This window comes from Parambassis ranga, chromosome 7 (genome assembly GCF_900634625.1).
Source record: "Parambassis ranga chromosome 7, fParRan2.1, whole genome shotgun sequence".
Classification (NCBI taxonomy): Eukaryota; Metazoa; Chordata; class Actinopteri; family Ambassidae; genus Parambassis; species Parambassis ranga.
The window spans coordinates 9550432-9829542 of NC_041028.1; the positions used below are offsets into that span (position 1 = coordinate 9550432).

The window sequence follows — 279111 nt, forward strand, 5'->3', positions numbered from 1 at the left end:
TGAAGCTATGGACACTTGTAAATATGTGTTACTGCAGCTGTTCAGATAATGTGAGGTTTTATCTTTCCATGCCTCTGTGCCATGTGTTTGTGCATGAATTCTGTATATTTTTAAAAAAGTTTAAGGGGATTTTTTTTAGTATTAGCAAGATGGACTATTAGAAACTCATACATTTTCATAAATTCCTTCAAAGTCTTCACCACCTGTATGAGTCTGGGGAGTCAGGAACATGAACTGTCAGTGGAGAGAAACAACCGTGAAATGGTCTGCTTTTATTTACTTTTACCTTTAAGTTGCTGCATTCTATTCAATTCTATGAATCATTAAGTTTTACAATGTCTTTGACCAGCATGGCAATAAAGACAGTATTGCATAGCAACCATATGTTCATGCTGTCCACAGGTCCCTTCTTTCTGCCATATGGTTATGTTGTTACTTTAAACAGCTGAAAGAGAGATTCAAATAAACTGTGGGAGTTTTGCATACTCTGCAGATCAATACGAAATTCTGATCATCAGTCATCGTCTGTTATATCCACAGTACTGCAGTGTTACACAAGATTGATGTGTAAATAAAGACCTAAGAGCTCGTACTATGCAGGAAAAAACCAGCCCTGTTCAAACACACTGCCTGGTCTAAGTGAACGTGCTTCCCTGTCGACAAAGTAGAGCCATCTAGTGGCTGAAATTGTGTACTGGCTGATGGTGGCTGCAGGGAACTGCTGCCAAGCTGTTGCTCTGTTTGCTTAAAATAAATCTTGGGGGAACAACATGAGGGCTGTCTATTATGGGAAATGTGCAAAGCCATTCAGGCAGTACAATGTGGCTTTTCATCACACAGTACAATGTGGTACCAGTTTAGATACTCCTCTTCCTTAGCTGCATCCGCTGCTTAGTAGGATACTAAGATGAATAACTTACTACAAACTGCCATGTTTATGAGTTCTGCTGTTAAATATATATGACTCACTCACTTTAAATTTGAACTCAGAGTTTTTATACGATACTTTTGCGACACATTTAGGAACAATTTCAATTATATATGTATATTTTTAAAAGAGGGAAAAGCACCACACCCAAGTGGCTCATTTTTCTTGAATGGTCTCAGAGGCTGGAAAGAAAGCCCTTAAGGTAAATGTAAAGGAAATATTAGGTTAAATTGTAAGATGGTATCAGATCTGAACACTTTGGACAGAGGCACATGCAGACTATGACAGAGATTGTGTGTTTCCTGTGTAGCTATAGAAGGCACTTGACCAAACGACTTCATAAAAACACTGCAGACATGATCATTTAATGATTTATTGACATTTACTTTTTCCACCATGGTTTCTCTCGATACCAATAGTATTTAAAGTTTCTTTTTTTATTTAAATTACATTTATATTGTTTTACTCACATACACATTTATTGTTTAATTTTCTTATTGCAATAAACAAGAGTAGCCAGAATGAGTCAGGTATTGCTACAGTTCGCCATACAAACTCTTTGTCCCTCTGATAATGAAATTCAAAAATAACTTTATTGGCAAGACAAAAATTACACCATAGCGCCTCCATCTCTCTCGCTCTGCTCTGAGAGAGACTGAGGGCTGAATAAGGCTAAGGCTAGTAGCCTAAACACAGCTAACATGAAATACCTGCCTGGAAATTAGGAATCTATAACATTTATTTTCCCAAATATGAATAATGAGGATGACTCTCTGGGAGTGTCCACTTTATGAACATATCAAGTACAATATGAACATATCTGTGGTGGTGCTACTTGACTGACTTACCGGGAACAACATTGGGTTGGATTACTCATCAGGTCTGATAGAATCCAGGATTATTGATCAATTCTCCCAACACAAACGTGCAGGTTTAGACTCCATTACTGTGTTAGGCCACATAATAACTCCAGGATGCCTGTGTCTGTGATTTGTGAAGTAGGGAAAGAGCAGATCCCAACACACACTAGAATACATATGGTACACACACCAACAGGAAGGAGAGCACGGATCCTGAAATAGTATCTCACTCACAAAATGAACTTGAAGATTATGTTTAGAAAAAAAAGCACAATGGTGGAAGCTGACACCAAACCAGCTTCTTCTTTAAGTTAATGGCATAGATAATGTTCCTCAGGATTTTCACTTAGACACATTTCTCACACAGAAAAAAACTCAGTAAGTCCAAATAAAAAAAAAGCCTGTTGAATAGATCTAGATTTTAATCCCTTAATACCTGGTGTTGTACCCTGTTCCCCATACAGAGATTACCATAGTAAAAAGGCCCTTTAATATGAAGGGTCGGTCCCTAAACCTAGCTACACCTCTGTCTCTTTCTCTCTGTCCCTCTCTCAATCCCCCACATGGAAGAACAGAAAAGTCTGTCGGCTGGCGTGCTCCCAGTTTACACATGACTCCAGACAACATGTTACAACATGTCACAATGATAACAAGTCACTCTGATAAAAATTGCTCATTGCATTGCAATATTCAGACAAAGGTAAGACATTAGAGCTCATTGCTTCTCAATGAAAGGGCACAGTGTACATCTTGTTCAGAAAAAAGGGTGTTTCAAGCTGTCAGGCAAGATAGGTCTGCTGCTGCTTAGCTTAGCTTTTGTGGCTCCACCACTGACTCAGCTGGTCTGCCCGTTTATCAGTCCCTCACTTATATAATCCAGTACCTTTAACCCTTTCTTTGTTTCTTGTTATGGATGAAGTTATTAACATTTCCTAGCTACAAAAATACTTTTTATTGTGTTTTCTATTTTGCTCTTTTTTACGTGTGATATGAACACAAACCAACAGTCCAATGCAAAACAAAGTGCTCACCAGTTTTTGTAAAAGAAAAAGAATCACGGTGCGTTTCATGGCTTTCAGTTGTAAGACAGGAAGTATCAATAGTTGCCTTGGGCTGGACGTCTCGGCTCCCGCTCCTGGCGGCTTCCCCCTCAGGTTTCTGGCTCAGTTGTCTTGCCAGCTCAAGATCATTTCTCCAAGAATGTATTTGGCTTTCATCTTCCTCTATTTATTTTGCTCCCTTTCAGCATTATGTTTGCCAGTATTGACGTGCCTTCTGCAATAGACTTATGTGAACCTTTGGTTGTTGGGGAGGTGGAGGAGGAGGAGGAGGAGGAGGAGGACAGGGTGGAAATGGAAAAGGTCAACCCAATGATGTATACACAAATGGCATAAAGACATCAGTACACAGGGTCACACCTAAGTCATACCTGCCCACCTACAGATTGAATCAGAGACCAAAGAGATGTGAGGATGTCAATTACCTGTTCTATAAGTGACTATGAACAGACTTCTCACCAAAGATCACATTAGTGCAGGATTTTTCATTACTCTATGTGAAAGCACATGATTCTCTACGTAAAGCTAAAGATTGTGATCATGGTTTAAATGCAGCAGTACAGTATGTACCAAAGTGTGACTTCTGCTGCCTCTCCCATCCCCTCTCCTGTTTGGTTAGGCCTTATTAGACAGTTATGAAGGTTGGCAGATGTGCCCTGTAGCAACATTTGTTGGTCCAGTCTATTTTAAAACACAGATTTGTTTAGGCTTGTGTGTGTCCGCATGCTGCCTGAGGTCAATCCATCCACTGACCCGTGCCAGCCCTCCTCTCACCTCTCCCTCTCAGGAAATGACAGGAGAGTACAATCCCCCACAGTCACTGTTCTGCTTTCCTAACCCCCCCAACCATCAGACATGTTCAGATACGGCTACCACCTGCCTGTCAGCCAAAGTCATGTTGTATCTAGCGAGGACCTAAGTGTCACAAATTGAAGAGCTGCTGGCCTCCGGCGCAGAGCAGGACATGTACAGTACCGTGGAGGCTGCCACAGCTACATGTGGCGCACACAGCAAAGACCGATGGAAGCAGCTACCCTACTGACATAAGATTATTGTCTTTGTTTTTGAGGTGCATAGGATGAGAAGAACACGTTGAGCCAAGATGACAGGAGAAAAACCAACCTGGCCCGGAATACTTATGCAACACTACGTGTGGTTTAACGTTTCTAGAAAGGTCTGCATGTGTTTCTTCTGTAGCTATTGAGGCGGCCATGAGAGGGCCACAGTGCAAGGGAGAGGCCAGGGCAGGTGAGAAATGTACAAGGGACTTCAATGCATAATGAATATCTCTCCTCTGCTAATTCCACTGCAGATCACTCAGACGTCCTTTAAAATGGAGGAGTGAATGGAGAGTTTCAGGTAAAGGGACACACACCTGTATTCCTTCCCACTCTTCCTTTCCCTTGCTGTTGTCTCAGTCACATATTTAAATGATTAGATTTTTTTCCCCTTATCAATTGCTATTTGTTGATCATGTTTGTAGCTTCACAGTGTGCTTTTGGAGAGGATGTTCCTGACTGGTTGAAGTCAGAGGGTGATGTGTCAGTAAGGAGAGAAGAGGATTGGCCCGTGGGTGGTGCGGATGGGCCCTGGGGCAGGTCTCAGGATGGTGTGGCTGAGAGGTGGGCCTTGCAAGAGGTGATGTGGGTGAGGCGCAGGAGCAGCTGCACGGAGAGCCAGTGGGTTCGAGGATGCTGCCGCAGCCATTGCTGCAGCAACAGCCAAGGGGTTGGGCAAGAGCCCTGCACCCAAAGCTTTGGTGAGATCCTTGGAGAAGGTCAAAGAAGACTAAAAACAGAAGAGAGAGCAGCACACGATGAGAGGGAGGGAGAGAGAGGAAGAGAGAGGGGGAGAGAGGATTAAAATGATTAGTTTCAGAAGGTCAACACATGCAAAGGGCACAGATATAGACTTTCCTCATCAGACTCTTTTGATCTGTTATAAGCAGATGTTTCACTTCAATTAACATCTTCAAGATGCAATCAAACACCAGCTGGCTTTTGTTTGGATCAAATATACATGTAACAACTCAAACGCCCTGCAGACTTCATGTTCTGAAATATCCCAGTCTATCTGATCTATGAACCTCAGGTTCAACTGTGTCACAGGAGCCAGAGTTTGGCAGTGAAACTAGAAAGGTTACCGTCAGATCAGCTCCCCTGTGCTTCTTGTGTCGGCTGAGGAGGGGGTTTGGCTTGCCCGCCATGCCGTCCCGGTGCCTTCGACTTGATATGTGCTGAAAGGAAAGGACACAGGAGCACAAATGATCTTCTCTTCCCTCTCTTTCTCTTGTTGCTATAAAGGCTTTCATAACATCCTTCGTCCTACCTGTTTGAGTTGCAGTTCAGAGTTGACCCGCACATTGCAGATCTCACAGTGGAAGGTTCGTTCCTGAGTGTTGGGGTCCACTGGCCCCCCTCCCTGCTCTCCACTGGGCTTGGGGCCCAGGCGAGGATATGCCTTGATAGGGCCCAGCCCGCTCCGCGCCTCCAAGATAGTTTTGTGTTTAGTACCTTAAGGAAAAAAAAACAGGTCAGCGATGCCATCAGCCAAGATGAAATGACATGTTTAGAAGCTAATAGAATAGAATGAAATAATACAATGGAGATGAATCACTATTTATAGGGTATGAGTCACTCCGCTTCCACCTGTCTGGAATAAAATGAGATCGGACAGCATTTTCTTTCTAGCACAGATCACTGCAGGAGAAACAATGGCAGTGACAAATGTCGGAGCCCGACAGAAAAGATGATACACCGCTGGCTTGATTCTCCATTAAATAACCACCTTCAGCAGTGCATGCTCGACATGCAGCGTGATGCGGTTTCTAAAGTCCCAGAGCGCCACTAGAGGGCAGCAGTCAGACAGTTTTAAAGTTTGTGATGAGAAAGATGAGCTCAAAGCCATTTCTGATGTAAAATGTTGATTTCAGTGGCATGTGTACTGCCGTGTATTATACCAGAACAGTGTTAATATCAGTAGATCACTGAACCCTCACTTTCACAATCCTTTGACTTGAATGTATATTAATGTTTAGAATTTATTAGGTTTTATTTTATATTTTTTATTTTTATGCTCACTACTTTACCTTATTTGTATTTCTGTCTTTTTTGAGTACACACGGAGCACCTGGAACGAAAGCAATTTCCCCCTGGGATCAATAAAGTATTTCTGATTCTGATTCTGATTATTCTTGCTGTAAATGTCAGTTTGGATATTTAGGAGCATGTTATTATTGGATGCAGCTTTTGTAACCAGACTTTGGTTGTGCGCAGGACTGTGACACCATATTATTTACTGTTTCACCAAATATTTATACTACAAAATCACTCTAAATGGAATTCTGGCTGTAAAAGACTTGACCTACTGCTTAGTAATCAAATAGGGCATGTTTCATAACACTGGATTATGCAAACGATTTGTCTCTTAAACATACAGCAACACAAAGTAAATGAACATTTTCATCTGATCTCACTTAGAGCAAAGCACTCCTTTGTCATTAGCTCTGACTTAAAATGTGAGTCACTTTCTGAAATCCCTTTGAACAGAGTTAAGGTTACAGAAGAGGGAGAAATCATCAGGGTGAAGCTGATGGTGGGGAACATGGAGGCTGAAGTCTTCACTACAGAGACAGCGGCTGGAATGACAGGTCTTCCTTGTGGCCAAAAATGTCCTCATGGGTGTCTGTTTTTTTGCCTTTGTTCTATTTCAGTCTGAGGATGGATGTCCCAGAGGATTTTATTTGTCTTTGTGAGGTTGACTCACAGTGTAAACCAACACACTCGCAGACATACATTTAAAAAGAGGCAACAGGAAACTGTTGCGTAAATGTAGAAAGAACATTACATTTCTGCAGTTCAGCCTGTGCCACGCACACTGTTCATATCTGCGTGACATGTGCTTTTATTTTTGCACTCTGCTAATACGCGCAGTTTTTGATTTTGAGAATGAGTGAGAGTGAGTGTTTCCAGATTGTTTCCCTCATTGACTTTCAGCTGTTTTAACATGTAGTCATCCCAAGCTTGAACTTTTGTAAATAGCAAGCTGACAGGAGGCTGTGACCTGGGATCATGTTTAGAGGCTGTAATATACAGTGTGTGGTCTGTGTTTATACTTACACATGCACATAGTGTACTGACAAGCAGATGCACCACAAATTTATTGGTTGCAATTGCTATTTAATTAATGAGAGCATTGAAAGACTTCCAGAGGTTAATCGAGCCATTATGGTTATCATGAAGGCTCTATTATTGATTAATACTTTACATTGAGAGGCAATTATTGGCTGCTTTCAGGCCTATAACAGAGCTAGCTGGGGCTAACATTACACAAGTTGGATGCAGTTACACTGTCAGGGAGTCAGTCGTTCATTGTGTCTGCCTTTATGTATAGTTCATGTAGTCCTGTAGAACGCAGCCGATACAAACTGTCCTCAGAGAGATCAAGGTCACACAAAGGCCTGAGTCAGTAAGGCAGAAAGGATTAAAGCAGGCAGTGAGCACCTAAGGCGTATTTATAACCCTTACAAAGTGTTGTCATGTGTAAAAACTATCTAACAGAATGCTTCTATTGTGGTAGGTTCACCCATATAACAGCCAAGTTTTCTTTTATTTCCATGTCTAAATCCGTCATGTAGCGGTTAACCATCGCTCACTTCAAATGTTGCAAATGCTTCGAGGCACGGATAACATTTTTCACGCTGCACACTGCAAGACAAGACAAACCATGAATCTTTGAGCAGGGGACAGTTTTCTTTTAAATGATTACGTCTCGTGATAGAGAAGAAAGTGGGCTCGGGTTGTGGGTGTGTGAGAGTGGATGCACACAGGTTAGGCAGCTTGACGTAGCCCTTGAAACAGGAGAGCAGTGCTGGGTTACGCGGGGGGTATGATCTGCTGATCAGTGCTCCTCTGTGGTATTCTTCTCCAAAGACTCTTACTTTGAGCATTTTTACATTACATTTAGGAGACAGGTGTACAGTAAATATACCTATCACACAGCCTCCAATAAAACATTTGGGTAGGTTTTAAATACTTAAAACAATAGCTATGACCTGTGAAAACTCATTAAACCTTCATCTCTCACCCCAGTAATGTTTTGTTTGTAACAAGAGAGGTTATTTTATTGATGTTCTCTCCTATATGCCTAAAAATGGGGAAAAAACTATTCCTCTACAGTCCCCAATTTGTTGGGGTTGTGTTACACTGTATTTTATTTGTATGGAAAAACTTAAAGTATCCCACATGACTTCAAAGCTGTATTGTTAAACTTTAAAAAGCTGTAAACTGGGGTTTTAACTGGGGCTTAAACTGACCACTTTTTCTCTGAAATAACAATTTTCTTCTTGTCTTTGCATTAATTACACAGAAACTAGTGCAAATATTGGTCATTTTAAGCTCCCATTCTGGAGAGTTGTAGTGTAGTGTTTAGAAGTGCATCTGCATGTGTCTTTCTGGGCAAAATTCCTCAATCACACAGCATGTAAAACGTTCTGTTTCCAACAACATCAGTGTGGTATGGGTTAACAGAGAGGAATCCAGTGATAGAAGTTCATCAACACAAGACCCAAGGAGGCATCACAGTTAATCCCAAATGGTTTGATGGTCAGTTAATTTCTGAGAAGTGCAGCAATGTCTCTGTATCAGAGCTCACGGATTACCCACCTTTGTTGTGAGCCTCCAGCTGTGACAAGGAATTGACAGCCACCTTGCACAGTGAGCAGTACAGTAGCTTCTTGGCCTTGTCCTCCTCTGTCTCTGGGGTGGATGGGCTGCTGGAGGCTGAGGTGCCAGCAGCTCCTGAAACCGGGGGTGCGGATCCAAGCTGCTCTGAGGTGGTGCTACCACTGCTGCAGCCTGGAGAGGAGGAAGTTGGCGGGACCAGAGGAGGAGTAGGGGTGGGAAGGAGAGGGCAGACTGATGGCACAGGGGAGTCCATGGGTGGGGTAGACGGGGTCGGAAGAGGGGGAAGGGGCCCTGGGGCCAGTAGGGGTCCATTTAAGTGTGACATAGGCCGTGTTTCATCTACAAAAATAAACAGAAAGACAAAACAAATGTCAAAAATCAATTGTTCTCACTGAAACAGCTATGTGCTTCAGCAAACCGTGTATATAAAACTCGCTAAGCACTCCCAGCTGAATGTGAAAGGCATGGGCTGCATATATCAGACAAACCAACATAAAGCACTTGGTTCAGCAGTGCTATGTATTTTTTACACTGTAGACCATAATTGTATAAAAAGAGTTCCTTTTAATTACACATAAAAACAACTGAGAGGAGGAAAACATATGACCCATGTGCATAAAGGCATGGCCACATGTTTAATGGGTTTTGAAGTTTTCAAGCCAATCTTTCACTGTGATGTGGTCTCATCTTATTGAAATGTTTCCGAAGGGAGAAATAGGAAACACATTCCTCAGCCTGTGTATGTTTTGACTGTTTCCCACACACCTGTTGTTTTTGGCTTAGGTTAAAGCAATAATGGCACTTGCTTTGTCACCAGGCAACACATGAAGTCCAAATAAAATAGTGAGTGAACTCTCCTCCTCTTTTCCTGCAGCATACTCTCCATCTTCTCCATTCTATGTTGTTGTTGTTGTTGCTGCGTGTGTTTGAGTAAATAATGGTTACTTGTTACGTTTGTGTCATCCAGCATTTTTATAACATACATTTCCAGACACATGTTTCTGGTCAGCCACTCCCATACGCAAGGCCTTCGGTATTCACTGAGCGGTGGGTGTTAGCTGAAAAAAGACCCCCTAAATTTGGGTGGGGTATTCATAACTACCCCCATCATCAGGGACTAAGAGGCCTTCCTTCAAACTCCACAGGATGTAGTGCCAAAGGCAGGCAGCAGAACATCCTAGTTGGATTAAGGTATTAAAGGGATAACACAGTATTTCTGGGAAGGAAACAAATATTGTATAAGTAGCTATTTTTTTCATTTTGTCACATGACTGAGGTCATGATCTAGTCATGTTTTTGTTCCACCCTGAGTCCTGTGTGACGATACTGTATGATCATTTATGTATTTTGGTCCTTCTACTCCATTGCATCATCTCTACAGAAGATGCCATAGTGAATGCTTTCCATTCCACTGCTTTCCAAGATCAAAATTCCCTCTTTCCATACTGGAAGTTTCCAGCTGTTGAGCTGCTGCTGGCTGCATACAGCATTTGTCAGACAGATGTTTTGTTTAAAAAAAAAGAATAATTCTAACTCTGTGACACTGAGGAGTCCATAAAGCAGAGGTGGATCAAAGTGCTGTTTGAGAGTACGTGCTCTTTGGAGGTTTATGACTCATTATTCCTACTCTGTCACAGCATTGACTGAGCTGGTTATGGTGAGTGCAGTGCTGGTACTTGCAAGTGCAGGAGGGCAGAATGAAAAGGCAAAGCAGTTGTCATCTGTGTTGTTGATCTCACTCTCACACACACACATACTTCTTTACAATGCAGGGAAACAAACACCGACTCCACAGAGTTCACAACATGTGGTTTGAGTTTGAATCAAGTGGGAAGGACTAGAGGTTGTTGGCCAAATAGTAATGAGACATTTCATGATCCATGATGGCCTGGAAGTCTGCCATAGCAAACCAACATCCAGTTTGTGTTTCACCTCAAATTCTCACCCTATGAACATGTTCAGCTTGAGGCTGGACACTCAGGGCCTCAATAGAAACTTCATACAGTGTTCATTTCTGTCATATGCACAGGCTAAAACAAAAAGTGCAAAGGATTCATTTTCTGAATGGCAAATTACACTTATCAGGCCTTGTGAATAAATCACTGTCAGAGTTAGTCGGTTCTCCAAAAACTCTAATTAAACATTGATAACGAAGTTAACCGACCTTCCTCTCTGCTAGCTGACCCCCATAGCCAACACAAAAAAGACATTATTCATGGGGAGAAGTCACCAGAGAGAGATAATTCAATCCAGATGCTTTACACTATATCCTGGTGTGTCTCCATTGCCTTAATCCTCTTCAGGAAATTAAAGCTATGTATAGAATGCAGCCCAAGGGGACCGGTTTTGTTGATTAAGCCATGGGATTTAATTCAGGATAAGTTTATTTATATTCCTGTGTGAGGTTTCTTGGAAGAGTAAAACAAATGTGATAATGGATTGTTTAAGGAGTGCCTATGTAAGACCAAATGTAGGTGATCTCAAAGGAAACAAAGCTTTATGCTATCATGAAGTATTAAATTGGAAAGGTGTATTTCTTCATGATTCTGGTGTGGATGGGACATAATGCACTGATGCATATGCATTGTTTCTTTTAAAAACCAAAGAATTTGAACCATATGACCACATGGTTGCCTACAGGACTGAGGTATTGACCAGGTGTTTCTACATGTGCGTGTGTGAGTGTGTGTAAGGCTTAGGCAGAATGACTCTGTCTGCCACCACTGCCCCCACCATGCCCATTTTAATGATTTACAAGCTACGGAACCCAATGCTGGCCTTACAAGGGCTCTGCCGCATTTATAATGCATTTGGATGCTGTTTCCCAGTCTGGCCTCCATCTGAACCCTGAATCATACACAATCATTCACAGTCGTGCAAGTTTTGTTTATCAGGTAATGCAATTTCAGAGAGATTTTATCAAATAACCTAACTACAGACAAAAATCTGGCAAGTTCCCCGAGAATTTAAACCCAGAGACCAACAATAGAAAGAGCATGAAAAGCACATCAGCTCTGTGTAACTTGATACTGCAGTCACCTCATAGCCATGCAACCCAAGCCCTCGCATGAAAGTCATCTGTTTAATTGACCTTGGGTGTGTGTGCGCCTGCGAGTGTTTGTGTGGACTAAAGAGTGCTATAATATCAGGGTGGTTTTAACAGGGCCCTTCATTAGAGTGGGAGTGTCAGACAGCAAAGGGATAAAGAGTAAGGGAAGGAGGGAGGGGAGAGCAGAGTTTCACTCCAATATAACAGCTGCCTCACCATTGCCCACAGGCTTAGCCAAACCCTCGGCTCACCAGGCCAAATCCCCCAAAGCCAAGAGCCTCTTTGGGGGCAACATTAACCACAAACCCTTTGAGGGCTGTAACACCCATGACCTGTTCTGAGAGCTGTAAAGTTGAAGAAACAACAGTGTTCAAACAGTGTGCCATAACCTTTCAGTGTCTTAGCCTGCAGCAAGGCCTTAACATGTCCTGTTTATGGTCATCACGGATGACTGCATTTTATATGTTAATGAACAAGGGTGCAGCATTGAAGTGAAGGTCATAATACCAATAATAGGACAGGGTACTACTGTAAAATCCAACATCAACAAACAAAACATTTGAAGAAAAAACATCTACACAGACACTGCTTTGTGTTGTAAGGGATTTGCACTGTGGGAAATCATCTCCTCATTCTTTCATCTGCCTGCTTCGTCTTGACCGCATTGTTTGTGTGTATGTGTGCGTGTGTGCAGGAATTATGTGTATAGCCCTTTGTCATTTTCATACTAAACGCCCCAGAATGAGATGCTTTAGGCTCCAGAGCTCAAACCACAGTGTCTGTGTCCCAGTCACTGCTTTCCCAGTTGAGGCACAGCTGCTCTGCCTCCCACCGATCTGTCCCTCTTTTCATGGAGCAGAGGATCATGCTGAGGACATGCGCTCACACACACACACACACACCACACTAGAAAGCATGCAGAAATCCGGAAGAGATGAGGTTGCAGGGTCACGAGAAAGAGGCTTGGATGGAAAAAGGCATTCTTTCACATGTTGCTACTTTCAGATCTCAATCATGGCAGACTTGTTCTTCATGCACTTGGAGTTCACCTCAGGAAGTCTTAGTAATTGGGACTGGTCTGAAGATGATCTCAGATACCTGCTGGGTGGAACCCAGCAGGTAACTCATGAGTGTGTAAAAACACACAGACACAAACACACCGCAGTGGGGTTCCCATGTTGGTGTGCCATGTAACTCACAGTCTAAATGGATGTGCACCTAACATCACATTTCTCAGCAAAACAAAGCATTGCTGTGGGCAGTGTGGATTTGTAATGAATATTGTCTGTGACACAGATGCTTTCACTTTGATAAACCTGTCATCCACTCCCTCATTGCTTTCTCTTTAGTTGAAGTAATGCTCGGAATGTACTTTTAAATACAAATTTTAATTATTCTTCTGAGCACTGTTTAAAATAAGATCATTGTCAGTTTCCAACTATTTGCTTGTTGTAATCAGCCTGACCCACTGCTTTGAAGTCACTTTAATTTAGTTGTGAGTCCAGGGCAGTAAATTGAGAGAGGGACCTAATGCCTGAAATGTGCCCCACTTTTAGTGATAGAGAAACCTTCAAGTTTCAAATTGTAACTTTAATTAAAATCGGTTTTTCTTATTAAATTTTAGACCTACATTTGGTGTATTGATGGTATTTAAAAGTTGTGTTTAACCATAAAGCTTCTAAATGAAATGTTGCCCCGTATAATAAACAGTACTGTGATTACCAGCCTCTGCAGTTTGTGGGATTGTGTTGACAGTAATGAAATATGCTGCAGCCAAATCAGACCACACAGAAAGCTGAGATTCAAAAGAACAGCAATACACTGCAAAGCCAGTGTGATTAGATGCCTTTGTTATTCTTGCATATTTTCCATTTCATTTTCCAGCAAAGCCATAAGCCTCTGAACATCCTGCCTGGATCAAAATTGTTATTTCTACAACAAGATTCACAAAAACACAGTTTTCTCTCTTTCTACTGCTGGTTGTTCATACTTTCTGTTCTCTCACCTGCTTTGCTGGGTTCATTCTCTGGGGTAGTGCCAGGGGCTCCAGGCGAAGATGGGGAGGAGGTGGGGGGCATAGGCTTGTCCCCCTCTTGAGGACGACTCTTAGATGTCTCAATGCCTTTGACTCTCCTGGCATGGCGGTTCCCTTTGTAATGAGCTTCTGCCTGGCTCTAAAGAAGAACGTGAAAAAAAAATTATGACGTAAGTAAAGACCAATGTCAAAAGGTAGATAGGATGCTGGCTTAGAAACATCTTCAGCTTCACATGCATGCATGTGTGTCATGGTAGCGTGTTATTCAATACACTCTGGGCACTGGACTCATGACAGGCAGCAGACAGGTTTACAAAAGACAGAGCTGGATTACAAGCAATGTACAAAAACAGTGCAATGATGCAATGATAAAGATATCTGAGACAAAGAACTGTCTGCCCCCCGCCTGTCCTTCAGACATTTTCTTGATTTTGAAATAGCATACTGTATAACACATCTTATTCAGACAGAATAATAGTACGTCTGTTTTTGGATGACAAATTTGTCATTGGACACAAGTGACTGACTCAAAGTTATGACATGCATCCCCTGCAGTCCAAGCCCTATTCTGCACATACACCCTGATGACACTTGGCTCCAGCTTTCATTACTGCAGTCATTCTGACAGACATGCCAAAGGGAGTTGAACTTGGGGTCAGTGGGATGCCACATCTGTCTGGTAGGCCCCTTGGTCCAACCCTGACAGAAAACTCTTTCTGAAACATGCACACACGTTGATTACAGCACACACATTAGACTGGTGTATGGAAAATAAAGGTTCCTACGACATAAATACTCTGCTTTCAGCTGCTGGCTGCACAGGCGTTTGCAAAATCTCTGACTTAATTCTTTGTCTGTGGGCAGGTCAAAATCTAAATATACATGCTTGCAGGCAGCAAAATCCCTGACTGTAATATCTCACATAAAGATAAAATGGGGATCTGCACTTTAAGTCTAGAGGTTTTCATGGACTGAAGATCATCCTGCATTCCAGCAAAGAAAGAATGGTGCAGAGGTCTATTACAGGAGCTAGTGTAGCTAATCTCCTGATGGAAGGCTAGCTACAAGCTAATGTGTTTGTTCAGAGAGTAAACAACAGAGGTTGAGTCATTTGTCAGGAGACTACTGGAACATCAGGGGAGTCTCTCTAGTCTCTGTGTGTCTGCACAAAGGTATGTCAGTCAGAGATGACATGACCAGTGAGATTCCAGGGTTACTATACTGAGCTGTCGCCAAACTTCTGGCTGTGCACCAGTCACTATATAACACAAAACATGCATTAATTTACTGGTACTAACACGCTCATGTGTACATGGGTGGGCAGAGGCAATTTTATGTTGATGAAAACATCAACTCATGTCACTACTTTGCATTCTAGTATGTACTCACAAGTATGTTGAGTAAGCTGATGTGCCGTGACATGTGCAGTGTTAGCCCAATAATTGTATCAAGGGGCCAGTTGAGAAGATATTTATTAAGTGGTAGAATTACAGGCAGTTGCCAGGGAGAGATTTGGTCATGATGAGCGGATGACAGCTGCCATAGGTGCTGAAAGGCTTGGAGAATTTGACTGACACTTAGAACATCACAGTGACCACACAGGCTCAAGTGTGGAGATAGACTGGCTTGGCACAACAGGCAGGGGGTGATGAGTAATGTAACTGAGCACAGACGTATATGCTGCTTGTTTTATGTGTTTGTCTGATGGCATCTGGGAAGTGAGCTGGAATGGTAAACCTCGAGCAATGCCGCAGTAAGTTGGAAGATCACATGTTTCTTATAAATCATGATGACACACCTGGCTGTAACTGTACCCTGTCAAAGGGGTCTTAAGGAACTGTTCAGGCAAAGCCTGCAGATCAAAGTGGAGAGAACAAAATACAGGGGGGAGGTGAGGACTGACAGAGAAGTGATCTCTCACATGCAGGAGGGAATGTGGGGAGATAGAAAGGTATATGGTGGTGCATGGCAAAGGGGCCACAAATGCTTTTTTGACTTCTCCCACCAAGCCAAGGGGATCAGATAAGATAAGATAAGATAAGATAAAACTTTATTAATCCCGAAGGAAATTCTTGTGCCAGAGGTATTAAGTTACATTAAATGCAGTTAAGTACAGAGTATAAGTGTCACTATAATCCAAAAAGAGTACAGTACGCGGTATGAGCACAATATATGATACATGGATACAATATGGAGATGTAAGGTGCTAAGTAAACATAATATAGGAATGACAGTGATGCCTGACATGATTATCTAGCGCTTCTCCCTACAGAAAGGGGAGGAGTTATACAGTCTGATGGCCACTGGCAGGAAGGACCTCCTGTGGCGTTCTGTGCTGCTCCTCGGTAGTCTCAGTCTACCACTGAATGTGCTCCTGTAGGACAGCAGTGTGTCGTGCAGGGGGTGAGACGTGTTGTTACGAATACTGAGGAGTTTCCTCAGTATCCTCCTCTCCGTCAACTAGAAAGCTGTAGGGTGTCAGTGGGGGGGCCTGGATGGAGAGGAGGGGAAAAACACTGACGAGAAGAGGGAAGAGGAAGCACACAGGGAGCTACAAGATGAAGAAGGTGATGCAAAAAAGCTGCACTAAAAAAGAGACAAAAATCTATAAAAGAAGAAAAAACTGCACCACATCCGACTGTGATGCTCGTATTTCATTATGCAGAGGGTTCAAACTGAACAAGAGCTTTTTCGGCATGATTAGGATTCTAAGAGGAGGAAAGCTGTGATGTTAACACATACAGTTACTATACAGCTGGAGCTTTACATGAGGGGAAGAAAAAAGAATAGTGGACTAAAAACACGCAGGAAGCAGAGTGAAAAGGACTAAAAAAGGAGGAGGAGGAGAGCAGGGAGGGAGCAAGGAAAGAAAATAAGAGATGCATATCACCATACTTCTGCTGCAGCAGCTGTGACGTTGGTCAATGCAGTGCCATCGAGCCTGTGATGTCACTAATGCAGCATGCCACCAAGGTTACTCTGCATAGACCACCATTTAGCACCTCACACCAACACACAATGCAGGCAGGCACAATGGTGCACAAACCCTCCCCCCATCCTTTCCTCCTGTCCTTCCCCTCCAAGTCTCTTTTTTCCCAAGATGCACTGGGGCTGTCAGAGCAGACATTAATCCATGCCCTTGACGAATGCATCTTATAATAAGTAGTGGCAGGCAATTTTAGGCATTTTCACACTGTAAATAATGCAGCAGGGAGGGAGTGAGACACATAGAAAGAGAAGAGACAACATACACGAGAGAGAGAGAGACAGGCAGAGAAAGATCAAAGAAATGAATGATGGTAAAATGATGTGTGAAATGAGGCGAGTGCAAGGTGGGAGCAAGAAGGCAGAGCTGAATCTTTTGAAGACAAATGCGATGGTCATGACATTACATGGTAACCCTCTCTTGCTTTCTTTGACCTGGCAACCCAATCAACTCACAGATGGCAGATATAGAGACAGAGAATGTCAACATCAAGGGCAGACAGACTGAACTGGAGGATGAACAGGTGAATGCAGCACAGATTTCTTCAAGTGTTTCTTGGTTTATGATTTTCAGCCATGAAATATTCTTCCTGACCTGACATTATGTAAAAGTGGGGAATTTTTGCCATGGCAATTAAGTTTTTTTTCACAGAAGAGCACAAATAACATTCAGCTGCATGTTTGACATTGCTGCTATACTGCAGTGTGTCCTTTGTCTTATGTATACAGAAACAAGTGACATTGACAGCTAAGAAGAATGGTGTAGTCCTAGTCATGATGCTAATGACTTACAGGTTTAAATGGATACTTGTAATGATCAACAACGTAGAAAGAAAAGTTGATTACAGTTAATTGTTACAATTAATTATTTAAAATGATAGAAAACCATAATATTTTTTTTTTGCTTTTGAGAGAAAGTGTAGGAATAAGTCATTAATCTGAGAACTTGCTATCATTAAAAGACAACTGACATTAGAACTCTCTTCAGCCCCCAAAGACAGAGCTGCCTGTCATTTTTAACCTTATCCTCTCAGAAGATTGCAACACAATGTTTTTATGCTGCCCTCTGGGTCAGGTCCTAAAAAACAGATTAAATTACCTGCATTTTACCTGGTTAAATAAGATCACCCAGACGTAGCTTGAATTACTTTCCAATTGGTTTAAAATGGGGTGCATCTTAGGTGCATGTCATGTCAGTGAATGCTGCATAAATGGTTGTATGACAGGTATTTTAGTCTATAGGACAGCAAAAAAGCAGATTCTGTTCTTGACATCAGTTTCCCCTTTAGCTGACATCATATAATAAAATCAACTATTTAAAGTGTTTAAATTCTTCTGTCATAACTGTGTCCAAGAGGACACGTCTTAACTAAAGAAGCCAGTATTTGATCCCTATCCTTGGCTCAAAGTCTTTCATTATATAAACATCTCTGTCTAACCGTTTCCTGTTGCCTGTGAAGATATAGAGCAGAGAACTCTGTGAGGAGGAGGCTTAAGATTACAGCCCTGCAGCTCCCTGACCACATGGAAACCATGATTGTAGATGTGAGGAGTATATATAGCACCGGTCCACTCCTTAATGTTGTGTGTACTGTGCCCTGGCCCACCACTGAATAGGGAGAATCACAGCCAAATTATACACTACACACATGAGACTTGGTGCAGATGTTGTCATGTGTCTATCCTGTTCATCTACACAACAGAGAAAAGGGAGAATAGTTTGGCATTGCTGCTCCTAAAATACTTCTATATGAATTTTGCTTTCATTAATTTGTCATCAGTCATGTATGGAGGGTGCCCATGGGTATGAAGTGCAATTAAACTCCAGTTATGAGTTTAGATAAACTATGCCATATGGACCAACAGATGAAACTGCTGTTATAATTAACTGATATCTCTATACATAATCAGAAAAAGCAGAACGCACTGCATTCATTCTTTCAGAGATTCTTACTTTGTGGCAGTTTCACAGCCGAGATCTTAATTTAATCAAATTGGATTTTGTTGGTGAGCTTCTCTTTCTCTCTCCTTCTTCTCTCAGCCTAAGCAGCAGCTCTCAAAGTTTTACTTCACAGTGATCATTACTTCTACTGTCTCAAAACAAATTGAAATTTCTGTCGTGTCACAACTGCTAAAACATAAACCAAACAAATATACCTAACAAATATACACCCTGAGTGTACACTGTTCTTAAGAAGAACATACATAAAAAAAGGTGCTGAAAGGAGGTGCTGAGATGCTTTGTTGTGTTTCTCTACCTCTGAGTTGAAGCGGATCTGGCAGACGTTACAGGAGATGACTGGCCGCTTGGTCTTGACCAGAGGAACTCCAAAGGTGTGATTGATCACAGCCTTCTGCACTGGGTCCATCTGAGAGAGAGAGAGAGAGAGAGAGAAATCTTTGAGTTATAAGTCATACAGATCTGTGCTCCTGAAGACCTGGTGCAATAAGTTGATAAGCCGATCTATCATAATGATGTCAGGGGTAAATGTGCTATGACCTCTGCCTCTGATGGTAGAAGGCAGAATACATAAGAGCACATCTTTCTAGTGAACCTAAGACTAAATGGTCACAGGCAGGTTGGATATTGAGTGTTTACCGTGTCCTTCAAATGTTTACAGTATGGCTCAGCAAACAGTGTTTATGACATGTTGCTACAAATAGGACACCTATTGCATCCCAAGCTCGGGCACCAGGCTGTTGTGACACTCACCAGGTTGTAGAGTCTCTCTGCTAATTGTTTCAGCTGGGATGTCCATCATGCATGTGGTGCTAAGCCCCTTGTATAAATTTAACTAAACTCACTTAGCAGGCCTCCAAAGTGACAATAGCTAAGCCCATGTCCCAGACACAAAAGACCCAGGCGGTACTGATCTAAAAGAGCTCCATTCCAATTACTTATCAGTGTTTGAAGCTGAATTTATCTGGCAATCACTGTAGTTGACCTTAGCATTAGTCTGGGCTGAGTGGCTGGTGCTGATTTTCACTACAGACAACTGTCCGGCACATGTTTGGAGATAAAGCAGACAACATCTATAAAAAAATGCTGTGACTGTGAAGGCAAAACATAAGGAATTAAACGTTGTGGCCTGAAGAACAAAAGGACGATGTTTTGAATTCATAAGGCAGTGAGGGAATTTTCCAGAGAGTCCTCCAAGCCTAATGCAAGCCTGTTGGTTTGGAGAGCCTGACAGACTCTAATGACTCAGTTTGGTTGATCATTGCGTTTAATTTGGCTAATCACCAAGTTCTCCCTCAAGCTATCTAACACCCAGAGCCATGGTCTCATTTCCAACTGGCATGATGACCTGAGGAGTGAAAGGGAGAAAAGAGGCTGAAATGAATATTCTCATAACTCAAGCACAAACAATGAGATTTTTGCACAGTGCTCGTTACTTGGCAACTCCAAAAATAAAGAAAGAAAGATGGGGAGGAGCCCCGAGACATTTAGCTCGGTGGCAGGATGATACAGAAACACACCATCTGGAAGAGTGAATGAAGGAGAAAGTGGGAGAGGGAATGAATTAGGACAGACAGAGAAAGAAAGTGAGGGTGAGATAGAAAAGAGCCAAGAGCCAAGGCAGAGACAAATACAGAGAGAGAGAGAGAGAGAGAGGCCCAGGCCGGACATCCTCACATTGCACATTCTTATCTCATTTGGCTGTCTTTCCCATACTCCACGTTCCATGATTCCCTCTATTTCTCTCCTTAGAAACAGCCTGAAGCAAGCTGCGTCAGTTGTGAATTTAAATGGATATGAGGAACTAGGGGGTGTGGGCGGAGAAGATACTGAGCTATGAACTGTCTGAACATCAACACAGCAAGAATAGCTCATATGTATTAGCCAACAAAAAGGCGAGGACATCAATTAACCATGCTTCGACACAGTTTCAGCAGTCACTGCAAACATCCACCCCATGTATGTCAAGTGTTACTTGACTTCAACTCTGTGCTCTTAGTGTCCAGAATCTGACCTGTTATTCCTTCAGTCTGAAGAAAGTTTAACAAGAGGTTGAACAGGCCTGGTGGAGCAACTCTACCCATGAATCATGGGCTTCTCCTCCACCAGTGATTGCACTGCTCTGGGTGTGGGTCAGCTATGATCCATCCAGTTGATTCAGCTGTTAAAAACACAGTCCAGCTGCCAACGAGCCTTTTTGGAAGGAGGCTCACATGGCCTCTCACCCAAACACTCCCCGAACATGTTTTCATTAAAGAGGAGCAGAACATTATGATGTAACTGCAGAGGGATTTTCCAACTCTTAGTCACACAATTTTAACAAATTAAAATGTAATTCATCAACTCCATCAATATCTCTAAAGTGAATGATCCGATATAGTAAATAAATCATCACGTGGCAAATTATGGAGTCAGTGGAATGTAGTGAAAGCTCAAAACCACTCTGACTTTTGTCTCCTTCAGCGTCCATGTCAACTGCTCTGCAGGACATTAGGACCCAAACAACTCAACTTAAAAAGCACCTGAGTATAATCCATCAATGCACTGAGGCATACGCCTACACACCCACAACATCCTTTCACTGTGTATTTTCCTGTGTTGTTTCTTTCTCTAGCATGTTTGATCGGTTTCCTGAAACACAATCTTAGGAGCAGTTTGAATTTATCAGTGAAGAATGTACCACTCAGTAGAAGCACAGTTAAAACAGCCCTCCAAATCTGAGTCCACTGCTTTTTTTAAAGATTAACTACAATGCTCCAGTGATGCACTCACCTTCCTCTCCTCTGTGTCTGTAGAAGCTTGGAGCTGCATTGGTCCTCCTGTGTGTGTGCTGCCAGCTGAGGTGTGTGTTTGGGTCTCAGCATGTGTGAGACTAAGAGTGTGTGGTGCACCGTCCTCACTCATTCAGCCTGCTGGTGGGATGTCAATACTGAATAAAGACTAACTGACAAAAAATAAAACTGTAAGCCTAGTGATGCATTGCCAGCTAAGATTTCTTCCTTTTGGCACACTCTAGAAATCTCTCCTTTACTCTTTGATTCAACACATGACCTAACAAGTGGCTGTCTTTTTTGTTCTGCCTGCTGCTTTCCTCTCAACTACTTTTGTGTTTTTCTGCCTCACGCTTCCCTGTAGAGAGTGAGTTTCTCCTCCCCTTCTCTCTCTCTCTCTCTCTCTCTCTCTCTCTCTGTCTCTCTCTCCCTTTCTTCATGCATACCCAATCTACCCAGATGCAGGCAGGATTCTGTGTCGTACTGTCCTCCTGCTTGACTCCAACTCCACCCCTGAGCTTATACCATCTATCAAATGTCATCATCAGCCATGGGAGCATTTTCCCTGCCCCCGCAGTCAATCATGAATAAAACTCTCTGGTTACTTGCTGCAGTGGATTGTAGACTGTAATTGCACCAAAGAGGCAACATACTCATTTTAAAACATGTAGGGGAGAGTAGAAGTGTAGTTAAGGAGGACCTGTGCTGTTTGAAATTGAGCTCTTAGTGGGAAGCAGAGTGGAGAAGTGAGATCAAATCCAACAAGTGCACCAAAAGACTTTGTCCATGAAAATGTTGTGTCCTTAAAGCCTACTCAGTGCTCAGAGTGTGTGTCTATATCAGGACCAACTACTGCAGTTAAATAATTCAGCCTCGTCACTGTCTATGGGCACATTGGGTGAGACAGGCAGGTAGAGGACGAATCGCATTAGAGAAGCATTAAAGCTTTGGGAGAGGCTGTTCCTGTGCTATGTGGCTCAATGTGAAGTAGAGTCTCATTAAGACTGTACAAACTCAGCCCAGATCACTTATTAAGACAGAATGATAGAATAACTAGCTGCAGGCTCAGTGCAGGGACATTTCTCTGTGTTGTTGCTGCTCCAGTGTCGTGTCTTCATTGACAAATTACTTACATTTGTCAGAGAGTGGTGCAGTAAAGCAGCAGGAGGCTAATCTACAACGGTGGAAATGGTACATGAAAAAATCCCTGTTCAGCCTAGCAAGCCATAAAAACAGGCAGCAATGTAAACAGCTGCAAACACATGCTAAATGAAACATAAACACTTTTGAGAAAGCTATGATCTATGATTTTCTCCACAGAAAAACACAGAATGAGCTTTCACTCAGCAGTTTCCCCTTTTCTCTACATTTTCATAGCATTGTATACATGCCACAGGCCCAATACAACAAAGACCAGTGGTACACCTCAGGCACCACACACTCTTCTCTTAGACCTTTCAATTAAATACCATCTGTAACATTAGAGTTTCAGCCAGTCATCCCTCCATTGTTTTCAATACAATGCGGTAAAATGTGTATGTGCTAAAGCTAATGGGTCAAAATGTCCTCCAAACCTCTCCTCTGGCCCCATCTCCTGGCCGCACAGCTGTAGAACACCAGTCACTCCGGGCTGCCTTGCAGTCATCAGCAACAGCAGCTAATACTATTCACATTGTCCCTGGGGACCTTCAGACATAGTCAACGTTTGACGGGGAGTGGAAGGATGTTTCAGAATGAAGGCGAGAGGAAGAGAGAGAGAGAGAGAGAGAGATCCGGAGGGACTGTTGCAACAACAGCAAGACAGAATACAGACAGAACAACCAAGAATGATTTCTGAGCTGTGCTAACAGAGGCAGGAGTGCCTGCATAATATCTGTATCTCTATTAATCCATGTCTGCTGGGTGTAGTGCAGTTTGGTGGTGGAAATGATTTCTCTTATGTCATGGCCTACTGAGGGCTATTAAAATAACTTTATTGTTAAAATGTGTTTCACAGTGTCTGGACTCCTATTACTATTCCTGTAGTGTCATGCATGGATAAAGCAAGATATTTCCAATTAGTGAGAGGAGGTTGCTGTGTGTCTGACACATGGTGGAGGATAGAACTGTGCTGCAGACACAGTCCAGGAATAGCATCCTGCTCACACACAGTACATACAAAGTTCACAGATTTTACAATGATCAGAAGAGTGTTTTTTTTTTTTGCTGGAGTCTGAAGCAGCAGCCGTTACATTATGCTGAGCTGGTTGAAATGGAAAATGTCTCTGAGGCCTAATCTAAGTGATAAGATGTTAGTTAGAGCCTGGGGAAGAAGGAACAGGAAGATGCCTCTCCTCTCCATTTAAATAAATACCACATCAAACAAACTGCGGTGTTTGAAGTACACAGCTATAAGGATGGCCTTAGAACTGCTCTTTAATTCTTCAGGCTTTTAAATTTACATTTAAGGAATGCAGCAGAGAGTGTGTATGATATAAAGTCGTCTTGGGAGTGCCCTGCTGCTCTAATATGTTTGGCTGAATATTCATTTTTAATGTAAACGTAGCAGGAAAACTGAGTAAAGCTTAAATCTGAAGGTTAGTACATCACCTGTGCACAGTGCACACCAGGATAACACCTTTCAGTCTGTGTGTTTGTTTGTGTTTGTTTGTGTGTCTGTGTCAGCTCTCACCGTGTTGAAGTTGTGAAAGAGGCTCATGCTGTGTGGAGGAGGGGGGGTCTCCATTGGGAACTGCAGGAAAGGCTTCATGTCTAGGTGGGGCTGGATCACCGTGGGGGTCCGCAGGAATGTTGGCACTGCAGCCCCAGCCCGGTTAATGCCTCCTATATGCAGAAAAAACACAGAAAAGGTAATGTTATTAACTGTACTCATATTTATTCTAAATACAAAAAGTGACAGGCAGACAGTGTGGTTTTTGATAGATTCAGTCTTTGTTTCCTGGAATGCGCAGCTGAATACCAAAAAAACCCAATGAGCTATAATTGCACTGCAAAAGCAATTATTTCCCTGGAACAGAGCAAAGCTATATGGCAGCCTGGATAAAGATACAATTTCTAATCTGTGAGAAAAAGCTGCATTTGGAATTTTTGAATGCTCCAATGATTGCTGTGGACAGATTTTTTTTTGTCACAACTTGACAAGATTGAGTCTGGCATTGATGCACACAGAAATGGTGTGATATTGAGGCTATTGAGAAGAAGAAGAAGAAGAAGAAGAAGAAAAAAAAGAAGAAGAAGAAGAAGAAGAACTCGTCACTGAGACATTTCATTATACAGTCACATCAAATGAAGCAGGAATGCCACGGAGAAGAAAAGAATGCCACGGAGGCTGTGGGGATTCCTCTGATCCACCTGCCTGCCAGTCTGCTCTCCTCCCCTCTCCTCTTCTCTCCTGGGAGGCATCTGCAGCTTGATGATAATGAGTTTCATCTCAGCATGGGTTGCTTTATGTCGTCCTGACTTGTGCACTGCAGCCCGATCACTTAGTTATGTCTCATTACCACGTGAATAAATCATAGACTCTGATTCCTCTACTCATGCCTTACACATGTTCTCTGGCTTTAACTGGTTCCAAAACACTGTTTGACTGGATTTTATAGTTAATTTACAAACAGCACTGCAAGGGCACACACACAAAGACACACAGACACACACACGCATTATGCCAGGGTTAATTCTCCTTTAAAAACATGAGAGCCTTAATGATACATAGTTCCCCTCGTCATTGCTCCCATCTGGCTTCTCTTCCTCTTCTCCTTATCCTCCTTCGTCTTCTCTTTAACCTCTGTCAAGGATGATAGTGATGGGGCCCACACAGCAAAACTCAGCCTCAGCAAGCTCTTAGATTAAGCCTCTTAATATCCACAACTGGATTTCTATGGCTTTCAAATTCCTCTGAGACTTAAAGCTCTGCCGCTCTCCTTTTTGGGATTGCTATAAGCTACTCTCTGGCTCTGTTACTTGCTGTCCCTCGCTCTGCTTCTCACTGCAATGCATTTCTACCTGCCTCCACACTTTCACATGGTAATGTGGGCATTATTTGACACCTCTGCATTTTCACTGAGCTTTATGTCAAGTGAATGTGATCAGAGAAAATAATGTGACTGCTGTACCAAAGAATGCGCTGGTACCAGATAGAGTCTCCAAAGTTTGGATTATAGAGAGTGAGAGAAAAAGACTGACTTTGTCGAACTGTAGTGAAAATGCTGTCTCAGCTGAAGCTCAGCTGCCTTCTGCTGCGCATCTGTAGGCCTCGAGGTGAAAAAGCCTGCATCATTAACTCTCATTAGGCATGTAAGTTTCCTCCACTGAACAAACCACAAATATACACACGCAAACACATGTATGAATGCTTAAAAGCATGCTCGCACACAATATTCTTTAACATTAGAAGCAAGGTTAAGACCTCATGCCTGTTGGTTTTTCAGCTGGTTGTACTTGTTTGTTGTACTTGTCTCAGCTACAAATGTCTGTTTATATGTTGATATAAAATGTGTTTGTTCCAAAGTAAAATGTATGCCCTGGTACAAATTTCTATGTATGTTTCTTTGCTCTTCCTAAATGTTTATGGTGATGAGAGAGGATGGGTCATGTAGCTGTTTCTCCTCCACCACTACCTCCATGACTGATGGAGGCTGCTTGTCCTCTCTTGCTGCACCACTACAAACATGACTAATGTGGTGCTTCCTGCCTGCATTCATCATAACACTGTCCCACATCTTGATGCATGGTTTGCATCTGTGTGTAAGCATATGTGTGTTTTTTGCTGAAAAGGAGAGACACTGTTTGCTGAAATTGCAGAGCAGTGTTTGCAGCTCTTTACTGAGGCTGCTCTTGAGCATGGAGACTGTTACTGGCAGTGGGTCAGGCAGTGTCTGGCAGACAGACATACAGATTAGTTGACCGGAGACCAGAACGTGTCTCCACTGCAGCAGGAGGAGCTGAAATCTGAGAAGGTAAAAAAAGAGCCGAGGCCCAGACAGGAACAGAGAGGAGCTGCTGTCCTTTGAGCAAAAGACAGAGTCTGTCCCATCAGGGATATATATGTATGTGTGTGTGTCTGTGTGTGTAAGAGAGGAGGCATGTGTGTGTTTGACAGTGTGCATAAATCAGAGTGTGGCTGCAGTGTGTAATTACCCCATTAATTTAATCTCTCTTTGGGGATCTTCTTACAGTGTAAATCAAACAAAGTGTTCTTTTGCGCAGCAGTGTGGCTGCATGTGACCTGTGCAAGGTCTGGTGCATTGTTTTTCAGTGTGTAAATAAGTACATGTTTGTATATGGTCTCATTTGGCTCAATTCTGCATAACAAGCAAACATTTTCTTAGAAACAAAACACACAAACCACAGAGCATTACTACCTCTGTGCAGTAAAGTGGAGCTTCAACACTAGCACCAACAATTCCTTACTAATTATAACACTTGTAATGGGAAGAGATAAAACAAGAGAATTGTGGAGGACATTTCATTGATTAACTGATGAATCCAAACTGGAAACTGGAAAAGAGTTGAATAAATGGAAGAAATAACTCTAACCTGTTGTTCTTGACTAAGTGAAGACAAAACACTGTCTTTTCTTTGTGCATGCTTGTATTCCTTTCATCTGTTCTCCCCACTGGCTGTTGGAGCCTGATCTGAGCAAATGTCTGTGTGAGACAAATTGACAGACAGGGCTGTCTGGAGGAACTGAGATGACTTGGACAGTGATTTGGATGTTGTTAAACCCTCTGACATGCCAGGAATCCTACCAGGCTCACATGGGCCATAATCAGAATGCTTAAGCAGCCTGTGGGGCACTGCCAGAAGGCTTGGAGTGGCTTGTTTGTGTGTCTGCATGCATGGTTCAGATTCTGGAGAAGCAGGTTTGGATCTTAATAAGTTCTAAGGTAATTTTTTTAATTTTTTTTAGACTGTGGACAGCATTGAGTATCAGTGCATATTAGTAAGTATAGTAACAGAATACAGAAATAAGAACATGTTATTTGTCACAGTTACAATTAAATTGGATGGTAATCAAAATACAGTTGTATTATTATAATAAATAGATTGCATAAGGGGAGTTATGTTTATGCATTTCTCACTGTGAATTTAAAACAGAGTATGCTGTGTATGCAGCATACCTGTCCACACACATCGTAACAGTGATGTTGACACACACCCAGGGCAGGAATGCCTTTCTGTCCTAGAACACAACAAAGCACACTGCTATATAGCACTAACTTTGCTTGCTTGGAAAAAAAGCTGCCTTCCAAAAATCTCCAGTTGAAGTAACACCTTGAGGAAAGTTTTATTTTGACCTGTTAAAGTGCTCGGTCATTGAACACAGATAAGTCTGTTAGCATTGTTAGCATGGCAGCAGGTCTAGCTAACAATTCATACATCACTGGGTATAGACCAATATGCATGATATGTAAGATGTTTCAGGTTAAGTTTATAACAGACAACAGTGTAAAGATAACTCAATTCTGCACACAGGGTTACACAATATAGGCAACATATTCCTGTACTGTCCTCGCACATTAAAAAATGCAGTAAGAAAGCGAAAAAGACGAGGAGGCAGAGAGGAAACAGTTAAAATGTAAACTGCTGCAGCAGAGACATGGTGTAGATGGGGGGGAAGGAGGGTTAAAATTAGAGAGGGGGCTGAAGAGAGATCAAAGGAGAAAGTGACTTATTCTCCTATTTGGAATAATTCGCCAGCCTGCGTGGCCCTGATAAATCTGCTATTGGCTACTTTCCTGCCTCCACTTTGGAAATACATATATATGGGAAATACACACACACACACACACAAATACTAAATGCTCTGCAATCCTATTTCTCCGTGTGACACATTTAATTCCCTGACTGTGTGTGGCTATCTGTGCCTGGGTGTGAACAAGTGTAGGCAACACTGACAATACAAGTAAAGAGGGAAATAACATTCACATATGGTCACTGTTTATTTTTTGTCTTTCCTTGGCCTGTGTTTTAAAAATTAGGACCCAAGGGATCATACAAATATTAAAGTTAAAAGCTATTTCAAACTCCTGACATAAATCAAAATGAAAAAAAGGATGGAATTCTAAAGAAGGCTGGTTTCATGTGATCGTCTTTATATGAGGCTCTATTAATTGTTTTATATATTACCATATGTCATTTCAACAATAAATATGTAGAAGGTTATTATGCTTCTGCAGGGTTGTGTTCACTCCAGTAAACCGTCTTGAAAAAGCTGATGTGGGAAGAATCGCATGAGAAAACACCCGATGGTGTTTTCCTCGTCTGCATCCAAGACAAAAGACTGTTTCTAAAATCTAGGCTAAGAGAATCCTTTCATGTCTTAAGATTATCTAACCGGCTGTGTAGGTTGTGCCACACTGCGTTCAGCCTTCTTTCCCATGGGCGTTGGGTGCATTCAGGAGAGAACAATGGCAGCAGGGTAGTTGGCACCAACCAGGCTGGACACGCACAGATGTGCCAGAGCTGTTGGCAGTGGAGGCAGGGAGAAGGAGGTACCAACAGTGAGGTTGCCAAGTGCCGGGTTGTGAAGCAGGCACCTGTCCTGTTCATGGCCCAGAGGGGAGAGACCCTCAGTCAGTGCTGTTAGATTGGAATATTACTAACTTTACTGACCTAGTGTGAGGGATGCATTGAGATTTCAGCCTCTAAATCCTGAGAAAACCCGCCTTTGGCTTACATTATTGAGAAAACTCTGAGTCAGTGAGATGATTTAAAGAGACCGGGGAGCACTGGGAGCTTCCTGAACATGACCCCAACATAGCTTCTTGTCAAACTTCCTTTTTCAAACACTCACACAGACATTGGCAGACGTAAGAGTTCACAAGGCTCAAACCATTAGCAGCTCTTAAATCCATTTGCTGACAGTTCAGAGGATGCGGCTTGCACATTGACTAACTAATGGCAGAAATATATATATATACACACTATTTCATTGCTTTTTATGAATGCAGTTTTTGTGGTCAGATTGTAGTGTGAAGCTGAGAGCTGGCCATATATCTGTCTGTATTTGTCTTACAGTCTTTCTTATCCCTCAGCCTGATTCCTTCTCGTCTCCCTTATGATTGGCACAGTGTGAATTCAGTGCTGTACACAGCTGTGCCCAGGTGTAGAGCAATAACAAATTCATTTCAGCCATGGAGGCAGTATGATAGAGTGTGGACATAATGTAAAAAGTGGGGGAGGGCAAATAAAAATGCAGCCTTTTCCATATTCCCTTCCAGTCTCAGACCCAGCAGGACACTGTAGCTCCCTTTCCTCTGACCACAAGCACAATCAACAGGACTACAAGCGGTGCCAGAGGCCCAAAGGAAAAAGAAGTTTTACACAAAGGTTAACTGATTCAGGGCGCCCAGGTGTGTGGTTGAGCAAAGCCCCTTGATCTGTGGCTGCGGTCAGTGGTGCAAGCTCGATTCCAGCTTGTGCTCTTTGCTGCATGTCATCCTCTCTCATTCACCCGTCACTTTCTGTGTCTTTCTATCCACCATAAGAATGCCTACACAACAATACACACACACACAGGGGGCGATTGCATGTACCGTGTGTGTGTACACACTGAGAGTTTTCCAAACGATTGAATTTACCTCTCCTACTATCACCTCAGTGCTCCTGTTTTTACACTTATGGAGAGATGTTCAACACAGCCCCAAAAGCCCAATTTCTCTAACTCACACATCTGCCTGTAGTTGTGTTTATCATAACACATAACACTATGTTTTACTTTACCTCTACATATGTAGCTCTCATTTTCTGATTTGGAGCATATAATCAACATATAAATACATTCACCATCACATTATGTATTTAGCCAAAAAAGGGAAAAAAGGAAGAAAAAAAAAAGGAAAGACACGAGCTATGGTGCTAGAGAAGCAATTGTTGCTGCATATCAGTCTGGACAGGGTTATAAAAGCATTTCCAAACAATTTGGAAAGAGTGAATTTTCCATCCATTCCAAGGTCAAACCATGCAATGTTTAAAAAATATAAAAAACCCAAAAGCTACATCTCAGAGCCTACAGGAGAAGCGTCTTCTGTTTAAAAAGCAAAAAGCACAACTGAAGTTTGCATCTCAACAACCACCACCTGGGCACCTTGTATAAACAACTGCCTAAAACCTCAATGATATGAAGCAATTCTGTGAAGAAAATGTCTCCACAGCGATGTGAGAGACTGATAAAGTCATACAGAAAACCATTATTTCAAGTTATTGCTGCTAAAGCTAGATTATAAAATATCAAATCACTGGGGGTACTTAGTATGTTTTCGGCCACATTTTTGCTAAATAAATAATGTCATGCTGACAAAAGTTGTTTGAGGCTGTATTTGCATAATACTAGGACCCACTACAATCAGATGATTTATGATGTTTTGTAGATAGAATTGAACATGACTGTACTTGTCACCTCAAGATCTCACTGTGCAAAGAAAGCACTGAGCACGTCATTAGCCATAGTTTGACTGCTGGCTGTATCCTGAGCTGTTTACTTGCCTGGATGCTCTCTTCACAGACAGCTGTGGCAGCAGCATCCTTCCTCCAGATAACTGCCTCTGCCTCTGCTACGAATGAATTATGGACTCACTGTGTCTGACTCACAGGTAGTGATGTGGCTCATCAGAGGAAGCACTGGGTGCACCAAGGCCTGCAGATTGCTGCAAGTCACACGATAAAGTTTCGTATGCCAGGAATGTAAAACAATGCAAAACAAGAGCATGCTTGACTGCCAGTCACCACAAGAGTGTGCTGCTGGCCCCTCTGTAATTCTCAAAGCAGTAACTTGTTTTATTTAGTTCCTAAAAAAATATTATGAAAAAAAAAATACAACCTCCTCCCAAACGTTATCTTTCCAATCTTTTCTAATCATGGTATGCTAATTTCCAGTTTCCTATGAAGGTTAATGCATGCATACAAGGTATGTAGAGATAAAGATCTGTTTGATTTGCTGCCTGGAACTGCTGGTGTTATGCTACGGTTTAATAGTTTGGATTATGCAGGTGAAACGGGAGAAGCTAAAACTTGTTTCAGTGCCACAAATGAGAGCTAGATAGCCTAGCTGTTTGCATTTGTGTAGCATGTAAGGTATGTGTTTATCTTTTTGACAGGATGAGTGTTTAGCTGGTGTAAAACGGTGTATAAAGGGAGGTGAGAAATGTTGAAATGCAGTAGCTGTTCAAGTATGAGAGCACTCACACACACAATCACAACACAAAGTGCAAGGTCAGCAATGTAATCTAAATGGTGTTAAAAATGCTCTGAATATTTTTGCTAACATCAGTGCAGCCTAACTGCACAGTGTTTGTGCACATTCCTGAGTCTGTAGGTAGGGGGTTAAACTTTCTCTTCTAATTGTAGATCTTTCAGATTTTACACAACCTACCAATTTAGAGAACAGCTATTTTGCTATTTTATTGTACTGTAAAATACAGATAAAGTACAGGCTGCAGCATGTATGGTAGGTATTATGCTAAGTGGCTGGAATAAATAAATGGCAACAACATGAAGGTCACACAAAGTTAAAACAGCTTAGCATAGTTTAAATTGTTCTGTGACAATAGAAAAACACACACACACACACACACACACACACACACAGCTAAAAGGGGTTGTTTCAAAAGATTTCTAACATATGCATTAAATATGCTTCATATAAGACAAAGTAAATGCTCCACCTCCCAAAGGGCAACATTGTGTTTAATGACAGACTGGATAGGGAGCTAATGACACCCTAGTGAGATAATATGACACTGGCAGGCCTTAAAAAGCCCCCCAAAAGATCCTACCTTGATCTCTCTTAAGTAGCTGAATCAAGGTTGGGAGGATTTAATTGCCAGTCTGTCTCTTTGGTAGACACAGAGGAGCTGACTGGGGATTCCAAGAAAGATGGAGAGCAGAAAGATTGGCTCTAAGGGATGAGGTGTAATGCAAAGATAATGGGATGGAATGAGGTGAGAACAACCTGTCTTTGATGCCCCTGCTTACCTATTATTGGCTGACGGACCATAACTCCAAAACTGTCTGGAATACGCGCACGCACACACATGCATATACACAAGGACCAGAGCACGTGCTTTAGCCACAGAAGCAGATGCACACCCCTTTAATCCTTCAGATAAATCTCCTGCTGGCTCCTTGTCGGCCAGCAAATGAACTTTTGGAGGCTGTTGGCTTTTGTTACTTGCGGGGTGAGGGATTGTGTGCTGGCGGAATGAACAAACACAAAAGGCCACTCGCGCACTAACATGCACACACAGATTTAATGGGCTGATCTCTCTGGTGGAGGCTCTTCCTGATTCCTTAGATACTTTAGATATGTTTTGATCAGCTGTACAAAACTAAATCTGCTCCCTTTAAGGCTGGATATGTTGTATCTTTCCATTTGAAAGCATTTAAGGTGTGCTGGTAAAATTATATTTCTCTATTACTCCCAATGTGATCGATGTATGGTTTGTGCCCGTGTTCCACCTTAAATCAATGACAACAGTGATAATGATGATGTGTTGGTGGAGTAGCCGTACGCTGGGCTTCATGTTACAACTAGCACAAGCCCATTCAGCACAGGATTAATAGACTTAATGGAAATATGTCTGAATTGGCCTCTGACTCATTACTGAGCATTCCAACCTGATGTTTATCTCCATAGCACCAACTATAGCCCAGGCACAAAATGATTTTGCAGTGCAAGGCTCAGCAATGTGTGTGTATGTGTGTTCGTGTGGTGGTTGACAGTGAGTGTTTGTGCTGTTTTGAGGTCAATCATGACAGACAAATAGCTGTCAGGGTTAATGGGAGGGGACAGGCAGAGATGATGAGAACACAGAGAGAACAGCACTGTGCAGCTCAACACAGGCACAATCCAGAGACAAGTCAGACAGCGAAGCTACAGTGTTCACACAGAGAGACGGTCAGTGTGAAACAAACACACACATTTGAGCGCGCGCACACACACACACACACACACCTGTGTGGTCAGCCTTGTCAGGCCATCAGCTTACAATAGCTTCCTAATTTGTTAGCACAAACGCTGACCCACAAAGGCAACAATATTTTATATAACCTTAGTTTGCTAATGGATTCTTAAAGGAGTACAGAACTAAAGTCACCATTAAATAATTTGCAGTTAATGTGAATTTAAGCCGTCTATATAATCTAGCATTCCATGTGAAGAAGTAAGTGACCTTTTCAAAGCCAAGAAGCAACAAGTGTTCGGCAATATAAAGGCTTGTCTGTAAACTCTGCTAGAGAGCACTGGGGTGAAACAAACACATAAAAACATAGAGCCCAGCCATTTCAGAGGCTTTGGGGACAGCAAGTTAATAATGATTACACTGAAAGCAAAACAGACCAGCACCTTCACAGCAGCTTCTACATTCCTCCCCTGTCCTCTGTTAAATTCCCTTCTGTCTGCTCATGTCTTTCTCAGGTTTCTATCTTTTTATGTATTTTCCTTTTGTAATGTAACATTCCTCCTCCCCCGGCCAAAAGCCAGTCAGGTTGGTAAGACGATCGCAGTCTCTGTCCATAAGAGATGTGCCTGAATATCACTCGCTGTAGGCACTGTCTGAGTCAGTGATGGATGGACTGCTGGAATGCTATGAAGGAGGAAGCAAGGCATTACTTTGTTTTGTCTGTTGAGAGACAGTAATCCACTGCACCAGCAGCTTATGCAGAAAGGAGAGAGAATACATAGTGTCTACAGTGGTGCACTGCAATGTGAGCAGGAGTATGAGGAGATACACAACCAGAAAAAAGAGAGAGGCAGAAGGAAGGAGGACAAGGTGACATTCTTCGTCTGAGAGAGCAGAACACCAGGACATGTAACCTTCTCTCCCCACCTGGCCGCTGCTGTCTGTTGTTTTTCCTCCAGGCAGCCTGCTCAAATCTGTTCCCATATCTTTTCCTGCCACCCAGCCCCCACGTATACTCCTTCTTTTCTCCCCCATCTCCTCCCCCACCTCCTTTATTCAAGGCTGTGGTCACACACCCAGGTGGAACAATAGCCAGTGACTTTATTCCCATGCACCTCCCACAGACCAGCGCCCTCAGGTATGAAATTCTATCACTCAACCACAAACAGGTGGATAAACCCATATACACTTCGGAGAAGAGCAACAAAGACACCAGATTGTTTCTCAGATTAGACCCCCAGCCTGAGGAGAAGAGGAGGAGGAGGAGGAAGAGGAGGAGGCAAGATGGGTCAGAAAATGCAAATGTTAGGAACTGAAAAATATACAGCCTTATTGTTTGAAGAACACTGACTATAACGTGCCCCTGCCAGTGTTTGCCAGTCCATTTCATTGACTCCTATTCCCGAAGGAGGGTGGAGGGCAAAATGCTATCAGCCTAATAAAGAGGGGGAGGAGACTTTATGTGGTTGACAAACCACTGCTTTCATTTAAGCCCTGCAGTGTATCGTCTATGAATATGGAGTACCCTAACAACAAGCATGTCCTCTAACACGCTGCTCTCTGTCCATCCCAGGGCATTTCTACCACAGCCCAATCTTTTTAAGTGCTGGAAGGTCTCCTCTGTAATGTCACTTGTCATTGGTGTGACCACAGATGACACTTTTGTTTAAATCAGCATCCATCACCTGAGGTGTGCACGCTCAGAGAGCAAGTTATCAAGCACTTTTAAAGATTAAAACAAGATGTGAGATTTGAAAACGCTGAGCTGAATGTGTTTGCTGACATATTTTTATTTCTGTTTTTGAACACACACACAAAAAGTCCCTCTGTGGTCTCTAATTCCCCTGGCATAGCTCATTATATGAAGGAAGGAAGCATCCTTGAACTAGACCTGAGCTCATTTGTCAAACGTAGAGTGCAGTGTTTCCTTTCTGTTGTCTCACACATAGAAGCAAAGTTGAGAGCAAGCTTCAGGCTTTTTCATCCCACCTCTCACACCTTTACATTCAGCTGAGGCATATTCAGCATATTTTTCCATGATAGCAGGTGATACATTATTCAGCAAGCTCTGGTGGATCTTGGCTGTAATAAATCTTGGATCTATTGACACAAGAACCACATGCTTGCACACACAAACTTACCTTCTCAAGTATTGATGCTTGATGAATAAAGAGGAACTGAGCATCCATGAATCACACCTCCATGAAGAGATCTTAAACAAAGTGCACCACGGATGAAAGGAGTGCTTGCCTTTTGAAAAGCTATCCAAAGGAGCATAGTAATGAGAGTAGTAATGCTATCAGACGCTGAACGTGGTGCAATATGCTTGTTAAAAGTGACAGCTGAATTACATCAGAGCTGTGTGAAGAGGAACACAGCTGAAGCAAATGTTCTGACCTCCGTTTCCTCTGTTCTCTGTGACATTTAAGGGCACCTTACTGTAGGTGTGCTCATTCAAAGCATAGCCTACAACAAGGCAGCAGGAACACCTGGTGATGTAACACTGGTTTGCAAATGGAGATTCGTATTATCACTAAAAAGCAACTCCACAGAATGTGTGCATCAAAATTAGGAAGAGGGAGTACTCAGCTTGTGAAAACATATGTGTAGCTCTGAAGGGAGTCTAAGAAGTTAGGGTTATCTTGTTTAGTGTTTGGAAAAGGATAACGCCTAAATATTTCTAAAGCTGGGAGTTTGAGAGACGCTGAGAGTGTTCAAAGCTGGAGGGTCTGGTAGTTAAGTTCCATTATGGGAAAATAAATTCTCCTGTCATGATCTCCTAACTCTTATTAGGTGTTTACAGACTTATTGGTGTAACCATGCAGTGCATACAAAAGTGGATTATTGTGTGTTTAGAGCCTTCATTGGACAGTAAGTAGAGACAGAAAGACTGACGAACTTTGATTAGGCAGAGTGCTGACTTGACATAGTCTTTTGTTTATCTGATGATTCAGGGAGTCTGTGCACCCTCACGCTCTATGCCTGTCCTCTACCTCCTCCTCTCTCACACCCGTCTCCATGCCATCCACTACTGCCATTCAGTGACGTAGTCAGTCTAAATAAGGGGAGGGGGGGTTGAAAAAAGAGGGGCAGCTGAGTTTTTTGAGAGAGCCGAGAAGAAAAAAGAGAGAGAGAGTTCAACGCTAAGGCTTAGGTGCTGCTTGCCTTTGCAGGCTAGGCCTCATTGTTATTATGATTTATTTTTTAATGAGCAGTGCTGCCCTCCCCTCTGCCATACAAAGCCCTGATTGAATCTGGCGTTCCATTAGCATGTTAAAGAGGCCCGGCTTCATCTGTGAGCTGCTGACTGACAGTGGATATCATCTCTGTAATTGCTCCATATACTGGACGTAGAGCCAGCCAGAGAGACACGGAGAGAGAGAGAGGGAGAGACTGTGGTGGAAGTGGGGGTTGAAGACAGATAAGGGGGGAGGAATTAGGATTTAAAATGGGGAAGCAGAGGCAAAGGGAGGATTGGGATTCAGCTTCATTTCTGTGCATCTCAGTTTGGTTTGGTTGTGACCCCATGCAGAGAGCTGGGAATAGTCTGATTGAATAAGTGTGTTTTAAAGCTACAGTCATAGCCCATGACACGTATCAAGGCAGTAACAGTGTTTCATAAGAGAAGCTCTGCCTGTATGACACATTTACATAATAAAATCATGTTGCATTGATTTTATGGTGATTTTTGTTGTTGTGCACTGTAGGGGCATGACGTGTGTGTCTTAGCCCATGTCCTCTCTTCTCTGCATACAGAATATTTTTGCTTTATTCTTTCTCTCCATTTATTCTTGTACTTGCATTTTCAACTCCTTCACATCTACTCCCTCATCCCCCGCATCACCGAGCACCTCCTCCACCCCTTCCTCCACCCCTTCCTCCATTGCTCTTGCTATTCTCTTCCACAGTTCCTCTCCTTCTCTGCAGTAAATGGCAAGTGAACAAACCATGTGATGGAGAGGAGCTGCAGAAAAGATGGTTATCCTAACTCCACATGCCATGCATCTGAAATTAACACCCCCTCCCCTTCTTCCTCTCTTTGCTCTGCTGTGGCAGTGTGACATGCATGCAGTCCCACAGCATCATCAGCTTTGTGTATTAATATTGGAAGACAGCCCAATGGTACCATGGTGAGTGAGTGTGTATGTGTGAGACTAGCATGTGCAATGCCAGCACATTTCTGTCCCAAGGAGGCCAGGTGACAATGAAAGACGTCAAGCACACATGGGTATGCAGAATCTGCACAGCACTGCAACTCGATTGTCAACATGCCATGTAAAAAACCTGACTCATTAAATGCTATAAATTGCTTCAGCGTGCCCTAAAATTAGAAAATGAAAAGTGTTGCAGCAACTGCCCACATACAGCTGTTGTATGATAAAGCCTGACAATGTGTCAGAATTCATTGGATTTAAACTGGAACAATGTATGTGTAAATAATGGAAACAGAGTTCCTCCCATTTAATATTTCCGTTTTATTTTACTGTTTTTTGTTGTTTTTGTATCTTTATGAATATTTAAGCATGTCCAGTAATATTTAATTTATGAGAGCCACGTAAACCTTTTAACCTCACATTCCACTGATAGTTTAGTTGTACTTTGGCTACAAAACTGGATCAATATCGAGTCAATATCTTATACAAGAAGAATTCATGAGCGCTGCCCCATCCTCCTTCGAGTAATGGCCATGCTCTTGACAAGACATGTTTTTACTGGTCTGATAGACATGTTGCTATAATTTTTAATTGTCATTTGATAATAAATAGACTTGATTTGGGGCTATAAATAAAAATCTCGATGCACCCAGCGAACATGCAAACACACCAGTTCACTCACATACGCTACAGTCCTCTGCTACCCCCCAGGTACTCCCTGCTCCACACCGTATAATCTCTAACACTCTCAACACATTTACATGACATTACTGCTGAAGTGCTATAAAATGGGTGCGTGAATAGCAACTGCTGAGATGTATTATTTGTTTCTGCGTATGTGTGCCTCTAATTGTCTTAAACCGTTTCACCCATGGCCTGTAAAATAACGTGTGTATGAAAATGAAATTTGACTTGTCTGATTGTAATGATCTCCTTTGGTCTCCAGTGTGTTGCTCTGGGATTAGCATGGTAATCATGAAGCATGTTGACACACACTGTTACTCAGATTGATGTGTTTGTTTGAGTGTTGGAGGGCTGCACAGCTTTACACACTGACTGACTCCATTAGCCACTTGCTACTAATCTGAGAGTTAATGGCTTTCCCCAATGATGTCGTTCCTATGCACAATGTTTTATTCAAATGCTTGCAGAGTCTGTTTGTAAAGTGTTGAGATCTATCACTGTTACATTCCCTTACACAAACACTATGTCTAAATCAATGTAGCCACGCCTGAAGAGGTAGTTTATCACCGGCAATTATCCTCCAAGTAATACCCTTTCTGGTCTGTCTTGAACCAAGCAAACAGGACAAGCCAGAGTTTCAGATTCAATGAATATTGATGCAGACCCTGAGGCCAATGCTGACATATGTACAGTGTATGTGTGTGTGTGTTGATGGATTTGTCTAAAGAAGATGACAAAGAGCATCAGCTGCAATAACACAGCAGCCACAGGAAACAACTGTCTTCATTTGAACCCAAGTTGATGCCTAGTGGCTTCTATTGAAAATGTGTCCTGTGATGAAATGTCATGTGAGTATCAAAGGCTGCAAATGTACTATTTGGAGGGATTCTTAATTTTAACTACCTTCAGAGGAACGATTTGGTCATCCTAGCTAAAATGTATTACTTCTTATTCCTTATTCTTTTTCTAAAAGTGGTGTGGCACCCATTATCATTTCCATGTGTAAGAATGCATTCTGCATTCTTACACATGTCATTATGAACGTGTGTGTGAGTCTGCTGAGACCAGGGAGGCAGATGGAGCTGCGTGTGCTAGCTACAGCCAAAGGGACAGACAGATGTGACGCTACAGTGACGACGACAACAAACCATTATGTAGCCTTTCCTGTTTGTGTCCTGCGTGCTGCACACCTCCCACCCCCCATTTACTCTCATCTCTCTCCATTCTGCTATCAGAGTCTCAGACTGCGGCAGTGCAGGGCAGTGAGATGGAAAATACAGTGATTGTTACTGACGAAAATACAGGGGCTCAGTGAGAGGGAGACTCTAAAGGAGAGGAGGAGCAATGCAGGGGGGGCTCGGAAGGATGATGGAGCAAGGGGAGAAGAGAATGGAGGAAAGGCACAGAAAAAGAGGGAGACAGAAAGAGAGAGACAGAGCACTGGAGCAACACTATGGTTAAGGTCAATGTGGCTATTGAGGGGAGAGTGTAAAGAATAACTGTTCCACTGAGAACTCATGATTTTGTGAATATTTGTAAAATAATAGAATGTTAGAAGGCAAAGAGGGGGGGCATGGGCGGGCTGAACCATAAAGAGTCTCACCTTGTTCTGCACCATGCACACACAGCACCCCAGCTGTCATCCAGCCTCACTCTCTTTCTCCATCAGGGCCAGTGGGGACATGCATCATTCATGAGCACAGACTTATTTGGCTGCGTCATCTCCTCACATAACTGTCAATAACTTTTTCTGGCTCTGGCTTCACCTTTGCTCCAACAGCACAGTGCACAGACGGCATATAGCTAATCTGAAGTGATAAATAGCATTTTGCCTGTGATGCAGAGGTGACTGCAGTAAGTGGCTTGAACAGTGAATGGATGAGGACACATTTCTTTCAATTCTGTCTTTTCATTAAATTACACATTAACATTCATCTTATCAGCTGCACTGTGAGCAAGCACATGTGCAGCAGGGGTAATTATCTAAGAACTGCGATGTCCTGCCCCCAGCACCCTTTTTGTCCAGCTTGTCCTCTTCACTGAGTGCATGCGTTGCAGCCTGCTGTTAGGCTGCCTGCTGTGAAGGTCACCCTCCCTGCAGCTATGGATTACACAGGCGCGCACAGTCAGGCAGAATACGATACTGCCCTTGAGGGGAGGTCTAAAGCTTGGACTGACAGAGACGAGCCTTCTGGAACTCTTGGACCCACCAGGATCTGTGTGCTCCTGACCCGAGTTGTAGGGACAGCCACAAGAACCCTACCGAGGATGCTTATATGCCTGCAGCAAACCAGTAGTATACAGGGACACCAGGCCATGAAATGCTTTCAAAGTAATCAGTAAAATCAACACTAAAACTGACTAACTGGTAAAAAGAGGATGGGACATGGGTTATGTGATATGGGTTCTAGAAAATGGTGGAGGCTGTGCAACGGCACTTCGAACGTGGCATGGCATTGATTTTTTTGACCTACTTCTGAATGAGTTGCAGTGATCAACATGTGATGAAATACTGTAAAAGCTTCTTCGACCTTCACAAGGTCAGCAGGAGAAACACACAAACAAACTGAGTTTAGAGATGCTCCATTACAGGAGACATTACCACAGCAAAGAGTGAGAAAAATACCAGATAAATTTAGCTTATTTTATCTTTAATAAAATGCTAATATTTTTTACTAATGAAAAAATATGGTATACTAATAATAAACATATAGAGAACATCAAAACACCAACAACGGAGGCATGTGTTATCTTGATGAGGGATATTTTTACTGCTATGAGAGATATGAACACTTAACTGGATGTACAAGCGTACAAGAACAAGAACATTTTTTTTTAGAAAATGTTAATTTGGAGTTGTTTGGATTTTCTGGTGATGCTTATATTCTTTAAGGCATGTTACACTTCATCTTGGTCTACGGTGTTCTGGGTTGGTAATTTCTACCTGCACAATCAAGGCAATATAGAAGATTAATTTTTCAAATTTTAGCAGATGCTAAAACAACATCTGCTTTTAAGTGTTTTGCTTTTTTTAAATTCAAATATTCTCTTTGCAGACACCAGGAAAACTAACAGGCATGAATGAGACAGTTCAAGACACAGGGGGGAATTTAATCTGGTCCTGATCAGGTAATATCAAAGTGCCTTCACAGAAACATTCTGTTTTCTAGCCCAAATTCTAAGGTGGGGGGGATGGCACCTTTTATCCTGCAAAATGGTGCAATGAGGGTCAGCGTCCTTTGAATGGAACAGCAGCCATTTGACAACGGCTCTCTCTGGAGTCATGCCACTGTTTAGAGGTCGGAGGAGACAAAAAAAATATACTCACACACACACAGACACACACATGCATGCACAGACACGCTGGCAGATCGTGTTGTCCTTTGCTGGCTTGGCTCTCCCTGCTGTGACCTTAATTTGTTCTGTCTTGAGTATGAGTGCCCACCGGGCAGCTGATGCACCTCAAGGGAACAAGCTGACAGCATGTGTGAATATTACATATACATATGGGTTAGAGCATACGTGGGATGAAGACAGGGACAGACAGGGGAGACTGAGACAAATGAAATGCTACAAAGAGTGTGTGTAGGTCATCTGTGTTTGTGAGTGTGTGTGATTCTCAGGTGAGCTGAAGCCTTCGTCACAAGTTAAAGCAGAGGAGACAGGGATGTGGAGAAAGCCATGCTGAGTGCAGTGGATGCAGGGCCACCAATAAAAGCAAAAGAACACAAGCTGTCTCCTTGCAGGCTAATCCTCTAATGAAGATTTGTGGCAGTGGCTGGCTGGTGATTATTGGCCCAGCAGAGACAAAAACTCATCTTCGGTGTTACTGTAAATACAATCTCTCACATTTACACAAGCTATCACAGGCACAAATGAGAAGATTTAGGATGGGGGCAGAAACACTGCTGTTACTGTAGGTTTGGGCTGTTGTTCTCTGACACGCTGTCAAACCCCTGACACTTAATTAATAAAGCAAGCTCAACCATTAACCAACATTATTCAGATGTGAAGAATGCAAAGTGAAGTGTCTTATGTTTACGCTGTTAGTCCTGTCTCATCGGGCCAATCCTGACTATGCTAATTTTATGGAAATGCTTGTTTCCTTCCTCCTCTCTGCCTCCCATTTGTTTCATTTCATCGGTGCTCTTTTGAACCACATTAACCGCCACTGTCTGAGTGTTATTTAGGAGCTGTGTAGAACATATGATCATCCATGCATCCCATATTAGAGACTTCCAGTGCATTACTGACAGTGAGACATTGAAAATTCAGTCTAGAATTCCACCCACTACTGCTGTGTGCCTTTCAGAAGCATGTGGCTAAAACCACCAACAAAATAAACCTAGAAACATAAGTGATTGACCTCAGTTACCTATTTACCCTGGTGTCCCTTATAGCCTTCTAATCCACATCTCTGGCACCTCACCCTCCCAATCCTCCCTCTCTCCTCCCCCAGGCAATGGCAGGGAGCTGTGGTGCAGGTCCTGGCAGAGCCCCTTCTCCTTTCTCTCTCTCTCTCTCTCTCTCTCTCTCTCCCTCCCTCCTCCCCCCTCTTTTTCTCTTTCTATCTGGTGGGTAGGGCTTTCTGTGCTTGTTCAGTGGAGAACTTGTTTAGAGACAGGTGTGCATACCAGACGCGTCCATTAAGTCCTGCACCACGCGAATCCCATAACTACCTGCTAGAGAGGCTTCCCCGGCTCTCATCCAAGACTGAGCTAAAACTATTCCAAAGAATCCTTCTGCTAGCTGTAGCCACAGTAGCTGTCAATTGGCAAGATGCCACAGAGGGCAGGTCTGAGCTCAGTCTACTGCCACTGTTTTTATCACCAGACCTAATCAACCAGTATACACCATCAGGACACATTGGAAGAGATTTATTTGGAAGGTGTTAGGTGTGGAGGTTTAGGCTATTTTAATTGGTTCATGTAACATTAAGGATTAAAAGGTAACTTTAGGCTTACAGCAAAAGCTAGTGGCATTTATTCATTTGTTTATTCATTCATTGCGGCTGCAGTTAGTCATAGTAAAGTGTTTGACTGGGTGAGGACACATACTGAGATGTCCTTGTGGTTATAAGTTCAGGCAGAGCTGTATGACATTACCAATAATGTGTCAGATTTACTGCTCACATTTCCTCATTGCATGAGTCAGATTAAACAGAGATACTGCAGCTGCATGCCATTGGAAGACATCATAGATTTCTCCCCGGAGCCATCGCTGTGACCAAAAAAAAAGAAAATCTCTCATCTCACTGTTTGCTCCTTTATTTCTTCTCTCACCCCTTAAGTCTCTGTCCTCCTACACCATTCCTTCAGTCATGCTCTTCCATTCTGTGCTTGCTTCATAGACTTCCCTCTCCTCCCCTTTAGCTTCCTCCTCACTAGCCATGTCCCTATGAATTGACCTTGCTGCAATTCAAGGAGAATTGATTTCTCTTTTGGTCTTTGTGTGAAACCCTATCTCAACAGCACTCGGAGGAATTTCCTCTTTCTCCCCAGAGCTGGATGAAGCTAATTCTCTTTCATGAGTCCACTTTTCACTCCATTTTATCTTCGTGCCTTCCTCTTTCTCTTTATCTCCCCCCTCCTCTTCTTCTCCTCTTGTGAGCACACAGAAATAGAGCAGGCATGATTAATGCAACATCTATCGCCGCCAAACGTTAGCTTTGCTCAACCTTTTTACGCTTGGCTGCTGTCTGGGAAATTGTTATTCTTGCATCTTCTAACCCTGATGTGGAATTATCACATTAGTTTATCAATAAAACAGCTTCATTTTTTACTTTTTATAAGTGTGATTGGCAAAGAAAAGACAATAGCTTTAAATGTGTTGATTGAGTCTCATTTTAAACCATTAAAATGCAATTTTAAAACAATGGGAAACTTTTGAAAGTGACTTCTTTTAAAAGTTTTTGGTATTAAGGTAATTCAATACCAGTATTGGCAAAAGGGCACACCTGTGTTGTGTCATGCCAAAATTCATAAACAGGGGCATTTGACAAGACATCACTAAGATAAAAAGAAAAAGAAGATAAAGACATCAAGAAAGTAGATGACAAAAACATGAAGGAAGCAGTATGCAAACACTAGAAGGTTGCAGCATGAAGAATCATCTGTGCCTCTTTCCACTTTGTGATCAGACTGCCTGTTGAAGCATACAGAACATCTTCTAGGCTTCAAATCCCAGGTGTCTTGTAGCCCCAGGATCCCCCAGTAAGTAGTCAGCCCGCCTGCCTTGGTGAATGCACTAATGTGACACCATAATCACGCACAGGTGCATTTTTGTGCTTCACAGAGCAGCAGCAGCAGCAGTAGCAGGCTTTTGGTGGGGGCAGGTGTTAGCCCTGGTGTGTGTAGGATAAACAGCACATTTTATACAAGATGTGCTAAAATAAAACTGCATGGCATATCTATTCAGTGTTTGAGTAAAACAAAGTATCTAAAATAATCTATTTGGAAATAAATAAATAAACTACACATGCCCTTGCATCATTCTAATGCTAATGAATGGTCTTTGACAGAGGGCACTGCAGAGAGGCCAGTGGAGCAGTGGGAGTCAGTAGAGCAGCCACCTCCACCTCCCTTTGCTCTGCAGTGCTACACACACTGATGGGCCACAAACACACTGATGTACTCACACAGACACAAAGGCTTGCTTTCCCACCAGTCCAATAACAGGCCTATTCATTAGAGTCTCTTACAGACAGTATTGACAGCCTGCTGACACATAGTCACTCCAGCATAAACAAATGGAGCAGTAGAGAAGAGCAAAGGGGAGAGATGAAGAAAAGGAAAAGACCTGTTATAGTGGCTTTTTGACTGAGGAGGGATCTCCACAAATGAGCCAGAGAAAGAAGAGAAAGAGAGCTGCCACTTGTGCCACTTATTCATAAAGTACTGTAGCCCCACACTGTCCTTAACACACTCATAATGCAGTCTCCCTTCAGATAGGTGCCGCATTACTCTGGTATCCCAGGTCACTTCTGAGATATGTGACCTGCTGTAAGTACAATCAGGGGAATATCCATCTCTTGCTACACAGAAGACTTATTAAAAGGCAAAGCGGGTCAAATGCAGTGAGCTACTCATCAAGCAGTACTGTTACAGCTATACACATGGTAAGAAAATACATTATATATATTTTGCAAACCAGTATTGTTAACTGCACCTTGGCCAGAAAAAATGCACAAGACTTGAAAATGTATCTGCAGAAATTTTAGCATAACTAAAGCATTCCAGTTATATCTCAAATATGCAAAGAAGCCTAAAGCCAAACTGTGCCATGCATACCAAAATGCCCTCAATAAGCAGTTATAATTAATATAATTAATATGTCACTTTGACATAAACAAAGGGACCAATGCAGTCATACCGAAAATGGGGGGGGGGGGGCTACTGATTGGGAAGACATATTCTCTAGTGTCTCTTTAAGCTCTTTAACCAGGTGAGTGTGTGCAAGCAGGTGAGAGACCTGAGTGAAACAAATGAGCTATAGGTATGCAGACAGGTCAACAGAGAGACAGGCTTTATGAAGACAGATGAGACAAGAGTGGGCACACAAACACAAAGACAAAGAGACAGATAGACTGCATGGCCCTGAGCTCAGGAGGTCAGTTCTGACTCTAGCGGACAAGACAGATAAGACATAAAGCAACATCCAAACATGAACTGACTGTGACATGACTGAAGCTTTACCACCTAAAAAAACATAAAGACGCAGCTCAAAAAGAGGATTTTGGATTTGCTTGTCAGCTAGTCATCATCCAACATCTTGGGTGACAGAATGTTACCAACGGTTTTATCAGAAATCCATACCAGGAGCTCCCTGCAGGCATCCAAGAGCAGAAAGCGTAGGAGGGTTTTTTTAGACAACATGGCGACTGATCACAGTGACACAACAGACAATTGAGAGGCTCTACACCAACAGGAGACCGGTGATCATGTTCTCTTTTAGGTCGCCATTGTTCTCTTGCTGCTTTACTGTGTTTTCTGTCCAAATGCACGTATACAAGAGCACATAACAGCAGCAGCCCCATACTCCATAACTTGGTGCAGAGCCCGTCAGGCAGACAGCTATTCTGGCTGCCTGCAGGTTTGTATAGAGTACACTGCACAGCGCCACCAAACATCCATTACTGTTATCAATATGAGGACTGTCATCGCCATCACATTGGCCAAAGACCTCTGCCAAGACTCCAGAATGCTTTCAAAGCTAGTGAGCATAGCGTAAACACAACACCAAGGACAGAGCAGCACTGGTAAAGGTTATTTGCTCAAGGTCATACTAAACAAAGGATGGATGAAGGCTAATATCCATGCACAAAACAGTTAGTGACGCTTGCAGTTTACACAGACATACTCACAGAGACACTTTAGCCTCATTTTAAAACGCTGTATATATATTGAAATTTATCAGAGATATGTTATCACTACACAGCAGATTTGTATCGGCGAGCTGAATCAGGAAATTTGCTGATTGGGGGTCGTGATCAACCAGCGCCAGAATTGTTAAGGTCATTACAATGACATTACCCTTTTCTGAGGAGGCAAGCAAGAAATGTCAAATCGCTCAGTTGCCACATCATCATGCAAACAGAGGAGAATGTTAGGTGAAGGAAAAGCTTAATGTTCAGACAGAAATAATAGAAGATACCAATCTGAGTGACAGCACAATAAGAAGAAGTCTAGGTCAGCATTTAGGAGGAGTGAAAGAAAAGAAAACAATTAGGTACGATGACAGAAACACAGATTTGGTATTTATGGGTTTGTTATTATTGTCTAAACATCAAATCAGCCTGCTGCTAAAAAAATCTGCCATAAACACAGACAGCATTCTCTGATGCTGCAAAGTTCTAATTTATGGTACTGCACAACAGACGTTACATTCCTCATTTTATTACATACAGTTAAAGAGTTAAAATAAATACACACTGTAATAACTGTTCTCAACTCAAACCACTGGGTGAGTTTGCCTGTTTGTTACAGTGAGGCTGTGGTTGCAGGGTAATGCTGGTGTTAACACGTCCTTGACAAATATCATTTACGTGAGCTGCTACCACCTGCAAGCTGATCAAGATAGTACTTGTTCCAGGAGGCTCAAGTCAGGTGATTCTTTAGTTTTGACCAGCTGCAGAAACTGGAAATATAGAACAGGTAACAAAAGACAAACAAACAAAAACCCACAGTGTGTGATGCAACAAAGGGAAAACAAGTTTTACAGAGTGTTTAGTGAAAGTGTGAACTTCTCATTAGATGTGAACTTTACTGACAAGCTTCATGCCTTTAGCTTACAGGTGTCTTCAATGCACATTTCAAACTAACACACCTCAGACTACATGACTCCCTATAATCATTAAAGATGTCTGCTTGAAAAACATGCCTGCCGGGAGAGCAGAGGAGCAGAGCTGCGCCTGAATCAGTCCAGGCATGCGTTAAAACAAAGTGGCCTCTCCGGCGGAGCACATAGCAACACACACATTTAGAACACACACACGCATACACACAATAACCACACACACTAGCCTCAAACACACAAATTAGAATACCCTAGAACACTTTCTGAAGCTGATGCACACTGCAATGCTTATTAAATTACACTCAAGTTCTTCCTATCTTGCCCACAGAGCCACACAGCCAGTATTTGGTCATATAACTTGACTTGTGTGGCGAGCCCCCGTTCTCTGTATGAATGTACAAGCTGACTATGTAGACCACTCAGATCCCCCCCTCTCTCAGACATGGCCACTATGAGACCAGCATACTAAAGAAGAAAGCACTGGCTGACTAAGAACAGAGCAGTAATGTATATAATAAGGACTGAATCCTCTTTTGGAATGCCATTTGTAGGAAGATTTGGGAGAAACAAGGTACTAGTGTAAGAAAGAAGAAGAAATCAGATAAATTCAGACTATTTATGTAAAATTATCTTTTCTCACTTCATCAGTAAGTTGAGATGTAACCCTCTTCACCTCTTCTAGCAGAACATGAGAATGGTAAGGTCTGGTCATGTGACCAAACAGCCCATAATGATACAGTCCAGCTCCTAACACTTTGACCTTCCCTGTCATCACTCACACCTGCCATATTAATGGCACACTATTATCGTAATTACAAGCACTAACCATGATTTAAAGGTTATGCCAGCTTTCAGTGCTGACAGATGTCTTGTGTGGAATGGAAACCCAGCAGAGCACACTATTAATAAAGAGCTGCTGGTGTCCAAGTTTAAGTAGGGATTAGTGATACAACATGACCGACCTCTCTCCAAAATCCCATGCACCAAAAAGCGACAACTCACCTAAAATCATATTGTGTTGTTGCCTTTGGTGTCCCTGGGTTGACAAGTGTTCCCCTCACTGCCCCCGTCTCTCCTGTTTTCGCCAAGGGGACAATGGCTCCAAAATCTCTTTTCAGAGTTCCTCTCCACTCTCCAGAAAGAGGCAACTCAGAGAGGCAGCACTGGATGTGAGGAGAGACTGCTGCTGCTGCTGCACATGCCGTCTCTTGCGCCTGCTCTTTCCAGGTGAAAAACTGAGTATGTGTGAGGGAGAGAGAGAGACTGAGAGAGAGAGAGAGTGAGCGTGTATGTATGTATATGTGTTTGGAGGAGGGGGTCCGGTGTTTCTGCAGTGGTGGCTCAGGTAAGCCTGAGGACAGACAGAGAGAGAGAGAGAGAGAGAGAGAGACAGGGGGAGAGGGAGAGCCTAAAGTGTGACAGCCAATCACAGGGGCAGGCTATAGAGCCAAGATCTTCTTCTCCACAGCAGCCAGGAGGAAATGCAGTGGTCTCCAACAAACAGCTGACAAGCAGTTTTCCCCTAACTGTATCATTTCAATGGAAGGTCCTCATGCACTGTAAAAGTCAGCGTCTGCTTTGGTCTCTCTCTGTAAAACACACACTCTCTTTCCCACTCTCTCTCTGCTTCTTGTTTTTGGGGTTGGGTATAACCTAAAGGCACCTTACATGCCTCTGCTCTGATTGGTGGCAGGCTCGACCAATGGAAACAGCAGCAGACACTTGTCATCATGCAGAGTGGAAGTCATGAAGGAAAGACGGAGCTTGACTGGAAATGCCGTCTCCCCAACTACTGGTTCTCTGTTTGCAACAATCTCCTCACACGTCTCCCCCTTAAAGTGAGCCTGATTGTCACATCTGTTCATTGCATTTTCTGTTTATTACCCTTCCCCCTCTCTGTCCTTTGACTCCATGTGTACGTGGACTTGTTAGAGGATTAACCTTTTATCTGTGTGGCTTTGTCCTTCTCTCCTTTTCTCCTCATCTCCTAACCTGCCCAAGCAAGGTTACACATTTTTATCAACCTCTCTATGTTGTCGTCAACTGGATGGAATTTAGACTGGGAATGTTGGGGGGGGGGGGGGGGGGGGGTTTGGCAAGCAAAAAAGGAGAGATGAAATAGAAAGCGACAGAGCGGAGGAAGCAGAAGAAGGAGGGGCAGAGATTAAGCTAAATACAAACTGACAGAGGGATGAAGAGACGTGGAGTGACAAGCAGAGACGACCAGAAGGATGGAATACAGAGACGCAGGCAGACAGATTTGGGCACAGGACTGCAGAGAATTAAAACTGTGGACCATAGCAATGCAGTCACTAATTGAAGAACAGCTTCACAGCCAGCTTCTTATGGTCCACTTCCTACACACCAAGGAGCCACTCAAACAGTGTCTGCAGTCATGTTCGAGCACAAGTCTCTGCCTCTCTCTCCCTCTTTCTCTCTCTCTCTCTGCCTCGTGAAGCGAAATCAGAGGATGACTAGAGAGAAACGCTTTCAAAATCACACAGCCACGATGTTATTGAGAAGATCAGCGCTTAAGAGAAGGCTTAACAAAGCTGTCAAAAAATTAATCCCCTTGGGCGGGCATGCTTGCAAACACACAGATACAAACACGTGAGCCCGGGGCTACAGAAAATGCTGCCTGATGTTCATGGTTCCTCCTCTTGTCTTTCTCTCTCTTCCCCTTTTTCCTTTTTCTATCTCTACCCTCCCACCTCCACCACCACCACCACCCTTCTCACGCTCTCAGTCTGAGGCTGTGAGTCACAGGGTGCTGGAGTGAATACTAAGGAGGCTGACACCTCCAAAACCTCGCTGCACAGAAGCACCACTGCACACATTTAAGCCACTGTATGTAAACACTAGGAGGCTTAAATGCAACAAACACCCACCCAAATTTTTTCAGATTATACATCTGGGTAAAATCCACTGAATAAAAGCTGCTGGTGTTATGGAACATATGGCAGCTCTTAACAAAGGCTGCTAAAGATGCAACAGCAAAAAAAATGACGAGACTAATTAACTTAAATGTACGGAACAAACATCTTATAGTGCAATGAAAACAGATTAGAAAAGAGGTCTGAGTCTGTGGATACTTGGATCAAACACACATTATGCCAGAAATGGACTGAGCACTGAGAATGTTTTTGAAAATGGGACACTATCAACTGGAACAATAGTTATCAATATTGTTGTTTGTGCAAGTCGTTCCCTTAGCATTTGTGTGTGTGTGTCAGCAAAAGAGCAGAGATAGGGTTTCCTCATTAGTTGTGTTGGTATCAATAATTCAGAGCCAGTCCTTGTTGGCGTTCAATGGTCCGAGTGCTAATGTGCTGTCGGGCCAACAGGGGCCCAGGGCCCAGCGCCACTTTAATGGATGTCATGATGAGAGGGTGAAATCGGAGCATGGAGATCCTGTATCATCCATAGGCAGGAAGACAGAGGAAGGACAAGGCAGGAGGAATGAGGGGACAGGGGACAGGGGTGAAGGCCACTAGGGAGAAGACAGATGGCTTTATTGGACAGGTATGTGAGCAGAGGGGAGATCAGAGAAACAGGTAGAGGAGGCAGAGAGACCAGATCACTGGATCAGATCACTTTAAAGGTCATTATTCTGGAGAAGGTGTACTGATCTCTGTCACTTCTGGATGGGAGCGCATCATTGGATATAGTTTTTTTTTCATTTGTCATTCACGTACAAACATCTCTTCAGATCATTTGAAGTATTTTACCTATAAGTTGGAAAAACAATGCTGCATTTGTAGGTAGATCATCATGACAGAGACTAGATGATTTCTGCAAATATGTGTCAAAAATATGTGCAAAAATCATCATCAGGATCAGCAAAAAGCCATTAGGAGACAAATAATATTATATTATCCAACATAATTTTTTAATTGTTTGTTTTTTAATTGTTTCATTTAATTAATTGTCTTTAAAGTGTTACCTATTCATTATGCTGCATTTATAATTAGTTATTTTTAAGGAGGTTATTATGATGTTATCCCAAGCCAGAAAAGAAAGTGCTCAATGTTTTGAATTTTTTGTTAACCAGGGCCAACAGGTTTTTTTGGGCTTATATCTAGCTTGAAACAAATCATGATGATAAAGACATAGTGGTCTAATTATGAAATATTAGACACAACACAATAACAAAAATAGACTGACACTTCAACCATGGTAGTTTTAAATTAAATGTTTTGAATAGTTGATTTTTAAAGTGAGGTTGCACAACTTGCTTGAGAGAGTAAATCGTGAGTAGTAAACCTTTGCTGCCCTCTGCTGGTCATCACTTTATTACACGGTGTAATTCCTTCTGTCAAAGATTGATAGGGGTACTAGACAGCAGTCTGGATAAGTTTCATAACTGAAAATGATCCCATGCTAACTGAGAATGTGGTATGTTTCCAGACTCATGTCAACTGACAAAACCGAATGGACAGAAGACGCACAGCTTACAGTGTGGATGGCCTGAATTCATAAATACCCTGATATACCTCACTCAAGCTATTTTGATCTATTCCACAGACTTGTGTAGACAAAGCTGCTGGGACCACTATCCTCACTGAAAATGTTTTTTTATATCAGCAGAATGTAGCACACGGTATAATCGCAGCAGGTGAAATGCTAAAGGAATGACTGCTGCCTATGAAAGACTTACAAGGATTTATTCATCTGATGTGCAGCGACAGCCTGTGAGAGATATATCGGCCCTGTGGAAGAGACTACATCAAACTCAGCCATTCAAATAATGCTCAGATCCATCTTCCGCATTCTTTCCTGCAGGAGAAACACACGGTAAATCTACACTCGCTGAAATTTGCCAGACAGGCATTAACTCACTTCCTTACATCAGCTCAAACACAGTGTCAAAAAGCTACTTCTGGTGATCATAAATTCTGGTCATATTTCATGAGCCTGGGCCTGCAGGCACTTTGTGACTTTCCAGAAATGCTAGTTTGCCCTTTTTCTTTTTTTTGTTGTAGATTTTGCTTGTGTGTTAAAATGGAGGAGATTTCTGTTCTGGCTGCATTTGGTCATACATTGTATGCTTTGGGTGTCTCCTTGCACTGTGGTGGTGAATTTAGAGGCTGCCGATGAAGGTCAGAGGTGAGCTGGCCAGGCATGCACCAGGCGTCAGCATACTTGAACTGTATCTCATAATGCAGCATTGCCCTTTCAACAAAGATAATAAATCACTGCTTATTAACTGAAAACGGTCCAAATATTGAGGTTTTTGAGGCACACAGTTTTACTGTTAATACAAAAACAAGTACAGCTCTGTATGTACACAAGGACTTCTGCATTCCCCTTGAACTGGCCTGAGCCTGCAAGTCTGACAGGCATATCACTTTGCAACTGTGAGGGATAATCATCTCACTAAATTTAGACTATTGATCAGGTGTGGATGTGTGCAGGATATGTGGCCAGCAGTGTTTCTTGCATTCATTTTTTTTCTTTCTCCAGGAAACATGTAAATAATTCAGGATGCTTTCTTTTGATTGTTACAAATAAAGTGGAGTTTTGTTGAGAACAGTTGTTGCAGGCGGTGTGAAACAAAAAGTATTTCCATCAATTATCCAGGATAAACAGAAAATCTATTGTCTCCATTGCCAAAAAAAATCCATGTTTGCATTCTTCTCCAGAGTAAGAGCTACCAAAATAATACACTCATAGCTGTTTGTCAATAAAAAAACATCTGTATTCCTGTAGTGCTTTGTTCTTTAACTATATAATATATAAATAAATAGCAAAATAAAGAATGTTCCCAAACTTTACAGACTGATTATGAAACATTTCTCTCTTCTTTTCGTGTTTGGCTATGCTTATGGTTATTTGGCTGTGTTGGCAACATGTTTTTGATCAGTCATACCTTCCTGGAAAAAAAAGAGAGGAGGGGGTTGGGTTTTGTGAGGATGTGTGGAAATGTGTACACAGGTGGATGTGCCTCTCTTGTGAATCCACACTTGCCTACAGAGATAGAGAATGTTGATGTTGACTGTCACACTCTCACATGCCCCTGACATTTTTACACCATGCATCGGAGGACAGGGTGCCTTTTCTTTCCAGCCACATTCACACATTATAGGTTCTTGTTGAAACATTTTACTATTCATTCATATCGTTCTCCTCTGGGCTGACACATTTAATGTTGTTATGCAGTGTGTTCTACAACACAGCAATTTGTTACACATCTTCTATTCAGAACAGAGTCTATTTCTAAAGCTCAGACATTCCTTAGCTGAGAGTGAAAAAAGGGGTCAACCCCATCCATGCACCAACATGTAGTCTCACTCCTGCCTTCATCAGCAGCAACAGCACGTCGGGTTTACACAGATTTAGATGGTGCATGCATTAAAACTCATTCCTGCAGAAACAGCTGTGCGGGGTTCAGTCAGGACATGGGAGCAGCAGAAGACAGGTGGAGCTGTCAGGACAGTTCTAAGCTCTATGAATACATGTATAGTTCACACAAGAATAAGGATCAGTAACTTTAATATACACGTGTGTACACATACAGACACACACAACAGCAGCATGATAATAATAATAATAATAGGTAGATTTCTTACCTGTGCTCCACATTGGCTACACCTTTACCCCTGGTGCTCTTACTTTTCTTACTGACTCCAATCTCCAACCCTGGCTCTTTATAACAGGATTTCCTCTTTTAAATCCCCTCCAGCATGAAACCTGCCGGGGCTCTTCAGGTGAAAGGAAACAAATGACTAAATTTTCTTTAATTAAAAAAAAATTCCAAGAGCAGCATATTCAAACAGCAGCATGCGATGGCACTGTAAGGGACATGTGGAGTGAAGAGACGCAAACACATTGACTCTGTCACACCTCCCGACATCACATCTCCTCCCTCCCTCTGGGCTCTCAGTCCTGTGTGAAAACAAAGCCAGAACAGGAGATTCCAGCAGCTAATCTTGGCAGACCTTAACAAGTGAGGGCAGTTTTGTCAGAAGAAGAGGGCAGACTGCTGAATACTGTTGTAGAGAAATGAGTCAAATGTCAATAGAGTAAAATGAGAGAAGATGAACACTAAGAGATGATTTGTGGTACAGAACAGGGAATGGATTCTCAAATCTATCTGAAAGGCAACCAATGAACTCTGAAATGTCAGTCGCCCTCACACTTGCAGTTATCCTGGGAGGAAATAGAGAAAAACAGGGAAAATGTTCGATGTATGGAAAAATGCTGAGTGACAACAGTAACACAGACATGCAAAAATTCAGAAGTAAATGCTATTCTGCACTGTCTGCAGTGAGCAGCCACCCACCACACAGGCCACTTGGAGCTGCCATACTGTAATGTGACATGACTAGATGTCCAACTCACTCTTACCGTTCAGTAAGACCTTACGCGACATCACCTCTCAGAGTGCGATACGCTCACAGTATAAAAACCACACACTCTCAGCCCTATAAACAGCCACAGTGTGTCTCAGCACCCCCCGGCAGTCTGCAGAAAGATCAGGTTAGAAGGTTAGAAGAGGAAAAGGACAGCAGTTTACAGCTGTAAGCACATTTCAGTACTCAAGAGCCTGAGGGGTAGCGTTACAGACACACTGCAGACCAGAACTGTTCCTGTCATAAACATGCTAAGGTTACACCACAAACCATTATATTTTACAATCATCTTTCTAATGATATGGCTCTATTTACTTTTGCTCAAATACTCTTACCTGGAAAGAGAACTCTGAAGTCTGTAATATCCTTTTTTAATAAGAAAACTGAACATTTTGTGGCTTTAGTCATGTTTAATTATACACAGATTTTATTTGCTTTCATTAAACTTCTTAATTGGTCTGAGGAGCAATCTTGACAATTAACATATAACACAATTAACTGATTTAAAAAAAATGTGCAAAAAATACTGACATTTTCTGAAGTGGATATTGGTCCTGCAGGCTTTATTGAGAAGATGCAGTAGAACACATTCACCACTAATACAACTTTGAACCACAAGGTGGGCTAATGAGTAAATGTGGCACCTAGTCTGTCCTCAGTTCCACAGTTTAGAAGTTACAGGTGTTCAGTCTTGAAAAGAAATGAACAAACATGTAAGATAATGTGCTGGGTAGTGATGTCCGCCCTCTGTGGGGACTATACTTCCATCTCTCTGCAGTGCAGTGCCTGATGCCAGTGTCCGGGAGAGGCGGTGTGTGTTGAAGTATGGAAGTATGGAATGACAGTATACTATTGATAGTTGCATAATAATAATAACTGCTACTACAGCACTTATTTTATTGCCCTTTGAGTCAGTAACACAAAGTGTACACAATATCACAGCACATCATGACAAGTCACAGGATCTGTAGACTTGCTGCACTTGTTCAATGGACTCTGGTGACCTCATTTCCCTATTATGGCCCCGCCCACTTGTGACCTGAGCAGAGTTGAAATCAACCACACCTGCAAACACCTGTGGAAGTGTGTGTGGAGGTGTGTGGCAGTGTGGGCCTTGAGCACATGTCTGCACTGAGACTGTAAATCAAATACACGCTGGGCTAAGGACATGGTGAACGTTAATTTACTGAGCACCAGATTTTACTCATATGACAAAATGTATAGTCATGACTTACGTGAACGCAGCTTTGAAGACTGGCCTTTCAGAGAGGATTGTAACTGCACACCTGAAAAGGTAACTAACTACTATGACAAACTCTTCTAAAGCTTTGAATTATAAAATATTTTATTTAACAGAATGCCTATGTTACTGGTAATTAAGTCCTTGTACATGTGCCTTTCCATGATGGCACACAAAGTTTATCAAAGTAATGTCCTTTGTTATATAACATTCCCAACTTAGTTTACACATAAATGATACCCCAGCCTTTTTATCCAAGGCTGTGACATCTTGTGATTTACACCTAAGCAGGTGTCAGATTCTGTTTCTTCAAGTGTCCAGTGCGTAGACCCTTCCTATTGCCCACCCTAGTCTCTTCTTGATAGATGAGCTGCTGACATGTTGCTTGGTGAGCAACACTGTGTACAATATTACCAGCTCATAACCCCCCCCAAGAGTCAAACAGCAGACAATCCTCTGCTCCTGAATCTTTCAGTTTTGTGTTGTAGAAGTCTGTATAAAAATACTGCAGACATGATGGCTGCTGTTGTTTTGGTTTTGCAGATGGCTAAGGCCGGGTTTGTCCATTGCCCCAGTGTGAATGAGCCTGATGTGGCCTGCTGTTTCTTCTGTCTGATTGAACTGGAGGGCTGGGAGCCAGATGACGATCCCTGGTGAGAAAAGCATGGCAACTTCCTTTATTTGTGTGTGTGTGTGTGTTTAGCATTTAGCTATTATGTCTTTAAAATATCCTCCTGACCAGGTTGGAACATATAAAACGCTCCCCTAACTGTGGATTCCTAACCATGAAGAAGGACTTCACAGAGCTAACTGTGGCTGAATTTTACAACATGGAAAAAGAGAGGCTGAAGATCTACGTTGTAAGTGTCCAAAGGAAATAGCAGCTCAAGAAAATGAAAACTTTGTTTAATGCACTTGTTTAGTGGTTGTTCAGCTTTTTTGTCTTTTTTTCAGAGAAAAGTTTGTCACAAAAGGTTGGCAGAGATTCGAGATGACATTGACCATTTTCTCCTGAGGCTTAAATCTCAGATGGACTCTGTATGATTTTAAAAATAGTTTTTTTTATTTATACAAAAATCTTAAGAGTGCACTGTGCCACTTATATTATTGGCTAAGAAGTCTGAAGTAATGGCTGTTTAAAAATAATAAAGTTCTGTCAAATAATACACTTTCCTTGTTGTAATATCTTTAGCCACAAGATGGCGCTTTAGCACTAAAACTGCTCTCCCGTGACACAAACAGACTTTCTAGAATTCCAAATCTCTCACTCAAAACCTCCACAAGTTCTATCTGAAATAAAAGCAGACATTCAGCAGGAATACAATGTGGTCTCTATTCACTCTTTTCAACCAAATACTTGCCATTTTCCCAAACGTGCCACCATCCCTACCACCCCTTTTCAAACCTTGACCCTGGACAGATGGCCTGAAGCCCCTCCCTTTCAATACCAACTGTTGCCCCTGTAACATCTGTTACATATAGGGGGACAGTGTGCACTGAGAGGGCTCACCAGGACACTTGTCCAACCCTGTGAGGAGGACTGAGATTTAAGAAATCCTGCTGGATGCTGACAATGGGAACTGTGGGACTGGTGCCCATATTTCAGAGAAAATAAATAAATAAACTCTGTCACATAGTAATGGTTAAACTGAATCCTAAATTAAAAGATTCCACAATGTTATAATTTGTCAAAGTTTGTACAAAGTCTTGAGTTTTTATGTAGCAAAAATGAGACGCTGAGTTCAAGGTGTGTGTGCCTCTCCGAGTGTCTGATGGGAGGGTTGGCTGGATGGAGTGCAGGATTAAAACATGCTATCCCTTCTGCAACCTTCCACTGTTCTGGATTAATGTCTAATGTAACACTCTGGCCACTGAGCCCACATCAGCTGCTTAATTCTCTTTTATCCGCTCACTCCAGAGCAAATTGGAGAGAGAATATTTTTAGAGGAAAAAAAGAATAAATACCCATAGGTGATGTAACATTTCTAATGAAAATGTCATGCTTCTAGTTTCATGGGTGTTTTAGCTGCTATGAAGTATTCCGCTACTCATTTACATTTTGCTGTCAAAGTATTAGGTTTGGACATCGTTTACATTAAATGTGCCTGATTTCTTTAAATATATATATATATATATATATACACAAACTGTTTACTAATGAGATGGTTGGTGTGTTTTTTCATATGTGCATTGATGATTAAGAGTATGTTTACAGTAATTGCTAATGTAACTCTAATCAGGGTTTATACGCATATCCTGGGTCAATCCACTTATTTATGTGTGCTCCAGAAAATGAACAAAGAGAGTAGCCTGATGTAGGCTTATCTGTGGAGGAAAAAATGATTAGATGTTATTGGATCATAACTGAGGTGGGAGCATGTCCTTATGTCCCACATAGTAATTATTAGGATGAACTCAAATTGTAATGAAAAAAGAGATTTAGTGAGATAACTAAAGTCTGTTCTGCTAAACAAACTGTAATACAAATGTAGCAGATGGACAAACGGACAGATGTTACTAACAGAAACTTTACAACCTGAGCTCTCCATTCGACCCCATCTGTTGCTCTTGCAACCAGTACCTCCCTCAACCCTCCTCCAACGCTGCTCCTCTCTCCTTCCCATCAGCATCTATCACCAAGGCCTCACCCCTAATGCTCCACACACTGCTCTGCCCTCAGTGAATGACATAAGCATTTACCCTCTTCAGTGACCTGGTTTAACCTCTCACAAACAAAGGCCAAATGAAACTACATATTATCACATAAAGATGCCCTTACAGCTTCCTCGCTGCTGTGGTCTTTGCTGTACTCACCTTTTCCCATATGAAAGTGTGAGAATATATTAAAGAAGATGTATAAGTGTTTAGATTGGCATTCATGGAGGCTGTTTGGAGAGGTGTCACATTGAATGTACCAGTGAATGTGATCATTATACTGAAACATTTCCAGAAAAAACAGGAGTTAGGCGGGTCTTCACATCATAAATAGTTTTTAAAAATAAAATTCTGTTTCTCCTTTCCCACCCCTGTATCTAGTAAGTCTGACATGCAGGCTGCTCTCAGACACCATAGCCCTCCTACCTTGGCTGTTTTTTGTGCCCTCTTCCAAAGGGACCTCCATCTGTCCCTACACTCAGCCCATTGTGGTGTCCCTAAGCCCAGCAACTTCCACAATGCAGTGGGCGTGCAAGGGAGGGGGCAGGGTAAACACGACAGCATCCAGATCCCATTAGAAGCTCTTTAACTCCTACACCCTACTACTCTCAGAGAACTCTGGGAGGGGAAGGTCCACCCCTTGTCCTCACTTGCACAATGTCATCTTTTTTCACCCACTTCCATAGGTAATGAACCTGTGAGCTGCTCTATTCCAACATAAATAATGTTTGTCTTTGCTGCTAACTTCGAATTATTATTACTTTCCACTGCAAGTACAATTAATCAATTAATCAGCTTAGGCCAAATATATTTTTTGTTTGTTTCTTTTTGTTTTTAACCACTTTTTCCTCAATGTTGACCAAGTCCCCAATTTTGATCATTTGGAATTAACCCTCCACTATGTTCCCAGCGTGCCAACTCTCATTGTGCTTCTCTGTCTTTGCCCACATCTCTTTCTCCATCCATCCTCTTGGCCTTTCTTCTACCAGCTGCTCCGCTAAGTCTTGGGCGTCTCCAATTTGGGGTGCTCCACCTCTCAACCTGGGCACCCATGTCCCTATGCACCCCACAGAGACAAATGTGTGTGTGTGTCCATGTGTGCTGAGGCCCAAGAGGAAGGGGGATCACTGTGTTCGCCCCAGCTTAAAGGCATAGGGATTATCGACACACAGACACTGATTAAAGCCTTCCAGCCTCCTATGGCCCCATTAATACAATCTTAATCACAATGCTTTATCCCTCCATCTAGCTCCTATGGATCAGGACCTTTTCATTTTAATATGAGCTACTCTTGTTTGGCCAGTGGATTAAGTTTTGCTGTACACGGAAACTAAAATATAAGCACAAGTGGAAAGTGTAGAGCCAGCTTTAAACTGAACTTTAAAAGCCTCAGATTTTTTATTTAGATTTGTTTTAATTTAATTTGTCATCCTTCCCCTGCCAAAATAAATTACATTCATGGTTATCATTTTATTTTTTTTAATCACATAGGGCTTAGGTTGTGTTTAAAAAGGTAATGTTTAAAAAAATCAAATCAAAACAACAAAACTTCCGACATCTCACTCTCTCAGGGGATTCAGCTACAGGTTGTGATCTGCTTTCTGCTGTCTCCACCAAGATGGCATCACAGAACATGTGTTTGTTTCCCCATAGGAAACACTCATCATAGATAAGGGCCACTTTGAAGAGTATAAGCTACATGCTTTACAGCAGACATTTAACCATAGAACGTATTTCCCCTCATCATTTTTACACAATTCATTATTTACAATGAGCATTAACCCCTAAATGCTCCCAACAGGGATATCATTTCTACATCTACTTCTGAATTGTCCTGTGTAAATATCCAACTCTCCACCATGTCCCAATCTCTGAGACTGCCTTGCATCGCTGTGTTCTGTAATCTTGTATCCAAAGTCAATTTGCAGGGATTATTTCCGTATCCACCCACTCATGTATTTGGACTCTAGAGGATAATTCACATGCCCACCTCCCACCCCCACCCTGCCATCGTCTTCTTGCCACAACAAAACAGCAAAGACAAAGCGGGTGTACGCCAGCTAACTCTGCCAGTACTTTCTCACAGGCCAAGTGTCTGCCTGTGTGTAAAGCTATGTGTCATTCTGTGCCAAGGTTGACATGCAAGACCAGAGAGGACAAACTTGTGAATGAGGAGCGAGGACCTCAGTCACCTCTGCTGCCCTCTCCTTCTCTTTCCTCTTCTTCTTTTCTGCAGCACACACACTAATTCCCCTGTCCCTCTCTCATCCCTCTCATGCTCTTACTCTCTTCTCTCTCTCTTTCTCCCCAAATTGGCCCAGCTGTCCATCAGCAACACCCCCCCCCCACCCCCCCCTGCAGTTCCCCCAGCTGTCTGCCCTCCCCAAATGAGAAGCCCAACAACAATACAGGTCACAGGTCAAGAGAAAGAACAGGCTGCGTTCACAATAGACCAGTGGCGCCCGCTAAAACAATCGTTCCCTTTTCTTCTCCTGCCTTTCCCCACTGTTGCCAAGACTGGAAAAGACAAACCTTTGGAGAGGTAGCTAAAGAGGGGTGGGGGGCATCCTCTTGGACCACAGGCTCCAGAGCACCTTCCCCTCATACAATTGGCTGAAGGACAACAAGTATAAACACTCTTATACACACCAGCTCTTGTTCTCACCACTCCATCGTCGCGCTCTGCCACCCTGTTCTTTGTTTCTTTCAAGAGCCATGTCCTTTACTACTATCATTAAAGTCAAAACTGATTCTTTGGTCATTACTTGAGTGATATAATTATGTTGGGAAAACATTTATATATCTCTGGCTTGAACTGATTTGAAAACGGGATGTTTGATTACTGCTTTGATGAAATTTGAATCTACCTTTTTGAAATTCCTATGTTATTATAAGATTTATTGTCTAAGTATTATACTATAAGTATTGTCTAAGTAACCGTCTCCACAATCATATGCTGTGTCTCTAAATAAAAATGTCAGGCTTCTCAGTGACTGTGGATGAATTATGTGAAAATGAGTTCTTGCCCTACAGTGTTTTGGCATGAGCTGGATGGGAAAATGTGACATGTGGGAGAGAAAGCTAACGATAGAGACTCAGAAAAGCCTCTGTGACATGTTCACCTGTTCCCCAGAGCTGTTTTCCCATGGCCCACAACAGCCTCCTGTCTGACCTAATAGAAACCCCAGCGCAGGCCTTTGAATGACATCATACACAGAATCTCTCTCTCTCTCTCTCTCTCTCTCTCTCTCTCTCTCTTTCTCACACACACACAAACACAGATGCTCACATTCTGCACCCAATCTCTACCCAGCCATGCAGTCCTCCTTTATCCAGAAACTTAACCTCATACATGTTGCACTTGCTGTTGTTTGTGTATAATTTTATAATTTTTGAAATATAAACATTTAGGTCCAAGGATTACTGCTAGAAACATGTTATTTTGCTATATTTTAGTTGGGCCAAATCTGTAAAATTACAAAATAGAGAAAAAGAGCTTGATTTACATAATTTAGCTTTAGAAATTAACATTTTCTCTAATTTAGTGTAGTTTGTGGAAAAACCTAATATATGTACTTAACAATATGACAACCACATATGAAAAAGTCCACTATATTTAAAGTTTCACTGGTGTTCACATGGATTGATGTACTGAAACTGCAAAAACATTAAGTCTAAAGACCAAACCGTCAGAAAACACATGGCACACATTGTTACTATAGAAATAGTATATAATATAAGAATATTTATTCAATTAAGTGCGAAACAGCAAAATATTAACAGTACAGTATGACAAGAAGAACCATGACACTAAATGAACAAGAACCTGAAAAACCTCAAATAAATAAATTAAATACAGTAGAGCTACCAGTGACTGGCAACAAACCAAGAAGACAGTGAAACAAAAACTGTGCTGAGAAAAATATAAAAAAGGACGAGACATTGTCAAAATAAATATTAAATACAGATATAAATAAATCCATTGCTTTTGTTTCAATGTGTAGGACAATTGCTGTTGGCCTCAGTGCACAATTTGAGTTGGATCAATTGATCAATTGAGCAGATCTTCTTATAAAGTTTTCATTTTTTTTGTTCAAACTTTGAAGCATCTGAGCAATGCATGGATGTGTAATTTGGTAAACTAATCTTTAGTTCCGCTCTTTAACAACTGAGAGGGCAATGTGTTGAGAAATCATAATAATCTAAATATTAACACATAATCAGAACAAAAAAAGAATAAATAAAATAATAATGTTATGGGTGCATGTTTGAATCAGGTAGATTGAGTTGAGGTGATGAGTCTCTCTCTGTCTCTCTGAGCATTCATTGCTCTCCCAGAGTACTAACAACAGAAATGTTGTTGTAACCATTTTCTCTATACAGTCAGTACCATGGTCGTCATTTTAACAGCAGTTTATACCGGAGTTTTACTTCTCCTCTGGACAGTTTCATAGCAGTCACTCACTCTTCCTTTCACACTTCAGATGGTGCCCATCTGAGAGGTGACCAGGTGAGAGGGTGTGAAGGAATCAAAGGCGATATCCAGGGGAAGCTCATAACGAGAAGCCTGAAAAAGTGGGTGGGCCTGAGGCCCCCCTGCTAGGCTGCCAGTTGTGGAAGTCGGGTAATGGTGTGATGACAGATAGTGGGCATGGTGGCTTGGATGGGGTGTGTAGTTCCTCTCTGACTCATGTGGAGAAGGCTCCTGCTTCAGGGCAAAGTTGCCACTGATACTGAGGGGGGGAGTAAGGGGCCCGTCGTATGGTGGAGTGCCACTGCTGCACTCATTAGGGGAGGGGTTGTCATACACAGGCCCCTTGAATCCCTTCATGTGGAGGAGGTGAGATGCCTCCAGAGAGCCGTAGGGTGGACTGGGAAGGCCTGGGGACGGATAACTGAGGGGATGGCCAGCCACCACTCCAGGACCTCCACACTTGTCCTGAGTCATTGAAGAAGGTCCCAGCTGCAGGCTGCCAGCCACAAGGTTACTGGTGGGCTGAGACAGACCTTTACACAGCATCTCCACAAACCCATGGCTCTCTGGGGACTGGCCACTCTCAAGCACCTCTGAAAGAGCCCAGATGTAATTGCGGGCCAGCCGTAGAGTCTCAATCTTTGAAAGCTTCTGTGTCTTGGAGTAGCAGGGCATCACTCTACGCAGATTATCCAGGGCATCATTCAGCCCGTGCATACGAGAACGTTCTCTGGCATTAGCCTTGACCCGCCGAGCACGAAACCTCTCCTGTCTAGCTTTGGTCATCTTCTTCTTCTTGGGCCCTCTTCTTTTGGGAGCTTTTTCTCCATTTGGTCCAACTTCCTCATCATCATCTTCTTCCTCTTCTTCCTCCATATCCTCACTGCCCAGTTCATTGCAGGAGTGGATACGGCCCCCTACAATAAGGCCATGGCGCCCCCTCATCTCTGGACTTTCATCTCCGTCCTGTGAGCTGACATCCTCCTCTAGCCAGCCAAGGGAACTCACCAGCTCGCTCATGTCTCCACTCTTTCCAAAAGGTTTGGTCATCATTTTGATCTGAAGGCACACAGAACATTGGTCAGCAACTAATGAGCCTACTTCATCCAGTGTTTAATGTGTGTAAATGTGTAAATGATTGAATGAATAAAAAGATCAGTGACAAAAGAAGCAGATCATGACACACAGTGACTGACAGCACTGCACTCATTTCAGCACTACGGTGTGGACAGCTCAGTCATTTCACTCTAAAATTGTTTATTCTATCAAATATTTGAAAGATATCCTGTAATTATTTGGACTGTTATTGTTGAAATGTTACACTGTATTAAGAAATTCACGTCGTGGGTTTTATGATTGATGTGGAGGGATGGTGCCTGCTGTTGTGTTCTAGTCGTTTTAGAGACGCTATCAATCTGGGACACGACGGGATTTACTCTGCATATAAAGCTCAAAGATTAAATAGGCAACGTACAAATCAACAAACATGCGGACAAGCCGCACATAAACTCTTCATAACGTCATAAAGCACGGATAATTGTTATATATCAGTATAATTTAGAATATAATGCATGTTGCCTTAATTTAAATCTACTAAATAAATATACTGTATACTAGGCTATATCATTGTTGTAATTTAAAACAAAGATCTGACAGAAAAATGCTATTGTTTTGCAAAACAAGTTGCCCCAGTTAATTATTGTGCACAATGCGTAAAAGTGGAACAAATGACTGTACTTTATTAATTCAGAACTTTTGACACGCTATCTTTTAAAATGCTATTTAACATAATCAGGAGAGCAAAGTAAATTAAAAACATTTTCATTTTGTTGAAAAATCTATTATGTCTAAAAATTTGGTAGCTCAGCTTGTTTTTTTTCTCCAGTTGGACGAGGTGGAATTGTATGTGCTGAATATAAATGTCTGTGGGATGTGGGACAATGTGTCCAAAATATGTTTACCCCTTTAGTATATATTATTATATACTACTTAAAAACTGAACCGTGAACTCACCTGTTTGGATTCAGCCTTCGCTCTGTGCGTAAAATAATAGAAAACTTGGATTATTAAAAAAAAGACTAGTGTAGGATAAGTCCAGAATCGCTGCGTTTCTTTATTTGCGCATCTGTTAGTGTCCCAAAGTCTTCTGCTCCTTCAGATGCCCATGAGTGCGCTCAGAACTTTCATCTACAAATGACACAACCGGGCTGAATGTTTTGCCTTTAGCTGGGTGAGCGCCTCCCTCTGCCGCCCCACCCACTTGTCCAAACGCGCGTGGCGGGCTCGTGACCAAAAGTTTCACCCTGCAAATGTCTAACAAACAGAAGGAGGGAGCGCGCCCGGGTGCACGTGTAACCAAGTCTTTTTTTGTTAATCACAATCACTAGGGGATGAGAAGGTGCGTGCACCCTAAAAAAAAAAACACATATAGCCATAAATTATGCGGAAAACACTGGGTGGGTGGGTTGGCGGTGCGCGAGGAGTGCATCAGTGTTAGACTGGAGCTGTATTTTGTATGGAAGTTGCCAATTTAATGCGTCACAAACCGCGTAAAACCGCTTTGCTGCAGTTTTACGCACGAAAAAAACAACAATAAACACCTGAAGTCGTTCTAATGTTCTCCACCTGAGCTCTCCTTATCCTGCAGAGCAGCCTGTGTTTTGTCATGCACCGTTTTTGGAGTGACAAGTGTGATTTTTTTCGTAAATTTGTAAGAATCTGTTATATTATTATTTTATTTTTAATACTCGATTTACAGAGTTGTAATAATGTAACTTTTGCGCCAGTCAACTAGGGTGTTATTAGAAAGGATATCAAGGTTACGTTATAAATTGAACTGGTAATGATTAGTTTGTCACTGCAGGACCCTAATAATAAAAATCCACTATTCTGCTGTATGTTGTGCGTGTTAATCGATTGTCTATCTCTTCATTAGTCGGTTGGATTAGGAATTTTCCACTTAATTAAACACAGTGTAGGCCTGCTCTGTGCCGAGTTAAGAGACGCTCTTCCTTGCGTGCGTATTTAAGTGATTTTGACAGCTTGGTGTGCAGAGAGCAGGTGTGTGCGTTGTTCAACCAGTCATTCAATTGTCTTTTTACATTTTTAGCGTCATATTCTGCCTCCAAGGACTATCTGATTATTGGACTGATTGGTGCCATGGCGGAAAAAATGGTATTTTATGGCAGGAATTTTTATTATTGCTGGCTTTTTATTTTACTAATGTAATACCCAAGATGGTTCAACTCCTAAAAATAACAATATGGTCAGTAAATGCGTTAATCGCGTGTCAATATTGATCATTTTACACCACTTTGACTACAAATGCCGCGGCATAATAAACGCCCGCCAGTTCCCGTTCGTGGCGAGCCGCAGCTCAGTGGGGGTCTATTGTCACGACTGGCCATTGACAGCCGGGGTCTCGCGAGTCGCACGTGCCCCCGCATTGATCCCATTGTGCGCGCGATTGCGCACAGCTGTGCTCGTGACTGAACTCTGGCGACTGCATGGAGGGCTCTCCTTGTTTTTAAGTGAGCGATATATTTCCATGTCCGGAAAATAAGATACAGCCACGTGGTTGTTCGCCAACAACGCGTAAAAACAGGCACTTATCCAACGATTTATTAGACACAGCCTAACAGATGGCTGAATATAGGAAGCGTTTGGGGTGGGGGCATCTGTTGCTTGGATGCTCACGCGTCACTCGCTTCACCCCATGATGATGTCTCGTGCTGAAACTGTTTATCCACCACGCTAACGGCCCTAATCTGTCCTGGTCAGTGCACTCTCCATAAAGGCATGTGGACAGAGAGAAAAATGAGCCTGGGCCTGTGTGTGTGTGTGTGACTAATATGATGTGTCCAAAGGTCCCCAGGTACATGCACTTCTACCCCCCATACACTCCCCTCCTGTCCCAGGAGTGTGAGGATGGCCTCACCACACCTGCAGCCTGCAGAGGGAATTGGAGCCAGCAGTTTCCCACAATCCCCATCGGTTTCCCAAATGACTGAGTGACTAACGGAAAGGGAATTGCCCTGCTCCCATTTAGGCAGTAACATAGATAGCCAACCTTCCGGAAGAGGTCATGAGCCCATCTGATCTGAACCAACTTTTGATGAGTTTGCATGACATTAGCCTGGAAAGTCCAGTTTTACACACTACATTACTGACTACTGATCTATCAACTAAAAAAATAGAAGGAATACTTGTAAGTTCTTTTTATCAAGAATTTCGACAAGGTAAACTCAGGCATGTTCTGCACAAGATTCTGCAGATTTGACCAAAAGAGTACCAGTCCTGAATTATCTATTTAAGTGCCGTTGTTGCTTTTAATGGGGGTAACCCCTTTTCTTCCAAAAACCACTGCCACAAGTGAGTTGTCTCGCGCTCTTGTCTCTTGGGACTCGGAGTGGAATGGGAGGGATTCGTGCGCTGTGCTGACAGATGGGTCCTTGTTCCTGTCTTTTTCTTCATCTCTATCTCCCACTCCCTCCTTTGCTGAAACACAGACACACACACACACACCAAGACTGCACGAATACAATAGGAATTAAAGCTCTACACACATGCTCCCTGGTTCGCTTCTGAAAGCTGAGCCCCTTGTAGTGATCATAAAAGATGGAGGGAGCTTGGATTTGTGAGAGGGGTTGGCGTGTTCAGGGGTGGGGGGTGATGTGTGGCACAGGGTGGTAAGGCTAAAGAGATGAAACTGTATTGTTGCCAAACTAAAAATAAATCTGGCGGTGGAAACCATTTGCATGAACTCCTATATTTACATTTGATTGCTTTAAGTTTCAACAACAGTTTCTTTAAAGTATGCATTTTATCTGACTTTTCAACTTATTGGATATGCTTTACACTAGTTTCTTTGACTATGTGTATGAATCCCAGGGCTCACTTTTGTCCCTTTGCTGTTCTTTGAGGTTTAGTATGATCACACAGCAGACTTTCCAGAGGGAGGTAGGGACATATGGACTTTTATCCTTATACTGTGTTTTTGATATAAAACTGTTTATTAACTTTCTCACACTCTTCCTGCTCTAATAACCCACAAGTTATAAAGATTTTCACACCTTTCTGCCCATACATCTTACCTCTGACACATAATAGCTGTAGACTGATGAAGGGTGTCTTGGTGTTACAGACAAATGGATAGTTATTTGGATCTGCTGGGGTCAGAATATATTCCCATGTTTGGCTTCCTGTGTTTACCTGGTTGGTCATATCCATAAAACTATAATATCAACAACTTAAGAGTCTCCTAGATCACAGAGTGAATTTTGATAAGATCTAGCAGCACTTCGGCCGTGCGGTATGAACAGATTGTTTTCACTTTATTCCTCTTCCTTTGGGCTAATGGATTTGGAAAACATTCCAATTGAGCAGAAATGCAGCCTCAGAATGGGAATCAGGCCTGAGGGCAATTCTCACTAAGTGGAGAGAGAGCCATTAAACAAAGGTGCCTGTGGTTTCATATTCAGGATACTTTACAACCTCCGTCCCAGGACATCAACAGTGTTTTTGGGTGTGCTGTTAGAGGGGGGGCAGGAGAGGGGGAGGAAGATCCATCTGCCATGCTGTCGGTCCTCAGGGAGATGGGCATATCCCAGGGGTGTTTTGGAGAGAGAGGGTCTGAAAGGATTACACCCAACCACTAATCAAGAGCGGTAATCTGTGGGCCCCAATACAAAATCCCCTCCAATCCCACAAACATTTTGGATAGAACATAAAATCTCTGTTGTAAAGGGACATCCAATGGATGCTGAACACCCTGACAAATTCAAACACAAATACAGGTGATTTTTAATTGGAAACATCAACTGTAAAGGTGTGATTGGCATAGAGCCATAGTGCCGCTGTGATCAGGTGCAAGTGTCCCACAAGTGGCCTAGTCTAAATCCCAGTGTGACCATTATGCAAATACAGCAACTAGACAAGCCTGCAACATAAATTTGTGTACTGAATAAAAGCACTTTTCTAATCAGGTCCAAAAGCAAAAGATTTTTGTTCTGTTACATTTAATGATTAACCAAAAATTCAACAAAAAACTAAAGTTGTTCAGTTTGTCAATTTTTAAAGGCTTAAAGAATGTATAGTGTTACATTTTTTAATAAACATTTTTTTATATTTATTTAACTTTTTAACTATTTGACAGAACTTGCATACTCTTGAATATGTGTTTCTAACAGCTGATATTGTCATAACGGTGAGCTTTGCAGAGAAGTGTCCCTGAGCTTGATCTAAATACTGCATCACAGCAGGAACACACAAGGTGCAGCTGCTGAGCTGTTGTCCTGCCAGTTCTCTCCATCCGGAAAAGAATAGCAGGGACTCAACTACTTTTATGATCCCCTGTCAGTATGGTTTTGATATTTTGGGCCTGGGTGGGGTCTGGATCGGGTAGTGGTGGGTTTTAAAGCTCCACAGGACTACAGAAGAAGCAGCCTAATGATGGTGCCAGTCCTCCAGGGCATAGGGAACCGGGGCATCCTGGCCTGCACCTCCTCTATACCTCCTGCAGAATGCCCACTGGCTAGGCAGCTTTTAAGCTCCCTGTCCCCAAAGCCTCATTGTTCAGTGGGCCCCGGCACTGTCAATATTAAGCCTGGCTAATGTGATCTAGAGGCAGCTGGAGCAGCCCCGATTATTACCATGACACAGCCGACTGAGGGCTGTAATATCATTAAAAATAAATCAGGTGGTTCGGAGATTTGCTGTAGCAGAGGGGGACTTTGAATGGCACTAGGTGGGAGAACTGCCATAATTTCATTAGTCAGTTGGGGCACCACAGAGGATCTGTTGAAACATTTCCTTTAAGATGAAGTAATTGAATTTGCTTTCACAACACTCTACACAAAGAGGAAGAGAGGGGAATTGATGATGGTACTTTTTCAAATTAAGTGTCTAACTATTTAGAGAATTAATTTCAAACACAGCCTGTAGACACCTGCATATTATAATAGGATAATATTTAAATTCACTTATCACAGCATAGATGATCTGTATCTCAAAGCAGGTATTATTAGCCTCTGTGGATTATTGTTGGAAATGATGAGGAAAACGTGAGGCCGTGGTAATCTTCTTAAAGTGTTTGACACTGAGCTGTCTGCTCGGCAGACTCATCAGCAATCAGCTGGTTAGTGAATAGGCTGCAGCTGACAGGAGGATCAAACAGGATGAAAACAGTATGAAGCTATTATAAATGACTTTGTTACGTTCTTACATATTATTATTTTCTAAACATTTTAATAACGGGCTTGATCTGATTATTTTCTTGTTGTGTGTTGTTCCCTTTATTTTGCATGTTCGATCCGCCATAAAACGCACCAGAAGTGCCGTTGGTCTCCCAGCGAGGGTCTTACGTCGCTATTGTTTCGACGCACAAGACGCATAAACGGTAATTTCAAGGCCCATTGAGCGCGCGATGGATGGTGCCCAAAATCTGCTGACGAGTGGAGCGGAGCAATAATTAGACTGACGCCAGAGGTTTATCTGTTTCCCGATCTACTTAATCAATAAATCAATGACATATAAATTAAATAACGAGATAAAAAAAAGTCACTCATTAGATAGATAGATAGATAGATAGATAGATAGATAGATAGATAGATAGATAGATAGATAGATAGATAGATAGATAGATAGATAGAGTGTTTTTATATGATTAGATCTATGTATAAATGTTATTTATTTATTTGCTTTCAGTCGAGGGTAAAAGCGTTACAGGGTCGTGTGTTCATGCTGTTTGATAGTGTCCTCTAGTGTTACCTATTTAGCACTGCAGCTGTCTTCTTTTGATTTTAGTGCTGCTTGTTGTGAGAGCATTATGTAGGAACAGATTACATAAATGGCCTTAAATGTAGGCTATTTTGTTTGATTACTCTAAGTAGTAATGTGGCATTGATGAAAAACCCTAACCCCATGGCTTTCAAGATCCAAAAAGGTTTGTAAATTATGTGAAACTTAGAACCTCAGTGTGTTCAGTTCAAAGTACCTGGTAACGTGCATCTTGTGTTTGAGATGAGGCCATGATGTCTGGATCTCTTGAAGTCGTTCCTTCATTCAGAGAGGGATAAAGAACTGGTGAGTAAGCTACTCTTAGCTGAATTACTACATGTAAAAGCTCGCCAGATAAACCTGATGTTTGTATGTTCTTGTATGTTTTCTTTGTTTTTCAGTCACATTCACCTCCAACATTGCATACAGCTCAGACTGCTGCAGTGACTTGGAGTAAGTTTGACGCCGTTTTGAACAGTTGGTTCAAATAAGCAGAGAATTTCTTCCCGGTGTGCTGCCACCAGGCCACCAGAGGGCAGCACAAACCTTAGAATGGCCTGCCTTTGCACATTAAACAGGCCTGTACCTGTTTCTAAATCCCTTCTTAAAATGAACTTTAGCCTTTTTTGACTGTATTAGTGTTAAATTTGTGCCTGCCGTGGCAAAGGGGTGGTAGAGATAAAGTGTCCCTGCAAATACCGTGACAGTCTTCAAGTATGCACAGAAGATGAGCAGTTTTGTCTGGACAAGTCATTCTCACTGAAACATTCACACACATACTACTATCAAACTCAACTTCACATGATTGTGTGTGATGTTAAGTATTGTGCCTTTGTGTTGTGGACTAAGAAGGAGTTCATTGTTCAACATAAGAGTTTCTGCAGGAGTTTTAAAAGCACAAGACTTCTTTATCTCGAGTGTGTTGCTTGAACTATTGACAAGAAGACAGATGACCCTGTCTTGGTGTCACATTGAGCCTGCAAATACTGTGAAAGGCCAGATTTGAGAAAAATGATAACCTGTGTCAAATGCACCAACCACTTTGTGAGGAGTGAAGGTCCAGTAGTAGAAATCTGTAAAGCACTGAAGCATCGGGATGTTGTTCACAAAGAAAATGTCTTACTAGGTCATTTTAATTCCACTCAGGTGAGGCTGAACGTGTAGCTTTGGGGCACCCTGGTGGCTTATGGGGGCCTATGCATTTGCACAGTCCACATATAGCAAGAAACTATGTAAGGACTTATGTTGTCCCCTGTCTGCCAGGATAAAGTTTTGAATAAATTATATTAAATTAAATTCAGATTGCAGATTCTCCAGCAATTCAGAGCAATCGTTCAAAACAATGCTTCAGCTGCAGCAATCGCAAATGCTTTTCTAGTTTTTATTGTGTTGCTATGACCAAAAGTCCAGCAGAGGAGGGATCCAAGCATGCACTATAAAAAAATCAAATTATGGTTGACCAATAACTAATTGTTAGTCATACATATGATAATAATATATATAAAATATCACAAGTTTTTCCTCACACAGACAGATGCAGATAAAAGAATTTATCACAAATCACTGCCATAAAATGCTTCGTAGTGTTACCATTTGTGAATGACAGCCTGTCAAACAGTAATTTGACTAAAAGCACACATGCAGCATTTATTCACAAAGATGTTTATAGTTACATCTGAGCTGTTCAGACAATGTGTTCACAACAAATAATGTTCTACAGGCTAATCTTGGCTCAGGTCATGATGAACAATGGTTTCTGGGCATGCAGCATCAGAGTAAGCAACTCTGCTAGAGGATGACAACAAGGAGCAGAGACAAATAATTTAGAATTGTTTATTGTCTGTGACATGTTTATTATGAGGCACTTCCTTTGTTGTTATTATTATGCTATCTTTTATAACATCTGTGTTTTGACAAAGTCAGTGCACTGTTATACTCCCCTACACACACACATCTCTGACCCACATAAGCATGTGCTCAGAGTCAGCAGAGCCTGGTTATTTCTATATCTGTCCCCATTTTATTCTACACTCTAGCTTTCATCTTCATCTCCTCCTACGCTTTGCTTCACCAATTTACTCACACCCTATTTCATACATCCACCTCTTCCTCATCCACCTGCCAGTCCCTGAGCATCATCAGCATCACAGACCTGCTCCCCCCTCCCCTCTTCTCCACAGGATACCCACAGCTGGCACACTTAACTTCATAGCTTGGTATTTTCTCTTAGCAGCCATACTGGGAGGTACTGTAGAGGTCTGATACTAAGCTGCAGTTGTCAAGGACATTTGGAATGTCTCATAAAAGAGAATCCTCCATCAAGAAGTCTCCTTCACCAGTGACCCAACCAAGACTGGGTCCTCCCTATCCCTGCCTGCCTGCAGCACCTGCAGCTCCAAAACCAGTTCCAGAGCAGAAACCCAGGATGCTGCGTCCTTCAGATTCACCATTTGACCCAAGTACTTTGGAGGTGAGTGGACTAACTGCAATATGCTTTTGCACCAAAAATTTTGTGGGGCATGCATAAATTAGGTCATTTGTATTATCTGTCCAGTATCACGCCTAACATTTCACTTTTTGCTTTAGGCCTACATGCTAAATGTAGCTTAAGGTACATAATAGAGATGTGAGTTATAACGCATGATTCCAGGTGAATATCTCAGTTATTAGCTATAATTTTCTGTAGTTCTGTCAGAGTCAACCTGAAATGAATCTGAGCTGAGCAAAAGAACTGGGACACCGAAAGTATGGCTGGTTGTCATTCATGCAGTCAGTGGAGAGAAGTGGATGTTTCCTGACACATTATATGCCTTTTCTTTCACTAGTTAAAATTACTGACATGCTCATTAAAACTAACTCACCAGTTACTATTATTTCTACCAGAAATAAAACATAGTAATTCTACTAAGTAAAATAATATACAAAACCTTATTTGGCATTACGTGATTGTGCATTTGTGATTGTAACAACATAAATTTTACTATTGCATATCTGCTATATTTTTACAATGTTGTCAATATTTTGACACACATGTACTATTTATACATGAAACCTGTAATAACAAAGTGTCTAATTGTTTGCTGCTAAGAAGCTAATGCTTCTCTTTTTCATTAAATATATAACTGTTGAAGGCCCTGTACCAGAAAGTTGGTCATCTATTCCTCACAAATTAGACAGTGCAGGGGCTGAAAGTGGCAACTAGAAACCTCAGCTGCTGAGAAAATGAAACTACTTGAACATTATCAGTCCTCATACATATTAATAGGTCAAAACCTGACATAGATTAATCAGTTAAGCATTTGAATATCCTGAAGAAACTATGTATTTAAAATGATGATGTCCCACATTAGAGTTTGCTGTAATATGTCTGAGCTTTTCTGGTGTCTTAGCTCTACTGTCCACCTCTATGTGCTTCAAGTGTTTTATTGCATGTATTGCATGGAGTGAGACTGCCCCATTTAGTCTGTGAGAGGATATGTAGGCCATGTGAAGACACCCATTATTGCTCACAGTGGGATCACATACATGACAGGAGGTTTAACCCCATTCTGGGCAAAGACAGCTCTTTGAACACACTCTCAGATGTGGCATCAGTGCATGATTTTACTGGCCTCAGGTAATCTATCATTCCTGCATGGCCAGACACCCACATCCTTAATGCAAAGAACCAGTAAGGTCAACCATGCATTCATTTGTGGTAACAAGGCAAACAAACAACTTTACATTTATGAAAACATATTAAAATATTTCCTCAAACACACCCCTATGGTTCAAATGTGACTAAAGTTCCCCAACAAAATGTTTTCATTCATGCAAAATGCTTTAAGCTATAACTTTCCTTCGTCCTTACTGACAACTGTCAAATGTGTAACCTATAACTTCACTGGCTGTCCATAAGCAATATGCATTTGTGATTAGGGCACAGTCCCCTGCAGGCATTTCTCTGCTTGCAATCAATCCAGCTCTTGAATATAAGTCTGACCTATTGCTTGGCTAATCTTTTTACATGTCACCTTAAACATAACGGGAATATTTAAAACGTTTTGAGGTGTATAATTCATGAATTCTAAATCACAAACAATACTATAAGCTTTGCTTCTATATATGGAGTGCTGCGGCTCTATCCCATGGTCCGCCTGCTCATGCGTCTTGCGTCATGACGCAGGCCTGCTAGGGTTTTCACACTGTGCCCCTCCTTAGTGCCGTCACATTCTTTGGGTTGCAGTCGCATCGGACACACCTCAGTCTACAACACAGCCATGGTGGGTTTTTTCGTTTCCCTCGACATAACTAGCCTAACCACTGTTTTTGCGATTTGCAATGTAATTGCCACAATTTTAAGTAAATTGTTTAGCTCTGCAAAGGTAGAAAAATAGCTTGAATATCTGTATTGGCCGTTCTGTCGCTAGCGGAAGTGCAACTTTTGATAAGCTAGCTTTAGCTTACAGGGAGCGTCAGGCTACCAATCACATTATAAGGTAATTAACGCGGCTAAAGTAGCTGCGTATACATTAAACGTTGCCAAACGTGTTACAGTTGGTGAATGTCAGCTTTGATTAAATCTAACTAAATGAAAAGCAACAAATAACCATTAAATTAAACCGAGCTAGCATAGCGACGCTTAAGGAACCATTTTCATGTAGCCTGATTTCTTTTTGAACAGTCTGACTTCACGGAAGATCAAATCCTCGGTGAGTTTGTGTTGTGATGTTTCTATCATATCCCGTTTGTTTGGCATGTTTTCATTCCTGCTTTTTAGATGGCTCTTTGCTCTGTATCTCCACTCTCTCCCTGCTCTCTGCTCGTCTGTCTCAGTAGTCGAAGTAGATTTATGCAACGATTTCTTTCCTCATGATCCTACTGTTCACTACTTTTCCACTTGCAACTGCTTTTCCTTTCCAGATTGAATTTAACTTGGATCAGATTCATGGTAAGTCAGTTATAAGGGATCGCCTTGAACAAAAGTAGCATATCTCGGAGTGTTTAGGGTGTGATCTGCATGTAGGACTTTCTGACTTTCAGTAAATGAGAATGAGAGACGCTTTCCACTGTTTTTACGTGTAAAGCAGTTCTGTTTATGTACATAATGTTATTGTACTTAACATCTTCAGCGTGTGTTGCAGTGTGTATGCAGTATGTGGTCAATTATACATTTCAAAAGCCAAGGCGTGTGTCTGTTCTCACAAGTCCTGCTCTGTTGGATTATATGCACTTCTGGTTTTGTGAGTTTACCATAAACTTTGCCTGTTATCTTCCAAGTGGCTCATCGTCAGTGTGCCCATGTTTGGCGGTGGATAGTTTTTGTCCTAGGGCTGGTTTGTTTAATCACCGCTGACATATTAGGCTGTAGCTGTTCTCGCTCTCCTCCTACTTTCCTCCACTCCTCTAATACCAAATATGGTGTTGGGAAAAGTGCTCACAGGCCAGAAGGGAAGAGGCACATTCCTCAGAACAGGAAAAAACTCCACAACAGTGCCTGAGCTTTTTTGGTCAAACGTTGATCCCAAAACATTGGGTACAGCCTGCTGCCCGGATATTGTGTAACCCAACCCCTTGTCTCCCTAATTGCTAGATCTTAACAGCTTCTATTTAGTTTAACTAGAGGGGCTGATGTCAAATAAAGACAGTCTTGCTCATTGACAGTTGGTAAGGCTTTTGTAACTCTTGCTGAAACGGCAAAAAAAGGTCAATACTTGTTTATCACTAAAGAAGGATCGGGGGCCCCATGGGCTAATTGTTTATTCAGCAGTAGTGTAAAATATTGATGTATGAGGAGGCAAACGGTGTACTGTTACTTAATTATTGCAGGTGACAAAATACAAGAGTTTAAAGTATTACCTGTGTTATTGTGACTTTAGTTGTCAAAGGACTGCCAGTTAGCTCGTAGGATGCTCCTGGCAATGTCCTCATAGTTTCATAAACATGTTACATTGAGAGTTCATATGTTAGTTCCGGGTCTTTACTTAAGCAAGGACATACTTTTTAATGCATTACATTTTTGACACCAATACACAGTCCAGTGTGTTTATAAACCTAATCTATAAATGTTAGCATGTTCAGTCTGAAGTAAAGATGACAAAGCATGTAGTGTGAAAAGTTAAAATCACTAATACATCTAAATTGAGGAAGTTAGAAGTGTTTTCTCACTGTTTGCGCCAAACTTGTAGGACTAAACTTTAAACATTGCATGTTGAACAAAGGAAAAATGGTTACAGTGGCACACAATTTAGACTGTTGTCATTGTGGTGTTTTGTGCCATTTTTGTAAATGCAGCCTCTCTTTTAGAAGCTTTAATAATAATATAGAGCATATTTACTTGCCACCTGAGCTTTCTCTAGTCTGCTTGTTTTCTGTTACTTCACAATCTGTCTGGCTTTTCTGTTTTCATTTATTCCACTTCCTGCCACATTATTATCCCTACATACAGATTTCTGTATTTTTTCTCGATAAATTACATTCTTTCTCTAATTAGTTTCATCTCTGTGTATCCTGCAGAGTTTAAGGAGGCATTCCTGCTGTTCGACAGGACAGGAGATGGGAAAATCAGCTTCAGTCAGTGCGGGGACGTCATGCGGGCCCTGGGACAGAACCCTGTCAACGCTGAGGTGCTCAAGGTCCTGGGCAATCCCAAGGCTGAGGGTGAGGGGAAATCTTTATTTTACAAGATGGTAGACGGTGTATCTTTAATCTAAACTATTTAATTGTGATGACAAAAATATCCTGACTGACACACACTCTGACTTGTCTCCTTTATCGTCCGTTTGCAGAGATGAACACCAAGATGCTAGACTTTGAGCAGTTCCTGCCTATGTTCCAGGCCATCGCTAAGAATAAAGATCAGGGCTCCATGGAGGATTTTGTTGAGGGACTACGTGTCTTTGACAAGGAGGGAAATGGCACAGTAATGGGAGCAGAGCTACGTCACGTCCTCACCACACTAGGCAAGTTCTATTTCTATCATCCTTTAGTAGATATCCATCTTTTTTTAATTTCCAGGAAAATAAATACTGTACCCTCCATAGATTGTAGCATTGTGGCATTAATTTATTGACAGCTGGAACATGCAGTTGGCTTCCATTAATTTCAAAACTACATTTTGGGAAATTAATTTTCCACCCACATATGAGCAAAATTATTTCTATTATTATTGTCATTAATTTTCTGTAATGTCATCCCTGTGATAACGTTAAGTGTTATGTTGCATTTTCCAGGTGAGAAAATGACAGAGGAGGAAGTGGAGACGCTCTTGGCGGGACACGAAGATGCAAATGGGTGCATCAATTATGAAGGTGAGAGCGAAAGGAGTAACGAGGACAAGTAGCTGACTATAATTAGGCTGATGTTTGGCTATTCAGTGCTATTCTTGGAAATGTGATGATAATGATCTAACTGTGCATGATATGATTGCATACATTGTTGTTGTGAAATGTGCAACTGAAAAGCTAGTTTTTCTAAAAGCAAATACAAAACAGGTTGTCACTATGTTGGTTTTATGAAGAGCTGGGTGTCTGTTCTCTGGATATGGCAAAGGGTGATACTTGGGAATTATTTTCTGGATTATTTTTTTCACTACCTGACAGTAATGTTTGCATTTCCCTGTGACCCATAGAGTAAAGCTATGCTGTTTTATGTATGTAAATTTGCAACTACTGCACAAGCTGGATCTGTAGTTCTAAGGCAATTGCAGAGACTGATCATGACTTGCTTTGGATGAGCTGTAGCCACAGGTGTTACCATAATGGCAGTGATATGTCCTTCCATGAGTACTGTTTTTCTGTGGCCCTAAGTGACTGTCTTCTAACAGGGAACACAAATGTTTCTGATAGGTAATGCAAAAGTAATCTGGAACCAAAGATTGTGGTTTCACCACTGTGACCTTTTAGGTGCTTCATTGTGCTCATGTTGATGTCTTCTGTCTAATACCTGTGTAATAGACTTCTTTAAGAGGTCTTGTATATAAATGTCATGCTGCTGATGGTGTGTTAACTGTTCTTCTTCCACAGCATTTGTTCGCCACATCATGTCAGGCTGAGGGCCGGTACGGGCAGTGTGTACATGGGATGACACCTCCAGGCTTTCCTGCTTTTTAGTTGCTTAAATACCCTACTTATTAGCCCATCCTAACACTAATCAGCTGCATTGTTACTATTGTCAAATAGAAACAATGTGCTGTTGCGAAACAGATTTGAGCTGTAGGTGTTTGTGGGAAAGCCTGGTGGTATTCCTTATCTTTAGACCTGAGACCTTGACCCATATGTAGCCTCCTGCTCTTCTGTCAACCTCTCCTGCAGCCCTCTGCCTTGGCCCCTGGCTGCATGATGCCCCTCTGCATGTGTCTGTGCCTCCCCACAGTTTCAACGGGGATATGGTGGACACACAGGGAAGAGACTGGTCTTATTCAGGGAAAGTCTGGTGGCCACGTTTGAACTGACTGGTACTGTGGTTATAACAGGCAGATTTTCTAATCTCGTGTGCATGCCATTGGTGCTTTAAAAAAAAAATCTTTGTTGGTTTCAGATCTGCAGGGCTTGTCAAAGACACTTTACACATTAGATGTACATGTTTACCTTAAGAGTGTTTTACATTTATTCATAACCTTGCCACCAGCTTTGGGCGATTGGACCAGTCCCTTTTTTCTACTAACCAGAGAACTGCAATGACTTGCTCCTGTGCTGATTATTTTCTCCTCTGTACTGATGGAAACTGAATTTGTAGCTGGGCCGCTCTCTGACTGGACTGTAGCTCCCCTGATCTTCCCTTTTCTTTGCTTCTCAGCTAGAAGAAAGCATACAGCGAGGATGGCTTCTCTAACCAGCTCTTTTTGGATCATGGAGAGCCAAATGCTTTGGCTGAATAGGATATAGAGATGATTACCTCGCCTATATTTCTCATCACCCTGTCCAACCTGTGTTGGCTCTGGGTCAAGAGAATACAGGGACCTGCCATCAAATGCAGCATCACACACCCACTCCCCAAACATGGGTGTGGGGGGGCTTAGCTCAGCATGCTGCAATTGGAGTAGGTCTCTGGCAGGTTTAAGAGCACGATTTTCACATTTGTCTCTTGTGTTTCTTTTTCAGAACTGGTCAGAATGGTTATGAGCGGGTGAAGATGACGACTTTCCCACTTTTTTTTTTTTTTTTTTTTTTTTTTAACCTTGTCACATGTATCCTCTTTTTGCATCTTAGCATCTACAGTCCCCTTCATCCTCCTCCATGAATTAGTTCTCCAGATTTAATTTAAGAAGTGCCTTTACATTCCCTACAGAGGACCACAGATGAGTCTGTCTATTGTGATCAGGTGTACACATGTATGCTCAACTCGTATTCATCCGGTCTTTGTGCTTGCATTTTTTGCAATAACATTTCAAGATGCAACATTAAGGACAACATAAATTGATAAAGATTAGCTGTAACCATTGATGTGACATGTGTCAATGTTGGAGAAAATAATAAATATTATATACAGTATGTACACATCATAGTTGGCAAGCTGCTGTATCATTGGCGAGATTTTGTTAGGAATGAATGTTCCTAATTGTGCGGTAAACTAGTATATTCAAAGCCATAATATCATGAGATGAAAAGAAACATTTGAGATGTGTTCCTGTGTTTTTAAATTATCCCCATTTTGTTGCCGCATTTAAATAAATGTTTTTCCTGAAACGTACCTTCTGATCGTTTTGAGTGGTTTTGTAGGTAGGTTGATGTGCCGTTTCCTCACTGACACAAGAGGGCAGTATTGCACAGCTTTCTGTCTTATAAAGGCAGCACTTTCTTGCAAAACTATGTGTATATATATATATTACAAGAATGTTTTGATCATCTCTTTGTGCTTGCTTGTAGTTTGGTGTTTAATTCTTTATCAGCTATTGTTGTTTCTTTATGAAGTGTTGCTTATATTTGCAGCAAATTATTAGTATTAACCTTTGAAACATATATATATATAAAATCATTATATATATATATATAAAATCATTTATTTCCAGACACTCCAGGCCATGCTGTAAATGTTCAGAGAAATAAGAAGGTGACAAATCACTGAGGTATGAGCAGTAGACGTCTGTCGGTGGCTTCCTGACCTTTTCTTCGTTTTCCTCATAAGCAGCCGCAACTATTTCCTCTCATTAGGCACCACCGCTATTGAGTGAGAAGCTTATGTGTGTGGTAAGGTTCAGGAGGGTGTCATAGTCCACTGCTGAATAGGTTGTCCACTAATTACTTTGTGTGTGAGTGTGTGTGTGTGTGGTCGATGGAAGTCAGGGCTATTGATTATTTTAATCCTCCTATTTGTGAGTCTGTGATCCTCGTGGCTCAGCATTCGACAGGGGAATCACTAATGGGCCTCAGCACAGCCCGTCTCAGACCTCTCCCCGTCCAATTAACTTTCAACCGGAATCTGCCAGGAGAAAGAACCGGGGGCTGAGCCCAGGCATGGCACGCTACATCCCCCTTTTTCTGCTCAGGAGCAACAGATTCACCAAATCCTTAACGTCTAGAATGTCATCACCTCTCTACTCTAATTAGGCACATTCCTTTTTGCCAATAATCTGGGTATTCAAGACTCGTCCTTTTTAACATGGAGATGATGTCTCTCTCTCTTTCTTTGTATTAGAAACTGTTGAAAGGGTTTTATAAAGAGATTATTGCTTCTCGAATAAAGTGGTGAAAATAAGAAAACAACAATTAGCAGGCTAGAAACACATACACACACATAGTCAAGGAATTGTGCATGACAGTGTGACTGGTTTGCACAAATAATTATATATCATGGAATAATGACTGCTCGTCTTGGTCATTTCAGGTCAGACTGTCTGTATACCATGTAAACCTTTAGACAAAGAGCTGATGTAGAGCAGCAGAATAGAATATTGGGGGGAAACATTTTTAGGCAGAAAGTCCATTTAAGCTTTTCACACGTGAGCGCGCTGCTTTTTATTTACATACTTACACATAAAGTGAATAATGTTTTGGCTGCAGCTGCACACAATAAGACATCTGGAGAATTAAACAGGCATTCGGTAGATGTTGTGTGTCATGAAGTGGGTAGATATGTGTGTGCCAACTGGATGCCAATAAAATCAATATAGGATTATCAATAATCTGAGAATTCTACCTATATAATTTAAGCAACAACATCGCCCATTCCCTGGATGTTTCTTGTTATTGGCGAGCTGCTCTCTGTTTAAATGGCTGATAAATAATATCCAGTCATATTGAACACTGTACCAAATTGGTTTGTTTCTACAATTGATCAGGATATTGTTACATTTTAATGTATAATGTATATTTTGCCTAGATTTTGTAGATCCTGGGTGTATTATTATAAGCTGGATGAATATAGCTGTTCTAGACAGTGTCTTAAGACAGTGTCTTAAGATATATTGGAAATCCATGCTGTAGCCAGGCGCTGGCTGTGGTCCTTCGATCTTAGCTTTAAGCCCATGTAACTGTGTCATATATCCAATTCTCCAAAGTCAGTCCAAATGGTCACTTCAAACAAACTAAACAAGGCTCTGTGTGTGTTTATGACTGTGTCAAATCAACATGCGAGAACACACATGAAGTAAGGGATAGATATTTTAATAGCAATCTTTTACTCAACCTTTTTCAATATACCAGCCCATCCCGAAATTCACTGTGTTGACATATGATAATACTTTGACAGGGTCTCTCAAAAATAAAGTCATAACCAGATATGGCAGTGTAATTCTAGTAACATGTTTGCAATGCATTGTACAACATTAAATGTAAGTAAAACATCGAAAATGTCACCTTTCCATCACCCCATTATCTTACAGTATCTTCTCATACAAATGCACACACACACACACACACACACATGCACCACTGTCAATACTGCAATTAAAATGTCATAACACACAAGTTCCAATCATGAAATGCTGTGTGATATGTTGCATTGGAATGTTTAGCTTTGTCTGTGTCCAGTGTCATAGTGGAAACAGGAGAGCAGAGTCAAGTGTATTCAAAGCAGCCTTTTTCTGATCAATACACTGTCCTGGAACACACTGGATCACAACAGGGTTAAGGGTTTTCTTTATCATTTGTAATATTTCACAATGCAAATTACAAGCAGGCCATGTGATCAGAAGTCATTGGAATAGAGTATAGAGATGTGTGAATAAATGCTGCTTAGAGTGGAATGTATTTGTCTCCTCTCAAATAATGGCTTGCTTTGCACCAGTATTGCATTAAAACAATCGGTTATGGTGTTTATTAATTTAAAACTCTTACAATGTCAGTTATTATAGAACACATTATAATACTTTAGAGCTTTAATGTTGAATTGTTATTTGTTCCTATACACACACCTGGTGCCAAAATATGCAGTGGCTCACAACGATTGGCTCAGTATCACACAACTGGACTTAATTCCACTTATCTCTGATTTTCACTTAATCCTTTTGTAATCAATATATTCAGATGTGTGCATGAGAGTGTATGTGCTGGCTTGCATGCATGTTTGCACAGATTCTGTGTGTGTGTATGTGCGTGTGCATTAATTTGCATACATACATGTCTGTATAGGTGTCAATATATCGTGTGTTTATCTTGGTGTTTTTCTAACCACTCCTCTCTCACCGTGAAAAAAAAATTAGATTCAGTCTGGGTAGATGAGGAAGCCGGAGAAGGTGCTGTACTTGTTTGTGTTTCCTCCGTGGACCTTCCCTCCATCCAGCTGCACACACACCTCATCTCCTACGTCCAAATGCAGGATGACACTGTTGGAGGCATAGTCGTAATTCTGATCAGCGTCCTGAGCAATGGCACTTGCTCTAACCTGCCAGAAACAGAGGACATACATGTAAGAACATAGAAAAAAACTGCACAAACATGCTTCTAGTCTGAAGGTATCAAATGTCACTTTGTTCGTTTATGACATTTTTTGCAGGGTGGGTCATGACCGATTATTACAGGTTTCAAATGAGACATATATATGTGTGACATCACCTTCTTATTGATACTGGTTAAACAGATGGATGGAACTGTGACCTGTGACCCCAGGGGTGAACACAGCCACTCTGCCTCTTATTGATTAGATGTGGTTGGGACTCGGAGCAAAAGATCAGAGGATGGAGATCTGATTGGGTTGTGGAGACTCACGGGGGACAACAGGTTGTCTATGGGGAAACTGGCTCAGCTTAGAAAGAGCATCACTATCCACATCAGTTATTGACCTGTTGCTTATGATGCTGGGCCAGTTCAATATGCATGATATTGAGTTGCTATGCCTAAGCTAGACAGTTTTGCATTTGCATGCTGTGTGTGAGTTTGGTCTTATTGACCCAGCAGCAGTGGATCTTTACTTGTTTGTTAACACATTTAATTGGGTTTAGTCTGTGTGGACATAAATACACATGACTGGACTGTGTGACTGTTGTACAGGAAAAAGGATTTGTGCCTTTATGCTTTACTTTTATTTTTTTCAAAACAACACATCAAGCATCTAGTGCTGCATTATGTAATGTTATGTAATGTAAAGTCACACACACGTTAGCCAGTTTATGGATTAACCCCTTCTGCCATGCAATTCTTTCAGATTCTAGTTCAAATATTAATAAGTGCCTCAAATGTTTAGAGCGCAGAAAATAGCAGCATTTCATAAAAAAAAAACCTCAGCTAAACAGAATGTATCTATAATTCCAGTGTAGCAGCTCCAATCATCAGACATATGTCAGCCATCAGTGGCCTTGTGTCTGGCTCAGTGTCCATCTACAGTGGGAGCACTCAATCTATGTCAGCAGCCAGACAAGCTACGCACATCTCTATGACAGCCACAGAATATGATCTGCAACTCAACTACCATCATGTCATTCCCATCACTGGGGCCTCCTTTTCCCCAATGAGAATGCATCAATTTGAAAACAGTCAATTGCTGAGTAAAAGAGCCTGAATTACTGTAACTAAATAAAATATATAGAAACAGCAACAATCCATTTTGCTCTTGTCTGAACACGGTGCTCGCCATCTATCAACCCTGGAGTTGTTCCCTGGAAAATATCTGTTGTGTCCTCAGACGCTGCATCCAACATACAGTACAACATGCTGTTACAAAGTGGTTAGCCAGTCCAGTCTAAACCAGATTAACGGAGCAAAGAAGTCTCTTGGTGGTTCTGAGCTCAACAGTGACACAGTAAGATTAACCACGTTATGACCACATGTCTTATATATATTTTGTAATAATGGGACCAGATGTTCTGTGTCTAAAGTAGCAACACTCCTTAACATGATAATTTTTTTTTAATGTCCGATTGGCTGTGCTGCAGTGATTAACTAAAGCATTTGACTGTAATATGTAAATATCCGCTTTAAGTATCCTCTTAGGGGAAGAAATTTAACAACTCATCATGTTCTAAATATAACAAGGTTTCAAAATGATAAGCGGACTAACAAATATTACACCTGTGTATTTTACAAGGTATATTTGCAGAGAATGATCAACAAAAAAACCTGCTTTCTATTTTGACATTTTGTTTGGCTATCAACTATCAATTTTATTTAATTTCTTTTGTTTTAAATCTGAACAACGTGCTTATTTTCGAAGTTTATGGACCCTCAAGTCTGCAAAATTAATATAAATAAACATTGATCAAAATCTTCCTTTTCTTGGGTCCCCATAAGACCACCTCTCAAAACAACCACTCCAATAAATTGTCATCTGTAAAGGTTATATTGTTCTGCTTGACATGTGTAGTGACAGTCAATATCACATTTGCATCTTTGGCTGCTTTTGACAGGGATGCTGTTGTAACTTCCTATCGACACCAGGCATATGTCATCCTGCTCATTATTTTGGCCAAACAGTATAATGGAAGGAGACCTTCTAGGATTTTAATGGCTTTAACAGAAGTAGTGTGTGATTCTGTGCAACAGGGTAATGTTCATCACTTAGCATGAATAATTTTCCCAATGTGTATACAATCTGAATTGGTCCTTCAGCTGATGTTTTCGAGCTTGAAGGAATAATGCAAGCCATCTATTAATGCAGATAGCAGACAGAGAGGCATGAGGGAGCCATGGTGGGATTAGGACAGGAAGCCAAGAGGAGGAGATGGATACGGCTGGAGGACACAGACTGATCCGTGTGAACCAGGCAGCATACAGTGCTGATCCTGGAGTTGGAAGGGTTGTGAGCCGTGAGGCAGGGGCCCCCAGGGCTTGCCTGTGGCTGTCTCTGTTTCTGCCTAGCCCTTTCATTATAGGGCCTCCAGTAAACACGCCTGGGAGCAAAGGGCCACAAGCAAAGAGGAAGGAGGAGGCAGGGGGTGGTGTGAGGAGCAGCTGCAGTGTCATTTTCTATACAAGTGGAAACGCAGTGCAAAAGACAGACAAGGATAGACAAAATGAGGGGGGGGGGGGGGGGGGGGGGAGAGAGAGAGAGAGAGAGAGAGAGAGAGAGGGAGAAACAAGAGTTGAAAAAGGGGGGCCTAGAGTAACAGACTGATCAAGCGAGGCTATTTTGTGAGACCGGGGAGATGTGGGGTATATGAAGTCTTGTTTTTATCTGTGGCGCTTTGCTCCACTGGTAATAAAACTGACAGGATTCATTCACTGTGATATACTGACCTCTTAGAGCAGAGACAATAGAAAAGTAGCTGTTAAACTTACCTAAGGGACTCCAGCACATGGCAGCAGGGCTGTGGAGGGATGGGGGGGTGATGTTGTGGAAATAGAATATTTATTGAATAGGTTTTCCCCTTTCCTCTGGGAGCCCAGGGATTACATGGCAACAAGCGACTTAGGCATTGAACCGTGCCCAGGACTGCTATTACCTGCCATTCAGTATTATAGTCTGTGGCCTACAGCTCCTTGACTTATATTAATTATTGCGTCTTATTTTAGGGGTCCACAATCATATTTTATTTAGATCTCCCTTGAACTGAAGAGACAACATTTGTTCTCACAAAACAAAGTCTGTTGCCTCTAAGAGCTAAGCTAATTATATTTCACCTGTAGCATAGCTATGTCTCCTTACTGGGGAAGTTAATACAGGTACCGGTCATTACAGCAAGTGATGACATTTTAACACTACTGTATGAAATAACTTGACCTTTAACTGAGCTATTAAAAGAGTCTATGACAGGTGAAAAAACAAGGCAGAGATTAAATGGGAGCTGAGACAGTCTGTATTTGTCTACAGTGCAGATTGTATCAAGAATATTTAATATAGTTTTACAGCTGTGCATTATAGAAATGTAAATGAGTAGGTAAGCTGCTCACACACCAGTTAATGAAGGGAAATGGAGACATTCTGTTGAGAAGGTACGCATGACGCATTGCCACCCCTCACAGTATAAAGCACGCAAACATTAGCATGAGCTGTCTTAATAACATTTGCTACCAAGCTGGAATATTAAGTAGTATAAAACTCATATATCCCTAACAGTTATTGCAGTTGCAGTTATTAATTACATTTATAACAGCAATGGTAGCAATGAGAAGGGCATTTATAACTATTTATTTTGAGCAAGGCAAAGTCAACATCGAATCAGTAACTATCCTAATGATGCAATATGGATCCATCATCTTCCCAATCAGGTAGTTAATCAGCCGAAGAAGAATAGGGTGCAACATTGTTGATCAAATGTTCACATCATGCATTGGAATTAAACTCTGAGTCAATTACAAACATGGAAGCAGCTCAAGTGTGACAACCCACCCCACCCCTCCCCCCACCCTTCAGTCACAAATCCCCTGGCTTGGAGGAGATGTCATGCTGCAATGATTTGTGAAAGTTAGATTTAGGTGTGAGCAGGTAGGCTTTGCAGGGTGGGGATTTAGTGGCAGTAATAGGTATTGGATCTATAGGAATCCCATAGAAAGCCTTGCCACAGTCAGCACAACATCCTGAGATCTTACACACGCCTCGGTCCAACTACAGCGTGCCAGTTTCAACAACATGCAATTATGTATTCAGTGTTCCCCTAAAAATCTGTTTGCATCCAGTCTGTAACAAGTTTCTGCACTCCACATTGTGCAGAAAACACACATTTTTTTTCACTCTATCTGGTTGACCTTGATCACTTGTCAAGCTGAGACATGTTGAGTGGATGTCCATTGGTCATCGTGCCTGATCTCATCCTGGCCTTCACCACCAGGCTCCCAGAAGCCTCGTCTACCAGCCCACTGTCTCCACACCTCCATTAAGTCATCTATCTTCCCCTGCTCCACCCCTGATTCTCCCATCAACTCACTTGTCTTGTTTTGCGCTCACTTTCACCGTCTTCAACTGGACGTCTCAGCATGTCCCTGTCATGTCGAGTCTCCTGTGTTTCATTCATTCTGAACCTGTCTGAGATAAATCTGTTGGAGCAGCTGCTTAACAAACACAAGGTCAAACATTACCTTTTCTGTAAAGGTATAAAAGTTACAAAACAAGCACAAAGTAAAGAGGCAAAACTGTGCCCATGGCAATTCTTTTTAGGAAAAAGGAAACAGGCAGACACAATTTCCAACAGAGCTTCGGCACCTACGGCAATAGTAAAACAGCCTGTTTGATTCTACAGTCTGAGATGCAACCTGTCAAACACTGTGCCCACTTAGTAAACCCAAACCACTGACTGGCCTCAGGCACAGTGCCCGCCTGCCTCGGGGCTTCAATAACTCCAAACATGATCAGGCATTCTGCAGAATTTCATTCACACTCCATTTTCATTATGAGCAGCCCTGTTAGTGCTCTATTTAACAGAACTGTTTAAAGAGGCCACCTGATGGGTGTCAGATGGACCTGGGTGAGGTTAAATAATTGAGTTGAGTGAAAAGATAATTAATGGAGAATCAATGAACAAGCTGGGAAGGGGTTAGGAGAGGAAAGTATAGTGGGTGTTCAGGGGATCTAATCTAAGATGTATAAATTATTTAGCAGGCTAAAATGACTTGAATGACAATATAGGACATTAGGCAGCCAGACTTAAACACATTTTCACCTTTGTGGACTCATGTATATACAATCAAACAATGATAAATGATGAATCATTTTAAACATTTAATTTTACATAAAAATTCTCATATAAATCTGACAATTTAAGTACAACTGTGATGATAAACTCCATTGGGTGCATGGGCCTGCATTGGGCTAACAGTCCTTGGTGTGTTGTAGCAGAGAGTATTTGCATTTAGAGGCCTTGATGAATGAATGAATGTAAAGAGCAACATGAAGAATGTTTTCTGAATTTGGAGCCCTCTGATGAAATCCCTGTGATTTATCCCACCTCTCCTTCCCCCCTCCTCTCCCCCCTCCATCAGCCCCTCTGTCTTTAATTAGTGTCTGGGGAATGAGGGAGTGGATGAGTGGACTGTCAATTTTACATTCATTATTTATTTAGCTAAGGTGTAAACTGACTAGTCCACATGACAGACATTTCTCCTGTGCTCTTTTGCACTTTTGTTTAGGCGATAATCAAGCTCTGCGTATGATACTTACTAATTAGACTGTTTCTCTTTGGCAGCAGCGGCTGCATTCTGCCACTTGTCATTTAGCCACAGTGCATGTGGGAATGCAAATATTTGTAGCTGCAGTTTTAGACTGTATAGCATGAATTCCCCTTAATGAGGAGAAAGATTGCTGTTTCATTCTTTGGCTGTCATGTTGCCACCTGCTAAGTGGAATGTGCTCTGAATCTGAAAAGCTCAATGTTACAGAGGTGAAAATGAGTCAATGGTACGAGTGAAAAAATCTTTTGCACGGTCATGTGTGTGCTGAACATAAATACACAGACACATTCAGCTGGACAGAACTGACAAACACACACACACCATTTTTACTTACCAGTCCGTTCTTCTTCAGGTCCGCCCACATACTGGTCCCGTCACCACCTCTCATTAGAACATGGTAGGTGAAGAAATAGATGCCAGGCAGAGGGCATGTGAACTTGCCGGTGCTGGGCTCATAGTAGTTACCCACATTGGTCACCACATCATCAAACTTCAGTATTTCATTTCCCTCATGCTGCTTGCGTAGCCCTGCATAAAATGCAATTTTGGGAGTGTAGACCGAGGGAGAATAGCCTCCAGGGCCTGGACCCGGGGGCCCCTGTGGCCCTGGTTTGCCTGGCTCTCCTGGGGGTCCAGGTGGGCCAGGTATCCCTGGAGGCCCTCTAAGCCCAGACTTTAGCTTCTTCCCAGAGTAATCCTGGGGCGGTGGAGACACGGCTGTCAGCTCCTGGCCTGGCTGAGATGTAGCATAGGGATCACATACCATCCTGCAGCTTCCAAGCATTTCATAATGGCTCCCAGCATTTCCACTGTTCCCCCCTTTGGTAGTATGGACCAGGAGGGGAATGGCCACCAACAGTATTAGAACCATGGCCACACCTATAGCAGCTCCAATGACACGTTTCCTGCGGCTGAGCCGCGAGGCGGCCAGCGTCAGGAAGTCCTCTTCTCCCTTGGCTGGAATAGTGCCGGCCAGGATGAAGCCTCTCAGAAAAGCAGTGTCGTATGAAAAGGTGAAGAAGGATGTGGAGAGGAGTGGAGGTAACCCACGTATCACTGGTGTGGGAGAGATGCAAAATGGCAGAGGGCCAGGAAGGAGACAACCGAAAGGAAGATCCAAAAATGTATGGAATTGTTAAGAGACCCAGCACAAGATATTTAGAAGTCTATATGTTAAGAAAGATAAAAGCTACACAGGGAAATAAACACAAACATCTGGATGTCTTTGTGGCACTGTACAAAAAACATAATTTAACAGATTAAGTCTACTTTGCCTTTTTTTGCCTTTTTTTCTGCAGTTCTGTTCAGCTTTCAGCATCAAACAAAAACCATGACTGACTCCAGAACGGCTGGTGAAAGCAAAGCTTATTAAGAGTATTAAGAGTATGCAGAGCACTGGTGCCAAGTTCTGCTCAGTGAAGAGGGAGTGGAGGTACTCTTTGTTTTGTTAAATAAAGAATTATTTGGATTTTTTCAACTCCCTGCAAACCACAGGACGTCATAGGAATGTCTCAATTAATGCCATGGAAGTAAGTCAAAAAAAACTTCAGCAGATTTTTTTTCTTGCCACGACCATCCTATGACCTCTGAGGTGTTTTTCAGCCACAACACTTTTGATGTATTCCTCCTCTGGCTATAAGGGGATCTGAAAAAGACAATAAAAGAGCAAACACACTCAATAATTGATTTTCCTGACACACACACGTGAGTATAATGAACGAATGTTGAATCAAAATAAACAATGTTAAAAATGAAATGATACAAATGTTAATGGTAAAATGAAGAGTAAGAAATCCAGTATTTTTTTATAGATGATACAACACATAAATGTCTATCTAAATAAAACTGAAAACAACAGGGGAAAAAAACTTACCCGCTACACTTTATTATCCAAAATATGTATAGATATTTTTGAAGGATGAAACCTCCGTGAATCAGTCTGCTCCGCGTCTCAACAATAAAAACTGAAGGACTTTGTGCCAAAAGGAGTGCTGAAGAGCCGACGGACGCGCAGCAGATGCCAGGAAAGTGATGCGAGTTTCTTTATCACACCGTAATCCACTCTTTTCTTTCCAAGTAGAAAAAATTAAGTCTACAAGCTACTAACTTCTCAAGAAATGAAGCCCAGAATGCTTGATTGAACACTTTTTTTGACGCAAGTCCAAATGAGGAGCGCACGGCTGCTATCCTGAGTGTGTGTCCACCGTAACGCCTTTCGCTGCGTTTGGTCCACGGACTACTACACCTGTTAGATTTCTCTCTCTCTCTCCCTCCCTCCCTCCCTTTCTCTCTCTCTCTCTCTCTCTCTCTCTCTCTCTCTCTCTCCTTCCCTCCCTCCCTCCCTCCCCCTCTCTCTTCCTTCTAGAAACGTATACATTACTAAATGTATTATTATTATTATTATTATTATTATTATTATTATTATTATTATTATTATTATTACACACTTACTGGCCTTTTGCCTTCCTCTGTGTCTTGTTAGTCTGGCATTGACCTGTTGTTAGAGGCAAACTCTTTGCCCTAACACTGTTTGATACAGTGTTGCAAAATGAAGGCAGATGTTTTCATCTTCTGTGTGCCAGGCAAGGGAGGACAGTGGAGAGTGACTAAGTAAAAGCCGCCTCGGCATGATGTGTGAGGAATGGAGAGGAGACACTAAATGTTCCCCAGACCATTGTCTGTGTGTGTGACTCGCATCCCACAGCTATAAAGCCTCATTAGTGAGACACCCTGCCCCAGACATTGTGCTGCTCTTTTTTCCTTTACCTAGAATCTTACACACAGGGACAATGTCTGTACTCTGTGTATGCACACAGATGTAATGCAGGACTACACAGACGGAGAGTTTTTGTCTTACACCATTAGGGAAGCATGTTTTCTACTCTATTCTTATCTTGTATCATGTCAGAAACGTCTTGGCAGATTTTTAGTTCATATCATCATTTCCTCAGAGTCTGCCGTCACCTGTCTGACAGGCACAATCGCAGATCTGCGAGTTTAAAGTTTTAATGGTGGAAGGAGTAGCAGCAAGGGGAATAGGTATACATACAGTATTGATGACTGCCTTTTCATCAACCAGCACCTCCTCGACCTCCCTCTCCTCAGATATGATGACCACAGTCTGGTAATTTAGGGATAACACAATCTGATCCCACCAGACATGGAGAGGCAGACAATCACCAACTTGTAACGTGGCTTTCCAAAGATGTGGTGGATTTAGTAGGAAATTGAGGTGGAGGGGTTGGTTGGGAAGGTTTGGAGGAGGTGACAAGCCTGTGATATTTCCAGTGGGAAATGTTGCTATAGCTAAGCAGCAAGGAGTTAAATCCCCAGTTTGCAGGTCAGTCAGTCTGGCCCAGCAGAACAGTGCTCAGAGGTCCTGAGCAGCATGGGGCGGATAATCATTGCCAACAGTCAGAGCCAATATGCTCAGGATTGGATTTTTAAAGCCTGTTAAAATATTACTGAGGTGATTAATATTGAAATATGTGCATGTCGTTCAGCTGTCTATCTCCCTCTCTCCCTATTCTCTTCTTGAGTCACTCCCCTCAGTACTCACACTCACCTCAAATTTCAATATTATGCATTGTGTTGATTATATGACTTCTTTTTATTCAGTGCAATTGCTTTATCATGTTCTGACTTTACATATATTTACTCAGCTGCCACCCCATAGGAGAACCAGTTCTGGACTGTCTGAGTTATTAGTTTGTTTAATAATTAATTACATATATTATGACACACCAGGAGTAAATCTCTGTCTTTTGTGCACACACCTGCATAATATCTCCTCTCTTAAACAAGTAAGAGAGGAGAAGAAACTTATTTATGGCCACATTACTCACGTTGTATTTCTCTTCTGCTGAGGTTCTTTTTTCTGCACCGTTTCTTAAAGACATAAAAAATATTCACTTCCGCCATCCACAGCAACTCTGCTTTTAAACAAACGAAATCCCTCTTGTAAGCAGAGTCATCAGTGGAATTATCTCTGTATGTATTGTTTGTGACATATCGCGTTTTGTTTGAAAACGGTGGACACGCAGTCCAGACCCTCACATACATGGAGTGCCGCTCTGACATGGATGATGACACATTATTCCCATGAGGCACGTAGCTGCAGCAGGGCCATGCCTCCCATGGGGACCACTGTTCACATTTTCCACAGTTAACACTGACAGGAATCCAGCTATCCAGCTCCTATTCTCTGCCATGAGGATTACGCCATTGTAAATCAATTTAGAGGTCATCTGGGATATTAAAGGTGATTATAAAACAAGACTAAAGCATGACTAAGGATGAGGATGTTTATGAGATGTTGCTTCATTTCAAAGTCTTTACATGAGTGTTCATCACTAATAAATAAGCCACAGCATGGGGCTTTATTCACTGCTTCATATGTCTCATTGTTTCTGCATTCTCTTGCTTATCTGAGCATGTGTGTTCACTGTGCCTTAAGTGCAGACTTATAAAGAGAGTACCTGGGTGTGAATGTGTCTACATCCTGGTCCGGTGCTGTTTCATTAGGCTCTGATTATGGGGCCTGATGCAGAGTGACAGCGTACAGATTGAGTTGCACAGCCACTCTAATTCTCTCTATTAATAACAACCCTCCACACTGCTGTCCAGAACCACATTTATTAATCACAATTTGTCATCTGTCCGATGCTCCACCCTCTCCTTCTCCCATTCTCTTTCCCTCCCCTCTCTCGCTCGCTCTCTCTCTTTAGTTATGTTCTCCTCCTCCCTCCCAGCAGGGCCAGTTATCCCCTGCACCTCTCCACCTCCACCTCCTCCCACCCTCAGCAGCAGCTCCGCACGCCTTCAGCTCAGAGACATGGTCCAGCATACAGAGGGATGTTCTCACTCTCCTCTCACACATACACACTCACTTTAACTGCTCTCTGGAAGGAGTCTGTTTAATCAAATGCTCTCCAGCTTTAATTGGAAAAAAATAACAGTTAACACTGTGTGTGGACTATTTTGGAAAACACTCTATGGCCAATTATAATAAATTATAATAAAAACAAATCTCAATTTTCAATTACAGAATAGTAATGATCCACATTGCTGGCTTTGCAACACATCCAAACCTTGTGCAGTGTAATGCATTATTACAGGGATGTTCACTGGGATCGCATGCAATGGCTTTTTGAAGCACATTGATTCTCTTTAGCATTAATCCCAGCTATGTGGAATTTATATGTACCCAAATAGTGGCATTTAATCAATAAAAATGCTGGGACATCCACAATGTATTATTGCATTATTGGTGTGAAAATATCCCCATGACTAAAATCACATTTCTGCTCATGTCTCATTCAGATGGCCCTTGACCCCACTAAGAAAGATGATTTATGAGTCAGCTAGTCCCTAGGCCTTGCTCTGCCATTCCAATTTTCAGGGTACGTTTGTGCTCATAATATTGACACTTTTAGGATATTCATTTACCCTGAACTCCAGTTTTCATCATGCAGCACAACTTTTCTTCTAGTTTGTTTCTCCAGGAGGCATCAGATTTAAAAGCAATGTGCAACAGTGTTCTTCTAATTACACCACCTTCAACAACCCATCCACACCTCAGTGCAACCCTCTGCCACCCCTCAGCCCTATTACACAAAACCCTATTGTCTCCCTCTACTGAGTCCCTCTACTGTTTTCTTTGAGCAGAACTGGTGTTTGGAGGAAACAGAGGCGATTTTCATGTGCAAATGTCAGTCAGTCCGCTCCCAGCAATCACAGGCTTGTCTTCTCCAGAGATCGGGGCTTGAGACACAGCCTGAATAATTTAGCAGCTCTGTGCCACCGTGCTTTAGGGTCGCAACCTTCTAAAGTGATGACAGAAAGACGTTGGCTGACTTCCCCTCCCATTCACTCCCATTACCACTTATTTACCGTTCATGATTCCAGGCAGACAAAGCAGAAGGCCACGCTGGGGAAGAGAAATCATTGGCGCTGTATAAACTGTGTCATAAAGCAGAGCACAACCAAACAATGACATTTTCCAAGCATCCCCAAGTCGGAGGCGATCCCCTCCTGTGCCGCACCGTGAAATAAACACAAGCCGCACACACGATCACCCAAGCCAGCAGTCACAGACAAAGGGGATGATGGACACACACAGAGAGAAAAGGTTGAGAAGTGACACACAGCAGGGACAGATGTCAGAGCAAAAATCTTACCAACATATAGGTGTGGATTAAGATTCAGATACTGACAGAAAAAAACATCCAAATCTTCCATTTCAGAAGAGGAGAGATTACAGTAATTTTCAAGGTATGACAGGGAAAAAACAGAGATGTAGAGGACAGAGTGAAAGAAATTGATCCGTCCTTCCGTACAGACGCATTCTACATTTCTATCATTCAGAGGGAGACAGACAGCGCTTGGTCTGACAGGGTGGTCATCACTCGTCTGCAGCGGGACTCTGACAGCGACATGACGAGGATGAATGGACTGTCCAGCCAAAACACATGCTGTTGGAGAAATTAGACATTTATCTGCCTCATAGTTCAAATTCTTCAAGTCCTATAATAATAATTTTCAGTTCCCTCATGCATGTATTTTTTGGGCACAGAAGCATGAACAATACACGTAAAAGTACATGTACATCTGTGACATCTTTTCATCCTGTGAAATTTTTCTTTTGGATTCTGTACAAAGACTGTACAAGCGAAAACATGTGCAGCCCTGTGCTTCATGTCATCACAGTACAAAAAGATATTATTGGAATGTAAGGAAGCAGCAGCGAATTGTGTATTAGTGATGCAGTGGGACGTTCCCATGGAGATGACAATTGTGTCCAGCCAGTGAGATACTGGATTGCTATGAAACACCAGGAGGAAGGACCAGCAGGTCCTGCTTTTTTCCCCTCCCTAACTTTCCATCATGCGCTGTAGTGATACAGTCAAGTTAAACATTGTCTGGTCAAAGTGCATTCAGCTGGTTTGACCTCATGTCACGAGAATGTGCTACAAGGGTAGGCAGAGGGGAAGGGAGGACACGAGAGATCCCACTGAATTATTGAGAGAGATTATTTGGTGACTTATGGTTGGTGGCTGTCAGGTGTGGTTTGATGAATCGTGCCAAGCAAGAATTACACTTTCACATTTCTCTGCTGTCTATCTTTCTGCCTGACCACCTCTTCTCTGTTGAACACTTATCCCAGTGCCTCCTCTGTCCTTGCGCCACTAAGTTTTCAGACTGACTTTTTAGGGCTTGTCCTCAAAAGTCTTGTGGTGTTCGCTTTAGGTGTGGTCATGCTTTTTTAGCCATGCTAGCAGCAGGCCTAAGTCTACAGATGGCCATCTGTCTGGTCTGTTAGGGCCAGAAGGATGTCTCATCAACTACTGGATAGAATTTATTGTACCCAAAAAGATTAATCCTAATGATTTCTAAAAAAAAATGTGTAGTCGTTATAATTTGTAGACAAGCCCACAAAAACTGGTCCAGTATTATCTTCTAACAGGAAATTATTCTGTATGCTAGGCAGTAATGTTTAAGCTTAGTAAATCATATAACAGATTCTACAACTTTATTGTTAATTGTACCATACTTTGGTTTTGGTCATGCTTTAGTGTCAAATGACTCACATGCTGTCCTGTCCCTTTCTGGAAGAGGACTGCAAAAATAAGGATACTCAAGCAGAAATGAGGCAGGATGATCCTCAGGCATGTTTCCCAGTGCTGGAACTTCTTATCAGGTCACAGCTAAGTGTTCCAACTGGACCCAGGTGATGCCAGACGGTGCATACTTCCACCCTGGACGGTGCCACGGTTACGCCAACAAAACTGAGGTGGAACAAATATATGCTTACTGATGAAAACACACGTGATTATCTTTGGGCAGTATGTATTTCCTAATTATGTCATAGGGGGCGTGTCAAAATTCTGACATGCGTCTTTATCATTGTAAAAATATAAGGATCAAAGACTGATGTGCAGCCATAGTTGGGACCAGAATGACAATGTGTTGTGACAGAACAATGAAAGAAGGCTATTGCTCTTTCTAGAGCCCTACAAAAAGTTGAGTGTTGACCAATCACAGGAGAGCTGGGAGCGACTGGATGCTTTGAGTCACAGAACTGTGGACTTTCACCACATTTTTAACTGCAAATGACCTGCACATGCCAGTGAATGAACACTTCAGTGTGAACAATCATCAGGGCTGAAAGAAGTCTATTTGACTGAGTAGGAGGAGGCAGATTCACAGGAAATGATTAAAGCTCTAAAATGAAGATGGTTAAATCCCTGGTCTGTTGCAGTGTGCACTGTGGGTGGAGTTCAGTTAGTGAATGGATAAACTGATGGATGATGAGCAGACACATGCATAGGGACAACCTTGACTTTGTCTAAGCCCATTAAAGCCGAGAACTCGTCTCAGTACATAATATTTCCCCAAGAATATTAAGTTTGGGCTTCTTCGAGACTTTTCATGTTATCGTCTTGCTTCTCCTTGAGTGGCTTTGTTTTCCTTTTTATTGTGCACATATCAAGAGACCCATTTCCCCAATTCTAATTGACATTCCCTGTTGCATAATGTTTCTAACTGACTGATCAGGTATCAGAGATGGAGTTCTTTGTGTAAATGCAGTTTGAATAATTCATACAGGGCTGTCAGTGAGAGAGAGAGAGAAGGGGCATTTTAGAAATCAGCTCGCTAGGCCCCTGACCATGAATAATTGATCTGAACTGATTAAAGTTTGCGGTGATTACCCCTCACCTCCCCAACAGATAAGACGCCACACCTGTGTTTGCTGTCTCTTTACTAATTCTCTTCTTTCCTCTCACTCAAACATGTTTCATTTAACCACATGTGGTCACTGTGTGTGGTGGAATGCACAGCGCTTCAGTGCACTGTCGCATATTGTCAAAAGGATCTGCAGCAACAAGCTTTCAGCGGCGTTCAAGGGTGCTTCATCTGAATCGAGTTCATTACATGAAAAGAGCATTATATATATTATCATGTTACTGTTGTTAATGCCCCTGATGAAATATGAGATGAATCTATTTTCTACAACTACAGTTCCAAATATTATACCTTCATTTGCACATTTTCTTCACTTACCTTCATAGAAGAAGCATCAACTTAAAAATACTGTGCTCAAGGCACATTTATCTGCTTAACTCAGCCCTAAAACACACATGCACAAAGCATTCTGTATCGGGATCACTTCTCACTTCTCTTAACCTTCAAAGCCCAACTAAGGATGGCACTTTGATCTGTGTTCCAGAGCTAAAGAAGGAAATGCATGACAGAGAGCGACTTGAAGGAGGAGAGATGCAGGGAACAGGAGGGAGAGTGACAGCTAATGACAGAAGCTACAAGCTGTGACCTTTTGAGCAATCACACAAGCATGACGAACCGGGCTCAAGGTGACAGAGAAACTGGTGACTTTGGAAGAGGATATTAAGGACAACAAAGCTTTGTGTGTTTGTGGTTTCGCAGTCATGGCACAGCAGGGGTAATGGAGATTATAGCCACACAGGTGATCAATAACATTGTAATATTTGTCAGAGAACAACGGTTAACTGTGGGAAAATGCACTTAAAAATAAAATAAACAGACAAGACAGGGCACAGTGAGGTCAGTGGTGCATGTGCAAATTTACTGCTTCACATTCACACTTTCTTTTGCCACTGAATTGTTCGGGAATTGTGTGCCCAATTGCTGAACATTCACGGAGAAGAGGTTTTACTTTTAATTTCCGCCACCTATATATTTCTATTGCAGCAAAATAAATCTTGCATCCTTTAACAAATGTAGACTGCATGTATTTTTGCACTTTAAGTCTGTTACTTACACAATAAATCTACCCTTGTTGGTTTACAATATGGCCATTTTCTTTGCAGGCAGCCATTGTTTTCCATTAGAAAATGGCAGGTTTGATTTTGACAGACATATTACTGATATTTGCATAAGGCTTAAGTTAACAGGGCCAGCCCAACATATGGCTGTCATACATGTAATAGTACTACAGCCACAATCATGAAGACATTTTAATTGTGCTGGTAGTCCCATCACAGCGCCCTCCCTGGTGAGCTGTACACACAGGTACAGTCTGCACAGTACATCCACTGGTCTACAGGAGGGAAGGGAGAGGAAAAGCAGGTGTATAGGGAGGATGTGTCCAGGTTAAGTCCCTGGTGGAGGTTTTCAAGTGGCTGGGCTCTATGTCCATCCTGTCAGCCCAGAGCACACACCCCCATTCTAAAAGGGAGGGAAAGCAAAAAAAAAAAAAAATCTCCCAGATAGCATCACACACGGCTGGCCAGGGCCTCACTAGCAGTCCACTTGTCTGCTCTCCCCTCCGCAGAGCCTTCACAAGAGACGGGAAGAATACTAAGAGAGCAGGCATAGATTTTCTGCGTGGGGGTGGAGGAAGAGTGGGAGGCATGTTGGAGGGTGGTGGGCTTGACTGCCCACATCAAACTCTCCTCCTTTTCCCTCACCCCTCTCCCTTTCTCCTCCTCTCCTTCTCATCTGCCTGGCTCTGGAGGGACCCTCTGTTTGTCAGCCAGGCAGTGGAGCGTCTCCCTCTATAACCCCACCTCCTCCTGGTTCTCTGTCTTCTCCTTTTTCTTTGGTTTCTCTCTCTCTCTCTCTAAACCTCCACCTCTCTCTTGCTCCATTTCCCTTGTCTTCTCACAATTCACAATCCCTGTTTTTTTTTGTTTTCCTCAGGTCTGTTAAACAGCCTCTCTACTCATCCTTTAACAAAGAGCCTATTGATAAAGTCAATAAAGACCAAAGACACAGCAAGATGTGACAGGTTATTAAACAGTGTGACGCAGCTCTGAAATACACAGAGCTGCAAATTTGGAGTAAAGTAAATTGATGCAAATAAAACCATCTCTATCAGGTAGAAAGGAAAAGAAATAACAAGTCTTAAAATAAGAAGCCGGTGGGCCATTTCGGAGTGTATGTGGCCTCACTGCACTAATATGGTGGACAGCCTGTTACTGCAGGTGTGTCCGTAGAGCCCTGCAGAACACAGGCTGCGAAGTAGGTTTTACTTCAACTTCAGAAAAAAACTACTGTGGCTTCAGCACATGCTATGTGCTAAAGAATGTGTGGATCACTAAAAGGTGGTTTTTAGTTCTTTGGTTATATTTGGTCTAAATATAACTAAAACTGAAAATGACCTCATTTCTCTGTTTCTTCTGATTATCCACCAGCCACGCTGTCAACAGGATTTATACACAAGCTGCTTCTTTTGTGCAAATTCAGTGACAACTAGTGATAGCGATGCTTGTGGAGCAATAAGAACAGAAGCCCTGTAAATAATTCATCATTCGTAAGCAGTTATAACAGTGTAGTGCTTTTAAATGAAGAGGCTATGAGCCACCAAAGCTGTGATTAACAGACAACTGTTTAGCACCTGAATTACTCCACCATATGTTCTTCCTGCCTTCTCTCTCTCTCTTTTCTCTCTGTTCCCTGCTTCCTTGCTACCTTGCTCTGTATGAGTGCTGAGATCAGAGGCAGAATATGGGGTTCAACTGATTTCTGAAGCAATAAGATGACTGAAGATCCCCTGTTTGAATCTGATTAGTTGGAAATTGCAAAGAAATTCAGTCATGTTACACGTTCAAACACTTCTCTCAAGAAGAGCTTTGTCTAGGTTGGTGTTTGTGAAATGCCAGGGGCAGTCCATCGTGGCACACCACTGAGCTGCCAGGTCAGATTGCAGTAAACGCTGAAACAGAGGATGCTGAGTCACAGTGGCATTTGTTGAAGGAGGCCCCTGTGGACGAGATCCATCACGCCTGCAGATGTGGCCTGCAGCTGGGGCAGGTGGATCACAGACTGCCACAACAAGGGAATCACTGGAGACGGAGTAAGGTGGTGGCATTGACTAGACTGTGACTCAACACCACCACCCATATCACTTAGAAACTCCAGTCTTCACCACCGGGCAATGAAGGCAGGGAGAACTAAAAGTGGGATCCCTCTGCTTTCAGAAGAATTAGAGCTGACAAGATTTTCCAGATCTGTCACTGCTTTGTCAGGCACACCCCTGACTCTGTGTGACTTTTGACTGCTTATTGCTCCGTCTTATACTCTCATGTTTTTCTGAGACATGTTTGTTATATGTGTTTTTTTTTGTCTCGTTGACTTGAACAGCCAGGCTTCCTTTATTCTTAAGGATTCACGACTGGGAGCTGGTGTCATTTAAATGTGGACATTAATGGCTGACAGTCTATTGACTGGCCTGCCAAGCCTTGTTAAACCAGCTGGCAGCTTTTCTGAGAACAAAGCCTACATTCTACATCCTTTTATACCAACAACAAACTTCCTTCCTCCCCTGCAGCTATTTATCTACCTTTCATTCTATGTCACCTTTCATTTCTTGCTACTGTTTTCAGCTGTCTTCTTGCTTGACCTCTGCTCTCCCTTGAAAGATGCATGTGGATTTCTGGCAGCTTGCTGTTTTTTTCCGTCCATTTCTATGATTGGCCTGTGAAGCTCTCTTTGAAGTTGCGCTGTGTTTCTCTTAACATCTCAGGCTACATGAAAGACTGCATATTACAGAGGGGCCAGAGTTCAACTGAGGGCCGTGCCAATTCGAGCATCATTTTCCCTTTAACCCCCCTCTTCTTCAGGGGTTCTTGTTCAGTGGTAGTTGAAGGAGAAGAATATAGTGTGAGGTAGGTTAGGTGTGTGTGTGTGTGTGTGTGTGCATCTTTTCTTCCTGCGTTTATGTCCATCATGTGTCATGGCTGCTCTTGGCTTTCATGTTCTGTCTGGCTGAGTCTCCTGCTCCAGCAGTCTCTGTTTCCTTGCTGAAAATCTGTGTCCCTCAGAGGCAGGAGACACTCTCTCCTCTGCATCCATTTCAACTCAGCTCAGCATAGCTGGGCTCTGCTCTCACCTTGCTGACACCAGCTCCTCAGCAGACACCCTCTCTCTTGCACGGGCTCAGGTGGCTGACAGGCAGCTGTCTGTATGAATAAACCTGAACAGGACACACACTGTACTCACAGTCACCCTCAATGCTTATACTGTTCTAACAACTTTGTTATTGCCTCTCACTCCTCACGGAAACATTTCACACTATACCTCCAAAAGGAAACATTAACATTAACACAGGGTGCATTTTTATTCTTCAGGTTTGACCTCTATTTGTTTACATAAAGTAAACTTACTTGCAACATCTCAAGTTTAATTCTTAACCTGATACAGGACTTTGACTGATACACTTGAGAAGTAGTCCTTGTTTGATTACCATGGGAAAGGAAAATTCAGTCGCAGGAGCCCAAAACAAGCCAGTGGCTGATGAAGACAAATGTGCAAACACATGTTGGCAGAATTGCTTTTTGGTTGAGCGTGATCGGCTATGCTCAGGCGGGCGGACCAGGAGTTGTGATTTATAGTTTTGTGCTGTCCCTGGACCACCACTGTCTGCTACCTCCCACTACTGTAATTACCATGTGTGTCTATTAGAATAGTCCTGCATCCCACAATGCATCAGCTCAACGGAGAGGAGAGGAGAGGAGAGGAGAGGAGAGGAGAGGAGAGGAGAGGAGAGGAGAGGAGAGGAGAGGAGAGGAGAGGAGGAGAGATCACTTTCAACAGATAGTCTTGTTATTCAAACAGTGTTCTCTTCAATAGCATGATACAGAGGATGAGTGGAGAGCAAAAAGTCACTGCAGATGATGTGATAAAGGTCAAAAAGAAACATGCTGAAAGGTTGAGGGCTGTATTGAAAATGTGAGATTAAGGGTACAAACCAGTATCATCCTACATAGGTCATTTATTTTAAAGCTCTCAGAAATTTGGCAATAGCATAGTCTGCAATATATGAAGCCGATCAGCCTCTTTGTAATCTGCAATGCCACAAACATGCCATTGATACATCACAGGTAATAGCTAAAACTGCATCAAGGCCATGGTTACGTCTAACTTTTGAGCAGCCTAATATATTCAGTCTTCTTTTAAATTACATGTCCTACGTCCACTTCCACCGATATGTGCTGGTCAGGATTTATTTTACTTTGCCTTGGGCCTTATAGCATCTCCTAGTGGGCAAACTGCCTGCTGTTTTTAGCTCCCTGGAAAAGGAATGCTTTGAATAATGTGATGCAATCAATACCTTCAGGTAACTTGACAAATAAGAGAGTTCGACACCTTTTGATGAGGTGAATTTCTCTGCAGTGTTTCCATTATGGATCATTTTCCTTTGCTGGTTTATAGTGTGGGTGAGTGCACAGATCACCACACACAGACTTTATTTCTGCCTGTATTCATTTAATTTGCTTTTTGCAATTTGGTGCTAATAAACAATTTTACATGAAATAACAAGACTTGATTTTTTCTAAAATGGATAATTTTTAATGCCTGAGCTTGGATCACCTTTGTCTTTTTTCTTGAGAAGCAATAATGAGACCTGGCACTGAGCTCTGGTCAGTGTCATTTATGCTGTAATTGGCCTAAGGGTGTAAAGGGCAGCCATGCATCAGAGAGGACAGAGAAATAAGTGGCTTACAGTGACAGAAGTGAAAGAATGAAATGTACTGTAGGTAGAGAACTTGCACAAATCACCACCTGATGAATGGTCATGAGAGGGATTATCACATGAATGCACAAATTAATTATGGTAAAAAATATTATTCCATAAGGGAGGTATTGTAACATCACTAAGCGTTGTGTAAATTCATCCTATAGCATTTCTTCTCTTTTTAATAGAAATAGTATTAATCATTAAATGCAAAAACAAATCCAACTCATAAAGAACAGAAATTAATTGGTAAATTCAGCCCATTCGTTTTTAAACATTTTATATGTACTACAGAACAGTAAATACAACAAACAACTCAAACCCCTTCAAAGCAGGTGAATGAGTGGGTAGGAATGTATAGCTGAATATCAGTTATTATGAGAAGGAATCACAATAAGGATATAAATACAAATAGAAAAAAAGGGACCAAATAGGAGTGTATGGAGAGTCGACCTGTAAGCTTCATACAAGATTTCCTTCTTCATTTTATAGCAGTGTTCATGTACAATAGCTGCTCTGCTTTATTGGAGTGTCACCCACACGGGTGGTGGATTATTCATAATTATTGGTCAATTGTAATATGTTTTTTTAACACTATTTGTATGTTTTAAAACACTGTTTATCATTGCAAACAAATGCAATTTTCATTCATTTGGTAACCCCTTGAAAAACAGCTTCTATAAAAAATATAGAACTAAATAAAAACAGTAAAAATACTGACTTTTCTTAACATCTTAATTTGTGATTGTGAATCTAATCTGGCCTACAAGTGTCCGTGTTTGTGCCCCACATGAACAGCCCACTCATGTTCATTTATTTATTTTACTGTTGACTCGTTCAAATAGTTAAACACACTTTCATGGAGCAAATACAGTACAGCCAAAAAAATATTTTATGAGCTTTCACTGAATTTGTTCTGTTTCTTTTCTAATCCAATATCTCCAAATAGGAAACAAAACAAGCTTTTCACAGCACTGTACACATTTTAAATAGTTGAATCAAAGGTCACATGTATGATTGAGGTTATACAGAGGATGGCATTGTGTTGTTTACACTGATATCATAGCTCATTAGAGGAATAACCATAGTCTCCATTGATCTATGTGACCACAAGCTCAAGTGGTTCAGCTAGAATTTGTGAGTCATTGATTTCTATGGTTTATTAAAGGTACGAGTATCTTACTATACAGAGAGATGTGAAAGCAGGATTACTGGGAAATAGGGGTATTGATTGGGTCAAGACACTGAGGCCTGCATTTCAAATTCCAAAAGGGAGACGGGACTTGACATCAGAACAGAAAGAAACTGACAGAGGAGGGGAAATATTCTGATGAGTGACAAATTCCTTCACTATAAAAAAATGTAACGTTTATATAACAATAATTGTCAGTGAAATGTAAAGTATATATACATGTATATACATTTGTAGGTGATTCAAGAGTATTAATCATTTTATTACTTTATATAAATTGTGATTTGCCATGTTGGTTTTATTCCGTCTGTACGCCTGATCATCCTTATAGTTTGTTTAGCGGTCTTTTTCTGATCTGTCCTGCTGTTTTTGTCCAGCAGGGGGCACTGTTGCTACACGTTCCATTTTCGCCGCGTGTGACGACAACCCGGAACAAGGAAGGAAGAACACATTAATTTGAGCAATTTCTCTTCTAAACACAACTGCTAAATCCTGAATGCATAGCAGAAACACACAGTTCCCTCACTGTAACAACGTAAGCTAACAGTATTGCTATATTTGGTTTATAGTCGCGTTGTTTTAGCTTTAAAGTCTTTCCGCAGTGATGTGACATTTTGTGTCGTTGATTTCTTTGCCTGCTAGCTACCAGCTACATCTGTTGACCTGTTGTGTTTTGACAGAGATTAGCTGGTAATCCTGCACCCGTCGTGCCGATCGTTTTGCCAGTGGGGACATGTCGTCTGGCAGGGGAGGATCCTGGGTCTTTGTTGTAGCCGCACTTGTGGCCGTATTTCTGCTGGATGGTGTTGTTTTTGTACAGGCTAAGGTAAAACAGACAAAACAGGTGTATTGCGTTTTGACCTGGCCCGTTATGTTTCTTTCCTGTGTGGGCAGTCATTTTAAAATGAGATCATATTCGTTTTATTTTATCTGTAATGTATGTACTGTAATCCCTAGTAGTCTATCGCACAGCTTTTTATGATATTTTAGCATTGAAGTATGTGTGAACACACACATGCACACGCACAGCCAAGCAATAATCTTAAGTAAACACGTGGCTAAGTTTGGGGCCGTTTTTAATCAGTGTTGTTGACTTTTACAGAGCTTTGAGGATGTCCGCTGTAAGTGCATCTGCCCACCATACAGGAACATCACTGGCCACATCTACAACAGAAATGTTTCCCAGAAAGACTGGTGAGAAAGCTGGTGTTTACACTCCTAGTCACAGTACACACATGAAGGTTTTCTTTTCTTTTAATTTGACAGAACAATGTTTATGTGGCATACGTAATGTCTATGCAGCTGTGTAGAAACACAAACATTTACATCTGTTTTACAGCAATTGCCTCCATGTAGTGGAGCCCATGCCAGTGCCTGGCCATGATGTGGAAGCTTACTGCCTGCTGTGTGAGTGCAAGTATGAGGAACGAAGCAGCAACACCATCAAGGTACCCCTGGAATTTTAATCCCAAAACATGATTGATTAAAACATAGGGAAACCTCTTTATCAGTTTGCCTTCTTGATTCAAATAAAGTCTGCAATAGTCTTGTGTTTACAGCAAACCAGAAAGGAATGTGTAATGTTTAACTTTAAAGTCTGCAATTTTAAGGCTAAAATAAGAACATAGTTGTAAAATAATTGATGACAGTATCATTAATTAAAGCCATGTTGCTTCTTTTCAGTCATAATAACCTTGATTTATTCACCAAATGTCACAGATAACCATCATCATATATCTGTCTGTCGTGGGTGCCCTGCTGCTCTACATGCTGTTTTTGCTACTGGTTGATCCTCTTATCCGCAAACATGACCCGTATACTCAGCCACTGCACAACGAGGAGGACTCTGAGGTAACCGTTCACACAGATACATTTATTTACATCAGCGTAACGTAAATATCCTGATTTTAAATGCTCCTGCTTTGTGTGTGTTCAGGAGATGCGTCCACCGGCCGACAGTGCTCAGGCCAGAGGAAACACTGTGCTGGAGCGGGTGGAGGGAGCACAGCAGCGCTGGAAGAAGCAGGTTCAGGAACAGCGCAAGACTGTGTTTGACCGTCATAAGATGCTAAGCTAAACCCTACAGCTCACCTCAACACTTTAGATTTAGAGTAGGAAACCTCCTTAAGCTCAGCGCTCTCACACTCACCAGCTGTGCACCACACCTGCTGAATTAGTATTTACTGAGTATTTCTTACTGAGAAACACTCTGATCTAACACACTGATAAATTTATTGCTTATTTACTATATATAACAAAATATGCTGATTTGCAGTTGTGATAAAAAAAAACTGCATGTTTTGCTCGTAGTGGCTAAAAAAATCATTAATTTCTGGCAATTTGCAATGCAAAAAGTTTGAAATGTGTCTAATTATTAGGTTGTCATTTATTTCACATTGGACATGGATGCATTTTAAGCTTTAATAGTTTTTGCTTTTTAGGTATTTGTTAATACAAAGTTGTTTTTCTTGTACCACAGTTTATAACATCATCTCAAAAGAATGCACCACTGTAATTCAGAGGGATTTTGCCAATGCCATTGCTCTGCATATGCATATTTGCATGTTTCCAGTTGACTGTTAAATACAAGTGTGGGCATATTAGGAGCCATTTGCACTAATAGTTTGATTCAATTTCAGCCTTCAAATATTTGCCGTTGCTACCTTTTAAGATCTGTGCCTTTTTCTGTCTCTCTCTTTGTGTGGAAGAATGTATTTCATCAAACCAAAGTGTAAGTCTGTCATGTGAGCAGCTCACAGCTACAAAAAGTAACAGACTGTTAGGTCTACCAGTATGTGGTGTAACATACTTTCCATGCAAAGAGAGAAATGGAGAATGTGGCATTTAACAGAGCTTTAAAGGCATTCTCAGATGAATCAAATCTCTGCCACAGGAGAATGTCCTAAATCTGTAAAGCTGCTGGTAATGCGGGTCGATGTGGCAGAATCTGGCTGCCTTGTAGCTTTGAAGGGCCCTGTGTGCATCACTATGTGTCAGTGAATTTCCCCTCTCATCCTACTATTGAAGCTCCCAGTTGGGAACGTTTTAATGTGACCAAGCAAAGACACGCTGACTCACATTACCTCATGCACAGTGTGAACTGCTGAAATTGATTTTGTCTGTAAAGGTTTATTTATCGCTGAAGTGTTTTGATGAGTTGATTTAAGTATTGTTTCATATCAGTGTTTTCTATGTGTTTGTCATCCTAATTGGAGTATTGCACTGCCTGTGTCTTACGTTTAGCTTGATGTAAAGTAATAAAACACCTGAGAGTAAGATTTTTGTTGATTCCTGCGGATATCAGCAAATGTCTTTCTTCTTGGGTTGCAGCAGATTTTTCTGTGCTGTGTATCATTGACACTAGGGGACGATGAGCTACACACCCTGAGGTGCTGTGCTGTGAGAAGCACTTGTTAACCACCGATTAATGTTTCACAGCTTTTCCTTAAACTTTCAAGTCATCTCTGGTATGTGTTTGATCCAACATTTGTAATTCCCCAAATCACATGCTGCACTAACCCCACTCCTGTAGAGCTCAGCGAGGATGACTTTGCTGTTAATTGTTCAGTACATTTTACAAAAACGAGAGTGCCACAGATATCTGATCAACAGTTTGATTAGATTATGAGATTTTTTTCTTTATTGTTATCAGTAACATTTAGATTTTAATTTAAGAGATTTTAACAGTTAATAATGGTATTTTAAACCATTTATTAAACGGCTAATTTCAGGTGTTACTGACATTATTATCTATAGGAAGTATCTGTGTAAGGTGAACTAAACACTGTTTGGTTTCACATTCTTTTGTGATCTCAGAATCATGTTCTGCTCCTGAAATCTATCCACCCAATTTTTTCAGCTCACTTTTTGTTTGTTTTGTTTACAGTTTAGGATTCAGCTTCAGACTGTTGTGAAAAGGGGGGCAGGTTCAAGGTAGTGCTGCAGGAACCCCCAAACAATATCTCATCCCTTCTCTGTGCTTAGCCCCACCCAACTTGGTCCCATCTACTACCCATCTTGTCTACATACCCGCACCCCCCACCCCCCAGCTCTCTTAACCATCCCCAAGCATGGCCTGCTGGTGGTTCACAATCTAAATTTAAACCACAGCAAGACCAACTGCTCCTCCAGCCTGGGCTCCTGTTATTTCTCCCTGTCGAGGTGGGCTCTTTTTGTCAGAGGCCCTCAGCCGGCAGGAGAGGCCTGTGGGTTCTGTGTGAGGGAGTCAGAGGAAGAGGAGCAGGGGAGAACTGGGTGGTGGGGGGAGACCACACAGGTTTGGCTGGTCTGGAACCCAAAGGCCTTGGCAAAGTGGGATTTACACTGTACCTGACTTTGGGATTTTACTGTGAGAATTCTCAAGGATTTGGGAGCTTTTTTCAACCGGAGGCATCAAGATGGCATCCAATGCTGAAGCGGCCAAGCCGGTCATCATGAATGAAGAAGAGCTGAAGAGGAAGCAGAGAGAGAAGCTGAAGAAACTACAGGCCACAGGGGGCAACCCAAGACCGGCAAGGTCCCTCTTCCTCTTCAACCTCAAAAATCCCTTCCGCAAGGCCTGCATCAGCATTGTGGAGTGGAAGTATCCTTTAAAGCTTTTATCTACACACACAAAATACACCTGGCATATATGTTTTGAACACAGTGAAGTTTTACACTTACTCAGTATGGAAGATACTAACTTTATTAAGAATACTGACAGAAGACATACAGGAGTCATGTGTCTGCAGCCAGTGAGTTGTCAGCATTGTTGTGTTCCTGGGCTCAGCGTGTGCAAGCCAAGTCTCTTTTAAATCTGATAAGGCGATCCCTGAAGTGTTAAGACATTTGTTATGGGTCTGGCCCGTGTCAAAATCAGATCTGTGGTCCTCAAATTTTCACCTAAAGCTGTTATAAGCTTATCTATTTCCACATGGAAAAACAATGAGGTTTTCTCTTTAGTATCCTATTTAATAGTCTGATTGTTAAATGTGGAAATAGTGTCTCTGAACTACAGGCAGCCTTTGAGTAGCTGTGACCACAATACTGGCTGTTGAGTAAAGTTATGGATCCCTGTAGGGGATTTCCTGCTTTTAGCCTGATGTCCATTATAGGGGCACACATATTTTCCATCGAGAACAGAATGAGTTCATCAGATCTATCCGGTGACAACAGGGTTCTCACTGCAGCATTGAAATCAGATGTTGTATATAGACTGTGAGTGCCTTTAAAAGTATTGTGGTATTTTTAAATATCCATATGTTAGGTTTAATCTCATTGGTATGTGATTCTGTATCACTTGATTAACATATACATACAGCAGTGATGCCTTTTAGAAAGAGACTAAAATGTTATATGTTTAAATGAAATATATGAATATATATAATTGAAAGGGTTTTTTCCTGATGAGCAGTCTGTGTTTAGATGGTTTGGTAATATTCTTGGGTTGTGCAGCTGTCCCACGGCATCACAGAGAGATGCTGACCTGGCAGGGGAATTCTCATGTGGAGCCCCCTATGGGCGAGAATGAAGCAGCACAGCAGACAAGGTTACATTAACAGTGATCACTCAGCTGGCTGGACTAGAGATGATGTTTCAGGCAGCATTTAAAGCCAAGATCAGTGGCTAACATAGCTGCAAAGCATAAAAAGCAGGCGGACTCTCTTTTTATTTATTTTTCACCCCTCATTTGTACTCTTATTATCATTATGAATGGCCCCAGATATAATATACTATTATGTAGATGATTATTTGGGGGCTCAGTGTGATTTTCCCAGGCTTCTTTACGTATTGTTGTTTTGATCCTGAACTCACCCCACCCAGAACCTTTGAGATCATAATCTTGTTAACCATCTTTGCAAACTGCATTGCTTTGGCTGTGTTCCTGCCGATGCCTGAAGAAGACAGTAACAACACCAACTCAAGTTTAGTAAGTGAACACAACTCGTTCTCTGACATATGACAAGTGACTATGAGGAACTTTCTACCTGTCATAATCATTTCACACCCATTAGTCTGCTACGCTTTAGAAGCAACATCAATTTGCTGAACACAGCTTAAGCTTTGAGCCAGTAAAGTCTGATACTTCATGACTAAAGGTTTCAGCTGCTCATCAGCCTGAATGCCAAACCCCATTTACATACCTCCAGACACAACTCTGTTCTTTATTTGGAATCCCATCTGTGCTCTAAAGGGAAAATGAGCAAACATGCAAACAATTGTGCATTTTGTTTATCTTTCCTCTTCTTTAATCAGAATCTCGTCATGATGACAGAGAATTAATTAACTGTGCTATGTATGGAAGATGAAAAGCTATGGGGCCATTATGATCTATTTTTCAAGTAGTATTGAAAGCTTTAGAGACTCCTCACTCAACACTCCAGCTGGCTGGTGATTCACAGTATCTCATTTTAAAAGGAGCGTAACCATGCCTGGCGGCAGGTGTTAGCCTCCTGGATGCTCCTGATATGTGTCCAAAAATATTATATTTCAGCATCATAGGTGTGTGTTTTCATTGCTGTGAGTAGCGTATTACAGGTCAGAGCTAGTCAGAGCTTTACCAGTGACTATATATATATTGGATTTTCTATTGACACCAGTGTTAATATTTTCAGTAGAAACATTATGACAGACTTGATATATGGATTATTTTTCCTGAGAGGCTTGACCTTTCTGTATAAATTTCAGTGTATAGCACCAATCACCAGCCATCACCTACACACTCTCAGAAAGGATGTGTTAAAAAATAACACAAAAAATGTGTTGTCACATGTTTAACACTTTTTGTGTTGATTTCAACACAAAAAGTGTTAAGAAGCCTAAAATTATTAACACACTTACTATAATGGGCAGTTTAACACAGTCTGTGTTATTTTACATGACGGATTTTAAATTGATTTGACCTTTAGTTACAGTTAATCTAGAAGACCCCTGTGCTTCAGCCCAGGTAAACCCGTGCAGTAGCAGGTTTAGGCGGGAAGGGGGCGTCCTTTTTTAATCATTTGGCCTATGCGCCACAGAGAAGATGGAGGATGCCTCGCTTGGTCTGCACCACTACCAATCGGTAAGTATTCATTAATATATTAACTTAATATATCATCCAACTGTAATGTGTCAGGGTAAATTTGGAATGTAAATAATCCACCAACTAAATCGCATTTTAAGGGAATTCATGATACAGTTTACGTTTTGTTCAGCAGGACTGCTTTCAAGCTAGCTAGCACAAGACAGACTTCTGTTGTGGTGTTATACCATATTAACGAAATTACACAACATAAATTCGACTTGAACTTTATATAGTCGCTCGTTTGAACACGGCATGAAACCCGGTGGATATTAACGATTAATCCCGACACCGCGGTGGGGATAGCTAACATTAAATTGGGACTGGTGGTGGTGTGTGTTTTTAACGGCGCTTCGTTTTTGAATTGGGTCTGGTTATCTCCCTTCTGTTAGCGCGAGCTCTCTCCGCCGCGGTGTTGGGGAGAGCGGTGGTGTGTGGGGGAGGGGGGAGTCGACCATGTCGTATAAGACATGAGAGCGTATGTCTTACAAAGTCGCTCATATCTCAGGAATGGTAATGGCTAGAGACGTTCTGTTTTTTTCCTCGAAAAGAGGACACTTCAGGCTTGTGCGTTGTAAATGGGCTGTTCTATGGGCAGGTCAGTGTCCAATCAAAACTATCGAGCGATATCACAAGGGGCTCAAATATCCAATTGTAGAGCCTTTGTGCTCTGACATAGTGTATCAAAGATGTCTTCTGAAGACGAGGAGTAGCTCCCCTGACTAGCTGGATCGTCGACACGTCTGAAAAGCGGCTCTGAATGCAATAATGGGGCATAGCGGACCGTTATCTTAGTCGGAATGTGCGTTGTTTTGTATACCCCTATTATACACTCTTATTTCTTACTGGAAACGTTTATTTGGCTTATTAGCGTTACTGTGTTTTGTTACGCTAACCCGGAAGTTACGTCGAAGACGTTCCGGGTGAACAGGAGAGTTATTACTCTCAGACGCTCACAGTAAACAGCGCTCTTTTGCCACACAAATATTTCAGTGACAAAACATTTAGACATTTTAGACACTTCTGAAAATTGATTTATATAGTGACAATAAGAAATCAAGTAATAATATTGTGTAAATAAGTAATTTGATATACTTATTTGTGTTTCTGACATTTATTTTATAGAAAAAAGTGTCTCAGTTGCATCATCATTCTTTTTATGTCTGTATGCTGTGTTGATAGTTCAGATTATCTTATTGTAACTATGTCTTCCTCTTCCAGAACACACAGGATAACCTGCAACCCAGCAAAGTCCTTGTAACCACTTTTAAAGATAAGACAGAAGTTGCTAAAAACATTTTCCATGTTAACAGTGCCAAGGATCTCATTGATCAAAGCCTAGCCCAGCAAACTGGCTGTGTGCTTGACAGGTTGTTAAAGTATAATACTGATTTCATGAAATACATTGATGTTGACATGAATGAGGAGGAACTGAAGGATTTGGATAGATATCACATCTTTCTATCAACACAAGGGACCCAAGTTGAATGTGTGGAGGCAAATCAAAATCAGGTACACTTTGTTACTCTATTTCCAAAAATGGCACAAAACCAACCTGAACCTGTGCACATTCTTTATAAACTCGGCCCCTCTAGGTCAGTTAATAACATCATCTTCTCTTTAAGGCTCAACCACACACTGAAGGTGCAGGCGGTCAATGGGAGGTACGTGTCATTATGATAATGAGTGTTTACAGTCACACAATCTTCACAATTAGCATTGACATTTATTTCTTTTAAAGACTGAACCTAGTGCTAGTGAAGCTTGTCAGAGTGGTCCACTGGAGGTATTTACAATATCTATTGGTTACAGATGTTGTTTTATTATATATGGAAGAGGGTGTGTATAATGCAATATGTGTGTTGTAATCTGCTTTCACAGAAATGCCAAGGAGAAAATGATGGCGTGCACAGATTTGATGCAGCCAATCTGGTGGTGCTAATTAATAACAAAGCCCCAAGTGTACTTGCCGAATATGAAAAATCTGGAACGCTCTCTCTGGCATCCAGAAAACTCCTTGTGAGAACAGGTGTCAGCGATCTGGTTGAGCGACGGGGATTGTGAGTTGATTGATCATTCATCTAGACCATCATTTTTTATAGTACATGTGCTCCAAAATGAAACATAATAAAGGATTATCTTATCTTATCTCATAACATAATACTAAAATTTGATGTAATCTTTATTACACTATTGCATTTTAAATTTTTTTCTGGGCTCAAAATCTTCTATTTTGCTTTCAGTTACCCCTCCAATGCTGACAAACTGATGTTGGCTAAAAGCATAACAACAATCTTCCCATCATTAAAGATCAAGATACAAGAGGCGAATGAAGGATTTGTAAGTGTGAACAAATGTCATTCAGTTGATTACAATTTTGCATAGCAATATTTAGTTAAGCTTACTGTACGACTTGTTATAAATCTATTGTTAAAGATAAGTTAAGGTTAGGTATCTCAGTTTTTGAGGTAATAGAGATTATTATTATAGAGCTATTAGTATTAATTTTATTGTGTTTTCCTCATCTTATTTTTTCTTCCTTGATATTTGATATTTCAGTTGCACTGAAAATCAAGTGAGTTAAAATGAAATGCACTTTGAGATATTAATGTTTGTAAATGTATGTTTTTGCACATTTTTAAGATTAAGATTAACTTTATTAATTGCCGTGGAGAAATTAAGTTGAACAAACAAATTTAGTAGTGTTCAACATCAATAAATTAGTCAATTGATATAATAGGTACAGAAAACATTGTCTGAAATGAGCTCATAATAAAAGCAATAGCATGATACTCACATAAAAATGGTGAAAATGCCGTTTATAAAAACTATTTCCTTTGCTTAAATGTGTTCCAGGAGCACTTTTATGATCCAGTGTCCCACTGTGGATTCATTGAGTTGAAACTGAGGAACTGCGGAGAAACCTTCATGAAGATCAGAGACGCTATCGCAAACGCGGAAAGTCCAGTGAGGCTTCTGGAGTAGCTATAACATTACAAGCAATTTCAGAAGGGGAAGAAGAGTCCGCCAAGGATTGGATAACAGCTACCAAAAGGATCAGACCATCTCCTGAGAACCTCACATCTATCAAAATGGGCATGCAGACAGACCACTCACTCCAAAACATCATTTTATGACTCACTATTGGCGCATGATGATAAAGTTTGGCCCACTTTTAAAGTTATGGTGTATGAGATTTGAGAGTAAGCATGGTCCCCTGAAAAGGCATGCTCATGTTGTGTGTAATTTCATAAATATTTCTAAGACTTTGGCTTACAAGAATCAAGTTCAAAGTATGTATAATTGGAAATTTAGTGATCCACTGATGAAAAAAATGACTGTACCAAGCGGCTTTCCAGTGATGGTTGGATCTTTGGAAAAAAGTAATCTGTTAATTGAAAATCTGAAACAACATGGGTATGATATTGGCACTTGCAACAAAATTCATGTGGCTCACTCTATCTGTTGGCATGGTCAGACATATAAAATGGGTTGTGTTCTTGCTTTAAACTGTGATGCAAGAGAGGAGCGTCTGTTTGGAGAGATTTTACATATGGTTCCCAATTGTGAAAAGGAAGAGGTGCTAATTTTTCTCAAAATTTTAACTGTTAAATATTTTGATGTCCATCTATTTTCATATGTGGTGGAGCGGACTGATGAGTATGAAATGATAAATGTAAACGATATAGCAGACATCAGACCCCTAGACTTGCTGTCATCTTTCAGTGGAAATGCACTATATATTAATCCCAGATACAAATTGATTGTCTAAATTTGCATTACTGTTAACTGCTTTACCTGTGACACACCTGAGCCAGTTACTTACTTGCAAAATTTGGGAGAGGATAGTTAATGGTACTGCCTGTTATGTGGTCATGCAGTTTATGATGGTGTAACCTGGTGTCCCTGCAGTGATCATTTACAGGTCATCCCATTGTTTAATGTTGATGTATGTTAATGTTTGCCATGAAATTATATTTCATGTTTTTTTGCAGTGACAGAATTATTTTGAATAAAGGTCACTTGAATTCAATGCAAATTTGAGTGTTCTAGTGGGTTTTGAGCATATAAATTCTGTATTAGAAAGTAAAACGAATTTTGTATAAATAGCACATCTTTGTGTTATTTTTAACACATCTTTGTGTTGACATATTTAACTCACAATGTGTGTTAGATGTGCTTACACACTGATTATGTTAAAAGCAACACAAAATGTGTTGTCCTTAACTAGACACGCTGATGTGTTAATTTTTAACACATGATATGTTATTTTTAACACATCTGTTTTGAGAGTGCACATTACATTCAGTCAATGAAAATCTCTGAGTTAAAGCGACTATCAAGTTTAAGGGTACACGCTCAATTGATCTGCGCCAGCCAAATTCCTCAGGTACCATCAGGTATCATTTTATCTTTTTAATATCTTTGCTTTGGCTCACTCATAAGCGTCCTCCCAAATCCTTCTTAAGTCTTACGATGCCATACTTCAGAGGTGAAAAATGTAAGAAGAGATGGCTCCACCCCCCCCCCCCTCCCACCCCCATTGCTGTTAGAACTAGGTCGACTTCGATGGTGTCATTGCACTGATACAGGTAGCCTCACTCATTCACTCACGAAAAACTACAGACTACTACAGAGGGTAAATAAAAGTTTTAACAGTAATGAATTCTCCATTTGTGCCTGATTGTGCCTGAATTATGTGCTGTAGTAAGGGGTCATGTCTGTGGAAACCTATGTGTGTCACAACCAGAGCACAAATAGAGGGACAAACTGCAAACACAGGCTTTTATTATCAACCACACTGATGATTATGTGTTACACAAATCATTAGTCACTGAGTTATCAGCCACTGCTCAGGTTGTGTTTAAATCTAATGAATTATCTAATACCAGCAGCTTACCAGCAGTTTTGATTTATGCTTTTTCCAGTAGATGCTCCAAAAGTATCTAAGCACCACTTTAAAACCACATCTCTGCTGACCTCCGGTGGTTTAGCTTGTTGAGAATATAGTATGTAGGAATGTGTTGGGAGTGGATGCTGTTGAACTATGCTTTTTAAGTTACCCATTAAGGTCAAAATGTACTCAGAATTGTTAATTTACTGAAAAAATATACATGAGAGATATTTCATTTTATTTTCAGGAGAGTCTGGAGTACATCTTCCTGGTTATCTTCACGTTAGAGTGTTTTTTGAAGATAATAGCATATGGGTTCGTGTTCCATGAAGGGGCCTATTTACGGAACTGTTGGAACATATTGGACTTTGTCATCGTCTTCATGGGGTAAGATGAGCTGTGGGGTGCAGGTGGATATCTAGCTGCCCTGTGATACTTTTTGTAGGTGAAAAAGCAATAATGTAATGCCTGTTTTGTATCATGGTAGCTGTTTATTGCTGATTTATTTTCCCTACAGTCTCATCACCTTTGCTTTGGATACCATAAATAAGATAGCAGGAGTGCCAATGGAGAAGGGCGGGGGTTTTGACATGAAGGCGCTGAGAGCCTTCAGAGTGCTGCGGCCCCTTCGGCTCGTTTCTGGAGTCCCCAGTAAGCTTCAATCCACACACACTGCAGATGCCTTTTCTGTGTGAACTGTTGACCTATCAGTGCATAATATAAAGAGTTTGCTCTGTGTTTGTAACCTTGTGTCTGTAAATGTGTTTCTGTTCTTCCCTCTCAGGCCTTCAGGTGGTGATGAACTCCATCCTTAAAGCCATGCTGCCCCTGCTGCACATCGCCCTGCTGGTCTTCTTACTGGTCACAATCTATGCCATCATGGGCCTAGAGCTGTTTAAGTGCAAAATGCACAAAACCTGCTATTACACTGACACAAGTGTGTACAGATTGACACAATCTGACATATTTGCACATGGGGTTTTATAGTGAGTTGCATTTTATTTCCATCTTTTCCTTGGCCCACAGATATCTATGCCACAGCAGAGGGTGAGCTGCCTGCTCCCTGCGCTCAGGCTGGTAATGGACGCCGCTGCTCCATCAATGGTTCAGATTGTCGGCCGGGCTGGGAAGGTCCTAACAATGGTATCACCCATTTTGATAACATCGGGTTTGCCATGCTTACTGTGTTCCAGTGTATCACCATGGAGGGATGGACCAAAGTGCTCTACTGGGTCAGTGTCCATGTGACCTTAGATCTATATTTTATGTCTTAATTGTACAAAACACACAACCCTTTGCTAACAGAATTTGTTCTTTCTTTGTCTTTCAGGTGAATGACGCCATGGGAAATGAGTGGCCTTGGCTCTATTTTGTTCCTCTCATTCTGTTGGGATCTTTCTTCGTGCTAAATCTGGTTCTGGGAGTGCTCAGTGGGTAAGATATTGTCCTCTCTGCTCTCTGTACAGATATTCTCTTCACATAAGCAAACAAATAATTACACTAGCTTTTTTGTGGTTTCATACAGAGAATTTACCAAAGAGCGGGAGAAGGCCAGGTCACGTGGAGAGTTCCAGAAGCTGCGAGAGCGGCAACAGCTTGACGAGGATCTTCATGGCTACATGGAGTGGATCACCCATGCTGAAGTGTTGGATGCTGATAGAGAGGGCAAAGGTCAGCTCTATACTGCACCTCAGCTCTTACCCCATGTAGAGACCATCAAATTACAACTGTTCTCTGTTCAGGTCTCCTGCCTTTGACCAGCGGAGATTCTGACACAGACAGTCTCTATGACCTGGAAGGCAAGGGTAAAATCATCTACTACTAGTGAGTCTGCTCTTTTGTTATGTATAAAAGCACCATGCAAAATCCATGTCAGATTGGCACAGCAAGATGAGGTTACTTTTGTTTCCAGCCGCCTGGCTCGTCGCTGGAACCGTTTCTTCAGGATGAAGTGCCTTGTGTATGTGAAGACCAACAGTTTTTACTGGTTGATTATGTTCCTTGTCCTCCTCAACACTCTGACCATAGCCACAGAGCACCACCACCAGTCTGACAGGCTGACGTCTCTACAAGGTTGGAAATTAATTTCTATAATATTTTGCATATTTCCCCCCCAGTTTTTTAAGATATTTTGTCTTCCATCTCAACAGACCTGGCGAGTCGCATCCTGCTGGTGCTGTTTGTACTTGAGATGTTTGTAAAGATGTATGCTCTAGGACCCAGAGCATATTTTATGTCTCTTTTTAATCGTTTCGACTTCTTCGTGGTGCTTTGTGGTATCCTGGAGATGATCATGTTGTCTGCCGGTGCTGTTACTCCCCTGGGTTTCTCAGTGCTCAGGTGTATCCGGCTGCTGAGGATCCTCAAAGTTACAAAGTAAGTGCAGACAGGTCACAAGTTCTTCTCTGCCCCAATCCTAGTGCAAACCAAGAGCAGCTAATTACTGTGTCAGCCTCTCATCCAGGACATGAAGTTTTTACCTCTGCTTTTCTTACCTTAACTTTTCCTTTTACTTATTTTACTTTGTTGTGTTGCATCAGTTTGAACAGTTGCAGTTTAACTTGTTTTTCAGGTATTGGACCTCTCTAAGTAATTTAGTGGCCTCTCTCCTCAACTCCGTTCGCTCCATTGCCTCGCTGCTCCTCCTCCTCTTCCTCTTCATCGTCATCTTCTCACTCCTGGGCATGCAAGTGTTTGGGGGTAAATTCAACTTCCCTGACCACAGACCCAGGCGCAGTAACTTTGACAACTTTCCTCAGGCCCTGATCAGTGTGTTTCAGGTGTGATTTGATACCTAAACCTCCAACACCATACATTCATACAGGACAATGATAAATAGTTTTTCTGTCCATCTTTTAGGTCCTAACTGGAGAGGACTGGACCACTATCATGTACAATGGCATTATGGCCTATGGAGGGCCTGTCATCCCTGGCATCCTGGTCGCCATCTACTTTGTCATCCTCTACGTCTGTGGCAATTGTATCCTTCAAACTCGTAATGTCATCTTGCATAAAAAATTAAGTTAGCACAGATGCTCTTGTTTTCCTGAGCTCAATCCAATCAGATATTCTGCTCAATGTCTTCTTGGCCATTGCTGTTGACAACTTGGCAGAGGCTGAGAGTCTGACCTCAGCTCAGAAAGAAAAGGCAGAGGAGAAGTTAAGAAAGAAATTACTGCGGTAAGAAAAACAACTAAAAACTTTCAGCCAAGTGAGAGGATCGTCCTAACTTACTTCTGCTTCTTTCCATTTTTACCCTCCAGGTCTAAAATGCCAGAGAAGACTGACGAGGAGAGGGAACGGATTGCTAAGAAACTTGCAGAGCAGAGGGCCAAGCTGGAGGGCATGCCCACCACAGCCAAGGTTTGTGTTGTTTATGGTATTGAATCACATGTTTTCAATCATGTATAATTAATACACAAATATGATTTTTTTTCTAGCTGAAAATTGATGAATTTGAATCCAATGTCAATGAAGTTAAAGATCCGTTCCCACCCGCTGACTTCCCAGGTAAAACCTAAACCTCAGACTTGTAAACCTGCATTTGTCGTTGAAGTAGTTTTTGCAGAAGGAGGTCAGTAAACAGGGCACAGTATTCATTACACCAGCTGTTTATCGGTGCTGCTGTCTTGGTTATGTTACAGTGTAAGTATAGTAAACTCTCACCAATATTAGACTAAGCTAAATCTGGAGTCTAACGTTATTTTCACACCACTGTCATGTCTACCATATAAGGCCTACCACATCATTCCGTATTAAAACATTTCTCCTGGATCTTTTCCCCAGGTTCACCTCAAGTCCCACAGCTAGTGAAAATGTCATATTTGTAAAATTTCATACATTTTTTAATCATGACAGGTGATGATGAGGAGGAGGAGCCTGAAATCCCCATCAGCCCTCGGCCACGTCCAATGGCCGACCTGCAGCTGAAGGAAGAAGCAGTTCCATTACCTGAAGCCAGTTCCTTTTTCATTTTTGGCCCTCAGAACAAGTAGGACTCTGACAGTCATCCTACATGACACCTACCTGAAAATACAAAGAATGTTGTCTATATAATGTTGTCTCTTTATTGGAATCCAGGTTCCGTAAGCTGTGCTACAAGATCATCAATCATTCATCCTTCACCAACCTGATCCTCCTCTTCATCCTGCTCTCCTCTATCTCACTGGCTGCTGAGGACCCCATTGATCCCAAATCCTACAGAAACCAGGTAATAAACAGGTTTACCTGAACACTGAACAACTGTTACACAAACACAACATTTAATAAATGCTCTCTCTGTCCCTTAGATCTTGGCCTATGCTGATATTGTCTTCACAACTGTGTTCACCATTGAGATTGTACTGAAGGTAAACATGTGCTGTGTATTTCATGTAATACTTTATCTGGATTTGGCTGAAAAGAGTCCAGGTTCCTCACTCCAGCGATGTCCAACCAACATAATAAATTACAGGAATATAATTTAAAATTATGTAAAAAAAAAAAAAGCTACTGTAACTGTTTTTGCTTGAATTATTGACCAGAGAGTCAAATTTCTGTCAATTCACCAGTCAATAAATGTACTAATCCTCACGTATATGTAACAATTTAAATCTTAAGCACTAATCTCTCCGATTCAGTTCTTGTGTATAACTGTACTGTCTTTCACTGACAGATGACAGTTTATGGAGCATTCATGCACGAAGGCTCTTTCTGCCGTAACTCTTTCAACATTCTGGATCTGATTGTGGTCGGAGTGTCTCTTCTATCTATGGGAATGGAGTGAGTTCACATTTCAGAAGCACTCAGTTACACAAATATTGTCACCACTGTTTATTTTTCCGTACAGTATTTAAACATCAAAGACTTGGATGTCAAGACTGATATTTGTCATGTGATGTATGCAGATCTAGTGCTATCTCTGTGGTGAAGATTCTCAGGGTGCTGAGGGTGCTAAGGCCTCTCAGAGCCATTAACAGAGCCAAAGGGTTAAAGGTACAACACGTGCATTATTCATGATTGTGTACTTGCTGTCATGTGTTTTCACAAACCTTCATTAGTTGAGATTCTGTATTTAATGTTTATGGGTTATCTTGATTGACAGCATGTCGTCCAGTGTGTGTTTGTGGCAATCAAAACTATTGGCAACATCGTCCTGGTCACCATGCTGCTGAACTTTATGTTTGCCTGCATAGGAGTCCAACTCTTTAAGGTAGGTTCTGGTGTATAATACTGTAACGTTCTAATTTCCAGACTAATCTTTTAAGTGCAGAAGCTTTGCTGCTATAATGGTGTCATTAATCCTTTCCCTCTCAGGGTAAATTCTACAGCTGCACAGACCCCTCCAAAATGAATGAAGAGGAATGCCAGTAAGGCAGACTACCTTTACATAACATAGATTTTATTTATAAAAGTGTAATGCTGTTTCAGAGTAACTGTTCACTGTGTTTGCTCTCAGGGGGTTCTTCTTGAAGCACATAGAGAATTCCCTGGAAGACACAGTGCTGGCTAAAAGAGAATGGCTCAACAGTGACTTCAACTTTGACAACGTGCTCTATGGCATGCTGGCTCTTTTCACTGTCTCCACATTCGAGGGCTGGCCAAAGTAAGCACAGAACAAATCTGACATTTATGAATTTGATTTGATTTTTATCTGTTTAAACCGGTTAGAAGTCAGTATATTGTGTTTGGTAGATATGGATTTTCCATTGCTTGGAGCCTGAATGAATAAACCGTCTGTGATTTTTGCTCTTTCCTTTCATCTCTCAACATCACCGCATTTGTTCCCAGACTTTTATACAGAGCCATAGATTCAGGCGAAGAAGACAAAGGTCCGGTCTTCAACAATCGTGTCGACGTGTCCATCTTCTTCATCATCTACATCATCCTTATAGCCTTCTTTATGATGAACATCTTTGTGGGATTCGTCATTGTCACCTTCCAGGAGCAAGGCGAGCAGGAGTATAAGAACTGCGAGCTGGACAAGAACCAGGTACACTGAGACCAAGCTTAGTGACAGCATTTCTTAATAAAATAATATATAATATATTTTCTTTGTACACACTCCTCCTGTCTGTTCTGCATCCCATCAGCGTCAGTGTGTGCAGTACGCCCTGAAGGCTCGTCCACTGAGGTGCTACATCCCCAAAAACCCTTACCAGTACAGGGTCTGGTACATCGTTACCTCCTGCTACTTTGAATACCTCATGTTCTTCCTGATTATGCTGAACACCATGAGTCTGGGGATGCAGGTATGTAAATTCAATTTTTCTTCCATCCTTGGGTGCTGAAAGACTAAATCATTTAGTGTCATTATTGATGCTAGTTATAAAGTTATGTAACAACTTAACAGCAGATTTGATAGTAATTAATTTTGGAGGATGATGGGTGCATAAATACTGGGTGCCTCGCTTCTTTTTCTGTCAGTGCACATTAATTTTCAGAAAGCATCAAAGTTTGGGGGTGTGTCTTAATCCCACAAATGGCTGAGCATTAAACTGAGTCACTGAAATCTAATTTATCATTTCTTTTTGCCCAGTGAGTAGTTCTAACATGTTTTCCTGTGTGAACAGCACTGTAACCAGTCGGACCATGTTACCAAGCTGTCCGACACTCTGAACTTGATCTTCACCGTGCTCTTCACTGTGGAGATGATTCTCAAGCTCATGGCCTTTAAAGCAAAGGTAAATCCTCCTGTGTTTGTTGTTCTGACGGTTATCCATCTGGCCTCATTTTCTAACATTACAGTATGTTTTACTTTTTTTGTGCAGGGCTATTTTGGAGACCCGTGGAACGTGTTTGACTTCATTATTGTCATTGGTAGTGTTGTTGATGTCATCCTGAGTGAAGTCGATGTGAGTACATGTGATAGGACATATATCAATACATATAATTTAACATAAACCCTAAAGAATCCCACAGATTTCAGGTTCTCATTGCAGGCGCAGACTGCTCCTATGTCACCCACATAATTTCCACCCACCTCAGTGGCTTTTGCTACCACCTCAGAGGCATTTCCATCACTAAACCACAATTATTTGTGTCACTGTTTTCAGTTACATTAGTTACACTGTTGTGTGAGCACTTCAAAGGTGTTTCTATCGGTTAGGGATTGCAGTTATACATGGTAATGCTACACAGTTTTCTCTGGCAATCACAGACACCGTTGCACTGCTCTATCCTCACTTCTGTCATCCACACGTTACTCTCCATCCTTGGTCCCCTTGTTTTCCTTTATCCATCCCTCACTCCTCCTCATCTGTCTGTCCTCCACAGACTGCCCTGGCCTCCAGTGGAGGACTGTACTGTCTCCATGGCTGTGTAAATATCTGATCTGCACTGCACTGCTGCATGAGCCTTGCTGTGTGAGCACCCTGTTGTCTACTAAACTTTAGCACCTCTGTAATGACTCTGTGTTTGTACTGCCTGTCTCATCTTACAGAGGCAGTGTAAGATAAGACCTTGAGGGGTTTGCTGTATCGTGTTACAGTATGGTTCAGTTTGTATGAACAGGGCTACACTGCTCATCATGTATGTGTTTAACAGCAAGTATAACATGATGGATGGTTAATACTTTGACAGAAGTGTGTGCCTTTATTCTGCATGGGTTACAACTTGTAACTGCTCAGCAGACCTTTTGTAACTCCTTGAAAATTAAGATGACTCTTAATATTAATCATTTTAATATCACATTTTGGATCGTATATAATATACAAAACACAACTCATGCAACTACAACCTCATCATCTCTTTATCTACTTTGTGCAGGAGACAAATCCTATGCAAGCAATTGCGGTAAGCCTAACCTCTCCCAGCAGTAAAACTCTGTGTGTTTTTGTTTTTTCTTGTCTTAAATTCCTGTTTTTATTTGTATGCAGGACTCTGAAAACGCCTCTGTTTCTATCACATTCTTCCGACTCTTTCGTGTTATGCGTCTGGTCAAACTGCTCAACCGATCGGAGGGCATCCGCAACCTGCTGTGGACGTTCATCAAGTCTTTCCAGGTCATCATCTTCGTCATTTCTTCCAGTCTCCACTGTGCTTTCCTGTGGGCGAGTTCTGAATGATCAAAATGTTTGCTGTTCACAGGCTCTTCCTCATGTGGCGCTGCTCATTGTGATGCTCTTCTTTATCTACGCTGTCATCGGGATGCAGGTACTGTCCTCAGTATACATTTTCATAAGGGAAATATTATACATCTCTGTATATTTTATTGTATATCTGAATTCATTTGGAACCTCATTCAGATCTTTGGAAAAGTAGCCTTAGTGGACGGCACCCAAATCAACCGCAACAACAACTTCCAGACATTCCCTCAGGCTGTTCTGATGTTATTCCGGTGAGTCTCTGCACCAGGATCAAAGGCCTTTTTTTCTCCGGGTTGAAAAATCTGAGTCAGAATCTCACAAGTTTACTGTGTGTTTATGTATCAAGGTGCGCTACTGGAGAAGCTTGGCAGGAGGTCATGATGGCTTCGATGTATGGGAAGAAATGTGACCCCAAGTCTGACTTCCTTCCAGGCGAGGAGTACACCTGCGGGTCCAACTTTGCTGTCTTCTACTTCCTCAGCTTCTACTGTCTCTGTGCCTTCCTGGTGAGAAAGTCACATGGTCAACAGTTATCTACACGAACATTTAAGCTGTTATCGCATGATAAAATTCTGCTTCTGTCCTACCTACACCAGATCCTCAACCTGTTTGTAGCTGTCATCATGGACAACTTTGACTACTTGACGCGTGATTGGTCTCTTCTTGGTCCACACCATCTGGATGAATTTAAGAAGATCTGGGCTGAATATGACCCTGAAGCTACGTGAGTGTGAACGTCATAGTGAGATAAAATGAAGGTCAGATTTTAGTGTTACTCAAGAAATGTATGAAATCTTACAGAGGGAGAATCAAACATCTGGATGTGGTGACTCTGCTGCGAAGCATCCAGCCTCCACTGGGCTTTGGAAAGTTCTGTCCTCACCATGCTGCGTGCAAGGTAAATACAGTCAGGAAGAGGGATCCAAGTGATGCTTACATTAATAGTATGTAATTCTCAATAAGAGAGTGTCCTGTTTCATTGAGTTGTTTTTTTTTTCTGTCTGTAGCGGTTGGTTAGTATGAATATGCCACTCAACAGTGATGGCACTGTCACCTTCAATGCCACCCTGTTTGCACTGGTCAGGACTGCACTCAAGATCAAAACAGAAGGTCAGGAAACATGTTTTTCTTCCATGGCATGTATAATATATATATATATATATTCATAGTGTTTTTGTACTTGTAATTCTGTAAAATCTTTCTGTATTCTTTCCTAACAGGAAACTTTGAACAGGCCAATGAGGAGCTGAGAGCCATTATAAAGAAAATCTGGAAACGCACCAGCATGAAGCTGTTGGACCAGGTCATCCCCCCTATAGGAGGTGAGTCTGTAGACATCATATTTCACCTTTACAAAATAATCCAATATTTCTAATGCAGATGCCTTTGTGCCTTACAGATGATGAGGTGACTGTGGGGAAATTCTACGCCACCTTCCTGCTCCAAGACCATTTCCGGAAGTTTTTGAAGCGTCAAGAAGAATACTACGGCTACCGGCCAACAAAGAAGAGTGCCTCAGGCCCAGAGATCCAGGTCAGGTTTCTGATTTCTAGTATAAATCAATAGAATATTGCATTAACAACATACAGTGACACCTCAATTATACTCAGCTTACTATCTGCTTGTGGTCATCATGGTTTGTAGGCAGGTCTAAGGAGCATAGAAGAAGAAGCTGCTCCAGAGATGCACAGGGCCATTTCAGGAGATCTGCAGAATGAGGAGGAAATGAACAGAGCTATGGAGGAGGCTGGAGAAGAGACCATTTACCAGGTGCTGAAACACAACCTCTAACAAAACACAGTACACTGTTGTGTGTGCCTACACAGCAGCCTAGTTGTGGTAATGGCTAGCTGTTACTAGCATACTTATTGTTGAACTAATCTTCAATAGGCCTTGACTTTCTTAAATCTTCTAAAAATCCTGCTGAATGCTGAGATTTAGTTTTTTTATTGTTCCTGAAAAGCCATGAATGCAGACAAACCCAACTTTAGATGAGGCTTAGATGAGAACTTTTCCTCTGTGTCATTATTAAAATGGCAGTGTACTTACATGCTTGTGTTCCTTGGTATTTCCAGCGCTCACACGGTCTGTTTGGTAACCGGGTAGACTCATTCTCTGCTGAGCCCACCAACGCTCAGTCCCCACAGATGACCAACCAGCGGCCACTCCAGTTTTCTGAAAGCCAGCCTGAGTCTCCACCAAATTCCACTGCCCTGATGTCCAGCACTGATTTTTTCCCCACAACTGCACCAAAGAGCAACACCAACAACAACGCCTTTGCAGAGTGAGTGACACACACTCTTAAATACTCCTAAAATAACACTCCTAAATACTTTTGACATCATATACTCGGGTGGCATGATGTCTGGTCTTGTTTTCTTTCAGATTTTCATTTGAAAGAGAAGGTAGTCCAGAAGAGTTTTACAATCCCATTGAGGACAGAGTACCAGGTATGACAAACGGACAAGGTCATGGCCACATGGGCCACACAAATGCTAGCTGTAAAAATCTGGCAAATGAGGTTGTAGACTTCAAAGAAAGATTTCTCTGTATCTTATATTTGAGTTTTATTTATTCCCTTTTTAGACATCAGACACTCCTGGAGCTTCACAGTGAGAACAGACAAAACACAGGTAATGTTTAATTGAAGGGCCACTCTTACAGTGTATATGATCATATCATGTGTGCATGAACACATATTTTTTTTCTATTCAGTTCCCTTATCACCCCAACTATGATGACAGTCAGAGTCACATCTCCCAGACTGCAGCTGATCAGCTTGTCCAAGAGGTAAGTGTGGAAATATCTAGGAAAATATAATTACCTCTTATGTGTTAAAGCGGTTTGATCCACTGTCTAATAAAATGCTAATGAGCTAACTTCCTATCAGTCACAGCCAACGCTAGTTCTGGGGAATAGTGGTTTTAAGATGAATGCATTGCTACAAATAATGTACAAAAAGACCCTACGTGTTGTTTTTAGGCTCTAGAAAAAGACGGTCTAGTCTCCCTGGCCAGAGACCCGTCGTTTGTCTGTGTAACAACGAGAGAGATGGCTGATGCCATGCACATCCCCATCACTGAAATGGAGGGCGTGGCTCAGGGCATCCTTAACGAACGCTCCAGCAGCTCTGTGAAAAAGAGACGCCCCATCCCAACCCCTCATTCTGCCCCTGCAGCAGCACAGGAAACAGCCCGTCCTGATCCGGCTGTAAGGAGAAAGAGACGTCCAATTCCAATGGTTCCCTCCGTACAGGAGGATGACTCCGAAGTTTAAACTCTGTAACTTGATTTTACGCAGCCATTCTGTGGTTTATTTTTTTTTACACTTGTTGGTGGTTCCACCTCACATCACTTCAGGAAGCTTGTTCCACCGTTGACAATCTGTATCTGAAGTCCTAAAGATGGGTCCAGTCAGATTTAATATATTGTCAAGTATGGATGAAACTTAACCAAGACATGTCTGATAATAAAACATCTTCAGATTTATGGAACTAATAAAAACACTGATTAATCTCAGAGTAAACACATTGACGCACTTCTTTCTTTGTAGCGTTTGTTGAGGTAATCCATTCCACAGACAGGGACAACTATGCTAGTGAGCCGAGTGTCTAACTGAAGTACCTCACTAAGAAGGATAGTGACAGAGTACACCAAGTACTTGATGGATACAGAAAGTTCTTTAAGGACAGTGAGAAAAGACTCCACTTTGGGGAACCAGTGACTGAGTGTCTTTGCATCTAGGCCCAGAAAGGTGTTATAAAGGGCTTTAGTGCAGACATAATAGTTGAAGGATTTTTCTTTATTTGTAAGGCCTTTGATTCAGAAGGACCTACTGCCTTTGACTATAGAGGTTTTACCAGATTTTATCCTGCTCACAGATGTTTGCAGTTGGAAAACTGATTTTTTTAAACCGAAACCTTTGTTTTGGAACATGGAAGTACTTTTTGACCACAACATGGCCTTAATTTAAGGCCATGTTGTGGTCAAACAGTGTGACTTTTGTCACATGACTGCTACAGGCTTTGTGTTTTTCACTTACATGAATTTGTAGTCCCTTTGCATTGGGGGCAGTTTAGTTCAGCATACCTGGCGTATGGTTGATTTAGCTTTAACGTTTACTGAGGCTTTTAAGTTTAATGCGTTTTTGCACTGTTAATGTTTTGCACCTGAATGCAAACACTGACAGGCCCACCAGAGGACTGTTACTTGTTTTTTTACAATATCCTCTGATCTGTCTGTTTTGCTGTCACGTTATGTTACTAGGATTTGGAGATACTACTAGTTGAATGAACATCACTTTTGAATCTGTGCCATTAAGAAATAAATCTATCAAAACATTGATTTCTGTGTTAGTTTTCTGTCTGCAAACAAATGAATGGCCACTGCCTGAGGTTTGGATAAGGAAAATAAGACAATTAAACTGCTGGATGTGCTGAAACAAAACCTGACGACAGTAATATAACTGTGAAATGAGACAGAAGTGCATGCTGTGCCTGCAATACCCTGCAGAAGTTACTGTGAAAACTGAGACACTCCATAAATAGTCTTGCCTAGCAAAGCACAAGCACCCCTTATGGAATGGAAACTGACACATGATGCACGTCATGGGGTGAGTTCAAATGAAGGCAAAAAATGTCTATAAAACAGACAGCAAAGCTGCCAGGCACAGCACCGAAAATACGAACATATCACACTGTGATATAAAAGTAAACAAAGGAGCTTAAAACATTCAAATTTATTGAAGCAAAGCAATCAATAAAACAGACCTGACCAAATAGTCTCACTCGTGTTTAAATTTCCTGATCCAGAATATTGTTTGGGGAATAGACTGTACTGAAACAGCTGTAATAAGCTCAGCATGTTGCCTTTGAAATAATTTTTCTGGTGACAGTTTTGACAAAGCTCTGTGACCTCCTTATAGCACTGCAGCTAACCAGGGGTATTATTTCACTATCATAATAGGAATGTATCCGCTATAAGGTAACAGTTTTCTGATTAAGCTGTTAAAAAAGTAGCTCATATGGAAAAGAAAACATAACAGAGGACAGGCAAAGGCTTTACAGCACACAACTGAAGAGGGCCATAAACAGTATAAAAGTCTGACAACAAAAACGTGTTTTATACCTCATCATACAAATTCTACAATTGGTTAAAAAGTGTTGATTCCCCCACATTTCCACTTGATTCTGTTTAATATTTATAATGGATTAATGGCCAAATTGATAGGGCTAGCTTGTATAAATGTACATACATCCTGGTTGTCACTGTCTATAAAGAACAACACCCCTCCAAACACAACTAAAAAAAAATCACTTATTTACTACTCTAGCCAAAAATACATAACATAAAAAACAAGTAATAGCATTGGAACCTAATGTATACATGATCTGTGATCTAGAGAATACATGAACAATCGAGAAAAAGTAGCAACTGAAACATCCAACTTGCCAAAATGTCAATGTTGGGAGTGCTCATCTTACTCATTGGGGTTTGGGTTGGCATCAGGATACTGTGAGAGGTCAAAGGTGAGCACTTTGCTGATGACGCAATCTCCTTGCTGTGGATGGAAGAGAGAAAAGGTCAGTTTAATGTGCGATCTAACTTGGCATTTAACTGAACAGTTCACAACACTTTGGTATCCGTGGACAGTTCCTGCTTGAAACCTGAAGGAATGTTTTTAGCTTTCCATGTTGTCAACAGCCATGGCGTTATGTTTTTGGGTTCTCTGACAAAGGTTGACTTCATGCCTGTATTCCAACATATAGTAATACCAATTGCTTCTTCACTACAATAATATAGTCCACAAGCTCACATTTTATGTACTGATGTTGGACAGTTTTCAATATTAGCAAAAGCATCAGCAAAAAGGTTAACACACCTCTGGATAAACACCGATGAGTGAGTCTGCCTTGGTATAAAACTCCTCCTTCAAAGAGATGACAATGGCCTGAAAGTTCTGCACTGACTGGTCCTTAATATAATTGGCCACCTAGAGAGTAAAGGGGAGAGAAATGTAGCATGAATAAAAAAAACACACACACTGAGCAATGATAAAAGTCCACTGATTTAAAAGTTGAATTTAAAGCCAGACCTTGCCGATATTAGTATTGTCCAGAGCAGCATCAATCTCATCCAGGACAAAGAAGGGTGCTGGTTTGTAGCTAAAAAGAAGCAGGAAGCAAGAATCTTACAAACATGCAAGTTAAACGTGTTACACATCCCACTGTATTCCTCTCTGGTTTACCTGTGAATAGCAAAGAGCAGAGCCAAGGCAGCTACAGTCTTCTCTCCACCAGACAAGTTGTCCATTGGTCTGAACCTCTTCCCTGGAGCCACACAGTTATAATTGATACCATCCAGATATGGCTCCTCAGGGTTTTCTGGGCCCAAGAAAGCCTACAGAAAAAACACACAAGACCTTTAACTTATTGTTTACTTACTGTTGTGTCCCCTGCCTACATCTACACCTACTTAAAATATTTCACCTCATTGCTACAACATACCTGGGCACTGCTGTTGCGTGAGAGGGCCTTGTAGATCTCATCAATGTTGGTGGCCACAGACTCAAAGCAGGTATTGAAACGATCAAACCTCTCCTTCTTGATCTGCTCAAAGGCTTGCTTAGCTTTCTTTGCTCTCTTACGAGCAGCCTCAAACTCTAAAACGGGGACAAATCAAAGCATGTGATCATGCAATAGATAGTAAAAGGTAAACATTTAAATGTATCATTAGCCTGCCATCTCACCATCACTAGTCTCTTGGAACTTGTCCCTGACACTCTCAAGCTTCTCCATGGCCTTCATGTTGGGTGCACTGATCCTCTGCAGGATACTCTGCTGCTCATTCAGACGCTGCTGCAGTGTGTTCGTCTCTCCCTTGATCTCTTCCTCTGACAGTGCATCCTGTAAAGTTTAAATAGCTTTAAATATTTCAAGGCAATGCAGTGAACTGACATCACATTCAACACAGTGAGATACTGAGAACTGTGAAACTGCAGGGCCGTTTGGTTTGGATCCGCTACCTTAAGGTCTTCAGACAGGTGACTGTAGTCAATCTCTATTAGAGCCTCTTTGGCCAGAACACTGCTAGATGTCCTCTGGCTGCTGGACTCGTCGTTCTGGGAACTTCCCTGAACCAGGAGAACAAAAAAGTGTGTAAGCTTAGTTTTAGTCTAGGTATCAAAGTTAGAGCCTGTATTACTGTGTTTATGTACCTCTCCCTGGCTGATGTCATCCATTGTTCCAGAACGAAGAGGCAGCCGGATGTCCTGCATTTTGCAGGCTTGCAAAAGGTTGTGACGGTCACTGCGCTTCTGCTCCAGTTTGGTCTCAATGGCAGTCACCTCCTTCTGTAGCTGTGTCAACTCCCTGCAATAACAAAAACAACATTCAGAGTACAATAACAAAATGACGTAAATAAGAAATATGCAGTGTTAATTTTGTTGACGAATCATTTTCGTCATAGTTTTCGTTAACTACCTTTTTTTGCTGATAAAAACGAGACGATAACTAAATAAAAACTAACGCACGGTGCCAAAAACGAAGACGAAATGGATTGACACTTTCGTCAACGAATAAAAACGAGACGAAATTATTGATGGAGATGAGATCCAATCAGAGCAAATTTTGTTTGTGGAAAGGGAGGGACGAATCAGGAGACGGCGGCAGAGAGCCAATCAGAAGTGCTCTCTCTGTGTAAGGACGTTGCGCCGCAATGCTGGAAGAAGGCGTACTCATGCATGGTCACACAAAACAGGAGAACAGACACACAGACACGTTTAATTTCAAGACAATCAAGACGGTTTACAAACCGTGCGGAGCGACTATCAGCGGTAAAAACAATAAACCTGAAGCGACATTTGCAGACGAGTCATCTTAACTTCCGTTCAAAGATACACGTGACAAAATCTATAAATGAAGACCCCGCTGCTGATGGTTTTACAGCATGCGACCTGTTTCTAAGCTGTCACTGAAGTGTTTTGCTGTAGTTATGGAGGATTCATGAAGAAGGTCATGACTGAACAGTGTATTCAGGGAGAGCAGCTCACTGTTCACTGCTGCTTTTGTGAAAAGGTAATAGCAATTAAATAAAGAGATGTTTGTTTCAAATAACACAAGTTAAAGCTGTGCCTGTTTTTATTGCACAATCAAACCTTAAATATTTCATGAAAAATATATATCATAGAATTTTAGTCGACTAAAACTAGACTAAAACTTTAAAAATGTTGATGACTAAAAGGTGACTAAAATCAAATGACATTTTAGTCACAAGACTAAAATAAAAACTAAATCCGAAATTGCTGCCAAAATTAACACTGGAAATATGTAAATAAATGACAGTGTTTGCATCCACTGACTTGTTGGCTCCTCCCAGTTTTTTGCGGATCTCTTCCATCTCGTGATTTTTATCATTGACTTCAGATTTCTTGGTGAGGTGCTGGTTCTTCAGATCCTGCAGCTGGGCCATGGTCTCATCAATGATCTTCATGTGTCTGTGTTCCTCCTACAAAGCACACAGCAAGATTTAGCTTGATGTACAAATGGAGGAAAGACTAAATTTAGTTTTGGTTTTGTACTTTACCTTCTTGAGTCGCTCTATTTCAGCCTCATCTTTCTTGACAGTCTGCTCCCACATCATGACCTTTTCCTGGTCCTCTTTTAGCTGGTTCTTCTCATAGTCCAACTGGATACCCAGGCGGGTCTTTTGAGTCTCAAACTCAAGACTGAAGCAAAAAAGAAAAAAGAAAAAGGAATCAGGTTAGACTCCAAGACCTGCTAAAGATCCATTTAACAAGAAACCTTTTTGATTTTAAAACTTACCGCTTCTTTGCAATCTCATTCTGCCTTTTTACTTTCTCCTCCTCAAACTCCCTAATGTTCCTCACTCCAATCTCCTTACAGAATTCCACAAACACCTCATCTTCTACCTGAAATACAAAAATATGGGTGTTACTGCCAGACATTCATAAACTTCTAAGCTGAACTCACTATGTGTCAGTCTCACCAGGTTCATGCGGTCCCGCAGATCAGTGATTTCACGCTCTCTGGATTGGATAATTCTCTTGATGTCATTGATGCGAGGGCCGAAGTTTGCCAGTTCACTCTCTAGCTTAGACTTTTCCTGCACAACAACACAGAGAGGCCTGTTTTAAAGCAACAGTCTCCATTTACAAATGGCAGTAGGAGTATAATGAGCTATAACCAGGCTGTACCTGCATGTTGAGGGAGAGGTGGCGGGTTTTTGTCTGTTCCAGATCACTCTGGGAGTACTTAAGCCTCATCTGCAGACCATGGGCCTGAGACTGGACCTGACGTAGCTCTGCCTCCTTCCTCTTGGCCTTCATTTGCTCCTAAAAAAGAAAAAGATAATTGTTCAAGTACACTTCCGGCAGATCTTTTGTAATGGCTAGCAATTAAATAAATAATAACAATACCTTGAGCTCTTCTGTGAGTTTCTCCTTCTTCTCCTTGAGTTTATCCACTGCCTTTTCATCCCAGCGCCTAGCCTTGGCCTTCAAGTCACTGGCACCTCCAGAGATGACTCCCGATTTTTGGAACAGAGTACCGTCCAGGGCTACTGTCTGGACACAGTTGGACAAGAATATATTAGGCAGGATGAATGGACATTTTTCACATCTACCAGAACATCACATAAACATACTAGCTCTTCCAAAACTTAGAGAAATACCTTGTGTCTGTATGGCCCACCAAAAGCAATCCTTCGTGCATCCTCTACATTCTCACAGACCAGAGCATTGCCACAAGCATACTGGAGGGCTTTCTTGATGTGGGGTGGCTCATAACGAATGACATCAATCACCAGTTTGGCTCCCCGCAGTTCTCTCAGTTTCTCATCTGTTGGTTTCACCTTTGACAAGACAAAAATCAACAGGTTGAATTGTATGGAAAAATCAGCACTAAAATAATAAAACATTTTTCTAAGAAACATTCTCATGACAGAGATCAAGACGTTCATAAGTTACAGACTTATTACAGGCACATGATTGTTTTAAGTCATAAAGACTTCATTCTTGCAATGTTTTGTTGACCTAGTGATCCCACTGTAACTGAGCTGTTTAGTATTCACCTCGAGGTAGTCCAGAGGAAGGAAGGTCTCAGGTTCTCCTCTCTGCTCCTTGATGTATTGAATACAGTCTCTGCCTGTCTTCTCTGAGTCGACAATGATGGCGTCCATATTCTTACCCAACACTTTGGTCACAGCAATCTGATACTTCTTCTGAGTGGGCTGACACAGGTCGATAAGCCGACCATACTGAAAACAGAGAGTAGACCTTTACTTAACAGAGTGAATTCAATGTTTTTACAACATCTAATCACCAAAGAAAGCAGATGTATACAGCATACATAACACATCCTAATAAGGTACTGAATGCATCACAGTCGCCTTACCACAGAGCCTGGGTAGAGCCTCTTGATGCTCTCCATGATTTCAGCCTTGCGCTGCTGGCGACTGTTCTCCTGCCTGTCAATTCTGGCATCTCCCAGCTGCTCCATGACCTGAAGAAAAAATATGATGGGATTTGATCACATCTTCACATGACAAAGGATCAAGTAGTATATACATTGCAGTGGTATGCAGCAGGCTAGCACTGATCAGCCAGGACTTGAACTATTTGAAGTCCACTGCTATTGAGTACCTGATTTAGCTCCATGTTGATCTCATCAATCCTCCTTTTGGCCATCTCCACCTCCTCAGTCAGCTCCTCCTCCATGCGCTTCTGCTCATCTAGTGACTGTCTGAGGGGTAACATGGCAAAAGTGTGTGAATACAGCAGTACAGAGGAGACATCCATTAATTCAGTAAGCTGGAACTGTTCAAAACAGTAGAAAAGTAAGAGGAGTATACCTGCTGGTGGCAATATAATCTTCTAATTTCTCAATACGTTTCTGGTTTTCCTCAATTTCACGGATCTTCTGTTTGATTTTGGCCTAGAGGAAAACAACAAAATATATGGTTGCATCAAATTAAGAGCAAATCAATTTGTTCTGGCACACACATTTTCTCCTTACCTCTGTCTCCACTTTCTTCCTTTCCTCCAGGTCAAGGCGGTCCTGGTCGGCCTTCTGGTCACGGTTGAACTTTTCTAGCTCCTGTGCCAGCGTGGCTGCACGTTTGCTGGCCTCCTCCTTCAGACGATGGTACTGCTTAACCTAGGTAAAGACAATCGAGATAAAAGAGTCATTCAAAAATATTAGTCACAGAGATTTTACATAAAATTGAAACAATTTAGACTCTTACAGATTATTACCCAGATCAACAGTATATCATTTATATGATGTCAGACCTGATTTTCTTCCAGGGTGAGATCCTGGCCCTGGCTCTGTGCCTCCTCCTCCATTCTCTCCTCAAAATCTTGCTTGGATAGTTCCACTGCTCTCATCTCTTTATCCAGCTCATCCATGTCTCCCTTGCGCTTTTTGTACATCTTCTGGGCATTTTGCAGTGATTTTCGAGCAGCCTCGAGCTTTTTAATTTTGTGTGAGGTGTTCTCTTTGGCCTTAATGTACTGAGGCCTTTTCTGGTTCAGCTCAGAGTCCTTCTCTCTGTGAAAAAAGTCAAATAATTAACAATGTAATAAATGGCACATAATCTGTATATGCAAATTAACAAAACTGTAAGAAGGGTGCTATGACCACAGTCATTTACTTGATTTCTTTCTCAATGGTCTGCTGTTCTCTCATCAGCCTGCCCAGCTCCTTCTTCTTGTCCTTCAGCTCCTCCTCCACATGGTCCATCTTTCTACGGTCCTTGTCAATCTCCTTGTTACGCTGGCCCAGTTCTTTGTTCAGCTTCTCAATCTCAGTCTCATTGTGGTACAGCTTGAAGAGCTGCAGCTGTACACTGGCCCTGGCTACTTCATCCTTAAGTCGCTGGTAGCGCTCAGCCTGGTAGAATGATGACAGAAAAGAGATTAATTTATTAGTTAACTGGGTTCAATAATTACATATAAATTGAAATTTATGTGTAGGCCAGTTGATGGTTAACAGTAGGGTGCATTTCTGCTGGTTTATAGTTTTTGTTGTGCAACATTAGATAGTTAATCAAAATTTGTGCTTTAAAGAAAATCAACTTTGAAAATCAAGCAGCAAAAACATAACAAGTTGGCTAAAATGAAATTCCAGAGATACTATTTAACAACATTTAGATCAAAAAACATACCTCCTCTTTCTCTTGTTTGGCTTCTTTGCGCTCTGCAGCAATGTTTTTCTTGCGGTGATAATTGAATTGTGTGTCCTCCTCTGCTTTCACCATCTCCTTCTTTCGACGGTCATATTCTTGGGCCAGCTCACCAGAACGTGATATCTCCTCAAAAAGCGCTGTACGCTCTTTGGGGTTTTTCATGGCAATAGACTCCACAGCTCCCTTAAAGATATATAAGAAACAAAATTCTAACAAAAGCAACCCCTACAAACATGCTACTGCTAAAATTAAGAATAGTGACATTTTCAGCATTTGTTGCAATTGCAAAGAGTATTCAAAGCTGGGGTACAACTGAAGCCATACTTAAGACCCCTTCACTTGATTAAATACCAAGAACTTAAGGAAATCGATGAATATACAATCCTGTTGAAAATATATTTCAGTCTCACCTGAAACACAAGGAAGTTCCTAGCTTTGATCAGAATGCCAAGTTTCTCCAGCTCTTCGCTGTATTCAGGCAGGCCCACCACCTTGTTGTTGATACGATACTCAGAGGAGGAACCTAATGCGCAACACACCCACATCAAAAATATGAATTTATCGAAAACAGACATATTTCTCTAACAGTCAATAGAGCTTCTTACCAATAATGACTCTTGTGAAACTTCGTTCCTCTCCATTATCTTCCTGATACACCATACTGACAAAGGCTCTGTTGGCAGCTGGCTTCCCTACCGGAGCTCCATGGATTAAGTCCTTCAAAGTCTTTACACGCAGGTTACTGGTCTTCTCTGCCAACACAAAGCTGATGGCATCCATAAGGTTGGACTTTCCTACAATGACAGCAATGGGATTTTTAATGAGTTATACAAATATGTTACATTTTCTGATACATTATACAATATGATTATTTATTATATTATATGATACAAGTATGAATGTATATTGCTGCTGCAATAGCGAAATGTCCCAGCTTGGGATAAATAGTATTTCTGTTTTATGCATTAGTGCAATCTGATACAATCCAAAACAACAGTCCCCAGTTTATACATCATGCTTTCTCTTAATCGAACAGAAGCCGTTTAAAGAAATTTTAACCACCACAGTTCGCTGTGATGTTACATATACAGTGTGTTAAAATATTTTGCCTTCACACTGTTTGCAGCTGAATGCAACATGTACGTTTAGAAAGTAGGTTACTTTATCGAGACACACGAGTGCAACATTGCACAAGTTAGTAAGCACACAACACGATCGGAATAGCACTTGAATAAATAGCGCAGTGCAAACAGACTACAATGCATGATATGATGGTGTAAGTGCATGAACAACAAATCCAGCTACCTTCAGCAGCACGATAATGTTTACCGTTGCAATGCTAGCACGGAGTTTTCATTAGCCGCGAGTTAAGATGCGCTAATATAACATACCTGATCCATTGGGTCCGATGATAGCGGTGAATCTATGAAATGGTCCAATAATCTGCCTTCCTTTGTATGACTTGAAGTTTTCGATCTCTATCAGTTTTAGATACCCCATTTTGTAATGTTTATGCGATTGCTTTACAAACGGCACAGTGGATGTTAGCCTAGTAAAATGTTAGCTTGTTAGCTAATGCTAGCACCCTATGTTTAGCGAGCAAGCTACTTGAAAATGCAAGCTGTTGCACGTAAATGGATGAACCTCTCTGTTCAATCTATTGTTCGTCTGTACGTATGTTACATTATGAAGTGTACGCTCAGTCTAATAAACTAAACGGCTTCATAATGTCTAACAAATTGGCTTTCTACGGCTGTAACAACAATGCGCCATTTTACAATCCAACAGGAAGACGCTCGAGCGCGCGAGACATGAAATCTCACGGTTTCTCGCGAGAATACACTTCCTGCGAGCTCTGGTGTTCAGTTTATGACCCCAATATATTTTACGTTTATGAAAAACATATGACAAATTATGGAATACATGTCTTATTTGTTTATTAAATCAGTTACGTTTTACGCAATTGCACCGTCACTCTTTTGACGAATGTCCCGATTTTAAGATAAGGAAATGTGAGCGGTTACCATGGTGAAGGCCATCCAAACACAACAGGACACACCGGAACGCGAAGCAGTTATAAGAACTGAGATAATTTGCACACACCTGTAACACCTGAGGTAAGTGTTGCGCTAAACAACTGCATGCATTTGTGAAAAATACAACTTATAAGTAGAACTTTCAGTTTATTAGCAATCAATTAGTTCTCCTCTTGTCACTAGAATTTATAAACATGTACAATGTGAAGTCCCCTGAAGAAGAGGCTGTGGAGAGGAGGAGGCGTGCAGAAACTGCACGTAAGGCTCGTATCTTCAACGCCCGGCAACGTGTGATTGGCATCAACATAGAAGGTTTGAACCAACAAGTCCACGAAAAAAAACTTCAACAACATATGGAGAAGTGCCAGGACGAAGCTTATGGTAAACTATGGCATGATGAAAGAATGATAATGAAATCAGATTATCTGAGTTTTGCACAGTCTCCAATATATGTTTGTTTCAAATTGTTTAAAGACCTTTAGTTAATAATGAGCATTTGTTTTTTACAGATACACTAAGAAAATATCAGGATAAAGCTCTGCTGCAGCAAGACCTCATGAATAAAAAGATGCAAAGAGAGTTGCAGATTGAACTGACCCAATACTGGGCCATCCAGCAGCAGGTAGAGGACTCTCGTGATGCTGATCTCAAGCATGGCCATAAGGGGGCATTCAACATCACCATTCCAGAGAGTAAGCTAGGGCCTGCCAGTATGCAGATCTTTCAGGTAAACCCACTGTGTGTGTGCTTCACAGACCAGCGGAACAAAATCCAGTGAGGGGTAAATAAATAATCATGTTTATCCTTTATCACTGTGTCCTTGTTGGACGTGCAGGGAGAGGGTGTCGGAGAGGAGAAACTAAGGAGGGAACAAACAGAGCAGACAGAAAAAGATCTACAAGCACAGATGGAGGATAATAAAAGAAGGCACATGGAAGACAAACACAAAGGTGAAAAGACACAAACACAGTAGCACACTTACGCAGGAACACACATACACACTGTGATTACTGAGCTTCTGTAAATCACATACATGCTTCATGCTTTCCTGCACAAACAATCACACACTCCCACACACAGCCCTTAGTGCCAGGTGACATTGATGGATGCTCATCCTAGAGAGCCATAATGTAAGACTGTGAGTGTGTGTGTGTGTGTGTGTTGCTAAGAAGCAGCGCAGAGTGTGTAGTGTCTAACGTGGGCGTGAAAAAACACACATATAATTTCCAAATTTGTGTGTGTTACAGAGATGCTTGTGGACAGAGAGCTGGTGCATACAGACCTTTGGGCTATCGAGCAAGCTGCGTTAGAGAAGGAGCGTCAGAAAACTACTTGCATTGTGAATGACAGCTACAATCAAGTTCTGGTACAGTACACACATGTGCACACACATATGGACACACACAACACCTGAAGTGAAGCTAAATCCAGTGGGGTTATGAGCTGTGACATGATCTTCTCGGGTGGGACTTTTAAATTAAAATTGCTAAGTGAAAATGTTAAGTGATGCATAGACATGGCTGAGAAAGGCAGCAATTATATTATTTCATACTGAGCAACATGGATGGTTAAACTGATTTGATGCATGCATGGAATCTGGCTGCTTTTTTAAAGCTCTCCCCTCATTTACCTGAATGCACTCGTCTGAGCCCTCTGTTGGGAGGCGTCATGCAAATCCTTCAGGTTGTGGTATTTGTCATGACAATTACGTGGTTTCTCTAATTACCACTCATATGTGTGATGCACAAGCAAATGCAACTGACAGAGAGGATCTCTGAGGAGAACATGCAGCAGTAGAGTAACCTCATCTCAGAGGTTGGGTTTTGTAAGGCTCCTGCTGTCTTAATGATGGGGGGTTATCATTCAGCTTCTCCCTGGATCGGTTGCTAAGGCCTCCCTCCATCCCATTCCCACAGGCTGCAGAGAGAGCAGAGAAACTGCGGGAGCAACGCGAGGCAGAAGAAAGGGAGAGTCTGGCACACATGTTCCACACGATGACATCTGATCTGATGACCGAGTGTGTAGAGGCAGCAGATATTCAGGTGGGAGGAGGGAGGCCACCACAAGTTCTGGTAAACCAGTGGAAAGGGATGAACACTGAGCAGCTGAGCACCATCCACAAGCAGAGAGACCAACAGCTCCTCGAGAAACAGGTACCACAGTCAGTCAGAGAGACAGGTTACTTAGGATATACATGTTTGAGTAATTAGAGTCTCACTGGATCCTATAAATGTATGTTTCTTTAAATGTTTAAGATTGTTAATTCACAGACCATTTTTTTTACCAGTACTCCCAAAGAAAGTTTAGAAGTCAGGACAAATGATTTTTATACATACTGTATATTTCTTATCCTCTCCTGTGATCTCCAGTGATGTCCCTGGTGTCTTTTCAGTGCAGTGCCAAGCCCTACATTCTGAACTGCTGCTTTAAATGAACATCTATTTCTTGTTTAGACATATCTCCTTTATATCCTCCATCTTTAGAAACAACGTGATGCTGAAAAGATTCAGGATGCAGCCTGGAACCTTCAGCTCCTCAAGTGGTCCAAAGATGCAGAGAAGCAGGAGAGGAGAGTGGCTGAGCTGAAGAGAGAGCAGGAGATTCAGATGGACCGGCTTAACATGCAGCTGGCCAGAGAGCAGCAGGCGCAGTAAGCAGTGGACACACACACACACACAAATCAGGCACTAGTCACCATACATTGATCCTGGTCGTACATGTTGAAATACTCCAATATTAATTACAGTGTCTTACATGTGTTTTCAGTCAGGAGTACCTAAATAAGAAGCTCTACACCAACAAACCCACCAAGGACTACTTCTGGCAATTCAACACCAGCTCCCGCTGACCACCACTCACCTTACAGCAGCTGACCTATGGTGTCAATGTGCTAATAAAATTGACTGAATGTCATATTCACAATCAATGTGAATTAAATTATGGTTAATCAATACTTGTTGCCTTTTTTAAGGGACATATATTACCTGTTGTTGATTTCCTGACACTGACAAAAAAGGAGCATCCTTTTAGTACAGATTGTTCCACGTACTTTATTTTTCAGTCCAGTTACAGTGGTAGATTCATAATGCAGTTACAGTTATATTGGCCCCACATGTGGTCCACTCAACTCTTGACCTGTGATACATGTACGCATCATCATTGTGCTAACAGTGCACCACACACACCACAAAGAAGAAGTGGCACACACTCCCTACTCCTACACTTGCCTCCCCCATTTTCCTTCCCTCCCACTCAGGCATTTGTTTATCGACTCTGTTGGCTTTTGAGTTTTGGAGAAGCTTCTATTAAACAAATGATTTTGACAGATTTTTTTTGTCTTTTAACAATACAAAAGGAAAGTAAAACATCAACAGTGGAAAAGCAAAGGCCAGCATACCTAGGTTTCCCCTCGATACATGAAAAGCAAAGAGTGAGTGGCAGTTGAGTGAGTATCTGTGTGTGTACACTCATTCCTCATTCAAAGCTAACATTTGCCCCCAACACTGACAAACACAGATGTTTAGCAGCAGATAGTCGAGATAGAATATTGGCATATTTAGCGTCATTCATCGCTCCTGTATGAAAATAAAGTTTTTTTTATTTGTCCTGAGTGTGTCTGTTTAACCAACAACAGGGAGCTTACACACACATTCTGCAGTGCCACCAAGCCTTTTTAAAGACATCCCATATTCTACCTCAAGGACTGTCTGGTGACATGTGGCCAGTAGCAAGCTGTTATTTATTTTGAGTAGAGAGAGAACATTGTGTTTAAGCCCTCCCTGTGGTGTGAACTAATGTGCTCACTGCTGCGCAAAACTGCATCAGACGGAAAACTCCACAGATATTCACTGCACTGCATTGCTGGATGATTATGGGCATAAACGCAATCTTAGCTTCATTGTAATGTAACTACTTTCACTAGATGACACTAATGTACAATTTTTTGATTTTCAAATTTTGATATGTTTGCAAATATCTACAGAACAGTGTATTTTTTCTTTTTCTTTCCTTTTTTTCTGTATTTTTTTTGTTTTTGTTTTATTTTTTTGTTTTGTTTTTTGTTTCTCAGCTATGAACTACTTTTGTTACACCCAAATCTCACTGCAATCATTTGTCAAAAACGGAAAGTATGAATTCATAGCAATAGTACAGAAGAAGAAAAAGTACAACTTGCAACATTTTAAAATTAGGTCGTTTTAAACCTGCACATTTTCACATTTTTATATCAAACATGTTTTTTTAAGGGTTGTATTTACATTCAGTGAAATGAAACAAAAAAATGTCCTTCTAGGTATTTTTACAACTTTCCAGTACCTTGTAGCTCGAATTATTTTTAATCAGTAGCATGTAAATACAACATCAGCCTAGCCCTGAAAAGAATACATTCTCTATGTTTAATAAAAATACCAATTGTTTCCCTTAATCACACATCAATTGGCAATCATTACTCCTGTCTACAACTTGCATTGATGAAGGTCTGAAAATAAATCTCTGGAGAGAGTTTGCCCACAAGCCTTTACTCTCACGTCTGTAAATATACATAAATACTGCTCCTTGATCAGTTTGTGTGGCATGAATTGGACGGGTATGAAAAGATTGTTAATTTAGAGACAACAATGTTTTAATACAATGTAGAAAGAGACAAAGACAGATAGAGAAAGCTACACGTAGGTCTTGACACAAATAATTACAATATCATCTCCCATAATGACGTTACACTTCTGGTGGAAAGGCGACAGAGTAATGACATCAATCTGGTGCTTAATGCAGACCCAGCAGGCACAGGAACTTATAAGGAGCATGTACATATCTATAATACTGTATTATGGCTAAATAGATAGATGTAGATGCAGCTATATACACCAGATGCTACTGACATGTTCACAGCAAGTTCCCCTTTATGCATCCAATGTGATTTATAGTAAGAAACTTGGCTTTAGTTGTTTTTACTGAAAACATCAATATCCATGAAATCAGTCGATAAAGAGAGGTTTACTATAAATAGTGTAGAAAACAATATGAAAATTATGATTTTAAACAAGAATGGCAGGTAACAAAAAATGATAAATACAGATTATATTCAGTTATAAAAAAAATGACATGTTAAAGTACAATCTGTGACATCGAATGGCTTCAGACAAATAAAACTGTGTGTGGAATAAAATTAAGACATGACAAATATCTAAGATTCAAGACTCATTACAGCAGTCTGCTTCTATCCGTTTCCTTAATTACTCACCTCTTTTAATGCACTACTCTGTATCTCTATAAGATCATACCAACAACCCCTTATATTTCTAAATGTCACATTCTGTCTATACGTTTCTGCTGAGAAGAAGGAAAGTGAAGAAAGGGTGAAAAATGATGATGTTAGTCGTTTAGATTTGTTGTAAACTACACAGATAAAGGAAGGTGAGGGGCGTTAGAGGACATGTTCATGTCAGTCAGACTCGTATCATATTGTCCACTACTTTGGACACTCCTTTGGTCAATACAGTCCAGTCGATCAGATGACTGCCAGGAGGCATCTGAATAGTCATTATGATTGTGTATTAGTCGTCAAAATACATATCAGCAAGTCAGCCGGGAACAGGAGCGCATGGGCACATATGTGTTGACATAATTTGGTCTGATGGTCCACTGCTGGATGTGTGGGGGTTAATCGAGGATGGTGACGGAGTTGGGCATGCCATTGGTGGCTGGGGAGACAGAAGTCGGATTGAACGAGGAGTTATCTGGCAAGGCGTGGAACCCCTCATGAACCTCACTGGGGCGACTGATCTGGCTGGCAAGAGATTCATCCATGTTGAGCTCAGTGGTTATGGCACTGCTGCCATTGAAGTCCAGGTTGTCCTGGCTGCACAGTTTGCTCTCCTCACAGAGCGATGGCTGGCTGGCTGTCCGCTTCTCCTCAAGATCACTGCAGTGCGGGAGAGCACAGAGGGAGGTTCAGAAAGAAATATTAAAATGCATATAAAACATTGCGATTAGATCACATGTTTCCCTAAAATTACAACCACATTAAATAATGAGTTTAAAACAGGTGTTAGAGGGAAGTCAGTAGGGAAATGAGACATCAGTAGGGATAATACAGTAATACAGGGTTTGGGATGGTGAATTGGATCACAGCATACCTTTCTAGAGATCTGCAAAGCAGGGGCAGGCATCAGGGAGAAGAGGGACAGTAAAAGGAGCAGAAAGGGTTAGGAGAACCAAACAGTGCTGAGGGACCAAGGGCTGTGTTAGGAATAAAACTATTCATAGAAGCATAATGCAAAAAAAAGAAAGAAAGAAAGAAAATAGATATTCAGATGGCAAACCTGTACTCTCCGAAAGTCTCATCCTTCATAGGACGTGCTTCTGAGTCCATCGGACCCTCTTCTTTATCTTTCACTGAGGAGCAGACAGATTATTGGATTTTATTATCAGCGAAATCACAAACATGTTCCCCTCAAAGCAACTGCCTTAGACATTGATAATGATGTTATGTAAGACAGCAAGATGACATTAAGATTGTGTATGTGGAGCAAACGGATCTGGATTATCTGTCGACATTTATCTGGATCATGTGAGAGGTGACTGATAAGTTTGTGGCCTAGCACAGAATGATGAGTTTCACAGCTCATATTACATGCACACACAGACTATCATATTGAGTGATAACCAATACTATCGATGTTGCTGCTTTAGTAATACCACTGGGTATGGTTAGATCTATTATTCAATTACTTCCTTTTAGTGCAGGGAAAACTGCTCTCCTCTCTCATGTGGGAATGAAAGGCTGCTGCTTTTCTCTGACCAGTCAGACAAAAGCCTGCAGGTTACTCTTGCAAATGTTCAGAGTAAAGAAACTGAGGGGCAATTTAAAAATAGTGCAGTCATACCGTCTTTTTCTGGTTTAGAATAAACTCCATAAGTACTTGACTTTTTTTATTCCACAGGGCCCGGCAACCTCTAAGTCATTTTTATTCATCCTTACCAAGCACATTCACCCACTTTAACACCTCTGCTCATACTGTAAGCACTGTGAGTGTGGACTTGCCTGAGTACTTGCCCCCTTTACTCCTCTTGATGAAGCAGAGGATGAGCAGGATCAGCAACAACAACACGATGGCACTTACAAGACCGATGAACCAGCCTTGTGTTGCAAAGCTTGGCTGCACTGCCGTCACTTCTTCAGAGGGAAAAATGTGGAAGAAAAAAACAAGAGTTTGTTTGGATTAATAAGGAAACAGGATGAAAGTAGGAGGAGGAATGGAAGCATGTAGCAGAAAAAAAGATAAAAGAGGGAGTAGAATCTGGAGCAAAAGAGACAGCACATTATGCATTCTGATAGGGTGGCATTTCACCAGGGAACCAAAGAACACAGCAAAACACCCAAACAAACATGAGTAATGGATCATTTCATATGGCTAACCAAGCCCTCTCTTTCATAACAGTCTTTGAGAGCACTTCACAGGCAGAGGAAGAACTGCAAGACGCTCTCTGTCGGTTCAGGCTTTTTGCTTAGATTGGAAGCTCAGTGCAGATGAAAGAAAGGAGAATGAATGAAGGCGGAGTGCTCGTACAGTACCTGTTCCTTCTGTCTGGATGCTCTTCTCCCAGTGGGTGCTGTTGTTGTAGATGATTTGTAGATGATACTCAGAGCCAGGGGTCAAGCCCTGGAGCTGATAGAAGGACTGAGAGGAGTTAACCTTCTCTGTCTTCTTCCATTTACTCCCATCTGTAGAACACAACACCTCAGTTTGTGGATTTTGAAAAACAAAAAGGATGAAATACAAAGATATTAGCATGTGCTAACAGTGTACCATTCTTGTTGAGATAGTGGATCTGGAAGGGAACATTCCTGTGCCTCTTCCTGGCCACCCAGCTGAAGTTAACTGAGTTTTCCCCCATAGATAAGCTGATGTTGCTGGGAGGTGCTGCCATACATTCAGACAAAAAAGGGTTAATCTAATGTAACCTGGCCCTACATGAGTCCTTTATTAACCTTTTATGAACCTTTATACCTCCATCCAGTGTGGTGGCTCCTTTCCTCATGATGAGCTCTCCATCCCCAGCAGCAGTGCGCCCCCTCAGGTAGAAGCGGTAGTGGCTGTGACGGTCCAGGCCCTTCAGGGTGAGGTGGGTGACTGTGGGGTCATCAATTGTCTCCACCTGCATGGGGCTGTCATCACTCTCTGTAACTGACCACAGCAAAGCCAAAAAAACATTCAATCACTGCCTGTGTCAACACATGGTTATGGGTGAACTGACTGATGAGCATCATTAAGATGCTCAGAGTCTGACATTTTTTCTGAAGTTATTGTTGATATTATTATTATCAGGTGATGTATTGTATAGTATCATTTACACTACCGGTACTTATTTTGTTTTGCTGATGTCTTTGGTATAAGTTAGAAAATATCAGAATCAGAATCAGAATCAGAATCATGTTTATTGCCATGTAAGTGAAGGGGGTTCACATTACTAGGAATTTGCCTTAGTGATTGGTGCATACAAAGAACATATAATAATTAACATGCAATAAGATAAAAAACTAAAATAAAATTAAGTAAATAAACTAAAGTAAGGCTAAATTTACATGACAGACATGGCGTAACAGACATACAATGAACAGAACATAAAATACTGTGCAGATGAAATGGTAAACATAGACCCTTATATGATCGAATGGAACAGTGTAATGTAATAATGTAACAGGTACCACATGGATCGGTGAGGTGGTACTCGTGTGCAAGTAGTGCAAGATGGAGTAAACAGTGCAAATAGTCGTCATTGTGCAGTGACTATACTAAAGTATGTATATGCACTGGATGCAGAGGAGTAAAACATATGCTTACCCTGTTGGTACTGCAGCAGATATCCAATAAGAATCCCATTGGGCTGGCTGGGAGGCATCCAGTGGAGTGTCATCTCTGTCTCTGATGGGCTGTCTAATGTCAGGGACATAGGAGGGCCAGGAACTAGCAAAAACACAAAAGGCCGTATTAAGTGCGCTTAAAAATCATTATTATAATGTTTTAATCTACAAATTCATTTTCCCCAGTCCATCCCCACACCAGTAACACTGCTCTTCACCATATGAGTGTCATTTCCTTTCTTGTAATCCCATATTGTTCCATCTCTGTCTCTCCTTGTCTGTAATTAAACCTCCTCACCCACTTTATCAATCACCTCCCATTTCAGCCTTGTCAGCCATCCCTCCTCCATCAATAGTATTCTTACCTCCCTCCTCAGTCTTGAAGGACAGCATCTCTGAGGGGGGGCCCTCTCCCTTTTTGTTGTACACAGAGACGACCAGGGTGTAGTGGGAGTATGGTCTGAGATCACTGATGACCTTCTTCTCCTCATTAGGACCAGTTTCCGTTATCAGAATGCTCTCTAGCTCCTGGGCCCTGCGGCCTCGGTGGTGGCCCCTGGGGCCTAACCTTGTCAAGTAGATCTGGAATGTACACAGTAGTTTTTTTAATACACTTGAATATTGAAACATTCTGTATAGTTTTACATGCTCAGTACTCTATGTTAACTGGATAAAACTGGTTCTCTTCTCCTGTGTTAAAAGATCCAGAGAAAACAAATGTCTGTGGTACATTTGAAATAAACCACATTATTCGGCACAACATTGAAACTGTTAAACTAAGACTGGCTGCTGTTATTCCTGAAAAGGCCAAGCAAAAGAGCTGCCCGAGCAGCTGTACCTTGTATCCCAGCAGGTGTCCTCTGACCGTCTCTCTGTCTACTGCCCCCCAGGTCACTTTGATTGTGGTGCTGTTCATCAGTACAACGCCCACGTTCATCGGAGCCTCTAATGGGACTGAGAGACGATGGCAAACAAGAAGGTGAAACCTAAGTAAAGTAACAGTTTAAAAAACATAAATAAATACATTTTTTTACCATCTTCTCCTGAGTAGCCAATAACAGGATCTGCCTCTGGTCCTTCCCCTTTCTCGTTTACAGCCTGGACTTTGATTTCAAACGCCGAGAAGTTGCTGATGCTATTGACAATGAATGGTGGTGTTGTTGTGTAATTCATGTGCCAGTCTGGCCCACTGCCTACCACTCGCCTCCACATCACCCTGTACTTGAATTTAGGTCCATTGAAGTCACGTTTGTCCATTTGCTGTAATGAGAATGGAGGAACAACTGCCATAAAGCACACAGAGCCTATTTCAGAGATTAATTTTACTTTAGAATGATTTGTGTAATAGAGGTACCTCCCAGGTGATGACCAGAGTGTCAGGGTCCATGGACTCACTTCTTACATCTTCTGGGTTTTTGTCTGGAGCTGTGAAAAGCAAAACAAAACAAAACCTTAGTTTAATGTTGCTTGAGTGGATAGTAAAGACATTTTACCGGCCTTTACCTTCAGCAAGTGTGTTATGGATTTCAGATGACTTGCTCGGGTCACTCTTGCCCACATCATTGATGGCAATGACCCGAAAACGGTAGGATATGTAGGGCCACAGGGGGAGGCTGGCACGCACCTCATCACCTCTCACTCGCTTTAGCTCTTCCCACCCCCTCTCCTTTGAACCCTGGTCCTCATACTCAACCACATACTCTGTAGAGGCAGATGAAGAAGTGATGAGGAAAGTTGGGAATGAAAGTGAAACTGAAACATTAGATTGTATAAATGGGAGTCTATGGTGCATAAAACTGTATTTGTACAGTGACATTGTGGCTCATATCCCCAGTCCTAAGTCTACATAAAGCAGTTTATGAAATGTTAAGTTGAAAAATTAGAATAAAGGGAGGCTATGGTTAAATGTTGGTCAATAAATACAAAAGGTTTGGACAAATATTAGTGAAGGGGAGGGTCATTGTGACATTAGAGTAAGTCAGACTGCTATTTTCTGATGAAAATGTGGGTCACAGGTGCAGAAAAACAGCTGACCCGATTACTATCTTTAAAACAAAAAAGGGAACACAAGAAACACAAGAATGACACAGGTGCAAATGTGGCTATTTTAGCAATGCAAGTGTCTGTACTGAACCTTGCACGGGGGCGTTGTGGTCATCTCCAGGAGTCCAGCTGAGAGTAACTGCACGACGTTTAGAATCACTGATCTGGAGGAGGACAGGAGGGTCTGGACGGTCTGAGGGGACAACAACAACATTAATATTCATAATGCATGTCTAATATTTAGAAGTTGTATTTATTTATATATGTCTGTTATGCGTTCACTGCAAGACTCTTGAAATCTTACCACATAAGGTGAGGGTGCCGCTGGCTTCAGCCATGTCCAGCTTTGTGATGACCTGACAGGTGTACACCCCCTCATCATCTGCCTCCACATTTGCTATTATGAGGTCCTGTCCTTCAAATGTGTATCTGTGGATATATAGTTATCACTGACATTATCATCTTGCACCTGAAGTTAATTTGCAACCTTCATTCCTAGTTATGTAATAAACAATGTGAGATCTTCCCAAATATGTCTAAAATTATCCTTCTGATTGTCAGTCTTACTTCTCATCACTGTGGGACTCAAACAGCTTCTTATCATTCTTTCTCCATTGAATTAGTGGAGGGCTGAGATTGGAGTCTACAAAGGCCAGACAGGTAAAGATTGCTGTGGTTTCAGGCTGCACCTTCAGATTCTGTGGCGGAGACAGGATCACTGTCCTGTCTGGAGGAGAAAGCAGACATACGGCGCTGTGACAAGCTGCAGGAGGTGCAAATAACATCAGTTGCTAAGGGACTCAGAGTGTGTCTCACTCACTGAACACTTCCAGCTCAGCAGTAACTGACAAGTTGGTGTTAAGAATGGCGCAAGTGTAGAAGCCCTCATCGTTCTTGGTGACATTAGTGATCTCAAGCCCCCCATCGGTGAGGGGGTTAACTCTGGGATCTGCCAGAAGGGAGGACATGCTGCCTTTCTCCCTATAAAACAAGCACACATACGCACTCAAATCAGAAGGCAAGCAGAGTACAAAATAGTTGCAGTTGCAAATAAATTCTCCATTTTATATTCTGCTTTTTTAAAAATAATAATAAGAAGAAGAACAAAGCCTGTTTGGACACCTGCCACACTATGAGAATTCACAATCACAGCCCAGATGTAACAGCATTTGGTTGATAATTTATGCAGATGATGAGCTACCTACGCAATAACATCACATTTGCAAAATTTATTAATGTGGAAATTTGCCAGACAACATGTGAATATGCAATACAGAGTGATAGTCATGTGCCTCACCATATGACTTTAGGCTTAGGAGAGCCAAAGGTCTCACATTCCAGTAAAGCCTTCTGGCCTTCTGTAAATGTGTATGTGTTCCCATCTTCGGTAAGAATCTGGGGAGGCAGCTCTGAAACAGCACACACATTTATATTAGACAGAGACACTCACACACACACACACAAAGTTCAGTTAAATAAGTGAACAAAACAAATGCTGACCAATGACATAGACGTTGGTGTTTGTCAGAATGGTTCCATATTTGTTGGAGGCTCGGCACTGGTAGATGGCTGTGTCTCCGAAGTCGACATCGTTGAGGATCAGAGATCCACTCGCTGTCAGAGTACGTCTGGGGTCCTTATCCGTTTCTGTTAAAGAGGACACACTGTCAGCACATTGAAAAGATCCAGGGGTGTGTTGATGAAGAAGTCATACATAAAGTCTGAAATTATTCTTGTTTTTTGTATTGACAATCAGCACTGTCTGATTATATGTTCACCAGTTAGCATACTCAGTGTGTAATTGTGGGAGTTACTAATGTTTTACTGTCCTAGGTTTCTGAAATAGATTCTTTCTACCTTAACACACAAATTTTTTATTTTTTATTTATTTTTTTATTTTAGATACTTTAATAAAGTATATTATTATTATTGGACAACCCTGCTATACCACTGAGCCACTGCTGCCCCCCAATTTCATTCCTCAAATTTATTCAGGTGTGTGTGTAATGACCTGAGATGGGGATCCCGTTGATGGTCCAGCTGATAGTAGGATTGGGGATGCCATCTGCCTGACAGTCTAGTCTGACTGTCTCCCCTGGTGCATATAACTGACTGAGTGGTTCCTTGGTCCAGTAAGGAGCAGCTATAGGGGGAAAAACATTGTATCTGTAAGTTGCACAGTACAAAATGTGACAACATGATGACAGTAAAGATAGAGATATACCTTCCACAGTCAATGTGTAAGTATGCACAGTCTTTCCTTGGGAGTTCTCTGATATGCACTGGTATTCACCAGAGTCACTTTCTGAGATGTTACTGAAGCGCAGGCGGCGGTCAAACATCGTTTTAACAGTTCGAGATTCTGACAGCTCCCCATCCTTCCTCACCCAGGACACCTCTGGAGTTGGGCTGAAGAAGAGGTGGGGAGAGTTAGAATAACGAAGAAAGAATGGAGGACAGATGAAACATAAAAGAGAGAAATAGAAATGTGTAAGGATGGTTGAGAGTGAGAGGAAGTGGACAGTAGGTGAGTCAGACAGGCGCAGAGAGTGGAGAAAAGATGAGGTATTTGAAGCAAGAAGCAGATTTGGCAGCAGAAAGTGAAAGATATACGATGGAATGAAATGTATGGAGGAAGGAGAGTGAATGAGATGTAGGTGAGATTGATTAAAAGGAGTGGTTCAAGTGTATTTTGATTGATGGGGAAGAAGTACACACATGTGCACAAACACTTACAGGCCTTGGACGATGCACTCCAGCTCAATGGTCTGGCCCCTGAGGGCGTGGTACTCGCTGCGGAGGCCAGTCGGTCTCATCATGTGAGGTCTCCTGTTCCGCAGTAGCGCATTGGCTGGACAAAGAGAAATGGAAACAAAAAGATGAAGAGGAAGTCTCATACATATGTATGGGTCATTTACAGATGGCTGACACAGCAGCCACTTTGGAGACTCTGACACACACACATATACACACACACACAGTTGCAGGTTGTGGAATGATGTGGAGATGACTTTATAACAACACATCCTTGTACAGATTTTCTACACACACAGAGGTCTGGTGTTAACATGTGTTCATCTCTATGACCTCTGGTTGGGCCACAGATGTAGTCAGACACATCTCAGTGTGAGCTGCATCTCATTACAACTGGGCTGAGTGGGTAATGGACCCCCACTGGCTCTGGAACAACTACAGGAAACGATCACTGCTTTGGTCAGCACAACATGCCACCACATGGTGGATCACATGGAAGTTGACTTTGGTTTAGGTATAGGGTTTCCCACAAGTATCACACTGCAAGTGCCAATTTGATTCTAGCATTTTAACTGGCTTAAAGATAACAAATAACAATAAAAATAGAGCCTGTACAGTATATTGGAAGATACAGAACTGCAATGCATTCAATAAGGACAATACAATAAATGTGTTTTTAAAGTTAAAATAGGGTCAAATTACAAAAAGCTGCCACATAGGTTTTAAATTCCATCATTGATCTGACACTTTGTTTGGCTTTTGTTCAAGCTAAAATATCTCAGCAGATATGTCTGTGTAACCCAGACCAGTTTGGCCTCCAAATGTGTTTTCCAGGAACTTAGGAAATTGGGAAACATTGTAAGAACTTTTCAGTAAGATAAGTGGCTGTGTTTGCGTTCTCCCATAATAACGATACTTGATCTCTTGATCATCACTTGTGTAAGTGTAATTCAGCTGTAGTTTACTCACAGGGGTTGACGGTCAGAGTGATTGGTTCTTTTGCCAGAATGGTGCGTGTCGCTAGGTATTGGACGTTGCAGGTGTAGTCATCCCTGCTGTCTTTACTTGTCAAATGTGCAAAGTAAAGGTTGCCATCCTTTCCCACCATCACTCGCTTACTAAGCTGTATATGGTGAAGCCCTGAGAAGAGAGGGAGAGAGAAAACAGAACAGTGAAAAGACAGCAATTCTATGTAATGTAATATTGGTTGAGAAATAACAGATCAGCTAGCTCTCTCTTAAGTGGACAACTAAAAGATATATACTCTATAAGTAGTAGATTTATTGAGGAGACAGGAAGCAGGTAATGGAAGGAGAGATGTAAAGGTAATGTACTCACTCCAGTCCATCCAGTGAATAATAGGCTCCATAGAGCTCTGCGGAGGGTTGCACTTCAGAACAATACTGCTTCCCTCTTCAGATTTCACATTAACCTTTCTTTCTTTCTGCTGGCTGGGGGGAGCTAGAGGGAGGCAAAAGAAATAAACAAATGTAAATGCCTGTGGACACACATAGGTATAAACCACACACATGCAAAGATGTCCTCAGGTAATTCACAGCATTAACATAGTACAGTATGGAAGGACTATCATTTCAAATCTTGGAAATGGACGAGACTGGACGAACTGCAGGGATTTGAGGGGAACATTTCTTAGGAGGCGCCAGGTGTTTTGTTATGCAGAGGTAGAGTGACATGATCTGTGAGTCATATGTGCTCTCTCTCTCTCTCTCTCTACTTCCCTCTGCCCATTGTTGATAACCCCACAGGAGCCACTGTAGAGTGCTTCATATGACATCAACTCAACAGTGTTTCTGGGGAAACGGTTGTCAGGGAAACTGTGAAGGAAGGAGGTCGCCCATGAGAGAGCCAGTCGCACAGGTGGATGGATATGCAGAGGTGCTCTTTACTTTTGCCCAGGGCCCGCTGTGTGTGTGTGTGTGTGTGTGCGCAATATGATTATAATGTTATTGCGTGTAATTATGCTCTGGGTGGCAGTAGCCTGAGCTCTCAGTGTGAGCCCCCATCTGCTAACAGATGAAGAGATGAAAATAAAGCGGGACAAGGGAAATGTTTTTATACTGGCTTCACATAAAGCTTTGTAAATAAGCTATTTAAACCCACAACAACACAACTCACTTCTAATCTGGACCTTGGAGGCATTTGCAGGAGAACTAACAATGAAATTGACATTTATAGAAGACATGTAATTTCTCTGGTGTGAAGCAGTTTGTTTGAAAACATATTAGAGGACGTTTGATACTCTTTCAAAGAGTCTGATTTTTCTCTCAAGGCTAAAGATTACAACTCAAGCACTGAATATTTAAAGCATCAAGCGTGCTCGAAATTTAATGACCCTGCCTTCAACAACTGGTCAGCGGATGCTTTATAAGTCTTACCGTCGATGTTAAGTATTGCCTCATTAGACACAGCCGTCCCCAGGTCATTGGATGCGTAGCAGACATATTTGCCTTGGTACTGCTTCAGGGGTTCCATAGTACTACTATGCATGTAAAATGCAAATGAGCCAGGGTCTTCAGTCACCCTCAGGTCTGGGTCACTGCTTGGGTCGAACTTCTTTCCATCCTTTGTCCAGTGGAAACTTAAACAAAAAAAAAATCTGTAAAGCTGCCATTCAAATATCGAAGTGACACTCTCATTTCCATGCATTTGAGAAAAGACTTTCCTCACACTCAAGGTGTCCTTATATGTCAGAGAATTTAAGGGCTTAAATGAATTGCTGCAAAAATTTACACGAGATGCCCCAGTGGGACTCAGAAACTGGTGCTGTGTAATTGCGATATTCATCTTTTTCATGGCAATCGGAGCACTTTTCCACTTCAGAGCAGCTAAGACACTCTGAAAAGATTGCTCGAGGGCTTAATGACATTTATCCCTTGCTGAAACAAGAACTGTGACTGGGAGAAGCTGTGCTCTCATGTAATACTAATATGTGGATGTCAGCTGAACAAGGAGAAGGAAGGTCACTGTTCTCAGTTGTCTGAAGAGATAACCGATGGCTAGCCTCCCCATGACTAATGTGGCATCTTTAGACTTAGATAAACCTTGTACATCCTGTGTGTGTGTGTGTTTGTGTGTGTGCTGACTAACATGGGTTGGGGGTTGCCAGAGGCTTCACAGCTCATGACGAGGTCTTCAACGCTAAAGACGGTGACAGACTCCGGCTGCGTGATGATCATTGGAGGCCTTTTGACTGCATGGATTAAAGTCACAGTTAGGACAGTCACAACACTGTAATAAAGTATATGTATATATATATATATATATATATATATATATATATATATATATGTATATGTATATGTATATGTATATATATATATATATATATATATATATATATATATATATATATATATATATATGCACATCTAGGGATTACATGGGTGCAGAGACGTGCTTACACAGAATAGTCGTGCAGAATTCACACGACCTGCTTTCATAAAGCATGCTGCTATAACTCCAGCTATGACATACATGCAATAAATCACCACACTGTATCACATCTCTATGCTACATTTAACGTTGTAACAAACAGCATGGAATAACAAGAGATAGTACTTGTTTTCATATTTTAACATCTCATAAGTATATTCAGTCAATATCACTTAAAAAACTCCCTGGAGAAATAGATGAAATGTAGGCCAAGAAAAATAGTGAGAGTAAGAGACTGGGCAGAGAAAATGGGATGAGATGAGAGGAAATTGATACAGCATAATGTAAGAGGAAGATTTCATGTAAAAGAGATATATAGTGCTCTCAGAAACTGGGAGACTGAGAGGAAGGGGAAGAGTCCACGGGGAAATGAAGGGGGGGCTAAAAAAAAAAGGAATGCCGACCAGAGGAGGTTGTTTCAGCCATGCAACATATGACCATGGTGCATTTTTTATGTTCTTCTTCAATTCACTACGTTCAGATGTAAATGCTCTCTTCAAGGTATAGCTTCAGTGCAGATAAGCCACAGAGACTCATAGACTCCACTTGTAGCCAGAATTTTGGACTTTAAGGAAAAGAGACACAGCCCAAGATCTCAGAGATAAATTTACTGTATGTGGGTAAACGGTTAAAGAGGGGCACAGGCCAAGTTTGCGGTAGAACAAGGCAATGAAGATGGAGAGCTAAACAGACAGGGGAGATGGATGAAAGTGCGGCAAAGAGAGGCCGTGTGCAGAGCAACAGAAAAAAGAGCAAAGGGAGGCAGAGTGAAAAGAAAACAAACAAGGGTTAAATTCGCAGAGATTCAGAAAGAGACGGATTGGGAGAGTGAGGAAATTTAATGAAAGAATTCCCACTGATAGAGAAAATAAGCCCATTTCCTCAGCTGATCAAATTGAAGTTTGAGCTGTAGGCGCTGCTCCATTATTGGCAGAGGAGGAGGAGAGGAGCTGGTGTTTAGTGCTCTAAGTCCTCTTTATTTCCCGGTGTCTTTGATCTGACAGCCCTGCTGCCTCCTGACAGAGCAGAGCAGCTCCTCACACTTCTTCCTACAGGGAACTCACCTATTGGGAACCAACGAGGCTAAACAGCATAACCACAGCTACAGAAACAGGGGCGCATCGTCACATATAAAAACACAAGTGCACTTACTAGCACAGCTCTACAAATGCACACTGTTTGCTGGATGGAAAATAACCTCTCTGGCATAATGAAAGTGTTTACAATAGCTGTGCCAGCACCTGCATCGAGACAAGACAGACGTCAATAAAGTTAAAAGCACTTACGATCACTTATGTGGTCTGTTAGTCCACGATGGTGGGCAGAGAAAAGGGAAGATATGTTAGAACAGTAAACCAGTGAAAGAGGATAGATAGATAGATAGATAGATAGATAGATAGATAGATAGATAGATAGATAGATAGATAGATAGATAGATAGATAGATAGATAGATAGATAGATAGATAGATAGATAGATAGATAGATAGATAGATAGATAGATAGATAGATAGATAATTGTATCATATTTTTATACATGGATGATTAAGTATTGTGTAATGTCTCCGTTAATAGAGCGTAGCTGTTAACCTCGGCTTCCTTGACACAGATTCTAAGGCATCTCCTTTATTGATCCTGATTACTGCCTCACTGATTCTCATTGACATGGCTGAGGCTCCCTAATTGAAAGGCAGGGGACACCTTGACCTTTTACATCTTTGACCTGCTCTTCCCTCCTCATCCTCATCATCCTCCCTTCATCCTGCTCAACCTTCTCACCTCTGCGTCACCTCGCTCCTTCGGGGATTAGATGGGGTGATTTACTGCATTTCATCAACATTTACAGGGTATGTGCATGTTGCTTGTTTGTATACACACTTCTGAAATGTGTGTAGGTGGTAAAGGCCTGTGACTCATTGCAGGTTTCGTTAAAAGCAAACAACAAAAGCAGCAGTGGAAACAATATTGTCTCTCACTCTCCACTGGAGCTTGGTGTGCAGGCTGGCTACATAGGACTAGATGAAGATCAATTTCCCTGCAGGCCCACAAGCTCAGCTGTATTTCTAATGCCCACATATTGCATGGAGGAGATGGAAGAAATTCGAGCAAGCGAGAAAAACCCTCCCTGGATTTTTGTTGTATAACTCAATTGCTGATTGGATTACTCCCCCAATCAGATTCTGTTCGCACCAAGGAAACCGGATCAATAGTGGGACTAATCAATGCACTATGAGGGGATCAATTACAAAGTAATTAGACACACCACAGGCATAAATGAGGGTTGACCAAAGAAACCTCAGACAGTTTTGAGCATAACAGAGGTTTACTGAAAGAGAAACACGTGTTCATTCAGCTCATTTGCACTAATTAATCATGATAAAAGACCATTATTGGAGTGCTTTGATGAATCAACAATATAATTAGCACAACAAATAGATCTTTGAACCTCATGGAAACATTCAGCAGCCATTGTTATGAATATCAAGATATGAATCAGTACTCACAGTTGGAGGGTATGTGTATGGCTGTTTGGCAGGGCTGGGCAGTAAAGGAGAGAAGGACGAGGATGAGGAGGCGGGGGCAGGAGGAGGAGCACTGCCCCCTGCTGCCAACCTGCTGTCGCTGTGTGTGAGGCATTGCTCACTGTCCCATCAAAGTCCCACCTGCTCACACACGTACAGTGATATGCAAACAGAGGGCAACCTCACTCCCAAACACTCTCACATACACTCGTGCTGTGTGAGGCTATGTTTCTTGTGCAAGGCGACTTGGCTTTGCCTCATATGTCTTTGGTTTTCTCCCCTTTTTTTCTCTCTTTGCTCTTTCTTTGGTTTTCTTCTTTAAGTCAGGTCCACGCCCTCCTGCTGATTTGTCTCTGAAAGATAAAAAAGAGTGGGGGGGGGGGAGGTTTAGAGAGGGAGGAGTTGAGGGAGGGAGAGGCAGAGAGGGGCCATGTGTCAGAATGGGAGAAAAATTACCCTGTACCATGTGGTCAGACTGAAAGAGAGGCCGAGACATGGAGTTAACACACCAATCATCAACATGAAAACCACCAACAATGCCAATCACTGTAAAAAACTCCATTTGGGTTTAATTGCATGACCAGTGGTGGCCCATATGGAGAGGCTGGTCAGCAGGACAGATGGTCAGAATACCACAACAAGAAGGTGAACAGAGCCTCCCAACACCCAGATGGACCACTGAGACCAGTGCAGACCAGTGAAGTGTCATATGTAATAATAAGACAAACGAATCAGCTTGATTGTATGCAAAAACTAAGCAGTTGATAGTGTACTTGGGTGGTAGTGCTGTGATAAGTACGCGATAAAGATGCTATCAGTCGTGGTGAGTGAGGCAAGCCACCCCTCCCAGGAGTCTATCTATTCTCCATCTGTACCCTTGGAGTCAGTTCCTCGCCACAACATGCAGGCTGTCCTCCCCCGCGGCACCACGTGGCGCAGCATGCTGACTGTTTACACTACTCAGTATCACACACAAAGAACTGTTATAGCACACCGTGATCAAGATATACATGCAAGACAAAAGAAAATGGCGAAAACGAAAAGAGAGAGGGGCGTATTTGGCAGCTCTGCAGTCTGATTGAAGCAGCTTTGGCTCGGCTCACTGCTGCCTGTTGGCAATGCCACCACAGAGTGATGAGTGACCTTGTGGAGCAGGAGAAGGTCAGAGAGGAGAGGAGATGAAGAAGATGAAGAAGCATGGTGGGTGGAAAGAGCATGATTAGTGGTGATTATCATTCACTTTCTTTAATCTAGTGGGTAATGACAGGACAGTTAATTATGGTTGATATTTCACGTGTCACTCAGGGGAGTATATGCATCGAACAATATCTTAGAAAGAGAAGCAGGGATGTGGGATTTGTCTTCATCAAATAGCCAAATTAGACTAAATTAAAGACCAAACAACAACTAAGTCCTTAATAAGGCAGTTTAAACTAACAGCATTAGGATTAAACGAGCCATTAAACTCGCTTGCGTTGTCAGAAGAATAGTACAAGCAAACAGAGGAGGAGAGGAGAAGGAGGGGTGAAGTGGGTGGAGGACTTCAAGAGAGATAAAAAGTGGAGAAGTGGGATTGCGAGAGAGAGAGAGAGAGGAAAGGTGAAGCAAAGAAGGGGCGGGGGGGGGGTGTAGTGGGTGATGGGTGATGGGAGGAGAGATGAGAGGGAGGGGAGTAGAGTTGACAAAGGGTGACAGCTGTGACGCTAATCCTATCCATCCAATTGCACACATACACACACATGTGCAAGCTTTTCCAATCAGCATGCATCATTCACTCCTCATGTCTTTGACTTCTTTTTGAGACTAAACCCATTTCAGTTGTTGTTGTGCTTTGGAGACAGAGAGCCAATTACAGTGATCTGGTTTCAAACCAGGCAGGATGAAGCAGGGCCAGTCATGGTATTATTGCTCCTGTTTAATGTGATGTAAGGTGGGAGCATGCCTATCAGAGAGCACTGCGTGTGGAGAAAACCAAGACTCTGATTAATGATGAGGCCTACCATACCTTGTCATGCCACCAATCACAACTCACAAAGGGAGCGTGTGCAGCACATGCACAAGCTCAATACACACACACAGAGGCTTGTGATGCATGAACAGACAGACAGAAAGGAACGAGGACAGACAGACGCACACCTCCAGTGGCCTGACAACAGAGATCACACAGATAAAAGGGTACGGTCCGGTGGGCCCCAGTCTGAAGGCAGACCTTGCCAGAGAATATTCCAGTCATGTTGAGCAGGAGCAGTAAAGGGGAACACTATAATGGGCTGGGAAGGAGGATGAGGGTGAGAGGTTGCCATGTAACAAGGCCAACACAGTCACCCAAATATGCTGATACACACACACACACACAAGGCAACTTTCAAGCTGTGTGTGCACAGCATGCAGTCTGGTGGCGGCTCCATTATCTCAGGGGTGAGAGATACTGAAGCAGTTGCCTGATTTCACTTCTTCTAGTGGTCTGCTGTGCAGCTGTCAGGGATCATTCCAGCCCTGTTACCTGCTTCATTGGGCGGGGTCAAAGGTCACTCCTGGGGATGGCTGCTTGCAGGGCTGAGGTGACCCATCCCCAGTCTTTCTGAGTGCTTTTAAAAACTATTATCACCACCGTAGTGTCAAAGGGTGCCATCAGAAGTCAGTCACAGGGGGGATTGTAGGGCGAGCGGCATTCTTTTCAGACTGAAGGGCGTGGTCTTTCTTTTTTTCTCCTCCACAAGAAAGCCTGACTGTAGAAAATTAGCCACCAACAGACCATGTATCAAACAAGCCTAATCGACCGAGTCAATTTTACAGGCCCTTCAATTATTCATGAATTACTTTTGTGGCATTTTGCTTAGAACAACACTAATAACACAAACATTTTGCATTATGCTGTTAGTGTCATTGAAATGTTGCAGCACTTTGGTGGTGTGTGCCCTCCTTGTCATCCATTACATACAAAATTGCACCCTTCCTTCCCCTGCAAAATGCTGTAATTAGCATTAAGTAGACATGTTGGATGTTGCCACGCATTTCCAGTGCTTAATAGGCTCTCATGTCTGTGAAGAAGGTGGAGCAAACACACAAGATCAAACCTCAAGAGTCTAATCATGCCCTGAGTTCGACAAATATTTAAATCCTTACAGTGCCAACCACACACGTATGAGGGATGCTTACTGTTTGGAGCTACCATATTGATAAATGAATTGATGGCTTGGTGCATCACCGCTCCACTGGCTTCATGGATGAGCATATGTGTGTGTTCAAATATGTGTGCAGGTCTTGTGTCCTGTCATGCCTTGCTTTTAAATATTAACTACCTCCAGCTGTGAAGACGTGTAGGAGGAGAAGATGCAGGACAGAAGGAGGGGGGAGTAAAATAAATGAATACATGCCCCCCTTTACCCCCTCATCTTCCCCTAGGGTTCGTCTGTCTGAAGAAACGGCAGAGGAGAACGAAGCGGATGGAGGGTCAGGGGAAAGATGGCGTGATTTAGACGTAAACAGAGAAAGAGAGAGAGAGAGAGGGCGCTCAATAAAAAGTGGATGGATAGAGGCTTTAAAGTGGAAGGGTGGAGAGAAATTGTGAGGGTCAATATGTGGTAATATTGAAGGACTGAGAAACAAGGTGATGCTGGTGGGGGGTGGATGATCAGGTCCCCTACAGAGTGAATTATTCATAGAAATCTCCTTCCTGTCAGCACAATTTGCCCTAAATTCACCCAAATTCATAATTCATACCTCCCTTTGCCATATATCTGGTCTGGCCTCAGACTGATGCTGACCAAATGTACCTGTTCGCCTGTACTGCGGCTGTCTGATTCCTCTCTTCCTCTCTCTGGTACTCATACTTTATGCATGAGCCTGTTGCAGTGAGACAAGTCTCACACCCACTTTGTCGCTACAGCAGAACAATACCACAAATCATGTGAAATCATACCATCTACCTGTTTTCCGCTCCGTTCCACATTTCACTTTGTAACACAGTCATTTGTCACTCACTCGTTCACTGCAGTCAGGATTGCCTTCCTCACAAGACTTTCTTGCATTTTCATAAAAGTGTTTCTACTTAGGATCCCAGTCTTATAATAAGAACTGTCCAGGACAGATGAGTACCCATTTTCCTGTCACTTTTTTATCACCCTTCCACTCACTCAGCCCCCTTGGTAGCTGACACTAAAAGCTTTCTTCAATTCCCTGCCGATCACTTTTCACAATACATTTCATAGTCTCTCCTCTTCTTTCTACAGCCAGCCACTTTCCTCTCCATCACATTAATAAACTGCTGCAGTAGCACTCCGGCTTGGACAAAAGGCAACGTGGCTGGTTAATTCAATATTTGCAACTTTAATGGAAAAGGGCCTTCGTAGCACAGTAGGAAGCCAATATCTCCTTCATGCCAACACTCTTTGTTTAAAAGGCCAAGTAACATGTATTTCAAGACTGATGATCCATGGTCAGCCCTAAATGGAAATTTACCAGCGAGGAAAAAAAAAAGCTGCAGTGCCACAGCTTATCAGGAATCAGGCCGCACAGACAACGCATTTATCAATATCACTATTAGCATATTAGCTCAGCCCTTAGATGTGTTGCTATTCCCAAGCTATTGCTTGTGGTGAAAGCAAGCCATAAAGTGTTTGCCTCTCTTTCAAAGACCCCACCTCACTGAAACCCCTGTTGTTTTGACAAGGGTTAGGGGTTAATATCGGAGTGCCGCAAAGCTGGAGAAAATAAAGGTTGTCAAAGGAGCCGTGAGGGCAACCGCCCACTCCTTCTCCATCCTGGTTGCCATGACAACTTAGTCTCCACACAGCATCCCCCCCTTGTACATACAAATTCAGTTATTCACACACATGGACAGGGCCTGCAGTGTCACTTATGTATGCGCACACACGTACACACTCGTTCACTCACCTCAAATTCATGCACACATTCACAAGACATTAAAGTACCGGTACTCATGGGTGCCCTCATATCGATGGTATTTACACATTCTTGAGTGACATGTGGCAAAATCACAATCAAGGATTCATAAGGATAAATAATGGATCTGACTGAAAGTTAAAATAAAAGATTCCCAAAGTTCTCCCCAGTCCTCTGCTCTCCTTCTCTCTTCTTTGTACTCCAATAAACACATTTATCCAGCCCATTGCCAAGACTGCAAAGAAGCTACCTCTGGCGTGATTTATTTATTGATGTTTTTCCCCGTAAGACACAATGGGAATGGTGGAAAAAAAAGACTTGGTGAATAATTCAAGGAGAGGGGAGTGGACTCATTAAGATATCAGAGAGGTCTGGAGAAAGACAGGAGAGGTGGATGGAGGGAAGGAGAGACTGGCGAAGAGAAAGAAGGGCAACACCTGCGGGAGATCAGAGGGGGGAGTTAACAACAAAGTCGACAACAAAAAGTCTGAAAAATTCATAGAAAGAAAACAAAGAAGAAGGCGGTTACAAAGAACTAAAACAGTGAAGCGTAAATGACACATGAAAAGAGAGAGATCAGGAGATGAGATCACTGAGCAGTAAAAGCTCTGTAATGATCACAACAGGGATGCTACCCTAACATAACAGTGTATCAGATTCCCTGTTTGTGTGTGTATGTTTGTGTACACGTGGGTTTGTGTGTATTTCAGCATGTATCAGTAAAGATCAGCCCACGTGTCAGCAGGTCAGCTAATCTCTCTTGTCAGCTAATGGAGCCAGTCTTGCAGATGGAGTGCTGCCTTTAGCTATCGCTGCTCCTAGCATGTTAGCTGCTGCTCACTTAAGGCCACATCTGATAAGTTAATTTGCTCAGGGCTTATTGTCTGTCAGTCAGCCAGTTACAGGAAATGAAGTTGTATTGATAAACCAAAAGAAAAAATAACCAGGATGGCACAGATCTGCTGTTTTAGTAGAAGATAAAATCACAAGTGTAGACTTTCACATGAGAAGGTTACAACATGAAGCAAACGCTGAATATCTTTTTTTTTCATTTCCTTTTACTTCATCTGTAATCTAAATAGAAAGAAAACAGACTACAGCAGTCTGAAAAAAACAGGCATACCAGTGAAACAAATTAAATCTTTCTGTACACTAAATGAGATGCACAGCCTACTATGTACACTCACACACACACTGCTTCATTCTTGCTTATGGGCGTCATTTGCTTCATTAGCAACAGCATCAGTCTGATTCTGCGCCTGCAGCACAATGCACGCTAATTACAGACACACCCTCAATGAAGATATAAGATGCAAAAAAGCATCTATATGAAGATACAAAACACACCCTCGTAGGTTATACAGATAAGACACACTGGTGAATTATTGAACAGGAATACACATCATACATGTTAAAGCTACACTGTAATGCACCCTGTGTACAGAGAGATACACAGCTAATGAGGAAACTCTTTGTGACAGCATGTTTTAATGTCCATACAGCAGATAGCTAATAGTGTTAGCTTAAATAAAGAGGGGCAATCATGACGTTATGAAATTACGTGGTGAAGCTATTAGGAGTGACCTTCTCCCTTTCTCCTCCCCTGCTTCTTTTTATGTCTCCTGCTCTGTCCTGCAGCTCCAGCTTTCTCTCTCTCTCTCTCTCTTTATCTCCCACAGTCAGCCGCTCCCCCTTTCTCCTCTTTCTTTTAGAATAGCTTTGCTTGTATTTCCTCTTATTGTAACTTGCATTTTGACCTTCACTGCCACTTTTTTTCTTTACCTTGGTGACTTCATACAGTGTACTGTTTGTGGAAGTGGGGATCAGCAGAGATTCTTCAGTAAATGTGTTTGTATGCAGGCATTCATCCCCTCAGAGAGATAAATTAGAGGGAGATCAGACGGGTGAAAAGGAGATTTTATGTGTGTGAGCGCCGGCAAAGCTTTTGGGGATCAAAGTGGAGCCGGGCAGGACATTAAAAAAGGAGCTGACATCAGTATAGTTTTTGTTAGTGTTAGCCCCCAAACCAGATGCAGCAGCTTAGCACAGTTGGAGATGACAAACCAGCTCCAGCAACACAAACAGCACCAAAGGGGAGCCAGCTACGGAAACAGATGCTCACACAGGATGGTTTTATAAGAGCACAAAATATTTTTGTGCCTCATACAGTATATAGACCTTATGATGATTTTTCCATACAGGTCACATTGTTATTCAGCCAGCCATGTCTGAGTATAATATAAAGCAGCAGAAGAGGAGGTTATCTGATGAGCCTCGGGCATGAACGGGATCATATGTGTGCACTTGTGTCTGGGGTGCATCAAGTGAAGTGTGCAGGTGGGGGAGGCCTGTGTCGGTTGCTGCAGGTAGTGATGTCTGAGGAGGGGCTGTGCAGTCAGTCATCCAGCAGACAAAGAGGAGGGAGTGGTCCCATGGGTCAGGTGATAAGTGGCCCACATAGAGCTGCAGGACACAGCTGCCAGCCACTTGTGTGACACGCAAGGACACGTGGCAACATCCATAGGGAAAAATAGGCACGGCACAACCTTGAAGAGAGGGGAGTGTGTGACCTATGACCTGCAGGTCCTGTCACAGCAGGGTAGACAACTGAGAAGCCTCAAACAAGACCTGCTACAAGGACATCATAACAAAAGCACCTAATTTGCAAAACTGTGTTGTCTTTTAAGAGAAGTTTCCGTGTCTCAGTGTTCAGGTTCTTACACACAGGTGCTTTGATGTATTCCTAAAAGATTATTTTTGCCTTTAAGCTTCTTTACAGACAGCTAGACTTTACCAGAAACATCAGTCAAGGTCTCCTCACACTGGATGTAATCCTGTCTTTTTCACCACTTCAGGGAAATGAGCTGCATGCAGGGCAAGGTCACCGATAGTGCTTTGCTAACACATTTGCATGAAAAGGCTCCAGTGGCTCAACGACTGTGGGAAAGCAGCTAGATTCTTTTTTTTACTGGCCTCATACAGGGCATGTGTGGACATGTGGGAGTCCCACAACATACAGGCATGTTTGCTTCCATGTATAAACAGCACAAACAGAAGAAGCAGGTACACACCTGATGGTATAAATTTAAAGCACAGATTAAGCAGCTTTTTATGAGACCTGGCGATTTGTAGATCTAAAATAATTTATCAGACCTGACAACTTCATGGCAAACCCATTAACTTTGTTGAAAGTTGCAAAAGCAGCACTTCCTCTTAAGTGCTCCTCATCTAATTAAATACAAGGTCTTCTGGGGAGGAGGAAGGAGACATAACGTCTCTTAACAGCTAGCAAATGTCTGTGGAGGACAAACAGAGTGAGTGTACAGGGAGCGGATAGTTGCAGAATGGATTTGTTTGTATGTTTATATATTGTTGTTGTCCTCTTGAAACACTCTAGCATCTTTAATCTAAATTTTTAAAATGCTCTCTGACCTGTCAGCTGCAGAATAATGTGTCTGAAAGAACTCCTTCCAGAACTAACACACAACTAAAACTACAATTTGTGTCAGTAAGTGCAAACATTTAGAATGAGTAATGGTATTGATTAGTCTGTTGTCCAGTATGGACTTCTCTTTCATTCCTGCAGTGTTTGCACTTTGCTGTTTTCTTTATGCATCACACTCTGCAACTCTCTGGTTTATTTGTGTGAGGGTGTGCGAGATTATTTTGATCAAATGTGCTTTATTTAAAATGAGTGGATATATACTGTAGTTTTCTTCATCTCCACAACATCAGTTCTTGAGAAAAAACACTAAAAGTTATTATTCTGTTGTTTGACTAATGTAAAACACAGATTATTAATAAATTAGAGTGACTCAGATAACCACGCCTCACTGGAGATGCTGCTTGTTGCACACATGAAAGCTCAGATTTGAGAACACACACATACGTGCAGGGAGCGACTGAGGGCTGGTTTTGAGTAATAAGACAAGTCAGTTTGAGGGGATTTGCCTGCCATTTAAATGAGACTGATTGAGGATAAAAGACAGCACAGAGTAATGGGAAACCCAGTTTGCATAGTGATAGGGCTTCCTCATAGGTGGCCTCAGCGTGCACACCACCTGTTTGTGCATTTGTGCGAACAAGTGTTTGCTTAGGATGTGATAGGTCAGTGTTGTCATGCATGACTCATTTTGTTTGTTGAAGGATGTGTGCGCACGAGTGTATGAGCGTGTGTGTGTGTGCGTGAGTAGGTGTCAACACCATTGCCTCCCTTGCCTCTCTTTTCTTTTCTCACTTCACTATCACCATGACAACCTCCTGACTCCAGCTCAGCTGCACACAGCAAATATTTCTCCTCCCTCCCCCTCTCACATGTTCATCCTCCTCACCCCATCCCCCCACCTCCCCTTCTGTCATATATCTGCACTTTATACTCTCCACCTTCATCTCGTGTCTCTCATGTCTCCATCTCTTGCTCTTTCCCCGTCTCCGTCTTCCTCCAGTTCCCCTGTTATATCTACACGCTATCCATAGTTGAAAGAGTTTCTCCTTCCTGACAGTTGTCTTTGCCAAAAGTCTGTCTTTTATTTGCACTTTCGGCACTGTTCTCTACTCTCTGCTCCCTACTGATTGCCTCTTACTCTTTATATTGGTATGAAACCTAAGACTTTTTCTGTGTCATAACTCTACCATCACCATCGTCTGTATTCTGCTTCTTGTGGACCACATCTGTCCTGTATCGCAATTTCATTACAACCCCCACTGCCAAGATTATACACAATGCAATTACAGGTAACATTCTACCATCCTCTGTTATTACCTTCTATTGAGCTTGAGACAGGCCAGTCTAAAGGGAAATTTGCAGGCTGGCACAGCGTCGATGCGGTCCCCCTCCGACCCTAAGTGGCTGCCTAACTCCCATCGCATCTGTTATCATTATCATCAGCAGACCATTTCTGCTCTGTAACTAAATACAATCATTACAATGGAATCTACAGTGAAGATGTATTCTGAGGCGGAGCAGCTTGCGCCCCCCAACAGTGGATGGCCAAGCTCAGTCAAAGGCAGCAGTGTTATCTGAGGCACGCAGCCCTGTTTCTGCTGCAGACCCCCGTCTCTATAAATCCCCCCCTCTTCCCCACATCTCTACACAGCTTCAGCCCCTCCATGCACCAGAGCGGTGCATAGAGATCAAGGACATGACATTTTCCAGAACGCACACCAATTTTCAGCAAGGCGCAATATGAAAGAGAGTAAACAGACAACCTGTTCTACCCTGCCAGTGTTCACATCAGTCTGTGCGCGTGCGTCACTCCTGTCAGATATTTAAAGGGGAGTGACAAGCATATCTAGATTTATACTATCTATTCCTGGAGGCAGACAGGGTGAATAAGCAAGAAAAAAAAAGTGAGGATGCTATTTCATGTCTTTTCTATTTATATTGTTCTGCGGAGCTTCACTGCTCATCTCCTTCCTCCTCTTCCTCTTCCTCCTGGGGTATTGCCTCACACACAGAAGCCCCAGCTGTGGTCACAACTTCACCGTATCATCTCGTCTTTTTTTTCTCTCTCATTTTGCTTCAATTATGAGAGCTGACAGAAAGAGTTCGTCTCCAATTCCTGCGAGAGAGGGAGACGAAAACAGATACAGAGAGAGAGCGAGAGAGACGGAGAAAGCTACAGAGATGCAGAGGGAACTGTGGTGACCTTTGCCTGCAGCTGAAGAACCAGAAGAGATTTTCATAGTTACGCCAACAAGGTCTGACAATCCACATCTATACTGTGCACACATACACACAAAACAAAGATGCTCACGCCCAACTGTTGATAGCCCTGTGTGCTCATATAGTCATCATCATGCACCTTCCCATGTAGAAAATAGACCAGCAGTAATATTCTGGAACACTAAATCCCAGGCTACAGCGGCTGATATCTAAATCATCTGCAAGCCATGATAGCACAGCTTAAAACATGCTGATGTTGCTGCTTCCTATATAGGACAGACACAGAGCATGTCAGCAACTCCTGCCAGCAAAGAACTAGGCGGACAAACACCACGTCTGCGTGGCGTTTCAGAAACACCTCAGAGACGTTTTTCTTTTATACAAACTGAAAGCTGAAACCAGCTTTCCTGACACTCATGAAGGCAGATGGGTCCCGCCGGCAGGCCGAGGGGCCTGAACAGAAGGGAACAATGTGTATGACAGCCGCACAGCTAGTAACAACCCTGTCACTAACATTTACTCTAGGCCTATTTATTTTGCCTCAGAGCCACAGACTGGACAAAACATTGTTCTCTACATGCATAAATAAAACACTAAACGTCCGAGCAGAAGTAGTAGTAAGTTACTGTGCATTTAGTCATAGTAGAAGTGAACACACACTGATCCATCCTGTCCGTTCAGGCTGCAGGTCTGCCTCTGCACAGACTGACATTTAATCACTCCAGGATCTCTGTTCTTCACCCTTCCATTCCCTGCTCCCTGGATCTCCCTCTAATTTTAACCTCAACACTCTCACACTTCCTGCTCACTGTCCTGAGCAGCATCAAACTTTAATGGTTTAATGGTAACATTAATAAAAGGATACCGATAATAAACATCCTTTCTTTCTCTCCCAGCACTCCCTCCACTTTCACTCATGCCCCACCCAGCTGTGTAAGGCCTGGAGGTTGAGGTCTGCTTATGTGTATAATTACCTCGTTAACAATATCCGGGCCTCTGTCTATTCTCTTTGTTTCTTTATCTGCTTGGTTACTGCTCTTCATTTTTTTTTCTCTTTTCCTTTCTTCATGACATCTACCCCCCTGAATTAATCTGTTTTCCCTCTTGTTGCTCCTGTGTTTTCTCCTGGGGATTGCTGCCCTTTTATCTTTTCTTCATATTAACACGAGGCCTCACCCTGTGCCTCCTGCTACATCACTGACTCCTCTCCTCAGCACAGATTTCAACAAATGATTTACAATAATTGATACAAGTGGCCACAAAAACCTACCCGATTCATCCCACTGTGCACCAGAGCATGGTGGCTGATGTAAACAGACAGTTTTATAGCATAATATTGAATCTCATTATTGCAGCTTGGGCGTGTGTGTGAGGCTCTCTCTGTAGCGCCATGCCCAATTATCCCTAATCAATTCAGAGTGCAAACTCAAACAACACCACCGAGATGGCTTTAAAAAACACATACCCAGAAGAGGCTAACAAGTTTCACAGACAACATCCTCTTCAGGTAGGAAGGTAGCGTGGCCTCATTTGTCCTGGCTATGAGCAGATAAGGATGGATGATCAGAGGGATGTAGGTCATAAATGGTAAGGAAAACAGCAGGAGTTTAGTTACATAAACTCTTGTATAAAGTCAGTGTCACATGGAAATTATTTGCAACTTTGCAACACACTGGGCAGAAGGCATACTGGAAAAGATGCCAAATTAAATATGCTTATTTTTTCAGCACTATTCAACATTTCTAAGCAATTTACTACATATTCAAGTGTATATTTAGAGGTAAAAAAAAATAGGTAAAAGGGACGTTCTGTAAAAAAAAGCAAAGAAAAGCAGGTAAATATTGTTCACCAGGAAACAAACAAGAGATCACATTTCTCTAAATCCCATCTCATTTCTTCCCTCCTTGACATTTTCTGCTCTTGAATGAGTCTCCTGCTGCTCCTGTTCAATTTTCCTTCTCTTCTCTTACGCTCTTCCCTCTTTGTCTCCAAGCCTCTTGTCTGACATTACCCTGCTTTAACCTTCCTCTTCCACCCCTCCAATGTCTGCTCTCCACCAGCTAGCGCCTGCATGCAGTGTGGTGGGTGTAAGTGTGTAATAGGATGGCACAGTAGGTGAGATTAAATTAGGCCAGTGTATGGGGATTACAACCCACTCAAAACCTGATCCCCTCCCACTCTCTGTAATCCAACCCTAATGAATATATCATGGCTGACACAGCAGATAAACCGCCTTCAGGAAACTACAGTCACAACATCACTGACACACGGAAAGGAGACAAACACAGACAGTGTGTTTACTTACATCACCTGCAGTACTTGAGGCTGTATCAGTGTAAATGTGTGCTTCATGCCTCATCTATTCCAGTTATAGTTAATTCAAATCAAGTGGAGGTGTAGAGTGGGAAAAAGCAAAGTGAAACAAAATCAATACACTTAAATATAATCACTTTGAATAAATAAGTCTTTGGATGGATTCAGAACACTCATACGCGGGAAAATGCCAATCAGTCGATGTGAAGCAGTCACATTCACTTCAGCGCACTCCTCCTGATGCCTCAAACACACAGCTTGTCTCCTTTCTGTCTCCTCCAACAATGCTCATAGCAATTTGGTTATGGAGCTCATCATTCTGATTCACAATGCTTCAGCCAAAGAACATGTCAGCTAGTGATGATGACTTCCAGGAAAACTTTCTCAGCTTTGAGGAACAGTAACTTACAGCCTCTGCCATGACTATCAAATACCTGCGCAGCATTTGTATGGATGACGTGTTTCCTCTGCTCTTCTATTGACTACTGACTGCCAGAATAAAGCTGATTTAAGGGGGAAAACTGTGCTTGGATGAAAGTCATGTTGAGGACATTGAGAAATATTGTTCAAGGAGAAAACAAGGAAAACACAGCATGGATGAAGAATGAACTCCGAAAGTTGTCAAAGGGCCTGTTAAACCCTCAGCAGCACAGCATGATGTAATTCAAAGCAAAGGGTGCTGTAGACCACAGTACAGACATATCAAGGCCCAGAGTTTCATTAAAAATGCAGCCACAAATCAATAAATTAGTAAACCAATGCCACTGTGTCCCCTTAATAAACGGACTGTGAAATGTAATGAAAGCTAGCATGGAACTATGGCATATAAAGTATCACAGTATGGTCAGTGGTTTCACAGATATTGGCAATGTTGTCACACAAATATAGTATTAGCTGGTAACACATTGGGCTTAATTCATTATTATGAAACTGTAGGCAGCAAAGCAAAGAGTGAGTTTTGAATGTATAGTAAAAATAAAAGTACGATTTTCTGTGAAGCAGCAGCTGTTGACTTCATTCTGAACCTGTCCCGGAGCTATAAAACATATTGCGTCTAATTCTACCAGCAGAAAACTGCTTTTCACAGACAAACGGCAATGAGCCAATCTGATGCTGAACTAATTCATTCATCTCATACTGGCCACTGTAAATGGTGACTCATGCACACACAGAAAGATGTATTTGTGACAACATCAACAGCATCAGACAGATACATGCATTGGGGAAATACATAGCACAAAGGGTCTGTTTAGTCTAATTATAGACGCTCATATGAACAATAAAGCTTCTTTCATGGAGCTGACTGACGTCCAGCAGGAGTGACACTGAGGGGAATTCTCCATTCTGCTGAGACAAAGACATAATTTTGCCAGACGAGGACAGCTTCAAGGAGGCAAAGAGAAGGGCAGACAAGGAGTTTCATATCTCCCCTCATTCATATTCAATGCACAGATTTATTGCTGTCCAGCGTCATGATTCTTTTTTTAAACAATGTACACTGACTACTATAAACAGCACAGTAGTGCTGAAAAGAAGTGATATAATTTTCTATTTAATTTTTTAATTCCAAAAGTGTTATTTTCCCAATATTTCCTATGGTTTGGTTATTGGTTAAGTAGTCATTTTTCTCTCTCCTGCCTTCAAATAATCCACTATGGGTTCCCAGTTTTGTAATTTTAACTGCCAATATCATATTTGTTACCCAGGGGATTCGCACAATTTCTCCTCCTCCCATAGCCTCACTTCTGAAAGCTGTAATAAGGTAATTCACTCTGCCAAATTAAATTCGTTTCCATACATGACGCCTCTATTTGTGCCCCAGCTTCCATCACAGGTTCAATTGTATAATAGGGTTGGATTTATGAGTCTTTGTCTTAAAGCCTCTTTCTGGGGAGGCTAATCAGAGCTTCAGTCATTATTTTGATTAAGACCCAAATGTGGCTTTCTCTCTTTTTCTACTGCATGCATGCTGATATGACAAGTGAACCCAAACAACTGCTCAGCAAGAAGAGTGTGGGAGCAGACAGAGCTGCTGAGGCAGTCAAATAAAATGGATTGTTGAAAGATTTGGTCTGTCTGAGAAGAGAGAGTGGGACACATGACTGGAACAAGTCATCACATCAGCAGACAGTTCCCCTTCCACTTTGTCCCATCTACCATAACAGCCGTTATATGTGTGTCATCTCCATACCGTCCCGCTGCCTTTTAAATCAATCCCCTCCATCTTATCCTTGCTGCCTGCCTCGTTTCACCTCTGCAAATTTCAATCCACCCTTTTGCTGTCTTCCTTTCCTCCTCTGCACTTCTCTATAATCATTTACGTGTGGCTGTCCTGTCAATCCAGCTGACCCTTAGCTCCCTAAATCACCACAATGTATTCCCCACCAAACCCTGACAGCATGTCTACACAATCTCCTACTTGACACCCAGTGGGCTGACTCCCATCTGCACAGTCTAAATCAAACAGCCTCCAAGCTGCAGCCGAAGAAGGGGAGGGAGGGATGGGAGGGGAAGTAAGAGCTGACTCTCCATCTTGACAGCATCCTGAAGGTGCACAGGATCCTGACGCTGAACCATGCACACACACACAAGCACGGCATCTGAGAGACATAAACATACACACACACACAGGCATGATAACTCAGGGGAGTCGCACTGAACAAGTCTTTGAATCTGCACTTGTGAGTTTGTAACTATTATTCTCAACGGAAAATAAAAAGGAAAGTAGACATAAAAGTGTAATTGTTGACACTTCAGTCTGAGAGACAGTTCTCCCTCTTAACCCGTGTTTTACCCCTATGCTGCTTTAATGACTGAATCCCCAGAAAGTGATGAGTACAGCCTTTGATCAGCAGCAGACGCTTAAGTAATCAGGCCAGGGAGGCAACGATAGAGAATCTTTAATTTGGTGCACTGCAACAGGATCTCTGCAACGCGTGTTGGTTTGTTTGTGTTGCAGAGGGTGTTGTGTGCAGACATGTCTGTGTTTGCACATGTTTGTACATCATGTTGTTTGGTAAGCACAGCGACTGGTAAAGGTGCCCTGAGGCAATAACAGGTGGCTGAAGAGCAGAGGACCAGCGCAGCACTGTTCTACCCCGGAGTTGCTCCTTACTGGCAGATTGAGAGCACATCACTCCTCTCCTCCTACACATCACCAGCTCTCCTCTTCAACTGGAGGCATTTGGAAGCAGGCCAGACTGACATTATCATCCCGTAAAAAATGAATGCAGAAAATGCATAAACAGCTTTTCCAATTAGATGTTTAGAAATCACCCTTCATCTGCATTGTTCCTGCTCACACCCTCCACTGTGACCGTGCCCTGTTCTGTACTCTAGTTAATTCTCTCTTCCTTTAACACCTATCGCAGTGAACATGTTTTAAATGAAGCACGTTGCCTTTCAAAAGGAAGTCCACATTCTCTCTTCTCTTTTTTATCTTGCTTACACCTATTCTCTCTGTCTGCCTGTCTTTCCTCACATAAATTCCTGCTTCCATCCATCTTCTTTGATGGAACAGCTCAATTAACCAGCCAGAGTCAGAGAGGAGATTACATTCTGCACCACGTTGTAGCAAGGATAATCATACTCGCAGGTCCAGCTATACTCTGACAAACATCACTGCTACACCAGCGGCAGTCTACAGATCCAACTGCCCCTGTCATACAAAAGCAGCTGCATTAAGCAGTATGATAATGTGACCAGCAGTGGGTCTCCTGAGCATAGTGAGGATCCACACACACACAGTACAGCATGCCCTCTTCAGCAGCTGTAGCTTGTATCTATTGTGTGAATGTGTGCAGTGCAGTGTGTTTATGGATGTTGTACAGATGGTAACAAGTCATTGTCAGGCACAGTGCTTCCCTCCCCTTCAGGCCCTTGACCGGGTTCATCTGGGACAAGTTGCAGGCTACTAAGGCATGGACGGGGGGTGGGGGGCACACATGTAGCCTATTGATATTTTTAATTATAGATATTATCATTATACAATCAGTCATATTCTGTGCATGGTGTTAGTCAGAAAACAGCAGACATGCATTAACAATCTACCAGTGGAAGCTGCTCTCAGCTTTCAGCAGCTGCCTCTGGCAATACAGTTTTCTACATCATTAACACAACTGGTGGAACATTCGATTTCCTTGGTGTAGGAACAGGCCGCAGCAGTTGTCAGCCAGCATCTGTGTGGCACACTGCCAGGTGAGCGTCTCCTTTTTTCATCGGCACACCTCCACAGTCTGCTGTGTGCGTGCTGCCCCACCCTTATTTTCCCTCTGATATGTCCTACAGTATAGATATCTCTCTCACTGTCTGCCTCCTGTTGAATGCATCTCTTCCTCCCTCACAGTTTTTTTTTCCTTTCTCCCCTGTAAAGTCTGTATGTAAAGATCGCCTTGCCCCATATCACTGCCCCGCCACAAACAGAGCCACTGCAGCTGTAGGAGATAACACTGCTAGACTAGAAAATTGTTGTAGTCTGCCGTGCTGTGTCGTTCACCATGCAGCCAATTTCATCCTCCACACATCAGTGAAAATCATAGCAGTACATTGCAATCATTGGCTGTACTTAACATTAAGCCACACAGCTAATAGCTGGGGGAGGGGAACACAGGGAGAAAATAAACATTCATATTAAAATAGCAATGCAGAAAAGCAAGAGATTAATCCAAGATTGCAGAATAAGCACAGTAGAGCAGTAAAGTATATTTCCAACATGTGTGACATTTTTCACATATACCTATTGTAAATGTAAATGTGTGTTGCTCAAAAGCAGTTCTTTAACTATTGCTATCTTTCTGTTAATTAAGTAAGCATAAGTCAGTATTATATTGAAATAAAGGCACAAGAAGGTGTAGAATGGCACTGCTATATATTCAATATTAATGTCAGAGGAGACCCTGTTGCATGCAGTGCTCTGAATGTTCAATCGGGAGGAGAAAAACGCACAAACCGCACCAACAGGTCATCTATGATACCTGATTTATACTCTAAATCAATTCAGACAATTAATGTCATTCAGATGAACTAATATCACCTTATTTTTATAATGCATTTAGCATTTTTCTAATGGTTTCAAGTGTAATCCTACAGTTTTCTGAAACATCAGTCAGATTCATCTTCAAAAACGTTTAAATGAAAATGTGTTGAGGTGACATGAACCACGCTGTCCTCCTTTACTGACAGTGAAAAAATGAGGCAAAGGTGCGACTCCATAACAAGCCACCTAACAGCCTAATTAACCCGCTCCCCGGCACACTCCCGCTTTATTTTCATGTAATGACAAACTGTCTCATCATAAATAAATCCTCTTACCTCCAACAGTGATGCTCCGTTTCTCTGGGAACTCCTCACGCCTTTTTCCTCCCTTTCTTCCTTATCTACTTGTGCCTTTTTTTTGCTCTTCTCTATGAAATTGATTGTGCCCCTCTTCTCTCTGCTGATGCTGCAGTGATAGAAAAACACACCCTCCTTCGGCCGCGCTCTCTCCCTCTCTCTCTCTCCCTTCCTGACTCTCATTGGCTGCCTGTTAGAGGTGACATCACCCTTCTTCTCTCCTGCCTCCCTCCCTCCTCCTGTGCCTCCTCCCTCCCTCTCTTCACCTCACTCTCTGTGGACTCTGACCATTCCGTTATTGCACTCCCCCTTCCATCCTCCTTCCTGTATCCTTCTTCCTCCCTGTATCACCAGCAGCTTTCCTTTATTTTTTTATTTATTCATCCAAGCAGTGGTGAGAATAATAAAGCAGACTGCACATTAGCATAAAGCACACAGCCTATGGCCCCTCAGCACTTCTCCTGCACCATTCCAAGAGCAACAAAAGATGAAAAAACGGCCGTATGAGGTTTTGTGTTAGAATAATCTCCAGCCTCCAATGGGCTCAACTTTCATAAGCTCTTTTAATTCACTGCACCACTTACTTCAACTGGGCTTTAGTTCATTATAATCACAGCCATGACTGGGATGAGTGTTACATAACTGGTGAATGGAAATGTGTCAGGAATCACTGCCGTCTTATCTGAGTTTGAGGAAGGGAGGCGGGCCGCAGAGATGCACTGATTCCAGGGTAATGAAGGGTTGGGTTGTCTGGCTGTGTTTTGTTGTTGTGACACACTAACACTGGATCATTTTAAATGCTTTTATCTCTGTGATTAGTCTGAATTTAGGGTGCACTCAGTATTCTCTCATCTTACAAATCTGAGTGTTTGTTCTGCTTTAAGCACTACATAATGTATATGCATAGAATAATTAAACCTCCTCCAGCCGACTTCCCTCTCCAAAACCCTTCGACTGCAGCCTTTGAAACAGTTTACCCCTCGCTGTTTTTACGCTTACTACTACCACAGTCCTCATTACTAATTCTTTATTCTGTTATATCCATTTGTGAATCTGCAATCCCTGAGCAGATAGAAACAAACACTGTGAAATGCAGTAAACACTAACCGCAGCATGTTTGAGTTTGTACAGTTATTATTATGACCACAAGGCTGCTTTCATGTTCTGTGATTCTGGGCTTTTCGGATGATTAGTTCCTTCGGTGTGGGTCTCCTGTTTGTCAAGCCATGCAACAACCATAAGAGTGGAATGTGCAGTTTTAAGATTTGTGATTAAGGCCACTGACTTTAATATATCAGTATTGCTAATTAGGGCATGTTGCACCAGGGATGTCACTACGTGTTAAAAGGTGTTGGGAGTCTTCTTTTATAACTGAATTTGGTAATGCATCATCTCAAATATATATACTGTGGAGCTGTTAGAACATTGTGTACATTAGAGACTTACTTTTTATTGGAAAACACTGCAGATGAATTTTTCTTCCTGAAACAAGAGAAGAAAAAGACAAAAAAAAAGGATGAGAGGACAGTTTCAGGCACATTCCACACGAGTCCCTAAAAATACACTTCAGGTAACTGGGTCAGCACCATGTCCAGTTTGAAAACCCTCCATTCCCACCAAGCTGCTGTGGTTTTCCTTTGTGTCTCTCCAACCTGAGGGTGCCAGTGTGCCCATCTGCCACTGATGTCCGAAGATTTGCCAGGCATTCAGACAAAAGCTGCTTCAGCAGCAGACAGCATGGAAGTAATGATTGATGATGCCAGTTAGGTGAGAACCTCTGCCATTATCCTCAGGAGAGGCGTGATGGCAGAGAGGCAGAGAGGTCAGGGTCAAAACTCAGGCTGGTTGTATGCCAGGAGGCAGAGACAAAAATGAGGCACGAGGCTGGAGGGGAACATGTGGTGGACATGACAATGATGGGAATACAGTGAGCTGGAGCTTTTTTTTGTTCTGTTTTTGAAAACATTACGAAGTCAAGAAGAAAAGGATTTTAGGGTCAATATATCAAGTTGATGTAGAAATAGTAGAAATATCTATACATGTAGATGTGTTTTAGATTTTAGATTAAAAATGTGATGAGATTTGCTACCATAAGCAGAGCTTTCAGGAGGAACATCTATTCGTTCATCTAGTTTCTTAACATTGTATAGGGTCAGGATCCTATCCCAGATGTCAATGGGCAAAGGCGTGGTGCACCTTCACACTCACCAATTTAGAATCCACAATTAACCTAGCATGCACGTCTTTGTTGTGTGGGAGAAATCCTGAGTAATTGGACAAAAGTCGCACAAATTCCACACCAAAAGGTCCGAGCCAGATTCGAGCAAGGAATAAGGTGACAGTATCTTCACAAACCCTTCAGCAGAAACCCAATCTGCACCATGGAGCCACTTCACCTCTTCACTTAAGACTAAAAGGTAAACACTGTAATATTCATAAGGCCATACAAGTGGTTAACAGACGGAACTTAGCATCCATCTTGTTGACGGTCGCAATAAAAGTAATATCTCTCCTGGGTCATGATGGTTTCACCTCCTTATAGAGTAAAGTTTGATATTAAACTCCTGCAGGAGCACAAGTCCCCCTCTGTGACCTTTAGTAGTATGAACTTATCTGTGAAGCAACGGTCAATCCTTCACAAATACAGCACCTAAAATATGGGAAAATATGCTCATGTAACCCAGGCAACTAGACTTGGCTTCGAACTCTAATCTTCTAAGAAATTTCCTGGGAAAGAAGAAACTGTTAGAAATATGTCTGTTCTTTTGTCCTGATCTGGCCTCAGACACACATGAGGGAAGCAAGATGAGGAATGTCAACATATCAGAAGAAGGAAAGGCTGAAGTTCTCCCTCTCTATTGTCTTGAGTTCATCCTCAACACAGACCAGGCCTATATGCTTAAAATCACTCATCTGTAAGAGATTTCTCGCATGCCCTTGCAAAAGCTCTCAGCTCATCTTCCTTCCTCCCAACTTGACTGTAAGTGAGTCAGCTGGCAGACTGGCGGCGGAGATGGAATGATATATGAGGGGGAAGAGAGGGAGAGGGGAGAGCGAGAGAGAGAGACAGAGAAGGTTATGAATGAACAACTTAAAGCATGGAGCTGCAGGAAAAACAGGTGCAGTCAGCAAAAGACAGAGAGAGAGAGAGAGAGAGAGGGAAAGACAAATCCATCAGCTTAAAAAGCCAGGAGACGTGCAGTATAGTAAATGACTGCAGTATGGGTGTGGAGGAAGAAGAGGATACTGTGTAAAAAACAATAAAAAATACATATGCATATAAACAGGCAGATGCTAAACTTAACATTTGTTTGGTGTCCTGGAAAAGCACAGTTGCAAATGTTACAATCAACTGATAGATGTAACTGTTGGATGCATGACATTATCCACAAAGTTGTCAGTATAGCCGGCAATGGCAATTTAACCCCTTCAGGGTGGTGAGATAACATGTGGGAGCCCCACATCACCCTAATGACTGGCATTACAGTGCATTATCTAATACATATTGTCAAATATGACATCATCACCTGATAGCAGATCCTAACCAAAATAACCAAATCACATGTTAAGACTAGAAATGTAATTACATAAGGTGTCAATAATTAAAATGATTAGTTGCTACAGCTCTGTGGACACAGAAGAGTCCAGTGGGGTTAAAATAAGGTCTTTGAAGACACATTGAAGGTGTTGAGGAGGTGCTTGGGGGAGAGTGACAGAAAAAAAGATGAAAAGGTGGCACCATGGGGGGAAAAGATTAAAAAAAAAAGACTTGATGTGACAGTTTTAAGAAGAGAGAGAGGTGATAGGGAGCAGAGCCAAAGATAGAGCCTGAGTGAGAAGTGGCCAGTCAGAGTTAGACTTAACTCTCTGCTACATCTGCACTGTTCCTGTCCTGCTGATGGGACTTTTGGGGAGCCATTGATCCAGCTAAAGTCATTAGGTGGCCAGAAGGTCAGCCAGCCATCTCTGACCCGGCGTTAATCACTCACTAATTGAAGGGAAATGACTCTGATTTAGTTTCCTGCCATGCTTAGAGTGGCCTGGCTGCTAGATATGACCAGCACTTCACTCAGCAGAACATATCTCATTAAGCACAGTAACTGCATGTTAATAGCAGTGAGTTGGCCTCAGACCAACGAAATGTGCTAACATCAAAGGTTAGAGCATGAGCTGGGATGCTGTCGCTGCCAAAGAATCAAACTGCAGATAGTCAGTCAGAGCGGATATGGTCATGTGCAGCTTATGTATACTCAAATGTTCTGGCATTGTTATTCAAATGAAGGCTTTGCATAGAACTTGAAACTGCAGTGATGAAAGCAAAGGGAGTTTTTACTTCAAAGGCTTCTTTATTTTGTGTTACAGTGAGCCATGTTGAAATTACATCATCCAATGATTTGCATTTTTAAAAGTTGTTGTTGTTGTTGTCTTTAAGTAGATAAATGTAAACAGTGTTACTGTATATTGCCTGCTGCTGTATTACCTCTCCCTCAGCGACTCTACAGCATTCCCTAAACGATAACCTTCAGTGGTCGCCTACACATACGATTGCATGCAGAGGCCTGCCTCTGCTAAAATGCCACAAGGTGCTCACTGCTGTGCCACTGAGGGGAGGAAAGGGAGGAGCGTCAAGATGCAAAGTGCTAGGTAGGTATACGACCACAGAGAAGCACAGAGGTAATAAAGAATATGACCTTTACAGCAGACAGACCGTCACTTCTTGTTTGGATCTGGACTCTGCTGTCTGTGTGCTTTTGTCTGTGACCAAAGGCCAGTCTATACGCATCCACCCTAAAGAAAAACAGAAAAGCACAGGTGCACACAAACATTAGTTCTTGAAAGACAAAGTGAAGCCCCCAAAAAATAAAAAAGTCTCGTCCTCACAGGCAGAGCACAGATAGCAGCCTCATCAGTAGGTGATGACAAACGCCAACAGATTCACATCAGCAGATAACACCCTCCCCAACCCGGCTCACTGCTGTCAAAACTGGGGGCTGCTTCTGTCCACCTTGATATATCAAGCTTCCCCTTCATCTATACATTTGGAGCAGAGAGTTCACAACATTTGAGCTCTGAGATCCTGATTTGAAAGTTTCCATTTTATATTTGGAACATCTGTCATGATTAAACCACACTGAATTAATGAGAAGAAAACAATAAGAAGGTGGCAGAGTGGCGCTCACACCCTGTAAATAGCTACAGTGCCAACTGGTTTCTCCTGCAAAAGAGTTTATTGATTATGAATATTCATCAAGCCTCACCCTTTATTTTTAGTGCTTCAGGGATCACAGGGAAAAAGTGGCTGATGAATTCTGCAAAGAAAGGGTTAAGCACTATCATCCATTTTCTTCAGTATAAATATCTCTCTAGCTAATTAGAAACATTAAACCAATTACTCTAATGAATTGATTTTGTCCCTTTGCCCGTTTGGGCACTGTGCTTTTATCATTTTGTTCTGTGAGTGCTGCAATGTTGTGATTTACTTCAGAGGGACAGCAGCAGTAAAATGTATTAGGCTGAGAGCTTTCTGGCTCATACACAAAGCAGTCATTATTAATGAACTCCACCGACCTTCATTTCCTCCTCAGCTCCACTATCACTGATGAGGAGCGATCGCTGTTGTCAGTGTACTTTGTTTACCCACAACAAGTTATTTCCTTTACGTGTGCACACACCCAACCCACACAGTGTTGTTGATTTCTTTTGAACACTGCCCTTTAGTTCTAACAAATTCTGAATTTGTCACACTTTACAAACATGCAAACAAAATACAACAGCGGCTCCAAACACACAGTCATAATTCAATTTTTATAAACCCCCCTAAATTGTTCCCAGAGCATGAAATGGAAAACATCAGAGTGACTTTACTGGAAGCCAAACTGCTGTACGCCAGCCAGGAGGGGCGACAACAATGAGGCAACAGACTGGAGAGGGACATGTGGTGGACAATGACGGGACATACAGAGCTCTGTTTTTGAAAACATTTTAAGGTCAATATAACTAGTGTATGTATAAATATCTATAGATATAGATGTATTTTCAGAAATGTAAATAGATCCATTCATCTATTTTCTTAACATTGTATTGGGTCAGGATCCTATCCAAGATGTCAATGGGCAAAAGGTGTGCTACACCCTCACACTCACCAATTTACAATCCCCAATTAACCTAGCCTGCACGTCTTTGGTGTATGGGACAAATTGTTCCTGGAGCATGAAATGGAAAACATCAGAGTGACTTTACTGGAAGCCAAACTGCACTGACACGGCAGAACAGGGAACATCCTGTTCACTCTAATGGTCACTGCACAGTGGAGGTGGCAGCACAACGCATTGCAACAGCTCATTACACAGCACAACTGATATCTTTATCCCCAACAGACAAGTACAGGAGCAGATATTCAACATCATCTCTTATTCCCCCAGTTAGCCAAAAGGGTAACCCATTAGTGAAGTAATGTAAAGTCAAATGATTTGCCAGGCAAATTCCCTGCATGGATTAATTAGTTTCCCCCTTAAATTGCAAATCAAAGTCTCAGCAACAGACGCTCACAAAATATGCAAATTATGTGTGGCCAATGGGAAACGGCATCTGTGCTTCATACATGAGGGTAGCTGGCTGCAGCCAATGGGCTGCAAACCAGGTCTTAGCATGGGGTCTGAAATCCCTTGCATGACAGCACAGTAATTTCATTTATCACGCCTCAGAACGCACCAAATCAGACATGGATGCTCCCCATTCTGCCACCGGTGTGCAGGTTTTCAGCGGGAGTATGGGTAGAAGGGTAGGGTCAAAAGAAACAGCAAAGGAGCACGCTCAAATCGAGTTTCACTGGTGTAGGGGTCCTAGAGTGGAACAAATGGAGCACGCAAGAGTAGTAGGTGGCAACAAATAGGATAATTGAGAGAAAAACGAGTAACGACAGCTGCAGACATGCAAAGGCTTCACAGAGCATGAGGGAAGGGAAGCCCAAGGAGGTGTAACATATGTTAAAATATGGGTGGGTATTAGGAGAACAACACCAGCAACAGATAATGTAACAAATGTAATGTAAATAATGTAATCTAATGTAAACAAGAAATGCTAAAATGTGTCTGTAAGAAGGAACTCAGAAGACAGATGTGAAGACAAACCTCTGGAAAAACTGTTGTCACTAAGCAACAACATACACAAATGAACAGAGGTACAGATGCGTTTCTATTATTAGTATATTTCACATGTATGCTAATATGTTTTTTTTAAACTGTGTGTGCAGGCGGGGGGTGCATCCAATCGCCTACATGTGTATCTGCTTTGTCCTCACAAGTCTATCACAACACTGACATAGAAAGGCAGAGGGAAGGAAAAACACTGCAATCAAAGGTATACAAGCTGTCATTAAATGGTCAGAGCCCTAGTGACTTCAAGTCAGAGGTTGCTGTTGTCACTAACTGAACTGTAGTGCATGAACCTCCTCCTCCAGCAGGAAAATGGGACCAGGCCTAACATGGGCAGATATCTATTCAGCTGTGCAACTGTAAATTCTGTCTATTTTTAAGCACATAAACATAATTGGTGGGCAGGATCATTAATTATGTGGAAATAACACCAGGATGAGGCTCCAGGTCTGGGCGAGATATTGCAGAACCAGGGAAGGTAGGGAGAAGGATGAATATTCCCCACATTTATACATGTGTAACAAAATAAAAGATTTATTTACATTTAAAGAGACATTTGCATTTATCATTATGTCAACTGGCTAAAAAGTGTTTTGTTGAGTTAGTGTAGTTCACTTTACATTCTTGGAATGTGCAATTTTAACTCAGGTCTTTACTAGACAAGAAGTCTTAGTTAAAATTCAATGTAGTCAATAATTGCTTTGAAACTGGGTATAAGAAACTAAAACCTACCCGTAACATATTATACAGTATATAAGCTCAGTGTGACTATAACTATATAACTGTAACTGACTGTAACTCCCTTATGCCTGGTGTAACTTCTACCAGGTATGAAAAACCATGCCTGGTAGTTCCATTCATGATGTGTTGGCACACATAATCAGATAAATCTTTGACAACATGAAACCCCATTCAATACACCATCTTCATTTCATCAATAATAGAAAGACTGCAAGTGGGAACACTGAGTTGTGACATAATGGGGAATGGAGGGCATGTGGGGCCTGCGAGCTGCTGTTATAGTCCTAACTAGTTTGAACCAAAGCAGCTTCAGGCTGGGGATGAGAAGCCTCCTCTAGGATGACATCTGTCATCACCCATCATGTCTTAACTGATTTTGCCATAAGGAAGAGTTGGATCCACTGCTGTATTCAACATGGGATTTATATCATAAAGATACGGGGGATTCCACTGATGACAAAATATATTTCTTCTGAAAAATGTAACATTTACAGTTAACACATTCGACTAAAAAGAAATTAATTCACTGCAAATAATAGTTGAAACACTGTTAAAGGAGACAATGAACGCAATTTTATGCATTTATTCATGTAGTTATTCCACTCTGATTCAAAGGCTCAAGGCTGGGTCAGCGGTTTAATAGCCAAAAATACTCTAGAATTTATGGTTAATGTTTTTTTCCTCCTTCAGGTTTTCTCTTCATTTTTGTACCATCCTTCCTTAAAAATGCCACAAAACTTTTAAAAGTGCATTTTTGTGAATATCTCCAAAACTTCTCAAGTTACCCCCATAAAAATGTCCCCCGTCATCAAGGCTTGTGAGGTCACAAATTTGCAACAGGAAACCACCAACATTTTTCCCCAAAGGTTTTATAACCATACTGTTCAAACAACATTCTCTTTATCTTTTTACACAGCCAGAGAACAAAAAAGATTGAACATAATAAACTCCCAAACCTTTTGTACAGAGAAATCAAACTAAATGAAGAAAACATCTCTTATATTAGTCCATGTTTTATCCTGTGAATCCCCCTCTTGCATTTGCCATTAAATTGGGAAGGGAGACACAACCGTGCCCAAATGAGGCTCTCTGTGTTGTATGCAATATCAATCAGTCTATTTCACTTGCTGGTTTTATCTGTTTTATATGGAATAGAAACCAGCAAGTCTAGGCCATTCAACAGGTAACCCAGTAATGTCTATGATAATGTGTGCATGTGTGTGCGTGCGTTCAAGGGTTGTCAGTGTGAATGTGTCAGGAGTAGGCAAATCTAAATTAATTGTATGCATGTCTGTGTGTTAAGAGTCTCGTAGTTTAAGCCAGTCCAAATCCCTCTGAGCACTCCTGAATGGCCAACAGCAGCATATGTCTCAGCTTCTCATAGCTCTCATAGGCTGGAAGGTCCAGCTGGTTAAAGCTGAGGGTGAAGAAACAAAGAGAACGTTACAGTTGCATTTTTAATATTTGTTTCCTTCCAAGTTATTATTTAGGCGTGTGTTTACCAGGTATGAGCAGATGGCAGGCGGTCAGTGGACCGATCATCACGGTGGATCTGGAACTTCTGGATGCCATTCATGCCCTCAAGAGCTGCAAAACCCTGGAGGGGAACCTTGGATGTCCCAGTGACAAACTGTAAGAATTTGGCCCGGTCTGCCTGATCAAAAGACCGCAAGGCCCTCCAGAACCACTGAATCTAAAACAACAAATGTGACAAAAAGCAGTTATAGACCTTTTATGTTTTTTTTTTCGTGGGAGAAAAATAGTGGCAAAAAAACACAACATATACAATGCTAAACTGATATGCAACCTCATGGGAACATGGCCACACTGGCTGTACTCTTAACAAAATAATAATAAATGTCTTACCTGGATGGAGCTGGACTGGTATTTGTGATATTCTGTGTTGGCCTTCAGGTCATCAATGTCAATAGTAGGAAGGCCCGAGATGAGCAGCTCCAGCTCCTGCTCAGTGAAGATGGAAATCAGCCTCTTGGGGATGATCTCATAGAAACCCTCAAGGAAGGCTGCCAGCTGTTTACGTATTGCACCTAGAAAACAGATGAAGTAAGAGTATTGTTATTTAACATGTAGCAAACTATTTATTATATTCATTTAAAAAGCTGCATTGATTAAGGATAATTAAGTGCAATAAAAAATATATAATATAATTATTATTAATTATAATATAAAAGAATATTTTACCAGAGAAAACCACTACCAGTATTACCTGTTCAATTCAAAGCTTTAGTGCTGCCACCTAGTGGCATAATTTTGTACAATATGCTTACTATATACTACCACAACATTTAAAAATCTCCTGGTGAATATAGACACACATTTGAATCAATTTCTATTGTAAAATGATGCATATGAGAAATGTAATACATATATAAACAACCAAACCTCACCTGTCATCTTCATCTGGCACACCAAGTGCACATACTCTTTTTTGTTTTCCTCAGTGACGAGGATATTGGCTCCATTTGGCTTGAGGTCTCTCACTTCACACACCCCAAACTCCTGGACCTATATACAAAAAAAAAACACCAAGTCTTTTTAGTGTTCATTGTGTCTTGTAGCATTTCAGTGTTTGGGGGAAAAGAGAGAAAAACACACATGCAAAACATATTTTGGCCCCACAACATGAGGCCAAATCCTAGTGATAATAGAACAATAATCAGAGCAAACACCCACCTCTGTGCTGAATGTCAGCTCATAGCCCAGTGTGGACACATCGTTTTCTAACAAGTACACCAAGCCCTGGAAGAACGGGTAGTCCTCACTTTCCATGTCTGTGTACCTGCAACACCACACAAATGTCTGTAAGAATTCTATGCATATAAATGCTGAGAATACATAGCTCATCTTGCTCGTAAGCTTTCTGAAAATACCTGACACTCTTGCCAAGGATGTGCTTGTAGAAGCTGCGGGTGAAATAGCACTCCAGTAACCGGTTGTCATAGACTGCCTTGGCCACAACACGGCCCACAAATTTGAAGTAGCTGAGGTGGTTGGGGTTGCAGTGGGATGAGGGGTTGATAGTGTAGGTGACACGGTCTCCTGGTGAAGTGCGGAACAGGGCGTACATGGGGTTGAACATCTCACGGGAGATAATCATGTACCATTCCCTCAACAAGCCACCTGCATCCTGGCCCTCCTCCCCTTCAAACACGATGTACCTGTAAAGCAAAAATGAGCATAGAATGAGTTGTTCTGAATTAAGAAGACATGCCCATAGACAGAATGATAAAGTCATACAGCCTATTCTTCATGTCCTCTGGGCTCTTGCGATGCAGCTCCCTGTAGGAGTCCTCGAACACATGATCTCTCCTCACGTGAACAGCCATGTCCTCCTTCCGCAGGCCTTCATCCAGTCTCTCTAATTCTTGACGGAAGTACCTGTAGAGATGACACAAACGCCAGCATGTTAGTGACCACCATGGATCACACAGCAGAAGAAAGTTACACCAATTCTTCTTACTTTCTCTTAACGTCGAAGTCCAGGATGCGTATGTAGTCAACCAATACTGCAAAAGGCCCGTCAGCCAAGTGAGTCGTAGACTGACGTAGGATCTGATTAAGCACTGTGCGGTGAGTTTCTAAAACGAAGAAGATTGCGTCTCATTAGAAATCTTACGACACATTAGAGGAAAGCTTTATCCGCCTCCTTATCCTATATTACAAGCTTACCGGCAAACCGGAGGAACTTCTGGGTGTCTGGTGGCAGGTTTGAAGAGATGTGCATGGACGATGGTTCCCTAGAAAAGAAGGGGTCTAGGGATGAAGGTGTGGCTGGTGTTAGGGGTGCTGGGGATAGTGGTGGAGGCTCGTCTTTGATGTGAGAAAGCTGGCTCTCTCGTGTGTCCCTCACAGGAGGTTTGCTCTCTCGTTCCGTGGCATGGACTAAAAAGAAGGCCTCCACAGCAGGCTGGAGAACTGGGAAAACACAATACCGTGAATACGGAAGCATCTTAGTTAGCCGTCCCCATTCAATAGATTTTAATGCAATATAAATGACATACAGTATGTAATGTAAATAACTGCCCCTACCCAGTACAGCATGTTGGTCATGGGACTCCTCCAACTCTTTCAAGCACTCCCCGAGCATGTCCCATAGTTCATCCAACAACAGCTGCTCACTGAGCAGAGGGAGATCTGGAAGTCTTTCCTCACTCTCTGACTGACCGTTTCCTTCTTCATCTACAAAAAATATATTAAGCAATTATGAATACGGCTTAATGACTTACAGTGGCTGTAATCACGCATGCAAGTTTGTGAATATGGTCATTTTTGTCTATGTATTTTGTTCTTCTGTTACTGTAGTTACTGTGTGTGTGTTGGTCATAATTAATTACATCACATTATGTCTCCATATAAAACTCACAAGAAAGACACTAAATGAAAAAGCACCATAATGTGCAGGACATGTGGGGATCATTTACTCAAAATACAACTCAATTAAAAAGGACAAAAAGTGAATTAGCAGGCTGCCAGTGAGTCATACCCAGAGGTGCAGGGTCCTGCTCCAGGGGGGATGGCTGGTCGACATCCATGGGAGAGTCATCTCTCTGTGTTGCCTGGGCTTCTGACACTGACGGTACTTCAGACTGCAGAAGACAAACCAGTAAGAACCAGAGAGGTAAAAACAAAGGATGAACGCCAGGAAAAAATTAACGATTAACACAATATTTCATTATCAACTATATTGTCTAAGACTGCCATGCAAAATGACATTCCCACGAACCACTTAAAAAAAAAAAGAGGATGACGTAGGTGGAGATGGAGGGAGGGGCAAAAGCATAAGCCACACCAGCCAGCAGACAGACAACATCAGAGTAACAAGTTAAACAGTTTGGAGCAGGCAGTACATTCACATTTAGACACTAGTATAAACAACCGATTGTGTCATTGGAAAGACACCGATACCAAATGCAGTCAATCACTTGCATATCTGTCTTTCTGGTGGAGTTGCCCATGTTGTTTACAGATGGGTATGTGTATTAATGTTTAAAGGGATGGGTAGACCTATTTCTAAAAGCAAATACAGTACATTAGCAGTAATTACTAAAATGTCCAAAGCCATATTAGCGAAGTCAAATATTTTATAGCTACAGTTTCATTGTAATTATCTTGATAACCACCACAATACGTGCCTGTACTGTGAGGGTCATACTAGTTATGTTTAATTTAATGTTTGATTACACTTCTGTTTGAGTGTGCAGTGTGTAAGTAAGAGTATGCCTGCTGTAAGTGCAGCCCATGCTAACCGTGGCAGCAGCAGCCGTGCCAGCAGGGGGAGCAGCACCAGTGGGAGCATGGGGGGCAGCCACTGAGGATCCAGCAGCGACGGAAACGGAGGCAGAAGGGGCAGTTGTTGAGGGAGCCTGTTGGAGTCGACGTGCTCGCTGCCCCTCTCTCACCATCTGGATGATGGCGTCGGCCTCTGCCTCTAGCTGACGCACTGCAGCCTGGATGCTGCTGGCCGAGCCTAAACTGGTGGAGCCTGGGCAAAGGAAAAGAGGAGAGGGATTTTTAATCATTAAAATATAAGTATATTATATGCATATAGAATACGGTTTATATGTAGCATCTTCGTACCTAGTCGACCTGTCTGTTTGGCTTTCTTGTTGGCGCGGCGTGTGTCCTCACGGAGCTGGATTATAACTTGCAGAACTCTCAAGAAAAACTTCTGTGTTGATGTTTTGGATGTTAATGAGCTCATACAGGGAAGTTGTAATTCACGTCCCCCCAACGTACGCTTCTGTGCAGCTACAATCACCACACTCTCTGATCCGTCGAACCTGTACCCCCAACAAGTGCAAATGCAAATAAGTCAAAACATATTACAGCTATGAGATGTACTGTAATAGAGTGCTAATTTAAGTAGATGAAATTAAAAGCCTTGTCAGTCTCTTTCTTTGTTGACATCTTACTGAAACTGGGCAGCCAAGAATCATCACTAGCTAACCTGCTGGTCATCTTGCCCTTCAGTCTGGCTGATATGGAGGAATCTTCGGGAGGGGCATCTGGGGAATGCGAATCAGCTTGTGCCCGTCTCTGCTGCTCCAAATTGTATTCTCTAAGTTCTGCCAGTAATGTGCCTGAGTGAGATGAAAAAAGAGTCAGAATGTGTTCAGAACTCAAATAGCAATGAGAATTGACTACTGTGTAGTTTCCCAAACTAACCGATCTGTTTGCAAAGAGTGTATCCCAGGTGTCTTGCACCACTGAGTAGCAGTCTGAGTACAGTGTCTCTGGTGGAACTGTCTCCCCGAGATAACTGTAGCAGAATGTTTGCAGCATCCTCCAGACCCTCCTCCGAACATGAGTGAGATGTCAACACCTTGTAAGGAGGAGAACAGTTTAGTGTACTTAAGTTTACATAGATAACACTGTCAATGTAGCTCTGCTAATAATAATATCCTAAAAACTTTACTTGGATTGTTTTAGAAATAAAAAACGTACATACTACACGACTAAAAGGAAATTACACTAAGTGGAATATATTTTTTCATACCTCCACAGAAAGTTGAAGTTGTTTCTCTGTGAGTCCAGCTGAGGCCATCTTGTCGCTCTCTGTATTGCCAGTAGTGCCCCTCTGTTTTCCTGTTTGGGCAACCCACCCCCCAAAAGATGGCCGTTATTTTCTGAAGCCTGTATATTGTAAGCTTAAATAAACTTGAGATATTTTATTTTGGAGTAAATAATACTACCTGCAGATGTTGCTCCAGTGGATGTGGGAATAATGATTGTTGTAGAGGATGTCTGTGAGGTTGCTATACTTGTCCCTGAGGATGTACCCTGTGCGGCAGCTCCTACAGATGCACCTGGTACCGTCACAGTGGGCTGGACAGACCCCACTGACACCACACCCTGTGTTGTAACTGAGACAGTAGCTCCTGAGCTGGCTGCTGTGCTAGGGTTGGCAGCCTGTGGGGTAGGATGTCCAGCTGGCACCTCTGTGGCCTTGTTGTCAGGCAGGGCAATAGATATGAGGGAGAGCAGACGCAGTAGCTTTTCAGTGAGCAAAGAGCTCCGTCTGATTACAGGGTGGGACAGCATATTCATCAGCTGGCCTAGAGGGGAGGTCTCTAAACTGAACTGGGCTCCCTCTCCATCTCCAAAGCCCCCCAGAGGAACTGTCTTCATTGAGGCTTTGCCCTTGCGGCTGACATTCATGTTGTCAAGCTTGACCAGCAGGTCCCAAAAATCAGTGGAGATTCCCAGAGACTGGGGAGTTATGACAGAAGACCCAAAGGAGTTTTGGGTGTTGGTGGCATTAGGGTTGCTCTGAGACTGTGACCCTGATCGGGAACCTCCACCTCCTCCACCAGAGGAGCCTGAACATAGACGGGAATCCAGGTCAGAAGACGACACTAGGTCCTTACAGCGCTGTTGGGTGAAGTGACTGGGGAATACCTGTAAGGACAGCGAATAACTTAACTGAAACCTTTGTACACCTTAATTGACATTTTTAAAGTCCTTATTGTAGATAACAGGAAATTAATCACATGTAAATCAATCCAAGTGGCCCCTCACCTTAGCTAGTTGAATAAGTGTGTCCAAAACATGTCGACAGACCACTGGAGCAGCTTGTGGGTGAATGTGAACAGTGGAACCTCCACCTCCAGCACATGTGACACCTGCAGCAGCACTTGACACTCCTCCCCCCAGTGTTCCTGTTCCTGTGGAACCTCCAGCTGAGTGTCGGTCAGCATGCTTCCTACCTGATGCTCGCTGAATCTGGAAAATGTTTGTCCGGCAGCCCAAGGCCGCATCCATTGAAACAGAGAGCCAGGAAAGCTGGCTGGAGCTGCGAGACTCCACCCTGTTCAGTAGCTCTAGAGAGGAAGATGAGGATGAAGAAGACGAGGATGAAGAGGAGATGGAGGATGCAGCTGAGCCTTTTCCTCCACAGCCTCCCTGGGAGCCCCTCTTGCCACGAGAGTCTTCTAGACGCGAGGTCTCCACACAAACTTCACTCTCACTGCTGCGTTGGAGGATAGATAACAAGCTGCGAATGACCCACCCACGTGTCTGAGAGTGGTAGCAGAGGTTCCTGAGCACACGATGGAGGCGGCTGGTGTTAAGCTTTGGTTCATCCACAAAGAGCAAAACCAGTAAGCAGGACAAGGCCTCATGATCCAGCAGCAACCGTCCACGCAGGCGCAACAATGAGTCTACACTTGAACTGGATGGTCTGAGGAGATGCATACACTTGTCAGTATGTATGTATGTATAATTTAATCAAGATTATATTATTAATAACTGAAGTCGTACATTTCTTCAGTTAATTTACTGGTATTCTCAAAACTTTAAAATCTTATTGAAATTACAGTTGCTTCTTACCTGTGGTTTGTTCCTCCCCCCATCTGAAACGTGCCTCCTCTCTGTACAGCCAGTCGGGTGTACTGGACACCACGATTGCTTCCTAATCGACTGGTGAAGGCTGGTGAGCGCAAGATGGCTGAAAGGGCTGAAGATGAGCTATGACCAAACAGTCTCTCATGCATCAGCTGCCTCTGACGGGCCTCTTGTTCTCTGCGCAATGCAGCTGCTTCAGCAGCAATGTCTGGGGGCATGACAGCCAAAACACTATCTTCCATGTCCTCAAGCACACTACGACGAAGCTCTGAAGGCAGTGTCTGGATAAAGGTGACAGGATCCAGAGGAGTGTCTCCCTGTGGAGGCTGCTGGGCTAGCTCTCTGCGTTGCTGCTCTGCTCGTTGCTGGGCAAGAACCTAATAGAAGAAATGTCATGCTTATTAAAACTAATTTAAATGAAAATCATATTGAAATGTTTATATTTTGTCTATTGTAGTTTTAAAATATTTCAACATCTCTCACCTCCTCCTGGATGGCCGGTGGCAGGGCTGCCAGGAACTCAGGGCTAACCTCTGTAACCCCTGGTCCTCCCAATACAGGTGCAGTAGAGGTGGGAAGGCTTGAAGCAACTGGAGCACGGGATGGTGGTCTAATTCCAAGCTGATTTTGCAACACCTCTCTACGGATGTCCTCGGGAAGAGCAGCCAGGAAAGAAGGATCAACACCCTCAGGCAGACTGATGCCTGTCAACAGAAAAGACAGCATAGATGTAACATTTTATCAAATATCATGCAACAACCAAAACCCTACAACATAGATACTTTATTCTACCTGCAAGGGGGTCATCCTCCTCATTGCTGGTAGATGGGAGGGGCTCTTCCTGGATGGCTTGAGACTGGCTGTCAGCACTGTCACTCCTAGGCATCGTTTCTCCAGGGGATGAAACGGATGTAGAGCTGCAAACAGAAAAAAAAGGCTTAAGAAAATATGCATGTTACATATAGAGAGAGTTCATGTACTAACACTGAAAACTACAGTAATAACACGTTGACATGACAAATACTTATAGTCTACCAAGGTATTTAAAGGCAGTTTTGAACATGTATTTGTTCAGCAATGACATTATAAGCCACTCACCCAGTTTCTGCATCTGTCTGCCTATCAGTCAGCCCACTCTCTCCACTTCCGGAAAGCTCCTGGGACAGCTGGGTGGACTGTGCAGGGTTGGGAGCAGCCTCTTCCTGAGTGGCAGAAGCAGGACTGCTTGTATCCATTGGTGACCCTTCCAGTTGTGACACACCAACTACTGCAGGCTCTGAGTTCTCTACAATATCTGGACTTAGGGATGCTGAGGTAAAGAAGAGAAGGTAAGTGTTAGGCTTATGTCACCCACTGTACTAAAGATTCTGGCAACGGCTTTAACATATGGGTTACATTACAGATGTCCTTACTGTTGGCCAGTCTATATGGATTAAGTTTACAAAGTTAGTCTACCTTCTCTGCATTCATCCAACGCTCCTCCACCTCCACCTCCTCCGACTCTCTCACCGATTGTGGGTGCCGGGGACATTTCCATCTGAGATGCCTCTGCTTCACTGTTTGGCCTCTCAGCTGATGACAAGGGTGGAAGACCAGCCCCTGCCAGAGCAGCGAGCGAGCTGGCATGCGATTCTGCCAGTAGCAGGTCAGCAATTGGCTGGTGGACCTGCTGACTAATCGCAGTCTCCAGGGAGACTAGGGCCTGTTCATGAGGCGCAGGTGTGGTGGGAGTGACCTCTCCAGATGGAGGAGCAGTAAGGAAGCCCTCTGAGACCCTGGGTGGGTCCAGACAAGAAACTGCACCTCCCTGAGCCTGCTCACCCTCTGCAAAGAGAGAAACTTGTGCGTTAAGGCCATCGACAGGAATACAGTCCTTAGACATTAAACATATTTAATTTCATCTCATTACAATTTTTACATTACAGCATACAAGTGGCATTTCTATATGACCTAAAAACATTAAGAGCAAAACACTTCTGAAGCACCAATAACTAATTTCCAAAAAGAAGCTCGATGCAAGCTCATTAAGAGAACAAAAATCAGCTATTGGTCTTTTTTCATAGATGCCAAGGGCCTTTGCTGAGGAAGGCAGTAAGTTGTATAGTTATCTCCTGAACGGGGTGCACAATCCTGATCCCCAACAACAACACAACTTACTACCTCACCACAGTACAGGCAGCTGCAGGAGAAAACAATCAATACAGAATACATATGCAGCAAGACTGAATACTGGAAAAATAAACTCTTGCAACAAATGAAGATACCAAGCTGGTATGGCGATGCCATAAGAAAGACAGTAGACTGTATAGTTATCTCCCAGATCTGGTGTGATCCTAAAACTATACAAACTACTACCTCATCCCACAGCACGCACAGCTCGCCTCTGGATGGCCTTCACTGTGTGGTCCAATACAGATCGGCAAAGGAATAGTGACATTATCATACAAATGAAATCTATACAAACATCAGTACCTGCAGTGTTCTCAGCACCATTAACTGTCCCCATACCAGACCCCTAAAGGCAAAAACATTTGATATTAGTAAAAAGTGAATACATCTGCAAGCACAGTGTTATATCAGCAAAAACACTAATGAACATATATTATTTGCCAACCTGTAGGCTCTGTTCTCTAGCCTGTTCTGCTCCAGAGGCCCTTCTCTCATTCTGCTTAGACTCCTCTTCCTCGGCCAGTTGCCGCCTTCTCTTCTCCCTGCGTTCTTCAAGCTCCTCATCTCGCAGACCCTCCAAGTGCTGCAGAATAGGCACCTTCACCACTGAAATCAGATAGATGTCAAAATAAATCCTCAGTTGTGGCTCTACTCAAAAGTATCCATTCAAATATCAGAACCTAATTTAATATAACTACTACAACTAGCAAATAATTTCTGAAAGCACAAAAATTTTAAAAATACTGCCATACAGTCAGTGTAGGAGGTACATAAACATAATTTAATTATTCATTCATTGTCACTGAAATACGTAGTTTCAATGTCAATCTACCTGCCACACAGTCGTGCATACTCTCTCCATCCAACACTTTACACTCATCTGTCCATCTAGTTAAGGCAGTGGGAATGCTAGAGAGAGTGCCTAATGGGGTATAAAGCAAACAGATGTTAAGGAAAGTAATACATTCAGAATCAGTTGCAAGAAAAACATCTTGCAGTAATGCTTACCTGCTTGTCCCCCAGTACTGCTCTGCTCATGGAAGAAGTCATCCAACAATTCATCATCAGAACGTGCAATAATGTGCACATCCTCATTACCAACCAAAAGGCGGGCACGACCACGAGACTGCAAAGGCAGTGAGCTGGACAGCTGTAAAATGTCTGCTGCTGCACTTGGGCCCAACAACCTAAAGAAGGGTGTAAAAAACCTTTTTAATTATCACTCAAAAAAAAAGGTGGTGCAAATAAATTAGTGGTAACCCAGACAAATAAATATGGAATTACCTTTGTAAGATGAGTGGCGGATTGGGCTGACGGTTGCCAGGGTAATGGACATGAATGGTGTGTCCACTGTTAGCAGTGAGCTGGCGCAGAGTTCGCTGGCTGCGGCCCATGCCCTGTGCTAGACGGCTGCTAGTGCCTGCCACACCTAGGGTGAGGGAACCATGGTCAGCATGTCGCACCATCAGCGGGTGGGAGCTAGGGATGTTGCCTGGGGAGGGAGGGATATCAGCTGATAGAAGAAAAAAAAAACAGAAAAAAATGTTAGGATGAAAAACCTCTGGTACAACTCCACAATTTTAATTCTTTGCAAGGAACAAGATTAAATTCACTAGCAAAAGAAAATATTTATTAGCCAGAATGCCTAACTGTAAAACATATCCTAGTAAATATTACACTTACCATTGTTGGAGAACATGTTGTCAAACTCTATTATGAGGTCATCATCCCTGTCAAACCTTTCAAAGCGGATGTGTGGGGCAGCATTTATATCAGGGAAATCTTCATCCAACTCCATCTCGGAACCTTCATCATCGTCATCCTCATCGCCTTCTTCATCATCCTGAGGAAACCGTATTTGCAATCAGTCTTAAAGAAAACAATAATTAAGATTTATTCTGTGAATGCCACTGCATTATTCCATACCTGATCCTCCTCCTCTTCTTCTTCTTCCTCCTCTTCTTCATCCTGGCTGTCTTCATCATCATTACTGCCACTAGAATCCTCCTCCTGTGTGTGCTCTTCATCTTCTGGTTCCAGGATGTTCATTGAGTCTGATGGAAGAGGCAATTACAGCAGTTACAAACTTGCTGTCATCAACAAAACCCTTCACAAAATTAGTCAACAAAATAAATTCTGTCAGCCAGAGTCTTACCTTCCCGATTAGCCTGAAGAGTGGATGCCTGGCTGATATTAGAGGGGGCTTCATCCATCAATACATCCTCTTGAGATTCATCTTCACCACTGCGTCCCACTGATTGACAGAACAGACAAGTGAGTGTGCCTGTACTCTGAAATCAAATCTAGCTACACTCCTTTCATAGTAAATGTATTCATTTTTGTATTCTGCTAAGGTTCATCTTGATGAGCCATAGTAGTCATCTCTTAGGTGAATCCAATGACTTACCAATAATTGTGCTGTTGACAGTGCCAGCATCTCTCTCCAACAGCTCATCAATGAGATCCACCAGCTCATTCTCTACCTACATGGTCATGAAAACATGCATTGCAAGCCATTAAATGGCAATCAAAGAGAGGAAATGGTATCATCCATGAGCTTGTTCTCCAATATGTTATGGCCAAGAACTATAGACATTACAGAACAGCATCTTTTATGTAAGTGTTACACACCTGCATAGCCTGTGTGCTGAGAACCTCTGGCTGACCAGCAATGACAACAGTGTCTCCCTCTGTTTCTCCATCCATCAGGTCATTATCTGGTCCCTGCACTCTGTGGGTGCCATCTACTGGCTCTGCCTCACCAGACTCTCCTTAAATAGATGTCACAACATTAGCACAAGACATACTTAAGTCACAGGTAAAGTCAACTCATTTCTCATCTGTTTGAGTTTGGATACCTTGGTCCTGAGTGTTACTGTTGCTGTCCCTGGCAGTGCCCACAGTATCATGTTCCGTCTTGTTTTTGCTGGAGCCCCCTTTGCCTCCAAATAGGCTGCTGGGCTGGTTAACAATGCGTGACAGGGTCTCAAGGGGCTTCAGGGCAGCATTCACGGTGTTAGCCATGTTTGGGCTAAGGCAAATGATGTAAAGGAAGTACAAGCAATGTTTATTAAACCTAAACACTAAATAGGCAGCAAGGAAAACCAGATTTAAACTAAATTAAACCAATAAAATAGTGCAATGGCATACCTGGACAAATCCAGGCTGTGAGGAACACGGGCCAAGTCATTGACCAGTCCTTTCTTAAGAAAAAGTCTTATAATGTTGTTCATGCCGTTATGCTGCGTCTTGGCTGCTGCCGTGCTATAGAAACTGGATGTGGAGGGACATGATTCCATGATGGTGCTTATTATGCACATCACTGCCTGAAGCCTGTCAAATATATGTGACAGGACATGAGAGTAAAGATGGGTCAATCAATCAATAGTATTTCAACAATAGGCTGCACGTATTTTTAGGGCATATACCTTGCATGTTTTTCAGCACCTTCTGGCATTGCTAGTGCTCGGCTGAGAGCAGCTTTCACCTCATTCACTAGGGCAACCTGGGCATCAGTGCCGGTGCCTGCAGCGGCAAGGCTAGCTAGGAAGAGACGCGCCAAAGCTGGGGTGTCCTTGTCCTCTGAATTCTGAGTGTGAGGCAGTAAGTGGTCGAGCACAAAGGCTAGAACACTGCAATCCTGTTATATAGACATGTATACAGACACGTCAAAATGGATAAATAGGGAAAATTAGGACATGACATTATAAAGAATAACAACTTTGTTTAACTACAAACCTCCTTAATAAGCTCAGACTGTCCAGCGGTGTAGCTGTAGGAGGCGATTAGTGTGGCGATGCCCACATAGGAGCGCACCAGTTCAGCCAACAGTCTCAAGATGGTAGAGGTAGGCATTAAAGGCTTGCTTGCCTTTACCTTTGCCGCTTTACCCTCATCTGAGCTGGTACCCTTCTCTCCCTCCTGGTCCTTCTTCTCCTCCCGCATCTCTTCTGGTGTGGAGGCTGAGGAAATCCACATAACAGAATTATCATCTTGTGTAAATGTGAACTTCTACTAGAAAAAAATTGTAGAAAATTAGACAGACAATAGATTTCTGGTGTCCCCTGACTTGCCGTAAAAATGGTAACAGTGAGCATGGACAGTGAGATGCATTTGCAACTAAAGAAATGCTATCAGACAATCTTATAAACAATGTGACAAGAGATAAAAAAACTATCCAATACATGCAGTTATTTTACATAGGTTTGCTTTTTGGGGGAAAAAAAACCCTCACCTTCTCCTTGTGGTGTGCCTGACTGGGATGACTCAGCTACACCTCCATCAGCTGCAAACACCTGGGTCTGAGAGGAAGAGATGTTGCTCTACTATTATTTAAGAAAAGTCATGTTTCAATACACAAGTCAATTACGATTACTTGTTATCAAGCCTCACATTTATATGGAATGCAGACTGAGTGTCAAAGTCGCTTCCTTGACGTGTGAGCCTGTACTGCTGGTAAACGTCATCACCAACATCTTGCAAAATCTGGCACAGGTCTTGACCACCAGGCACAGCAACAGCGCGTTCTTCTGGACGTTCAGCTGTGACACATGCATCCAAAACATTATCGATAAAATCACATATAAAAAGCTTGTCAGAGAGCTATTAAAATGTCTTACGTTCTTCAGGGGCATGGTAAGCAGCCAAAGCATTGAGCATGTCATAGATGACCTCCTTGATAGTGTCAGGAATGGATGGCAAAGGAGAAAGTTTCAGTGGAGTTGTCTTCACCAGCTGCACAGCATTGGGCCCCTTAATTCGAAGGTTTTCAAACTCATCGTCTGAGGCTGAAGAAAAAAAAATGTGACAGGAATCATTTTGACTTGACATCCAACTATGTTAGTAAGTTCATATCTACATGAATTAATTCTAATTAATTGTGATGAATCTAACAAAGGTTTTTTTCACATATTTGTCAGGCTTGCACACTTACTGGTGCCAGCTCCACGGGGTGCAGGCAGAGCGATGCGGACACAATTGCTGGCAGTTTCAGCAAAGCATTCAGGGTTACGACAGGCAGCAGGACCCAGGACGCGAAGAATATAATTGATTTCTCTGGAGCCAAGGCTGCCTGACACCACTCCTGACGTGGTACTACCTGCTCCACTCGTCACTGCTGACCTCACCACCTGGGGAAAATTATTAGCAGGCAATTGGAAAATGGTTTTAGAACTGAAACTATGATTTAGTAGGAAAAAAAACTAAATGATTGAAACACAGAAAGAGGTTAGTATCTTTTTATACGGTGACCACTTGTTTAAAGAAGATGAGAAAAGACCAACCTTTTCCATGGTGTGCCGCAGTGTGGCCGGATCTTCTATGATGTGTCTGAACAGCAGAGTAACAAGTGGGGTGAAACCGTTGAACCCAGAGCTCTGAGTCAGCCCCAAAATCATCCGTGTACTCTTCAGCTCTGCGAACATCATTGCATAGTGGTGATTGCGTGTAAGGCGTAAACAGAGACGCAGTGTGGCATGAAGGGTATCAGGATCCACAGGAACACTGATCATACTGACACAAGCCCGGATAAGAACAGTGGTCATGTCCTCACTCAGGCCTTGCACAACAATATCAGATCCCTGTGTGTAGTCAGACTCAAGGGAAGATGATGGGCCAGAGGTCGTTTCTTTCAATTGACTGGAATCATCCTTAGAAGCACTCATCTCCACCGCTGCTCCTGAGTCTAGGTCACTCTGGGATTCATCAACTTTGCTTCGGTCTCCCTCCTCTCTCTCAGAATCTGTGATACTGCCAGCCTTCGAAGGCTTGGGAATGCGAGGCACTCTCTGGACCATCAGCATCACTGGCCTCCTATTACCAGTCTCTTCATTTACCTGCCAAACAAAGTGGTTTTAGTCTAACAGAGGGGAAGCAGCCAAACCCTATGACCCAATTAAATGATATGAGCAATAGAAATATGTCTATACCTGCACCATGGTGTTAAACTGGACCGTGTATCTTCGACGTCCAGCTGTGAACCGGACACTGCTCTCTCCAGCCCTCCACGCAGAATCGATGGTACTGTTGTTGGATGCACTGTAACTGCACCAACGGCCAGAGCGGTCATCAAACCATCTCCAGTTATTCCCATTGGGTTGTAGATACTAAAGGCAAGTAGAGACAAGATTGACTAACGGTACAAAAAATAGGTGCAGCAGTATAAGACCAATGCTTTAAAATATAGTGCACACAGAATATGCATTAACATTTTGCATGGGCACAACAAAAACGTATTCTAAATTTAACAACTTCACAAAGTTGTAGGTATGTGTATATATGTATGTGAAGATATGGGGATTTTCTACCTTGTTCATTTGTTCCCTGCGCTTTGAAGAGACAGCCATCTTCTCATAGAAGTCTATGATCAACAGAACTGGAGTGATCCATCTGTAGAGAAAGCGTTTTTTTTTTTTTTTTTTAAATAGAAACACATTTATTACACAAACATATTTGCCTGTCATGATACAAGTTAACAGGTTATTTTTTAAGCAGGGAAAGAGTATCTGGTCCTCAGAAAAACTCACTTTGGTGTCTGGATGTCTTTGTGTTCTTTAGCTGCTTGCAGACAAGGCTGCACAACCTCGAGCAGCTTAATTAGCAAATCAAGAATTCCACTGTTCTCCACTACTCTGGCACCTAACAGCTTCAGTTCCTATAGAAACAGAAAACAGCAAATGATATACATAAGGACCACTGCCCCTTTACAAAAAAATCACACTCTAAAGTTTGACATTTTATGACTACAACAATAATTCCGGTCACCTCAAAGAGCAGTGTGAGCAGCAGAATTCGTGTTGCCAGTTTTGAAGCCTGAGGCAGTGTGGCCATCTGTCTGGTCCACTCAGACACTGTCTTTGTGTCACTGGTAGTCAGGGGTTCAGCTGCCTTAATCAGCACGTCTGCTGCCTCCCACACCTACACATAAAAAACACATACATAAATCAGCCTAGCACACAAACAGGATGATTTGTAGGTAAGCTTTTGCAGCAATTGATACTGAAAAAATGTTGTTCTCTGCATTTGCACTGAGGATATGCAATGGATTTCAAAGCAACATACTCCAGCACTCAATTACTTACATAAAAACAAACCGCAAACAGCTGACTAAACAAATCTGCACAGAAAAAAAATACAAAGAAAATAGGAGAAGTATTTATCCACTGACCTGGTGAACAACTTGGCCAAGAATGAGATCCCTGTACTCTGGGCCACTCCTCTTGATGGCAGTCATCAAAAGGTCACAGAGCCTATAGACTGTGTCTGGCAACTCATCTAAAAGATGGAAGCAACCAGGCAGCATGGAGTCAGTGAAGGTATGTAGCTCCTGAGGGTCCAGTGGCTCAGCCTCCATGAAGCGCTCCAAGCAGCGCGCTTCCTCCTCTTCGGCCCGCTCCCTTGCTCTCCTGTCCTCTTCCTCACGCCGACGTGCTGCTTCCTGTTGCAGACAAAGATAACATGATTTCCACAGCTGCTAAGCAGGTGACATTAGGTTTTCTATTTATGTTAACCTTGGCAACAAATATTTTTGATTTTCAAAAGGTGAAAATTGCACACCTCAGGAGAATCAGAGCGCTGCTCCATGCTTACTTCTTGTCCAAGGGACATGGCAATTGCCCGCATCATCTGGTCCTCTTCAGACATAGTCAAATCCTTGATGGAACAAGAGCAACAGATTCAGCTGCCTGATTTTGACTTCTGAAAATTATGAGAAACTAAAGTATGTACGGGTATCTGTGAATGCAGTCTTACTCTCACTGCTCCACCAAGGAGTGGGGGAGGGTGTGTAAGAAGGTACTCTGTGGCTTGCTCCATGGTACTGGTGTTCAGTAGGGCCTCCATAGCATGTTCTCTTGAAAAACCCATATCCATAAGCTAAAACAAAAGGAAACAAAAGACAAGAGTACACAATGATAAGGTCATAAATGATTGGAAAAAAAGTGTGTACATGGAGGGATTCGAGACAATGAGGCTTAACTGATAAAAATATTGATGAGGTCATGTAAGGTGAATGAAAATCGAAAGCCATTTTCACACAGCCAAAGGCAGGACTGTTGCACCTTTATGGTGTGCGTGTGTGTGAGAAAGGGATGTCAACATGGCAGGACATGCACACTCAACACCAATGCTGTTGTACTGACACCAATTCAGCATTTAGCTGCATTTTTGTGAAAGAGAAAAGGTCAGCAAGGTCGGGTCTTCTAAGCACCATTATAGCGGGACTTCTGTATTTCTGTAGAGAAAGACCCTATCATTGCAATAATCTGATTTATCAGCTGCTTCTCCGTACTGTCTCTAACCTTTATTACCAACTTGTGTCACACTCTTCTCTCAATTTCTACCCCTGATGGCTCTTATACCTGCTGCAGCTGCTGCTGATGGACCTGTGCGTGCCTCCCTCTCCCTCTGCATCTTCCCTGTTATAAAACAAATGGTGGCCAATGACTTAGTGCACTTAGAATATGGCGAGAAAGACTGCAGCAACTTTGGTTTAATTTCTTACACGGCCACTAATAAAAGTACACCATTTTCCCAGGGCTATTGTGCCAAAGATGAAAAGTAGGTATTGTGACAAAGTGTGTTCAAGAAGTACTAATTCTAGCAGTGCTTCGGATAAATAACTGACATCAGATTTTGTCAGTGTTTTCCCACACACCTGCGTAAGCTGAGCCTGGTTAACCTGAGGCTCGCGACGAGGGGTAGAATTGGTTGAATCTTCAGCTGATCCTCCTGCTGGACCTGCAGAAGTTGTTCCACTCACTGACGGTGCCTCTCCACCTGTTGAAGCAGCTCCTGGGGCTCCACTGGGACCCAAAGAAGCAATGGAGGTCCCCTCATCGTCTGGGCGCACTGTCCCCTCCCTCTCCTTAGCCAGGCGCTCCTGGATAACTGGCTCCCCTCTTAAGATGTGGCAGAGGATAGCCAGCATTGATTCAGCCATTCTGCCACCATACACCTTCAATGGTTTTCTGTTCCACAGACTGCGGATGCAGTTAAATGCAGCCTAGATGAAAGAAAGACAAAACATGCACTAAGAGAAATTTCTTCAGCTCTAATCTACAACACTACCACTAGGTAGAACCTCTTATTGTTTAATGATTTAAAGGGTGCATTTGCTAAAAAATGACAAAAGCCACACAAATATAACTTCCTGCCAGTTTCTTTCTGCCTGACTGCAAACAAGCAATCATGTAGAAGCCGAAAGCACGTAATCGCACAGGCTTCCACTGGAACAAAACTTTAAGTGATTTTAACCCCAAAGTCCTGCTTTAAGTATTAATACATTTTTGCTGTAATAAATGAAAGTTATCCTGGAATGAGCAGTGGGATGCAAAATCTCCATCTGTAGCGACTACTGACCTTCTGGGTGACTATAAGGAATCGAAGGGCGCTAAACTGGGGCATCGTTGGTGTGACCCCTGGCATTTTGGCTGGCAGAGAGTGAGGTGAGTCCAGCACAGTGCTTGGATTAACCATTTTTTCCACCAGCATTAACCAGGCATCCAGGAACTCCCCTGTCCCATCTGGTAGATCTGCATGTTCAAGACCCTCAGACACAGGTACCTTTCCACCCATTGATAGGGCCCAGTTAAATGTCCTGCACAAAACAAACACAGCCAATTAAACTCTTTATGCTAAACACAGATTTCAACCACTGAATAAATACGATGACAGGGAACAGAACAAATATACTGCTATTTCAAAAGATTACCATACAACAGAATAAACAAAGTATACCAAAATGCATTGGGCGTCGAGTTGAAATAACATACAGTTAAGAGACAAAATTACTGGCCTCCCTATGAAAATGTAGTTCTTTCAGAACTTAAGTAACCCTTTGGGATTTGATTTGCACTTACAAGTGAGGACTGGTATCTTGCTGGCTACAGTATAACAAGTAACATTTTGCTTTAACACTCGTGAAAGTATCAAGCATCAGAAATCTTTTTCTCCAACTATATTAAGTCAAATAATTGCCAGTTGAAATATGTAATCAACAAATATAAAAAAGTCTGGTGTGTTACATTTTTTTCAAGCAAAATTTCAAGATAAAATACGATCTTAGTATGTCACAGAAAATGAGTAACACTTACTCAAATAAGGCATCATGTCCACCAGAGCAAAAGAACTTCTGCAGCATAAGGTGGTATGGGTACTTCCTCTCATCAAACAGCATGGGAGATGTGAAGCCTACTGAGCAGATAAAGAATGTCAACCTGCCAGGAAAGAAAAACATTTTGTTAGGCATGTTAGTACATATTAACAAGCTGTTGTGAAAGTAGTTTGCTCTTACCTAAAGCGAGGGGTGGGAGTGTAGGGTGGGGGCTGCCAACTCAGACCCTTAGTGAGGAGTTTAGTGAGGGCAGAAGCAGTGGCCCGGGCAGCAGGCGTAGGAGTAGTGCCTGTACTTGTGGCATGGTGGGAGCGGCGTTGGCGCACTGGGGAGCCCACACATAGCTTTACTAGCAGGCCAAACAGTTCAGCCAGAGCCCTGCCCAACCGTGATGAAGCTGCAAAGGCACAAAGGGGTCGTTGAGACATTAAAAAAATATCTCAAGAAAGTTCAAATATTAATACATGTACAAAACTCTGTGAATACTAGTAAAATATCTCACCAGAGAGAAGGGGTTTTATTTGTTTGATCCGGGTGGCCATAGCTGGAGTAAGTTTGGACTTTGACTTGGGGTCTGCGGCAGAGGGTTCATCTGTCTCCATGGGCGCCAAGGTGTCCCCATCCAGACCCATGCCTTCCAACAGGCCACCAGCAGATGAATCCACAGATGCCGCCTCAGATTCTGCTGTTAAAAGGTAGATGAGACTGAGGCTACATTCACATGGAGATTAAATCATTTTCATTCAAAAACGTTTCAATAAATGTGAAACATAAAAACAGCGTTTTTAAATCTATCCACTCTGGGGCCCGGTTTTAAAAATTTGCACATTTAGGCTCCCAAAATGCCAGATCAGTGTGGATGAAAAGTCCATACATTAAAAACCTTTATGGATACACCTAAGCTTGTCTCTGTGTGGACACTGTTGAGTTTCTAGGTCACAGTGTTTCTTTAAACAAAGTCAAAAGTTAGGTTACCAGGTCTCCTGGAGCCAGAAACCACGGTTGCTGTGGTGCTCCCAGATGGCTTCTCCTCTTTGGGCACCAGTTTCTGCATATCAGCCTGGCCAAACTCACATCCTGGAGGCAGACTGTTAAACATAGGCAAGCCGTGTTAAGAACACACTTGACTGTAGTTATAATAAGGGTTATAAAGAGACTCACCTGTTGGGGGTGCAAAGAGACAGCAGCACAGTGCTCTCCCACACCAGAGAGCAGTAGAGCTGACTGAGCTTGTTGAGAACACTCAAGCCCAGCTGGGAGCCCCACTGGTTGACTGAGATTGCCCTGATCTCACTCTGTTGACAAAGAGATCAGAAAATCTTAAAAGTTGCAGAACCAAACTCATGTTGAAGATTTCCACCTCTTATCACTTTAGCTAAGCTGATTCATAATTTTGCATATTTTGAATAAGAACTGTAAACAGTCGAGCATTTACAACTAAGAAAGGCTAATCCGCCACCATGGTACAATTCACAAAAAGTAAGTGATGTGTTGAACGCCACAGGGGCTTTTTAAAAAAGTATAAATAAATGTATGGATATAAAGACCTTGACCATTAAGAATTTTATTTGAAGAATTTGTAATTATTGAAGCTGAACTATAAGATTACCTGTTACAGTGAATACATTTTAATTGAAGCTCAGTGGACAAAGGTCAGTAGTATGCGGAAAATAAGTGACTAAGTGATTTATCATTGTTAAAGGTAACCGACGGTAGCGTTGTTTAAAACTGAAGGTACAACAAACATTACTTTTCCCTCATCGAGATAAAAAGCTAATGTATGTGACCTGTACATCATGTCCAGGAAAAATGTGTTTCGCCATATCAGAAAGCAGTTCGAATCTCATAAAAGTAACTACCGGTAGGTAAGAGCACTGTTCATATGTTTTATATATATATATATATATAAATTCATATTTACCTGTCCAACTCTGCAAGTATGGACAAACATGAGGATGTAGGCATGCGCTGCAGTAAGAGCATGTAGCAGTGGTGTAGCACGGGCTGACAACGTGGCATCGGTGACATGGCCCGCATTAGCCAGTTCTCTGAGAAGCACAGACCCACCAGGCACCTCAATTGGTCTATGAAGTGGCTCCAGAGATGTCAGAATACTGTCCAATTGGCACAGGCCCTCCTGGAGTACCTTAGGCTCATGTGAGAGCGTCTTTGTTGAGTTTGGTGGGGGGAGGGGGGAAAAAAACTTTCAAATCAAGTTGCTTGATAACTGTAAATGTTTCAGCTACATGTATCAAATGAACATAATGGGAAAAGACTATGCAGATAATACTCTGTTGCTATTCATTGATGCTCACCAATATGGACTTGCAGACACCAGCCACAGCTTGGCAGGCAGCTGATGTGGGAAAGTCTATGGGTAAGTTGGGCAGGCCCAGAATAGAGACCAAAGGGAGCAGTCCCTTCTGGTTAACAAACTCCTGACAGTGGTCGTCGGTGGTGTTGTTGCTTAGTATGGATTCTACAAACTTCATCTGGAAAACATGTTCATAGCAAATGATTAGCCTACTGAGAAAGAACCTGACATGGGGGTTGGGATATTACATAAGATAACACTGCCAAGAATTATACTTACCACATTAAGAATATAATCCATTAGAGGAATGGGTATCCGTTCCTCAGTGCCAACCACCCTGCAAAAATCACACATCAAAAGGTCAACTATCAACTAAAATATCAAATTTAGTCAACTGACTTGAAAAAAAACTTTAAGTCTGTCAACAAGTTGTTGTTCTGTTCTATTGTGTTATGAACTTATTGTCATACAGTTCAAGTGGCACTGACTGTCTGTTGCTCTCAGGTTCCCCTTGCTGCTGGCTGAATGTGTGGAGGGCCTCTTCTTCCTCCTCATCCTCACTTGATGCCTCTTCTGCAGCGTGACTGGAGCGTGCAGGTGGTGCGGCCACAGTACCATCTGCTTTCTGGATAGAAGGTTTCTGGCAGATGTACTCAGGAGCACGGCCCAGGTTGCAGATCTCTTCCAGTAACTGCAACCACAACTGAGTTGTAATTATGCTGCCAAATTCTTACTTAAAGGAAAGTTTGTGAAAAAACAGACAGAAAGAAAGAAAAAGAAAAGAGTATACTACCTTAATAATGGCAGTAGTAGCATCTGTCTTCAAAGTGGGCTGGTGCCTCATAAGCTCATCCACAGCACTACCCAAGTTGGATGCAGTGTCACCTGAAGCCAAACATAAAGCTTTTCATTCACGCAAGCATGTTTCACAGAGGAAGATCTGAACAACACAGCACAAATATCACCCAACTCACCCAAAGGGTCAGAGCTACGGCGCCGTCGCATAGCAGGCAAGTAGTCAGGAGACAAAAGCACTTTGAAGAGGCGCTCAAAGGGCTGGCACTGAACAAAAGAGTGCAACCCTCTTGCATTTAGGCAGAGGGCACTAAACACATTGGGGAGAGAACCTAACACCTCACGGGTAGCTGGAACCTGGAAGAAGAGGTTTAAACTATTATCTAATATCTAGTATCAACATGTGCTTATAAACACAGCATTAGCCACAATTTAGGGGCTAGATTACATTTTTCCCAGCATACAAAACAGAAAAGAAAAAAATACAAAACATGAAAACTCACATCTTTGATGAGAAGGGCATGCAGCATAACATCAGTGAGACCATTATCCTGCAGAGAGGAGAGCAGGGATGGCTCCTGGAACACAAACACCGTCACCACCTCTGTCGCTACAAGCCAAAGAAAGAGACAAGAAAGGAGGGAGAAAAAAATAAATTAAAATTCATAACACTGATATAATGTTAAAATAATAATTACAATCATATTTGCTTAAATGTCATGAACATAATTAATCAAGCTTTGCTGTGTACTCACCTAAGAGGAACAGTGAAGGGCCATAATATTCTGCATTACTGATAATGTGCTTGAGTGAGGTAGGCAAAGACCCATCCATTACTAAAGAAAAAGTGCATAAGACAATACGAATATTAACAGCCAACATACACTGTAAAATGTTCTGGATCCTGAGAAAACAAAGTATCAGTCTGTTCAACTTGTTGTTGAGTTCATCTATTTAATAAATCACAGGATACAAAAAAATCACCGTGGCGGATGCCATCAGAAAAGGCAGGGTCCTGGATGGCTTTCTTCAAGAAATTTAGCATTGACTTTAACAGAGCTGCCCTTTGGGGGATACACTGCAAACCTAAAAAAAAGAGTGTCACAGTTATTACAGCGTACAGAAATGACAAAAAGGTTTTGTGTGTTTTAAAGTGTGTACAGTCTATGTGCACCTGCACGAGGCGTGTTAGCAGTGCTGCTCTGTGCTCTGTCTGCCTCCGTTCTAGAACTAGAAGATGTTGATGGTCCAGGGCTACTTTCCATTGCAACTTCTGACACTGAAAATCATAAAAGTGGAAAATTAACACAACACCCAGGGAAGTCTTGCTGAAGCAGCATCAGCCTATAGTGACGTTAGATTTGTAAATGGTGCATCATTTTGCTGTAAGAGACATTCAGAAAATAGGTTGTGTGCATGAAGGTATTCAAATGATGATGGATGGATATAAAAGGGCCCTATGTTTGTAGCAAAAAATCATGTCACCATGTGACTACCAGGTTGAACTAATGCAGGGCAGGCTAGATTCATTTTCAGAACTACAACTGACGAAAGCTATGGAGAACATTGCTTCTTTTGACCATTGAAGCTTTTAACATGTATACCATTCACAGATGACTGGATATCTCTGTGAATACCGAAGTGTACATGTGTTCCTAATAAAACTCACTGTCCATGTCAGTGTCCATGTCTTCTGACTCTACTGTTGCACTAGGCCTCTGGATCTTTGGCTTGATGACAAAAGGGCACTCTTTCCTGGACAGGTCTACCTCATGCTGAAAGCGATTGAAAAAGTAGTAAGTAAAGTCACAGATGTCAAATACTGTATGGTTTCAGATAAAAGTGGCTGCGTTAGAAGAGTGCAAAACTAACCTCTAGTCTGCAGATGAAAATGGAAAGGCCGCTGTGAGACTGAAAGGCAGCCATGTCAAGGTTGGTGATGAGGTCCACAACCCGCACTGCTCGTGTCACAAAGGTAATCTGGTCCTGCTCATCACCCAAGAACTTGATGACCTATTGTGAAAAAAATATTATAACATACATAAAATGTCTTGTAAAGGGAAGCATAAATAATAAAATAATAATAAAGAAGCATAATGATGTATTTATAGGATACCAGTGTACCTTGAGGAGGGCTTCCATCATGCCACATGAGACAAGGGCTTCCCCTCCAGCATCATAGCTAGCCAAGTGGTACAGGAATGAGAAGAGCGCAGTGGCAAACTGATGTGGGTAGGGTTCCATTAGAGGATCTAGAAAACAGAAATCAAAAGTTAAAGTTTCATTTGTCTTGCTTTATCTCTCACTAAACTTTAACAGAATTATGTGAGTGCAATCTTACCAATCATTGCCTGTATACAGTTGCGCACCAACACAGGCAAGAAGCCGTGGTAAGAGGCAGTGCCAGTGCAGTCGATGATGTTGGAAAGCTTTGGGGTCCTCTCCAGATGTACAATCGAAGTTAAAGTGCGCAAAGATGCTGCCTTTATATCCTAAAAACCAAAGCAGATTACACTGAACGCAAACAATGACAGGGGCTTAATGATACTTCTAAGTAAGGACGTCACCAGAACCAATACGTATGGTATCTTCCAATACCAAAATTCTGAAAATACAATGGTAGTTGCTTTTTGGGGGGTACTATAGTTACCAGAGGCAGCATGTGTGCCAAGGCTGCAACTGCTTTATGGGCTTTACATCACATGCAGCGCTGCTATACCCGGTAGAGGCTGCAGCCAAGATGCCACTTTGTGTTATTTAGGTCATTGGAACATGCATGTAAACACCAGTAGGGCATTTCATCACATCAGTGCTTTAGCAATTCTTGGCGCTACGGGAAAGCCAGGAGTGACCCACAGTTATGTTTACGATACGAAATTAGAAACTATTTAATGCCAATTCAAAGTTTTGCAATTTAACATCAATTGTTATTCTAATCCATAGACTTTCTCTTTAACACAGAATTGGTGGTTTTGATAAACAGTATTTACACCAAACTACCTGGCTTAGGACAAAACAGGTCACCTGTGCTGCTGTGCTGAAGGTTACATGCGGAGACAGCCCCACAAACTAAAGATTATAGGCTATATATATAAAATAATCTTCATCGTTTGCTGTGTAAATTGTCTTACTAGCTATATTTTGTATTTATGTTGTTGACAAACACAGGAAAATGGAGTTTCTGCTAAATACCCTTTGCCACGGTATACTGAAATAGTATTGAGAATTGTGTAACTATACTGGCATGTGTACCGACAAATAAACTACTGGTATGCTGACATCCAGCCTTTTGCCACATACATCACCATCTGATATTCTCAAATTTATCATTGTTTTTTTAAATTAAAATGCTAAGTGAGCCATAAATATTCAGTGTAAAGACAAATATGACAGCATAAACAAACTACTTTCTTACCACAAGCTGTTTGTCTGTAATCTGCAAGACGTCCACCAGCTCTTCAATCAAGCCATTATATAGAATACTGTTTGCTGACTCTTGGAGTGCATTTGAATACACTGCAAAAAAAAGAAAAGGAGTTGAAACTTTAAGCACAATCTAACCAGTTTTTATATGGGGGGAAAAGCTTCTGCTCACCAAGTATAGAGATGGCATGCAGTCGCGCCTGTACAGCCTGCAACCTCTTCTTGTGATTTGAGAAACCATGGGCCAGTCGAATGTGCGTGAACAGTAGGGTCTGTTTGTCTTTAGGGATGTTGTACATCACTGTCAGCGACTCCATGATCTCAGAGGGGCTCTCTGAAATCTGAAACAAACAGGACTCCATGCATAAGGTCAAAACCGAAGAGATTATTACTCTGCTATTAATTATACTGATTAAATCTGATCGGATTGTACCTTGTCAAGCTGCTCGATGTGAATATAGTGTAGTGTGTTACTACTTGTCTGCTGGGAAATAAGAGTTGAGAAAGAATTCAGGAGAAATAAGACAATCAACAACATATTCCAAAACTATCTTTTCATATTATTACTGCAAAATAGCTTTACCTTCCTCTCCACTTTGACTTCAGGGCCTGGTTCAGCATAAAACTCAAAGTGCAGTGTGGTAGCACTCGGAGGATACTTCTGTTCACATTCCCAACAGGGGGCAGTAAAGAAAATGTAAAATATTGGTCAATTCATTTTATATCATCAGCCTTCACTTGCATTAACAGCACAGTTATTTAACATCATTTAGTAAAAATCTTACCGCCATTGGCAGGTCTCTGCAACATTCAGCCAGACCAAAGCCATTCTCCTTCCCTCCCCAGCTCTGCACAGAGAACAAAGACACTAAACAATAGTGCTCCTTCTCAGGGGACAACTGAAATCATGGTGATAGAAAAACAACAGGATTCACCAGACCTCAGCCAGGTGTTGCAGACGTGCCAGAAGAGGTGTTCTTTTGTCAGATCCCAGTCTTGTGATGTAGTTGGACCGCTTACTGAACACATAAAGTAGGTTCAGCACAGACAGGACCACCTGCATGTCACATGATGCTAACAAGGTGGTTAAGTGCTGTAAAGGGGGTGAAAGTGATAGATAAAAGAGAGTTAAGATTAGTCAGCCGTTTCACTTTTCCTTTGTGACAAATCCATTACAAAAATGGTAATGGTTGAGGGTCAAGCCAACCTCTATGGAGCTGTATAGGTGCCTAGAGAAGCTATACTCGATGAGCAAGGCTGTGAAGTTGAGCACTGCCAAAAGCAAGGCTTTGAGCTGTCCATTGTCTGGCCGGTCACACACGAGCAGCCATGACATGTTCTCCACCGTCTGGCCCGCATCACACAGAATGCCATCAAAACGATCCAGCAGATCCACCCAATGGTAGAGCTCACACTGGTTAACAAAAAAAGTTGATTGTTAATCCAAGTCAAGTATTCTAGGTCTAGAAAATGCAATTCTGCTTTCTGAGTATAAGAACGACAGAAGTTGCTTCTTGCCTGTGCCCCTCTGTGTTACAAATTTTGACATAACCACTGCCACAATACAGCTGTGACAGATCATGAACATGGTCTGTCATTTTTTAAGTGCAACACCGTGCAAGAAGGGCCACCCCAACAGCCTCTTTTGGAGCTTACCTTGCCGATGTTCCAGGTCTTGATGTGTTGCAGTTCAATAAGCAGTTGTTCATCACTGCATGCCTTGAGCTTCTCTATAAGTATCCTGCAGTCAGCAGGCTGTTGGTCAGAAGGAATACAATTTTTTTTCTTAAAATCAGGCAAAAATGTAGTGAGCTTCTTACACGTCTTTTTAAACCCCATGGAATGGCAGTCTCCAACCACATTGTTATCATGCAAGCACTTTAATTGAAGTTCCTAGGTCTTATCTGTTAACAAACAAAACTGTTTGTTTGTTAACAGACAAAAATTTATGGCTTTATGATCTCTCCATCAATGTAATTTCAGATGTGATATTGAACTGATGCTACCATGCCATCCTGAATGTCCTGCTGCTACTTATAAGTGCTGTGACTCATTACATCACATGACATTTGGTCACAGTAAACAAGATGAAAAACCATACAGCACGCATTTTGCACACTTACAGCTTCTGTAGGAGTCTTCTTTAACTTGCTTCTGTCGACTTTCATTGTCGATAATCTCTATTTGCTACTCCTGTTGAGAAACGTTCATGTAAACCAATAACCATAAACACAGAATTAACAACACAGGAGCAAAAATTAAGTTGAATAGATAAATGCACTTACAGAAAGTAATTTGGCAAATCCCACTTAATAGCATGTTCCACTCAAGTTACCTGCAAAATTAAAGCATATGTCAATCCAGCCACATATAGCATATGATAAAAACTGTTGTTTTGGATCACGTCTATGAGCAAACATATGGTTTACAGGTAGACTGCAAAGATTTGGATAATATCATTTCACAGCTTTCTAGGTGTAGCGAGACACACACACATATGTATACATATTAATACATGATGTTAGGTAAGAGCACATAACCAGACAAACTGTATAGCTGTCACATTTTAATGCACTTCATTAGGTGGGGGTACGAAGGATGTTCATTTTGTTTTGGTTATCTAGAAGTTTGATCATTACAAAGCAGAAAGGAGTGAAGCATTAGCTAGTGGATAGCAACAAACATACGACACAAAGTTAATTAAATTAGGTAGGGCCCAAAATCAGTGTCTGAAAATATTTGTCCGACGTTCCCCGCATTATAGATTTAAGTGAGATACAAAGCCTCACCATCACGGTATGTTTGTATGCTCTTAACGTCAAGCCAATTGTCACTGACAGGTTAAAGTTATAGCTACCTAGCTAACAAGCTAACATCACCTCTGCTGTTAGCTGTTACATTTATTTAACAAATGTTACAAGTCACTGTTCACAAACTGAATGCTAATAACTATCGATAGATAGGGAGCGTTTTCTTCGTGGCTAGGAAATACCACGTCTAATATCACAAGACATGATGAAAAGCAAAGAAATTGATCGGTAACGTTTGCTGCGGAGATGTTAACCCCCGACTAGCTAACAGTGAGCTACCGGCAATGTTAGCAGTCGAGCCTTAATTGTAATACTAACTTGGCAAACCTTACAAAAGTCTGCCAAGTCATAAACAAGTCGTCTGTGTTGAGAACGACAAACACTGCAAATGTAATTAACTAAACATCAAGCAGCTTTGATCGTGAGTATCACAACTATCAAGCCAGATATCGCATAAACACTATCCTGTCCTGACCTGACTCTTGACTAATTTAGGTCGAGGCTGCACAGGCCGCAAAATAAGCCCACATTCGCTACTCTTGCACCGTCCCCGCTTCAAGTAAAAACGAAACTGTAAACACCATTCGGTGACCAGCGACAGTGAGATAGGTGTGGGTGTGATACCTGGAAAGGGTAACGGTACTTTCTTAAGGTTTGAAGTCCCTGGTTCAACAACTAGACAGTCGTGGCACGCGCTAGCTAGCACGCTAGCCGCCGTTAGTTGACCAGCCAGCAGAAACGCACAATAACTCGCTGAATCATTGTCGAACTGATCTAACGTGACACTGCGAGTTTTGTTTTTAGTTTGCGTCCGGGCAAATTCACTGCCGGTCGATCAAGAAATATATTCATCCACCCGGTGTATTACTGGACCCGCGTCTGTTTCTATAGCACACAGGCGCTAGCTATTGGCACAGTCATCATGACTCTGGGTAGTGTGCAAAAAAAGTGAATAACGTTACGGCTGGGAATGAGTAGCCCCTGTTTGTATCAATGCAGTAGTGTAAATATGGGGTGATGGTCCTCTGTGGCACGCATCACCTCAACATTTTATACCGCTCTTTGCACAGAAGGTCTCAAACTGGCGGTACCAGCAACAAACAACCATAAGCAATGACATGATAACGAAATTGATCACCACATGCTTAACATGATTTGCATCCTAATGTATAGGCTACCCCACCGAACCTCAGGATACACACAAAAAATGCCTTTTTTCCCCAATTTGCATAGTAAAGACATGCACCTCACTGTGATCAGTGAATCAAACATACTTTTAAAACACAAGCAATCAACATGGTTGTAATTATCAGATATGTGCATAAAAACCTTACATTATAAGAACACACTAAAACAAAAGCACTGGTTTTCTAATCCACCCAATTCTCAAACATCTCAACATCCTAGTTTTAAACCCAACTGATTTAAGGTCTGTAAAGATGAATAGAATAGAATAACTTAATTTATGCCAAGCTGGAAAATTTTACTAAAACTTCAGTTTTGCTCATCATTAAAAAATAAGCAAGCACTTCCTTCAAATCTTAAGCACTGACACACCCAGACTCCTGCTCACATGTGACTCCTGCATTTTTTTAGTACGTACGGTGTGTACCAAAAGTTATTTAGTACATGTAACAACACTGTGGCTATTATAACATGTTTCTTCTGACAAATACATTGAGCAGAACCTCCATTTGTTGTAAAAAATATTGGCATGTTCGTATGTAAGCAAAGTTACAGTGTAATCTGTACGATTGGTTGCTTGGTAAACTCTGGATTATTAGAAAATGCTGATGCTGTATAAGCCAATATTCTATAAATACTGTATTGTAGTTTTTGAAAATCTCAGGTATAGGGAAAAGTTGTGGGTGACATTATGCCTCAAGTCTTCTCTATGCTTTGGAGCACTAATTGTTCAGGGGTAAACTATCTTTGGCTGGTTAGTGGAAATCACAGTAAATCACACCAAGAGCATCTTGGTGGAAAGACTGACCACAAGATTAAAATAAAGTGATGTTGTTATGACGTACTGAAAAGTAGGCCGAGTTGTGCAACAAAATATTCCAGGTATACTTTACATTTATGTATAATACTTGTGTCCTACTTATGTATGATGACAGTATTTTCAGTCAGTGTAGATAACAGGTTATCTGTACATACCAGAAACTGCTTTGGTTCAATAGCTTCACCACAGTCATCCTCCGTTAACTATGCAGTTTCTTTAAACAATCTACATGGACAGATAAACAAAACAAATCAGTTTGGTCATTAATTAAACACTAACTGGGGTTTTTTGATCACACTAGCAGCAGTACAAGCTACAAAATAATATTGTATTTTCTAAGATGACATAGTGGAAATATTTTCCACTAAACCTGAGAGAGGACTGGTTTCTTTAGAAATGCAAGTGAGAGAATCTGTATGCGTCTCTGCCAGACAAGAACTTGTACAGCTCTTTGTTCCTTTTCAATAATTCAAAAGCAAACTGACTTCTTTCATAGCTTGATTACAATCAGAGCATTTATACCATTTGTATGTGTTATCAATGATTGTGCCTGTTCATTGTGTTGTACTAAGGTAATAAAATATCTCAATTTAGTGATACATCCCAAATCCACTTTTACCTTTAAACTGTGCAAGTATACTGCTGAGGCGCATCAGATTTAATGGAGCAGCTCAGGATGGGAATGAGCGAAAGAACAAACTCGCTCAGTTTTGTTTCAGAATAACGAGACCAACAAAAAACAGCACTCTTTCAGCAATTCTCCTGTTGTCATGTCATCACAATGGTCACTGACAGAGAATGACATGAAGCAATCGAGGTGCTGACAGGAAACACATTTACTTTACTAAATTTACATTGAGTTTTCACTAAGAGGTACCAGTTTGGTACCAGTATGAGGCTACAATCAATTTAATATACGCCATCCAAAACAAGTTTGCAGCATTTACCTAGAAGCTACTGGCGTCATTAATCGTCAGGTCATCAAACATTAGACGAGAAAATATAGAAATGTTAATGTTAGTTTGCGCAACAATGCCACTCCATAAATCAGCACCACATTTGTGTTGTTATGAAGTAGCTGGCTACGCAGTTAATGCTGACTTAACGTTAGCAAAGTTAACAGCTAGTTACATGATGTTAGCTACGTTTACTAGCAGTTAGGCTAACATTTGTTACTTAGGCTTGAATGCAGCTTAAACGGCTAACGTTAGCAAACGATGAAAAGTCCATCTGCAACCTGACACACATTTTAGTTCTCTCTGGATTTTTGTCTCATTGCCTCCCAGGAGAGCACGTTACCAGTGAACGAGGATAGGACTGTGAGTTATCGGTGAATAGAGAAGCAGACACCCGCATACACAGAGAACATAAGCGTGTGTGCGGCGTGTGTGTTTGGTGGTTTCGCGCGAGCTAACAAGCTAGCAATGAGAGCTCCGCACAATGCTCCATCCGTGGGATCATGGCTAAATTAAAAATGGCGGTTTACACTGCAGAAGATCCGTACATTACCCGATAAAAGACATTAGATTGTGGTCTCGGTTCCCGTGTCAAGTACAAATCATCACAAATCGGTGTTACGGAGGAGAAATATTAGCTACCAGTTAGCTAAAGCCCGTGGCAATAGTGTGGAAGGACTCTTTCTGCCTACCTCGAATGCGTGTTACATTTGCTTCTCCATCTTGCACTAGCGAGTGGTAGGGCAGTTTGGATCTCGCGAGAACACCTGCTCTTTCGTTCACCCGGGGCACTCCCTCGTTATTGGAAAAAAAGAAAACAATGCCGGCGCGTTTACATTTGTAACAGGGCACGCATTCTGTTAACAGGTATTTCCAGTCTCAAACATATGATTATATGTGCACACACAGCACACAGCGGAGTTCCCCGGGCTTTAGGGAAAATATAGTTTAATATGAAAGATTATTCAAACTCACTAATAATTATAATAATATAAATAATGGACATTTTAATAACAAGTGCTTTGAACACTTATTAGAATAGGAATGTTAAATTAAAAATGGCCAATTAAGTCACTGTACACTGATTTGATTTTTACTAAATAATAAAATTTAAATTGGGGAAAAATATATATTATTTTAAAAACCAACATTCCTTGTGTGGTTGTTTGACAGAAAAACTCACCACAGACGATATAGTGAAAATAGAGTTTTCTTGTAGACATATGTATAACTAAAAAGAGTTTATTTTGCCTATAAACCGATCCTTTGGTGATCCCGTAGTCAAATAAATTAAATGAAAAAGACATTTTGCCCAAGGTATATTTTATCTTTTTCAGGTCGTATCTAACACAACATGTTTAAAACATACAGTAACACACCAACACAAGCGTGAATAATCAACATAATTATTATGAAACTAAAATGGATGAAATTTAACAAGGGCTTTTTGTTTTCCAGCACACTTCCAACATTGTACTAACAAGACAACATGAACTTAGCATGACAGTTACTGCATACAAATATAAAAAAGAACTATTTCAGATATTTCCCCAAATACAGCAATGTATCATGTACAAGTTATGTTACGAAAGATTTGAAAGTTTTTGAACTATAAAAGAACTTAAATTACAACATATATTTACAAATCAATTCATATCCTGCACCTTCACAATGTATGCCAACATTTTACAACTAGTACATTCTGTGGTAAGAAAGCACATCTCTAGATCTGAAGAATGCTGCCAATACCCGGGAGCAGCTCATGGCAACATGCAGGAAACTAGTCTCTTTGTCTTATGATAACATTTTTCTGCCTTTTCCAATGTGGCTATATAAATTACAAATATTACAAATATTTACAAATGACAAAACTATAAAAAAAATCCTAAGAAAGCAATGTATACAATTACAGGTACATGTATTCAGTGGTTTATAATAATTACAACAGAGACTGAAAAAATGCAGTGGTAAAGACATACTACACACATTAAAACAGACAAAGAGGTGGAAAATTGCTGCCCCGTCAAATAAATATGAAAATAATGATAGTATTGTGGTTGTGTTGGCGTTAATTGCTGTATTTTATGAGACAAATTCTTCAAAACGAACAAATACATGTGGTACACCGTGCGCATACTCTGGGTTTCTGTGTTAATTGTTGTGTAGTGTAGTATTCTGGAATACTCACACCACACAAGAATGCAATTTATGAGGTAAAATTGAAGCTGCATACAACTACAAGACTGTGTGTGTGTGGGGTGGGGTGGGGGGGTTACACATACGTCTGTGTTGGGCTGGGGCAATACATTACATTATAGCCGACTAGAAAATGTGTTCTTTCCCTTTAAAAAATATATGACAGTACAATGTGTTTGCATAAATACTTCTAAAATAGCCTTAACAAAAGAAATAATTTAGCTGTCAATTTGTTAAAATAAATCAATGTCCACTTGTCATTTTAAAACTCCAATTTCAAAAATATATAATAAAGAGTTATTCAGTAATTCATCAAGAATTCATCATTCAATTAAAGTCCCAGATGTGCCTCTGATTATATCTTAGGTAGATATGGGTAAGTAATGTTCAGCAGAGTAATTGATGTAGGACAGGATATGGTGAGGTTTAGTAAGTGAAAACGATAAACAAAATTATCTAGAATACAAAATATAGATACCGTAACTATCTCTATTTCCTTCAGGCCTACTTCCAATAGGTCTTTGCTTCATTCTCACTAGGTCTTCAGCCACATCTCTCACAAGAGAAGTTTGCCATTGCGGTGAATTTTTAGAATTTTTCCAAGTCTCTGTTTTGCAGTTGCCAGTCCTTTCTTTGGGCGTTTCCCTAAAACAAAGCCAAATGGTAAAATCAGAAACATACACAGACACAAAATGAACACATTCCATTGTGCTACAGCTTCTGCTCACCTTGACCAACTCCCATTGTGCCTTGGCTGGCTAAACCTGCAGGGGATGCACCAGAGTGAGAGCTGCTATTCTGAGGAGACAGCGAAGGCCTTCGTGATGTAAGGAATACACCAGGAGCCATGGCCCCACTGCCTCTTGGCCCACCAGGCCCAAAGGGTCCCGGTCCTGCTGTGTATTCATGGTCTAACAGACTAGCTGAGAAATAATCCATCCTCCTGTCTGGGCTTTCATCTGCTGCAGATTCTGCAGCAGGCGTTGGCGAGGGTGGGGCTGGCTCAGTCTGAACAGGTGGAGGAGTGACAACAGGTGCAGAAGGACGCTGCTTTTTGGTGTATTTCCTTTTTGCAGGCTTTTGCTGCTGCTGAATCATAACCATAAACAAAAAAAAGTGTTTATCTCTACTTCACATTAATTGCCTGGTGCATACTTCTGTGACCGACATGTTTTGTTTTCCAACTTACTTGTTGTGCCAGCTTGGCAGCAGCTGCTGCAAGGCCCGTTTCTACAGAGGCAACTCTAGCCCCTTCCCTAGCTGGTCGCTCTTGTTTAGGAAGGGTGGGCATCACCCTGGCTGTAAATAAAAATAATGTATTGAATAATCAATCATTAGAAGGTCAAAGAAACTCTGAGCAGTCTTGCTGCTATGTTTAAACAAGGTACCTTTTGGGCTCCAAGGTGTGTCATCCCAGTTTTTCTTTCGCTTCATCTTGGTCTTGTTGGCATGATCCTCTTCATCAGACTCCAAGGATGGGTAAACTTTAAAAACAATATATATTCATGTTCATGACACATGCTGACTGGTACGGTAGCAGATGTGTCATTGTACTGCTTACCATAGTCTGAATCTTTAAAGCAAGTCCCCAAAGTCTCTTGCTCATCTGGACTCTCCTCATCACTAAGGTGACGGGCTGGCCGTTTAATTGGCCGTTTTCCTGGCCGCTGGATGACAGGGTTTTTCTCAGGATTTGTCTTTTTGACCCCTCCTGTCACCCACACAGCTTTCCCACCCTTCTCTTTGACAACCCCAAGTCCTTCTGTCAGGCCTCCGGAAATAGACAAGGGAGATGATGAGGAGGAAGAGGACGATGAGGAAGGGGGATTAGCCATGGAGAGCATACCCTGGATGGCATCACGAGTGCTGGGAGACGCTGGAGCTTCCTCACTGAAAAGTAAACAAAGTTGCACAATCACTCATCACTTAAAAGCTAAATATGTAAACAGAGAAGAAAAGCCCTCATATAAATAAATATGTGAAATATAAAGCTTTCAAAGGTTACAGCATTCTTGCTACAGCACAGTGAAGACATGTCGACTAGTTCTAAACTGCTGCTCTAATCACTGGCATTTTAATACCAGTGTGTGTATTTTAGATACATTCTTTACAAAATAATACCACCACAAAATACCGTCATTCACAAGAATCACAATGGATTGAGACAATCTTACCCAAGTGTTGCAGAGTCCAAGCCTGCCACTTGCTTGCTGGCCTTTAGCAAATCGAGAATGCCCCCAGCACCACCTTTCACCCCATGAGCAGCCAATGCCTCTTCGTCAGTGGTGTAGTCTTCCTGTAGCATCATGCAAAACGTAAGTATGAACTTATAAGCTAAATGTGACCATGGACCTCCAGATGTGCAGCACTGACTGCTGCATCCATAATCATCTCACCTCAATGTCAAAATCCACCTCTCCTGGCTCTCTGATGCGATTAGGGTCGGAACAGGGTTTGGCTCTGGGAAGCTTCCTAGGAAGACCTATAGACACATTGTAATACAATTAGCTTGTAGTAGCAATGCAGCTTTGAAACTATACTATTTAACTGCGGTTCCAGAAGAGCTGTCCCACAGACTAAAGTATTCTGTTTGTTTTTAATCAAATTCTTACCACTTAGTTTCTTTTTCTTGCTTGGTCCAGCAGGCTTCCGTCGCGGAGGAGGCGTCTCATCAATCTGCAACTCATCCTCGGATTCCAAATCAGACAGACTGGATCCCTCTGTGGCCAGATGTTTAAGGTTTCCAGCACCATTTTTGCTGCCTTCATTTTTACTAAAGCCAGAGAATTAACAGGTGAAAACCCAACCTTTGGTAGGACTGTAAAGATGACACAAGCGCTAGATAGATAGAGAGATACTTTGATCCCCGAGGGGAAATTCAGGTAGAAATCCTTCGAACTGCGGCAAATCTTACCCTTGGATTTTTCCATTGGTCAGCACAAGTTTCAGTTTGCTTTTATTTAGTTTCCCTTCAAGCTCATCTAATGGCAAATCCAACTGCAAAGACAGACCACAAATCGTGAGCAAATATGAGAATGAAACATTCTCATTAGTCATCAAATGTTTTCAAACCTCATACCTTGTTCTTCTGTTTGGACTTGCCAGGCTGAAATTTCTTGAGCGTATGTTTGGTGTGGATCTCAATGAGGTCAAGTTCTCCTGCTTCTGCCTTGAGAAGCCCCTTCTGACTCTTCTTCTTGGTTCCTGGGGGCCCGAGACCCCCTAAAACCTCCTTGGGCTTGGGGCCTTTCTTTTTCCCTGGGGGACGACCTGAATTCTGTGACATGCTCAGGGGAGCTTTGGAAAGTGGTGAACCTGGAAACTGAGATCCAGTGCGGCCAATGTTTTGCTGAAAGATGTCCTGTGAAAAAGTAGAGCTATTAGCTCAGCTGCAAGGGTATGCATAAGATTTCTACATGTATGTTTGAAAAAATAAATAAAACGACAATTGAGGGGTGTTAGTATTTACCTCAACCAGACGAATCTCCTTGGCCAGGTCTTTCACTAGTGTCTGAGTATTGATGGTTTCTGGAATCTCCACTTCATGCTCTGCTAAAGCCTAAGTGTATGTAAATAATGTGATTATCCCATGCAGTTTTGTAGTTAGAATTAATCGTATGTTAACATTAAGTCACTATTACTCACAACTTTGAATACATAAAATCATACGCTTCTTTGTTTTCAAGAAGATCCATAAAAATTCACCTTGTCAACCTACAGCTGCCAGTGGTTAGCGTAGCTTAACACAAAAACTGAATGGCTAAGAAATAGTAAAAAAAGTCTGCATACAAGAACCTGAAAATCTATATACCTATGTTGCTATATTTCCTAGTGGTCATCACTAACTTGAGTCTCTGCTTGTTGCCTGGCAACTGCTTAAAGCCTCAAAATAACATGTTCTTCTCTGTTTTCGATACCCAGTGTTTCCTGAAATTGATAGACGAGAGAAATATTGATCTGTTTTTTTAACATTGCCAAAAAAAGTTATTCCAATAGCTTTTTAATGGACTATTTTTGCAATGATCTGCATGAACTAGTGATCATCAGTATAAAAACCAAGAGCTGTCCTATTGCATTTCTACTCCTGATTCACTTTGTATACTTATTGATTCAAAAGATTTTACCTCTTTACGTGTCCAAGTGCGGAACGCATTGTTCAGGGCTTTAGCTCCATGAACCAAGTAAGTGGCCGGATGTCTGCGATTTTCTCTCAGACCTGTTAAGACAGAATAACATAAGATAAATGGAATCCTAAGGTTTTCAGATAAAACATAACATTAACAATATTGATTTGATTGAAATCCCTCACCTCTGAAAGTGTCGAGAAGATGCTTTCCAACATACCAGCACACTGTCTCAAAGTTGGGAAATTTAAACAGGTCTGCCGTGCTTAATCTCTTTTCTATTTCATAAGCCCTAAAATGAAACCAGTGTACATAAAAGTCAGACATTCACAGATTACCTCTGTAGAGATGAACACTAAAAAGAGCAAAAGAAATGAGGAACAACTTAGGGACAACAACATCAAGATTACATGTCCTGAGAAAACTGACCGCAGCTGCATGTCAATGTTGAGGCTATGCAAGAAGTTTCCTCCAAACGCCAAGCAGTCCACTGGAGTCAGCACAGCATGAATCCACCCTGGATGACAAACGCATGACAAAAATGTAACTACAAACTAAAACCTGTTTTCACCATGTAACAATGTTACAAAACTTTGGAGTACATATATCTGAAAATTAAGCCTTGGTGGTGCAGCGCCCATAGAATAGCTGACAAAACACTTTTTAGTATTCCAATGTTTTCTTCAACAAAACCAGGATGCCAAATTAGAAATAAAACATTTTACCTATATTACACTGTGTCTCACCCAAGAGTATTTACAATAAACACTTTAAGTGTCCACTGGGGAAACATAAATACTGCAGTTTTCTCTGGAAGGCCCAGGACGACAACATTTTTTACATTCTGAGAGGACTATCAGAACCCTGCCAAACCTATAATAAACAAACAAGTCAACATGACAACTTACCTGTTGGTATGAATAAGGTGTTTCCTTGTTTGACAGAGCACTTGTAACACATATCAACCTGGTCTCCAAAGAACATCTCATTCTGGTTAGATGAGGAACTCCACCGCTCAAAAAGGGCCAGGTTGGCTGGGGTGGGGGAAATAAGGTAGAAGATTTTCTCACCCTGAATAGAGAGATAAGGTTTAAATATAACACTTCTTTTTACCAACATGAAAAGTAACCTGAACTGAAATGTCTCAAATATAAAAATAAAATTCTTCTCACCCTCAGGACATGGTACCATACTGAGGTGCCCCCAAAGTCTATGTGGAAGTCTGTGTAACTATCCTTCACCCCCATCAGGCAGTACTTCTGCACATTGGGGCGTTCAAACACAGACTCTTCAGGCCAGAGATTTTCCACCCATGACAGCTTCCTAACAATTTTTGGAGTTTCCACCAGGTTTGAAAGCCTAAGACCAATCAAATGCTTGCTTTTAGGCTTTGTACACAGTACATTAGTAACACTGTTTCACTTAAATAACAACTTTATTATAATTTTATACAGAATTTATATAGAGCCTATCATAATGACAAACTGAATGCTCAGTAAAATGCATATCTTTGAGTACCTGGTTTCAGAAAACTCCAGGCTGATGACATTGAGCACTTTATCCCTGTTGGGGCTGTTGTAGTATTCAACAAAGTCTCCCAGCCGCATCTTAAGATCACACTGACGAGAGACATCGATTACATCAATCTCTTTATCTGATCCTGTAATTCAAACAAAATGGACAGGTTTTACAAAGTGCGTGCCATTTCATAAGCATATCCATTTCAACACATATAGCAACTGGTAAAATCACTAACACATACAAAAAACAAATAAAAGTATGTATCAACATTTAGCTCTGAATATGTCAAAACCTTACCAATGTAGTGCTCTACATCGCTGACACTGAACGATGATGGAGGAAGGGTCATGCCAAGACCATCACGTCTCAGCACCATGACAGGAACACTGAATGAATGTTCTTCCAGAAACTCGACTGTCAGCTGAGCTCCTGATGGCTTTAGCAAGACTTCATCTGCACTGTTACAGTGACAAACCAGATATAGGCATATGTTTTTACTGTGACCACAAGACATCCAACACAGGCCTAATAAGCAAGCAAAAACTGCAAACAAAACAGTCATTCCAAAACCATAGTGCTTTGTCTATGCAGGACACTGGGTGAGACTTACTTTGGAAAGGTACGGCTTCGTAATTCCCTCACAAATTGTGAACTTCCTGTCTTAACTGGTCGACTTGGATCTCTTCTTCCCGCAGCACCTCCATCTGTCTGCTTATTGCCGCCACGGCGTTTGCGCACTGAAAAAGAAGAGAAATAGTAAACAACTATTAGACACATACAAATCTCTACCCTCAAAAAGGTACGTTGAAAAAAATGATTACTTACTGACAGGAGGCCCATGGGTAACCTGACAGTTGGGGCAGTGATACAGGTCAATCTCTGCTGCTTTGTCCTCCTCTACTCCAACACAGCTATACAGAAAACATTTGTATATTAGAAAAACAATGTGCTGAATAGATAACAGGATAAATCCACTGACCAGTTTACACACACCGAATGAGGCTAAAGATTAAATCAAAAATTATTATTCACTTCACACAGCAGAAGATGACTAAAGGAGTAAGAAATCTGAAAATAACCTACCTTCCATGAAACCAGTCTTGACAAATGTCACACTCGATCATGAAGCGTGTCACATCGTACGGCAGGCGACACAGGCAGTACACTGGCACTGATGCCATGTTGTATGTGGTAACAAGCTATTAAACTATGTAAAACCCTAATGAAGATGTAAGAGATTAAATCGAAGGCTTAACAAACTATTGTCTACGTTACTGAACTCTATGTTTATCACTTCTCTTCCAGATTCTTGTTACTGATACACATGTCCGCTGAGATTCACTTGAAAACCTGTTATAATGAAGAAAGAAGAAAAAAGCGTGTTAGCCAACTATTACACAAGATTACAATATAACTACGTTGCATAATGCGTAATTCATAACGTAAAGCAACTAAGTGAGTACTTCTATTCATAACGCAAACTGTGCAAATATATAGTGCATTTTCTCTTAGTGTTATGATAATATTGTTGATCGGCATCAGCTACTACCCTTAGCGATTCTAGGTATACCTACTACGAAACTAATAGTATTTTTTTGCAAACTCGTAAGTTGTAGCGTTAGCCAGCTATTTGTAAACATGATGAGCACTGAGAATGCTGTATTGCTAGCTTTTTGAAGCACTGGCTTATTTAGCATGTGAGCTAACATTAGCACCGTTAGGTAGCTAACATTGGAGCTAACGAATGAAAATGTTTACAAACATGTTAACTGGTGCAACAGTGCGTTTTATGCCTTTAAGTGAGGATCACACGATACATGTACTCAATATAGCTCATCGATTTCAAAAAACAAAGCGTAGTGTGCAAGTAAAGCTTATATTAAATGCTAGCAACTTACCAAAATTTAGCTGCGGTAGGGCCAAGCATTGAGAAGCCGTTGTAATCCTTACGCAAGCTCGGGGGTAGCTGCGGCCTTATTATGCAACGTCAATTATTGACATTTTGCGTTAACATATTTTTGTTTTTAAATTAGATAATGTCCAAATATAAAATTCTGGCCCTGGATTTTACAGTGGACCAGAAAACTAAAACCTGAAGCGACCTAAACGAGCACAATGACAACAAATAACAACGTATTTAACTGCACCAGCGCCATTTCAAAGGCTGTAACGTCAGACTGTTGTTCATCGTTGTCTGTCACTGAAAGGACAATAAAGTTGCAGGCAATCAAATCTGGGGTGCATTCAGGAAAGAAACGTTGCTGAACGCGAGCATGGCAAACAAAAGTGACAAGTTGTATCAATGTCTGTGTTTTTAGGTAAACAGATTAATTAATATATCACATAAAATGCATCGAGTGAAAAGAATAAATGTACATGACTATTCTTTTATATGTCATTCATGGATTAGTAACGTGTATTTTCACGTTCTCTGCTAAAACTATGCAGACCTCATAAAACAGCTTTATATCGCGCATTTAGAGCTAGTAGTTACAGTGCTCACATTGCTGAAACTCTTTTCAAATAGGTTGTTTACATTCTAAAAAAAAGGCAAGTAGAACATACTGCTCATGAACCTGAAAGCCCTTAGTCAATTTTGAGTAACAATAAGCTCGTCTGCCCATGATCTAAGAGTAAAATTACACAAAATTAAAATTACATTCTCGACGTGTTACAGGATTTTTGTTTATCTCAGACTGTAGTTTAAATTACATAAACTGTCTATGACACCACACAAATGGACTTGATGTAAACAAAATATAAACAGAAACAAAAAAGGTTTGTGAACATATGGCTATAAAAGAAACATTTCTTCAATCTGATGTTTAACATCATTTATTTTGATTAGTTACAAAACATAAATAAAATCAACAGTTGAATTAGTTACAATTTACAGAGGCTAATTCACCAGCAACACACTTTTTTATGTTTCTCTGGCCAAATGTACTTTTTGTCTGGTTCTCAGTAGTGCTATTTTGGGACTCCCCAGAGTTTTTATTACTTTGTGAGCTTAACATATTTAATCTGCAACCTAGCAAGAAGGCTGGTGTAATATATATAATCTGGGTTTATAGTTTAAAGATGAAATAAGATGTCAGAAATGATTTAATTTTTAATCATTATTACATGACCCTGGCCTGTCAGGACTCGAGAGGTATATCAAGGCAGGGAGTCCCATGTAAACAGGGATAAAAACCATTGTTTTCTAGTTTCAAATAGCCTCTGATTTAAAGTGATGAGAACACAATTTTACAATTTGTACAACCTCATTCCAAAATACAAAAATAATCTTTATCTTTTAGATAACATTTTGGTAACACTTCAAGGACAAAGCCAGCTCCAAATCATGAATCATGACTGTGAGGCTGCAGCTTGTTAGATACATGTTAGTATCAGACATGACAACACAGTGTCTCACCTTCACTAATAATGAACTACATCTCTGTGAAAATGTGGGTAATCTTGAAAAGCAACAAATACAGAGAACTTTGTCATATTTTATGTTATGCAGTTTCTGAACAACCATACCTTTTAGCATTAACTATTCCTTCTTGACCATTGATGTTTTGTGTCTGACTCACACTGAGCAACCATCAGTACAATCTCCTGTTTCCTGTGGCACACAATCTCTCTATCATTAATAAAAAATAGAAATGCTGCTTCGACTGCAGGCTACTTATTACACCAAAAAAATGTATTTAACTCCCGACCATCAATGGTCAAATGTGTGTATGGCTAAGTGCACCGATAAGCCAATAGGTGTACAGTAATATATCTGCTGCTGATATGTTACTGTACTCTGCATCTAGAAATGAAGTGAGTTTCAAAATAGAGGAATGGAACATTTTCGAGTAAACCTTTAGTGGTGTGCCAGAAGCACAGCTTATGGCCCACATTTTAGCTTCTGATCAATGCATTCACACAGACAGCCTATGGTCAAAGACTAAATAGATCACAACTGAAATAAAGAAATTCTTACAATTGCAAACAAGGCTGACAAATAGTGTTGAACATCAAACTTACAACCAGTACATGATCTAAGATCTCACTTGTTTTGTTGTTTGAGGAAGCAAAAGCAACAGGGAGAGTAAACATTTCCATTTGAGTATAGTGACATTTGATAGGCTGATTTTGATCAAAGAAACGGGGATGCAATTTATAATGCAATATACCATCAGACTATCACAAAGCTTTGTCACACAAAACAATATACACTCACACACTCACAAAAATGCAGTAATTTAAAAAGGCAATATGGGTTCCCCCAGTCAATAATAACTTGGCAGTTTTTCTCTTTTCGTCTTTCTCAGCATGACACTGATATACTTTGATATGCCCAGCTCAAACCAAAAGCAAAACAAGTCAAATGTGAAAGCATTTCATACTAAAAGCAAATTTACCAATGACTGATTACCACAGTAGGCCGTAAACAGTAACTGCGAGATTCATGAATATGCAGCAAGTGCAAGCAATTTGCACTCAGGCAAGTCTTTAAGTCAGAAGGTCATGCAGTCTGGGGCTGAGTGTAGCCAGGTATTCTCAAATGGTGTATTTCAATTTCTCATCATATTATAAATTCATCTGATCCTGGTCAGACTGTCTTATATTAAAAACAAAACACAACAAATGAAGCACATGCTGATACTGCAACAGTATGCTTGGTTGCACTGTGGTAAAGACGGTTGCCAGAGACGTTCACCGTGCTCCACTCGCTGACATGCTGTTGTTTCGTTTGTTTTTACATTGCCCATTGAAAGGCCGTGTGCTGTAGGCCTACAGTTTAAAAAGATCATGAAAACAAATCCTTTATGCGCCTGGTACTGTCATCACTGTGCTTTTACAAAAATATTTTATGCCTCACAGACAAATCAATACAATACATGCTGATCAATTTAGATGACCATTACTAATTGCACTTTTAAAAATCGATAGTCCTTTCATGTTAGCATTGACAAATTAAACAAAAAATGTCAACACTGTCAATTTTGTCCTTCTTGTCTCTGCTTAGGGAGATTTCAGGTCCAGCTAAGTTGGTTTTCAAACAAAAACATGACTTATTTTGTGTCGAAGGACGTAAGTGATATGTACTCAGATAATCCATAAACACTTACTCACACTCATAAATGCACACACTCATACATTAAAGACTTTATACATCTCGACATCCAAACATATCATGACTGTGTTCCATGTACGTGCACAAATCTATTATCTTTCTTTCACATTCATTTCCCATCTCATCCAGAAGGACACTGGAATCCACATATTCAATGCAGTCACACATCTTGCACGCATACACAGAAGTAACACTCCAAAATGGATCTGCTTTACGTCCTGACACACTTAATACTTCCATCTCTTGGATATCCATATTGACCTCACACTTCACTCAGTTTCATTTCTGTCCCAGAGGAAGAGTAGAGGTGGGGGGTGTTGGGTGAATTTTGGCACTGGAAGGTAGAGCAGCAGTAGAGCAAGATGATGAACATGTGGAAGAGGATGAAGAGCAGGAGCAAAATGCCGCTGCAGTAGTAGTGGTGGTATCTGTGGGAGCAACAGTGCCACTGCCGGGCAGCAGAGATGTGGCTGTGGACTTTGGTGATGTTGGCATTTGGGAAGGCAGCAGCGGTTGGCTTTGAGGGGGTGAGTGGGGCAGCTGAGCGATGGGTTGTGCCTGTGACAGTGACTGTATGGGAGTTTGCATCCGGGGCTGTGGTATTTGCTGGTGGAGTGGGGACTGCTGAAAGGTCATCTGCTGGAGGGGAAGAGACTGATGGAGGTGTAAACTTTGCTGCATCTGTGGCACTTGAGCCATGTGTGTTTTGGGTGCTGGTCCCGGAGACTGCAGGGTAGACAGGTTTCCTCCACCTTTGTAAGGGGAAGAGGAGGCCCCAGTCAAGCTGGTAGGGGCTGGGGGTGCCTGGGGGTTCAGTTGTGCCACTGGAAACCAACCAGGTGGGGCCACCTGTAAGCAATATGACAATGAAAACTGAGACAACATGACAGGAGAAAAGAATAATTTGGTATCGGTGGCTCTGAAATGGATGCTTTCTGACTTCAGTACATTATTTGTTTTGATTCAAATATCAGAAATGTTTGTATGGTATGAAAAAAATATGTACACATAATGTATGGTCCTACCTCTGCTGACTGGCTCCAGCCTCCCAGCTCCTGCACCTGCTGAATCTGCTTGATTTGATTCAGTGAAGGCTTAGGCGGGGCACTGCCCACCGGATCTTTTGTCCAATTATCAACAAGTTTATGCAGTTCATCTGTGAATGTGCTTTTTCTTAAAGGACTGTGATCTGTGAAAAAAATAAAAACAATAACAAATAAGAACTTGACCGGCACCAATAATGTATTTTCCAGATTTATCACATGACAAACTTTTACCTCTTTTAGCAGGCAGTGACGAGCGGTGCTCTGGGTTGCAGTACAGTGACAATCTATTCTGCTCACTTCCTGAGAAACTACTTGACTGCTGAATCCCTAGATTACACATGAGTAGAAGGAGAAGATGTTACACATAATGAAAGAAACTGAGGAAGATAGAATTTATTAAAACTCTTACCAGAGTGTGTGACTCCATTGTTATCGACATGAGAGTGAGGCCGGGATCGAAGCTTGGTTTTGGCTGGCCTGGGCCTGCGAGGAGAGAGGACAGGAGGCGCAGCTGGAAGAGGAGGTGTTCGGGACAGAGAGACAGGCAGACTCTGCCTTTGGTCTTTGAGGGATCGAAGCTGTCTATAAAGCTCCTGAAGTTCTCTGTTCTGCTGAGCCTGAAGGGAAACCACCTCTCTGATGTGCCTACAAAATAAGAGATGTGTTATATATACTGCTAGCAGAAAAATAGAAAAAAAATCAATTAAAAAAACTTTTCCATTCAATGACTTACTTCTCCCTTAGCTTATGTAGTTCTCGTCTCAGGTCTTCATCCTCCAGCTCACTCTCATCATCATCATCACTGCTTCCCAGTGGTGAGTGGCTATGCCCTAGACCTCGAGGCGGGTGAGCCATTGATGGGGTCCGCCTACTTTCCTCTTTATCCCCGTCTTTTGCCCGAGATTTCCTCCTCTCCCGGTGCAAATCAGGAGACACTGGGGAGCTGTCAGTCTGCCGTTCCTCCTTCTTAGTTTCAGTCTGAGTAACTGAGAAGCGCCCCACTTTCCTGTGAGTGCTACCGTGGCCTGATGGCACATCCTTTGGAGGAGAGGTCTGGGGCACCGGAGTCACCTGATGGCAGAGGATGTGAGAGGCATTTGTCGCTTGTTCAGACTGTGGCAAGGATAAAATCAGTGCTACTACTGCTACCTGAAATCGTCCTTTGCGTGACTGAGGTGGATTTATGGGCGCCACCTCTTTTTCTTCACTGAGGCCCTGGTTGCTTGAAAGCCCATCTGATAAAGAGATAGATATAAAAAAAGGGGCAACAAGGACACAGAGAACAGACAAACATGTATAAAGGGCACATAAAATATGAGACAGGCACACAAAAACAACAGCAACATGTGAATGGAAGTGAGACATACAGGTGAACACGGACAGACATGGGGCACAAACACAAAGGCACAGTGTTAAAAAAAATCATCATCAACTTTGTGACTTGTAGCATGCATGTCTATTACATGTATACATATGTTATTAATATATATATATATACATAAAGCTTAAAAGAAAGATATATTGGGAGTGTGGGGAGGAGTGGTAAAAGTTTGTTTCATTTGAAAAATCAAACTGTAGCAAGTCATTAAATTAAAAAAAGAAAAATCATATGGTGAAATGACAGTTGTGAACAGTGTACCCCACCCACCCACACATCCACACTCTCATTCTCTCTAACCCACTCATATACCAGACAACAAAGCCCAGTATCACATTTGACATCTGTATCCAGATTGCAAATGCAGTGATACTGGACAGTGTGTTTGACATTTGGAAATACGAACATTAGCTTGGTCTATACATGGATGATCACAAGGTTATTTAGGATAAACATAAACTTAACATAAAAATGTGCAGCCTAACACGGATGTTACTTACAGATAATGGTCCATTATTAGTCGTGTAGAACATAACATACATGCTCATGCGTGTGTTCTTATAGCAGAGGATCTAAGCTACTGCTACACATCATACATATATAAATGAGCATGATAAATCTCAGCCGAGTGAAAAGCCTACCCATTGAAACTGAACAATAACTTAACATTCAAATAGAATAAAATATCACAACTTTAAATACAACCTCAAAAAAATTGCATTATATGAACTTTAAACTCCTATACTGTGAGTGACAGTGAGTGATTGAACATACTGCATTGCAGCTTAGAAAATATTAACTTTGCAACTTAGCATCTGTTACTTCTGCGAAATTTGGTGAGTAGCATGATGCTGTCTACACTGAGCCAGCAGGTGAAGGTGAGGAGGTGAGATGGTTGCTGCTGGCAGTGCCTGTGGGCTTGGGGCAAAGAGGTGGGGATGTCATATGATGGGATATGTCCTGGGCACAAGCACAGCTGGGCTTTACTTCAGAGCTCATCTGCATTGGGAGGGCATGAGATTTCTGATGCCGACTGCTTCCTACTACTGGCCAATCTCCCACCCTCTGTCTCTACTCTCCACTGTTCTTGCTCCGAGTGAGCAACCCATGCAAAAAAAGAAAGATTGCCAAGAAAATATTTAGTAAAAGGAATTTAGAAAAAAATGAAAGAAACAAATAGACAGTTATGTATGCAATGACATCAACACTGACATTACAAGTGAACTATAGTCACATGACAAGTGATACAAAACCTAGATGATTGACTGTAAACATCAACATCCATTAACATTAACTTATATTAATTCATGAAGATTAAGAAGGTTATTTTACTATGTTAAAACTAGCACTAGGTATTAGCTTTAGGTGCATGCCCCAACATCACATTCTCCCCCTCGCTCTCTCTCTCTTTCTGTCTCGCTTTCGCTCGCTCACTCACTCACTCTCGCGCGCGTGCACATGCACGCTTGCTTGCTCCCTAAAAGGACGCTACCTTGCTGGACTCTGGGCTTCTTGAACAAGCTGGCGGAGTGGCGCAGTTTGCATGCCCAGTTTTTGAATTTTCGAGTCCAGGATTTCTTGCTAACAGGATTTCTGATACTAGGACATGTCAGGTTTAGGCCAAAATATCCACCTCCTGCATTGTGCTGCTGCTGTCCATGCCGGAGGGGGATCGGGTGCTGATTGGGGGGCCATGATGCGTCTCCAGTGCCACTGGTATCAGAGTGGGGGGCTACAGCCTAGAACAGTTAAGACAATTAAGAGTGGCTGCATGGAGATGTGCAAAACGGAGAGAAACATTTACATTTTTTACAGAAATTCACAGACAAAGTGGAGACACATTTACACTCTGAAATATAAACAGTTAAACAAAGCAGATTCAGTAGAGTGAAAGAATTCTGTAGTATTCACTCACAATGGTGGGTTCTCCTGGTACAGGTGGGCGCTGGGGCCCAGCAGAATCATCCTGATTAGGTGGCAGAAGACAGGCGGTCGGGGTAGATGAGGCAGAGGTGGAGGAGACAGATGGGCCAGGCCGCTGCTCCACTGGGCCCAACTCCACTGAGTTGGGTACTTCTGAGGAAGCTTCCTCTTCCCCTCCCTGCCTCTCTGGGTCAGGAGAGGTGGAGGAGGAACGGGAGGTGGTACAAGATGTTGTAGAGGATGAAGAGTGGGGGGAAGTATCTGAAGAGGAGGCAGGTGGGTGGAAAGATGAGTGGTGGAGTGACTGTGGCTCAGATGACTCGTCACCTCCAGCTGATGTGGAAGCAGCTGATGTAGGGCCAGAGGCAGCTACCCCAGTAGATGCTGCCCCAGTGCTATACTCTTGGTACAACAAGTTTCTCAGTTTTTCATCCAAAGTCTTTATGCGGTTGTCTACAAATTCAATTTTAGGGGGGCCTTCACTGTCTGACTCGGCCACAGAAGAAGGCTGAGCAGGTGATGGTGTCATTGTGAGGGAGAGACTGGGTAATGGGACTTCAGCAGAGCCAAGATGGAGAGGTGGTAGAGAGGAGTCAGAAGAGGGGTTAAAAGGGGCAGAGTAACTGCCTGTGTCCTCTGTAACACTTGTCTCTCCCGTGGATACCTCTGACTCCGACATCTGTAAAGACGACTGCTTCTGGAGCTGCTGTTTTTGAGGTGTGTCCATGGCTTTAACTATGTCCTGTGGCTGCTCAATGTGCTGCAACTGCTTCTGTGACTGTACATGTTGTACTAGCTCAGCAGGCACTTGAGGTTGTTGTGGAATCCATTGTTGGGGTACAGGGCTAACGCTCACCTGTGTTTGCTGCTGAAGAAACTGTTGACTAATTGACAAGGGCAGCATTTGGCTTTGATCAGGGTTCAAAACCACAGCCCCCATTAACAGCTGGTGCTGCTGTAGCTGCTGCTGCACCAGTTGCTGTTGATGCAAGTGTATTGTCTGCTGTAGGTTTAGCTGTTGCTGCTGTTGATAATCAATCTGTGCCTGCTGCTGGGGCACTACAGCAGCTTGGGGTGCCATAACCTGCTGTGGTAACTGTTGCACCAACTGCTGGGTATACTGTGATGCTTGCTGTTGAGCAAGGGGTTGTTGGGTCTGCTGGAGCGGCAGTGGTGGCAGATACTGATGCAGAGGCACAGACTGTTGTAACAGCTCTGCATGACCTTGCTGTGGGGGCACCTGCACCTCAGTCAGCTGTTGTTGAATTGGTATTTGTTGTTGCATTACTTGCTGTTGCTGTAATTGCTGCAGAGACTGCAGCGGAGTCTGTTCTTGGTACACTTGATGTTGTGGTGGTGTTGGCTTCTGTATCTGCTGTTCAAACTGTATTCCATGTAGCTGCTGTTGCACTGCAGGTACCTGCTGCTGTAATGTAGGCTGTGCCTGCGGCTGTAGCTGTGGCTGTAGTGGTGGCTGTAGCTGTGGCTGTGGCTGTGGCTGTTGTGGTGGCTGTAGCTGTGGCTGTTGTGTTGTTTGTAGCTGTGGCTGTGGCTGTAGTAGTGGCCGTGGCTGTAGTGGTGGCTGTAGCTGTGGCTGTGGCAGTGGCTGAGGCTGTAGTTGTGGCGGGACTGGCTTGGCCACCTGGGTAAGTGTCTGCTGCTGATCAATGCCAACTTGGCTAACTGCAGAGGACACTACTGCGGCAGCAGGGGGGGAATGAAAAGAGGCTGAAGACTGGTCTACTGCAGACACACATGGCCCTCTAGCAGTGATCACCGTATCGCCTATACTTTGACCTACAGTGGAGCAAACATTAGTTCCTGGAGAAGTGAGGTTGTCAGGGGAAATGGCGATGGGTGTGGGAGACACAACAGTAGGAGCAGGAGACAAGGTGGGGAAATTAGCAGCAGCATGTATTGCCAAAGTTGAAGGTGTACTGTAAACTTCAGCAGAAGCTGAGGTGTGCACTGGCAATTCAAGACCATCTGAGGCAGTGACAGGGACTGAGGATGGCCCAGAGATGTTTTGAGAGGCAGTGGTAAGAGGTGCAGGGGCAGCAGTGGCTGAGGGAGCCATTGAGGCAGGGACTGAGACAGAGGAAACTGGGGGGGAGGTGGCAAAAAGGGTGGGGCAGGAAGGAGAGGCCAATCCAGTCAAAGACTCCAAGCTGTGGGATGCTTCAATTTCTACAGTCGTAGAGAAGAACACAGAGTTAGTTTCTGTTATGCTGCCTTAGTAAGCCACAGCATTAAAACTGATCTGCATAGAACTCACCTTTCTCTTTTTGAGGAGACTGGGGAACCCGTGACTCTGTAGTGGGTGGAGGTGTGGCTGCTCCTTGTCTGGACAGGGAGTCTCTATGGCGGATGGTCTGATTGATAAAAAAGCGCCAGCGTCCCACTGGAGAGGAATGGGGCACTGAGTCCACTGAGAAACGATCAACACAGATACGTTTTTAAAAACGTACAAGTCTGTCACTGAAGAAGACTATTTATACATATTCATAAACTCACCTGAGCTTGTAGGAGTGCTCACATGTAATTGGTCTGTCGATCCAGTCTAATAGAGAAATAGAGGTTTTATTTAATCATTATTCAAAAAATGAAACAGCAGAAAAGAAAGCAAATGTAAATCAACATACCTGTGAATGTGTCTCAAGAATTTCATGAGCTTTCCTAACTATTGATCTAAGTTCATCAACAAATTTGTCTTTCTCCACATCAAGGACAAAGTCCTCCTCCACCTAAAAAAGTAACAAAATAACAACTATTAAAAACATGTCATGATCATTTTCAGCATCAGTGTAATCTATTTCAATATATAGGCAGTGTACCATGTAATCTGCTATGTCCTCTGGCGCGTCCCCTTCAATGCCAAATTTAAATGTCACCATCTTGTTGCTATGGGTCTCCAACTGACACTCAACCATATTGTCCCCACTGCCTGACACCTATGGAGTTAAGGACAATATCATTATGTACTTGCACTTTTTTTAATCTGTTTGTGTGTGTGAGTGTGTGTGCTCACCTGGAGCATGCTCAGTTGAAACTGATGTGAAACTTTCTCAGTCCTCTGAGAGGAAGCTCTTCTCTGACCTTTTAATTTATCTAACTTCCCATTCGCCATAAGCTGCAGAACATCTTCACCATTAGCTGGGAGAGACCTGAGGGTGAAACAAATGTTGCATGTCAAGACAGGACAAGAGGAGACAAAAGGCAACTAGAATATTGCATCTGTGCTTATATTAGAAATGATTATTTAATGGAGATTAGCCAGTACAATTAGACATACCCTGAAGAAGAGTGGCATTCTGCACTCATATGGTATGGACCATCCTGCGATGGGTATATATACATACACAAAATCAGACAAGTACACAGGCGAAGAGAAACACACACACACATATAAAAACACTAGCAACATCAGATGTAAGTAAAGTGATAATGTCATTACCAATATTATAACCTAAAATTACTACTGTCCTATTATAATGCTTAATTTTAAGGATCAAAATGTGTTCGTCTGAATCAAAAGCTGGAATCAATCAAAGCATTTAAAAACATTTTGTTAGGATCCTCACTCATTCTGGCGCTGTATCAACAAAGTAAACATGATCTATAATTAATACAGCAAACTGTCATGCTTCCTGTACCTGAGAAATGCCCAGCAGGGAAAGGTCACAGTCTTTCAGCAAGGCTTGGGGCAGTTTGGGGACATTAGAATCAAGCGATTGTAGAGTAGCAACAGGCGGAGGGGAGGTGGGTACAAAGTCGGCCTGCCCTGGTAAGGTTACCTGGGCTGCTGGAGGAGATGTAGGCAGCTCTGGAGCAGGAGCAGCAGCAGGATGGTGAGGTGGAAGGGATGGGAGCGATGGTAGAGATGTGGTATGGGTAGCGCTGAGGGGTATTTGTGCAGGAAAGACAGCTTGGGGCAGGACAGGCTGTTCAGAAAGAGAAACCTCAGCATGTGTTTGTGTGTGAGAATGAGTCTGTGCCTGAGCATGTGTCTGTGAGTGTGTTTGGGCCTGGTTGCTGGTTTGTGTGTGTGTGTGTGCTGGCAACATCTGCCTAGCCTGGTGCTGAGGAGATGGAGGGCCACCTGCCACTAGGTGACTATATGGGGGCAGGGTACCTCTCTTGGACTGAGATTCAGCCACATTACTGGGGCCTAACAGGGCAGGGGGCTGGGTTACCAGATGTGGAGTAGATGAAGGAGGAAGCTGACTTTCATCATAGCTTATCATTGACTGCTGTAGAGGAGGTGGTCCAGGTGTTTGTTGGATGGGATGTGGGATGGTCTGTGTCATTAACTGGGCTTGGGGAGAAGGTGCTAACTGTTGCTGCACTTGAGAAGGCTTCTGTATGTGTTGGTGGTGGTGCTCAGTTGGTGCCGAGATTGCCTGAATGACTGAAGGGTCAACAGTGATTCCTATGGACTGCTGCTGGGTCTGAGCAACTTGATGAACCATTGTTTGGCCTGAACTATATGCTTGTCCAGCCTGAACAGGAGCGGAAACAAAATTTGTTGGATCAACTACTGAACCCACGCCCTCTGCTTTCATTCCAATGTTCCCAGTTGAGCTAGGAGACAGGACCATTTGCTGATACTGGAGAATGGGTGGTTGTTCCTGCTGTTGTGTTATTTGACTTAAATCCTGCTGTACAGAGGGTATGACTTGGTGGGTAGGCTGAGGGACATATTGAGCGGTCAAAAGGCCATCAGCAGGCTGACTATGTACTTGACTTGGAGGCTGGCATGGAGATGGTTGTTGGAGCTGAGGCTGCATGAGCCCAGGCATTTGAGAATTTTGCTGAACGTGAGTCTCATGCTGGATCTGACCGGGAATTGAAGCAATTGCAGCTTGAGGCTGCACTGCAGTGTGGCTTTGTTTGCCAATCATCAGAGTTTCAACATTTGGAACTGGGCCCTGAAATGGCTGGGACTGAGTAATAGCTGCATGCAGAGGCTGAGTCTGTATTAATGGCTGAGCAGTCACCTGACTCTGTGTGGGAGTAGCTGGCCCAGGATAGCTAGTCTGCAAAGGAGATTGCTGGGTCTGGATGACTTGTGTCTGTCCATGAATCATTGCGGCTGGAGCGGTTACCTGCTCAGTCATAGCTGGGGCAGTGGACTGGGCCATTAACTGAACTGGGATCTGATTCTGGTTCTGGGGACAAACTTCACTTTGTCCTTGCAGAGGAAGGCTTTGGGCTGCTACAACAGCAGATGCCTTGACAGGCATCTGTGTGGCCTGAATGTTCATGGGGATCTGGGCCTGCGAGATAATATGAGTATGGTGCTGAATCGTTTCATTTCCAGCTGGTGGCCCTACTGCCATATGAGGTTCCAAAACAGAAGGGTGATGCTGAAGCTGGGCAACAAACGCTTGCTGCTGCTGAATCAGTGGGACCTGCTTCTCCATCACCTGGTGCTGAGGGGTTTGAGCCGTAAGTTGCATGGTGTTTAGCTGTGGGATACACACGTGCTGTATTTCAGCTGGTTGCTGCTGAACCTGCTGTTCACTGTTACTTTTTGGAGTTGTGAGAGACTCTTGTTTTTCCACTTTTTGAAGTTGAATAATTGCAGCGTGCTGCTCTTGAATATGTTGCTTTATCAGGGCTTGTTGCTGTAATCTTTCTGCTTGCTGTTGTAAGAGTGCTTGTTGCTGCCGCTGTTGTTCTAACTGTTGCTGCAACAGTACTTGTTGTTGCTGTTCTATCTGCTGCTTGAGTTGTACTTGTTGCTGCTCTTGTTGCTGTAGCTTGGCTTTTTGTTGTAGCTGCTGCTGCTGTAAAATTAACTGCTGCTGCAGATGCTGTTGTATCAGTGCCTGTTGCTGCTCCATTTGTTGGATTAAGGCTTGCTGTTGTAGTTGTTCCTGTTGTTTTTGAATCTGCTGGGGTTGCTGCTGCAATATGGCTTGTTGCTGCTGTTGTCCAATAAGTTGTTGTGTCTCGGGCTCGTGATGTAATCCAGGTTGGTGTTGCCCACTTTGTTGATATAACTGGCTCTGCTGCTGTTGTTGTACAGGACACTGTTGTTGTTGTTCTAACTGATGTTGTAAAAGTGCTTGTTGTGGTTGTTCTTGTACAAAACCTTGCTGCTGTTGCTCTTGTTGTTGAATAAGGGCTTGCTGCTGTTGTAGTTGGACATGCTGTTGCTGCTGAAGGAGTACTTTTTGGTGCTGCTGGTCCAGCTGTTGCTGTACATAGAGATGATGTTGTTCAAGCAGTAAAGCTTGTCCTAGCTGCTGCTGCTGCTGCTGCTGCAACAGCGTTTGCCGTTGCTGAAACTGTTGCTGCAATTGTTGTGATTGTATCATAGTCTGCTCACAAGGATCTCCTGTTGGTTGCTGTTTGTAAGCCTGAGGTTGGTCTCCTGACTGTGGTGTTGTCTTAGCTTGCTGCTCCATACCTGTTTGTGTGGTCAACGCATGCTGCTGAGAAGCTTGCTGGACATGCGGGACAGGCTGCTGTATGTAGATCTGCTGCTGAGGCTCATGTTGATGTTTCTGGACAGCTGTTGCTGAAAGGCTCTGTTGATATGGTTCTGCAGGCGGCTGAGTGGCACTAACTTGTTGTTGTTCAAGCAGAGTGGCCTGGGCCTCCATTTGCTGTTGTGGCTGCTGCTGAAGGGTGGAGGTCTGGGGATCCATCACTATCTGCTGTTGTTGTTGTTGGACAATGGGCGGCTGGGGGATCATGCTAGGCTGTGTGTGCTGGGGTGCGGCTTGGGGAATGATGTCAGTGAGCTGCATGGGAGTGGCAGGGTGTGGGGTCTGCCGAGCGTGGGGCACAATGGTCCCTGCTAGCCCAGCAGGATCACTGACTGGCATCGTTGTAGTGAGAACATTAATAGGTGCTTGTGCGGAATTAGGGGGTACGGATGACTGTAAGGGGGGCACGGATCCATGAGGTGTGGCTGTTTGAAATGTATCTGATGGGAATGTTTGTGACTACACAGTGAAAATGAAAGAATGATGATTGGTGTTGAAACAAGGGGAAGGGGGGGGGAGAAAGTAGTAGAAAAATTAGGTTGAGAATAAGCGTTAGCAAGGAGCATGAATAATCAACATTTTTAATTTTAACAAACAGGGCTTCCCACAGTGATTATAGCAGATATGAGCTTTTTTGGTGGAAATATAAACTGACACAACAAAGTAAAATATTAAATTTCTGGTAAATACTATTCACTATAAGGCAATAAGAACTGCTTGTATTTCTCATTTTACCACCTCTGCTAACAAGCTTTCTGGGAGAAACCCTGTGTTGTGTGTAGTTGGTCAATCTCAGAGAATTATTAGGATGATTTGTGGATAAGTAACGTTACTTGAGAGAAAAGAACCCAAGAGTGACTGAGCAGTGGAACCACAGCATTACTATGACATTTACCATGTGTACTTACTACACATGGTAAATGTCATAGACTCATTATAAATATGGTAATATGGTAATATGTATCATCACTCTTTTCACCTGAAAATATTGTTGAGGTACGCTTGGTGATACCTGTGGAACCATGGTAGTGGGTTGAAGAAATGTCTGGCCAACAGGTCCCCCTCCACTTTGACCAACAGACATGCTGGACATACTGACACTCTGCCCAAGAGGCACATTTGAAACACTTCCACTCTCTCCAGTTGGGAGCATCTGAGGTTGAGACAATGTGCCAGTGCTCTGTAGGCAAAGACATTTCAAGTAATTTATCAGTACAGTGATTTTTGACAATACCTAATAGTTTGCAACAATTTATGAATTAAGTGAACCATAGACATACAGATACCATAGGGGGGAGAGCAGTCTGGGGGTGGGTGTATGATTCTCCTTGCTGAGAGTATGCCTGGCTCTGTCCACTTGCATAAGAGTCACAGCTGGCAGACCCAATGCTCTCACCTTATTAGTGAAAGACATTTTAAAAATCAAGACACAAGTAAAACCACAAACTAAATATGCTTTTCATAGAAATAATCACATATTAACGTGTTTTATACAGATATGTTTTTGCATTCAAAACATACAGGTGAAAACTCTACCTGGTAAACTAAGTGTTGTCCCACTGAAAATGTGTTGTTGTCTGACATGCTGGTCCACTTCAGGCAGGTCCTCAGACTCCTGCACTCCTCCTCCACCTCCGCCCCCTTCACCTCCACCTGTCTGTCCAGCTGTCCCTTGCCCATGAGAGGATGGGCAAGATGGATGTGGAAAAGTGTAGGAAGTGAGAGTGGAATCTCTTCGTTCTTCAAAGCCTTGCTGCTGAAGGACCTGCTGCTGACGGCGCTCCCTTGACTTTTTGATCAGATTTACTCTGTCCCGGATGGACTTTCCCACCACCTTGGCATCACTCTCATGGAAGAAGCCTGACTTCACCTGTAATAAGAGAGAGGAAGAGAGGGAGAAAGAGAGAGTGAGAGACAAAGAGAGACTAATTAATTAATGGCTAGTTACAGGCTAAGGGAATCTAGGTCAGAGGGAGGTGTCCTGAAGTGGCTGATAAATGAGCTAAAGGATTTTCCACACCTGACCTTCATTCAAGCTTTAAAACATCAAATCCTTTTTCCAGTCCATACTAGAAACTATACACCATCTCTGACACCTATCAGCACTCTTTATACTCATTAGGCAGGAATTATTCTGGCCTTACCATCTCCAGAGCCACTTCCTCAGCACTATCATTCTCGAGGTCATAGCTGAACTCAATGGCCTCATTGTCCTTGTGCTTTCCCTTTAGCTTCTTTGGTTCTTCAACCCAAATCCGGAGAGCCAGACAGTCCTGGGTGCCAGTGTCCTCCTCTGCCAGCTCTACACGGACTCCTGTGTCCTCCCCAAAGAAAGCATGGTTCAGGAGGTCTCTGATGGAGAGTCTATCAAGGTAGTAGCAGAGGATGGTGAAGCAGACCAGGATGTTTTATGATTTATCGTTTAGTAATGCTGCATAAGAGAATGCACTTTATCATGTCGTAAAAAACCCGCTTACCTCTGGCTTTTGTTCTGACGAATGCAGCCTTCGATGATCTCCTTGATCTCTGGATCATTCACCTTATCAAAGCTGGCTGGTTTTATACCCTGTAAGAAAAGAAAAATTATTTGCATTCAATAAAAAATATAGAAGTAGATTTTTGTTCTTTTATGTAACAACATTTTGATCATGTGACCAGATATTTGGAAAAACATGTATAATACATTGAATGTCATAACCTTAAATGTGAGAAACTCACGCTTGTGACTTTGCGATAGATCTGGGCAGCGTTTTGGCACTCAGAGTAGGGGTATTCTGAAGTAGCCATCTCCAGCATGCACATCCCAAAGGCATACACATCCACAGACTCATCATAGTGCTCCTCATACATCTCTGGAGCCATGAACTCTGGGGTTCCTGTTAAGACCAGACACCATTATGACTGGTTACCACCTGTATTCACTTGAGTCTATGCGAAGAAAATAATTAAATTTACTCCAAACTCTGATCTTACTGGTGTTTGTTTTTGCTTCCTGGGTAAAGCTGTATTAATTTATGCTATACTCACAGTGCACTGCTTAAGTTGGCTGAGAGAGAAAACATCTCATCAGTGGCCTATGTTTATGTTAAGTGCTCCCCACATCGATATTAAGAGTGACTGAAAAATCTGAATAGTGCTGAATGCAGAGAAAAGTATATTTATAGGTGCTGACCTAGTAGGCCCAGTTTCCTGTGTATATTTAGCCTACCTATAACACTCTTGGCAAAGGAGGTCCTCATAAGAGTGGCCAGACCCAGGTCACCAATTTTGACTGAGCCAGTGGGGCCTGTTATGAAGATGTTGTCACACTTGAGATCCCGGTGGACAATTGGAGGAGTCCTGGTGTGAAGGAAGTGGAGGCCCTTCAGAATTTGCCTGCACCAACTCCTTAGGACTTTGGGTTTCATCACCTTAAAGCGTTTCAGGTAACTGTGCAGAAAGAACAAGAGGAATACTTAGGAACTGAAATTAACAAGAGACAGAAAAAATACCTTTGAATATATTTCAGGGTTTAATTGACGTATTCGTTTGCACAGTGTGCAATGTATTACTTTTATTGTTTTTAAATACATAATTCACTATTTAAAAAAAAGAGAGACAAAATGTTATATCCATGGCTATGGTTAAAAGAGTATTAAAAAAGACAAAATGACCAAACTAGACACAGGAATAGTGAGTTTATATTAAGTGAAAATAACAGATACATGTTAAAGTTATACTGACGTTTTGAGTGTTCCTGAAGTCATGAGTTCAGTGACCAGCACAATGCACTTCTTGCCACGGAGCACTGACTCCCAGGAATCATAGAAGCGGACGATGTTGGGGTGCTGAAGCCCCTTAAGCATCTCTGCCTCCTCCTTAAAGCGCTGCTGCTCTGCCTTGGTCAGCTTGCGGTCCTAAAGTGAGAGACATATTCCATCAACAAATTGTATGGCATGAATGTCAGCTTTTAATTCCCAGATCAGCTTCATAACACAAACACTTCTCTATTTATTCTCACAAGCTGTACAAAGTGATGTTTCCCAGTTCTGTTTTGAGACCCAAAACATGATTAGGCTACTACTCCCATCAGACCTATGACTGCAATTACACCTACTATCACTAGATGGCACTAGCAATATAGAGTTGCGGCAGTGCTAAGGCTACACCCAAGCCTTAGCTTTATAAAAACACATTTCTACTGCATCTGCTACACATTTCCAGTATGGCGGACAGAATGGACGCAGGAGAAATCCATTTCACTGGCAGAAGCAGCTGCCCAAAGGAACAGAGGCAGCCACTAACCGATCCTTCTGTTAATCACTACTGCACAGGCTATGTGACCATAAACACATGTAATTGATCGAAGGTGCTCTCTTCTGTAGTGAAAAAAATAATGCATGTTTACAATAATCTTTTTCTTTTCTTGCCATCCTCTGCTTATGTTCTCCTCATCTGTAATAATATGTATTCAAACTAAATATGCACATCTTTAAATTTCATGACGATAAGAGGTCATGAATGACATGATAATGTTTTTGAATATTATATATATTAGGGGATATGGTATTAAGGGTCAAGCATAATAGTGAGAATCAGAGCTTTAGACAGTGGAATAAATCTTGCTGGCTCCACTAAGTCAGTGTGTATTTTTAGACTTGTCATGAGCAACTGTTGTGTCTGCTATATCCATGTGTACAAATAAGAAAGCTTTCCAGGTCTGTGCTTTTTCTGTTGACCTTGTGACCTGCTGTTCAAGGGCATTCATAAAGTTTTAATGTTTTAATGTTTATTGGCAACAACCTGTAACTAACAAAAAGACATATATTTATTTATGTAAAAAAAACTGAAAGAAAAAAAAACAAAACAAAACAGTGTGTCTGACTGAATATCTGTGGGGAAGTCAGATGGCTGGCCATCACCAACAGACCTCACTATAAATAGAAGTCATCATAACACCGGCTTTCCACTAATCAATGCCATTGATGTTGGGCTTTTTGCTTTACACAGAGCCCCTCACAGGGAGGTGATGAAATAACAATAATAGGATGCAAATAAACATATTTTCATGTGATGGAGTTTTCTGTCACAGTATACATATTAATCTCTCCACCTGCTGTAGAAGCTTGTGCTTCTATTCTGATCTGCGTATGTCTTTCCTTTGCTCTCCGTGTCTGGCTCGGTGTCCTTTTCTGGAAATACTAGTGGGACAATATCTTTACCCCTCCTCTCTCAACAGGGAAGTAGCATCAACAAAAACGCTGCTCCTCGTTGCACTCTTATGGCTAAGAATAAGTTGCCCAAGCCAGACCTACCCTCATGTCTTCATTCCTTCAACACCAACTAACTTCTGTTACTATGTGCATGCATTCATGTGCAAATGCATGCATGTGTGTAGGTGTAAGTCCTCATTCCTATGTCTGAATACTATTTGTCTCTACCTGTCCTACACGTCTGTACATATTTTATATTTATTTTATATATATTTTATATATTTATTCCCAGGGTGTTTTATTTTGGCATAGAGTACTGTCCTCATTGAGAACATCACTCCACCTCACTGTCTGGCTCAGTGTGTGAGACAGAGCGCCCGCCTGTGTGTCCCTGTCTGCCGCCTCTTCAGCATCTATTGTGTCTCCCTCTGAGTGTTGCATCAGACAGCCTTAGGTTCATCAAAGGTCACAAAGGGTTCAGTCTGTGAGTCTGTGTCTAGACACGTTTGCACAGACATGCTCCTCACTGTAAACCAACTCAGAGACATACTTACTGATGCTAACATAAACATTGCTGTGTCACCGTTCTCTTCTCATTTCCAACATGGCTATTCAAAATAAAACTCATGAAACTGATGGCTATAATCTGAAATTCTATGTTACAGTGTATTAGTATTATGTTGGGACAGCAGACACACAAAAATAGATCTGACAAACAATGTCACAGAGCCACCATGGGGAAAATGTGACAGAATGATCTCTTAACCATCAGACAGATGAGGAGGCAAGAGTGAAACAAACAGACAGAAAGTGGGGGAGAGAAAGGGAAGCAGCACATGACACAGCTCTATGTGGATGTCCTGGTCTTCCTCTAACTCAGCCAAATTGTTCTGCATTTCTGCTCAAATAAATGTTGTTGTTTTTTGTGTGTGTTACTGACACGATAGTGTAAGCAAGACAGCTATGTACAGTATATACACTTGACCTTACCATGTATAGATCGACAGTGAACAGTTGTCATCAAAACCATAAACAATGGTCAGCTGCAATGGACTGTATGTGTATAGTATCTTTACCTGTGTGGCAGTATAGCTGGTGTTGTTTTCACCCTGTAAATCTGTCTTTCTGTGAGTCTCATATGGTCTTATAGACGTCCACTGTCTTTGGAACTACTACAAATGCCATCCATTTATATCGCAGCTATGCAATATGAAGTATCAAAACTTCCTAGCTTTCTAAATAACATCAAGACAGATGTGTGAGGGCTGATAAACATTAGTGTGGTCCCATCTAAGCCACATGCATGCCAATTTTTTTCTGATGTTAAAGTTTTTTTTAATAGAACCAAGAAAATCTGTGTCAGATATCTTCACTTGTGTGTGTTCAGTATAGGTTGGTGCACCAAATTATTTCATGTAATTAATTAAATTATACATATATAGAGAGGTTTCTGTTATTTTTCCCAAACCTCCAAAGACCTGTCAATCCTGTACGTGGTACCACTGTGTCAGGGAACTAGGTAATATACCTTTGTAAACAGTGACCGAAGACCTACGAGCTGGTTGTGCACCATGAGACTTTTTTTGGACCAGACATCTGGCAGAGCAGAAGGTCAAACTGCCAGTTATAAGGTAGCCTCATAAAACACTGGGTAAAAACAGGCAGTATATGACTTACAGGGCACATTTGGTTGATGGTAAGAGGTCAGGACCATGAACACCAAAGCATGTGAGCCCTAAAACATCTATTTTGGCAAACACAGCATGACTATCAGATATCACACTGATTACATTCATGTCACATTCTTATCTGTAGAAGCTACAGCAGCATAAACACGGCTGATTTAACACACTGTCAACTAACAGTGGTGCTTTATTCATTCCTTCTGTTGGTGGATATTTGTTCATTTATGCACGTGCATGCAGTGTGTTCGTCTGCTGTATAGGAGTAAGCATGTCAGCGTTTGAAAATCCAAGGTGGCGGGTGGCTAGGATTAGATTACTGTAAGCTACAACAGCTCACACTAACAAGATAGATTGCTTGAAAAGGGCTGACCTGCATGACAGACTAAAAGTGGGCCAAGTTTACAAACCTTAGCTACTACACTGCATTTTTTTATTTATTTTTCAATGACCACATATTAGGTGTTCTGTTTAACTAAATACGGTGAAAGAGGCACATTTAATGCTTAGCTAGTGTCACAGTTGATCCAAAAACTGCACTTTGTTAAAATCTGGCTCAAAGACCTTCATTTGGTCAGCCTCTATCAATAATGACATCGTAACGATTTGATTACAAGTGTTTCAGATTTACCGATTTCTGATTAGACTGTACAGTTAATGGAAGTATTACGTTGGTAATGTCTCAAACAATCAATAGCAATTGAATTTCTGTTGCTGGCTAGGTAATGAAGACTGTGGTGGGTGGATGCAGCCCAGGGGATACTTGCCAACCTTCAGTGCCCTGGTTGAACAATCGTCTGGCCAGTTTGGCTGGGTCAATACCAATCTGGTCTTGTCAGTTCAGCTGGAGTCCATTTGATTTAGCCTCCACTAATTTTAGTCATCCATCAATAGTATAACTTTGCTTTCCCTGGTCTAACCCAGCAAGATTTTTACAATCAGGAATAACATAAATCTCCCACTCCTCACTTTATTAACTAAACCAAAGAATTAGTTTAGCAAAACGTCCATGTGCATCATGTAAATCAATTAGTTAACTAAAATACTTTAATCTGTGAGGTGAGTTGGCACAACCAAGGATTAATGTTAATGAACAAATTGCGGATCTCAACTTTAAAGAAGCAATTAAGGGGTCTTGACTTCTGTCACTAAGAAACGCCCATTCACCTGCACCAGTCAACATACAAAAACAAAAACCACCTAATGTTTCAGGTGCTATAGTCACAACTTATTCTGGCATGAATGTGGCTGGTCTGATCTGAGTTGGACCAGTCTGGGATGACTGGGTTGAACCAGTCTGGTTTCTGCCGCCCGAGTTATGCTGTCTGTGCAGGGTTTTTGTTCCAGCCTGACAGGCACCCACTGTAATTAACTCCCTGGATCACTCTGCATGCTCACTCAAACAGACAAAAAGTGATGGGGGAGAGCAGGGAGGGAGGAAGGGATAGAGGGAGGGTGACAAGAGGAAGAGAGAAAAAGAGAGAGAGTAGTAGAGAGACACATACAGTGATATGCCATGTTGACACAGACAGGAAGCAACACATAAATGTAATACATGTACAAGAAACAAGATACGTACAACATGTCTATTTGGGGTAATGAGTGGCAAAATATACAACTGAGGCAATAACAAGGGAGATGTATAGTGTTGTCCTTTTAGATGTGGAATTCCCAGAGAGAAAGAGAAGAGAAATGGTGTCTGCACTGTTAACTTTAATTACCCAATCTTTCAAGCTGTATTTGGACAGCTAATCCCCTGGCTTCCCTCTCTTTACGGACATAGGAGGAGCATGGTGCTCCCAGGCTGTAGTCTCACAGGTAGTGAATCTGGCTAGTCATGGATAGGCTATTTATCATCCTGCCACAATCAGTGCCTTCAAACCGGAAACCTTGGCACAGAGTTCATCATGTTATAGCATTATAAACCCATAAATCCATTTTATTCTCCTCCATAAAATATTAACTTGTTTGTCTTTCATCACGATTGAACAATTTTAGGCAAAAATTAATCAGACAGACACAGCTACACTGTGCTGTGGTGCTAAGGACTGCTCATTATTATTATGAGGACAAATGAATGTCTCAGGTCTAATCTATGTACTCCAGTTTATTATTATCACACCAATGTGTCATTATTATTTCGATTGTCATTTCGACAACAACTGCCTTCACACTGTGTACAAGCTTGTGTGTAGTAAATAGGACAGATCAGGTGGGCCGAGTGACTAGAAAGTTGCACTGAATGTGGCACTGGATCCATCTATAGGCGTGTGACCCGGCCACTGTGTGTCGCATGTGTTAATGTGCACGTTAGTGTGTATTCATGTGTCGCCCTGCGCTCCATGTGTTAACTTAGCCACACAACTGCTCTCTGGGAGGGAAGCCATGGTAATCCTCCGTTTGGCTCATCGTCTCCCCGACTGTCTCTCACTCCCCCCCTCTCATCATCACCTCCCGTGTCTCTCTCTTTTCTTTCTCACAGTCTGCCTTTTTCCTTTCTCTGTCCTAGCTGTTGCTCTGTGTGTCAGAATCTCAGTCTGTTTTTCCTCTCACATCATTTAGCTGTTAATTATATAAAATCCAATTAGACAATGAAATATGCATAGAGGGGTTTTGATTAACTAAGTCATTTCTGATGTAGCCTATTCTACAAATAGTATGAAAGAAAACAAAAACAACAACAAAGTGACTTTACCCCCGATTTTCCTTTAGCCCGTTGTATTTTGGAGGCAAAATTGGATAGAACAGATCCAATATGGGTGCAGCTTAAGCCTAATGTCATTTTTGTTTGAAAAAAACATGTAGTCACACTCATGAACCAATGCTTGATACAACACTATTATAGAAGGTTGACAGGTGGCAAAACATATTTACAATAACACTGTTATTTAAGGTGAAACATGCTGAGCAGATCACTTGAAAATAGAACAGGTGGAGTATTTAAGTAGGCAGCTCAACTACTAATGTGAACGTGATTCACTAGGTGTTGAAGTAATACCAGAAAAGGTGATGAGGCCATGCCTGCTGCTTGTTAGTCCAACAGACAGAGCCTGATCTCAAGGATTAGCCAAGGCTCTTGTTTTGGAATTAGCTCCAAACCAAACACATGACTGACTTTCCTCAGACAAAGCCAGCAGTCAAATCAGATGGCTTACCATAACACTGCTCTCTATTGTGAGGCTGAGAATCAGAGGGATGCGTTTCTTCTCTTCTCCACAACTCGGTCTCCCACCACATGCTGAATTCACACCATATACCAGTGTTTCCTAGTATTTCTCAGCATAATAAAATCCGACTGGCCACAGTAATGTAAAGACTTGAAAATCATTTTTTTCCTCCCACTGCATGTTTGCCACTACAGTCTTGCTATTAGCTCTGTGCACACAAAATGCATTCAAAGCCTTCCTGTCATATGACCATTGATTTCCATTTCTCACATTAACACATCACATAGACAAGTGTAGACTGTAGCCTCCATAAGCATGTTAAAAAATAGCTGCATGTCAAATAATATTTTCCAGATATTTTCTAAGACCATCAACTCTTGTTGCAAAATTTGTGATCATGTTTTAACAGCTACATTAGTGACAAAAACGGTTTGTTTAAACATCATCCCACCATTCCAACAATAGTTCTACCACATAATGCAGAGAAGATGTCTTTATTGCCACAGTACTAATAATGCAGGAGACCATCCCTTAATAAAATTCATGCAAATGTGGAAACTTCTACTTCAAATAGGATGCCTATCACAACAGAAAGACATGCTGACAGCTAATGATTCCATTATTCATAACAGTCCTAGAAAAGGCAAAGCCTCCACTTTACTTTGTGCTGTCACTCAATTACAAGAACTGCTCCTCCTTTTCACCCTGGCCTCCACTGAGCTGCAGTCATACAGTATGAATAGCAAGCAGACAACGTGCTGAGATTTCCAGATTGTTATCTAAAACTCGTGTTAACACAGTACCTGGGAAAATGTTTTGTTGAAGTAAATATCCGTTCCTAGCAGGAGTGCAAACACCTTTTAAGTGCATTATTTGCTCTTTATTTAATCCTGTACATAATTATGTCAGATAATGCAAAATGTTAAAAATATTTAATCAAATAACAAGCTTGACTTACCTGAAGTTCACACCAAGCTACTTCCACCCAAGTCTCTGTGTCCAGGCCTTTATACACAGTCTTGAAGGCTCCTCTACCCAGTTCAATGTCAAACTTGAGAAACCTTCCTCCAGGAGAGGTGGCTACAGCCTTCATCTCTGCCTCCTCCTCTTGCTCATGGTCCCTCTCTTTTCCTCTCTGGGCAGGTACAGATGAAGGAGCATCTTTGCCAGGCTCTTGGCCTGTGCTGGGGCAAGATGGGTCATGCCCTAAGGTTGCACAGGATGAAGTGGCCCCTTGGTGCTGGGCACTGCTTGTAAAGACTGAGTCTGAGGAGCGCAACTCCAGGTGTGGGGCACTGTGGGAGACCTCAGAGGGTACTTCCACTTCATCGTCCTCCTCACAAATCTCGACACTCTTTCTGAAGAAACGTTTCTCCCTTCTCATTCGCTTCTGACCTGTGTCGACTGGTAAGGAGGGTAAGGAGAATGAAATCGGTCTCTCTGTGGTCTCATCACACTTTTGGGAAGCCTCACCTCCGCCTCCTCCTCCACCAATTCCTGCATCCTCTCCTCCTGTTGCTCTTCCCTCCTGAGTCTGGGAGGAGGAGAAGTCCAAGGGGGTGTTATGAGTCCTCTCCCTCTGTTGGTTGGCCCTGCCCTCCCGCTCCGTGTCCTCCTCCTTCTGCCCATCAGGTTTCTCCGAGGAGTCCTCTGTGCCTGTGGGCTCTCCTGGGTCAGTAGCCATCCTATACCTCCTCCTCCTCCTCCTCCAAACTTTTCCTCCTCCGTCAGTCCCCGTCTCTCTCTCTGTTTGTGGTCACCCACTCACCCCTTCTAGTCTGGCGGGTTGTTCTTCCAGTGCTGCAGGTGAAAGCTCTCCTCGATCAAACTGGTGCCTCTCACACTTTGCCTCTGCCCTCCTCCTCTCTCTCTTCTTTCCCTTGCTGCTTGAGAGTAGCACAGGAGGGTGAGACCACAAATGCTAGAGAATAGTTTGTCTTCACTTTCCTTCTTACCATTTCCTACATTTTCTTTAGAATCCTCTTGTGCCTTGCTAATCAAAGAAAACCACACGTCGTCTCTCAGTAAGAACAAACTAACACTAAATCTAAGTCTTTTTCAGGGCTGTTGGGAAAGCTGCAGTGTTTTTTCTTTCAAACTGTTGTGTGAATATCTTCAAGTAAACCTGCAAGACAAAACAAAACACTGCATTAATATTCAGACAGTCATGACAGAGAAGTGCTGTCATGTTGGCATACTGACATATTTATGCTACAAGAAGCAGAGTGTAATAAGACACATTTTAATAAGATATATTTTCATTAGACCCAACATATACCAAAAAGTACTAGGTTTTAAAATTCTCCATACTTGGTGTGAATTCAAACACATGAAGGAAGGTAGAAAGCAGTGTTAATTTTGGCAGCAATTTCGGATTTAGTTTTTATTTTAGTCTTGTGACTAAAATGTCATTTGATTTTAGTCACGTTTTAGTCATCAACATTTTTAAAGTTTTAGTCTAGTTTTAGTCGACTAAATATCAAATAATTTTAGTCGACTAAATCTGCCGTGGATTTAGTCGACTAAAATTCTATGATATATATTTTTCATGAAATATTTAAGGTTTGATTGTGCAATAAAAACAGGCACAGCTTTAACTTGTGTTATTTGAAACAAACATCTCTTTATTTAATTGCTATGACCTTTTCACAAAAGCAGCAGTGAACAGTGAGCTGCTCTCCCTGAATACACTGTTCAGTCATGACCTTCTTCATGAATACTCCATAACTACAGCAAAACACTTCAGTGACAACTTAGAAACAGGTCGCATGCTGTAAAACCATCAGCAGCGGTGTCTTCATTTATAGATTTTGTCACGTGTATCTTTGAACGGAAGTTAAGATGACTCGTCTGCAAATATCGCTTCAGGTTTATTGTTTTTACCGCTGATAGTCGCTCCGCACGGTTTGTAAACCGTCTTGATTGTCTTGAAATTAAACGTGTCTGTGTGTCTGTTCTCCTGTTTTGTGTGACCATGCATGAGTAAGCACTTCTGATTGGCTCTCTGCCGCCGTCTCCTGATTCGTCCCTCCCTTTCCACAAACAAAATTTGCTCTGATTGGATCTCGTCTCCATCAATAATTTCGTCTCGTTTTTATTCGTTGACTTATTCGCTAATTAGATGCTGCTCTATAAAACTTGTATTCAGAATTTTCGAATTCCAAATAGTTTCCGCACGCCAGGCTCTCAAAGTTGGAGTGGTTTTTGAGGTCTCCTCTGCTGTTACCATGGTGACAGGCATACACAGAGGCATACAAAGCTCTGAATTACTCTGATTCTCCAGCAATTCAGAGCAATCTTTCACATCAGCATTCAAAGCAATGCTTCAGCTGCAGCAATCAAACTTGTTGCATAACGTTAATCCAAACTCTTCTGCCAAACAAAGGCTACATCCTGGTGTATTTAAACCAAAAGAGTCATCAAAGAATGTCAGATGGTCAAAAATTATGGCTCACATGGCTCAATCAATCATCAATCAATCATCAGGTGCATGCTTATCAGCATCTTGGGTCTGACAATGTATTCAACAGCTCCATTAGTCAACAGAAAGCTGCAGTTAGGAGTATGCAATCCCATCCATTAAATATGGATGATGAACTATGGGCCGGTTGAGTGTGAATAATTCATACAAAGAGGGATTGTTGAACAGTACAGGAGTCACTACCTCGCATCTGCAACAAAGGGCTCATGAATATACACAACTATGATTAGGATTATCATCAGCAGGCATCAACAAACAGTATAATTCAGAGCATATCCAGTCAACCATTCAACGTGATTTAAAAAATGACCCTCAGCACCATTCTGCCAGCAGAAGGTGAAAATGAACAAGGCTTACTTTGACATAGCAATCTGCCTGCAACACTACAACTCAATCACTGTTTAGGTCTGTGTGCATGTGTGTCAGTGTGAGATAGCTAGTGGGCATCTTTCCAATGACATCTTCATCTTCACTTCTCTTCTATCACTTCCCATCTGTCCCTAGGTAGTATATCTCTTCTGCCTTCTGACAGCCAATGATCACTCAGCGGGTGCATCAGAGCTGTTTCATTATGACCATGCTGTGGCCAGCATGAAGTTACTCTGGAGACAGTATCTAAGAGACAGGGTTGAGCAACCAAAAACAGATGCAATAAAACACAAAGTCAACAATTATGATTAAGCATCTGATTACACAGGAAGGAAGCATGCTAACACATACCAACAACACAAACCTGCACACAAGGAATGTCCGGGGAGTGTAATGTTATAGTAGATGGAAACTAAAAAGTGCAGTGTAGGGCACGAGTATTAACTCGCACTAAACATATTACTTTACAAGTGACCACGTGAAACTTTCGAGGCCCACTGCCATTAAGCACCCCTGTCGCTGGTATCCAACCCGTCTAGTGTTACAGTGCTCTTAGCTATGACGTATCCACAGGGACCACATACACTGCCAGTCTTGGCCAGTGAAATGTCACAGCAGCAAGAGCAGACTTTCTTAAATCACACAAAGCCCATCATGACCAGTTGGGACTCATCTAGTGGCTCACAGCAGCTATCATCTCTTTTATAACATAGTCATTAACACTCACATCAAGCCTATTGTGTGCCTGGGCTCAAAGTAAACGAGCCTGACGTGCCATGCTAGTAGCTGTCACTCAAATTAAAACACAATATGCTCATATTAGACCAACTACTAAGAGGCTACAGTAGAAAGAATTCCAGTTCAGCAACATTCCCCAAACAGACTCTCAGAGACACACTGCAGCCTCCCACAACACACTCAACACCTAATGTTATAATGCAACAAAACTCATTAGGAAATCATTGATGCATGTGGGGTAATGGGGCAGTGTGTATATGTACTTGAGAAAGTAAAAATCCAAATCTGTCTAACTTCAGGTAATTAAATTACTTAAGTAGTTTAATGCCTTCACACAACAGGTGTGGAGCCATATTGAAAGAAATTGAACCAGTGAACATGCATGTGAATGTAAAAAGCAGTTAATTTATTGATAAACATCAATTTCCCATAAATACTTATTCAGTAAACCATAACAGGAGAAGGTGTATTACTATGCTAAAATTTAATGTAAAGTGATCTAGCTATGGCATCCCATGATGTCCATACTGTAGTGTACAGTGAGTCTAGAAAGGTAAAGGCTAACAGGATGTGGGGAACATAAAGGGGGAAAAACAACAGGCGATAAAGAGAGGGAAGTTGCCCTTTAAACAGGAGCTTATTCGCTCATGTCCCCAGGGCAAGGAGTTCCCATGAAAGCCACATACCGGACAGAGTTATCACAGTACATCAAACACGTTCAACCCCATCACTGTCTCTCACACCCGCCCAGTCTCCTTTCCAAATACACACACACAAAGATGCAGACACACAAGAGCAACACATCAGACAAACTTTGATGTGTTTCACTCTTTCTGTATCCATTTGTCCCCTTTTCTATTTTTCATACACAATACAGAAACGGACATCAAAAGCAAACTGTGACTTGCACACCCAAACCGCATGTCCCCTTTCAATGAAAGAACGCCGAAAGGAATTTCCTGACACCAGCCAAATGACCAAGCAACTGCCCATGTTAGCAAACGTGATAAACTAAAGTCGAAGCTAACACTGCCGCAGCTGAAATGGTGACATCTCGCTTTGGCAGCAAAATGGCTCCAAATGTGTGGCATGCATCAAATTCCCCATGTCAAAGTCATTGTCTCATCATGTATCTATCAGTATTAGCATATGAGAACTGAACATGTGACGTGCTGCACTCTGCCTGCCCTAAAGGCTTCCGTGAGGCTCTGACATGGAGAAAACACCTGCAGCTGCCTGATCATTTCTGAAATGTGCGGGTAAAATTATCATGACATCTTTGTTTCATGAGTGCCAAAGATGGGAATTCTATTCTATTCTTAAAAGCCCCTGTGTAGAACTTTTTGTTATCGGCACAAGAAGCCAGAGTTAACTCAAACTTTACTCTGGCACAAATCAAACAAAAGAGCACACACATGCATGCACACACCTTACACAACTCTAAACACAGCACAAACAGTGCAATCCTGTTGCACATTTTTCTTCAATCACTTCACACATTAATCCCTCCAGCCAAACAGCGGCTGGAAAATTAGGGTGGCAGACAAAGGAAGAGCTAGAGGACTGAGTGCGTGCGCAGACAGCTATGTTTTTGCAATTGAGGGGGACGTGTAGATGAAAAGAGTGAATAAAAAGTGGCGAGGGGGACAGGAAGGGATTGCTGTTGGTGGGAGCAGGCGGACAGTAGAGTTTTAAACAGAGAGAGGTAGAGAGAGAGAAGGAGAGATGGAGTGAGGGGGGCCGGCTAGCAAAAGGGGTGGGAAAAATGTGTGTGAAAGAGAACAAGAGAGAGATAAAGGGGTAGGGGGTGGCACAGACAAAGGGGGGGCTGTGGGGGGTGGGGGGTTGCCTGATAAAATATGTGCCAATGTTTGTGTGAATGAAAGCAGTGACTATAGCTAAATTTCTGGTAGAACAAAAGCAGCTACAGTTGTGCACAGAGAGGAGAGGAGAGGAGAGGAGAGGAGAGGAGAGGAGAGGAGAGGAGAGGAGAGGAGAGGAGAGGAGAGGAGAGGAGAGGAGAGGAGAGGAGAGGAAGTTGAAAACATGAGGTGATTACATTAGCATAGGAATAGTTTCCATTGGTATGTCCAGTGTCACAGGAAAACCAGATGCTGAATGCTGAGGATAAGCAGGTTGAAGGACCGTTCCTGTAAAGTTACCTGCATTTGTGTCGGTACACCTGATGGGTGTTTGTACACAGAGCCTGTCTGGGAAGTCTTCATTAAAAGTTGTTTGAAAAGAGCAGGTGCTTTTCAAAAAATAACCTGTCTGTCAGGTCTGTCACACACTAACTTCAACCTATCACATCCCTTCATGTGATCATAAAAGACATCACAGACACTTTGATAAAGGACAAAAAAGATTTACCAGTGTTTAAACTACAAGGTTAACCACTGGTATGGAATGATTCATTACATTCCTGTGTCATATTGCTGTAGAACTAGAGGAGAGATCATGTCACAATGTTGTTAACATTGTAAATATGTATTTATTTTAGATTTTCACACAGCTATCAGTCATTTGAAAAAAGATTTTTAGGGTCAGAATGACTGGAAGACAGAGTTGTCTCATGACCCACTCCTTGAAAGGTGGTACAGTAGCAAACTCCATGTGACACAAATAAAGGAAATGTTTCTGAATGGTCTCTGCCGTTGTCAAAGACGCCTCTGAACAATTTTTTTTTAAGCCATAGCTTTAAACCTGGCAAGATGGCCGGTCGTGATCTCACAATAATCGTGAGAACCCAGCTGTCTCCTAAGATAACTTTAGTATTTCTTATTTAAATTAAGCCTGATAAACCAACATTTATGTATTACAACATTTCACTTGGTGCTTGTGTTATGAAGTATAAAGTTACAGTAGCATAAGTGTGTTTGGTTAGTTGCTGTCTTATCCCTTTAACTGTCAGCTGCAGTAATTTGTATATTATCCCTTTGTTGATCACTAGACTGACTGAGCCTTTTTAATACCAGTGAACCAGGAAGTCAGAAAGTGAACCAGTGAACCAAAACTCATTCACTTGGTTTAAAACTCAGAAAACTAAGAACAAAATCAGTTTAAATTTAGTTGAATGACAAAATCCTCATCTGCCTTGTATGTTGATTCCAAGTAGATTGTAACACCAACTTCTCCACCTATGGGTAATGCCACACCTGAATCGAACGAGTCTTCCAACAGTTCAGCATTAGTCCCACAGAGATTTAAGAAGGAGATGGAGTATGAGTGATGTGGGGAGACGGGCAGAGCAAGCACAAGGTCTGAAAGCTGGCTCATTGTCAAGCAGCAGCTACTCGGAAGATCTCAGCTCTACATCAGAACTCTGCCGCTCAGCTGCTGACCACACTGCCAGATAAAAACAAAACCCCTATTTGTTCAGCATGTCTAATGCAGACAAGAGTTCTGCAACCCAGTCACTCCAGGATACATCACTGTGAGCGGCACGTGTGCACCTCTGTGGCAGTTAAAACTAGCAGAGCAAAATATAACAAAGTTACTCCACCAGCTCAGCGAGGGCACGAGTTGCTCGGCACATGTTGCAGCTTAAGATAAAAATATTAAATGCTGGTCACTAGAATCAAACACACAATGATTGTTCTCTTCCCATTAGAGAAACTCAAGGCTGAAAACACAACAAGGACTTTTGTCCAATCCAGGTCAAGCATGGGAGAGTAGAGTGTAGGTAGCACACACAGAGTACTGTTCAGTGAGAGACACACAGAGAATATGTGTTATCTAACCCCAGTTTTTGTTCTCTTTCATTCCCCTCAGTGAGCAGAATTAGTCAATTCCAAAAGCTTCCTCTAATCCAGGTGAGAGAAAGGCTCCTTAATAGGCCAATGATGAATCAGGATTACATGTCACTAAAGTGGCTTAATACTGCTGGAGCTCATATCTACAACTGCAGCCCTGCAAATGCTCTAATAACTTCTATGGATAATTCCCGGAGATCAGCAAAGTGTTGATCTGAGTAGTCAAGCTTTTTATTTTAGGAGGGAAGGCATCCTCTTCAGTGTTTGAGTACACCTCTACTGCTCTCAGATACACTGTTTTGGCAGAAAGATCAATACAGAAGTTGAGAAGGCGATGCTTAGCTTTATGCATAATTTATGGATGCCATCAGAAACAAAGCCAGTAACTAATGTATATATGTGTTACTGAAGAGAGACAGCAGCAAAGGTGAGGATGGTCACACATTCTAGGTAAACTGTAGGAAACCAAAGATTTCGTGAAGAGGACTGCACATGCAGCACTCACTGGCTCTGAGGCACATTAATGTACGTTATTTATAGGCGACAGCGTATACACAACACAGAGATGCCTGGATGTGCAGGCACCATGTACAGCAGCTATTGGCTAGTCGGGTAGCTCAGCTGACTTGGGAAACGCCACGCAAAGGGTGAAAGACACAACGTACAAATGAGCTACAGGGCAAAAGCATAACGACTGACACGACTGACACCACCACCAAACCCTCCCTGGGTCCTGAGCATCAGCATCCATATGACGGGCTAACTCTTGGTGTCTGAGGGCCTGTCTGCCCGCAGGTCTGCACTTGATTTAAGTGTTTGTACACAGCATAATATTGACTTGTCACATAAGAGGTTAAATAGCCTGATAATTAATCTCATAGTGGCTGAACAGCCCGGACCAAACAACAACAACAACGCCTCACTGGGGTCTGTAGTATTGTAATGCAGTGTAATTGTAAAATAACAACAAACATCACTCACCCAAACGTAACATCGTAGCTCGTCGGTCCAGCGTTATATTGACTTACTAGCCAAAGCAGCTTGGTTAGCCAGCAAACTCACTGAAAACCCTTTTTTATTACCTATCTATTTACAAACGCTGGTGTTATTTACACGAAATTTACACTACCTACAAAATTATTTTTACACCCACTGAAAAAATACAAATAAAAATGTTTAGAAAAAAGGGGTACGTTCGTATCTTTTTTCTCTTTACATTTTACAGCAGCTTGTCGCGGTTCTATCGGCTAGAAAATCCCCAGCGGAGCCGTCGAGCCTCGGTCTGTGTGTATGAGAGAGGGAGAGACAGGCACACGGCACTTGGTGTACGTGTTCCAGTTCAGACGATGCTTGCCGCTGCTTTACAGATTTCCCCACACGCTGCTCGGGTTGTCGGCTCCAAGTTGTACGACCGGCCATTCATGTGTATCCGATAAAACAGCGGTAACTTATGTACATAATTTACAACGCAGGACTCCAGCGGCCTTCAGCAGGTTCTCGTGTGTGCCGAGTGAGCGCGCGCTGCCTGCTCGCTCTCACTTTGCCACGGGGCTCATCTTCACCCCGCGAGGACACAAAAACCGACAGTGAGCTCGTTCCGCCACCAGAGGGCAGCGTCACACGTGTTTACGTGCACGGCGCGTTATGTGACTTTAATGATGCATTCACATGCTGCTCGTAAACTTCCTCAGTGCACCTGCTATTAGAAACAATTGATTTTCAACACTGGCGATAACACACCCGCAACGATACTTTGACAAATTTTGTATGGTTAACAGATTAATCCGTTTATGTAGTGCCACATATTTGTGTAAGTCACCTGAGATAAGACACAAAAATTGTAAAAAAAAAAATTCTTTCATGAAATGTTCAGTTTTACTAAGGTCCAAAAACATTAGCAAGAAAAAACAGAAAAGCAGAAAATTAATTCTATTTACCTCTATTCTGATTACTATAACAGGCCTTTGACAGAATGCTGGCTGGTTCTATCAGTCTTTTTTTAGGTTAGCATACCTCCCAATGTCTTTTGTTTATTAATTGATTGCCTTTGCTAGGCAATAGTTTGATTGCCGTTGCTAGGCAATCCATCCCTTGTTATTCATCCTCTTTCTTCTTCTTCTTCTTTTTTATTCTTCCGTATGGTTTTTTGGCGCAGCGTATCTACAGCATACATTGACCGATTTCAGCCATTCAACTATCAAAATGTTCCTCTCACCGAGGACATTCCGGGTCAACTTCAAGTTTTTTTTTTAAAAAAATTATAGTTTTTCAAATATTAAGCAATTTCCGTGTCATCTGCCAAATGTATCTCCTACAAATTTCAAGCTAAAGACTCAGGTTACTCTTAAAATGCGCATTAGATGCTGCTCTATCAAACTTCTATTCAGAATTTTCTTATTCCGAATCGTTTCTGCACGCCAGGCTCTCAAAATTGGAGTAGTTTTTGAGGTCTCCTCTGCTGTTATCATGGTGACAGGCTGACACACAGATCTGAATTGCTCTGATTCTCCAGCAATTCAGAGCAATCCTTCACATCAGTATGCAAAGCAATGCTTCAGCTGCAGCAATAAAACTTGCATTTTCTTCAGAAATGTTTTTCTAGTTTGTTTTATTCTGTTTATATATGATAAAAATTAAGAACATGGTAATTTCAAAAAGATGAGTTCAGGGGCTTTTACTGTTTATTCATTTTAGCTGATAAATATGATCGTTTTCTTGGGCTTTCTTGTGCTTTTTGCAAAAGTACAAAGCAATCCATTAAGTGGATGTTTTCATCATTTAGCCTAGCCCTGTATTTACCTGTGGCATATAGACAATAAATAGACATGGCCTTGATAAGTATAAATATATTTTTAGTATTTATATGGTCCTAGCACTAATCCAACCAGACCTCACCACTATTCTATGCATAACTGAAACCGCGCTCATGGTCTCTTGTCTCTTCATTAAATAGCATGACTGTAAATCACAGCTTTTTTTGCCAACACTTGAATGCCCCATAACATATTTTAAAGGAACAATAAAATTGATGGTGTTTACCAGTAACTGGGCGTTAGGATCTACCGATTCAACGATGGACAATATTTTGTGCTGTCTTTAAAATCACTGTCAAATCAGAAATCCTGTTCATTCAGTCCACAGCCTTTATCCCACCACAACATATGCTTAGTCAAACAAATGCCTTGAGCAGAATGAACCGAGTTACCCCAGTGAGACTTGGACTTATGTCGCCCTCTGGTGAATTTCTTTATGTATGCCAGTTTACTGAAGATCATTCAAACGAACTTTCAGACATTTTTTATTCCTCAGTTTCCTTATACACAATACAAACACATACACCAACTAAAAAAATGACTAATAACAAAAAATAGTACACTTAGGTGATGATGTAGTCCAAACATAAACCCTACACATATTTAATTTCTTTACATTAGGCTTGTAACTTAATACATTCAACATTACAAAAAAAAAATACACAACCACACGTGTAGGTTGAATCTTTAAACAAAGCATTCAGTGGACACATGGTTGCAGGCCTGAGACAGCATTAAAGCCATTACAGGCATTACGATGAACCCACATTATTATTATGTTGTTAAAATAAATAGTTTCATCAAAATGATAATGGCCCAGGCAAAATTTGTCTAAACAAATCTGTAAACATGTGGCAAGCAACAACTGCTGTGCATCCCAGAAACAATGAAAACAAACACTAGTCATATCACTGACATATACGTTAAAGAATAAAAATATATTATTCAAATATAAAATCTGTCCACAGACCTGGTGCTTATATAAGCCTTTACTAGATTAGCTTGTTCGTATGTCAACATGAATTAATTTTCTCAATGTTTTAGTGTGAAACCAGTTAGGTGCGTTTTCTGCCCCAGGACTCAACATATATGTTACCAACATCCTACAGGCAGACTGGAAGATAATGGTTCTGGAAGACCTTCTCCAGCTGTTATCATTCACTACACAACACCAATACACTTTGGTCACTAAACATTTGGACTTTCAACTTCCCCTTAACCTGATTTTTTACTTGGTTCTAAAACTTCGTGTCCTTTAAAGCTTTATTTGCTAATCCCACTCAACAGGTTCCAGCAATTTTAAATATATAAAGTCAAGAAAATCTTTGCATCCACCTCAGGCCTCTGTCATGAGAGGAAAGACAAGAAGATTGCTTTCAGACATTTAGCAGCTAGGTGCCTTTCTATTCATTCTGTTTAGCTGCTGCCAATCCAAGTGTTACTGTAAAGTACGTGTGAGAAAAAAGGGGCTGATTTAACCTTCCAGCGGCGGCCGCAGAGGAATACAGCCATCCATCTCCAGAGACTCAGGCCAGCCTTCATACTTGTTGCTGCTCTTACTGTTCTTCATTCGCTAATAGGAACAACCACAGCAAACAGAACAGACTGGCATCAAATGGCATGGCAGCTGCTGTTGGATGACAGCTAATAATATGCATAAAGAAAGACACCAATTATCTGAGTTGAAACTAGTTTAGACAACAAATATTTCCTCAGTAGAAGTGTCAGAGACTTCAATCACATTTTTGAAGCCTTTGCAGGCTGTGCCCTTGGCATGGTAAATATCTTTGCTTTATCTTTTCACTGCATTTTATTTTTTGGTGTTTCTTAAACAAGCCTTGTGACATGCAGGAATTTGGTCTTCAGTTTGCATCTGTAACATCACTCCCCTTTCATGCAAGTCTTGGCTGCAGACTTTTCTCTAAACTTCTTGGGGTTTCTTAGCCTAAATTGCAGTCGAATGCTAAGTCCCTACCTGTGTTTTCCTTCTAGTCTGCCGCTATGAATGAGAGTGATTGTTGGTACCACTATTAGCTTACCTTTGCTGGTTTATTAAGATAATGCTGGTAAACATGTACATAGGAACAGTGCAGTAGCTACAGTGCATGCCTTAACCTGAATATATACATTAAGCATAATATAGTGAGAATGTAAATGTAGTCACTGCTTAAATAAACCTTACCCCCAGCCTTTATCAGTAACTTACCTGCTCAAAAGGACTCTTATTCTCTATGCCTTTGGCACCAACAAACACCCAGCTGTCTCTAAATGCAAGCTCCTTCACTGCTGTGCTTCCAAGCTCTTCAAACAGTCGCCGAGCTTCATCATTCATCCTGCCATGAACAGAAAAACCCACAGTAGGTCAGTCTGTCTTATTGGGAAAATAAACTTTATCTGTAACTTAAATGTCACGAATCACTGAAACATTTTGCAATTTTTGAATATAAATCAATTTCAACTCATATATATTCTACAGTTTCACAACACATGCTGCAAATACAACACAATTAAAAAATAAAACCCCATAAAGAGACTTAAAAATGATTGTCTCTGAACGTCTTTGTGCTGTGAGTATTTTAAAAGGTACCTGTTGGCAAACATACCACAATATTACTTAACTCTTAACATACTTTCTCTGCAGTTGTTTAGGTCTAACACAAAAGTTAAACAAAAAAACTCACATTCAGCTAACCATTAATCTGCTGAAGACATGGACTGGATTATGGATTCTTACTTTGTAGCTGCATCATCAAAAGAAGCAACAAACACAAGGGTTCCCTCATGAAGTGGCCGGAGAAACTTCAACAGGTCAGAAACATCTGCAAATGATCAGATAAGCTATAAACTGTGGTTTAGAAGTTGTTACTACCTCCCCATACTCACTCCCAGATGTGAAATTCATGGTGCACACTACTGTCTGATTTTTATTACCTCCTGCCCACATGTCAAAGGTTTTCGTCTCCAAGAGCTCGCCCGTCACCCCTGGAGAAATGAAACAGCAGTGAGATAGTAAAATACCTCAACATTTAATACAACAGCCTGTTAAAAGCTGGAGCATGACACTCTTACCATTCACTAAAGCTATGTTTAGTCCCCTGCCAACATTGTTCTTCACGCTGCTAACTAACCTGTTTGACAGAAACACAAGTGTTACACCCACACGTTAATGTATTTAATTCACACAGTCTGAAACAAAAGAAAGACATGTACATAAAAAAGGTCTAGAGTACAGGCACACAACTAAAGAGAGGAGGGACCAACATACATAAACAATACTTGCATTCAGCTCCCCAGACTTGGAGGCCTCAAAATGACAGCACAGAGGGAAAAAAAGAACAGAACAGACTGTGAACCAAAACAAAACTAAAAGAAAACAGCAGGGGGAAAACAGACATAGACAAAGAATGAAAATGTAACCACTAAATCTCACATCTTGTCCTCCAAACAGATTTTGGGGCCGATGACGTTAGCAGCACCTGACACCAGGCGGAATGCCAAATGCTTTGCAGGACAAGGAGCTGAAAGTCCACATTTGTACCTTCGGGGACGGGGTTCTAAAATATATGATGCATTAGTGACTATTGATAGGAAGTAAGATAGATTCAATCAAGAATTAGACTGATGTTGTATGATGTATTTTACATACCAGGTGTTGGTTCCTCACTTCCACCTGCAAAGAAATACACAGGTTTCACAATCAATTCTTATTTCAAAATTTAAAGAAGATGAAATCAACACCCATCTATAGGTTTTTAACTGCATGCATCTTATTAATTATTTTTAGTGTCTTTAATGTAGTGAATTGCTGATTTCATAGAGGCCATTGTGATACTCCCCAATGCTCAGTTTTGCCTGATCAGAATCTGAATTGTTTATTGCCATGTAAGTGAAGAGGTTTCACATTATTAGGATTTTACCTTAGTGATTAGTGCGTACATAAAACATATTAATATTAACAATTAACATGAATTAAGAAATAAGATGCAGCCATGGTTAAAAAATAAAATAAGATACAATAAGGTAGAAGTAAACAAAGTAAAAATGTAATTTAACAACAAGGCTATAAATTGATATGGCATTACAGACATACAATGAACAGAACATGAGTGGGGGTTGTAGTGGCACAACACACAAAGTCCTAAAATACTCCATTTTCAAAACCGCTTCTCTTACCACTAAAGAAGTGTCTCAAAGATGAACCACTGTCCCCTCCAAATAGTGTGTTTGCCAGCAGCCAGGTGAGCCCCACCAACAGCAGCACAGCTGCAGCTCGCAGGGGCCCTGTCAGGAGGACGCATCAGTTCAGGTCACACACAGAGGGAGTAAAATATACTTTTTTAAAAAAAGTCGCCCTACCTGTTAACCTCATGGTTCACCGTCTCATAGACCTAGCAAAGAGTAGCCGCGTTAGAATGGTTTGAGTCAAGTTCACAATGCGTAACCAAAATCAGCTTCAATTTCCTAGGAAGAAGTTATAAAACTTGAATACAAAATATTAAGACATAAAGGACTACAAAAGTTTGAACATTTAAAACTATAACGGAAAAATGTGGGCACATGTGTGAACAGCACATCTAGCTATCATTCTAAAAACACATGGTGTCAAGTATTCAAATGTATGAAACTGTCTATTTTTCAGTGACCATGCAAGATGGCTCTGCAGAGATGACGCGGTTATACATAAACACAACCCATCGTTAATAAAAGATCAGCTTTTGGCTACATTTTCTGATAAGTTAAATATTATGAACGACGGATCTTACCTACTTGATCCGAGCTCACGTCGAGTGTTGCCTTGTTTTGGTCGCGTCTTCTGTGATATCACAAACAGAAGCTGTTGCTCTTGTCAGCCGGACTTTTACTATTTCTTGCGTTGTTTCCTCATTGAGTCTCTCACACAAATCAAGCTTTCGTTGAGAAGCAAAGATAAAGCCAAACTGTTCAGTCAAAGTTTTACTACTTTGATTTCGACAAGTAGTACTAATATGTTTGATTTATCCCAGTTCTTCCGGGATATATCTCGGGTCACCCCAGCCCGTGAGCACGGAGTCTGCGCGAAGAGGTCCACGTGACTAAATTTTATTTCAAATTTTTAACCACTAGCTTAATTTCTTAATTCCTCGAATTTCTGAATTGATATGGAAGCTGTCACGATAAATAAAAACTTTCATGTCAACAATTATAGCAAAAAATAAAAATAATAAAAAACGAGCACTTCCTACTCGTTCACACGACTCCAGTTCTAAATCAAGATGGCTGCCTACGGAGCTGTTCTCTCGGTGTCCAAAATTATTCATCCTTTTTGGGGTGGACGCCTTGGAAATACGGTTAAAGTAAGACAAAACACATTGTTTTCATTATCTGTTGTGATGGTTAGTGTGTTGTCCCAAATTAAATCTTAAAATTATTATCTGTTGTTGTATCTGAACACAAGGTCATACGCTTAAAAATCATGCAGCTGAACTAGCAGCTAGCTCTCTCTACATTCCTGAGTCAAATGCATTGAAGTTTTGAGACCTTGTGGATACTGTATCCAGTATCTGTGCATTTTGTTTTTTTCAGGTATTTGGAACAACTCTGACGAGTCGCAGGAACAAAACCTTGCTTACTGTAAGTGGATCAGACTTGTGGTGTGGTTTCCGTGGTATGTGGATTTGGTTTAAACTGCCTGGGGTTGGATTTCTTTCACATTTTCTGTGTAGTGTTATGTATCTGTCACTATTTGGATTAACATGTTCTTCTCCAAAACTGTAAAACTGACTTGTCCCTCTGCTTTCCTTGCATCCATCTTCATCAACAGAGGGAGAACATCGTAAGTAGTTTACTCTTGTCACAGTTTACTAGAATTAGACAATACACACTGTAAATATTATTTCCTACAACAGTGTTATAAACCAGTTTGGCCATGTAACATCACAGGTGGATTGCAAAGGATCTCAAACTGGTTCTCTGCTGTTTTTATATTATGAATTTTGTGTTTGTACATTTGTATGACAATCAGTCTAAAACATGGACTAAAATTTCTACAACAATGCAATGTAGAGAAGTGACTCGTGGTTTATGGGTTTAAATGCTGTGTTGCTCGTAACATTTATTACATTTAATCTGCTTAATAATGTATAAATTGCAGCCCCCTCCTGCAAAATATGGAGGCAGACACACTGTGACCCTGATACCTGGAGATGGAATCGGTCCAGAGCTTCTTAGTCATGTCAGAGAGGTTTTCAGGTTGGTTAGACTTAAACTAAATCCTTCTAAAAGGTGTCAGCTAGAGCCAGGTGAAAATTGCTGTGGAATTTGTAATCATACTGCAGGTTTAGCTGTGTGCCGGTGGACTTTGAGGTGGTGCATGTGAACTCTGCTCTGGAGACAGAAGATGATATCAATAATGCCATCACTGCCATCCGTCGTAATGGAGTTGCCCTTAAAGGTATGAAAACACCTTTAATGTACAACAAAAGACACTCAGAAATGAAAAGCAGAACACAACTATGAACAACATGTTGTTTACGATAATAAAAATGTTTTAACTCTCCTACTAGGTAACATCGAGACCAAACATACCATGTCTCCATCTGTCAAATCCAGAAACAATCTGCTGCGGTAAGTTTAGCAATATTCAATTTCCTTGACAAAGGTTCTTTTTTGTCAGTTGCCTCACCTTTCTTACCTGATTTGGTCCTGTGTTTCTCATTGTTTGTCTCTTAACACACCTCTTGTTCCCAACTTGTATCCACAGCACAAGCTTAGACCTGTATGCCAATGTGATGCACTGTCAGTCTCTCCCTGGAGTCCAGACTCGCCACAAGAACATTGACATCATGATCATCAGGGAGAACACTGAGGGAGAGTACAGCAATCTGGAGCACGAGGTCAGGCAGAACAGGAAAACAATCAATTCCACTGTCTACCATTCTACACTCTCAGGCTTCCGCCTTAATGTTTTTTCTTAGTATTTTTCTGCTTGCTGTCTTCTTCTAGAGTGTGTCAGGGGTAGTGGAGAGTCTGAAGATCATCACCAGGAATAATTCCCTGAGGGTTGCTGACTATGCCTTCCGACTGGCCAGGGAGAAAGGCCGCCGCAGGGTCACAGCTGTACACAAGGCCAACATCATGTAATATAGTAATTCCTGTTAGAGTCTTGTGGCTTTCTAAGAGTTATATAATGGCTGTGCTAAAAATGTTGAATGTGGGCTTTCTGCTTCTACAGGAAACTTGGTGATGGCTTGTTTCTGCAGTGCTGCAGAGAAGTGGCCTCTGGTTACCCAGATATCACATTTGACAGCATGATTGTGGACAACACCACCATGCAGGTGAGAGTGACAGTTCATTGGATTTGAGTAATGTGTGGAAATGTTACTATATGTACATTATTTATCCATTTTTGTTTTTGTAGCTGGTGTCCAAGCCTCAGCAATTTGATGTAATGGTGATGCCTAATCTGTATGGGAATGTTGTCAGCAATGTGTGTGCTGGTCTGGTCGGAGGGCCTGGCCTTGTGCCTGGAGCCAACTATGGCCATGTTTACGCTGTCTTTGAAACGGTGAGTGTTTGGAAATTATCTGGCTTATACTACAGCTTCCTTCAGTTAATAGAAGATGAATAAAATGCTTGAATCATATCTGTTTTTTCCGCTCTGAATGTCAGGCCACAAGGAACACAGGAAAAAGTATTGCCGACAAGAACATTGCTAACCCCACTGCCATGCTGCTAGCTAGCTGCATGATGCTGGACCACCTTAAGTAAGCTATTACACAGAAGAATCTTAAAAACGTGCTGTCCTGCCATTTTGTTTAAGATGTAATATTCTGACTGTGATATAATAATATTAAATCAAGCCTCTCCTGTCTTTCTCCAGGCTTTATGATTATGCAAGCCTTATCCGAAATGCAGTTCTCACCACAATGAATGAAACAAGGGTGAGTCTTCCATCTTTGACAGGCCCGTTCTCTCACCTGTCATGCTGCTATAAACCTCTTATTGTGTGTTAGAGACCCTGGTGGCAGGTTTGGCTCACTTCCTAAAGGGCATTACAATACATTCACACAAAGGAGCACTGTATCCTTTTACTATCAGAAAGCCCTCATGACAGTCTACACTGTATGCTGAGAAACACATCAGTGTTTAGACCATAAAAATTCAAACAGTAATGCAACTACAGCATTTGTACTCTCATTCCAGTGCAAGTACAAATCTCAGTGTTTCAGTTGCCTGGCATTTTGTAATATTCATGCATGCATGTTTTTGAACTTACTGTTCTTTTTTTGCAGTTGCACACAGCTGATATCGGGGGTCAGGGCACCACGTCCGAGGTAGTGCAGTCCATTATGAGGATCATCCAAAGCAAAGGGCAGCTAACATCAGAGCTCTAAATCGCCACTGTACACACACACACACACTCCTCTAGAGCCTAAGTTTAAAGAGATGTCTGTATTTAGGACCAGACCTTTTTTGACCAGTTCACTGTACAAGCAATTTTTTTTTTTATCCACAGCTGTGGGTTTCACACAATACAGTCACCTGTAAGACCGTTTAAAACAGCTTAGCTTTAATAAAACACTTCTAAAAAAACACTTCAGATGAAAACCTCCAGGACAGGTTTTAGGATAAAGTTCATTGAAATGACAGCTGCACATGTGGGGTCAGAAATATTTGAAATTCATATATAGCCTGGAACATCATATAACATGGATTATTTATTTGCCAAAATTACAACTATTTTACAGCCTTTTCAATCATTTAAAATGTGCAATGTTCATTTAGCAGCTTAACTTTTGTTGTCATACTGTAAACTTTGCCTTTTATACGTACAACAATTGTGTCCTTTATGTTCACATCACATTAACTGTATATTAAATGGTGATGTAGCTCTTTCAGATATACTGTAATATCAAGCAAGGAATAGATACAATAATACCTGTCAATACTGTATTTTCATGCTTGATCTTTTTACCTAAGAATATATTATATCACACAGTCTTTATGTCTAACCAGGCAAGTGCTCTTAAAGCCTTTTATGAAATGACTGGATTCATCATGAATGGAGTGGGTATATAGGTGCATTCTGTATAACAACTGTTATCAATAAAGACATGCTCTACCTTCCTTTTGAATGTGTAAATGAATGTGTAATATATAAAATAAACGGATTTTCAAAATATATACACAGATCCCAGATTATCTGGGATTATCTAACCAAAAGAACTAACGAGTATGCATTGAATGCTTGTGTTAAAAATCTTGCTTCTCTGCCAGCGCTTGAAAGAAAAGCTTTGTTGTCCAGCCTCCCGCTAGGTCTGAAAATTATGTTGCTACAAGTATTATAAAGTTCACTGATCCTTCTGTTTGTTTTACAATTTTATGCTCCATCAAACACTTGCTTCCAACATTAGGATGGCCAGTAGCTGTTTCACATTTTATCACTAGGTGGCAGCACCACTTTCTGGAGCTGCTAGTTGGAGCAAAATATCAACAGCTGCATACATGTGTGCTGCATTCTTGAGGATCCACCGTTGGATGAGGACTAAAAGACTATGCAAAGGTTTTCTATATTTTTACTGTTTTTACTGCATTGCAAACAATTCTGGCAGGTTTACTGCCCTGTTCTTTCTAGATTTCTAGAAATCAGGTTCTTGGCCTCAGTTTTTGGGTTTGTGACAGAAATGTTAAGGATTTGCTCTCATTCTAATTGTCCACATTTAAAATATGACCAAACCAATTCACCTAGTGGAACCAAACTGTATACTGTTGTTTCATGTGGTTCTCAATACACCGCTGACACCGTTTATTGAGATAAAGTGCTATGGGTCCTCTGAGATGGCAGGAGGAGGAGCAGATCGAGTGGTACATCATTCAGCACTGACCTCCTGCTCACATATACTGTACAAATAATCAGAGGCCAGCTCTCTTGTTTCGACAGGGCCCTCAGTCAAAAAAGGGGGCACATTCTAATATAATGGTACTGGCCAATTTATCATCAACCCTATTCTGTGGGAAAGTTACAAATCATTCCATCTGTTTGTAAATTTGCATGAAAAGCAGAGAAATCCTTTGTGATGAGGCCCGTTTGTTTTTGGAGTAGCCGCAGGGAATCAGTGACTGTTTGCAGTCATACAGAACGCTGTGTGAAGTGTGCAGGAAATGTGTGTTATGTGTTTGTATGATTGCTTTGGCCAGGTGGCCGCCTTCAGCTGTTTTTATTCGCTCATCATTCATGTCTGTTCTTCACTCTACAGAGTCCTACATGTGACAGTTTTTCTACTCTGAACCATCTTTTTCTAATCATCTTACTCCACTCAGGCTGTTTATCCCATCGTATCTCAGATCACTTCTTATCTGTGTATGTGAACGAGCCACTCTCCTCCCTATGTCACCTCTTAGTCTTATCTCCTTAGCTGATCTGAGCCATGAGGCAGATGGACATTGCCACAAACCTCTGGTCATATGACCTTTATGGGCCATCTAATGGTGGCCCATAAACCCTTATTTAACCCTGCTGTGGATTTGTTTACAGTGGAGGCTGTCCCCTTAGACACTGATACACCTACATTTCATTACGATACAATCTTTCACCCATGTTTTAGTGTTATCTCATAGGTTTGGTTTCAGGGTCTTTTTGGGAAGATAACTATACATAACAGCAAGCTGTGTGTAAAGGTTTCTCTAAACTAACTAAAGATTATCTGTTAATTCTTACCATTTGATAAACAAAATGTTTGTTTTGTTTGAATTAAGGACACCCAATGTGTTGCAGGTCTGTATACTATAACCTGACATTGTATAATCATATGAACATCACATTCATATGAAAATGCTCTCTCTCCTCTCTGCAGGTAATTTTAGTCAATCAACTTGCCTCTGATCAGTGGAGCACAGCTGCATCCAGTCAGCCAGCTCTGCTCTCTGTTAATGGGGCCTTTTTTCCCTCAACTGCTACGTCTTAGCTCCATTAAGCTACGTCAGCTGTCAGCTATTCTCCATTACTTGGGCTTGACTGCGTGTTTGTATGTGTTATGGTGTGTGTCTTCTTGGCTTTCTCCTCACAGGGGCTTCCACTGTCTTTCTAAAGAGTGACAAATGTAATCAGAGAAAACTTAAGAAGGGGTGTCTGGGAGAAGTTAGTGATGATATTTTCTTGGCAGGAATGGTCTCAGAGGAAGGATGGCATGACGGGCAGTGTTTGTGGACGCAGCTGGAGGAAGTGGGAGGAAAACGATGTGATATATTGCTCATTGATAACCACGGGGGTTGTCTTGGCAGTTAGTTGAAATACATCATGAACACTTTCTCACTCAAAATGTCAAATCAATCATCAGATTCCTTCCTACCTCCTTATCAGGAGCTGCTTTTATTTTTAACACAGAGGGGGTACCACCTAGTTAGAACACAAGATTGTGTTTTGATGGTCCTCTGTCTTTGGATATAAGGACTAATCTGCAACTGAGTTTTATGACATTATGTATAAAGGCCCCTCCAACCCCACATGTTGACTGGATTAACTGGGTCAACCTGATATCACCCAAATGACTCAGGAGGGCTCCCCCTCCTGAGCTTACAGTCAAAACATAGTTACTAGTTTGAAAAGCAACACAGATGCTTCTTATGCAACTGTTTGTCCTGTGCCTGGTGAAAGAAATTAGTAAGGCTTTCTGTTTTATCCTGAGGGACGAAACCTGAGGCCCCCAGCATGGCTGTGTGTGTATGCATGTGCATACCAGTATATGTCTATGATAACATGCATGCAATTCTCCTACTTGTGTATGCACATGTGCGTATATATTTTTGCTGCAGCCATGTTTTTATAGCTCCAGGCAGAGAAACCGTTTCCACCTGTGTTACACGAGTCAGCCCTTTATATGACCCCGCCACGGTATTCTGACCGGTCAGAGGGCCAGAGTGGGTAAATGTTACACGGCGAAGGGTCTCTGTGTGTGTGTGTGTGTGTGTTGCTTTTATTGCATTGTGTCTAAATAGGATCCTGTCTGTCTTGCTCACTTTCCCTTAACCACTTCACACCATTTCCCCCCTCCCCCTGCTCCTTGGCGCTGGAAGGCCCTTGGCAAAGTCAGAGTGTGGGGAGCCTGCAAGCTATTTCTGTGTGGTTTTATGTTTATGATAAATTAGCCAGCTTGTGTTGCTGGGTTTTCTGAGAACACTGATACGTTGTTTCTCATCAGAGTGTGATCGTTTGCTAAGCTGCAGCACATTGGCCACGTGCACGCTGAAGAGGAAGGGAGGAGCTGTAAAAGCAGAGATTGATTAGTTATTGATGAGCTATTTGTACCATCAGAAACCCCACTTCCATTATTGCCAGTATTTCTCTTCCTCTCTGTTCTCTTTCTGTCTTTCGATCGTTCCACCTCTAATGCTATTAAATGTTTTACCGTCTGTGCCCTTGCCGTGAGTTTAGGGGGCATTGCCAGAGTTACATTACATCAAGGCAAGCATGCTGCACTCATGACAAACCTACATTACATTGCCCTGATGTCATTACAACTCTGCTCCCCTGAAATTGGAGCAACTTGGCAATTTGACAATTTGGCAACCCCTGGACTTTCCAGCCCTGTGTTCTCCAACTTAAAAAGTGTGTTCTCCTGGTTGCCAAAACAAAGCAAATTTCCCAGTGACACTCACATAGTTAAATTTAATAAATCTCCTGCATGTCCTGTGGCTCAGCTCACAGTCCACCCAGCGAGTGATCAACATGGCCACGACCATCTCCCACCTGTTGCCAGCCTCAAACTATAAAAGGTTTAAATATGTCAAACAAGTAGACACATGCAATTCCTCTAAAACTCCAAATGACAAATGATGTGATATATATTTTTTATTTTAATCTGAATGTCAAGATTTTTCTAGCCTCCTGAAACAATAACAGTTTAGAACCAAAAGTGCCAAAATAATAACACTGAGTACATTCATCATCTTGGAGAGGATGTACTGTATGTATGAGAGTTTTACAAAGAGCCACAGACATACAAACCAATACTTACACATCTGAGCAAATCTCCCAGGTGTTCCATTTATTATGACACCAAAAGTATTTAAATACACCTTGTGGTTGCTGAGATATACTCTATTCATTTTGGGCATGCCATTTTCAAGCTGATGCCTTAAAAATAGACTTGGGGTAGAAAGGGTTAAACTGTGTGTCCACATATGCTAAAGATAACCTCCAAAAATGCCATGTAATCTCTATGCATATACTATGTTTTATCTAGAACTTTCCCATCACTGTGGCTGAAAGAAATGAGAGAAGCTTTTTTACTTTCTGGTGTCTGATAAAATCTTGCACTACTTCCTTATTTTTATCTATTTGACCCCCCTCCTTTGTCCTGAATGTCTGAGCCACTCTCTCCACTTTCCTCCTCCGGTCAGGCATTTCTAAAGTGTTTTCATGAAACAGATTTCTGCAAATCCACCAGAAAACACAGCTTTGATTGTATTTCTTTTTTTTCATGGTCACTGCTTGGCAGCATTCTTGTCTGTGTTGGTCTGAATAAACATGTCTGGTTCCTGAGCACAATGTGTAATAAGGGCTTCTGTGGGATGCTTTAGATTATATTCATATTTAGTTAAGACAAAGTTTTTCTAATAAAAGCCAGTGTGCTGATCCACAGTTGAGGGAGTGAATTTGTGTCAGTGGTTAATCCTGCAGTGAAGCAGCTGACAGGCTGCAGACAGGAAGCAGTGCAATTTTAATAGCAGCCATAACATTTCTGGCCTCAGGGCAGGCTAATCAGTGACATACCTGCTGTGACTTGGTGCAAAGCCACCTGAGATGAGCAACATATGAAAACACAGTCTTGCAGCTTCCGTCCTCTCTTTTATCTTGCCATCTTAAAATCGTTGCAGTCAACCTAGTCTTTCAGTAAATCCAAAGGGAATGAAGCAGTAAGCATCTTCAGTCTCTGATCCCACTGGAGTCCATTGATGTATTGCCATTAGGTTTTATCACGTAGGACGTGTTTCTTCATTGTAAATTCAGGCAGTAATATCGATTGGCAGCAGAGTTCTACTTTTATTTCAAGCCTTTATCCTGCGTTTGATGATAAGTTATGGTGCAGCTGGCAGAATCATGAAGGAATGAAGACAGAATAACAGGAGCAGGCAGAAGACATGTAGTCTTTCTTTCAGTAAGTCTTTTATAAACTGATAGACAGATTGGAATTTTATCATTTTCAGCATTAATTTCCTGAAGAAAACACTTCTGCTATTGCTGATACATAAAAGGATTGGCACTTTTTGGTCCTTTTTTTCTTCTCACCTTCTGCTGGTGTTGCTGATCTGATGTTTCTTTAACAGATTTTTAAGTGCACATACCTGCCTGGCCCCATACTTTCACCCACTTCAATGCCTCCTTCAACAGCCTTATTCATGGCTTCTTATCATACCACTGGCTAATCTTAGAAAAACAAGCAGGGGACCCTGAAGATAGTGACTATGTGTTCAACATGTGGGTTCATTTTTCATAATTTGTTATGATCTCATGCTGTAATTTCACCAAGCTGTTCCTATACTGTATAATACACCCTCTTGAAAGCTTGAGTAGACCGTGTGCACACCTCATCTCCTGCATTAACTTTAAGTTAAAGACTCAGACAGTGTTCCTCAGTCCTCTTATATATACAAGGCAGTAAACATTTAGTCGACTTTTTCTGGTCAAAACTAAAATTATGCTTCATTAAATAGTTACAGCAAATCATAGGAAAAACAAGAGGAGAGAAAAAGAAGAGGGAGGCAGGTGTAATTAGGGACGGTGCAGAGGAACTACGTGCAGAGTGACAGTAAATGGCATTAAGTCAGGACAATTAAGCACTAGTGCCTTTCATTCCCTGTCAGCTCTGTGCATCACCAACTCATTTTCCATGGAAATATAATACAGAAATCAGCCCTAATCCCTGCTCTGTTTCACTAAACTACTCATGCAGACTGCACTCTAAATATATCTCTTTCTTGTCTATTTACATCCCCTGTTCACACCCATTTAATGCTATACACACTCATTAAAATTTCATCAATACTGTTTTTGGCCATGGTGCCCTGCTTATGTATGGCTTCAGTCTTGAGAAAATGTTTTAACATCAACAACAAATGACATGGTTTGTATTTATAACTATGAAATTACTCAGACTAATTGCCTACATCATGGCAAACATATGACCCTGTGAGGCAGCTGGGGTTGTTTATGTTCCTCTCTCCCCACTATATGACCTATTGTACTCAGGACATCCGCTGAAAAGTTAGAAAGAGCTGGCGCCTCACAACGATGGTTTACTTTCCAATGAGGCCCTCACCTTCTACAACATATACTATTGTGCTCTGATTATTCTGAAGAAACAGTGTAATGTTGTGTTTTGCTGCTTCACCAGACTCTGCTGCAATCACAGTACAGAGGATGTGGAAAAGGGAGCAGCTAATCCACTGTCAGTCAGTGGAGGCTGTCATCCATCCCATCTGGCATTTGCTTGAATCAGTGTCATTATGGCTTTGTCATCATAAAAACAGGAGCCAGGGGAGAAAAAAAAACAGAGCTTGCACTGCCACGTTGGGTTGTCAGTACACTTGACCAATACCAGGTTTATATCAGGTTATGCTGCTCAGCAGGACATAAAACAGCTCCTTTCAATATTCAGATATCTTAAATTGAAGTGACACCTCTGTCCCAGGAGAGAAGGGGCAGAAATGGGTACACTGTAATCTTTTTATGGCCTGTGGCCTGAGTGGTCGACGTGTTGTTGGGTTTCTACAGCTTTCTGTTCCTGGGAACCTTAGGGTCATGCTCCTAGAGAAGCTATGGGAACATTGACATAAATGTGCACACACTACAGTATACTTCAAATTGTCACCATCAGTGTGTGTCTAGACATGGTTTAATCAAGTCAATCTCTCAGATTAGCACCCTTGGTCAGGCTGACACCATGAGCACGATATGCTGTTAAGACCCATTTACCACATGAGAATGCTTCATTAAACAAACAGAAATAGGTAGATGTGCACTCAAGCTCACATTTACACACACATACACAGATACACACGAGTAAGCAGGACCTCTCTACAAAAAGGATCTAACCTGACACCTCACAAAAACAGTACGGTGAGTGACACTCTCAATGTTTCATTGACTGTAACAAGAGATGAGCACAGTCTCCCTAAACGCCCTCTTTTTACATATGCATGTTTC

The 279111-nt window shown here is 41.9% G+C and overlaps 16 protein-coding genes across 43 annotated transcripts; 7 read left to right on the plus strand and 9 right to left on the minus strand.

The window, feature by feature from the left end:
- Positions 1-1502: 1502 nt before the first annotated feature.
- Positions 1503-54107, minus strand: znf385a (zinc finger protein 385A). Of its 4 annotated transcripts, none has more exons than XM_028410215.1 (8): positions 53932-54107; positions 24002-24153; positions 18858-18968; positions 13585-13753; positions 8510-8869; positions 5175-5359; positions 4990-5082; positions 1503-4634 (listed from the first exon to the last, which is right to left on the minus strand). In XM_028410215.1, the coding sequence occupies exons 1-8, from the start codon at positions 53942-53944 to the stop codon at positions 4389-4391; spliced, it is 1329 nt and encodes a 442-aa protein (XP_028266016.1). In that variant the 5' UTR covers positions 53945-54107; the 3' UTR covers positions 1503-4388. The 4 variants fall into 4 exon arrangements, with proteins under 4 accessions (XP_028266016.1, XP_028266017.1, XP_028266018.1 ...); XM_028410216.1 differs by lacking the exon at positions 53932-54107 and adding an exon at positions 48365-48936; XM_028410217.1 differs by lacking the exons at positions 24002-24153; positions 53932-54107 and adding an exon at positions 21332-21725.
- Positions 54108-55810: 1703 nt separating this feature from the next.
- On the plus strand, positions 55811-57040 carry birc5b (baculoviral IAP repeat containing 5b). Its single transcript, XM_028410220.1, has 4 exons — positions 55811-56008; positions 56498-56607; positions 56697-56814; positions 56909-57040. Exons 1-4 carry the CDS (start codon positions 55883-55885, stop codon positions 56996-56998), a joined length of 444 nt encoding a protein of 147 aa, XP_028266021.1. The 5' UTR covers positions 55811-55882; the 3' UTR covers positions 56999-57040.
- A 6049-nt stretch (positions 57041-63089) lies between these two features.
- On the minus strand, positions 63090-64136 carry neurod4 (neuronal differentiation 4). Its single transcript, XM_028410219.1, has one exon. It carries the CDS (start codon positions 64134-64136, stop codon positions 63090-63092), a length of 1047 nt encoding a protein of 348 aa, XP_028266020.1.
- Positions 64137-73152: 9016 nt separating this feature from the next.
- Positions 73153-80528, plus strand: zgc:153867 (myosin light polypeptide 6). Of its 3 annotated transcripts, XM_028409234.1 has the most exons (7): positions 75035-75121; positions 75523-75550; positions 77355-77498; positions 77627-77800; positions 78071-78148; positions 78863-78897; positions 79940-80528. In XM_028409234.1, exons 1-6 carry the CDS (start codon positions 75119-75121, stop codon positions 78889-78891), a joined length of 456 nt encoding a protein of 151 aa, XP_028265035.1. In that variant the 5' UTR covers positions 75035-75118; the 3' UTR covers positions 78892-78897; positions 79940-80528. The 3 variants fall into 3 exon arrangements, with proteins under 3 accessions (XP_028265033.1, XP_028265034.1, XP_028265035.1); XM_028409232.1 differs by lacking the exons at positions 75035-75121; positions 78863-78897 and adding an exon at positions 73153-73329; XM_028409233.1 differs by lacking the exons at positions 75035-75121; positions 75523-75550; positions 78863-78897 and adding exons at positions 73153-73329; positions 75762-75789.
- A 2902-nt stretch (positions 80529-83430) lies between these two features.
- c1ql4a (complement component 1, q subcomponent-like 4) lies at positions 83431-94784 on the minus strand. Its single transcript, XM_028410284.1, has 3 exons — positions 94763-94784; positions 89649-90193; positions 83431-83660 (listed from the first exon to the last, which is right to left on the minus strand). The coding sequence occupies exons 1-3, from the start codon at positions 94782-94784 to the stop codon at positions 83481-83483; spliced, it is 747 nt and encodes a 248-aa protein (XP_028266085.1). The 3' UTR covers positions 83431-83480.
- Positions 94785-105403: 10619 nt separating this feature from the next.
- Positions 105404-108337, plus strand: tmem9 (transmembrane protein 9). The gene is made up of 6 exons (XM_028410088.1): positions 105404-105538; positions 105684-105829; positions 106106-106197; positions 106343-106451; positions 106723-106854; positions 106940-108337. The coding sequence occupies exons 2-6, from the start codon at positions 105737-105739 to the stop codon at positions 107078-107080; spliced, it is 567 nt and encodes a 188-aa protein (XP_028265889.1). The 5' UTR covers positions 105404-105538; positions 105684-105736; the 3' UTR covers positions 107081-108337.
- Positions 108338-108946: 609 nt separating this feature from the next.
- Positions 108947-128281, plus strand: cacna1sb (calcium channel, voltage-dependent, L type, alpha 1S subunit, b). The gene is made up of 45 exons (XM_028410086.1): positions 108947-109585; positions 110806-110911; positions 117187-117326; positions 117457-117590; positions 117724-117876; positions 117966-118171; positions 118270-118373; positions 118465-118610; positions 118682-118763; positions 118852-119012; positions 119090-119315; positions 119512-119719; positions 119799-119919; positions 120005-120119; positions 120203-120302; positions 120380-120449; positions 120798-120930; positions 121020-121149; positions 121229-121288; positions 121594-121700; positions 121826-121913; positions 122023-122130; positions 122235-122287; positions 122377-122523; positions 122709-122910; positions 123011-123169; positions 123491-123601; positions 123689-123772; positions 124194-124238; positions 124686-124712; positions 124796-124921; positions 125007-125072; positions 125165-125256; positions 125352-125511; positions 125602-125729; positions 125807-125903; positions 126013-126115; positions 126226-126327; positions 126405-126538; positions 126650-126775; positions 127081-127289; positions 127391-127455; positions 127592-127638; positions 127721-127795; positions 127988-128281. Exons 1-45 carry the CDS (start codon positions 109401-109403, stop codon positions 128279-128281), a joined length of 5535 nt encoding a protein of 1844 aa, XP_028265887.1. The 5' UTR covers positions 108947-109400.
- On the plus strand, positions 111905-116078 carry LOC114438607 (uncharacterized). Of its 2 annotated transcripts, none has more exons than XM_028410087.1 (7): positions 111905-112045; positions 113267-113557; positions 113671-113709; positions 113787-113831; positions 113927-114105; positions 114289-114385; positions 114902-116078. In XM_028410087.1, exons 1-7 carry the CDS (start codon positions 112007-112009, stop codon positions 115028-115030), a joined length of 819 nt encoding a protein of 272 aa, XP_028265888.1. In that variant the 5' UTR covers positions 111905-112006; the 3' UTR covers positions 115031-116078. The 2 variants fall into 2 exon arrangements, 1 of the variants encoding a protein (XP_028265888.1); XR_003670982.1 differs by lacking the exon at positions 111905-112045 and adding an exon at positions 112674-112847.
- A 1442-nt stretch (positions 128282-129723) lies between the features above and the next one.
- Positions 129724-138708, minus strand: LOC114438636 (structural maintenance of chromosomes protein 1A). The gene is made up of 26 exons (XM_028410131.1): positions 138600-138708; positions 137814-138002; positions 137619-137731; positions 137188-137391; positions 136675-136913; positions 136313-136571; positions 136038-136178; positions 135874-135956; positions 135665-135764; positions 135417-135524; positions 135094-135279; positions 134695-134874; positions 134441-134587; positions 134219-134356; positions 134011-134127; positions 133827-133933; positions 133588-133729; positions 133364-133509; positions 132221-132374; positions 132029-132136; positions 131753-131909; positions 131511-131665; positions 131252-131403; positions 131099-131168; positions 130886-130996; positions 129724-130564 (listed from the first exon to the last, which is right to left on the minus strand). The coding sequence occupies exons 1-26, from the start codon at positions 138706-138708 to the stop codon at positions 130484-130486; spliced, it is 3696 nt and encodes a 1231-aa protein (XP_028265932.1). The 3' UTR covers positions 129724-130483.
- Positions 138709-139210: 502 nt separating this feature from the next.
- ribc1 (RIB43A domain with coiled-coils 1) lies at positions 139211-142092 on the plus strand. Its single transcript, XM_028410544.1, has 8 exons — positions 139211-139325; positions 139428-139625; positions 139754-139971; positions 140080-140194; positions 140492-140610; positions 141161-141397; positions 141728-141894; positions 142011-142092. Exons 2-8 carry the CDS (start codon positions 139439-139441, stop codon positions 142090-142092), a joined length of 1125 nt encoding a protein of 374 aa, XP_028266345.1. The 5' UTR covers positions 139211-139325; positions 139428-139438.
- A 1361-nt stretch (positions 142093-143453) lies between these two features.
- On the minus strand, positions 143454-177240 carry l1cama (L1 cell adhesion molecule, paralog a). Of its 3 annotated transcripts, XM_028410309.1 has the most exons (29): positions 177071-177240; positions 158860-159230; positions 157644-157658; positions 156013-156115; positions 155301-155503; positions 154243-154365; positions 153874-154044; positions 152887-153001; positions 152375-152559; positions 152162-152293; positions 151651-151797; positions 151448-151559; positions 150971-151131; positions 150718-150877; positions 150455-150579; positions 150242-150343; positions 149611-149808; positions 149462-149532; positions 149142-149367; positions 148946-149061; positions 148473-148689; positions 148088-148210; positions 147254-147430; positions 147053-147166; positions 146818-146967; positions 146287-146418; positions 145565-145637; positions 145379-145390; positions 143454-145164 (listed from the first exon to the last, which is right to left on the minus strand). In XM_028410309.1, exons 2-29 carry the CDS (start codon positions 158990-158992, stop codon positions 144903-144905), a joined length of 3858 nt encoding a protein of 1285 aa, XP_028266110.1. In that variant the 5' UTR covers positions 158993-159230; positions 177071-177240; the 3' UTR covers positions 143454-144902. The 3 variants fall into 3 exon arrangements, with proteins under 3 accessions (XP_028266110.1, XP_028266112.1, XP_028266111.1); XM_028410311.1 differs by lacking the exon at positions 157644-157658; XM_028410310.1 differs by lacking the exon at positions 145379-145390.
- Positions 177241-185555: 8315 nt separating this feature from the next.
- On the minus strand, positions 185556-218673 carry huwe1 (HECT, UBA and WWE domain containing E3 ubiquitin protein ligase 1). 13 transcript variants are annotated; one of them, XM_028410704.1, is made up of 83 exons: positions 218626-218673; positions 217133-217202; positions 214448-214497; positions 214286-214355; positions 213819-213917; positions 213370-213576; positions 213103-213255; positions 212948-213010; positions 212746-212823; positions 212596-212643; positions 212335-212503; positions 212155-212255; positions 211081-211231; positions 210864-210991; positions 210612-210752; positions 210409-210514; positions 209914-210018; positions 209724-209825; positions 209495-209575; positions 209243-209349; positions 208919-209096; positions 208738-208829; positions 208433-208635; positions 208224-208281; positions 207946-208122; positions 207552-207797; positions 206792-206925; positions 206606-206718; positions 206133-206315; positions 205811-206027; positions 205611-205733; positions 204877-205114; positions 204173-204520; positions 203877-203933; positions 203269-203391; positions 203074-203169; positions 202685-202954; positions 202282-202434; positions 202044-202171; positions 201825-201906; positions 201447-201623; positions 200802-201353; positions 200453-200648; positions 200139-200306; positions 199912-200060; positions 199754-199820; positions 199258-199481; positions 198948-199159; positions 198670-198852; positions 198378-198550; positions 198151-198290; positions 197927-198002; positions 197675-197773; positions 197446-197573; positions 197203-197362; positions 196804-197032; positions 196528-196706; positions 196352-196441; positions 195965-196125; positions 195823-195865; positions 194860-195174; positions 194449-194659; positions 194143-194267; positions 193834-194054; positions 193336-193727; positions 192526-193186; positions 191700-192405; positions 191504-191592; positions 191173-191329; positions 190955-191087; positions 190585-190787; positions 190254-190489; positions 189491-189593; positions 189037-189186; positions 188677-188922; positions 188468-188585; positions 188245-188385; positions 187878-188165; positions 187681-187786; positions 187395-187512; positions 186853-187034; positions 186489-186679; positions 185556-186403 (listed from the first exon to the last, which is right to left on the minus strand). In XM_028410704.1, exons 4-83 carry the CDS (start codon positions 214328-214330, stop codon positions 186301-186303), a joined length of 13704 nt encoding a protein of 4567 aa, XP_028266505.1. In that variant the 5' UTR covers positions 214331-214355; positions 214448-214497; positions 217133-217202; positions 218626-218673; the 3' UTR covers positions 185556-186300. The 13 variants fall into 13 exon arrangements, with proteins under 13 accessions (XP_028266505.1, XP_028266496.1, XP_028266498.1 ...); XM_028410695.1 differs by having other exon boundaries at positions 194806-195174; positions 203245-203391; positions 208415-208635; XM_028410697.1 differs by having other exon boundaries at positions 194806-195174; positions 203245-203391; positions 212596-212646.
- A 552-nt stretch (positions 218674-219225) lies between these two features.
- phf8 (PHD finger protein 8) lies at positions 219226-227967 on the minus strand. Of its 2 annotated transcripts, none has more exons than XM_028410108.1 (22): positions 227673-227967; positions 226858-227124; positions 226600-226685; positions 226385-226511; positions 226072-226232; positions 225772-225913; positions 225426-225612; positions 225162-225324; positions 224683-224770; positions 224439-224545; positions 224254-224345; positions 223599-223688; positions 223209-223490; positions 223044-223126; positions 222742-222902; positions 222526-222611; positions 222304-222425; positions 221691-222019; positions 221518-221613; positions 221319-221428; positions 220858-221215; positions 219226-220774 (listed from the first exon to the last, which is right to left on the minus strand). In XM_028410108.1, the coding sequence occupies exons 2-22, from the start codon at positions 226953-226955 to the stop codon at positions 220686-220688; spliced, it is 3057 nt and encodes a 1018-aa protein (XP_028265909.1). In that variant the 5' UTR covers positions 226956-227124; positions 227673-227967; the 3' UTR covers positions 219226-220685. The 2 variants fall into 2 exon arrangements, with proteins under 2 accessions (XP_028265909.1, XP_028265908.1); XM_028410107.1 differs by having other exon boundaries at positions 220858-221218.
- A 718-nt stretch (positions 227968-228685) lies between these two features.
- wnk3 (WNK lysine deficient protein kinase 3) lies at positions 228686-261666 on the minus strand. Of its 6 annotated transcripts, none has more exons than XM_028410521.1 (25): positions 261332-261666; positions 252734-253900; positions 245458-245630; positions 244943-245163; positions 244453-244610; positions 244212-244300; positions 243879-244098; positions 243271-243604; positions 243015-243130; positions 242714-242914; positions 238891-242193; positions 238530-238573; positions 238266-238401; positions 238072-238188; positions 237880-237981; positions 237752-237797; positions 237513-237665; positions 235230-237424; positions 234807-235053; positions 233086-233171; positions 232670-233007; positions 232346-232581; positions 232168-232263; positions 231916-232079; positions 228686-231739 (listed from the first exon to the last, which is right to left on the minus strand). In XM_028410521.1, exons 2-25 carry the CDS (start codon positions 253457-253459, stop codon positions 231170-231172), a joined length of 10071 nt encoding a protein of 3356 aa, XP_028266322.1. In that variant the 5' UTR covers positions 253460-253900; positions 261332-261666; the 3' UTR covers positions 228686-231169. The 6 variants fall into 6 exon arrangements, with proteins under 6 accessions (XP_028266322.1, XP_028266323.1, XP_028266324.1 ...); XM_028410522.1 differs by having other exon boundaries at positions 243021-243130; positions 261097-261666; XM_028410523.1 differs by having other exon boundaries at positions 242747-242914; positions 261097-261666.
- A 1731-nt stretch (positions 261667-263397) lies between these two features.
- fam3a (FAM3 metabolism regulating signaling molecule A) lies at positions 263398-267962 on the minus strand. Of its 2 annotated transcripts, none has more exons than XM_028410527.1 (10): positions 267696-267962; positions 267285-267316; positions 267102-267209; positions 266575-266598; positions 266359-266482; positions 265998-266056; positions 265860-265910; positions 265663-265747; positions 265135-265261; positions 263398-264501 (listed from the first exon to the last, which is right to left on the minus strand). In XM_028410527.1, exons 2-10 carry the CDS (start codon positions 267295-267297, stop codon positions 264403-264405), a joined length of 690 nt encoding a protein of 229 aa, XP_028266328.1. In that variant the 5' UTR covers positions 267298-267316; positions 267696-267962; the 3' UTR covers positions 263398-264402. The 2 variants fall into 2 exon arrangements, with proteins under 2 accessions (XP_028266328.1, XP_028266327.1); XM_028410526.1 differs by having other exon boundaries at positions 267692-267962.
- A 195-nt stretch (positions 267963-268157) lies between these two features.
- On the plus strand, positions 268158-272033 carry idh3g (isocitrate dehydrogenase (NAD(+)) 3 non-catalytic subunit gamma). Its single transcript, XM_028410763.1, has 13 exons — positions 268158-268261; positions 268491-268538; positions 268729-268740; positions 269059-269156; positions 269243-269358; positions 269471-269531; positions 269668-269800; positions 269910-270043; positions 270139-270241; positions 270325-270471; positions 270576-270670; positions 270787-270847; positions 271199-272033. The coding sequence occupies exons 1-13, from the start codon at positions 268181-268183 to the stop codon at positions 271298-271300; spliced, it is 1191 nt and encodes a 396-aa protein (XP_028266564.1). The 5' UTR covers positions 268158-268180; the 3' UTR covers positions 271301-272033.
- Positions 272034-279111: the final 7078 nt, after the last annotated feature.

Bases quoted from the DNA above. Each gene is read 5' to 3' on its own strand.
- huwe1 (XM_028410691.1), bottom strand. From the start codon at position 214,330: ATGAAAGTCGACAGAAGCAAGTTAAAGAAGACTCCTACAGAAGCT. The intron at 210,019-210,408 runs GTGAGTTTTATT...TATGATTTTCAG, and splicing joins CATGGACACTGACATGGACA to TGTCAGAAGTTGCAATGGAA. The intron at 203,934-204,172 runs GTGTGTGGGAAA...GTTTTATAACAG, and splicing joins ACCAGGCTCAGCTTACGCAG to GGAAGATGCAGAGGGAGAGG.
- znf385a (XM_028410215.1), bottom strand. The intron at 13,754-18,857 runs GTAGAGAAACAC...GTTCTTCTTTAG, and splicing joins AGATCCGCTTCAACTCAGAG to AGCCAGGCAGAAGCTCATTA. The intron at 8,870-13,584 runs GTGAGAGAACAG...TTATTTTTGTAG, and splicing joins GAATGAACCCAGCAAAGCAG to ATGAAACACGGCCTATGTCA.
- tmem9 (XM_028410088.1), top strand. From the start codon at position 105,737: ATGTCGTCTGGCAGGGGAGGATCCTGGGTCTTTGTTGTAGCCGCACTT. The intron at 105,830-106,105 runs GTAAAACAGACA...TGACTTTTACAG, and splicing joins TTGTTTTTGTACAGGCTAAG to AGCTTTGAGGATGTCCGCTG. The intron at 106,198-106,342 runs GTGAGAAAGCTG...TCTGTTTTACAG, and splicing joins AATGTTTCCCAGAAAGACTG to CAATTGCCTCCATGTAGTGG.
- zgc:153867 (XM_028409232.1), top strand. From the start codon at position 73,153: ATGTCTCATAAAAGAGAATCCTCCATCAAGAAGTCTCCTTCACCAGTG. The intron at 73,330-75,522 runs GTGAGTGGACTA...CTTTTTGAACAG, and splicing joins TTGACCCAAGTACTTTGGAG to TCTGACTTCACGGAAGATCA. The intron at 77,499-77,626 runs GTGAGGGGAAAT...GTCCGTTTGCAG, and splicing joins GGGCAATCCCAAGGCTGAGG to AGATGAACACCAAGATGCTA.
- c1ql4a (XM_028410284.1), bottom strand. From the start codon at position 94,784: ATGATGAAAACTGGAGTTCAGG. The intron at 90,194-94,762 runs GTAAATGAATAT...GAGCTGCTATAG, and splicing joins GATGAAAACTGGAGTTCAGG to GTGTGGCCATGGTTCTAATA. The intron at 83,661-89,648 runs GTAAGTAAAAAT...TGTTTCTGGCAG, and splicing joins ACCTGAAGAAGAACGGACTG to GTTAGAGCAAGTGCCATTGC.
- LOC114438636 (XM_028410131.1), bottom strand. From the start codon at position 138,708: ATGGGGTATCTAAAACTGATAGAGATCGAAAACTTCAAGTCATACAAA. The intron at 137,732-137,813 runs GTAAGAAGCTCT...GTTGCGCATTAG, and splicing joins TTTCACAAGAGTCATTATTG to GTTCCTCCTCTGAGTATCGT. The intron at 134,128-134,218 runs GTACAGCCTGGT...GTTGTTGTGCAG, and splicing joins ACCTCTCCCTCAACATGCAG to GAAAAGTCTAAGCTAGAGAG.
- idh3g (XM_028410763.1), top strand. From the start codon at position 268,181: ATGGCTGCCTACGGAGCTGTTCTCTCGGTGTCCAAAATTATTCATCCT. The intron at 270,472-270,575 runs GTGAGTGTTTGG...TCTGAATGTCAG, and splicing joins TTTACGCTGTCTTTGAAACG to GCCACAAGGAACACAGGAAA. The intron at 270,671-270,786 runs GTAAGCTATTAC...GTCTTTCTCCAG, and splicing joins ATGATGCTGGACCACCTTAA to GCTTTATGATTATGCAAGCC.
- neurod4 (XM_028410219.1), bottom strand. From the start codon at position 64,136: ATGATGACCAAACCTTTTGGAAAGAGTGGAGACATGAGCGAGCTGGTG.
- LOC114438607 (XM_028410087.1), top strand. From the start codon at position 112,007: ATGGAGGATGCCTCGCTTGGTCTGCACCACTACCAATCG. The intron at 112,046-113,266 runs GTAAGTATTCAT...TTCCTCTTCCAG, and splicing joins GTCTGCACCACTACCAATCG to AACACACAGGATAACCTGCA. The intron at 113,710-113,786 runs GTACGTGTCATT...TTTCTTTTAAAG, and splicing joins GTGCAGGCGGTCAATGGGAG to ACTGAACCTAGTGCTAGTGA.
- phf8 (XM_028410107.1), bottom strand. From the start codon at position 226,955: ATGGCATCAGTGCCAGTGTACTGCCTGTGTCGCCTGCCGTACGATGTG. The intron at 226,512-226,599 runs GTAAGTAATCAT...CTTCTTTTTCAG, and splicing joins TACCCATGGGCCTCCTGTCA to TGCGCAAACGCCGTGGCGGC. The intron at 224,771-225,161 runs GTAAGTTGTCAT...TTTGTCATCCAG, and splicing joins CACCTTATTCATACCAACAG to GGTGGATTCATGCTGTGCTG.
- birc5b (XM_028410220.1), top strand. From the start codon at position 55,883: ATGGTGAACGTTAATTTACTGAGCACCAGATTTTACTCATATGACAAA. The intron at 56,009-56,497 runs GTAACTAACTAC...TTGGTTTTGCAG, and splicing joins GTAACTGCACACCTGAAAAG to ATGGCTAAGGCCGGGTTTGT. The intron at 56,815-56,908 runs GTAAGTGTCCAA...TCTTTTTTTCAG, and splicing joins AGAGGCTGAAGATCTACGTT to AGAAAAGTTTGTCACAAAAG.
- wnk3 (XM_028410521.1), bottom strand. From the start codon at position 253,459: ATGGCTACTGACCCAGGAGAGCCCACAGGCACAGAGGACTCCTCGGAG. The intron at 245,631-252,733 runs GTAAGTCAAGCT...CTCTCACTTTAG, and splicing joins TAGCTTGGTGTGAACTTCAG to GACCGCAAGCTGACCAAGGC. The intron at 244,301-244,452 runs GTGAGTTTCTCA...CTTTTCTTACAG, and splicing joins TCTATCGCAAAGTCACAAGC to GGTATAAAACCAGCCAGCTT.
- ribc1 (XM_028410544.1), top strand. From the start codon at position 139,439: ATGTACAATGTGAAGTCCCCTGAAGAAGAGGCTGTGGAGAGGAGGAGG. The intron at 139,626-139,753 runs GTAAACTATGGC...TGTTTTTTACAG, and splicing joins GTGCCAGGACGAAGCTTATG to ATACACTAAGAAAATATCAG. The intron at 141,398-141,727 runs GTACCACAGTCA...CTCCATCTTTAG, and splicing joins AACAGCTCCTCGAGAAACAG to AAACAACGTGATGCTGAAAA.
- l1cama (XM_028410309.1), bottom strand. From the start codon at position 158,992: ATGCCTCACACACAGCGACAGCAGGTTGGCAGCAGGGGGCAGTGCTCC. The intron at 154,045-154,242 runs GTGAGTACATTA...CTCTCTTCTCAG, and splicing joins TATTCACTGGATGGACTGGA to GGCTTCACCATATACAGCTT. The intron at 149,533-149,610 runs GTAAAGGCCGGT...TGCTTTTCACAG, and splicing joins CCATAACACACTTGCTGAAG to CTCCAGACAAAAACCCAGAA.
- cacna1sb (XM_028410086.1), top strand. From the start codon at position 109,401: ATGGCATCCAATGCTGAAGCGGCCAAGCCGGTCATCATGAATGAAGAA. The intron at 109,586-110,805 runs GTATCCTTTAAA...CACCCCACCCAG, and splicing joins ATCAGCATTGTGGAGTGGAA to AACCTTTGAGATCATAATCT. The intron at 122,911-123,010 runs GTACACTGAGAC...GCATCCCATCAG, and splicing joins GCGAGCTGGACAAGAACCAG to CGTCAGTGTGTGCAGTACGC.
- fam3a (XM_028410527.1), bottom strand. The intron at 266,057-266,358 runs GTGAGATTTAGT...TCTGTCAAACAG, and splicing joins ATCTGTTTGGAGGACAAGAT to GTTAGTTAGCAGCGTGAAGA. The intron at 265,748-265,859 runs GTAATAAAAATC...GATCATTTGCAG, and splicing joins CTTTGACATGTGGGCAGGAG to ATGTTTCTGACCTGTTGAAG.